General features: G+C 42.8%; 1 protein-coding gene and 1 pseudogene across 3 annotated transcripts; both read left to right on the plus strand.

Moving 5' to 3' along the window:
* Positions 1 to 32371: 32371 nt before the first annotated feature.
* RGS7BP (regulator of G protein signaling 7 binding protein) lies at positions 32372 to 158699 on the plus strand. 3 transcript variants are annotated; one of them, XM_002714060.6, is made up of 6 exons: positions 32372 to 33194; positions 34110 to 34276; positions 114912 to 115042; positions 140585 to 140732; positions 143689 to 143759; positions 153140 to 158699. In XM_002714060.6, exons 1-6 carry the CDS (start codon positions 33030 to 33032, stop codon positions 153229 to 153231), a joined length of 774 nt encoding a protein of 257 aa, XP_002714106.3. In that variant the 5' UTR covers positions 32372 to 33029; the 3' UTR covers positions 153232 to 158699. The 3 variants fall into 3 exon arrangements, with proteins under 3 accessions (XP_002714106.3, XP_069913020.2, XP_017200235.3); XM_017344746.4 differs by lacking the exon at positions 32372 to 33194 and adding an exon at positions 33543 to 33668; XM_070056919.2 differs by lacking the exon at positions 153140 to 158699 and having other exon boundaries at positions 32394 to 33194; positions 143691 to 143763.
* LOC149122418 (ER membrane protein complex subunit 2-like) lies at positions 122499 to 123898 on the plus strand (annotated as a pseudogene).
* Positions 158700 to 235354: the final 76655 nt, after the last annotated feature.

A 235354-nucleotide genomic window follows, 5' to 3' on the forward strand; every position in this document is an offset into this window, starting at 1 on the left:
GTCTATAATTTTCTTTCAGTGCTGCATCTTTCTCTGGCTTAGGGATTAAGGTGATGCTGGCTTCATAGAAAGAATTTGGGAGGATTCCCTCTTTTTCGATTGTTCTGAATAGTTTAAGAAGAATTGGAGTCAGTTCTTCTTTAAATGTCTGGTAGAATTCAGCCGTGAATCCATTTGGTCCTGGGCTTTTCTTTGTTGGGAGGGCCTTTATTACTATATCAATTTCTGTTTCAGTTATGGGTCTATTTAGGTTTTCTATGTCTTCCTGGTTCAATTTAGGTAGGTTGAATGTGTCCAGGAATCTATCCATTTCTGATAGGTTTCCCTGTTTACTGGCATACAAGTCCTTGTAGTAATTTCTGATGATTCTTTTTATTTCTGTGGTGTCTGTTGTTACGTTTCCTTTTTCATCTCTGATTTTATTGATTTGGGTCTTTTCCCTTCTTTTTTTAGTTAGTTGGGCCAATGGGGTGTCAATTTTGTTTAATTTTTCAAAAAACCAGCTCCTCGTTTGGCTGATTTTTTGTAATGATATTTGGATTCAATCCTGTTAATTTCTTCTCTGATTTTAATTATTTCTCTTCTCCTACTAGATTTGGGTCTGGTTTGCTGCAAATTTTCTAGGTCCTTGAGATGCAGTGAAAGCTCATCTATTTTGTGCCTTTCCAATTTCTTGATATAGGCCCCTATTGCTATAAACTTGCCTCTCAATACTGCTTTTGCCATATCCCATAAGTTTTGATATGTTGTGTTGTTATCCTCATTTACTTCCAGAAAATTTCTGATTTCTCTTTTAATTTCTTGAATGACCCATTGTTCATTCAGGAGCATGTTGTTCAGTCTCCATGTGTTTGCATACTTTCTGGGGTTTCCTGAGTTGCTAATTTCCAGCTTCATCCCGCTGTGGTCTGAGAAGCTGCATTGTATGATTCTAATTCTTTTAAATTTGCTGAGACTTGCTTTATGACCTAGTATGTGATCAATCCTAGAGAAGGTTCCATGCACTGCTGAGAAGAATGTAAAGTCTTTAGATGTAGGATTGAAAGTTCTGTAGATATCTGTTAGATCCATTTGGGCAATAGTGTCGATTAAATCTGCTGTTTCCTTGTTGATCTTCTGTCCGGATGATCTATCTATTTCTGAGAGTGGAGTATTGAAGTCCCCCAGTACTATTGTATTGGAATCTAAGTCTCCCTTTAAGTCCCTTAACATATCTTTTAAATAAACCAGTGCCCTGTAATTAGGTGCATATACATTTATAATAGTTACATCTTCCTGTTGAATTGAACCCTTAATCATTATATAGTGCCCCTCTTTGTCTCTCTTAACAGTTTTTGTGGTAAAGTTTATTTTGTCTGATATTAATATGGCTAAACCTGCTCTTTTTTTGTTTTTTTGTTGGCATGGAATATCTTTTTCCGACCTTTCACTTTCAGTCTGCATGCCTCTTTGTTAGAGAGATGTGTTTCTTGTAGGCAACAGATAGTTGGGTGTTGTTCCTTAAGCCAGTCAGCCAATCGATGTCTTTTAACTGGACAGTTCAGGCCATTCACGTTCAATGTGACTATTGATGCATAGTGCCTTTGCCCTGCCATTTTCCCGGAGATATTTTCTAGTATATGCTTTGAGCTTCCCATGCTCTTTTACTGGTAGGTGTTCTTCCTTTACCTTCTTTCATATTGATGGCCGTGTTGCTGTGTTTCTGAGTGTAGCACATCTTTAAGTATCTTTTGCAGGGCTGGACAAGTGGCAGCAAATTCTTTCAATTTCTGTTTGCTATGAAAGGTCTTTATTTCACCTTCATTCAGAGAGCTTAGCAGGATATAATATTCTGGGCTGGCAATTTTTCTCTCTTAGCACCTGTGCTATGTCTTGCCATTCCCTCCTAGCCTGTAGTGTTTCTGATGAGAAGTCTGCTGTGAGTCTAATTGGAGATCCTCTGAGAGTAATCTGACGTTTCTCTCTTGCACATTTTAGGATCTTTTCTTTATGTTTCACTGTGGTGAGTTTAATTACAACGTGTCGTGGTGAGGATCTCTTTTGGTCATGTTTACTGGGGGTTCTATGAGCTTCCTGTACTAGAATGTCTCTGTCCTTCTCCAAACCCGGAAAGTTCTCTGCTAGTATCTCACTAAAAAGGCCTTCTAATCCTTTCTCCCTCTCCATGCCTTCAGGAACTCCTAGAACCCGAATGTTGGTTTTTTTAATAGTATCCTGTAGATTCCCGACAATATTTTTTTGATTTCTAATTTCCTCTTCTTTTCTTTGGTTTGACTGTATCCTTTACTGTGCTCTGTCTTCTAAGTCTGATATTCTCTCCTCTGCTTCACCCATTCTGTTTTTAAGGCTCTCTAATGTGTTTGTCATTTGATCTATTGAATTCTTCACTTCATTATGATTTCTCTTCACTATCACACTTTCCTGTTCTACTAGTTTCTGTGTTTCATTTTGATTCTTCCTTAAAATTTCATTTTCACGAGAGAGATTTTCAATCCTGTCCAATAAGGATTTCTGTCGTTCAAGGATTTGCTTTTGAAAACTTCTAAATGTTCTTATCATAAATTTTTTGAAATCCGTATCTTGCATTTCTTCTGTCTCATCATCTTCATAATCTTGGCTTGGGGTGTTTTGTTTATTTGGAGGCGTCATAGTGTCATCGTTGATCTTGTTCCCTCGATTTCTGTGTTTATTGCTTGGAATGGTTAATTATTTTTCCCTCACTGTGAGGTTTTTTTTTTTTTTTAATACTATGTCTGTGTTAAGTGGACTGCCTGCTGTTGGAGGAGCCTTGGAGGCTTGAGATGGGTGTGGCCTGAGAGCTCTGCTTGGTTCTTCTGGGTTATGGGTGTGCCAAGGTGACACCCTCAGTTTATGCGTGGTAAATCTCTCTTTATTTATTTATTTATTTATTTATTCATTTATTTTATTTTATTTTATTTTATTTTATTTTATTTTTAATTCAGGAGGTAAGTAATACTGGAAGGCTGAGCAGAATTGATGGTATTTAGCTTCCGATCTCTGGCTTCTACCCAAAGAGTCTGTGCAGGCTCGGGTTTCTCCTGTGGACTCCCACTGGTTTGCCTAGGCTACTGAATTGTAGCCTTAACTCTCCCCTTTTATTATGTATATCCCAAGTGGAGCTTGCTCTTTGTCTCTTGCTCGCCTTTACAAGGTTGTCAGAGAGAGAAACTTGTCTGCATCAGTAGCCCCCCACCTTTTTTTTTTCTTCTCTCCTGTAGTCAGTCTGGTGAACTTTCTTGCTTCAAAGCCCGCTTCCCTCTAAAATTCTGTCCACTGTTTCCCCGCCAATGTCTCCGGTTATTGAGCTCACCTCCCCTTCCAGCGCCGATGTGTGGACTCGGAGCCCTGGGCGTCCCTCTTCCAAGATTCACTTCTAATTATCTTTATATACAGAAGATCAACTTAGTATATACTAAGTAAAGATTTCAACAGATTGCCACACACAGACACACAAAGTATAAAGTACTGTTTGAATACTAGTTTTACCCTTAATTTGCATAGTACAACAGATTAAGGACAGAGATCCTACATGGGGATTAAGTGCACAGTGACTCCTGTTGTTGAGAGCAGCTCGGATTCTAACATGCGCCCATATGGGATACCAGCACTGCAGGTGGCAGCTTTACCCACTGTGCCAAAGCGGCGGCCCTGACCTCAGATTTCTGTTTTGCAATATTAAATACCAGAGAACATTCACTTTGACTTTTAAGTTACTTATTTTTTTGTTAAATATTTATTTGAAAGGCAGAGTTACAGAGAGACAAAGATGAGAAAGAGATAAATAGAGAAACAGAGAGATCTTTTATCCACTGGTTCACCCCTAAATAGCCACAATGGCTGAGGTTGGTCCAGGTTGAAGTTAGGAGCCTGAAATTCTGTCAGGGTCAACTACCTGGATGGGAGGCAGAGGCCCAAGTACTTGAGCCATCTTCCATTGCCTTCCCAGGCACATTAGCAGGGAGCAGGTCAGAAGTGGAGCAGCCGGGACTCAATCTATTGCTCATGAGAGATGCCAGCATTATAGGTAGCTGCTTAACTTGCTGTGTCACAATGTCAGCCCTAAGGTATAGGTCATTTCTATTGTGTTATACCACATAGTGCCTCTTTCATGATTAGTTATATAACCAGTATGACCACAATCAGTCACATTTAACTTTTTTTTAATATTTTTTCATTCTTGAGCTCTTAATTCTGCTTTGTATATCAATAATGTTATCAAGGCAGTATATTTCATTATGCCTTAGAAAATGGCTTTTACTTTCCTCTTTGAAAGACAACTTAGCTGGGTATAAAATTTGAAAATTGCCATCTTTTCTCATTATGATTCTGTGGACCTTGTTCATTGTCCTCTGGTATTTAACATCGCAAAAGTGAAATTTGGGGCCAGTGCTGTGGAATAGTAGACTTAGCCTCAGCCTGTGACAATGGCATTCCTTATGGGTGCTGATTTATGTCCTGGCTGTTCCTCTTCCAATCCAGCTCTCCGGTTATAGCCTGGGAAGGCAATGGAAGATGACTCAAGTGTTTGGGCCCTGCACCCATGTGGGATAGAAGAAGTTCCTGGCTCCTGAGTTCGGATCAATCCAGCTCCTGCTTTCTGTCCCTCCCTCTCTCCGTAACTCTGCCTCTCAAATAAATAAATAAAATGTGTTTTTTTTTTAAGTGAAATCTGAGGTCAGGCTGTGAGATTTGCTATTTTGTAATTAACTTATTTTTCCTATATTTGTGCTCAAAGGACTTCTTTCTTTATCACAATATTTCAAATATTTTGCAAGAATGTGTATGATTATAGGTGTCCTTTCATTTATTTTTGCCTGGAATAAAATGAGCTTTTTCAGTCTATATACCAGATGAGAACTTTGAGATGGGTGTTAAATAAGCTACTAAAACTTCAGTGGCAGTGTAAGAACTAGAAGGGGGCTTTTACTTGAATGGGGAGTTTAATTTTCCCCAGAGCATCTGATGATGTGAAAGGGATTCAAATCTTTAAATTTGGGGCGGAGCCAAGATGGCGGAATAGTGAGGGCGTGCACCGACAGTCTGGGAAAAGATAGTTTAATAAAAGTGGAGTTATGGTAGCCTCAGGAAAAGGATCAGGGAAAAACTGCAGAGGAAACTCTTCCGGACCTAGTGGCTGTGACTCAGAGGACCTAAGGGGAGAAAAGGTCACCCACCATGTGGAAGCTGAGCCGCGGGAGCCACCAGGGCCAGCGGACCCACCAGACCCACCGGACCCGCCAGAGCTGCAGAGTCTGCACACCAGTGCTGGAAGGGGAGGTGAGCTAAAAACCTCTCGGTAACCCAAGACATTGGCGGGGAAAGGCAGAAAAAGCCTGCAGCGAACGAGGCCTGAAACCCCATTGGGGAAAGTTCACCAGGCTGGCTGGAGGAGAGAAAAAATTGAATAAATAAGGGGAACCGGCACGGAATTTAGCCTCTCTCTCCACTCACCTTACAAAGCCAAGCAAGACAAAGGGCAGGTGCCATTTTACGTAAGTAAAGCTGTGCACGCCATGTTGCATAATAAAGCGGGTGTCTCTCATTAGCCAAGAAGAAAAACCTGACTCTGGTAAGCAAACGAATACCCACAGGGGCCAGATTTCATACATCAACTACTCTCAATTCCACTCAGCTGTGTGGAATTACTTCCCAACTGAGTCAAAAAAAAAAAAAAAAAGAGAGAGAGAGAGAGAGAGAGCAAGAGAACAATTAGGGTGAATCACTTTTGGCACACCCTTAACCCTGTAGAACCAGAGCTCTCTGGCCACATCCATCACAGCCTCTAAGGATCCATCAAAAGCAGACAGTCCTCTTAATCTAGAGTCACAATATAACTAGAAAAAAACAAAGAATATCTCCAATATGACAAACAACCGCAAAAGCCGAGGTAACAAGAACAAGGAAGACACTATGACACCCCCAAATGAAATAGACACCCCATTCAAGATTATGAAGATGATGAGATAGAAGAAATGCAAGATACGGATTTCAAAAAATTTATGATAAGAACATTAAGAAGTTCTCAAAAACAAATTCTCGAACGACAGAAATCCTTAATGGACATGATAGAAAATCTCTCTCATGCAAATGAAATATTAAAGAGGAATCAAAATGAAACACAGAAACTAGTAGAACAGGAAAGTGTGATAGTGAAGAGAAATCATAATGAAGTGAAGAATTCAATAGATCAAATGACAAACACATTAGAGAGCCTTAAAAACAGAATGGGTGAAGCAGAGGAGAGAATATCAGACTTAGAAGACAGAGCACAGTGAAGGATACAGTCAAACCAAAGAAAAGAAGAGGAAATTAGAAATCAAAAAAATATTGTCGGGAATCTACAGGATACTATTAAAAAAACCAACATTCGGGTTCTAGGAGTTCCTGAAGGCATGGAGAGGGAGAAAGGATTAGAAGGCCTTTTTAGTGAGATACTAGCAGAGAACTTTCCGGGTTTGGAGAAGGACAGAGACATTCTAGTACAGGAAGCTCATAGAACCCCCAGTAAACATGACCAAAAGAGATCCTCACCACGACACGTTGTAATTAAACTCACCACAGCGAAACATAAAGAAAAGATCCTAAAATGTGCAAGAGAGAAACGTCAGATTACTCTCAGAGGATCTCCAATTAGACTCACAGCAGACTTCTCATCAGAAACACTACAGGCTAGGAGGGAATGGCAAGACATAGCACAGGTGCTAAGAGAGAAAAATTGCCAGCCCAGAATATTATATCCTGCCAAGCTCTCATTTGTGAATGAAGGTGAAATAAAGACCTTTCATAGCAAACAGAAATTGAAAGAATTTGCTGCCACTTGTCCAGCCCTGCAAAAGATGCTTAAAGATGTGTTACACACAGAAACACAGAAACATAGTCATGAATATGAAAGAAGGTAAATGAAGGAAATCTCACACCAAAAGATCACAGGAAGTTCAAAACATATATCAGAAAATATCTTTGGCAAATGGCAGGGCAAAGCTACTACTTATCAATAGTCACATTGAACGTGAATGGCCTGAACTGTCCAGTTAAAAGACACCGATTGGCTGATTGGCTTACAGAACAAAACCCATCAATTTGCTGCTTACAAGAAACACATTTTTCCAATAAAGATCCATACAGACTGAAAGTGAAAGGCTGGAAAAAGATATACCATGCCAACAGAAATGAAAAAAGAGCGGGCGTAGCCACTCAATATTGGACAACATAAATTTTACCACAAAAACTGTTAAGAGAGACAAAGAGGGGCACTATATAATGATTAAGGGATTAATTCAACAGGAAGCTATAACGATTATCAATGTATATGCACCTAATTACAGGGCACTGGTTTATTTAAAAGATATGTTAAGGGACTTAAAGGGAGACTTAGACCCCAATACAATAGTACTGGGGGACTTCAATACTCCACTCTCAGAAATAGACAGATCAACAGTGTGGGGAGCAATCCGGACTGGACTGAGTTACTGGAATTAAGACTTATTCTATGCATCTGCTCTCCCACAATATGGCGCTGGGAGAGAAGTAAACAGCTTCTGCACAGCTGCCTCCAGTTCAACTAATAAACTGTAGGACTTGCTCCTGATTGGAGGAGAGCAGCGTACTCGGCGTGTGGGCAGCCGAGTTAGGATTGGCGGAGGAGGACTATAAAGGAGGAGAGAGACGGCATGCACCGGGAACATCTAAGGGGAACATCTAGCTGAAGGAACACCCGTGCAGCCCCCCGAGAAAGCCGGCCGGCGGAGTGCCGCTCCCCTGCGGAAGTGGGGAATGTGGCCAGGGGGAACTGCCCTTCCACGGAGGTGGAAGGGATAGTAGCCAACCCGGGAAGAACCAGCAGCAAACCCGGGGAGGGCCGAGCAGACGAAAGAACAGCGCAGGGTCCTGTGTTGCTCCTCCACGAAGACGGGGAGCGACATAATGGTGCCGTGACTCGGATTAGGAAACCTAGGTCGGATAGCAAACTTAGGAGGGAAGAAACGGGAAGAACTGGGAAAATATCGGAGAGAGAGACTAGCAAACAGCCTAGGGAAAATATCGGAGAGAGAGACTAGCAGACAGCCTAGGGAAAAGCCGGACGAAAAAGGTGCCGGAAGAAGCTATTGAAAGCCTAGGCATAGACTCAGATACGGACTACGGGGGGAAGCTGGGAGAAATCTCTAAGGTCGAAAGCAAAAGTGAAAGCTAGAACAAACAGACTCGGATACGGACTGTGGGGAGAGGCCAGGAGAAATGAAGGAGGAATATTGTTGGAGGAAAGCTTGGGGAAACATACCGGGTAGAGAAAAATGTTAGGGAAATTGAAGCCGTGGGGGGCAGGCCAAGGCGGACACGAAAGCCACTTTGGGATTCTCAAGTTAGCCCGGGAATAGGGGGCGAAAAGTTGAAACCAGAAGCTGAAACATAAGCCAGATTGGGATCCGTCTGATTAGCCCGGGGAGCAAAGGACAGGAAGCCAAACCGTGGGGCGGAGACGTAAGCTGGGTTGAATTCGCCAGGCTAGCCCGGGGAACTTAGATTGAATGCTAGTGGCGGACACGTAAGCTACGCTGTGTGACTCGCGGAAGCCGCCGCGTGCAGAGAGAGCACGGGGCGTGAATAGATAGGGAACGGGGCTGGCGTGAGGCCGTGGTGCAGACGCGAAGGGCGTGGAGACCGCGGAGCGCGCGAAGCCGAGCCGCGCAGATGAGAGAGACGCGGGCTGAAGCGGCTCAGAGCCGGCGAGGCGCGGAGAAGCAGCCTCGGGGCGGAGCCTGCCGGCAGGGTGAGGCGCCGGGAAGCTGCGGGGATAAGAGAAACAGAAGTTTAGAAGTAAAGTGAGAGAAATAGGAATGCTGGAAGATAGAAGTGGAATGGGAGAAATAGGAATGCCCGGAGATAGAGAAATAGAGAAATAGAAAGGCCTCCCCTCAACATGGCAGTGAGAGAGCTTGGATTCGGTCTGCCTGATTAAGTGAGGCGGTGAGCACCTGCGGGGGCTAGCAGCTTATGCGCCGCAGGTCACCGAAGACAGGCACGAATTAACATCAGTAAGGCCTCCCCACAAAAAGGCAATGAGAAGGCTTGGATTCGGTTTGCCTGATAGGGCTTGTTAGCCCCTGCAGGCAGAGCAGAGCATGCGCTGCGGGGCACCGAACACAGGCACGCATCAGCACCTAAAAACCTCCTCACAACATGGCGAAGAGAGGACCCGGATTCGGTTTGCCTGATTGATAGGACTTGTAAGAGCCTGTGACAACTCTAGCAAGTAGAGCAGAGTGTGTGCCGTGGGACACCGAAGACAGGCGCGTATCAACGCCAAAAAATAAAAAGAAAGGGGGATCTGTGGGGAGCAATCCGGACTGGACTGAGTTACTGGAATTAAGACTTATTCTATGCATCTGCTCTCCCACAATATGGCGCTGGGAGAGAAGTAAACAGCTTCCGCACAGCTGCCTCCAGTTCAACTAATAAACTGTAGGACTTGCTCCTGATTGGAGGAGAGCAGCGTACTCGGCGTGTGGGCAGCCGAGTTAGGATTGGCGGAGGAGGACTATAAAGGAGGAGAGAGACGGCATGCACCGGGAACATCTAAGGGGAACATCTAGCTGAAGGAACACCCGTGCAGCCCCCCGAGAAAGCCGGCCGGCGGAGTGCCGCTCCCCTGCGGAAGTGGGGAATGTGGCCAGGGGGAACTGCCCTTCCACGGAGGTGGAAGGGATAGTAGCCAACCCGGGAAGAACCAGCAGCAAACCCGGGGAGGGCCGAGCAGACGAAAGAACAGCGCAGGGTCCTGTGTTGCTCCTCCACGAAGAGGGGGAGCGACAAACAGGACAGACGATCAACAAGGAGACAGTAGATTTAAATGACACTATAGCCCAAATGGATCTAACAGATATCTACAGAACTTTTCATCCTACACAGAAAGCATTTACTTTCTTCTCAGCAGTACATGGAACCATCTCTAGGATTGACCGCATACTAGGCCATAAAGCAAGTCTCAGCAAATTCAAAAGAATTAGAATCATACCATGCAGCTTCTCAGACCATAAAGGAATGAAGTTGGAAATTAGCAACTCAGGAATTCCTAGAGCATATGAAAATGCATGGAGATTGAACAACATGCTCCTGAATGAACAATGGGTCATTCAAGAAATTAAAAGAGAAATCAGAAATTTTCTGGAAGTAAATGAGGATAACAACACAACATATCAAAACTTATGGGATACAGCAAAAGCAGTGTTAAGAGGAAAGTTTATATCAATAGGTGCCTACATCAAGAAATTGGAAAGGCACAAAATAGATGAGCTTTCACTGCATCTCAAGGATCTAGAAAATCTGCAGCAAACCAGACCCAAATCTAGTAGGAGAAGAGAAATAATTAAAATCAGAGAAGAAATCAACAGAATTGAATCAAAAAAAAATTACAAAAAATCAGCCAAACGAAGAGCTGGTTTTTTGAAAAAATAAACAAAATTGACACCCCATTGGCCCAACTAACTAAAAAAAGAAGGGAAAAGACCCAAATCAATAAAATCAGAGATGAAAAAGGAAACGTAACAACAGACACCACAGAAATAAAAAGAATCATCAGAAATTACTACAAGGACTTGTATGCCAGCAAACAGGGAAACCTATCAGAAATGGATAGATTCCTGGACACATGCAATCTACCTAAATTGAACCAGGAAGACATAGAAAACCTAAACAGACCCATAATTGAGACAGAAATTGATATAGTAATAAAGGCCCTCCCAACAAAGAAAAGCCCAGGACCAGATGGATTCACTGCTGAATTCTACAAGACATTTAAAGAAGAACTAACTCCCATTCTTCTCAAACTATTCAGAACAATCAAAAAAGAGGGAATCCTCCCAAATTCTTTCTATGAAGCCAGCATCACCTTAATCCCTAAGCCAGAAAAACATGCAGCATTGAAAGATAATTACAGACCAATATCCCTGATGAACATAGATGCAAAAATCCTCAGTAAAATTCTGGCCAATAGAATGCAACAGCACATAGGGAAAATCATCCATCCAGACCAAGTGGGATTTATCCCTGGTATGCAGGGATGGTTCAACATTCGCAAATCAATCAATGTGATTCACCACATTAACAGACTGCAGAAGAAAAACCATATGATTATCTCAATAGACACCAAGAAAGCATTTGATAAAATACAACACCAATTCATGATGAAAACTCTAAGCAAACTGGGTATGGAAGGAACATTCCTCAATATAATCAAAGCAATTTATGAAAAACCCACGGCCAACATCCTATTGAATGGGGAAAAGTTGGAAGCTTTTCCACTGAGATCTAGTACCAGACAGGGATGCCCACTCTCACCACTGCTATTTAATATAGTTCTGGAAGTTCTAGCCAGAGCTATTACGCAAGAAAAAGAAATTAAAGGGATACAAATTGGGAAGGAAGAACTCAAACTATCCCTCTTTGCAGACGATATGATTCTTTACTTATGGGACCCAAGAACTCTACTAAGAAACTATTGGTCTCATAGAAGAGTTTGGCAAAGTAGCAGGATATAAAATCAATGCACAAAAATCAATAGCCTTTGTATACACAGACAATGCCATGGCTGAGGAAGAACTTCTAAGATCAATCCCATTCACAATAGCCACAAAAACAATCAAATACCTTAGAATAAACTTAACCAAGGGCGTTAAAGATCTCTACGATGAAAATTACAAAACCTTAAAGAAAGAAATAGAAGAGGATACCAAAAAATGGAAAAATGTCCCATGCTCATGGATTGGAAGAATCAACATCATCAAAATGTCCATTCTCCCAAAAGCAATTTACAGATTCAATGTGATACCAATCAAGATACCAAAGACCTTCTTCTCAGATCTAGAAAAAATGATGCTGACATTCATATGGAGACACAGGAGACCTCGAATAGCTAAAGCAATCTTGTACAACAAAAACAAAGCTGGAGGCATCACAATACCAGATTTCAGGACATACTGCAGGGCAGTTGTAATCAAAACAGCATGGTACTGGTACAGAAACAGATGGATAGACCAATGGAACAGAATTGAAACACCAGAAATCAATCCAAACATCTACAGCCAACGCATATTTGATCAAGGATCCAAAACCAATCCCTGGAGTAAGGACAGTCTATTCAATAAATGGTGTTGGGAAAACTGGATTTCCACGTGCAGAAGCATGAAGCAAGACCCCTACCTTTTACCTTACACAAAAATTCACTCAACATGGATTAAAGACTTAAATCTACGACCTGACACCATCAAATTATTAGAGAACATTGGAAAAACCCTGCAAGATATAGGTACCGGCAATGACTTCTTGGAAAATACCCCAGAAGCACAGGCAGTCAAAACCAAAATTAACATTTGGGATTGCATCAAATTGAGAAGTTTCTGTACTTCAATGTAAACAGTCAGGAAAATGAAGAGGCAACCGACAGAATGGGAAAAAATATTTGCAAACTATGCAACAGATAAAGGGTTGATAACCAGAATCTACAAAGAGATCAAGAAACTCCACAACAACAAAACAACCATCCCACTCAAGAGATGGGCCATGGACCTCAATAGACATTTTTCAAAAGAGGAAATCCGAATGGCCAACAGACACATGAAAAAATGTTCAAGATCACTAGCAATCAGGGAAATGCAAATCAAAACCACAATGAGGTTTCACCTCACCCCGGGTACAATGGCTCACATTCAGAAATCTACCAACAATAGATGCTGGAGAGGATGTGGGGAAAAAGGCACACTAACCCACTGTTGGTGGGAATGCAAACTGGTCAAGACACTATGGAAGTCAGTCTGGAGATTCCTCAGAAACCTGAATATAACCCTACCATTCAACCCAGCCATCCCACTCCTTGGAATTTACCCAAAGAAAATTAAATTGGCAAACAAAAAAGCTGTCTGCACCTTAATGTTTATTGCAGCTCAATTCACAATAGCTAAGACCTGGAACCAACCCAAATGCCCATCAACGGTAGACTGGATAAAGAAATTATGGGACATGTACTCTATAGAATACTATACAGCAGTCAAAAACAACGAAATCCGGTCATTTGCAACAAGATGGAGGAATTTGGAAAACATCATGCTGAGTGAATTAAGCCAGTCCCAAAGGGACAAATATCATATGTTCTCCCTGATCTGCGACAACTAACTGAGCACCAAAGGGGAAACTTGTTGAAGTGAAATGGACACTATGAGAAACAGTGACTTGATCAGCTCTTGTCCTGACTGTTGATGTACAATGTAATACTTTATCCCTTTTAGTATTTTTTTTGTTCTAGTACTATTGGTTGAACTCTGTAATTAACACACAATTATTCTTAGGTTTTTAAATTTTAATTGAAAAGTGATCCCTGTTATGAATCTGGAAACCATTATGCTGAACGAAATAAGCCAGTCCCAAAGGGACAAATACCATATGTTCTCCCTGATCAGTGACAACTAACTGAGCACCAAAAAGGAAACCTGTTAAAGTGAAATGAACACTATGAGAAACGGTGACTTGATCAGCCCTTGCCCTGACTGTTGATGAACAACTTAATACGTTATCCCCCTTAGTATTTTTTTGTTTATTTGTTCTACTTAATACTTTTGGTTGAATACTGTAATCAATACACAGTTATTCTCAAGTGTTGAAACTTAACTGAAAAGTGATCGCTGTTAAATATAAGAGTAGGAGTAAGAGAGGGAAGAGATGTGCAATTCGGGACATGCTCAAGCTGACTTACCTCAAACGGTAGAGTTAGAAACATACCAGGGGATTCCAATTCAATCCCATCAAGGTGGAATGTACCAATGCCATCTCACTAGTCCCGGTGATCAATTTCTGTTCACAATTGATCATAATGATAGGACTAAGAGTCAAAGGAAGCACATAAACAAGACTAGTATCTGCAAATACTAGCTGATAGAATAAAAAAGGGAGAGAACAATCCAACATGGGAAGTGAGATACACAGCAGACTCATAGAATGGCAGATGTCCTAAACAGCACGCTGGCCTCAGAATCAGCCCTTAAGGCACATGGATCTAGCTGAAAAGCCCATGGGAGTATTACAAGCATGGAAAGCCAAAACACTCTGGAAAAAAACAAAAACAAAACAAAACAAAAAACCTAAATGAGGGATCTCTTGAGTGAGATCCCAGTGGAAAGAACAGGTCTTCAAAGAAGGAGGTACCTTTCTCTGAAGGGAGGAGAGAACTTCCACTTTGACTATGACCTTGTCTAAATATGATCAGAGTTGGTGAACTCAAAAGGCTTCCATAGCCTTGGCAACTCATGACAAGAGCCTAGGGTGATTACTGAGGCCATAAACAAGAGTGTCAATTTGTTAAGTCAACAACAGGAGTCACTGTGCACTTACTCCTCATGTAGGATCTCTGTCCTTAATGTGCTGTACATTGTGATTTAATGCTATAACTAGCACTCAAACAGTATTGTTCACTTTGTGTTTCTATGTGGGTGCGAACTGTTGAAATCTTTACTTAATGTATGCTAAACTGATCTTCTGTATATAAAGAGAATTGAAAATGAATTTTGATGTGAATGGCAGGGGGTGGGAGAGGGAAAGGGGAGGGTTGCAGGTGGGAGGGAAGTTATGGGGGGGGGGCCATTGTAATCCATAAGCTGTACTTTGGAAATTTATATTCATTAAATAAAAGTTTAAAAAAATGTAAAAAAATGTTTAATTTTAATTTTCATAAAATTTAAGTTGCTAATGTGTTATTTGTATTGTATTTTTTTTCTGATGATATTTTTTCTGTGAACTCAGTTCAGCGATGTTGCTGACTATAAGTCAAGATAAGAAATAGAACTGAATAGAACTGGAGCTGAATTATTGTCTTATTGTTTAAGGAAGCCTCAGATTACTTAGTATATTAGTTTTAATCATTTGAGAACTTTTCAGGAACAACCCTATTAAGAAGAAACAGTGGCAAAAACATAAGAAACAACATACAAAATTAGAGATAGGGATTCTCTGATATTCTCTTAATTCCTTCCCAAATGAAAAAAAAATCATGTATTTGATAAATCAGTAAGCTGTTTTTAAGCTCATTAGTCAAGAGAAAGAGTGTTTTTTTAAATGATGATTTTGGCCTCTAGAGAAAAATTGATTGCCCTCCATATCTTTCCTGATATTTCTCAATTCCTCTGAACAAAATAATAATTTTACTAAAGCAGAGAAATGAGGATTAAAAGAGAATAGTAATCAATTTTTCATATTATAAATCTTATTTATAAAAAAATAAAATTCAAATTAGTATTTTGGGATGAAAAGCAAAAAGAAAAATTGGAAAATAATTTACAACAAATATATAAATAATTAATATTCTACCTTTATTCAGAATTGAATCAGTTGTTTAAATCATAAGAATGCTTGAACTACCTTAGATAAATGAGGAAATGAACTAAAAATATACAAGATAGTGTAGGGAAGACAAACTCGACCTTCATCAGTTTGGGTACCTGAGAATTAAACTGACTTATGATAGAACTGACAGGTGAAAAGCTTACAAATTTATTTAACACAGTTGCACATAGGAAACTGCCTAAGGAAATGAAGACCTAAACAGCATTGAGTCAATCACTTATACAGTATACTGAGTTGTACAAAAAATTATGAAATATGATAAGACAAAACTGCTTTGGCTAAGGTGAGGATTAATTTAACAATGTTTGTATGGATTTCTATCAGCTTCTTTTTTTTTTTATTTTTTGACAGGCAAAGTTAAACAGTGAGAGAGAGAGAGACAAGAGAGAGTTATAGATAGTGAGAGACAGAAAGATCTTCCTTCTGTTGGTTCACCTCCCAAATGGCCACCACGGCCGGCGCTGTGCCGATCCAAAGCCAGGAGCCAGGTGCTTCCTCCTGGTCTCCCACGCGGGTGCAGGGACCCAAGCACTTGGGCCATCCTCCACTGCCCTCCCGGGGCCACAGCAGAGAGCTGGACTGGAAGAGGAGCAGCCCGGGACTAGTACCCGGTGCCCCAATGGAGACTGGAACCCAGGGTGCCGGCGCCGCAGGCAGAGGATTAGCTTAGTGAGTCACAGCACCAGCCAGCTTCAACTCTCAGTTCTTGGTGATGTTATTTTCAGGGGCTGGTGTTGTGGCACAGCAGGTTAAGCCAGGCTTGTAATGCCAGCATCCCACATGATCACCCACTGGAGTCTTCAGCTTTTCCACTTCTGATCCCACTCCCTGCTAATGCTCCTGGAAAGCAGCAGAAGATGGCCCAAGTGTTTGGGTCCCTTTACCCACATGGAAGACCTGCATGGAATTCCTGGCTCCTGGTTCCTGGCTTGAGCTTGGTCTAGCCCCAATCATTGTGGCCATTTGGTAAGTGAACCAGTGGATAGAAGATCTCTGTCTCTCCCTCTCTTGTTCTGTAAATTTGCCTTTTAAATAAATAAAATAGGGCCGGTGCTGTAGCAAAGAGGGTAAAGCCACTGCCTACAGTGCCAGTATCCCATATGGGCACTGGTTCTAGTCCCAGCTGCTCCACTCCCAATACAGCTCTCTGCTGTTGCCTGGGAAAGAAGTAGAAGATGGCTCAAGTCTTTGGGACCCTGCACCCACATGGGAGACCCAGAAGAAGTTCCTGGCTGCTGGCTTCGGATCAGCTCAGCTCTGGCCTTTGTGGCCAACTGGGGTGTGAACCAGCAGATGGAAGACCTCTCTCTTTCTCTCTCTGCCTCTCCTCTCTCTATGTAATTCTGACCTTCAAATAAATAAATAAATCTAAATAAATAAATAAATAATTTTTAAAATATGCTATTTTCCTCTTGGCGCAGAGAAAGTATCTTTTACACGTAAGTATCATCTGCTATTGAGAGACAGAATGAAGTTCAGAGTGCTCTTCTTGCACCTGCTGTTTTTTAAAGTGGTTTTAATTCAAAATTGTCAATGTGCCAGAGCAGCATATTTTGAGAGGATATACCCTTAACTTCTTCAATATGAAAAATAAATTTAAGTGATAATATTGAATAATTTGGGAGTTTAGTATATTGAAAGATTATAAATCTAATGGTAGCAGTTTAATTAGTTTGAAAGAGAAGGGAATGAGTTTGATAATTATTAAGGGTTTTGGGACTTTATGTAGTCTCAAAAGTATGTCTCATTTTAAGAATGTATCCTAAAGATATATTGTTAAATGAAAATAAAAATCTTTACTATGTGTTATTTAACTAGAAGCATTTGGAAATTTCTTAAACAGTTAGAAAATAAATAAGCAATTATTGTTCCTTACGTAAGAGAATATTATACAGTCATAATTTAAACTACTGTAAATGGCAAAGGAAAGTGGAAGGCTAAAGTCAAATGCATAGCTATAAAACTGCTTACATATGACAAATGTTAAGTCTGGTTTTTTTACAATTTATTTTTGTGGGCTGGCTCCTCTCTCTGTCTGTAACATTACCTCTCAAGTAAATAAATATTTTTAAGAAAAGATTTTTTTATTCATTGGAAATCAGAGTAAGCAGGGGGGAGGGTGGATGAATATCTTTCATCTGCTGATTCACTCTCCAAAATGCCCACAATAGCTGGGCCTGGGCCAGGCAGAAACCAGGAGCCAGGAACTCCATTCAGGCTTCCTACACAGGGGGCAGGATCTCAAGTACTGGCTACCTCGCAGGAGCATGAGTGGGGAGATGGATCAGAAGCCCAGTAGCCAGAACTTGAGCCAGGGCTCGGATATGGGATGTGGGCAATCCAAGTGATGATTTAACCCACTGTGCCGCAGAGCTCCCTCCCCCAACCTGCACTTAGACATTTTCTTAGTTCTTTACTGAAAAATGTAGTGTTGTATTCTGGACATTTTGAAAATTATCTTCTAATGCTCTGATCTGATACTTTAATTCTATGCAAAAAGTTAATAGCTTTGTTTTAGCAAGCAGGCAACCAACCTGGTTGGATTCAGGCCAATAGTTCCAACTCATCACGGTAAGTTGTGGTTGCAGTCTTGGTTCCATTTTCAGTCTGTGGTGCTCTGAGTTGCTCCTACACGCGTGCCACCCAGTGCTCAGTGTCTGACCTATGCTGTGGTTGGTGTGTTCGATTTTCAAAGCTTTTGTTAGACCGAATAGAATCCATCTAACATTTGTGCAGGTCAGGGTTGAGCTTGGAAGTTTATCATTGGCTTTATGACTTTGCTTTCCTGATCTCTCACTTCGCCACAGTCTTCTTCAAACTTTCCAGGTTGGTTTTTTTTTTTTTTTTGGTGGTGGTGGGGGGCTTCTTTCCTTTCCTTGTCTAGTTATAAAGCTAGGACTTTAGTGACTGCACATTGAAATGTACTTCCTCAAGCATCCTGTATCAAGGATTAGGTGGCAGTGGGCAAGGGGACTGAGAGAGAAAAAAGTGCAATTTGGATTTTTCCCATTCTTTCCACTCCCTCTCCTCTTTTTTCAAGTTTCATTTCTCAGATCCTCCTGTTCCCTCTGTCTGCTGCCACCACCACTGTGTTGCCTGGGTCTGGGTATTGGGGGATGGGTGAAGTACTCTATTAATTTTCCCTCCTAGAGGCAGAACTAGAGAGTTTCCCTTGAACTTTCTCTGTCTACATGTTCTGTTCCTGTTTCTGGTATGAATTGAAGCTAGGAGTTATTGGAGGCAAAAAATATAATGAATTCACTGCTAGTTCAGTGATTTTTATTATAATATTTATTTGTTTTCATCTCTACTTGAAAGGCAGAGAATGAGTGAGAGAGATTGATTGATTCCATCAACTGATTCACTCCCAAATGCCTGTAAACAGCCAGGGCTGGGCCAGGATGAAGCGAGGAGTCCAAAACATCATCTGGGTCTCATGTGGGTGGCAGGGGCCCAAGCACTTGGACCATCATCTGCAGAAAACTCTTCATAGTGTGGGGAGTAAGATCCCCATCGTTATATATCCCCACTGGAATTATACGGACAGCAAGAGAGACAGCACCTAAAATAAAAGAGGTGCTCTGTCACCGGAGGGAGAAGGTGGGAGGAAGCAACAGCTGCCCACTGCACTGGCTGCATCACTGCTCTACATGTGGCCCTGGAACATGACCTGTTAGCTGACAGGCTTATGCTTCTACTACCAGCAAGATTCCCAGACACATAGTTTGTGGAAAATGGAACTAAAAGAAGCTTATTTGGGAGCAAAAACTTTTGAGATCTATGCATAGCTTTTATAATATGTATTTCCATGAACTTCTTGAAAACCCTTCATACATCTTGAGGCCCAATCTCTTTTTCTGAATTTCAGATGTGGTATAGATAGTTGGTTACCAGTAGGACCCTTTCCCTAAGAAGTCTCATTATCACTTCAACTTAACACGGATACCTCTAAGCTAATTATTGTCCCACCAAACCAGCTTCCCCCCTAGATGTTGGTATTTCTGACAATCATTCCACCATTACTCATCCTCTGAAGACCTCCTTTATCAAAGCTTCTCCCCTCATCCAATTCCTATCAAATCTTCCTTACCCAACGGCTCCTCCTAGCCTTTGCACTGCTGTTTTTGAATTACAGTCTCTGTCACCTTAGAAGAATAATCTGGCCGGCACCGCGGTTCACTAGGCTAATCCTCCGCCTGTGGCGCCAGCACCCCGGGTTCTAGTCCCGGTTGAGATGCCGGATTCTGTCCTGGTTGCTCCTCTTCCAGTCCAGCTCTCTGCTGTGGCCCAGGAGGGCAGTGGAGGATGGCCCAGGTGCTTGGGCCCTGTACCCACATGGGAGACCAGGAGGAAGCACCTGGCTCCTGGCTTCGGATGAGTGCAGCGCTGGCCATAGCAGTCATTTGGGGAGTGAACCAACGGAAGGAAGACCTTTCTCTTTCTCTCTGTCTCTCTCTCTCACTAACTCTGCCTGTCCAAAAAAAAAAAAAAAAAAAAAGAGGAATAATCTTTCTCATTCGAAGCTCTACCTTCTCCATTCTAAATACTGATATCAGATTAATTTTCTCAAAGTCTCGCTGGACTTTCATCTCCAAAATAAATACAGTCCATTTTCTCTATTGCTTATAGGATGAAGTCCAAAATACTTAGCCTGGGATTTCAAGATCTGTTACAATCTGGCTCCAACCCACATTTCCAATCTCCTTGATTATTATTTGTTTATATAAATCCTCTGATCCAGCCAAACTGATGTACTTACCATTCCATACACACACAGTATGCGTTTGTACCCTCTTTTGTTTTTGCTCATATTGATGCCAGTGTCTTTAATGCTTTCTCCATTCTTCTCTCTGTATCTAAATTCCTCATTTATCCTTTAATCCCCATCTAAAATCTCATCTCTCCCTTAAACCTTTCTTTGTAACTTCAGCAATGTGCTAGTTTCCATCTCCAAACCATTCTAACACTCTGGCCCAGTCCTCATTTAGTAACAAAATCAAAGTCCTTCCCTTCCCCACCCATGATCAAGTAAGTCACTGTGTGTGCCACAGACTGACTTAGCTCTACCCTCAAGCTCCCCAGACACTCCTTTCAAGGCAGGTAGTGCACAGGAAATCACCAGATCTGAAACCAATCTTTTGCCAAGGGCTAGAAGCCTGGTGTGGATGAGTTCATCCACCAATGAGATCAATTAATTGCAGCCTTTCTCTGCTCCCAGCTGTGTTGCCATTATCCACATTCCTGAGCTTCTGCTTCAAAGTTTTCTACAGTTCCCCAATTCCTTCTAAAAAATCTAGCCTACTAACCTACTTCTCTGTGACCTCAGAATCTTGTGGAGCACCTGTTAGCCTGTTTCCCTGTGCTTCCCTCTGCTGGGAGACTCACTCCCAACAGACTTCTCGCACAGATGATTTTGCCGCCCTACATATGTTGCTCACCATTTCAACTTCTGTCACTGTAACTTACTCTTACACAGGAATTTGTCTTTGTAGCCCCAACAATTGGTGCATAATAGGTACATAAATCATACTTTTTAATAAGGTTTTTGCTTTTGGATAATTTTAGATTTATGGAAAATTGCAACAATAATACAAAGCGTTTCTGTCAACACTTTGCCCAGCTTCCCCCAGTGTTAGCTTCTTACCTAAGCATGGGCTTGTTAAAACTAAGAAATTAACATTGGACGGGACGCTGCCATGGCTCACTTGGTTAATTCTCTGCCTGCGGCACTGGCATCCCATATGGGCGCCAGGTTCTAGTCCCGGTTCCTCCTCTTCCAGTCCAGCTCTCTGCTGTGGCCCCGGAGGGCAGTGGAGGATGGCCCAGGTGCTTGGGCCCTGCACCTGCATGGGAGACCAGGAGGAAGCACCTGGCTCCTGGCTTTGGATAGGGGCAGAGGTGGCCATAGCAGCCAACTGGGGAGTGAACCAATGAAAGGAAGACCTTTCTGTCTCTCTGTCTATAACTCTACCTGTCAGGCAAATAAAAAGAAAAATAACGTTGGACAATTAACCACGATTGTCCTTTTACTGATCTAGGATCCAGTCAAAGAAATCACGCTGATTTTACCATTTCTCTTTATTCTCCCCTAATCTTTGATAGCTTCTCTGTTTTTCCATGCTGATCATGACAATAACTTTTCTGAAAAGCATTAATCAGGTTTCGGTAGAATGGGTTTCAATTTCATTTTCTGATGTTTTCTTTCCCCTAATTTATTTATTCATTTTCCTTGAATGACAAAAATTGTACATATTTATCCTGTACTGCATGATGCACTAGAATGTTTATACATTTTGGGATGGCCTGGAATAGGAGACGAGGCCCAACCTAGCCCACAACAGACAGAAGGACTGTCTTTCTTCCTTCCTTCCTCCCTTCCTCCCTTCCTCCCTTCCTTTCTCTCTTTCTCTCTTTCTCTCTTTCTTTCTATCTCTCCCTTCCTCTCTTGCTATGTCTTTCAAATCATCTTAACAATTAAAAAGTAACTAGACTCTCAATGTATTGGTTATATATAATATGAAGTTATAATAAATTTGCTTTTGTTTTAATCAGGTTAGTATTAGAGACTTCATAACAGAGGTTAGCCTCGAGTATTCTGAAATAGCAGAATTGGTAGTGCACATCCCTGAGGAAGGGTGAAGAACTAAATGACTCTTGCCTGGAAGGGAAAAACCTGAGTCATGACTTGAATGGACCTTCAAGGCTGCACGAGTTCCTGTACAGGTGGAGCAGCCTCATTTCACCTGTGGTCGTGCAGCAGATCATGCAAGCTGCTGGTGGACTGTGCCCTGGCAGTTTTGAAAAGGCCAGAGGAAGTGCAGCTGCCAAGCTGGAAGTCACACACACTCAACCTCTGCCAGACTACCGAGACAGACACCAGATAAGTCCTTCCAACTCCCGCAGAAACGGAGAGAGGACAGAATAAGCCTGACAAAAGGGGCTGGAATCCATCCTAGTCTTGTGCTGAAACCTCCTACTTTTTGTCCCTGAGAAGGACCCTCTAGCTCCCTGGTTTCTTCAGAAAGAACCCTATATCCTCTAGGCCTTGGAGTAGAGACACTCTCTCCCAACCTAGTTCTCCCCCCGCTATGAGTGTCAAAGAATTACCTGCACCATCATTTTGAAAACCAAGTTTTTACTTTAATTCATCTGTCTCACTTTAAGTCTGGCAACAGATGCTATTTATTTTCTATATGCACCAAGGAAGTAGAATTAAATTGCTGCAGGGAAAAATTCAAAATACACATAAATAAGAATGTTCTTACTGTAAGATTTGTTAAATGCTAGAAGCAGTTAGTGAAAGGAGTTGTAGCATCATCTTTCAGAACCAGCCTCAAAGAAAAACACAGATCAGGTTCTGAACTGCCTCCTTAGAAGAAGACTAAATTTTTCTTACCACCCTGAGAAGCATCAGAGTTTAAGTAATAAGATTGAAAACTAAGGATTTAAATGCCTCATCAAAAGCCAGCTACAAAATGCTATTATTTTGTAGCCTTTAATCTGTTCAATATATTATTTTATCAATATATTCTAAGGAAGTAGGTGCTTTAAACCTAGATTTTTATTTTCAGCATTAAACCAAGGTCAACAACACTGAATTCCTATTAAAGACTCTTTCTTGGGAAGATGGTCAAAAAAAAAAAAAAAAAACCACAGTAGATTTTCATCCATTTGTACATTGGACCACATTCTTTCTTTTCTCCTCTGATACTGTTTTTCTATAATCATCCCTTCCTGTTAAAGCTGTGCCTATCCTTGCTTATTCAGCGATTCTTCCCTTCTTTCCAAACATGTCCTTTAAAAACAGAAACATCCCCTTATCAGAAGCAGCCACTCTATGACTAGTGTCCTCCTCTCTCTTTCCCTGCATTCCTACTCGTCCTTGCCCATTTCTCCCAATTCTTGTGAGCTCACTTGCAATGTGGGGTGTGCTCCTTCCAGTCCTTACAAATACACAACTCCCCACAATGGCCTCTTCTTACCCAAACACACTTTGCTAACTCTCTCTTTGCCTTGCCACTTCCAGGGCAACATGCAGCTCACCCCTTTGAAAGTCATTGAAAGCTCTGCCCTTCACATCCGGGACTCTGCAGTCAGTAGAGTCTTTCTCTGACTTTTGGTGGTCCCTCGCCTGTGTCCCTGCTGACTCTCCCTCAGCCCACCTCTTCTCTGTTGACACGACTCAGGGCTTAATCTTTACTCTCTGCCATTTACACGCTCTGCAATTCTTCCTTCCTGGAAACAGAAATGCTCCTAAAGCTTCGTTGACCACTTTTTTCTTCTGACTTCTAAATTTACGTTTCCAGGCTTAACTTCTCACTTAGTCTAATATTTTCATTTTCTTAAAGTTGATTGATTTGTTGATGTGTTTGAAAGGCAGAGTCACACACACATACACACACATGGAGAGGGAATGAGAGAGAGAGAGAGAGAGAGAATCTTCCATCTGTTGGTTTACTCCCCAGATGGCCACATCAGCAGCTCTGAAACCAGGGTGCTTGGGCCATCTGCTGGTGCTTGGGCCATCTGCTGCTGCCTTTCCACATGTGTTAACAGGAAACTGAAGGAAAAACAAAGAAGCCGAGACTCAGATGAGCTACAAGTGTCACAAATGGCAGCTTAACTTGTTGTGGCACAATGCCAGGCCCTAGTTTCATGTTTTCAATTGCTCAGTTCCAACAGGGAAAGCTCTGTTTGTACTGTTTGGCAGACTAGGGAATCTGAACTCATCTTCTTTTCTTTCTTTTCCCTTATCACTCCCCTGCCTACACTCCCTAATAATATGCCATTTGGAAGCTACTCTTTGAAGACAGGCTGCACCCACTCAGGGAACTTACATGAGCAGGAGTCTTGGAGTCATAGTGGGTGAGAGGGTAGAGTGTTTAGGTGGGTGTGAGTCTTTCCCAATATCAGTTCAGAGAGATTCTTTGCTAAGAGGAACTAACTCCGTGAAAGCCTTGAAGAGAAACTGAAAGAGTGAGAGGTAAAAATATAGCATTGAAATAGAAAATTCCAGTTGGAACAAATTTAAAAGTTTAATGATATCACACTGGCCAGTATGTGGGGAAACAAGTGCTTTCACAAATAGCCAGCATGAATGTAATCTGACACAGCCACTTTAGGAAGGATTTTCAGAATGTCTCTGCAAAATGTAAATGCACATATTCTATGACCTAGCAATTTCATTTCTTCATTTATATACCTATGAAACTTATACCCTTATATGAAGGAGATTTGCTTAAGAATGTCATTACAGACTTACTCATATTGAACATTGGAGATAATATCAATGTCCTAAATGGGAAATGGCTTAGTAAACAATGACATATCTAATATTCTAGAATATTATACAGAAACAGAAGATTGAGGTAAATGTGCACTAATGGAGAAGCCTCTTCAAAATCATAGTGTTGAGTAGAAAGAAAAGTGCAAGTTGTAGGTTGGCATACAATACATATAATCTCCACAAAATGTACATGTGCATTAAAAACACCAAAATACTATATGTATTTTTTAGGAAAGTATAAATTTAAATTTTGCAGTGGAGTATCTAGAAGATCTACACAGCAAATTTATAAGAAGCATTATTTCAACAGTGGGGACAGGAAATGATTAAGGCTGGGATGGTGGACAAAAAGGACTATACCCTTATCTGCAAGGTAATTTTTTAAGAAGAAAAAATGTGTATGAAGTAATGTCTGATTATTAGAGAGAGAGTAAGAGAGCAATGGAGATACAAGGAGGAATCAGAGAATGAGGCAGGGGTAAGGATGAAATGGAATGGCCAGAATGGAGTCAGGGCACAGATAGGGCAAAGGACAGTTAAGGAGCTGCTTCTGCAGAGACAGCCTGTCCACTGCAGTGTTCCTCCAATATGTGTTCCACCATACTTGGCAGGCCCAGAAGCGTCCTTAAAGGAACCCAATTTTGTTGAAAGAATGGCCACTGCAGATAGGGTTAGTGAGATCGGAAGAAGAAAACAGGGACAGCAAAGCCATGGCTGACTAGTCAATGGGTGTGGCGTGTTGCAGATTTTATTTAGGCCAGAGCTGTGCTCCCAGAAGGAGGTCTAGTCAAATGGGCAGGGGCTCTCGGTAGAATCCATAGACAAGGCAGGCTGGAGGGTTTGACTAATGACTGCATATCCTAGGTAATAGAGCCAGGGATAGATGCAAATTTCAGGGATAATTGTCAATCAGCTTTGTTACTTTAGTAGGAATTGAAACATCTGGTGTATTTTGCCTTGAAGTGTTCAGATTTTTTTTTCTAGTTAGTTCTTTATGTACTTGATTTTAATCTTTGGGAAGGCAGAAAGAGAGAGGGAGAGAGAGAGAGGGAGAGGGAGAAGGAGAGGGAGAGAGGCAGAGACAGACAGAGATCTTCCTTCTGTTGGTTCAATCCCCAAATGCCCACAATAGCCAGGGCTGGACCATGCTGAGGCCAGGAGCCTAAAACTCAAACTGAGTCACCCATGTAGGGACCCAAGATCTTGAGCCATCACCTACTGCCTCCCAGGGTACAAAGAATCAGAAAGGAAGCTGGGACTTGAACCCAGGCACTCTAATGTGGGCATCTTATGTAGTATCTTCATCACTGCACTAACACTCACCCTTTAAGTCAGTTCTGTTGTGAAATAATGCTCTGACTTAAAAAAGAAAATCTGAAGTTTCCACCTGATTCGTATCAGCAGAGTCAGGTTTCTCCTCCTCCACTTGTATTATTATGCTAGCTTAATAAATAGCTCCATTATATCTTCATTCCAATACATCCTACATATCACTGCCAAATTAATTTTCTTAAAACATCACTTGTCTCTTATTAATTCACCAAATCAAGAAATGGCAATGGTCTTCTTTTGCCCAGCATCAGAATTAAACCCCTCTGCTCTAAAAGCTCTGAATAGTGTGAACCATGCCAGTCCTAGCTACCACTAATTCCCATTCTACCCGTAAGTGGCTTCAGTAATTCCTCAGAACCCTGGAGTTCAGTCCCTAAATACACTTCTGCAAAAATGCAGGAAGTCAATGGTATACATGACATTTGTCCTTTGGGTGTATTCATCAGTGTATAGCTTCAAGTCATGTGCATCATTGTCATCCAAAGAAAATTCTTAGGTTTTCTCTGTTGCTCATGTACCATCCTCCTTCCTTCCCAAAATTCAAGGAAACAGACCGTGTATCCGACTTTTGTGACCTCACCTACAGCACCTTCACACTGGCCTCTCTTCAGTTAACTCAGGTCAGATTCTTGTGCCTTTGCTTCAGCAATTATCTAACCCTCCTCTGCCGCACCTCTCCAGCTATGCAGATCCTACCCATACTTCAATATTTCCATTAGGTCCCATCCCTACTCTGTAAACTTTTTCAAATAATTGCAGCTTACAGAAATTCATCCCATGTCCCAATTCTTGTAGTATTTATATACAGCAGAGAAGAAAATTATATATTATTTTTGTCCTTCATTTTTTCATGGATGAATAGCTCATATCCCAAGTATAAGTACCTTAGGAAGAAGAATCATATCTTGACCCTTTCTATGGCCTCTCTTGTATTTAGCATAGTACCTTGCTCCTTGTGCACATTCCACAGGGATGTGATGTACCCTATACTTTTACACAATGATTCTTTATATATCGTATTTTTCAGGAACTTTTTGGTTGTAAATGATAATAACCAAAATCAAACCGATGGAATGTAAATGGAAATTAGTGAGTTCATTTATATGAAATTATAGGTATAGGTTTACTTTAAGCAGAGATGGATCTACATGCTCAAACAATATCAGTCAGAACCAGTCTTTCTCCATCTCTCCATTCTGATTCCCTGAGTTAGATGTCAGGCAGTCTGTGATCAGGAATGTCAAAGGCAGCCATCAGAAACTGCAGGCTTTCATCTTATGAACCTACCAAAGCAACAGAAAGAAAAACTAAAAAAAACCTATGTGTTAAGTTAAAATATATAAAATTGCCACATTGTAGGTTAAAAAAAAGGTTTCAATAATGCCAATTTCGTATGTTTTAAGCTCATAGTTCTGGAAATAGTCTCAAGGCTGAAGTTCACTGATTTCCTACCCAATCCTAAACCAATTATTGGGACCACTAGAATTCAGTTCTTTTACTGACCAATCCTGAGTCATTTGCCAACCCACACACCCATGTAGACAAAAAATGACATAGAGCTACTTTCTATCAACAGAAAAGGTAATGTGTGGGGGGGGGTGCTGTGGCATAGCAGGTTAAACCTAGGCTTGGGATGCTGGCATTTCATTTGGGCGCTGATTTGAGACCCAGCTGCTCCAGTTCAGATCCAGCTCCTTGCTCATGCATGTGAGAAAGCAGTGGAGGATGGCCCAAGTGCTTGGTCCCCTGCACTCACATGGGAGACCTGGAAGAAACTCCAGGCTCCCCGTTTTAGCCTGTGCCAGCCTTGGTATTGTGGCCATTTAGGGAGTGAACCAATGGATAGAACATCTCTCTGTCACTCTGTCTCTCTTCCTCTTTCTATAACTCTGCCTTTCAAATAGATTTTTTAATATTTAAAAAAAAAAAAAACAGAAAAGGGGGCCAGTGCCGTGGCTCACTAGGCTAATCCTCCACCTGTGGTGCTGGTACCCCAGGTTCTAGTCCCGGTTGGGGCACCGGTTCTATCCCAGTTGCTCCTCTTCTAGTCCAGCTCTCTGCTGTGGCCCGGGAAGGCAGTGGAGGATGGCCCAAGTGCTTGGGCCCTGCACCCCATGGGAGACCAGGAGAAGCACCTGGCTCCTGGCTTCGGGATCAGCGCAGCGCGTCGGCCGTGGTGGCCATTTAGGGGGTGAACCAACGGAAAAAAGGAAGACCTTTCTCTCTCTCTCTCTCTCTCTCTCTCTCTCTCTCACTGTCTAACTCTGCCTGTCAAAAAAAAAAAAAAAAAAAGGGAAAACAAAACCTGAGCAAGAAACACAGTAAATTCTGACTATGCATGTGAGAGACAACAGAGGTGGAAATGTCCTAGGAAGGTAATGAAGCCAAAACTCCAGGGTACATCACTTGCATGGGCTCCTTCTAAGACCAGGTATCTAATTGTGCATGTACATTTTAAAAATCATTTTTCTTAAGTAAAAACACTAGTGAAATAATAAATTTCCCAACATACTTTACTCTTGCTTGCTTTTAGTGTGAAGAAAACATTTATTAAGTAATTTATTCACTGACTTCTTCCCAATAATTTAATCTCTTACAGTTTGGCACTAATGAAACATAACTTGGTCACTCAGTTCAGAATGCTCAGCTTCTAGAATCCAGTATTTTAATGTCTTTTTCCCTGCCCCTGCCTCTGTCACAGACGCACTCCAAGATGGTATTTTCATTTTTTCACCTCCTTGAACCTCACTCGCTGATGAACTCTGACTCCCAATATCTCCTTCCAATGAGAGGTCAGCCATGACCGAAGTGTTCGTCTTGGAGTTCCATTGTGATTGCACCTAGGTACCAATTTGAGGAAGCTTAGTTTCCTATTCACTCTAAACTGATCTTCTCTGATATGCTTTGATTTTAAAATTCCAAATCAAAATAAGTTCTCTAAAACTAGCAAAGAGAGAACATGAAGTGTAAAGCATAGTTTATATTGGGTTGAATCTAGAATGTGATTCTTTTGACTCTTGTCAAACCTATACACCTCTAGGGCACCTACTGCCAAGGATGTGCCAACATTGGGTCTAGGTAAACCAGAAAACGTGTCCTTGCTATCGAGATTTCCAACTGCACTTTACCCTTCTGCTTGGCAGTCAGACAGCCCCAGAAATGTAAATTCATGCCATTTTGAATGTGGGGGAAGGTGAGGGAGCTAAGCCTGCCTGCTGCTATTCTGATTACAGCATTTGTCACTTGCAGAGACAGCTCTGGAATTGATGCCATTTTTCCCCAGCTCAAGAAAGTGGCTTGGGTGGTGAATCAGGGGGGCCAAGGGGCACCTACAAATGGCAATTTCCACCTCACCTCTCAGCAGGTGTCCTAGGCTACAGTCCTGCACATGAAGGCCTTGCATTTGCCCCATGGATTCCTCCTTCCTGCACTTCAGTTTCTGCAAGAAATACAGCATAGAAGCAGGGCAGTGCTATCGTGTAGCCTTTTTTTTTCTTTTAATTTGTTGAAATTGTCTCTAGGCAGAAGAAGGGAGATAGAAACCAGATGGTTGTAGCTGGAGTAGACCTGCAACTGAGAAGCTCAAAGATGCTCAAATCTGGTGGGAGTCACTATTTTCTTGCAGGGTAAGGGGAGCAGATAACAGAGTAGTTAATCTGCAGCCCTGAGCTCTCCAGCCTATGTCCACATACACAGAAAAGGCAGCCCCTTTTCTCTGCATGCTCCAAAGCACCACCCAACAAGGGCCATCATGGACTTTTCTTGAAGGTGGGGCAGGGTGATGGGAGTAAGTTAGTGATCACAAAAGGAGTTTACATCACAGCTCTTAAACAGTTCGCGAATGAGTGTCATCCATCTTCCTTGAAAACTCCTTAACCTCTTGTTGGCTTCCTCTTTACCATTCCCACTTCTTCACCCTCCCAGCCTCTCCTCCCTACGCTGCCTCTCAATCTTTCGTGAAGTCTAATCAGCCTATCCTCTGGATCTCCGCATTCTGTACCCATGGATTCAGCCAGCCCCAGGAGCAAAAGTCTGTACTTCTTCGTCCTTCGTGTCATTAGTCCCTAAATGATACAGTTGAACAAGATTTTACATAGCATTTGCATTGTATTAAGTGATCTAGAGCTGATTTAAAATATACAGGAAGATGTGCATGGGTTATATGAAGGTACTTCAAAAGGTTATGGAGAAATGGAATTAAAAGATGAGTCAGGGGCAGGCATTGGTGCAGCATTTAAGATACTGAAACTTAATTGGGACACCTGCATCTCTCATCAGACTACCTGGGTTCAAATCCCAGCTCTGCTTCTGATTCCAGCTTCCGGTCAATGCACACCCTGGGAGGCAGCAGGTGATGGCTCAAGTACTTGAGTCCCTGCCACCCACATGGGAGACCCAGATTGAGTTTCTGGTTTCTGGCATTCGCAGGGCCCAGGCCCGGCTGTTTTGAGCATTTAGGGAGTAAACCAGTGGATAAAAAATCGCTCTATCTCTGTCTCTCTTTGATATAAATTTTAAAAAAATTAAATAGCAACTAATTTTTTAAGTGGCAAATTTATTTGGGTGCAGAGATTTAAAACCCATGTATAGATTTTTCATAATACACATTCCAACTTTTTGAAGACCTTTTGTATGCAAATACTACACCATTTTAAGTAAGGGACTTGAATATGTTCAGATTTTGATATCAGCAGGGCCTGGAACCCAGCCCCCAGGATACTGAGGGACAATTGCACTATGCAAATGCAACTGAAAGTCCATTTAGAGGTCCACCTGTTAGGCTCACTCCCAGGCAAGTACACAGTGTCTTTCCCAGCGCTACTTCTCCAACTCTGGCTAAGGGCTCAGTCCCACAAGAATGTGCTTTGGATCCTCAGAGGCTGGTTGCAAGTGTTGGCTTCCAGGTTACCCATTCTTCTGTCCAATATGGCTATAGATTCAGAGGTCCCCATAATTTCCCTCTCAAGGTCAATGAAATTCGCCAGAATTACTTGTGGAACTCAGGAAGCTGCTTTACTTATTATTACTAGTTTATGTTAAAAGATACAACTCAGAAACAGACAAATGGAAGACATAGGAGCGGGAAATGGAGCTCCCATGTCCTCCCTGGATGTGCCACCCTTCCAGCACTAGCTGTCTTTTCTAATTCAGAAGCTCACAAACTCTGCCATCATTTGGGTTTTTTTAAGGAGGCTTCTTTTATGTAGGCATGATTGGTTCAAGAATTGGTCATTAGTGATTAACTCAATAATTAACTCCTCTCCCTTCCCCCAAGTTTCAAACTTCAAGGGACAAGATTCTCCTATAACCTTCACCACTCTGGTAATTTTCAAAGGTTTTAGGAGCTCAGTGCTAGAAACTGGGGCCAAAGACCAAATCTCTCTTATCATACCATGCCACCTAACATGGTTACCGATCTTATTAAAATAAAAAATTCTAGAGCTACCGCCTTAGGGTGTCAGCCTTCCTGGTTCTTTGTAGCTCTCCCTTTCTGTGAACTCTTAAGAGATTGACCAGGAACCTCTGGTTTGCTCAGCAGGATTTCAACACACAACCAGTGGGTCAGTAGCGTGCTCCTTTCTCTCTTGGGAACAAGCATTCTCACAGCACTGCAGTTGAAGGCCCACCCCCCTCCCTCTTCCTCTCAGAAGGACCTTAGGATATCAGTGGGATGGCTTAACTTCAATGACCAAAGACCACACCCCACCCTTGTCATGTAGGCATCCTCTGCTTTCTTGGGCCACCTCCAATGAGTGGTCTCAGGGTTCCTGATGTCCCATAAGAAATGGGACAAAGGAGGAGAGGACCCTTCTGAGACCCCAGGGAGCTCTGTTGGCTCTTCCTTGTTCAAGTCTCTAGTAGGACACTCTCAGAGCGGGATCCTGAGATCCTACAATGCAAGACCAAGAGCATTACTGGATGAAATTGGAGAGGGCTGAGGATCAGGTGGAGTGACTGCCTCTGCGCTCCGGGATCCCACTGCCCCACCCCCATTTACAAAGACAAAACCAAAACCAAAACCAAAACAAGCCTGGGCAGCAAAGCTTTCCTGTTGTGTTACCTAGAGGTCTTGCTTTTGAAGCAAAAACCCCACTCCCTCCTGTAGCCCAGTCTCATCTTCAGAGAGTGAGGGCCTGGAGCCCACACGGGTTTATTTGAAATCTGTGTTTAGGTCCCAGCGTGTGGCAAAGTGCTCCGCTCTGATGACACTTTTCGCTTCTAATAATAGAGCAGATGAAGTAATATTGCAATTGATGTTCCTGGGGATTTGATTGGATAAGTGCATCAACTGTGGAGGGGGAAGGGGGTTGCATGGACGGATCACATTAGTATTCCCATCCTATCAATGTGCGGGGCCGCGAGCCACGTCAGCCAGACCGAGTCCCTGCGTCTGCCAGTCCCGCCACGGATTCATTTGGGATCCTCAAACAGACGAGCCGGCAGAGACGAGGGATCCATTAGCTGATTGGAGCCAATTGCCTGCTTCGGGGACGGCCAGCCCTTCCAGGCCTGGTGACAGTGGAGGGAGGGGGAAAAGGCAAGCGAGTGCCGCTGCGGGAAGGCACTGAAGCAGGAGCGACGTCCCCTCCCGCCCCCCGCCTTGCAGCGCAGGCTTTGAACGCGGCTCCCCCATCTGAATGGAAACTCCGAGCCTCCGGGCGGCGCGTTCCTTCTGGCCCAGCCTTGCGATCCTTGCGGAGAGGCGGGCGGTGCGCGCCAGCGCCAGCGCCCAGCTCCCGGGACAGGGCCGGCGATGCTGCTGAACAGAACTTGATCGCGCCCCTTCCTCGCTGCTAGTGGAAGCGATGCTGCACTGCACAGCCGGCGCTTCCCCGGCTCTCCTTCAAGCTGAAGGTTACCCGCCCGCACAGCCAGCCCCTAGCCTGTGAGCGGCGCGCCTCGGGTCCCAGCTCCGGCTGCTTGGCGGCAGCGCGCAGGGCAAAGACCGGGCCGCCCGCGCCGGGGCGCACTGCACCAGCGGCTTCGGCTTGGTGGATGTGTATGCATGAGTTCTGCACCGAATGGGCGCAAAAAGCGCCCCAGCCGGTCCACCCGCTCCTCAATCTTCCAGATCAGCAAGCCCCCGCTGCAGAGCGGGGATTGGGAGCGCAGGGGCAGCGGCTCCGAGAGCGCCCACAAAACCCAACGAACCCTGGACGACTGCAAGATGGTGGGTGAAAAACTGCGCCTCTGGGCTTTTTTTAGAGGGGGTGGGGGAGTCGAGCATGTGAATCGTTTGCCTGGGTGCCAGCCACTCCCCCACCCTCCGCGCCTCCATGCCGATCACGTGCCCATGCACTATTTTTAAATCAGCAGTCCCCCACATTCGGGGTGACACCGGGGTCGTGCATGGATGGCCTCGCGCAGAGAAGTGCCATGGCAAGGGGCTTGGGGGTTAGCAGCTGTAGGTGGTGCCTCTACCCCCGCCAAGAATGGTGGATTGCAAAGGCAGGGTGAACCGGCTCGCTCACCGGGGAGGGAGGGCTTGGGCAGTGGGGATGCTGCTTTGTGGGGAGACGGCAGCCACCAAACCCAAACAGAGCGCACGCGGCGCTGCAGAGGGGACGAAGGTTCCAGCGCCGAGGCCGTGGCCGGTCTTCCTGTCACGCTCCCGAGCCGGAGAGGGGCAGCGGCCAGGCAGGAGGTGAATGTCTTTTTCCTCACGCTCTACCTTTGGTCTGTTCCCCGTGCAACTTCAAATCCATTTCCTTCCCAGCAGTAGCAGAGGGGAGCGGCTACGCCACAGTCCCCAGCATCACTCTCTATTGACCTGGGAGAAACAGGGTAGCTCTCTAAATAGGCTCTGGCTTTTCAGAAACTCAGTCTGAACCGGTGGGGGCAAATTGAACTGGAAACAGACCTCGAATGGCCAGGCTCGCCTAGGAAAAATAGGCACTTGCCTTGGACAAAGAGACTTGCCGGCTCTGTGCCTTAAGCTTTAACCAATTCAGGGACTCCTTAGCGGGAGATCTGGGGAGCGCAGGCTCACGGGTGGGTGAAGGCTGGTGAAGGCTCCCAGCTAGGTTCACCGAGGTGGGAAACTTTCCATGATGGGTTTGATGAAAGGAACTCGCTTCTTTTCCAGCTTGTCCAAGAGTTCAACACGCAAGTGGCCCTGTTCCGAGAGTTGGTCATCTCCATTGGGGATGTCTCGGTCAGCTGCCCCTCGCTCCGGGCAGAAATGCACAAGACGAGAACTAAAGGCTGTGAAATGGCCCGTCAGGCACACCAAAAACTGGCTGCCATCTCAGGGTAGGAGGTTTTTGGCATTGTTTGGTAATCCGTATGCGGGATGCGTGAATGTGGAGTGAACGGTCTGGTTTCCAAGTCCTCAGAAAATGATCTCTGGCCAGGGTGAGGTTTGTAACCAGTCACCCTGAGGTCGAGGGTCTTCGGAGTGCTACTTGTGAACTTCAGTAATCTGAAGACTGCGATTTTCATTTATAAATATGGACAATTTTGGTCACCAAGTGATGGCTTTTAAATTAATTAACAATCTGCTGCCCACATACTGGAATCGGGGGCTTAAGATTTTTCAGGGGCCACTGTTTGAGCATAAACTGAAGTTATTAAATCATCATGCCTCAAGATGACTTTCTCATCTGCCGCTGAACAAAAGGCCCTTGCTGTAGAGAGAAAATCTTTGCTAAATCCCAGATTTACCAAACTATTTATACCATGGGATAAATTCCTAGGACGCTGCTTAAAATAAAATCCCTAAAATACAATCTTGGATATAAATTATTCTCTTTACTGTAGCGATATGAAAGGGAAGTTTTACCAGAAGAAAAGTTTTATACATTAGAGAAATTCCCAAATTGAAGTAAACTTAAATCACTTTTGCTCCCCAAATTTTTGCTCATTTTTACCACTTGTGTAGACTCCTAAGCCTATGTTAGGTGGTAATACAACGAGTGAAAATGTCTCTCCTGAGACCCCATGCACTGCTTAGATTTTCATTATTGAGAGCAAAGCCATGGATTTGGTTAACAGTTCCTATTTTCAAGATAAGTACTTAGAGCAAGGAAATGCAGGAATCCTTGTACAAATCCCTTAAGTACTTGGCTCAGTCTGGATATAGCCTTTTTCTGTTTATCTGCATGTGTATAGCTTTACCCAAATAGAAGTTCAGATTAGCCATACATACCTGAAGATGATGTGGACTGATTGATCCCTTATAGGAAATATATCTGATTAACCTATGTGAAAGAATTGATCTTCACCATCTGTGATGCCAAGAATATGTACAGTGACTATTAGTGGTAAATAAAGATTAGAAAGCCACATGTCACCTCTCTTAATAACTAGCTTATATTTGACAACAGGCATTTTATGACATTAAAAGATAACTCCATGTTAATCTCTTCTAGATGAGGGATTAACAAAATATGGTTTTTTTTTAATTTAGCAGAGATATTGAGAAGCCTTATCCCTTTTGTTTTAACCGTTATAGTTAACAGGAAATGAATTTAGGAACAGGGTACTGAGAGGGGAAAGAGGTTACTAACTGCTTTGGGAACTTGTGGGGGAGGGGGATGCAGCTGTGACAAATCCCCAGACAAGGAGGTGGAAAAAATAGCCAGGAACATGAAGGGGACTGGTGGTGAATTAAAGGGTAGGAAAACAATTGTTCAGGAATGGAAGGCACAGTTGGGACAGGGAATGTTAGCTCAGGGCTAAGGAGTAGCATATTTGTAAATCCTGGGTCCAAGTGTGTACAACAAGGTAACATCCAGGGTCGCTTCAGGCTGGAATATGGAATGAGAACCTTTTCAAGACAAAGAGGGTGGACTGGAAGAATGAAGGAGAGAGTTGTTCATCTAGTTGGCTGCATGCATTCTTCTACTGGGGTAGGAAAGAAAGAAAGCATCTGAAACTCTTGACCAAAAGTTGAGTTTTGAGGATTTCCCGTGGGTTTTATTTGCTCTGGACTTTGTAGCCCTCTGCTGCTTGCTTACATATTATCTGGGGGTTGCTGTTAAGGTAGGCAGTTTTGTTAGAATGAGTGGGGATATAGGGCACCACAAAGGTAAGGTCCACATATAAAATGTTCTAGGATAGAATTGGACACATTCTTCCCTCTTAAAAATAATCGAATGCAATTTAACGTTCTTTATAACAAATGACAGCAATATAATTGGAGGAAATCCCTTTAGTTCCTCACCATCTGGGCTCCATTAATGAAGGATGCGATTCCCTTTGGCGGAATTCCGTTTCGGATGTTGCTTCTGATGTGGGTTCTCATTTCAGCCTTGATGTTGGGAGGCTGGAGGATTCACTTTCAAGTTTGAGGCAAGGGGAAGAAAAGCAAAGTGTTTTTGGGAAATGCAGACAGAAGGACTGCATTTTTTTTTTTGAGTGCCTACTATTTGCTGTCACAATCCAGCTAATTCACAGGCTAGTCCTCTGAGAGAGGAATTAGCATTCTTATTCTACAGATGAGTTTCAGTGAGATTGAGGAACTGGCCCAAAGTCATGCAGCCCAAAAGTGGCACAGCTTGGCTTCTGTCCCACCTTGGCGTGTTTCTGAAATCCATGCTCTTCCCGCTACATAATTCTGCCATTCAGAAGGGTGTTATGTAAAGAGGAACAAAGTGCTTGATATGTGCTAAAATATGGATGAACCTTAAAATGAGTATGTTAACTGAAAAACACCACATATCAAAGGATTCCACTTTTTCAAAATGCCCTGAAAAAGCAAAACGATAGTGATGGAATGATTAGTGGTTGTCTGGGGCTGGCTGTGGAAACAGGAAGTGACTGCAGATGAGATAAAGCATCTTTGTGGGGTGATGGAACCATTCCAGAATTGGACTTTGGTGATGGTTGTACGACTTTGAATACTGAATAGCTGTAAATGTACTTTCATAAATGTTTTGTCACAAGGTATTATCATCATCAGTATGATTAACACTGGGTCTTGTGTTGGCCTTATTCTTTTCTATGTGAATGCCTTTCCATGAAGGTACATAAGCAAGAGGAATGGGGGGAAATAGAACTTGGCTCTCCACATATTCCTCAAGACACTGCATGACGGCTATCATCTAAGTATCAGTGCTTTGCTCTGTGCTGGAACGTGAATGGGGGAAAGGCAGGACTTGAAGAACTAAGGGAATGCACTAATTTCTCACCAGGGCAGACCACTCTTTCCTTGTCTACCAGCTGACTTCCAAGACAGAGGAGAGAGACAGGAATGAAGGTAGACAGGGTGAGAAAGGAAGAGAAAGGACAATGGGTTAGAATTCAGCCACAATTCTACATCCCTTTCATCCCTGACCAATGGAAGCCCTCAGGAAATGCTCATGATCACCAGAGAAGAAGCCAGGCTGTGTTTCTCCCTAACTGGCTGTCTTCACTGACACAATCAAAATCCTTTCTCAAATCGTGCTTAGATCTGCAGAAGTCCGAGTGCCGCCTCTTCCATGCATCAGATGTTTTCTGGACAGAGCCAACCAGGTGAACCTAAGATCTCCTCCGTCTGATTTGCCAGTTATTCTGCCTTCACAATTCTGATCCCTTCTAGATATTAAAATTGAACAGGGATTTAAAGATCACTTGTGAGAGTGGTCCCCAAACTCCTCTTTTTTTAGCCATAAGCTCTCCCTTCAATCTAAATGTGGAAAGCGAAATTTATGAGGCAGGTCATGATGGCATCGTTGAGCACCATTTGTGTGTGTGTGTGTGTGTGTGCATGTGTCCTGCATTCATAACTGCATCACATCAGGGGCAGGTGGCAGTCTGGGCCCCGTCTCCTCAGACTTCCTGTGCAAAGTGAGCTCTGGCATACCTTCAAAGAATCCCTAGGGCCCCACGGCACTTCGGGGTTGAGAAGTCTCAGGACCAGAGGATCTAAGTGACTTTCAAGGCAACCTGGCAGAACATCCGGGAAGATTTTGGAGTCAGAGAGACCATCTTCCGTGTCCTTGGTGGGGTTAATTAACTCTGGATCTCCTTCATCTGTGACCTCTGGTGTAGTTGGGAGGATGAAGTAAGTGAGGTTTGGGAAGCAGGGACTGCACACCCAGCCTGAAGGGTACTTTCCTGGCGGGAGGCTGCCTTAAGACTGGAACCCTGGTCTCTTGCTCCCTGCTATAGTGCCTGTCCGATCAACTACACCACCTCATCAGAATGAAGAGAGAAGAGCATAGCACAAACAGGACATGTGACTCAGAGGAGCCAGTAAACCCCAGAGCTTGGTGTGATGGCTGGTGAACAAGGGTTAGGAGCCCCTTTCTGACTCGCTTCTGTGGTGTCTGCGTTGGACTGAATCTTCCTTTTGTTCATTGCTGCTGCAGAGGGTCAAAGTAGTAGGATTTACTCCAGATATTAAAAATAAGGTTTAGATGTGGGCTTTTGGCACAGCAGGTAAGATGTCACTGGGGGTACCTATACCTCATGCTGGAATGCTTGGATTCAAGTCCTACCTCCATTCTCAATTTCAGCTTCCTGTTAATGCACACTCTGGGAGGCGGCAGGCAATGGCTCCTACATGGGTCCCTGACACCCACATAGGACACTTGGATTGAGTGCCAGGCACCTGACTTCAGTCTGGCCCAGCCCTGGCTATTGTGGTCACTTTGGGAATGCTGTAATGGATGGCAGATCTCTCTCTCTCTCTCTCTCTCTCTCCCTCTCTCTCTCTCTCTCTCTCTCCCTCCCTCTCTCTCTCCTTCTCTCTCTCTCTCTCTCCCTCCCTCCCTTTAAAATAAATACAAATTTTAAATGAAGTTTAAATATGTTAATAAGAGAGGAAGCTTAGTGTGATGGGAAAAAGCATTAATTCTAAATCAGATTAAATCTGGATAAAAATCTCGACTTTCCCACTTACTACAAACACGTGTGTGAACTGATATGAAAATTGCTTCATAGTGGTGTGTGGTAGTCTGGTACGTGGTTAAGTACAGAGACGAGGGTCAGACTGGCAGTGTAGCTATTCACAAGTACTGTGACCCTGGGTAAAAATATTGTTTTCCTCTGCCTCAGTTCCCTAATCCACCAAGTGGGGTTTATAAATAATGGAACCAAATCCCATGGCATTTTGAGGACCAAATACTTAGAAAATTGTCTAGCATATAGCAAATGCTATTTGGTGCAGGTTAGATTTGTATATTAAGACATTTACAATTCAGATTGTCTGGATATATTTGAAAATATTAAGCCATCAAATAGTCTTAAAACAAATTTTTGGCTGGGATAAATCTTTGTTTACCTTAGTTTGTTATATTTGAGGAATGTTCTAGATTGAAATTTCCCAGATGGTTGTCAAAAGTAGCTACACCTAGAAATATTTTCTTTGAATAATTCAACCTAGATTTTTGACACATCATATGTTTACAAAATCTTTGGATCTAGTTCTGATACAGACTGTGTGACAATGAGAACGTTTGTTAAGTTCTCTGTATGTCTAAGAGAGAGAGGGTTAAATTGAATGACTTTGGAGTCCCCTGGTTTCATCATTTCAGTCTTGTAGGCAAATTCACATGGAATCCTATATAGACTGCTTGTGGAACTAGGCTATGAAAAAAAAGCACTCTGCAGGAAGTTTGATTACTGAATTCCAGAAATAATTTGCTGGGGTCTACACATATATTGCATTCATAAGAAAAAAATCTTCACTTCCTAATGGCTTTCTGGAACAAATTCATAAATACTCTAGAAATCTATAACACCAATTTCAGGTTCTTCCTCCAGCAAGGATTTTCCTTATAAGCCAGGCTCACATTTCTCCCCTTTGCTCCTTCTGTCTCATCTCTCCTTGTGTTCTTTCTTCTTTTTTGATCTGTTCTGGTTTTGATTTCTATTCACTTTTTAGGCTGCATTTTTTTCCAGTCTCACTCCTAGCTGGCTTTTTGTCCACTTCCTTGTTCTATTTTCTGGGAGGTAGGGAAACAGAGACCCGCAGCTCATGCAGCAATGTGCCATCCACACGGTAGTTGAGCCAGGAGCAATTATGTGGGGTAGGAGAGTAGGGAAGAAGAGCCCCGTGACCTGGAGGCAGCTGGCACAGCTTTCCTTGATCCACCTGGTGGAGGAGGCCTTGTGTGGGCAGTGACAGGCTCTGCTGTTAGTTAAAGAGACCTGTGGTGGGCAGACATGCCAGGCCACCCACGCTCTGTCATTTTTTTTCCTTCCTGTGACAGGTGTTTTGCTTTCAAATGTTTAACTCGCATTGGTCACATAGTGGAAGACAAGTGCAGCCTGTAACAAAACAATACTCTATCCATAAAGACTGCGATGGAAGAACAAATCCATATTAGTTTGCTAGGGCTGGCAAAACAAAGCACCACACACTGCGGGGCTTAAAAAGCAGAAATTTATTGTCTCAGTTCTGAAGGCTCCAAATCCAAGATCAGGGTGTCTGATGCTCTATTCCTCTGTGTTCAACTTCACATACATTTCCCAGGTATGTGTGTCTGTCCAGATTTTCTGGTTTTACAAGGAGACTGGTGATGCTGGATTATTAGTGACCCACTCCACTCCAGTATGACCTTATCTTAATTATATCTACAGTGACCCTATTTCCAAAAATGGTCATGTTCTGAAGTTCTGGGGATTAGGACTTCACCATGTGAACTTGGCAGGGGTGTGGGGATGGGGAGTCAGACATAATTCAACGTTTAACAAGTTCCCTTGGCCCACCGTAGTAGAATGCTCAACTAGGGTTGTTTTGCCCAAAGTGGAGGAGTCATTTCATCCAGGATGGTCTATATATTCTCTCTGCCCTTTCATGCTAAGACATCCCAGGGCCCAGTGTTTCATCATTTACAAGAATTGTAGTTCATATAAGGGGTGAGGGCTTGTTTCCACAGAATAGAATGCTTTTTGTACAAAATGTGCATGTTCACAAAGGTAGTAGGTCTCCAATATGGCTAGGGCTTTGGTTTGACCAGTTCAATTACATAGCAGCCATTTTGGGGGGTGAACCAATGGAAAAAAGGAAGACCTTTCTCTCTGTCTCTCTCTCTCTCTCACTGTCTAACTCTGCCTGTCAAAAAAAAATCTACCTGTGTGAGAGAAGACTCAGGGGTGTTGGCGAGGTACCCAATGACCAACACCCGGGACACTGTCCCTGGTGTGCAAGAGAAGGTGGATCAGGTCGTGACCCCTCAATGGTGCTAGTGCTGTTGCTTCAGGACCATAAGCACACTCCAGAGAAAGTGACCGATTAAAGAAGAATGATATTATTAGCAACTAAACGGAGATGTAGAATCTGCATTCGTGTTCTCCCATTGCCTATTGAAGTTTAGCCTTTTTATGTTTTGGACAGATCTAATAACTTCCCCCTTGTTAGAATCTTTTTAATAAGTGTTCCAATTAGGGAGAAAATTAAATCTAAAATGAGCTTAGGAAAATTCATTGTCACTTTATTATTTATACTATGAAGTGCAAGAGAGCAAGGCTGTGTTTCATTCATCTCAGCACCCGGAGTGGCAGGCTCGGCGATGATATGTGTGCCTTGTCTGTTTATTTGGTATTTTAAAATCTATTCTTAAAAGAAACTGCTTTATACAGAGATGAGTAGGACTGAAGCGTTAAATTAGTTTATGCCTATGACATTTCTATTGCATTTGGTCACTATTTTTCTGTTTTATAACTCTAGAACCAATATGCTGTTTTGAAACCACAGAGGACTAAACACTGTACCTAAGATCAATTAATCAGTTTCTGAGGCAGCAGTGTTCATTATTACAACCAATCAGTGTCCAGTGTGTATTTTTAAATTACTCATAAAGTAATTCTGTTGAATTTAGATTTGATCAAATATTTCCATAATATCTCCTACTTGATGGCTTTATGTTGAATAGTTGAATAACCCTTTACCATTGAGATCACCTTTTAGAACTGTTCTTTAAAAGTTTACCTTTTGAGAGATCAGCTGTGTCTCATTTAAGAAAGATATCTAGATAAAGCACAGCTCCAAAGCAGTAACTATACTGCCTATTGCTTTATAAGACAGGATTAAAAATAAAACAATAGAACTTCATGAAAAATATTTCATCGCTTGCCCATGTGTGTGTGTGTGTGTGTGTACACATTACATATACTAAACTTATTTGTGAAATAGATTCTTGTTAGGATAAAGTGTCTGCGCCTTTAAAAAGAACTGACTTACCAAATAAACATTTATGACTTGATGGGAGGTTCTAGAAATCATCAGACTAACACAAATCACCTTGAACCCACAGCTGTAGATACACAGTAGAGCCACCAAGGTGACTGAGTTTCAGCAAAGGTGATACCCCTCATGTATGCCTTAGTCACGAAGGACTAAGTCCTCCCACCCGACAGTCCATCCATCACCAAGTTCTGTAATGTTTGATCTTGTTCAGTGTCTGTCAAGTATTTTCTCTTTTTCCCCATTTCCCTCATAGTTCATAAACGTGTCCCCTCAGGCCATCCACTGGTGCAGTGTTGCCCAAATGATCTCCTTGCCTTAAACCTCTCACCTCTTCTTTTTAGTTTTTTCACTAGATCCAGACTAATCCCCCTAAAACACTTCTCTGATCTTGTCACTTCTTTGCTTTAAGATTCCCTGTTGCCTAGAGCAATCTTCCTTCAAAGGTCATCCCTAGATTGTCTGTAACAGAATCACTGGGGTGCCCTCAGACCTCAAAAACCAAAACCTCTGAGCCTGACGCCTGGAAACCTGAACTTCTAACAAGCACCGCTGCAACCCGTTGGAGATCCTTGAACACACTGCCTATGAGGCCTGCCTGCCCAAAGCGGTGATTCACAACCCGGGAATCTTCTGGGCAGCTTGAAAAATCTGCTGATGCTTGAGTTGTATCCATAGTTTCTGATGTAATTGGTTCAGGATGCAGCCTGGGCATTGGGATATTTTTAAAAGCTTCCCACATGAGCCTCTGTATCAAAAAGGATTATTCCTGGCTACATTAAAAAAAAAAAAACCACCTCAAAGTAGCAGTTGCTTAAAGCCACCAGGTTCAAGCTCTCACACTTGCAGGAGTCCCAGCCATCACTCTAGGTTCCAGGCAGGAAGGAGGAAGAAAAGAACCAGGGCACGAGGCCATGGGTTGCAGCTCTTTAAACACTTCCAGATAAAACCTTCCAGAGCGAGAATCACATGCTCTCACCTAACTGGGAAATGTGTCATTTTCTCACTGTCACCCGAATTAAAATGAGCACTTTATTACCAAGGAAAGGGGAGAGAATAGATACTGGGAAATAACTAATGGCCGATCCCTGTCGCAGTGCCCAGCCTTTATCCCTGGGCTTATCTCTTACCACATGACTTTTAAACTTTCTGCTTCCTCAAAGGGGGCTACTTCATACTCCTTAGGTGTGTGTACGTGGAGGACCCTGTCCTGTTGGCCCCGATATATGGTTTTATCAGAAGAGACATGCTCTTCAGCCATTAGAAAAAAGTAATTCCCTCTCCCAAACATGAAGTACTCACTTGCAGTCTCATTATGGTCTGCATGTGCCCTACACTGAAAACCAGCAGAGAGGGAGGGGTCCCAGGAGGTTTAAGAAGACCTTGCTGCTTTTAACTAGAACCATGGATAAGATGCATTTCAGAAACAGATGCAATGGCAGGAAATTAAACATGGTGCCTTTGAAAGACCTTGACTGTAATTTTCACAAGACAGGATGTGAAATGGGATAGGGCCACTGTATAGGTAGTGGCACTCAAGAAATCTGTCTCTTAAAAAATCTACCTGAGATTGAGTGAGAAAAAACTCTTAAAATTCTTTTGAATCACCTTGAATAAATCACAGAAAAATTCATCAAGGAGTTAAAAAATCTGATGAGCTGTTATGACCAAAAGGTGAAGAGGCAGCTGGACAACTCAGGGAGGCAGAGAGGGTTTTCTGGATGTGAGGATAAAGTGCAACATGGATCTATGGTCATGATTATAATGAGCTCATTAAGGAAAATTGAACTTGAAACTCATTACCCCATATAAACAATGTTATATATAGTAGTTAGGTCATAAATGGTATTTAACCCATAATTCCCTAAATTATAAACCTAATCAACATATATAACAGTATTTTCTATGAGAAAATATATTCATGTCTAAATGCAGAAGTCATCTCTCTTTCTGGGAACTTTTCCTAGAACACCTTCCCAGTGCCTCTGATCTTCTAGGTGCTGGTGATACAACAGCCTTGACCCAGGTAAAGAAGGTCCTGGATTCATGGTGTGTGTGTGTGTGTGTGTGTGTGCACGCGCAAAGGCCAGGGGCAGGAGTGGTTTGTTAAGAAACAAGCAAAAGAAAGCATTTCATATAGTGGTCCATTCATGCAGAAAATAAAAGAGGATGATATTAAAGAATGATGGATGCAGTGTGGATAGTTATTTCCAGGTGACATTCTAACTTGGTATCTGATTTTGAGAAAGGACGGGTCATATGAAGATCTAAGAGAAAAGCATTTCAGGAGAGGGAACAGGCAGTGGGAAGGTCCTGTGAATGAACTGGCCTTGGCATGTTTGAGGAGAAGAAGGAAGACAAGATTATCAGTTTGGAATTGTCTTCAGCTGCGGGCAACATAGGCCACACATCAGGGAGTTAAACACATAGTGGGTAGGGACTTGCAAGTATTGGTCTTTGATTCACAGCACCCAGATTGAGATTTCTATAGGACTCCAGGCCTTTTCCTTAAAGTCCTAAGATTGATGTTGTCGCTCTAGAACAAGTAGAAAAGGCAGAGAGCAAAGATATGAGCCAAGGAAGAGTGTCCCTTGTCAAGGACTTTCTCAGAAGCCCCACATAGCAACTTCCATGAGCATCTCATCCGTCAGGACCTCACCCTCTGGCTTCACTGGCTGCATATGTCATCATTTGACTTATTTACACATGAAACATTGAACACTCATTATGGGCCAGAAAAATAATAAATGAAACAGGCTCTGTCCTTGAGGAACTTATAGCTTAAACATCCGTGCAGAGGTAAACATGGAAACAAATCAAGGTAAGTAATGGGATCAGCACCTCAATAGAAACATACAGGGGTCGGCATCGTGGCATAGCAGGTTAAGCTGCCGTATCCAAGCATCCCGTATGGGCGCCAGTTCCAGTGCCAGCTGCTAATGTGCCTGGGAAAGCAGTGGAGGGTGGCCACAGCCCTTGAGACCCTGCGTCCACATGTGAGACCCGGGGAAAGCTCCTGGCTCCTGGCTTTAGACCAGCCCAACTCTGGCCATTGCAGCCATTTGGGGAGCGAACCAGTGGATAGAAGATTTCTCTCTGTCTGTGTCTCTCCCTCCCCCCCTCCCCAGTAACTCTGCCTTTCAAATAAATCAATAAATCTTTAAAAAAAGAAAGAGATATACAGCAGGCGCAGTAGAGACATAAAGGAGGCAGCAATCAGCTCTGCTGGAGTAGGTGCAGGAGAAAAGCCTTCATGAAGAGAGTGAGGCCACTCAAGCTGCCCTTTGAAGAGCAAATAGCATCGTCCTTTCACTTTTGTGTATGTGGCCCTAGACCTACGACCATGAGTAAACTTCAGGAGAGACTATTTGTCTTGAATCAAGGGGAAACAGAAACAGGAGTTTAAATTGTACTAATAACCTACTATACTCTATAGCCTTGGCACGTACTATTTCATGAGGAAATGAGTTCATCTGAAACGCTATTTACTTACAACCTAGTACGACAAGGTTTGCAAAGGCTGGCATGTTGCCTGGGAAGCGCGTTTACCTGCAAATGACAGAGAGCAGCCTGGTCACAGAGTGGCTTCTCAGAGCGCTACCTACGTAGGTGGGTGGAGGCCGAGGTTATTTCACCTGCTCAACGATGGACTGAGGACCTTGCGAATCTTTGACTTTTCCTCATGGTTCCAAGATGGCAGCCCTTTCCCCAGCGAATGAGGTGCTAGGGCCATTCTGGATTCTAGGTAAGATGCAATTGGGCCGGCGCCGTAGCTCACTAGGCTAATCCTCCACCTAGGGGCACCGGCACACCAGGTTCTAGTCCCGGTCAGGGTGCCAGATTCTGTCCCGGTTGCCTCTCTTCCAGGCCAGCTCTCTGCTGTGGCCAGGGAGTGCAGTGGAGGATGGCCCAAGTCCTTGGACCCTACACCCCATGGGAGACCAGGATAAGTACCTGGCTCCTGCCATCAGATCAGCAAGGTGCGCCGGCCACAGTGTGCCGGCCGCAGCGGCCATTGGAGGGTGAACCAACGGCAAAGGAAGACCTTTCTCTCTGTCTCTCTCTCTCTCACTGTCCACTCTGCCTGTCAAAAAAAAAATATGCAATTGGAGGCTTCACAGAGCAGCCAATGTATCTTAGTGTTCATTTTCTAGGAAATTGGAGCTCCTAGAAGTTGAGATATTTGCTTGAGATATTTGATGGGGCTAGGGTTTAAAATGTGGCCTCCGTGGTCTCTGCATTCTTGCCATGGCACTGGGCTGTTTCCCCAGACAGAACCTTCTTCTCCTTCTTGAATTTCTCCAGGATTGCTTTCCTCCCTTTCCACTGCCACAAACTGTTATTTCCACATAGAGTCTCTCTCCTTCCCCGGGCCACGCTTCAGAACAAGGATCACTTCAGTCAGCACACAGACGATTTAAGGGTTTTTAAGGTTTCCTCAGCTACTGAGAACACAGACAGGAAGGAACAGTAACAGAATTATGACCTTACTGAAGCCTCCACTGGAATGAAAATAGAACTTGGCTCTGCATTCTTGAGGCCTCAGCACATTTATCTGAACCCTGAATTTTTCGGACTTTCTTCCCCCATACTTTGTCTATGCAAACATAGACATCTATGTCCAAACATCTTCCAACACCATTGTTTTTTCTTAAAGATTTATTTATTTATTTATTTATTTATTGAAATTTGGTGTTAGGAGAGAGAGAGGAGAGAGAGGAAAGAAAGGGGAGAGAGAGAGAGAGAGAAAGAGATCTTCCATCTTCTAGCTCACTTCCCAAATGGTTGCATGGCCAGGACTAGGCCAGGGCAAAGCCAGGAGATTCATCCGGGTCTCCCACGAGGATGCAGGGGCCCAAACACTTGGGCCATCTTCCACTGCTTTACCAGGCTATTAGCAGCTAGCAGTATTGGAAGTGGAGAAGCTGGGACATGAACTGGCGCCTGAATGGGATGCTGGCATCTCAGGTGGTAGCTTCACCTGCTATGCCACAACACAGTCCCCTACCCCAAGGACCCTATTTCTTGTTTGTTGACTCTACAAGTTCTAAAAATGCATCAGGACCAGGTGGGCTGAATTCCAGGTGTTTCCCAGTGGAGACATTTTAGCAGTGCACCACGACTATGACATTGGCCACCCAGCTTCCCTCCTGGTCCCCAATAAGCACAGGAGCTGCAAGGAGATGAGACTGAGGACTGACATGAATTCCCAGAGGGGCTCAAAGTAGAGCCAGCTTCCCACTGGGGTGACAGGAGCACTCAAGAGAATAGCATTGAAGCTGCTTGAAGACATGGGAAGAACTCACAAGAGACAAGACTGAGAAGAGATATCAGACCCATCTCAAAAGCACTGCTTCTTAAGATACTCAAAACCCTTGTCGATAAACCCACAAGAGCTCCTGCTCTCCCAGCAAGTGGAGTTTAAAACCCTAGCAGTAATTGCCTAAATTGCCTCCCTTAGACTGTTGCCAGTTTCTGGCCAAAATGACCAAAACTCTTAGTCTGTTAGTGGGTCTGATTTAGAAGTGTCCCCTTCTGACATGAAATTCTTTTTTTTTTTTTGTCATTATCTCCTTTTTTAAAAACTTTTATTTAATAAATATAAATTTCCAAAGTACAGCTTATGGATTACAATGGCTTCCCCCCCCATAACTTCCCTCCCACCTGCAACCCTCCCCTTTCCCGCTCTCTCCCCTTCCATTCACATCAAGATTCATTTTCAATTCTCTTTATATACAGAAGATCAGTTTAGCATATATTAAGTAAAGATTTCAACAGTTTGCACCCACATAGAAACACAAAGTGAAAAATACTGTTCGAGTACTAGTTATAGCATTAAATCACAATGTACAGCACATTAAGGACAGAGATCCTACATGAGGAGTAAGTGCACAGTGACTCCTGTTGTTGACTTAACAAATTGACACTCTTGTTTATGGCCTCAGTAATCACCCTAGGCTCTTGTCATGAGTTGCCAAGGCTATGGAAGCCTTTTGAGTTCACCAACTCTGATCATATTTAGACAAGGTCGTAGTCAAAGTGGAAGTTCTCACCTCTGTTCACAGAAGGTACCTCCTTCTTTGATGACCTGTTCTTCCCACTGGGATCTCACTCGCGGAGATCTTTCATTTAGGTCTTTTTTATTGCCAGAGTGTCTTGGCTTTCCATGCCTGAAATACTCTCATGGGCTTTTCAGTCGGATCCGCATGCATTAAGGGCTGATTCTGAGGCCAATATTAATGGCCAGGGTCTTTCTGTGACTGTGATTTAGAGAGGTCCAGTTTGGGTGAGGACAGCTGTGCCCTCCATGGAAGGAGAAATCTCACTCTACTGAAGGGTGAGTGGAAGAGGTGTCCCCTCCTAGATCAGTTCCCTGGAGCCCCGCAGATGGCCCAAATCCCCAGAATTCATAATCCACCGAGAGTGTCGAGTAGGGGAGTCACGTGTGGACATTCAAGAATCCTTCTCTAGGGGCCATCAGAGAAGGATGTACTTTTCTCTGAAGGGAGGAGAGAACTTCCACTTTGCATATGGCCCTGTCTAAAAACCGATGGAGTTTGTAGACTAAAAAGGCGTCCATAGCCTTTGCAGCTCTTGTCAAAAGACTCAGGCGATCACTGACGTCATAAACAAGAGTGTCAGTTGTTAAATCGACAATAGGAGTCACTGTGCAGTTGCTCCCCATGCTGAACCTCTGTCCTCAATGAGTTGTCCTTATGAGAATTAACAGTAAAACTTGTCTTCAAGCTGTACTTTATATGTCTGTGTGGGTACAAATAGTTGAAGTCTCTACTAAGTATAGAGTTGGCTTTCTGTATATAAAGTCAATTAAAAATAAATCTTCGTGAAAAGTAGAATAGAAGAGGGAGTGGGAGATGGGATGGGAGTAGGGGAAGGAGGGTGGGAATGGGGGGAAGAAACACTATATCCCTAAAAGCTGTACATTTGAAATTTGCATTCATTAAATAAAAACCTTAAAAAAAAGAATCCTTCTCTGTGTGCCCAAGCAGAAGGGACAGCTGATGTGGTCCCTGCAAGTGAGCACACAGAAGTCAGACCAGGATTCAACGCTTCCGTAAGAGTAGCTCCGTGGGCAAACACAGGCTTTGAAGGAGACTGCTGCATCTTACAGACTGTGTGACTCCCATGAACATTTCCCTTGCAGAAGTCACACTGTCTTAGTCTCAAGCTTGAGCTCAAATGGCTGCATCGTCATCAACGTGCCGTCGTCAAGTAATGGGGAAACTGCTCAGATTATTTTAGGCCACAGTGTGCAGCACAATGCAAAATCATTCAGCAAATGTTCCTTCCATGAAACAAGCCGTATCAACTGGTTTTTATATGCATAGATTCAATCTTTTGTTTTCTGAAGATGAAACATGTTTTAAGTCTGTTCAGCCTCGGAGTAGCTTTAAAATATTCCGCAAGTTTCAGTATTAGGTAATTGTGCAGGAGCCACTGTAGATCTGATGTGGAAATGTGAAGTGAGTTCAGCTATCTGTCTAGATCGAATCTTTCTGGAAGCAGCGTGCTCCGAGTTCATCCTGGGAAAGGCTCGCTTCGTGCCTCAGCCTTATAAAGACATTCTCCAGCTTCGGAGAAGGAACTTCTGTGGGATGTGAGGGGGAACGAGGCGGGAGGGAAGGAGAATGATTCAGCTGGAAACAAGGAGAGACAGTGGGGAAAGGGGGCTGATGAGTTCCCTGGGAACTTTGCTGACTAAGGGGTGGGCCTGCCAAGAGTGAAAGATTGGAGTTGCAGGAACACAGGGGCCACCGTCCATCACAGGGTGACTGGAGCCAGGGTGTCATCCAAGACCCTCAAACTGAGGTTCACAGGGGCCCAAGTGGGCAAAGGGGAAACTGAAGGGGAGGCGGTGGTGGGTTGGAGAGCACGTGCCCTGTGCCTAGAGGAGGCCGTGGCCACCTGGCGTAACTGATTGCTGATGGTTAAAACTAGCCCTCAGCCTTGAGTGTCCACCTCTGTTAATTATCACCTGCCTCTTTGCTCACAGGGATTGCATATGAACCACTAGAGAAATGCCTGGATATTTATCATTTTGTGTTTGTATAAGTCTGATCTTTATCACCTTTTAAATTTCTTTGTGGTTTCAGAATAGCAACCTGCAGAGTGCTCAGACCCACTAGTACTGCAGGCGATGGCTCAAGTAGCTGAGTCCCTCCCCAGTCGTGTACGCAGCCTCGATTCAGTTCTCAGCTCCTGGCCTGGCCCAGCCTTGGCCGCTGTGAATAAACCAGAGGATGGGAGCTTTTTATGGCTCTGTCTCGCAAATAAATAAAATAAGTAATTTTAAAGGCGTCAATATTTATAATATTTTTAAAAAACAACCTACCAAATACATAAAAAAGGAACATACCCTGCCTTCAATTTTTTAGTTAATGAAAGCTAAGCTTATTTAATTAGCCATGGAACTTGTTTAACATGTCCAGAATTGAACCTAAAGTAACAAAAGACAATGTTCATAGAAAAGATAGTAATTGCTTGAAAACTCCTTTCTTTTGCCACGATGACAATGATTTAAATTATCATATATCTCACACTTTGCACTCTTGCATCAATCAGTAGACATTAATCTGATTATGATCAAGACCAAGACAAATAGCCTGTCAGAAATGTGACAGTCCGTGTGAATGCTAAATATTGAGCAGATCTTACTTTACCTAAAGGGGGAGAAGTCTTACCGGATTTCTTGTTACTGGCGGCAAGATTTAACTGAAAGAGAATTCTGCATGTGAAGTACTGAAATGTCCATTCACACAGGGTTATGACCATTTCTAGACAGCTATTTCTGAACTCCCAGCAGAATGTTCATTCTAGGATCAGTTTTTTCTGCTTACAAAAAGAAAAAAAAAAGTCTAGGGGCTGGAGGGCTGGTGTTGTGGTGCAGTGGGTTAGGCAGCATCTGCAACACTGGCGTTCCCTAACAGAACACTGGTTCATGTATTGATTGCTTTGCTTCTGATTCAGCTTCCTGCTAATGCACCTGGGAAGGCAGTAGAAAATGGCTCAAGTACTTGGACCCCCATCACCTACATGGAAAACCCAGAGTTCCAGGCTGCTGGCCTCCTCCTGGTCCAACCCTGGCTGTGGCACCCATTTAGGCAGTGAACCAGCAGATCCCCCCCCCCCCACCTCTTTCTCTCTCTGTCACTCTGCCTATCAAATAAATCAAATAATTAAAAAATCTACATCAAGTATTTCCTTTCCAATACACAATTTGTCCTTGGTCTAAGACTCAAGACTTAATGTAACCCAGTGGATCACCCATTTTTCTGTTGCCTTTCCCTCTACTCTCCCCTCTTTCCCAATAAAGTAGTCAGGTGAAGAGAGACTTAGGTGATGGGGGTTAGTTCTAGAAAAGCATGGGTGTTGCCTGTGGAGGGAAAAATGTTTAGAAGAGAAATTTGTATATTTAGAGGGAAGCCAGATCAAATGAGTGGTAAGTTCCTGAAATCGCTAAGATCCTAGAATTCTATGAGAACTGAACTTTTTCTCGATGGGTCTTTCTAGTTGCACATCTATATTTGATTCACCACCAGTATTTCAAACGCCAGTGTTCTATCGCTAACGCAGTTAATACCTTCTTGGTTTTTGAGAACAAGAAGGTCCCAACTCCTAAGCTGTCGGGATTCTGTAACTGTTTCATGGTTGTTTATTATTTGATCAGTCCCCAGTGAGACGGGTGCACATGAGCCCACTCCTCAGTCTGCAACCTCCAGCCCCGCTCGCCCTTCCTTGACTTGTGTTCTCTTGTCCACGCCCCGTGGTCCACCAGGCCCTTTTGTACAGCTCCTGTGCCATCATCTTGAGACAGGCAAGTGAGGGGAGCCGCCCTGAGGTGCTCTGAAAGCTCCCGTGCCCCAGAGTGGCAGCGTGGTGCCGAGGTCCAGACTCGGTGAGAAAATGGCCTCCTGACCAGTCTCCCCAATTCCTTGCCATTCTTGGGCTCTGGGACTTACAAAGCTCTTCTCAAACTCTTGATCTCTATGGAAGCTTCTGCCTCTACTCCATCTCACCACAGAGGTCTGGGTTTATTCCAGGCTCCAGGGACCAAACACACACCATTCAGCCCTCCACAGGCCTCTTTCCTCCTGGGTCTATTACCCACTCAAATCTACCTCTTCACTCCTCCCAGGATAAGAAAACGGTGCCTTCCCGGAGCACCCCCATCACAAGTGTATCCAGAGATGCAAATAATGGGGAGGGAGGTATAGGTGGGGATAGAAAAAGCCAGAGATAAGGGAGGCTGTTTTGTTTTAATGTTTATTATTTTTTCCCTGTTTACTTGAAAAGCAGAGAGAAAGAGAGACAGAGAGAAGGAATGAATGAATGAGGTCTTCCATCCATTGGTTCATTCCCCAAGTGCCTCAATAACCAGAAAGAAAGTTTCCAGGCCAAAGCCAGGAACCTGGAACTCCTTCCAGGCCTCCCACATGGGGCCCACCAACCTATCATCTGCTGTTCCCTAGGGTGAGTTATCAGAAGTGAAGCAGCAGGAACTCAGACAGGCCCTCCAATGTGGGTTACAGATGTTGCAAGCACAACTTCACCCACTGTACCACACACCTGCACAACACCAGGGAGGGTGTCCTGGATGTGGGAGCATCTCCACCCTAGCCCAGCAGGAAGTCAAGCAGGCAAACTAAAGAATAGTTCGGGGGCTCACATTCCTTCCCAGGTGGCTCATGAAGCCCATTCATTCTCCCCACCATTGCAGGGGTTGTTGGCGCTGACAGCTTTAGAACTAGGTGGGTACTATGTACTATTCCTTGATGTCGTGGAGGCTAAGTGGCACACTGAATCCTTTACTGAATAAACAGAAACCACTTTCTCTACGGATTGCCTGGTGCTTTACAGTATGCCAAGTGCCTCCACAAATATGATGTCATTGAATCCTTTCTACCCCTCTATGAGCTAGGAATTATTACCTCTATTTTGCAGGTGAGTACCTGAAGCTCCAGGAGCTAAGAAGACTCACTTTCAGTCACACAGAATTGCAATGAGACTTCCAACCCGTGGCCCTGCCCAGTACCACACAGATGCCCATCTCCATCACCTTGGTCTCCGTCTTTAAGGAATCTCTGGGCTGAGACTAAACAGATTCTGTCTGTTGCAAATGGACATGCATCTCTTTCCACTTTTAGTTCCTCCTTTACTCTCAGTTGGTATGCTGAGGAATGCAGACCACGGAGGGACAGCAGCAGCCCCAGGAGCAAACCCACTGTAAGGGAGAAGGGGTCTTCGCAAATTTTCTGAGAGAGGTGCTCTGGGTATAGCCTGACCCCTGAGCTCATTTCTGCCAAGGCCCTAGGGTGGAACCCGGGGGTATGAACTGAACACTGAATCAATAAATCCTGGGGTTTTGCAGTCCAATTAAGTTTGCTTCCAGATACCTCTTCAAATCAGCGAAAGACTCAGCAAACAATCTTTTTTCTAACTTGCAGTCTCTGGCCTAGAAAAGTGAGCTCTACTTTCCTTGGCCTCGGGATACAATCTATTTGCAACTCCACTGCAGCTGGCAAGGGGCGGTGGTAGTGATGGCCAAGTTCTAGTTGGATTGACACGTCTGTGGGACAGTTGGCGCCCGAGGCCTTAGGTGTTCAGGCCAGCTGACTGTGGCAGTGAGTATCTAATAGGCCCCTTTACACAGCCACCAGTATTTTATAGAAATACAACCCTGGGGTTTCTGGAGATCCCCAGAAAGGCTGCTGGTGCCAGGCAAGTGGGGGACGCAGGACCACTGAGACCCAAAGCCTAACCCTGAAGGGCCTGATGGCTGTGAGAACAAGTGGGAAAAGCTGAGACACCCAGGTTTCCCTGAAACTGCCTTGCCTCATTTGCCCTCTCTCTGGTCAGCTCTAAAGCACATGTTCAATGTTCTCTAAAACCTGAGCAGTTACAATCATACGCATTTCTTTTCCAGCATTCAAAACCAAATACGGCCTGAAAATTGACTGAGAGGTCACCAGAGTAATATACTTGGGTGCTGTTAGCTAAAGAGTAATTGCAGGATGTTTGGAGAGGCTGTTACACAGTTCCCTCCAGCACGGATGCTGGGAGGGTCCCAGGACACCTCTTTGCAAGACCTTGATTCAGCACGGCGCTGTGTACAGCAGTGGCTCTAACCCTGCTGCACGTGACAGAGCCTGGAGAGATGTTTCCTATTATTATTTTCTATTTTATAAAGAACTGGAAGAGGGAAGTTCAAACCTGAAACAAAATGATAAATATTTACAGAGGAATGGGGAATTACCCTGATACGATCCTAGTATCACACTGGATGCCATAAATATGTACAATTTAAAAAAATTTTTTTTGAATGCAAAAAAATTAATACCTGTGCTGCACTCTAGACCAGTTACACTGAAGTGCTTGGGGGTGAGGCGAGGACATGAACTTTTTAAAACATCTCTGCAGGTGATTTGAGAGGCTGCAGTGGGACTGCGAACTATGAATTTCAGGGAAAGAGGCCAGGCCTGGAAGTCAGAAGACCCCAGTTAGAGTTTCTGCCAAGATGTTCAATGGAGTCGTGTTGATCAATTCCCTGATCACACAGAGCTGTAATTTTCATTTCATTTCTAAGTTTCCTGCAGGCTACAGAAATTCCTATATACATCACAGCATTGTTTATTAGAGTGAAAAAATAAGGAATGATCTATACATCTAATATGGGTTTAATTAAATAAATAACAATACATCCAGGTGCTAGAACACTCTGCAGACTTTTTAAATAACATTTAGTGAATAGCAGATAATAAAACAGGTTGACTCTGCGGTCCCATTTTTGAAAGAAAATGAATAAACACCTTACATATAAAATTGTACTTAATAATTTTTCCTTTCTAGACAAGTGATTTTCCTATTTTCTTTCTTTTATAACCTATCTGTGTTTTCTTAATATTAAGGGGGAAAATCTACTCACGCACATCAAGCCTTAAATGCCAGTTTTGAATGTAGTTGTAAAATAAAATCTCAAAAATATTTCTATGTATGTATGTCGCTGTTTTGTGTGCTGGGCACCTATGTGCAAAGGCACGCTGCCTTGCTTGTCCTCTGGGTTACCTACAAAATTGTACCAGCCTTCAACTCGCTTGTCTTCCTGATTTGGAAACTGAAGATCTAGGGAGAGGATGCAGAAGGTTTTTCCCTGCAGTATTTGCTCTGGGCCCTGGTGGAGCTGCCCTCGTTTCATTGGAGAATATAAGGAGGAGAAGCAGGAGCGAAAAAAGTCAGGAGGCTAGGGAGCCAGGAGAGAACGCTCTTGATCTCTTTTCCTTCCTTGAGCATCCTGTTATATTTTATGCCTGGTATTTTGGTCATTATGAAGATGAAATAAGGGACATCAGTGAAACGGAGATTAGGACACATTGAGATACACGATACATTTCTGCTTTCTCATGCGTGACTCAGTGAAGTGAATGACAAAACAGCTGCTTAACAAATGTAAGACCTCAGAACATTCTCCCTGGTGAGCTGCAGTTGCCACCCTTGAAAACTGAGGACAACAATAGCACCAGCCTCTTCTGGCTTCTGTGAGATGATGATGATATGATGCACGTAAAGCACTAAGCAAAATAGTAAATACGTATCAGCTATTATTATTATTATTACTACCTATTCCAACATTTCTTAACTAAAAATGCTTGTGACACTGTTAGCACTTCCACTGTAATCCAGAAGAAGAGAACTGTACGAATTTGTAGCTTATCATTTTAACAATTTGGGACGGCAATGATAAAAATAGTCTTGGAGATTATATTTTGATTAGAGAAATGTATTTCTTTTGCCATTTTGGTACTAAAGAGAAGGATTATTTCAAGTGTTCAAAAATAATCCCTTTGAGGCCTGACACCAAGAATAGAATATTTCATTTCAGAAAGAATGCCTTAGAGAAATGACCAGTCACCGATAAACGCAATTACACTAGAAAATGACTTTGGGTCTCAGGCAAGAATTTTTCTGTTCTAAATGTCATTAAGCCTTTAGCAGTTTTTTTAAAATAACAAAGTATATACACCTAATATAATTAACAAATGCTGACTTTATTGTCAGGTTCAAGCTTCAAGAGAAACAGGAGTGGGTAGGGGTATGGGGAAAAGAATATCTTAGACGCTGGGGATTTCAATTCAGACTTTCTGAAATAAATAGGTTATGAGAACACAGACCATGGTTGCCAAACTTGTGATGCTCAATGGCATCACCTGGAAAGCCTCAAAAACTGCTAGGGGCTCTATTCCACTCTCAGAAATTCTGATGGACTTGGTCTGGGGTAAGGCCTGGGCTCCAGCTATGTTTAAGTATTCTCAGGTGATTCTAGTGTGCAAAAGAGTTGGGGAAAGACTGGCAAGACAAGGGTGCATGTGAGCATACCAAATGACACCGAACATGTGTCATTGATGTTAATTGTTGGGGAAGCTGGTGTTTGGATAGTGACTTTGAAGGATCGAAGCTGTGGATTGAACACGGTGTCTCAGAGTAAGATAAGTTGGGTCAAATATAAATTTAGCCTTTGAATGCTGACGACATCTACTCTTCTTTTCAACAGTTTAGTTTTTATTTATTTATTTTCCCAAAGAAACCTTTTATTTATGGAGTATAAATTTCATAAGTACAACTTTAAGAATATAGTGATTCTTCCCACCATCCTTCCAACTCCCACTCCCATCCCACCTCCTCCCTCTCCCATTCCTAGTACCATTCTCCATTGAGATTCATTTTCAATTAACTTTATACACAGAAGACCAACTCTATACTAAGTAAAGATTTCAACAATTTGCACACACATGCACGCACACACAAAAACTGTTTTGGACCAAGTTTTACAGTTAGTTCTCATAATAAAACTCATTGAGAACAGAGGTCCTGCAAGGGAAATAAGTGCATAATGACTCCTGTTGTTAATTTAACAATTAACACTCATATGTATGATATCAATGATCACCTGAGGCTCTTGACGTAAGTTGCCAAGGCTATAGAAGCCTTTTGCATCAACAATCTCCATCAGTATTTAGACAAGGCCTTAAGCGAAGTGGAAGTTCTCTCCTCCCTTCAGAGAAAAGTACATCCTTCTCTGATGCCCACTTTATTCTGTTGGGATCTCACTCACAGAGATCCTTCATGTAGTACAGTTTTTGCCACAGTGTCTTGGCTTTCCATGCCTGAATGCTTTCATGGGCATTTCAGCCAGACCAGAATGTCTTAATGGATGATTCTAAGGTCAGAGTGCTATTTAAAACGATTGCATTCTATGAGTCTGCTGTGTGGGCTGCTTCCCATGTTGGAACATTCTTTCCTTTTTAATTCTATTATTATTGCCAGACACTTAATCTTATTTGTATGATCCTTTTAACACTTAGTCCTATCTATATGATCATTTTAACACTTAATATGATAACTTTAACACTAAAGGTGACATTTTTATTATCCAGTGTAATGGAATTTGGGGTCACAAGGCAAGTTTTTAAACTGTACCCTTACAAGTAGGTCCGTAGGAATGTATGCAGAATTATACAGCTTTACAGTTATAAACTTCCTCATCCCTCTCTTATTCCCACTCTTATTTTTTACTGAGACCAATTTAAATTGACTTTATACACATATGATTAACTCTTTGTTAAGTAAAGAATACAACAAATAGTATGAAGAAGAAAAAAATAAAACTTCCTCAATAGTAGTCATTGCTTCTCAAAGTGTCAATTTCACTGCTACAGATTTTCTTTTAGGTGCTCTATTAGTTCTCACAGATCAGGGAGAATATATGACATTTGCCCCTTTGGGACTGGCTTATTTCACTAAGTATGATATTTTCCAGATTGATCCATTTTGTTGCAAATGACCAGATTCCATTTTTTTTTTACCACTGTGTAGTATTCCATAGTGTATATATCCCATAGTTTCTTTCTCCGGTCCTCAGTTGACAGACATTTAGGTTGATTCCATGTCTTAGCTTTTATGAATTGAGCTGCAATAAACATGCAGGTGCAGATAGCTCTTTTATTTGCTGATTTGATTTCCCTTAGGTAAATTCCCAGGAGTGGGATGGCTGGGTCATATGGTAGTTTCAGATTTCTGAGGTATCTCCATACTGTCTTCCATAGTGGTTTTACCAGTTTATATTCCCACCAACAGTGGATTAGGGTACCTTTTTCCTCACATCCACACCAGTATTTGGTTTTTTGCTGATTTCTGTATGAAAGTCATTATAACTGAAGTAAGGTGAAACCTCTTTGTGGTTTTGATTTGCATTTCCCTGATGGCTAGTGATCCTGAACATTTTTTCATGTGTTTGTTGGCCATTAAGATTTCCTGTTTTGAAAAATGTCTGTTTAAGTCCTTTGCCCATATCTTAACTGGGTTGTTTGTTTTGTTGTTGTGGAGCTTCTTGATCTCTTTATATATTCTGATTATTAATCCTTTATCAGTTGCATAGTTTGCAACTAATTTTGCCCATTCTGTCAGTTGCCTTTTCACTTTTCTGAGTGTTTCTTTTGTACTACAGAAGCTTCTTCTCAATTTGATGTAATCCCATTAGCTAATTTTGGCTTTGATTACCAGTGCCTCTGGGGTCTTTTATAAGAAATCCTTGCCGGCGCCAATGTCTTGCATGGTTTCCTCGATGTTCTCTAATAACTTGATGGTATCCAATTGTAGATTTTGGTCTTTAATCCATTTTGAATGGGTTTTTGTGTAAGGTAGGGGGTCCTGCACACGTCTGCATATGCAAATCCAGTTTTTCGAGCACCATTTGTTAAAGAGACTGTCCTTGCTCCAGGGATAGATTTTAGCTCCTGGGTCAAATATAAGTTAGTTGTAGATGCTTGGATTGATTTCTGGTGCTTCTGTTATATTCCATTGGTCTATCCATATATTTTTGTACCAGTACTAGGCTGTTTTGATTATAAATGCCTTGTAGTATGTCTTGAAATCTGGTATTGTGATGCCTCCAGCTTTGTTTTTGTTGTATAAAGATTGCTTTAGCTATTTGAGGTCTCCTGTGTTTCCATATGAATTTCAGCATCATTTTTTCCAGCCAGATCTGAAAAGAATGTCTTTGGTATTTTGATTGGTATCACATTGAATCTATAAATTGATTTTGGAAGAATGGATATTTTGATGATATTGATTCTTCCAATCTATGAACAGGGATGATTTTTCCATTTTTTTTTGTATCTTCTATTTCTATCTTTAATGTTTTGTAATTCTCATCAAAGAGATCTTTGACATCCTTAGTTAAATTTATTCCAAGGTATTTGATTTTTTTGTAGTTATTGTGAATGTAATTGATCTTAGAAGTTCTTTCTCAAATTTCTGTGAGATCCCATTGGAAATAATGGGCAATCAAAGAAAGAGGTACCTTTCTCTGAAGGGAGGAGAGAACTTCCACTTTGATTATGGCCTTGTCTAAATATGGTTGGAGTTTGTGAACTCAAGAGGCTTCCACAGCCTTGGCAGTTCATGACAAGAGCCTCGGGTGATTACGGACTTCATAAATAAGAGTGTCAATTGTTAAATCAACTACCTACTCCCCATGTAGGATCTCTGTATTTAATGTGTTGTACTATGTGAATTAATGGTAAAACTAGTACTCCAACAGTACTTTATACTTTGTGTGTCTGTGAGGGTGCAATCTGTTGAAATCTTTACTTAGCATATACTAAGTTGATCTTCTATATATAAAGATAATTAAAAATGAATCTTGATGAAGAATGGGATGAGAAAAGGAGTGGGAGATGGGATGGTTTGCGGGTGGGAGGGTGGTTATGGGGGGAAGTTGTACTTTCAAAATTTTTATTTATTAAATAAAAGTTTTCAAAAAAAAGTAAAACTTGTTCTCAAAGAAAAAAAAAAGAGGTTCTTTCTCAGCCATGGCATTGTCTGTGTATATAAAGGCTGATGATATTTGTGTATTGATGTTACATCCTGCTGCTTTACCAAACTCTTCTATGAGTTCCAATAGTTTCTTGGTGGACTCCTTTGGATCCCCTATGTATATAATCATGTTACCTGCAAATGGGGATAGTTTGACTTCCTCTTTCCCAATTTATATCCCTTTGATTTCTTTTTCTTGCCTAATGTCTCTGACTAAAACTTCCAGGACTGTATTGATAGCAATGTGAGAGTGGACATCCCTGTCTGGTACCAGATCTCAGTGGGAATGCTTCCAATTTTTCCAAATTCAATAGGATGCTGGCTGTAGATTTGTCATAAAATGCCTTGATTGTGTTCAGGAATGTTCCATCTATACCCAATTTGCTTAGAGTTTTCATCATGAAAGGATGTTGTATTTTATCAAATGCTTTCTCTTCCAACTATTGATATAATCATATGGTTTTGGTTCTTCAGTTTGTTAATGCGATGTATTACATTGATTTATTTATGAATGCTGAGCCATCCCTGCATACCAGGGATAAATCCCACTTGGTCTGGGTGAATGATCTTTCTGATATGTTGTTGGATTCGATTGGCTAAATTTTTATTTAAGATTTTTGCATCTATGTTCATTAGGGAAATTGGTCTGTAATTCTCTTTCTCTTTTGCATCTTTTTCAGGTTTAGAAATTAAGGTGATGCTAGCTTCATAGAAAGCTTTTGGGAAGGATTCCCTCCCTTTCAATTATTTTGAATAACTTGACGAGAATTGAGTTAGTTTTTCTTTAAATGTTGGTAGAATTCAGCAGTGAATCCATCCAGTCCTGGGCTTTTCTTTGTTGGGCATGTCTTTATTACTGATTTGTTTTCTTAGTAATGGCCTGTTTTGGTTTTCTACATCTTCATGGTTCAATTTGGGTGTGTCTGTCTAGGAATCTATCCCTTTCTTCTAGGTTTCCCAGCCTGTTGGCATCCAGCTCTTTGTAATAATTTCTGATGATTCTTTTTATTTCTGTGGTGTCTGTTGTTAATTTCCTTTTTTATCTCTAATTTCATTGATTTGGGTCTTCTATCCCCTTTTTTAGGTTAGTTGTATCAATGGTGTGTCAATTTTGCTCATTTTTTAAAAAGTACTTAGTTTTGCTGATCTTTTGTATTTTTTAGTTTCAATTTTGTGGATTTTCTTCTTTAGTATTATTTCTTTTCTCCTACTAGTTTTGGGCTTGGTTTGCTGTTGTTTTTCTAGATCCTTGAGATGCACTGATAGCTCATTTATGTGGTGCCTTTCTAATTTCTTGATGTGTGCACCAATTGCTATAAATTGTCTTCTTAATACTGCCTTTGCTGTATCCCATAAGTTTTGATATATTATATTCTCATCTTCATTTGTTTCCAGAAAGTTTGATTTCTCTTTTGATTTCTTCTATGATCCACTGTTCATTCAGGAGCATATTGTTCAGTTTCCATGTGCTTGCATATGTTCTAGAGATTCCTGAGTTGCTGATTCGTAGCTTCATTGCATTGTGGTCTGAGAAGATGCATGGTATGATTTCAATTTTGGGGGGATTTGTTGAGACTTGCTTTATGGCTTAGCATGTGGTCAATCCTAGATAAAGTTACATGCACTAATAAGAAGAATGTGTATTCTGCAACTGTAGGATGAAAAGTTCTGTAGATATCTGTTAGGTCCATTTGGGCTATAGTGTCAATTAACTCTGCTGATTCCTTGCTGATTTTCTATCTGGTTGATCTGTCTGTCCATTGCTGAAAGTGGGTTATTGAAATCCCCCATTACTATTGTATTGGAGTCTACGTCTCCCTTTAGGTCACTTAATATTTCTTTTATATAGCCAGGTGCCCTGTAATTAGATGCCTGTTTGAATAGTTGCATCTTCCTGTTGAGTTGATCCCTTAATCATTACATAGTGCCCTTCTTTGTCTTTTTAAATAGTTTTTGTGTTAAAGTCTATTTTTCTGAAATTAGCATGGCTATACCAGCTCTGTTTTGGCTTTTTGTTAGCATGGAATATCTTTATCCATCCTTTCACTTTCAGTATGCATACATCTTTGTTGGTGAGATGTGTTTCTTGTAGACAGTAAATAGATGGGTTTTGTTTTTTAATCCACTCAGCCAGTCTGTATCTTTTAACTGGAGAGTTAAGGACATTTACATTCAAGGTCACTATTGATAAGTAATGACTTTGCTCTGCCATTTTTGCATAAATATTCCTATTTTTTACTTTAGATATCCTTTGTACTTTTACCAGAAAACTTTCTTCCTTTACCTTCTTTTGTAGTGATGACCATGTTTCTGTGTTTCTGTGTGAAGCCCATCCTTAAGCATCTTTTGCAGGGCTGGATAAGTGGTGACAAATTCTTTCAATTTGTTTGTTATGGAAAGTCTTTATTTCACCTTCATTCATAAATGAGAGCTTTGCAGGGTACAGTATTCTGGGTTGGCAATTCTTTTTTCTTTAGAATTGGAATATATCTCACCATTCTCTTCTAGCCTGTAGGGTTTCTGATGAGTAGTCCACTGTGAATCTAATTGGAGATCCTCTGAAAGTAATCTGGCATTACTCCTGTGCAAATTTTAGAATCTTTTCTTTATGTTTTATTATGGAGAGTTTGATTACAATGTGTCATGGTGAAGATCTTTTGTGGTCATGTCTATTAGGAGTTCTATGTGCTTCCTGTACTTGGATGTCCCTTTCTCCAAATTTGGAAAATTTTCTGTTATTATTTCACTAAAAAGGCCTTGTAATCCTTTCTCTCTTTCCATGCCTTCAGAAGCTCCTAGGGTCATTTGACAGTATCCTGTAGATTCCTAACAGTATTTTTTAGATTTTTAATTTCTTCTTCTTGTGTTTGGTCTGACTGTATAATTTCCTGCAATTTGTCTTCTAAGTTAGATATTCTTTCTTCTGATTTCACCGATTCTGTTGTTTATCCTTTCCACTGCATTTTTTATTTGTTCTGTTGAATTCTTCATTTCCAAAATTTCATTTTGATTTCTCTTTAAGATCTCAATTTTGTGGGAGAAAGTTTCTTTCATGTCTTGTATGGATTTCATTATTTTATGCATTTGCTTCTGATTACTTGTAAGTAATTCTATGATCAATGTTTTGAATTCCATATCTGACATTTCTTCAATCTCAACATCTTCACAATCTAGTACTGAAGTGTTGTGTTCTTTTGGGGTCTTGTCTTCCTTACTCTTGCTTCTTGAACTGGTGCATCTGTTATTCAGCATTTGTGGAAATACTCATTGGTTTCTTCTTTGTTGTTTTGCTGTGGAGGCTTTTATATTCTTACCATGCAGATAGTGGACTATCTGTTTTCAGTGAATACTAGAGGCATGTGGTAGGTGTGGCCAGGGAGGTCTGTTTAGTTCTCCAGGGTGAAGGGTGTGTCTGAGGTGACACAGGTTTAGCGTGGTAAATGTCCTTTTCTTTTTTTATCAGAGGAGAGGTTTGTCCTTGTCTATTGGGATAGACTCAGCTGAGCTCCTCCCCTCAAAGGAGACCAGTGCCTGGGCACTAGCTCCAGTGGGTGTATTACTTGTCCACTCTGCCACAAGGACCACACAAAGGATCTATGCAGTCCTCAGTGTAAGCTGAGACTTCCCAGGACTGTCCCTCACCAGGTAACCAAGGAGTCCTCAGCATGTGGATCCTCCCACAGTGATTGTTCAAAGTCCCAGCCACACCTCGAATCCTCAGTATCTTCACAGTCTCAGCACACAAACCTCCTCCAGTCACGAGCACCCAGCCCCCTATCTGTTCTCCCTACCAGAGTCAGGAGTCTCTACTCCGCTGGTTCCTGGATGTGGACATGAACTGGCACGGCTGTTATGTATGTCAAAATTGACACCTGCTCTCTACCAGCTTGTTATAGGATGCCATTGCAGGGTGGCTGGGGAGAGAGAAATGTATCCCCCTTTGTTTTTTCTCTGCTAGTTTGGTAGGTACACTATCCCCCACGGGGCTCCAAGCCAGATTCCCTCTAGGCTCTTCCTGCAGCTTTTCCAGCCAGTGGCTTGGCCTGCTGCAGTATGGTCTCTCCTCCCTCTCCAACACTGGTGTGGAGGCTCTCAGCTGTTGGGGTCCTGAGTTATGCGCATCCACGCCCTCCATATAGGTCCACTATGTTCCTCTATTATCATATAGTTTCCTCTGTCATCTTCTCCCTAACTCTTCCCTGAGACTGCACTCTTTCCACTTTTTTTTAAACTATCTTCTTCTAGGCTAGAGCAGTAAGCTCCCTCCCTGCTCCACCATCTTAATCCAATCTTATTTATTTATTTATTTATTGAGACAAACAGACAGATCAAGATCTCCTAGCCACTGATTCACTCCCCAAATGCAACAACAGCCAGGACTGGGCCAGGCTGTGGCAGGGACCCATGTCTTAAGCCACAACTAAAGCCTCTGAGGGTGTGCATTAGCAGAAGCTAGGATTGGGAGCAGAGCCCAGACTCAATTGCAGGGACTATGATGTGGAATGTGAGTATCTTAAGCAGTATCTAAGCCACTAGGGCACATATCCCCAAAATATTTTAAACTTTATTGCTTACATTGGATGTAAAGCTATAAAGTCATTTCTGAAAAGGAAGGTAGGATATACATAACAGATGTGGATTGTATACCAAATTAGATTCTATAAAATATTTTTTTTTTTGCCTGGAATGGTAGAAATAGCTCCAGGATTTAAGAGTGCTTTCATAACAAAAATAATCTCACATTGTCCTTGGAACATACCTGTATGATATTTTTATTCTCATGTTAGAGGTGAGGAAATGGAGGCACATAGAGACTAAATGTCTTGTCCATGGTCACACAGCCAATACATGCCTGAACTCATGTCCTCCTGATCCAAAGCCAGCTAGACTTTACAGTATGCCACAGCTGGGAAAACAAATGTCTGGATGTCATTCAAATGCATTAGGTAATTTATACCTTTCTGCTTTCCCCTTCATTTTATTTATAACTGCCAGGAATGAGCTGGGCTCTGTTATTGATCAATAATTGAGATGTGTCAATTAGGGTTTTTTGCAAACAAGAGCAGCTGATTCTAGATATTTTAAGCAAATAGGAGGATTTATTGGGAGGCTATGGTGGAGATAGGCGATGGGGAAAAGAGCTTGGAACAGGGTCAACAGACCAAGAGAATTTCACAGGCTGCATCACAGATATGGCTATGGCTAGGAAGTTATCTGAGCCAGCACCGCATGTGGATGCAGCTGCCTCAAGCGAATCCTCCTGGGTCACATACTCCAGCTTCAGAGCTCTTCTACAAATGCCCACTTAGTCATGTGTGTCATCCTGGCTGTGGGGAGATGGGGAACGGAGGCTTTCACCACTTCCACTGCCATAGTGGACTCTGGGAACTCTCAGTGCCACCACTAATGGGGAGCCTCTCAGGAGGAGAGGTTAAATGTAGACAACCCAAAAATGTCTCCTGTAAAACAACACAGGTTTTAAAAGATGTCTCTGGAGCCTTCTGTGGCATAGAAGGTTAAGCTTCTGCCTGCAGCACTGGCTTCTCATGTAGGTGCCAGTTTGATTCCTGGCTGCTCCACTTCCAATCCAGCTCCCTTTTAGTGGCCCAGGGAGGCAGTAGAAGATGGCTCAAGTGCTTGCGTCCCTGCACCCACATGGGAGATCTGGAAGAAGTCCCTTATTCCTGGCTTTGGATCAGCCCAGCTCCTGCCATTGTGGCCATTTAGGAAGTGAGCCAGTAGATATAAGACCTCTCTCTCCCTCTCCCTGTAATTCTGCCTCTCAAATAAATAAATCTTTTTTAAAAAGAAAGATGTATAGATATTATTCTACTTTTCTTCAGTATTATAAAACCCCATAAGAAAGATTTGCAAGGAAAATTATAAGCTAATATGGAAAGAAGCATACTTTATCTCTTTTAATTAAAAAAAATTGTGGTGGGGCCGGTGCTGTGGTGTAGCAGGTTAAGCCGCTGCCTGCAGTGCCGGCATCCCATATGGGCACAGGTTCAAGTCCCGGCTGCTCCACTTCTATCCAGCTCTCTGCTATGGCCTGGGAAAGTAGTAGAAGATGCCCCAAGCCCTTGGGTCCCTGTACCTGTGAGGGAGACCCAGAAGAGCTCCTGTCTCCTGTCTTCAGTCGGCGTAGCTCCAGCCATTGTGGCCAATTGGGGAGTGAACCAGCAGATGAAAGACTTCTCTCTCTCTCTCTCTCTCTCTCTCTCTCTCTCTCTGTCTCTCCTTCTCTCTGTGTATAACTCTGACTTTCAAGTAAAATAAATAAATAAATCTAAAAAAAAATCATGGTTATAAAGTTAAATCATTGGTGACATCAGTCAGTTTGCAAATTGGGAAGAAAATAAAACTGCACCTAGGGAGTTTGCTATTTGCCATCTTCCAAATTAGGAGGTCAGTGGGGTTACGCTCTGATTAGCTTTCTAATCCAGCTCTAGTACATGAAGAAATTGTCCAGACCCTGGTCACATCCACTGTAGGTTAGGGTCTGGAAAGAGACTCCTTGTTCATTCATTCATTCACTCACTTGTTAACCTACATTTATAATGTACTCTTTTCATATAATGTATATTTTATCATCCCATGATTTTGAATGTGTATACTGCTATGCAACAATTAGAGATAATCAAATTTTTCAAACTCCGTAGAGCATTTAGATAAGTTAGAGAACCCTTTATTGGATCACATAAATAAGACCAAGTGTCTTCTAATAACAATAGATAGAATAAAAAGGAGAGCATAATCCAACATGGGAAGCAGGCCACACGGCAGACTCATAGAATGACAAATGCCCTAAACAGCACTCTGGACTCAGAAGCAGCCCTTAAGGCATTCGGATCTGGCTAAAAAGCCCATGAGAGCATTTCAGGCATGGAAAGTTAGGACACTGTGGCAAAAAATGGCCTAAATGAAAGACCTCTGTGAGTTAGAGTCCAGTGGAAAAAACGGGCCATCAAAGAAGGACGTACCTGTCTCTGAAGGGAGCAGAGAACTTCCACTTTGATTATGGCCTTGTATAAATAATGACAGAGTTTGTGGACTCAAAAGTGTTCCAAAGCCTTGGCAGCTCATGATAAGAGCCCCGGGTGATCACTGATGTCATAAATAAGAATGTCAGTTGTTAAATCAACAACAGGAGTCACTGTGCACTTGCTCCCCATGTAGGACCTCTGTCTTTAATGTGTTGTACTATAAGAATTAATGGTATAACTTGTCTTTAAACAGTACTTTATGCTTTGTGTGTCTGTGTGGGTGCAAACTGTTGAAATCTTTACTTAGTATAGAGTTGATCTTCTGTGTATAAAGATAATTAAAAATGAATTTTAATGAAGAATTGGATGGGTGAGGGAGTAGGAGGTAGGACAGTTTGGGGGTAGGAGGGCGGGTATGAGGGGAAGAACTGCTGTATTCCAAAATCTGTACCTATGAAATTTATATTTATTAAATAAAAGCTTTCTTAAAAAATAAAGACATTTGAAGCTCCCCCCCCCAAAAAGAGAACCCTTTATTAAGAACATTGGACTAGCAGAAATACTAACTTATATAACAGTGTTAAATTTATCATCATCTGGAATTCACCTCTTGCGTATCCTCTAGTCTGCTTGTTTTTCCCTTTTTTCCTGTATGCATACATGCACAGCTACACAATGAAAATTTCTCACTGCTTATCAGTATGGGCTATTTTTAGAGAGGATCTTAGGTCTTGAAAGATTTTCTTCCATAAATCTTTTTGGCATGCTTACTGTCATTTTAGAAAAACGAAAAGGAAAGAAGCTCACCAAAAACAGATCTATACTTAAAGTTGGGCTAATTTCGATAGTAAAACTGAGCTGGAGCTTTGTATGGGAAGGAGCTAACAATGACTTAATGTGATCATTGTTTAAATCTTTTTCTAAACAGTGCAGGCACCACCACAATTTGTTGTAATATCCTTTTTTCCAAGGGCTGTACCGGGGTTCTAGGAGCTCAGGGTCGGTTTTCATAAACCCAAACAGAAAGAGTTCCCTGGAACCAGGAGACTTAATCTACAATGCCCAGAGAGGCAGAATGGGCTTTATAAGAGCATTTCAGTCTTAGGAGAGATGTTGTAAATACCTTTTCAAGTGCCAAAATAATAGCCTATTGTTTCTGGGAACTGAATGAAGGCGTATCTGTGTTTGCATTTTTAGGTATTTGGAAGGTTATACCTGTTTAAAAACAATAAGGAAAAAGGGTGATGATCTAGTCTGCCTCACAGAGACAGTAAAAGCATGGGCTCTCCAAATGCCTACATAAGTAATAAGGGAAAGTTTCTCTAAATACTTCAAGTCCAGAGGGCTACTCTTTCCTTTAGTGGAGTCCTCGTGTGACATTCTTTGGGGCGGTCTGGTGTCCCACACACCCCTTGCTCTGCCCTTCTGCTCTGGTGTGGCTGCCTGTCAAAGGGCTTGTCCCACATTCATGCTGAGTCAGGCCCCTGCTGCAGCTGGACCCCTACTGTTGCCAGATTGCCCCCTCCGACTGGTGTACGTGGCTCCCATGCCTCCGGCCCTCTTCTCTCACAGCTTTGTCCATACCCACGTCCCCAAGTCCCAATTGCTGCCCTTTTGCCTGCATTTCCCAGGGCACCACTGACAATGCTGTTGTTAGCACTTCAGCCCCCCTCTGACCTAAGCATCTTCTGGCTATCACCCCTGAGAACTCCTCCTCGGGATGTGGTCCAGGTGAGAACTGTACCAGTTTCTCAATGGAGCCACGCATGTGGTGCCTGCATTTCTCTCCCCTTGAGTGGACCGTCACCCGACTCCCACCACATGCATTCAATTCTCCTCTCATGGTTTCTGAAACATCACAAGACTTTTTGATTACCTGCCGCCCCTCCCCAAGCCTTCTGAGCATTGGCGAGATGGATGTGGCCGGGGACACTGAAACTCAGCCAGAGTGAGTTAGGCCTTTGAAACCCTCACTGTGAAAACCACTAAGACTTAGTTTTCAGATGAATGGCTCATTTTTCCAGATTTTGTGGGCTTTGGAAAGCACATTTCATGCAATCCAAAAATATCCCTTAGAACAGATTCTTGACATTGGCTGTGTCTGAGAATCACCTGGAAAGCTTTGATGGCTCCTAATGCTTAGCCATAATCTCATCAATTACATCAGTCTCTCCAAGGACAAGCCCTAAGCTCCCCAGGTGAGTCCAATGGACAACCAACATTAAAAACCACTGACCTAGAAAGTAGCAGGATGAGGATTACAGGCAATCATCTAATTATTTTTCTACCCTAAATGAACTCATGTACTTGTAAGAGACCTGAATTTTAAGAACAATTTCACACACATTCAAAGCTTTATTTCTCCTCACATTCAAACACATTGCACTAAAACTCAGCTTGAAGTTCTGAGTTTACTCCAATATCCCCTCCCTACGTCTGTATCTGAGCTTCAAGGACACGTTCACCAGGGATTTCTTGAGCACCTACTTTGTACAAGACCCTGGAGGGACCCCAGGAAATAAAGTGACATGATTTGCCCTCATGGAATGTAGATCTAGAGGAGATAGATAATTAACAAAAATCCAAATCAATAAACAAGGTAATTGAAAAAGTGGTATGTGTATAAAGACTAATATAAATGGGGCTGGTGCAGTGGCTCACTTGGTTAATCCTTTGCCTGTGGCGCCGGCATCCCATGTGGGCGCCAGGTTCTAGTCCTGGTTCCTCCTCTTCCAGTCCAGCTCTCTGCTGTGGCCCAGGAAGGCAGTGGAGGATGGCCCAAGTGCTTGGGCCCCTACACCCACATGGGAGACCAGGAGGAAGCACCTGGCTCCAGGCTTCGGATTGGCATAACTCCGACTGTAGCAGCCATTTGGGGGGTGAACCAACAGAAGGAAGACCTTTCTCTCTATCTCTCTCCCTTACTAAGTCTATCTGTCAAATAAAAAAAAAAAAGACTAATATAAAAGATAACAGGAGAGCAAATATGCTGCATTTGGGAAATGCAAAGTGCAACCGACCGAAGTCACCGGGAAAGTCCCCTCCAAGGGAGGCGAGACCAGAATGGCAAAAGGAGCTGCCGTGCAAAGATCTGGGGCAGAGCGTGCCAGGCAGAAGGAGAAGAGCGTACAAAGACCCTGAGGCAGGCGTAAAGTTGGCAAGTTCCAGACCTGACCGTCTGGAGCGTGCTGAGGTCAGAGAGCAGGATGAGGCAAGGTCAGGGGAGCCTTAGCAACCAGCTGGGTGGGCTCTCGTGAGGCCACATCGGAGAGAGGATTTGATTTAAAATGCAGGGACATGTCACCGGAAGATGAGATTTCTGTTTTTTAAATGTGTGAGTAAAGACCGTCCAGGGCAAGAGAGGACTCAGTTGCTGGGGTGACAGTGCTTATTATAGAAGCATTGTTTCAGAGGCAAGGCCAGCAGGCCTTCCAGATGGATTGAGGGCTGGAGGGGGGTGAGGGAAAGGGAAGAATCAAAAACGAGTCCTGCGTTTTGGTCTGCTCAGCAGACTCGATGGGGGTGCCATGTCATGAGAGGGAGGCCTCGACGAGGCGCGCTTTGGAAGATGAGAGCGCCAAAAACCCGGAGCTCAGTAGAACGTGGCGACTTGGAGATTCCTTTAGGCATCCATTAACATCCATGGGAAGCCAGGGTCCACCGGGACAAGTCTGGAGCTCAGATGAACGGTCAGGGCTCTAAGTTTAAATTTGGAAGACACTGGTATGGAGGTGGCATTCAATAAAGTTAGCTGCATTCTAACACAGTCAGGACATGCAAGCGAGCTGAGGAATGAGCACTGAGGCGCTGTTCAAGGTCAGGAAGAAGAGAAAGATCCAGTAAGAGACCCTGAGGAAGGGCTAGAGACTTAGGGTTACGGGGCCCGGGAAGTCGAGAGCACATGTGTGCCAAATGTTGCTGAAATACCCAATGAGGTGAGGACAGGGGGCCAGTGGATGCTGTGGGGGAGAGCTTCTTGGTGACCTTGACCCGAGCAGCCAGCGGAGCACTGAGAAGCCCGGATTGGAAAGCTGGAGCAGCGGCAGCAGGGCACGAGGCAGCAGAGACCTGGTTACTGACAGCCTCCCAGGAGGCTCTGCTGCTCTTGAAAGCGTCTACTGATTCCCTATCCTCATGAGACCTCTGCAGAGACAGATCCAAAGCAATGTGCACATTTTCCCTTGTCCCAGCACAGAGGGCTTCGTTGGATGCCTGCTCTCAGCTCAAACGTCACATATTCAGTGCCTCCCCTGGCTGGTCTAATTGCCACAAGAAGCTTCCGATTGACACCCGGGGATAGGACCGTCGCAGCTCTCACCCCGTGAGTGCAAAGATACGCCCTTCCAGCCCCACCTCGCCAGCTGACCATCACAATCAAAGAGCAAAATATACCGTCACTGTAAAATAGCGATACGTTTTTAAAGGTCGATTATTAAATGACAGGAAAGGCTTTCCAAACAGAGAGAGCCAGCATCTTAAATAGCCTAAAGCAGTACTGCCTCACTTTCCAATTCAGTTCAACTTAAACCCTGAATGAATTCATATGGCTTTTTAAAAATTTATTTTATGTATTTGAGAGGCAGAAAGAGAGAGATCAGACCATCAGACAGAGCCTCCTTCTGCCAGTTCATTCGGTAAATACCTGGGAGCCGAGCACTCAGTCCAGGTCTCCCATGTGAGTGGCAGGGACTGCACCTCTCGATGTGTCACCTGCTGCTTCCCAGGGTTTGCATTCGCAGGAAGCTGGGTTCGGGAACAGAGCCAGGATTCAAACCCAAGTGACTCTGAAATGGGATGCAAGGGCCCCAGGCGGCATCTACACTACTTGTGCTACAATTGTGTAGCTTTTAGCTGAACTAGACTTTCACTCTCCTCCCTGGCAGGTGGAAAGACACACGTCCTTCTTTATGGAGCTTAAATAAGCCTGCCAGCATCTTTTAGGTGATGGCCTTAAGAAGTAAATGAGTGTGTTTATCCAGTTACTGTCAGAGGAACAACTTAATATCAATTCTGATAAGGGGAAGAGCGCCTTGGGAATCTCTGCCCCTTTGGAAGAGAGTCTTGGGAATCAAAATGGGTAACATGAAAGTATAAAAAAAAAAATGACTTTACTTTCTAGAGTGTCCCTGTAGACACGCCCCTTGGGGTTCAACTGTGAAATAAATCACTCTCGAGGTGCCAACTTGTCTGCTTGATTAATAATATAGTTGTCCTTATGTTTATTAGCACTTTATATTTCTTCATTTGATAATTATTTATCTTCTTTGCCCTTTTTACTGTAGCATTAATTTTTTTCACTGATTTTTAACTCTTAATCTACTAAATATACCTCTGCCAAATGTGTTGCAAATGCTTCTTCCCAGTTTGTCTACCAGTCCTTTCTCTACTGGGTCATTTTTTAAATATAATTTAATTTTTTGCTTCCCTAAGTAAAAACCAGAAATAATTTCATTCCTTTTTCCATTCCAGGTGTTTTATGGCTTCCCTTTTTTTTAACTTTTGGTTCTAGGTTATAATCTGCTGCCGAATCCATTTATTTCTAAATATTAACCAATTTCCACAGAACTATTAAAAAAAATCAGTTTTGTCTCTCTGCCCTCATATGCCACCGTTATCAGTTTCTTATTTCTTGTATTAATATATACACTTCTGGGGTTGGGGGTGGTGAGACAGTGGTTAGACCACCATTTGAGATGCCCACATCCCACATTGGAGTGCCTCCACTTTTGATTACAGCTTCCTGCTAATGTGTACTCCGGGAGGAAGCAGGTTACAGCTCGAGTACTTGCCCCCCCCCCTCCAAGTGGGAGACCTGTTTGGAGTTCTGGGCTCTGGGCTTCAGCTTGGTCCAGCCCTGGCCATTATGGGCATTTGGGAATTGAACCAGCAGATGCAAGATGTCTCTCTCCCTCCCTCCCTCTCTCTCTCTCCATCTCTCTCTCTCTCTCTGTGTCACTTTGCCTTCAAAATAACAGCTGAGTTCTGAACAATTTATATGAACATGTTGTTCTCTCAAAAAAAAAAAAGCCATTTTGATTTTGCAGCCCCCATTTTTACACTCCTTTCATTAAACAGAAAATGCTTCCGTGACTACCTCCTGATCTCCAACCAGCCATGTCCCATAAATCCATAAACTGCAGGTTTATTTACAATACACAGTCTAGACAGAGCAGGTCCATGCTGCCAAAAAGCATTATTTTAGATAGAAACTCTCTGGTATCTTTCCACTAGTAAATACCATTAGCATGTTTACAAGGCACTGTGGTTGAGGTCAGTCATTTTCTCCTTTGGGTAGGAGTGTCCTCGTGGCTACTATTAACTCTTTTCTTTCCATGTGGACATCATTTGATTTACCAGTAAAAAGGAGCACCTACAATTTTCTTTTGTATCCATTTTACATCTCCTACACCACCATAAATTGAATAATCTGATGTCTGCATGTAGAATTGATTAACACTTTATAGAATCACATTTTCATCACAAGAATGATCAAGTAAGTAAATACAACCTTAGTAAGCACAGGGTTCTTGCTTCTCTGACGTGCACCATTGGCCTTATCCAACTTTGTGAAGTCCATGTTGGAGGAAGAAGAACTCCTTTACTCTATTCCAGATATTTTCTTCCATGTGAAAGTAGCCTCAATAATACCACATGTATATCCCAATTCAATAAGTGGAGCAGCATTGACATTTCATATTTAAATTCAAATGCTTAGAAAATAGGATACTGCACAGGCAAAATACACAACTCTTTCAATACAGCATGTCTTGAAGTTACTCAAGTGTGGAAAAAATACCCAAAACCTTTAGAACTCCAAGGATTCTCCAGCCACTTTGCATATGAAGCATCCAGATAAAAGTACTGGACTGTGGAGGGGGATCAACACGCATCTGAGAAATGCATTAAAAACAATCGTCAATTTACAGCCATAACTAGGGTAATGGCAAGAAGCACTTCACAAAGCACTGCCCTCTGAACAAAAGAAATGGTGCAGGGATCAATCTGTGGACACATTTACAGGCTCACACTAGGAAAGACTTCTGCTGGCAAAACTGGCCACATTATCACTGATTTGTACAGTGATAACCAAGCCAGATCGCTGACTGTTGGAAGCTGTCTTTTGGCGGTGCTAGCAGAGGCAGAATCAGAATCTGTAGTGGAACATTTCACTCTAAATTAGATAAGGTTCTTTTCATGGTGGTTAACAGAAACTAATGTTGAACTGGCTAAGGCTGGAAAGAAAGCTACTTGTCATAAGAATTTCATGAAAATATTGCAATCAGGGCCGCCGCCGCGGCTCACTAGGCTAATCCTCCGCCTAGCGGTGCCGGTACACCGGGTTCTAGTCCCAGTCGGTGCGCCAGATTCTGTCCTGGTTGCCCTTCTTCCTGTCCAGCTCTCTGCTGTGGCCAGGGAGTGCAGTGGAGGATGGCCCAAGCACCTGGCTCCTGCCATCGGATCAGCGTGGTGCACCGGCCGCGGTGGCCATTGGAGGGTGAACCAGCGGCAAAGGAAGACTTTTCTCTCTGTCTCTCTCTCTCACTGTCCACTCTGCCTGTCAAAAAAAAAAATTGAAAATATTGCAATCAAAAGTGGGAAGCGTAGGAATGTGAGTGGCTTTCCAGAACCAGTGAACTCAGAACTTAAACTACATGAGTATTCTCTGTGTTTTGTCTCTAACAGTTCATCCCTCTCACTGAAGACTGTTCCCTCCACCTGGAGAGAAAAGTTGATTTCAAAATCACAAAAGGAACAGATCAACTCCTATCTCTAGACTCATGCACTGGGGGTGAGGGGAGGGTGCTATGATTGACTGACGCAGCTGAGGTCCTGGGAGCACCTGCAACCACGCTCCTGGGGCTAGGGCAGCAGGGTCACGAAAGAAGATGACAGATGAGCAGCGAGAGGAGCTGTCCCCAAGGATGCTGGACCCAGGTAAATGTGGAGGATGGGCAGCAAAGAAGCAGAAGGTGCCCACTTTATCCTCCCCATAAAGAAACAGAGGGAAGGGTGGAGGCCACGAAGCCGTGCTTTTTAATCCCCAACTTCAAATCCTGAGTTCTAGTTTCTGGACCAAAATAAAGTCCCTGCTGTCTCTATTGGCAGTCCTTGAGAATTTTTAAAACTTTTTGAATAGGGTTCCTTTTTCAGAAATGCCCAATAGATGACACCTTAGACACCCCCAATTCAGTTACATACATAAGCATACCAATGATATGTGATATATGGTACTTTAGAAATGCTTGGCTAGTTCTTCATTTAACAAATACGGAGCTGTTGCATCAGGCTTGCATTAGACACTGGGACACACATGAACAAGACATAGTCCCTACCTTCATCAAGTTTATCATGCAGCAGAGACAGAGAAAGGCAAACAGGCAATGATAATTCAGTATTATGATACGTGTCATGCTTGGGATAAGGGCAGGGTGTACTGCAATCTCACAGGGGTGGTACTAAATGCAAGATAGAGATCTGAGGGAGGACTTCCCAACAAAAGTGATGTAGAGATCTAAGATGAGACTTTAGAAATGTAAGTTGATGAGGAGAAAAAAATTGGGAAAAGTATGACAACCAAAATGATGGCATGTACAAAGGCCCTGGGGTGCATGAAATCATGGCACAGACTAAGATTGAAAGTAGCCTGAGTGAAGGCTCTTGTGGAATAATCCGTGAGCAGGAGAGAGACTCAGACGCGGAGGTAAGCCACGGCCCTGTTCTAAGTCATATTGAGGAGCTGACATATCTTGAGGACAATGGGGAGGCCTTGAAGAGTTTCAAGCTAAGGAAGAATATGATCAAATTCCCATCTTGGGAGCAGGCATTTCACCTAACAGTTAAGACACTCTCATTCCTTATCAGACTACCTGGGTTCAGCACCCAGCTCTGGCTCCCAGCTCCAGCTTTCTACTAATGCAGATGCTGTGAGGCGGCAGCGGTGATTCATGGAACTCAGTTCCTGCAACTCACAAGGAAGACCTGGATTGAATTCCTGGCTCCCAGCTTTGGCTGACCCAAGTTCCCACCCTTGTGGGTATTTGGAGAATGAACCAGCAGATGGAAGCACTCTATCTCACACTCTCTCCTCTCTCTCTCTCCCCTTCTAAATTAAAGACAGAATTTTTAAAAAATCACATCTTTTTATTATTTTTTAAGATTTACTTACTTACCTGAAAGTCAGAGTCACATCAAGAGAGGGAGAGACAGAGAAAGGAGAGCTAACTCTTCCATCTGCTGGTTCACTCCCCAGGGCTGAGCCAGGCAGAAGCCAGGAGCTAGGAGCTCCTTTCAACTCTCCCACGTGGGTGCAGGGGCCCAAACACTCGGGCCATCCTCTGCTGCTTTCCCAGGCACATGAGCAGAGAGCTGGATCAGAAGTGGAGCAGCTGGGATTGAATTGTCACTCACGTGGGATGCAGGCACTGCACCACAGCGTACCCCACTGCACCTCAGCACCCGCCCCCTAAAGTCACATCTTAGAGTCAGAAAGGGGCAAACGTAGAAGGATGTTGGTGTGGCTCATGTTGGCAGTGCTGTTAACCTGAACTCCATCCGTGTAGTGAGAACAGAGAGAAGCAAAGGAAACTCAGTGTCATTGAGAAAGTAGAATCCAAGTGAGTAATTGCATCTGAGGAGATAAAGAAGGGAGTAAATCAAGGAGAACTCACAAAATCCTGGCTTGCTCACCTGAGTGAATGGGAATGCAGGGAAATAATATTGGGTTTGGGCTTCTTGCAGGAAATCAACGTGGAGCTGCCTAATAGGCTGCTGCATAAATGGATCTTGATTGCAGTCAAGGGACCCGAGCTGGAAGGAGATGTTACAATGGTTAATGGAAGGAATGGGAATGGAGGGATGAGTCAGGGAGAGTGTGGGATGAAGAGCACTAGGATTGAACCCTGAGGGGCATTAAGAGTCAAGAATGGGGAGATGATGGGGCCAGCACAGGAGATGCAGCAGCAGCCTCAGGCAGGAGTGATACCAACAAGGGCCGAGTCCCAGGAACAAGGACGAGAGACCCTCAAGGAGAAAGAAGAGGTCGAGAGTGTGGGGTGCTCCAGACGGGTGATCAAATAACTGACAATTTTCCCTTAAATGTAATAGCAAAGGTTTTGGGGGCTTTGGAAAGGGCTGTTTCAGGGGAGAGAAGACTATGGTTGAAGATTGGGAGACCAGAAACAAAAGAAGTGAGTCCAGACATCTTCAAAGAACCTGGTGATGTAAGGTCAGTTAGCAGATACTAGGGAGGACACAGGGTTAATTTTTTATTTGAGATAAGAGAAACTTGGATATATTTATTATAACCTTCGTAGAAGTACAACGAATCAGCAGCAGGATTTCTCTCATGAAGCAGAATATACACGTAGTAAAGTGAGGCAAGGCATTAATCTAAGCACAATTCTCTCATTTCCTACCTGTGCATACACACGTGACGCCACCACCATAGCAACATGTGGAAAGTTCTAGGACCTCAGAAGGTTCCCTCATGCCTCGTCCTCGTCAGCCTCACCCCCAAGCGGCAATTGACCGCTACTCTGATCTCCATCACAGAAAGTCATTTCTCCAGTTCTTGAACCTGATGTAAATGAAATTATTTATATCTGTGAAAGCCTTCCATGTGTCACAAGTTTTTTTCTTCCTATATAATATTTCATTGTATGAGAATGATATTTGGGTTGCTTTCATTTTAGGACTATAATGATTAAATGCTTTGAATATGATTGTGTGTATCTTCTGGTGGACAAAGGTTTTCCAGTCCCTTGAGTAAGTGCCTATGAATAAAATATAGGATCATATGGTAGACATATACATTGAGCTTGAGTACATACAACAGGTTTTTTATGGGGGAGTAGTATCGGGGCTGGCACTGTGGTGTAGCAGGTAAAACCACTATCTGCAGTGCCGGCATCCCATATGGGCGCCGATTCGAGTCCCAGCTGCTTCACTTCCAATCCAGCTCTCTGCTATGGCCTGGGAAAGCAGTAGAAAATGGCCCAGGTCCTTGGGCCCATGCACCCATGTGGGAGAACCGGAAGAAGCTCCCGGTTCCTGGCTTCGGATTGGTGCAGCTCTGACCATTGTGGCCAATTGGGGAGAGAATCGGTGGAAGACTTCCCTCTCTCTCTCTCTCTTTCTCTCTCTCTCTCTTTCTCTGCTCTCCTTCTCTCTGTGTGTAACTCTGAGTTTCAAATAAATAAATAAATCTTAAAAAAAAAAAAGGAGGGTGGGGAGTAGTACCAATTGCACTCCCAATTGCAACTTATAGAAATTCTTCTCACCAAAGTTTGGTGTCATCTGTCTTTTTAGTTTTAGCTTTCTACCAAGCAGATATATTGAAAATCAGGTTTCCTGAGATTGTACACCAGTTTCTCAGCCGGGATGTATAAAAATTGCAAAGATTTCTACCTTAAATAATTATTGTTATTGGCTATTGCCCTTCAGTAAACTAAATCTAATATTAAAAACAATTCAGGAGGTTTTATGAGAAGAAAATAATCTAATTCTCCTTTACAGTTAGCTAAATTATAATATAGTGATCAGGAAAATCCTGTCGGAAAGAGTCTCACCCCTAATAGTGAATATTCAGAAAATGTTACCATTCAATAGATTAGTAAGAAGCAAATGGCTTTGACAACAAAGGAAGTTCTTCATTGGTGCATCTACTCCAGATTACATCCTGCATAAGCACAGAGTTTAGAGTAATGGCTCTCCTGCCTCTCCACATCTTCCTCACAATGAACTACATTTGAAACTGTCATTCCCCATGATCAGAATTACATATTCCACTAGTCTGAAGAATGATAATGAGTCTTTTGGAAAAAATAATGAAGTTAAATAAATTATTGGCATAAAATTTAATGTAGATTACTTTATATTTTAACTCACTATTTCTCTCTCTTCAATGCAGTTTCTGTTTGTTGAAATTTCAGACATTTGACAAAGGAAGTTAATTTGTGATGCACTTAGATAATGTTAACTGTATGATTCACTACTGCATTAAATACTTATTCATGCTAATTGTCACACAACTGCTTGTTAGTATCACCTAACAATTTACTTCTGATCAATGTCATCGTAAATATATTTAGAAATCTGTTCAAACATTTCACCAAAATAGGTTACAGATTTAAGTGTAAAACTTGAATACAAGTACTAGAAAATAATAGACATACACACTTCTATAACTTAATAGACACACACACTTCTATAACTTAATAGACACACACACTTCTGTAACTGAGTGGGAAAGGCCTTTCTAGAAATACACTAGGGAAACTAGGGACCATCAAGAAGGTGTGTAACACATTTCCCGCTACAGTAATTTAAAAATTTGGTATGCATGTTAAGTAACACCACATAGAAGCATAAACTCAGGATTTGAGGTATTCTACTGGCAAGGAGCTGTTGGGAAAAGTAGGCAGCATCTTGGAGACAAAAAGCTAGGGAGTTGTTCTAAATTACGAAGAGAACAGAGAGGGCCAGTCTAGCCTAGCAGGGAAGGTGCCCACACAGGGGTACCTGAGTTCACCTCCTGGCTCATATCTGGACTCTTGGTAATAGACAGTGGGAGACAGCAGTGACGGCTGAAATAAGTGGACTTCTGCCACCCATATGGGATACCTGGATTGTATTCTCAGCTTCCAGCATCAGACGTTGTCCAGCCCCAGCCACTGCAGGCTTTTAAGGAGTAAACCAGCCAATGGGAAGCTCTCTCTGTGTTTCTCAAATAAATTTAAAATGAGAGAGAGAGAGAGAGATACGAAAGAGGGGCCGGTGCTGTGGCTCAGCAAGTTAATGCTCTGGCCTGAAGCGCCAGCATCCCATATGAGTGCCAGTTCGAGACTCGGCTGCTCCACTTCCAATCCAGCTCTCTGCTATGGCCTGGGAAAGAAGTGGAAAATGGTCCAAATCCTTGGGCCCCTGCACCCGCGTGGGAGACCTAGAGGAAACTCCTGGCTCCTAGCTTCGGATTAGCGCAGCTCCAGCCATTGTGGCCAACTGGGGAGTGAACCATTGGATGGAAGACTTCTCTCTCTCTGCCTCTCCTCTCCCTGTGTAACCTCCAACTTTCAAATAAATAAATAAATATTTAAAAAAAAAAAAGAGATACGAAAGAGATTTATCAACCTCGAGTGACTCTTGATTGATACTTTAAGACTTTTAAAAAGATATTTATGGACCATTTGAAAATACATTTAATAACATTAAGACTGCTTCCTATATTAATTATATGATTATATCTGTCAATTTCTGTAGCTATTTATGTAGCAGAAAATAAACTAATAAATAAAACATTGAAGAAAATAATTTATAAAATATTTCAAGTGTTTCAGAAAAATGTTAATAACTTACTTTGAACACCTTTACCAGGCAAATAATCTGTATATAAAATAAGCAAAAATATGAAATCTTAATTCAGGAAAGAAGAAATCAAATGATTAGAAAACTTATGGAGAAATATCTGAACTCACAGATAATCAAAGAACTGTAAATTAGATTGCCAAACAGTTAAAAAAAAGTTATGAAACCATATATTCTCAGGGCCAGCGCCGCAGCTCAATAGGCTAATCCTCCGCGTGTGGCGCCAGCACACCGGGTTCTAGTCCCGGTCAGGGCGCCGGATTCTGTCCCGGTTGCCCCTCTTCCAGGCCAGCTCTCTGCTGTGGCCAGGGAGTGCAGGGGAGGATGGTCCAAGTGCTTGGGCCCTGCACCCCATGGGAGACCAGGAGAAGCACCTGGCTCCTGGCTTCGGATCAGCGCGGTGCACCCGCCGCAGCGCGCTGGCGGCAACGGCCATTGGAGGGTGAACCAATGGAAAAGGAAGACCTTTCTCTCTGTCTCTCTATCTCTCACTGTCCACTCTGTCAAAAAAAATAAAAAATAAACCATATATTCTCAGAAATATTTGGAAGAGACATAAATTAATTTTTATTTTATGGGTAGCCACTTTGTAACAATTTTATCGAAAGCCTAAAAATATTCCCACCTTTGATTCAGAAATTTCAACTTACTAATTTATCCTAATGAAATAATTATGTATGCTACAAAGATTTGTGGATAAATTTTACTTTGAATAGAATTCTTTAAGTATACTAACAAGGAAAAATTTCCATTGTAAAGCTGGTATAAAATAATATTTATGATCTCAGCATCTCTTCTAAGATAGTGGATTTTTTATATTATATATGCACTTAGGAAAACACCTGAAAATACAATTAAAGAAAGTTATTACCGTGTAGAATTATGGGTGACATTTTTGTCTACTTTACTGTTAGGTTGCTGTCCAAAGATACTGTGATCAGCATGTATTAACTCTGATTAAGGAAAAAGAAGTTAACCTTAAAAGACAGCACTCTGTTAGGCAGCTTTGCCAAACTCTTGAGAAAAGTTGTTTTCCATGACCTTTTGCCACCCAGAGAAGTGGTTAGGACCAACTTGACTGTAGTTCTGCTGTGCTTCTGTCTGACTTAAATCTACATCAGGGAAATATGAAGCACTTTCCCACGTGTTATCACCACAAAATCCTATGCAGGAATTTGAAGTGAGTCTGCTGTCCTACTTTGGTGATGAAACAAAGAGATTGACTTGCTCCTTTCCTGTTGTCAGAGGGAAGTGGCAGTGGGCTGGGGCTCTTAACTGCTTTTTTTTTTTTTTTTTTTTTTTTTTTTTTTGACAGGCAGAGTGGACAGTGAGAGAGAGAGACAGAGAGAAAGGTCTTCCTTTTACCATTGGTTCACCCTCCAATGGCCGCCGTGGTCGGCGCCCTGCAGCCAGCGCACCGTGCTGATCTGATGGCAGGAGCCAGGTGCTTCTCCTGGTCTCCCATGGGGTGCAGGGCCCAAGCACTTGGGCCATCCTCCACTGCACTCCCTGGCCACAGCAGAGAGCTGGCCTGGAAGAGGGGCAACCGGGACAGAATCCGGCGCCCCGACCGGGACTAGAACCCGGTGTGCCGGCGCCGCAGGCGGAGGATTAGCCTAGTGAGCCGCGGTGCCAGCCTCTTAACTTCTTCCCTGGACCCTCAAGACTTCTTTTGGGGCAGTTATCTGGGGAGTGCATCACACTAGCAAAGGCAATCATGATTGCTTTGTTTATCTCCAGGATTGTCTCATGAACTCATAAAACCCATATGATTAGTTACACCATTTTCTAAGACTATCCCACATATTGCTTTAAGTTTTTAAAAATTTATCTTTATGTATTTGACAGAGAGAGAAGAAAAGAGATTTTCCATCTACTAGTTCACTCCCCAGTTGCTGGCAGCAGCCAGGGCAGAGTTGGGCCAGGCCAAAGCCAGGAACTTGGGACCCAATCCAGATATCATACATGAAGGCCAGCGATCCAACCACTGAACCACCCATCACTTGCTGCTTCCCAACGTGTGCATTAGCAAGAAACTAGAGTGGGGATGAGAGTCTACGCAAACCTCACCGCTCCAATAAGAGTTGCGGGCATCCTAAGGAGCATCTTCATGGCTACGCCAAACTGCCCGCCCTGCTGGTGCTTTTTTAAAGTGAATTTCAAAACAAGATTTTTTTATTGATTGTTTTCTTTAGAAATTATTTCAGACTTACAAAAATGTTGCAGAATTATAGACAAAGTTTCCTGTATATCTAACATCGATATCTTATTCACCATATTTTATCATTTATCTAGAAACAGGTAGATATGATTATTTTCTGAATCATTTGAATGCAAGTTATATACATCATGTCCTTTTACTCCTAAATATTCCAGTGTATATTTCCAAAGAAGAGGGAGATTCTCTATTATAAAACTATAGCGGCCGGCACCGCTGCTCACTAGGCTAATCCTCCACCTTGCGGCGCCAGCACACTGGGTTCTAGTCCCGGTCGGGGCACTGGATTCTGTCCCGGTTGCCCCTCTTCCAGGCCAGCTCTCTGCTGTGGCCAGGGAGTTCAGTGGAGGATGGCCCAAGTGCTTGGGCCCTGCACCCCATGGGAGACCAGGAGAAGTACCTGGCTCCTGCCATCGGATCAGCGCGGTGCGCCGGCTGCAGCGCACCGGCCGCGGTGGCCATTGGAGGGTGAACCAATGGAAAAGGAAGACCTTTCTCTCTGTCTCTCTCTCACACTGTCCACTCTGCCTGTCAAAAAAAATAAAATAAAAAAATAAAAAAAAAACTATAGCATACTAACTTCAGAAATGTATGCTGAAATAATAAACATCTACCCTCCTACCTACCTTCTACTTTTGTCATCTAGTACTGTTATGATACTATCACGATACTATCTTCACCCCTCTCTGGTGCAGGCTTTACTCTAGGCTGGGCATTGCATTCCATTGTCACATCTCTTCAGCTTCCATTCACCTGGAAAGTCTCTGTACTTTTTTTTCTTTTACAACATTGACATTTTAAAAAGGCATAGCCTTCCCTTTTTAATTCAATAGTTTTTTTTTTAATAGAGTATCTTTGCCATCACAAAGTACCACAATCTGGATTTTCACACGATGTAAATTTATTTTCTTATATTTCTGAAAGCTAGAAGCCCAACATGAGAATGTCCGCATGGTCAAGTTCAAGTTCTAGCGAAAGCTGTCTTCTGGCTTACAGATAGCCACTTTCTTACTAGGTCCTCACATGGTAGAGAGAAAGGAACACAACCTCTCTGATGCTTCTTCTTATAAGAGTACTAATCTCCTCTGACTGAGGCCCCACCATCATGATGTTAAATAACTAACTATTTCACAAAGGCCCATCTTCAAGCAGAGTCACATATAAGGGGGTAGGGGTGGAGGATTGACAAATTCCATCATAAACATTCTGCCCCTGGCCTCCAAAAATTCATGTCCTTCTATCAAGCAAAATATATTTATTTCATCCTAACAGTCTCCAAATTCTTAACTTAGTGCAGCATCAACTCTAAATTGTTAAGTGTAAGCTCTCATCTAAATATCATCTAAATCAGACATGGGTGAGACTCAGGGCACAATTTATTCTGAGACAAATTCCTTTCTGCATATGAAGCTGTGACCACCAGACAAGTTGTGTGCATCCAATGTATAATGATAGAACAGATACAGGGTAGAAGTGCCCTTCCCAAAAGGGAGATAAAACAGGAGGAAGGGGTGATGGATCCCAACCAAGGCCAAAACACAACAGAACAGATTGCAGTAGGTCTTAACGCTTGAGAATAATCCTCTTTGCTTTGATGCTCTACCCTCCACGTTTACTAGGGTGGAGAGTCATGCCCACGACTTTAGGTGGGGGTCTTACCCCTAGGGTTCTGCCAAGCAATTCTGCTCCCACAGATTCAGGAAACAGGCCATCTGGCCTGCTGAAACCAGAGCAGTGGTGGTGATCATCTCTGAATCAGCTTCAGAATCCATTTTGCTTCTTCTTGAAGAATTGCACACACAACCAAATAGCTCGATCCTCCTCTCCTGTCAAGTCTGAGAAATATGACAGCCACCTTCATTTGTTCCATCCCTGTCTGTTTCCGTTAAACTGGCAGTGTCTTAGCTTGCACAATCCCACAAGCTCTCTATTAAGAGATAGTCCAGTCACACCCTTGGTATTCTCTTCAGAACAAGCTTTCTCATTTTTTACAACATGTGTAGGCTGAGACTTTTCCAGACCTTTAAGTTGCAATTCATTTTTTCTTAAGGATTTCTTTTTCAGTTATCTCTCTCCTTTTGCATTTTACTATAAGCACGCAGGATAAGTCAAGTCACTCCTTCAACACTTCGATTATAAATTTCCAATTCAATTGCTTATAAGTTTTTGCCTTCCACAAACAAACAAAAAAAATAAAACAAAAACAGTTCTTTCTCACTTTATAATAAGGATCATCTTTCCTTCAGTTTCTAAAGCATGTTCCTCATTTCTATCTGACACCTCGCCAGAGCCACCCTTAACATACGTATCTCTAGCATGCACTTCAAAACTCCTCCGGCTCCATGCATCGCCCAGTTCCGAAGCTACTCCCACGTGCTTAGATACTTGCTACGGCAGTCTGCTTAGGCTGCCATCACACAATGCCACAGATCAGGGGCTTTCAACAACAGTTCATTCTCTCACAGTTCTGAAAGCCAGACATCCAAGATCAGAAGGGTAGCGTGACTGTGTTCCAGGGAGGGCTCTCTCCAGGCTTGCTGATGGCCACTGTTTCACTGTGTCCTCCCCTGGTGGAGTGAGAAAGATAGCAAGCTCTCTGGTGTCTCATCTTGTGAGAGCATTAATCCCTACATCCTAACTCATGACCTCATCTAACCCTAAAGGCCCATCTCTAAATATTATCACTTAGAAGTTAGGGGTTCAAGGCCAGTGCTGTAGTGTAGTGGGTTAAGCCATGGCCCTCAGCACTGCCATTCCATATAGACATTCCATATCAGAGTACAATTCAAGTCTCAGCTCCTCTATTTCCTTTTTTTCAAGACACATTTTATTTATTTTAAAGGCAGAGTGACAGAGAAAGGGAGAGAAAGAGAGAGAAAGAGATCTTCTATCTGCTGGTTCACTCTCCAAATAGCTACAAGAGCTAAGGCTGGGCCAGGCTGAAGCAAAGAGCCAAGAACTCTATCCAGGCCCCAGCGTGGGTGGCAGGGGCCTCAGGGACTAGATCCATCCTCTGCTGCTTTCCCATATTTACCAGCTGTGGGGAGCTGGTAAATTACTGGAACTAGGACTAATTCTATGCATCTGATCTCCCACAATATGGTGCTGAGAGAGAGCAAACAACTTCTACGCAGCTGCCTCTCGCCAGTTTGACTAACAAGTGGCAGGAGCTGATCCTGCTCCTGATTGGAGGAGAGCAGCGTGCTCGGCGTGTGGGCAGCAGAGTTGGGATTGGTGGAAGAGGACTATAAAGGAGGAGAGAAACAACATGCACCAGGAAACATCTGAGGAACATCTGAGTAACCCCTGAGAGAGCCGGCCAGCGGTGTGCTGCTCCTCTGCGGAAGGGGGAAAGCCGCGGGGGTGGCGCCCCTCCGCGGAGGCGGGGTGGGGCCGGCAGCTAACCCGGGATGGCGTCATTCCTCCACAAGTGAGGGCCGGCAGCAAACCTGGGAAGGGCCGGCAGCAAACCCGGGAAGAGCCGGGTAAAAAGAACAGCGCAGGGTCCGGTGTCGTTCCTCCACGAATGGGGGAGCGACAACCAGCCAGGGTAGGAAGCAGAGCAGCTGAGACTCTACCTGATATGGGATGCTGCACTGGTATGCTGGCCCCTGCTCTGCTTCTTACCCAGCTTTCTGCTAATGTCCTGGGGAAGACAGTACATCATGGCCTAAATACTTGGATTCCTGCCACCCATGTGGGAGACCTGGTGGAGTTCCTGGCTGTTAGCTTTGCCCTGAACTAGCCCCAGCTATTGCTGTCATTTGGGGAGCGAACCAGTACACAGAAGAAATCTCCCCCTCGCTTGCCCCCATTCCTGTTACTCTGCTGCATAAATAAATAAATAAATATTTTCTGATCCAGCTCCCTGATAACATGCCTGGGAAGGCAGCAGATAATGGCCCAAGTACTTGGGCCCCTGTCATCCACATTGGTGACCCTCATGGAGTTCTGGGCTCCAGGCTTTGGCCTGGCCCAGCCCCAGCCATTTAGGGAGTGAATCAATGGATGGAAAAGATCTTTTTTCTGTGTGTGTGTGTGTGTGTGTGTCATTCTGCCTTTCAAATAAATTTTCTAAAAATAAATTTAAAATATATCTTTTTAAAAAGAAATATTTTAGGTTAGCTATAAAGAATACAAATATATAATGGACTAATTCATTATTAATAACTATTTAATACATAATGAAAGGAAAGATGCAATATTTCAACAAAATGCCAAAAATATACTATACTTTGCTGACCTAGAAAAGATCAGAAGCTGTATGGAAAAATCCCTTTGGTCTTATTACCCAAGTGCTGATCTGAAATATATTTTCAGAATATTTAATGTCTAAAAATGATTTGAAGCACACTTATGGTCCTGACCTAGGCTGACTCCTATAAAAACCCTTAACATATAAAATGCTTCTATAGAGGGTTATCTTTGTCTGTTTTAATACTGTATTGCAGAAAGGGACACATTCTTGGACAAGGATGACAAATGAACAGAAAGCCCAATACAGAAACTAGGCAACTTGAAATTGGGGCTTCAATGAAATAAAATATCAGTTCAATTAGCATTTAAGTTGAGAAATCGCTTTATGATTTCATTTTGGTTTACAGACTAATTCAATCACTTTATTTTTATGTATTTACTTTTTTTTTTTTTTTTTTTTTGACAGGCAGAGTGGACAGTGAGAGAGAGAGACAGAGAGAAAGGTCTTCCTTTTACCGTTGGTTCACCCTCCAGTGGCCACTGCGGCCAGCGCACTGCAGCCGGCGCACCGCGCCGATCCGATGGCAGGAGCCAGGTACTTCTCCTGGTCTCCCATGGGGTGCAGGGCCCAAGCACTTGGGCCATCCTCCACTGCACTCCCTGGCCACAGCAGAGAGCTGGCCTAGAAGAGGGGCAACCGGGACAGAATCCGGCGCCCCAACCAGGACTAGAACCTGGTGTGCCAGCACCGCAAGGCAGAGGATTAGCCTAGTGAGCCGCGGCGCCGGCCTGTATTTACTTTTTTTAAAGAAATTGTTTTATTTTAAAGGTAGAAGGACAAAGAGACAGAGATCTTTCATCCACCAGTTGATTCCCCAAATGCTGCAACAGTTACAGCTGAGCCACACTGAAGCCAGAAGCCCAGAACTCCATCCAGGTCACCCTTTTAGGTGGCAAGGGAGAACTAACACTTGCTGTCTCCCGGGGTGCGCAAGAGCCAGAAACTCCATCTGGGTCTCCCATGTGGGTGGCAGGAATCCAAGTACTTGGGCCATGGTCCACTGCTTCTCGGGTGCATTAGCATGGAGTGGAATCAGAAATGCAAGCCGGTGCTGCGGCTCACTAGGCTAATCCTCCACCTAGTGGCGCCGGCACACCGGGTTCTAGTCCCGGTCGGGGCGCCGGATTCTGTCCCGGTTGCCCCTCTTCCAGGCCAGCTCTCTGCTGTGGCCCGGCAAAGCAGTGGAGGATGGCCCAAGTGCTTGGGCCCTGCACACCATGGGAGACCAGGAGAAGCACCTGGCTCCTGCCTTCGGACCAGCGCGGTGCGCGGGCCGCGGCGGCCATTGGAGGGTGAACCAACGGCAAAGGAAGACCTTTCTCTCTGTCTCTCACTGTCCACTCTGCCTGTCAAAAAAAAAAAAATGCAGAGTAGCCGGGACTCACAGGTACTCCAACATGGAATGTCAGCATCCCAAGCAGCAGCTTGCCACGATGCCCACCCATCTTTCACTTTTTAAATTTTAACGGTGTTTCAGTTGTTCCAGTTGAGTACTACCTGATCCATAGTTTCTTTTGTACACCTGATAGACTCCTATTAAGTTCACTAGCATAGCAAAATAGAGCTTAGTTAGCTAACCAATCCTGATAGCTGACAAACTTGCTTAGAATTTGGATTATGTGCCTTTATCAGATCTTTTTCATTAAACCATCTCTTCATTTCTGATCTATAAAATCCATTTCCCTTCTTTTCAAGGTACATTCTAATGCAAATTCCCTCCAGTACTCAGTAAAATATGCCTTTTGATAAACACAAAATGTTGATAATGTGTAGACAGCCTATTAAAGTTTTTACAAAACACTTCCTAAATTATATTTTTAAACATGCGCACTATGAAAATTCTTTTTCTTACTTTAAGAAATGGTCACTCCTTCTTATCCTACCAATTCCAAATTCTTTCAAAACCAGTGATATTTCTAAATAGCTGTCCAAAATATACACAGTGTTTAGAAAATACTAGTCACTTCTGATTTTTTCTTGATTATTTAGTCTTTCAAGTAGAATGCACCTTTTTATAATCCAGGATTTTTTTTCTTTTGCATGCTTGCTTTTTTCTCCCTAATTTTTGTACTAATTTGTCAACAAAGCAGAACTTTTCCTTGCTTTTGCAAAGCTTTTTAAAAAGCTTTAAAATATAATTGGCCTACCATACCTAACATATTTTCATTTTCAATCGCTTCTATACCTGAAACATTTGACCTGATTCAACATAATCTGGAATCAGATTCTCTTACCTATGCCATCAACTCCTAACACCTGGGTCTGAACTTATATTGCAATATTCTGCACCTTTAAACAGTGCTGTTTTCTTTCTATTATGTATGTTCACCATTTTATCAATTTACAAGCTTTTTTATTTATTTATTTGACAGATAGAATTAGACAGTGAGAGAGAGAGACAGAGAGAAAGGTCTTCCTTCCATTGGTTCACTCCTGAAATGGCCGCTACGGCCAGAGCTACACCGATCCAAAGCCAGGAGCCAGGTGCTTCCTCCTGGTCTCCCATGCGGGTGTAGGGCCCAAGCACTTGGGCCATCCTCCATTGCCTTCCTGGGCCACAGCAGAAAGCTGGACTGCAAGAGGAGCAACCGGGACCAGAACCTGGCACCCATATGGGATGCCAATGCTGCAGGCGGAGGATTAACCAAGTGAGCCACGGCACCGGCCCCAATTTACAGGCTTTTGAGTCAGCTTAAATATAACATGGTATAGTTGTAAATGTTTAGAGCATCTTAAACCTGGATATTTTTGTTTCATAGTTTTGTATTATTCAAAAGAAAACAAATTAACAAGACAGAACTTAGCTTTTTTTCTCCCTTAATGATTGCTTCCATAGAAGAAGCAATGTCAGATTCACACCTGCAACCTATATTTTAACATCAGTATGTTATGGATTGAGCAGGACATGGTTCCCCAAACTCACAGAGACATTTAAGTCCCAAAGTCTTAAGTCAATGATTGACGGAGTAAGGGAAGAGACGTGATCTCACTAAGGCATCTGAAGGTAGGTGTGGTGGGAGGTTTTATAGACCTTTGAGGGCTTGCCCTGGATAGGGAATTCTTGTGAGAGGGAGGGTTATGTAAGCCAAATGTGCTTGCTGTGTGTGTCTCTGCTTCTTGGCTCACTGTGTGTTTGCTCCTCCATACCTGCTGTGCCACATCCCACCTCCACAAGACACCAGACTCCCGGGGCCCCCAATCATGAACTGTGAACCCCTCAACTATAAGCCCCAGTAGCTGAGAAACTCTTGCTTCCCCCCTCAGTTGATTGTCTCTTTATGAACTAAATGAGCTGTTCACATTTTAGATGAACGTATTTGTCTACTGTACACAGAGCAATTCAATGATTGCATCTTCATTTCACTTCAGGTAGTTTGTTCTTTATATAATTGTATCTACTGATTTGAACCAAAGTTTTGTTGTTGTTGTTAACTTTCGAGCAAAACACAAAAATATTTTAAAGCCTGCTGAAAAATACAGTGAGGGAGCCGACGCTGTGGCACAGTAGGTTAATCCTCCACCTGTAGCACCAGAATCCCACATGGGCACCAGTTCTAGTCCTGGCTGCTCCACTTCTGATCCAGCTCTCTGCTATGGCCTGAGAAAGCAGTGGAGGATGGCCCAAGCATTTGGGCCCCTGCACCCCCATGGGAGACAGAAGAAACTCCTGGTCCCTGGCCTCGCATCAGCCCAGCTCCAGCCATTGTGGTCAACTGGGGAGTGAACCAGCGGATGGAAGACCTCTCTCTCTCTCTCTCTGCCTCTCACTGTCTGTAACTCTCTCTCTCAAATAAATAAACAAAAATCTGAAAAAAAATACACTAGGGGGCCGGCGCTATGGCTCACTAGGCTAATCCTCTGCCTGCAGCACCAGTATCCCATATGGGCGCCAGGTTCTAGTCCCGGTTGCTCCTCTTCCAGTCCAGCTCTCTGCTGTGGCCTGGGAAGGCAGTGGAGGATGGCCCAAGTGCTTTGGCCCTGCACCCGCATGGGAGACCAGGAGAAGCACCTGGCTCCTGGCTTCAGATCAGCGCAGTGCGACGGCTGTTGCAGCCATTTTGGGAGTGAACCAATGGAAGGAAGACCTTTCTCTCTGTCTCTCTCTCTGTCTATAACTCTACCTGTCAAATTAAAAAAAAAAAATACACTGAGAAAATTATGCTGAAGTTCTAAAGGAAATAAATTAGAAAGCAAGTACAGGGCATATAAAATCATTAGGAAATATTGCCAGGAAAAAAAGGAAAAAGAGATCAGCTGAAATTCATAGCAAAGACTTCAGGTAAAAATGGACAAAGGGCAACAGGCAACTGGCCTATCAGCTGAGCCTGCAATCCAAATCACAGTTCTTAAGACCAATTCCTAGTTCAAGTTCCTGACTCCGGCTGCTTATCACTGCAGACCCAGGGAGGTAGCAGGTGATGGCTCAAGTAACTTGGTTCCTGCCACCAACGTGGGAGACCTGGATTGAGTTCCTGGCTCCTGGCTCAAGCCTCAGTGCTGCTCTGTCTGTTTGCAACCTTTGCAAAGTGAACCAGCAGATGGGAGCTCTGTGTGTGTGTGTTTGTGTTTCTGTTTCTCTGCCTCTCATGTTAAAAAATTGAACAAAGTGGGGCCAGCTTCGTGGCATAGCTAGTAAAGCCACCGCCTGTGATGCCAGTATCCCATACAGGTGCGAGTTTGAGATCTGGCTGCCCCACTTCCAATCCAACTCCCTGTTAATGTCCTGGGAAAGCAGCAGCAGATGCACCAAGTACTTGGGCTTGTGCCACCCATGTGGGAGACCTGGATGAAGCTCCCAGCTTCTAGCTTCAGCCTGACCCAACACTGGCTATTGCAGCCATCTGGGCAGTGAACAAGCAGCTGAAATTTTCTCTTTCTGTCTCTTCATCACTTTCTTTAACTTCAAATAAACTAAATAAATCTTTAAAAAATATGAACAAAGAGTATGGACAAACAATTGAAATGTACACAAGCAAAAACTAAAAAATCATAAGGAACAATCAACAAAGTGAATGAATTCTGTTAATTGAAAAAGTATATTGTAGCAAAGAAATATAATTTTATACATTGTAAATTAGCCAAATGACAACGAATTATCCAATTCTGGTAATTCTCTGTTAAAATTGGTACACACATATTGCTAGAGACATTGAGATTTAAATTCACACAATTAAAAAAAATTTTTTTGACAGGCAGAGTTAGCCAGTGAGAGAGAGAGAGAGAGAGAAAGGTCTTCCTTTTTCCGTTGGTTCACCCCACCAAGTGGCCACTACGGCCAGCGCATTGCGGCCGGTGCGCTGTGCTGATCCGAAGGCAGGAGCCAGGTACTTATCCTGGTCTCCCACGGGGTGCAGGGCCCAAGGACTTGGGCCATCCTCCACTGCACTCCCTGGCCACAGCAGAGAGCTGGACTGAAAGAGGAGCAACCGGGACAGAATCCGGCGCCCCAACCAGGACTAGAACCCAGTGTGCCGGCGCCGCAGGCGGAGGATTAGCCTAGTGAGCCATGGAGCCGGCCACAGTTAAAATTTAGAATACCATTCCTCAGCCACACTGGCCCATTTCATACATTCAATTGCCGCCTGATGCCAGCAGCTACCATATTGCTCAACAGAGAAACTCTTTGCATCATCACAGGACATTCTATTGACAGTACTGCCCTGGTGGGCAGACACAAGAGCAGAATGAATGGGTTGTTGAATGTGCTCACCTCCCATTCTACCTGCTACTTTAAAATGCCTCCAACATTGCATCAACTAACCCTCTGTGGACTGGTAGGGACACTGCTCCATGACCTCTGAACCTCACGACATTTTCCATACTTTTCTTTTTCTAGTCTAATAATATCTCACTGACATTTTTATTTCCCTGACTACTAACAAAGCTGAGTATTTTATGTATTAATCTTTCATATTTCCACTTCTATGAGTTTCCTGGTTTTTTTCCACATTACTGTGTTGAAATTATTTTAAATGAAAATGTTATATGTTTAAGGGATAAATAAAACAAAGAAGGAAAGAAATATGGGATGAACCCACAAAATTGGCCCACCACGATTTTAAATGAGTAAAAGAAAATACCCAGTTGGTTAAATTTTGGAAAATTTGTTACCCTAGTTAAATACATGAAGTTAGTGGGGTTTGGGTAATTTACTTTTCATCTAAAATGATTTTAATGTTGTCATAGTTCTATTTCCTCATTTTCAAAGAGAAAAATATAATTTTGCTTGAGGTTTAGGAAAATTCCCCTACAATTCCCTATGTTTTGTTTTCGAAGTCTCCCTCTAGGCTCCAACTAGACTGCGTGATTATTTTTCTTTATCCCTGCTATTATTTTTATTTGATGTTATTCCTTTCTGGTAGAACACTGTGTACTTGACCTAGAAAATCTTGGGGGGGGGGGGTGTTGTGTGTGTGTGTGTGTGTGTATGTATGCATATGTGTGAAATAAGGACATAGTGGTGAGAGAAGACAGACATTTCAAGATTTGCATCTTCAATTAAACAACATGTCTAAATTGCAAAAGAGATGGTCTTTCATAACTCATAGCAGAGAGAAATGAATTTGTGTGCATCCGTTGCTTGGAGACTTCACTTATTTATGTTTTGGAAATGTAGCTAAAGCACACACTGGTACTTGAATGTTCAAGTAGTCAACTTGGAAAAGAAATGACATTCTTCAAAAGTGGAACTGCATTGTTTAGGAAAAAACTAAACAAGGCAAACTATAGAGTAAAAATGAAGTAGAAATGAACCACTGCCCACCTCAATCCTTGGGAAAGAAGGTTCTATATCTTGGGAATGTTTCATGCAGGATTAGCAGCCAGCAAGTGCAAACCTCCACCGGCGAAGTGCGGTTAAGCTGCCTGTGAGAGGGGCAGCACATTCGTCCCATTTTGGTCCTTTCCTCTGCCTGATTGTCAGCCAGGTGTCTTGCTATGACTCTTTCTTTTCCTGCCTGGAGCAGCTCTTCCAAATTCCCTGCTACTGTCTGCTAAACCATGTTTCCCAGCGCAGGGACAAGTGCTCTTTGCAGCAGGTTCACACAGCACAGCCAGGATTTTCACCTTGAACAAAATCAACAGGGAGCTGTCTTCAGACATTTTTGCTGAGACTCCAGGCCCCGGCTGGTGCTGCAGTCCAACATCCTTCAAGGGGTTTTCATCAGCTGTGGGTATACAGGGTATCTTTTATGGATCTCTGGGATGTTAGTAGTGCGAGCACTAACCAGTCTTTGTGCATCCTGTACATTTTCCTCTTGCTTCCAAATGAACTCTCTGTGATTTGTTTAGAGCAGGAGGCAAAAAACCTCTGAGTATACTGTTCTTGCCCTTACGTGGAACACAGCCATGTTTCAGTCATCTTCCCATTTGAGCCTCTTAGTTAACTCGTATACTAATTTGTAAAGTAGGTACTGCTGCCTTTCCTTTGAGTCGCATTATGATGTCAGTTCAGGTTGAGACTGCTGTGACATGAGTTCAAGGACAAGAAATGAAAGAAGGCCAAAATGAAGCAAACATTTTTTAAACAAGACATTTTTAAAATGAGGATACAACCGTGCCCAGTAAAACCTGGAGTGCCAACCAAATAGGATTTGCAACCTGAATGCACACCCTCCAGGAGGCCTCCCAGAATAATCTGCCAAGCAATGCTTGACTTCTCGGCGTGCCTGTCATGCAGGATGCCATATCACTGTAAGCCTAGAACCTCCCATGGTCTCCCATCTGCTTAAGTTTCAGCTGAGGTGTGGGTTTCAATCTACTTAGTAAGATTTCTCTAATATGTATCCTGAATGGCAGCTGCAAACATTTTTCTCTCCATGTGTTCCCTGGAAATAAGCTTGGATATTTTACCGAGCCTACACCTTTGGCTAATGGAATTAGCTCTATGACTGGGTGTTATGATTTGGAAGCACTTCACAGGGTGGTCTGCTTTACTCATCAACCCTACCCCTGAGATACAAACATGATTGCCTCTTCCCTTTGGGTGCTGGATGCCGGGTGCCTTCCATTCTTCGATAATTCCTTTCTTCAGTGTAAATATATCTGCTGCCACATGATATTTCAGCCTCATGTTTTAGCTAATATTAATGGACAGAAAGTAAAAACAAGAACAGAACACAGGAATAATGGAGGATTGAGAAGAAGAGGGATAAAGAAACTCATAGAAGAGGTGAAAGAAAGGAAAACAGATTTTACCAGTGCACTGCAATCAGAATTAATTTTGACACCATGTTGTTCCATTGCCATACATGTGCATTTATTTGCTATTTGCAAAATCAAACATAGCTGTGGGATTTTAAAAAGAAATAGCGTATCAATTGAAAATACAATGAAAGAGTGTCCTTAGAGCAATTAGGTGAAAGCCTGGAAAAACAACCAATTCAGAGCAGAGGTGAATGGGTGAAGATTTACTGCAAGTAACTGTCATATTTCAGACATCATTATCTGAGATACCTGCATTCTAGTCTGTGCAAATTAAGCCATGTGTTACAAGAACATTCATCATGCATTAAGGCTCTACAAGTCACACCTGCTATTACATGCAAATAACTGAAACCAAGAAATTCCTATTTATAACATCAAAATTTAACTTAATTGCACTCTGTCTCTGTCTAGCATTTTAAAACAAATTTCTTTTGATGTGTTCACCAGGGCTAATCTAGTGGTTCTCAAAGAGTGGTTCTTGGATCAGCTGGGAACTTAATAGACATCAAGTTATCAGGGTTCACCCCAGATCAACTGGATTGGAAACTCTAGGTAGAGAATCCAGCATTCTGTGACTTAAAAGCCCTTCAGTAATTTTTATATGTATAATTTATCTACAAATACACTTGTATATTATGAGTACATGTTTAACTTTTTTAGTGTTTTCTATTTGAACTTTTTTTTAAAGATTTTATTTGTTTATTTGAGAGAGAGAGAGTTACAGACAGATGAAGAGACAGAGAGAAAGGTCTTCCATTCACTGATTCATTCCCCAAATGGCCACAACAGCTGATCTGAAGCCAGGAGCCAGGAGTTTCTTCTAAGTCGCCCATGCGGGTGCAGGATCCCAAGGACTTGGGCCATCTTTTGCTGCTTTCCCAGGCCATAGCAGAGAGCTGGCTTAGAAGTGGAGTAGCCAGAACTAGAACTGACACCCAAATGGGATGCCAGCGCCACAGGCGGAGTCTTAGCCTATTACACCATAGCACTGGTCCCAACATGTTTAATTTTTTAATTGATGGGGATGTGTGATATACAAAAGTTTGAAGATTATTTATCTAACATTTTAAACCTTTATGTTTTTAATCAAATGAGCTATTTGCCACCAACAATGTCATATATTTGCATTAACATGAAAACACTTCACTTCTTCCTTCTAAAATGGTTTGAAAATGTGTTAACATTTCTCCCCTTGTGCAAAGAACTCTCACATTCCCAGTAAAGAGATGAGAAGGGGTCTCTGCGCTGCATCCTAGACTCTTGCCTGTTCTTGGGAAAGACAAAATAAAGATAAGCCATGAATAGCACCAGTGTCACCTCCCCAGTTCCCCCTCAATGTATTCATTTTTATGTGCGCAGCAAAGGGCACTAAGAGCTAGAAAGAGGATTCCATGCTCAGGCCCTGCCACGCCCTTTTCTCCATCCCCCTTGCCCTGCATACATGGTGGATCCCTTTCGAGGAAGAGTACCATTCTCTCCCTGCAGGTTCCCCTCCCTCCCCTACAGACACCAGCTAGCACACTTGGGCCTCCTTTGTGTTAAACATTCCTCAGAGCTGGGCAGAAAATGTCCTCTGGCACTTATAATACAATATAAGTATAACACAAATAGGACTCGCTTTTAAGCCATAATCATTTAGAAATTCAAAAAAAGGAAAAAAGATTTAATTCCTAGAACAATTTTTTTTTACAGGCAGAGTGGACAGTGAGAGAGAGAGATAGAGAGAAAGGCCTTCCTTTGCCGTTGGTTCACCCTCCAATGGCCGCCGTGGCCAGTGCTGCGGCCGGCGCACCACGCTGATCCAAAGCCAGGAGCCAGGTGCTTCTCCTGGTCTCCCATGGGGTGCAGGGCCCAAGTACTTGGGCCATCCTCCACTGCACTCCCTGGCCACAGCAGAGAGCTGGCCTGAAAGAGGAGCAACCGGGACAGAATCCGGCGCCCCGACCGGGACTAGAACCCGGTGTGCCAGCACCGCAAGGCAGAGGATTAGCCTAGTGAGCCGCAGCGCCAACAGAACAATATTTTACATAAAATATGTTCTCAGTAATTATGCACAGTTTGAACAAATATGTGAATTCAGTTCAGTTCCTGAGCATTCTGTCCTGCAACCTTACATAGCAATTCAAAGCAGAAATACGGGTTAGTGTGTTATCATTGTACTGAACATTTCTGGGACCTTCAGCAGTTATCATAACCTCCCTTAAACCTCCTTTCCCTCAGTCTGTAAACTGAGGACACGGAGAGCAACTACCTCGAAGACTGACTGTGAGAATCGAATGGGATGTAGGTGGTTTGCATGGTCTCTGGTACATAGTAAATGCCCAACAAATGTTAATTATCCTGTGTTTTGCTATTGCTGAATCAAATGCCAGGAAATAATAAAGCATATTCCTACCCTGGACTCTTTTGTTAGTAAAACTCACTACCATTTTTTTTCCTAGCTGAGAGCTAATGATCTCACATAATTTATGATACTTTAAAAATCAAAAATAATGCCTCTTGGAGTGACTGACCTAGACATTTGCTAATTGCTCTCTTCTCCCGTCCATCTGTCTGTCTGCCTGAAGAGCTATTCCTGGTCTTGAGCTAACCCTCGGCAGAGGCACAGTGCTTTCATTCCGATTCACAGAACATCATGCATGCTTCATCAGTCTATGTAGGTCTCCACAGTGGAGCCACTTAGTGGAAAACTTGTTGGCGGTACAAGGGACTGCAAGTGTTCCATCACTGTTCAGAAAATTAATTTAATTTAGAGGAGACTTTACAATATATTATCAAATTAAAAAAAAAAAAACACAAGATAATAATAGGAGTTCCAATGAATTCTCAAGAAAAACTGAGAAAGGGTAATGCTTTTCTTTTTTCCAATTGTTGTGTTAATTGCAAGAATTCAGTAAATATTTTTTGAATTATTCCTCAAGGAGGAAGTCTGCAACAAAAGTGTAAGGTATCTGAGCAGAAAGGCAGAAAGGCCTCCCTGCAACAGGTTCCCCATTCATCAGTTTGTTCTAGCCCTCTGCTTAACTGCTTTCAGTAATGCTAAAAGTAGATATTACTGTCCCGATTCAGTATTTGATGCAAGCTTTCCTGAATGTTTACAGCTATCAGCAACAAAATTCAGGTACCAACCCAGGACGGTCTGACCCTGGGCCACTAGTACTTCACGTGTAGGCTGGAAGGTGGTCTGTATGTTAAGATACTTTCCTCCTGTTGAGAAAGCACGAAATACTGCTATAGGGTGGAGGACTCTCCTCCACCCGCAGTCAGATCACTACTGCTTTTTCTCCACTGACTTGGACACTCAAGTGACTAGCTTTGCCCTTTTGTGAACACTGCCTGACTCGAATCCAGCCAGTCCAGTGCTGCTTCTGACCGTGAGACTGGAGAGGCTGATAGGTGAGCAGCACTTGAAGGTCAGCCTTGATTGTTTAGTTCAATTCCTTTTAACAACCATGGATGGAGAACCTTCGGTGAGCCCGGCAATACGTGAGGCGCTGGAGAAACAGAGACCACAACCCCAAGCCCCTACTCTGGGACAGACTGTGGTCTAAGGAGGAAGAGGCCAAGGATGCCCCTAGGCTCACTCACCACTGCTCTCCTGAAGAGCTGCTTGTCGGGGTTGATGGCTTTGAGCGTGGAATCTGCTTTCCTTTCTGGTGTTCCTTAGTGCTCTGAGTGCATCATTCATATCCAACAGAAAATTCTCTAAGGACGTTGCCCCTCCTGAATTTCTCCCCGACTGCTACTTCTTCCTCTCCCTCTCTGTGTGGTCCTTTGCCTGGACTCTAGTGAAAACTTGACTGGGAGGTCTGGCACTGACACACATGTGAGATTTCAAATCTAAGACAAAGAATTCTTTGATTACTTCAAAGGGGGGAAAAGAAAAAAGGGATAAGCTCCCAAAAAACTCAATGACCCTTAACTGTGTTTTACAGATCTGGGTCTCTCATCTATGAACCCATCTTTGAACCCATTTATACATTTAATATGAACAACCTGATAGGTTTTCTTAATTCATCAACTGCCTTTTCTTTCCTTTAAATTTCTTTAAAGATTTAATTTTATTTGAATGGCAGAGACAGAGATCTTCCATCAAATGATTTACTCCCCAACTGGCTGCAACAGCTGGAGCAGGGCCAGGCAGAAGCCAAGAGGCTAGAATTCCATCCAGGTCTCCTATGTAGCCAGTAGGGTTCTAAGTACAGTACTTGGATTATCTTCTGATGCTTTCTCAGGCACATTAGCAGAGAACTGTTTGGAAGTGGTGAGTCCAGGCAAAAACCCATGCTCTGATAGGAGATGCCAGCATTACAAGTGGTAGGCTAACCCATCGCTCCCCAGTGCCTACCCCAATCAACTGCTTTTTCGTGTAACAATATGTTATGGGTTGAACTATGTCATCCTCTCTCCCAACTCAAATTTGTATGTCATGAAGTCCTAACCTTTACCTGGGATAAGGTCCAAATAAGATAACTGTACATGTAATTAGTTAATTTTTGATGAATTCTTACTGGAGTAGGGTAGGCCCCTAATTCAATGCAATTGGTGTCTTAGCTAAAAAATGTAAAAAGGGAAATACACACACACATACGTGTGTAGATGAAAATAGAGATTGGGGTGATGCCTGTAGAAACAAAGGAACTACAACAATTGCCAGGAAGCCATCAGAAGAGACAGAAAACAGTTTTCTCTTCCCAGCTGAAGTAAGAACGAACCCAGCTGATGCCTTAACTTGAACTTCCAGCCTCCAGAACTGAGAAAATACATTTCTGTTGCTTAAACCACCCAGTTTGCAGTCAGTTATGGCAGTCCTAGTAAACTCATATGCAATACCTTTACTTTCTTCCAAATGTGTTTATTTTGAACCTGAAAGGGATTTTTGGAATTTCAAGAACAAGTCTGCAGAGCTTCTCTGAGATCTCTCAAGATGACATTCACTTCTATTATAGTACCCTGCAGCATCTTTCTGGTCTAAACATTTCTGTACTTCTTTCGTTTGTGACTAGGGTTTCCCATGCTTTCTTCCCTCCTCTTTCCTTTCCTATTCTAATTTTTACAATGACATACTTTCAGTTTATTTTATAATCATAAACGTAGTTATACACTAAGTAAAGAATTCAACAAATAGTAAGGAGGAAAAAAAAAACACTGTTCCTCAACAGTAGAGACAAGGGCTGTAAACAATAATCAAATCTCAAAATGTCAGTTTTGCTCATATACATTAGTTTTTTTGTATTCGATTAGTTAACACAGATCAGGGGAAAAATATGATGTTTGTCTTTTGGAGACTTAAGCATTATGTATAATTGCTTCCAGTTACATCCATTTTGTTGCAAAAGACAGGATTTCATTCTTTTTACAGCTGAGTAATATTCCATAGTGTATCTATGCCACATTTTCTTTATCTAGTCATCTGTTGGTAGACTTTTGGGTTGATTCATATTTTAGCTATTGTGAATTGAGCTGCAATAAACACGAGGGTACAGATAACTCCTTTCATATGCTGATTTCATTTCCTTTGGGTAAATTCTCAGGAGTGGCATGGTGAGGTCATATGGTAGATCTATTTTCAGATTTCTGAGGAATCTCCACACTGTCTTCCACAATGGCTGGATTAGTATGCGTTCCCACTAACAGTGAATTAGGGTAACTTTTCTCCCTGTATCCTCACCAGCATTTAATATTTTTTGATTTCTGTATGTAAGCCATTCTAACTGGAGTGAGGTGAAACCTCATTGTGGTTTTGATCTGCATTTCCCTGATGGCTAGTGATCCCGAGCATTTTCTCAAGTGTCTGTTGGCCATTTGGATTTCTTCTCTTGAAAAATGCCTTTTTAAATCCTTTGCCCATTACTTAATATGATTGTTTTGCTGTTGTTGAATTCGTTGAGGTCTTTATAGATTGTGGATGTTAACCCTTTATCAGTTGCGTAGTTTACAAATATTTTCTCCCATTCTGTCAGATGCCTTTTCACTTCTCAGCTTGATATAATCCCTTTTGTCAATTTTGGCTTTGATTGCCTGTGCTTCTGGGGTCTTTCCCATGAAGTTTTTTGCCTATGCCAATGTCTTCTAGAGTTTCCCCAATGTTCTCTAGTAGTTTTATGTTGTAGATAGGTCTGTGATCCATTTTGAGTGGACATTTGTGTAAGGAGTAAGGTATGGGCCTCGTTTCATATTTCTGCATGTGGAGATCCAGTTTCCTCAGCACCTTTGTAAAACAGACTGTCCTTGCTCTGAGGATTGATTTTAGCTCCTTTGTCAAAGATAAGTTGGTTGTAGATGCATAAATTGATTTCTGAGGTTTCTGTTCTGTTCCACTGGTCTACATGTCTATTTTTGTGCCAGGACCAGGCTGTTTTAATTATAATTGCCCTGTAGTATGTCTTAAAATCTGGTATTGTGATGCCTCTGGCTTTTTGTTGTTTGATTATTTTAGCTAATTTAGGTCTCCTGTGTTTCCATATGAATTTACCATCATTTTTTTCTATATCTGAGAAGAATGTGGTTGGTATTTTGATTGGGATCACATTGAATCTGTAAATTGCTTTTGGTAGTATGGATATTTTGATGAAATGGTTGTGCCTGGGGACACAACACTACCCCCACTCTTAAAACGCTCCCACATACCACCCTTGTCACTTGTCATGTTCTGCTTCAGTCCTCCTACAAACACGCAGTCGATGCAGAAGCACCACTTGGAAGTATTTTTAGTCCTATTGAAGGCAAGTATACAGTTTCAAGGACCTTTGCTTGTTTTCTTTAACGTACTTCTTGGTTAAAGTGGTAAACACTGAATTTTTGCTTCTTAGAACAACATTAGAAGGTTTGTTATTTTTTCAAATATGTGGCTTATTTCATATTTGGGCTGTTGATTTCAGCTCAAGAGCTTTTGAGACTTCTAAATAATTATTTTTCATTTTTGATTCACAATTCATTAGAAGAGTACAGATTGTGAACTTTATATACACTCTTGATTTTTTTCAAAATCTCTAATTTTCTGTTTCATTTCAAAGAAAGTCTTTCAATCTAGGAAATTCTTCTTTACCAAAACTGATAGAATAAGTTGCTGTAAACTTACCTCCTACTGTGTTCTTGCTTGGTGAGCTCCCTTAGAGTTTAATATGAGGGATCTTCAGAAAGTTAATGGAAAATATGTATTATGAAAAAATTGCATGACTTCAAATTTTCTTTTGCACCAAAATGTTTTCAATCCATTTGTCTACAGTTGTTTTAAATTTCCCTCAGGCTCCAAATCAGTACCTGTCTAAGTGCTGCAGGAGCCACACTGAGAACATGAATATGCAAAGTAGGCTGGGGGGGGTTCTTACAGAAAACTTAGAGCCCCTGCTTCTTTACACAGGCAACTGCTCCTCAGAACCAAGTGACTCCTGCCTTCCAGTAAATAGGCCTAGAGCTGTAGGATCACATAGCTGTGAGACAAAATCCAAATGGTTGTATGAATTCAAAAAGCAAAAGGTTGAACACTACAAGCCAAAAAAAAAATAAGTCTGTGGGCATCTTTGGCCCACGTGCCAACAGTGTGCAATCTGCATCAAACGATTACAAGTAGAGAGGAAACTTGGACTAGCTGAATGCATTGATCCTTTTCCTTACATAATCATCCTTGGGAGCTTTTTTGGTACTGAGCCTTACTTACATAGATAATTTATTTGTCACAAAAACACTATCAGATAAGCACTGTTATCCTCATTTTATAGATAAAAAAAAAACCACAACACAGAGAGGTTAATTAGCAGAAAGGTTAAGCTAATAGGTGGTACACTATGACGTGAAAAAGTAGATTCCAAAGATTCACTCTTTCCATGTATATATTTTTTCAAGTGTATGTGTATAAAAATACTTCAAAATGTTTGTAGAAAAGTAGATTTAAAAGATAAGTTTCTTTTGGTGCAAAAAAAAATTCGAAATCCATGCATAGTGGGTTTTTTTTTAAGATTTTATTAATTTATTTGAAAGCCAGCTTTACAGAGAGAGAAGGAGAAATAGAGATCTTCCATGTGTGGCTCCAGCACCCCGGGTTCTAGTCCCAGTTGGGGCGCCGGATTCTGTCCCAGTTACTCCTCTTCCAGTCCAGCTCTCTGCTGTGGTCCGGGAAGGCAGTGGAGGATGGCCCAAGTGCTTGGGTCCTGCACCCACACGGGAGATCAGGAGAAGCACCTGGCTCCTGGCTTTGGATCGGCGTAGTTCCAGCCGTAGAAGCCATTTTGGGGGTGAACCAACAAAAAAAAGGAAGACCTTTCTCTCTGTCTCTCTCACTGTCTAACTCTGCCTGTCACACACACACACATACACACAAAATCTTCCATGTGCTGGTTCACCCCTAAATGGCTGCAATGGCTAAGGCTGTGCAAGGCCAATGCCAGGAGCCAGGCACTTCTTCCAGGTCTCCCATATAGGTGCAGAGGCCATCTTTTGATGCTTTCCCAGGCCATAACAGAGAGTTGAATCAGGAGTGGAGCAGCTGGGATTCGAACCAGCACCCATATGGGATGCTGGCACTGCAGGCCAGGGCTTAACCCATTGTGCCACAGTGCTGGCCCTTAGTTTTTTCATAATATGCATTTCCATGAACTTTTTGAAGTACTCTCAAATTTTTTAAAGATTTTTATTTATTTATTTGAGAGGCAGAGTTACAGACAGTGAGAGGGAGAGACAGAGAGAAAGGTCTTCCTTCCATTGGTTCACTCCCAGATGGCCACAACGGCCAGAACTGCGCCGATCTGAAGCCAGGAGCTTCTTCTGGGTCTCCCACATGGGTGCAGAAGCCCAAGCACTTGAGCCATCTTCTACTGCTTTCCCAGGCCATAGCAGAGAGCTGGATTGGAAGAGGGACTAGAACCTGCGCCCATATGGGATGCTGTCGCCGCAGGCAGAGGATTAACCTACACCACAGTGCCAGCCCCTATAATTACATTTTTTGTCCAGAAGAAAATATACCAAAATGTTACCATGGTTACTTTCTGACATTAGTATAATCTTTTCTTCTTTCATTTACCTTCATAACATGTCTATTAATACATATTTATAAAGTCATTTTTAAAAAGAGCATGGGGTGTGGGGCTACCAGGAAAGTAACTCTTAAGAGGTGAAGTGGACCAGAAGAAAACAAAACCAGCATTATGACCCCTCTCGCCACAGTGTCATTGAGGACCCACCATGTCCCAGACAATCGGCTATGTGTCAGGAATTAGAGAGATTTATAAGACACACTTTCTTGCTTCAAGGAATTTATGGTCCAGTGAAGAAACTCACAGTAGAAGAGGATATTTTCCACGTACACAGATACTGGCCTCTTGTTTGCATAAAGCATTCGCTTTATTTTTGTAGAAAATAGCTCTTACATCTGCCTAGAAAGGCATATTTCTATGAAATGTCATCTCTTGACAGTTATGCAAAAAAAAGATGGAAATTATCATTGCATGCCAAAAGAAAGACATAATAACACCACAGAATCCTGCTTCATGTCATATTTAAAGAACCCCTAATGTTGGGTAGGAGTCTGAAGCTGAAGACAGAGACTTCAAAATGCTAAAATAAAAAAGAAAGTTCTAGCTCTTCTCTAACATCATCATACAAGCAAAAGCAGGAGCCAGAGAATTAGCATGCACATAGAAGCTATATCTGTTTGCTGTTGCTGTTTGTAATTTGATAAACAACGTCACTTTTCTGCCCTCTTCCTAAATCTTCCCCAAAGAACCTTTCTGTTCTCTCACCCCTCAAACCATCACTGGAGATAGTCTCTCATATGTAAGAGGAGGCCATTTGCACCAATAACCACGATGAATTCAACAATTATTCTATAACTATACAGCTTATATGGCACAACTAATTATAAAATGTTCATCAACATTTTGTACTATTATAGTTAAGTGATATAATGAAAACATTTTTTAAAAAAACTCTCTCTTGCATTAATTGAATGTAATAAATTTAGTCAGCCCGTTATCTGAGGTTGTTTTAAAGCTTCTCATCATTTTTGGCAGGTTTGATGAAGTCTATAGTATTTGTTGTTGTTTTTATTTTAAAATGCATTTATCTGAGAGACAGAATCCCATCTACAAGTTCACTCCTCAAATGGCCAACATGGCTGGGACTGGACCTGGCCAAAGCCAATGCCAGGAGCTTAGTCCTGGTCTCCCACATATGTAGAGGGAACTCGGTTAGTTGAGACTTCACTGTTGCTTCCCAGGATCTGCATTAGCAGGAAGCTGGAGTCAGGAGCTGGAGTCAACTATCAAATCCAGGCACTCTGATACGGGACATGGTATCTTAACCACTAGGATAAACTCTTGCTTTAAAATTTATAGCTTAGTTGAAACAAGTATGTATTAGTCTTATTACATAATTAAGAATAAGGGCTAAATATTCTATTTAGGTAAACCAATGACTTAATGTATTAGACCCTAAAATTCCAGTGCATAAAAGCAGCGATTAACTGCCTGCTTTGGATTCAACAAAAATTAATGAATTTTTTCCAGTATAACACACGGAAGTTGAATAATAATTGACCTTTGAAAACCATTGGTATGGGAAATGGAGGGACAATAAGCATCAGAGGTTAAAAATCTTGACATGAAATTAAAAATTATTTTGAAAAATAAAATGCGGAGGGGACAACGCTGTGGTGCAGTGGGCTAAGCCTGCTGTCTATGACACTGGCATCCCACAGAGCAGTGTTTAATCAACTCGTGGCTGTTCTGATCCAGCTCCCTGCTAATGCATCAGGAAAGGCATAGAAGATGGCCCAATTACTTGGGCTCCTGGTTATTGGCTTCAGCCTGGCCCAGTCCCAGCTGCTGAAGACATTTGGAAAGTGAACCCCGGACAGAAGATCTCTATCTATACATAACTGCCTTTCAAATAAATAAATAAGGGGCCAGCACTGTGGCATAGCAGATAAAGCCACCACCTGCAGTGCCGGCATCCCATATGGGCACTGGTTCGTGTCCCAGCTGCTCCACTTCCAATCCAGCTCTCTGCTGTGGCCTGGGAAAGCAGTAGAAGATGGCCCAAGTCCTTGGGCCCCTGCACCCACATGGGAGACCCGGAAGAAGCTCCTGGCCTCTGGCTTTGGATTGGCCCAGCTCCAGGCATTGCGGCCATTTAGGGAGTGAACCAGCGGATAGAAGACTTCTCTTTTTCTCTCTCTCTTTGCCTCTGCCTCACTGTAACTCTGCCTTTCAAATAAATAATTTTTTTTAAAAAATGTAGAGGGGCCAGCGTTGTGGCATAATGGGTTAAGCCACTGCCTGCAACACTGCCTGCATCTCATATGGGAACCAGTTTTTGTCCTGGCTGCTCTATTTCCAATCCAGCTCCCTGCCTACATGCCTGGGGAAGCAATAGAAGATGGCCCAAGTGCTTGGGCCTCTGCAACCACATGGGAGACCCAGAAGAAGTTCCTGGGTTGGCCTTGCCCAGCCCCAGCCATTGTAGCTATTGAGGGAGTGAACCAGCAGATAGAAGACCTCTCTCACTCTCTGTCTTTCCCTCTCTCTGTAACTCTGCCTTTCAAATAAATAAAATAAATCTTTAAAAAAATGTGGAAACATCCATATGTTTCTTTATGTATTTAAAAATTAATGATCCTAACTATACAAGATTTATATACAAATATATGCACGTGTGTATATGTATCTATTTGCATACATATATATGTATACGTATTTCTATATGTGACATTTTCATAATCACTCTATATGTGTGTGGTTATTTACATATATCATTTGAAATATATACATTTATCTTTTACAATAAACTGAGCTTAGCTATATTCAGAGAGAAGGGCTGTGTTCTAGCCATGCAATCCATCATGCTGATTTTCATGCCAGCAGAGACTTGGGAATCCCAGATTCAAGAGTCTACCAGTCACAGGCCTTTCTCTACCAGGCTGCCAGAATCACAAGACCTAGGAAGACCAGGGTCCAGTGAGATCCGGCATGGAGAAATTATGACCTAATTCCCAGTCAATGACCGGAAGCAGGAAAACGTTAGGAGACTCAGAGGGGAAAATGAAGAGGCCAAGGAATTCTCCAGGCAAACAGGGATAGGAGGGTGGGAGAAGAGTCCAAGACGGAACACCAGAGATTTTCTTTTGCAGACTGAAGAAATGTTGCCTTGCAAATGTTAGTCTTCTCCTGGCTAATAAACGTGAATTTTAGGAATGGAGAACAAGTCACAATGTGCATCCCATTAATTCCTTTGACCTCCAAGGCACTAAGAAATGCCCAGAGGAACCTTCAAATCGCCATGGATTTCACCACCCATTCCCAACGCGCGACAGTATCGCATTAATATTTAAGATAAATAAAAGATGACTTGCAATTCAATAGTAATATTTTTAGTCTTATTTTGTTATAGAATCATAATGCAGGAAAACATAACGATTGATTTTTTAAAAGTGTTTAAATCTAGTTTCTACTTTGGACATGGAATAAAAACAATGAATCAGGTGCTTGGCAATGCTACTCACTACTTCTCAAATCTCCCAGCTGGGTCAGCAGGGATTGGCCAAGGGTAAACTGAAAGCAACAGAGAGATGGAGACCCTAATATGGCCAAGATGGTCAAAGGTCCCTCCCCTGGGAGCTCCCCCGCTGTACATAAAGGTACTCAAAGTAGCCACCAAAAGATAATTCAGTTGCACTTCAGGTTTCATTTTGCCTTTAAAAGTCAAGTTTCATTTCCTACTGAACCCACATAGCTCCAGGGCAGAGTTTGATACTGACTGCTGTTCAGTGACAGGAAGTCGCCGAGCCAGCCATATGTTCCCATAAACCGACATGCTGTGAAGCGAGGGGAATTACTGCAATCACTCCTTCAAAGGTTCTCGGGGGAACCAGATTTGCTGAGACTCTCTATGAAGAAAATACAGGGGGGTTCCGCCTGCAGCCGGAAGATTATGAAAAAAAAAAATGGAGACCATAAGGGGACTCGACTGTTACATGGATGGAAACCTTAGAGAAAAAAAAAAAATCTGGTTTCTGTTCTCCAGGTTAACTAGGCTTTTCTGTTAATGCCAATACTTATTTTGGCATCAAACAGTGTCGGTGCTTAGGAGGTACCTGGCATCTGTTCTGTGTTTATGAACTTGCACAGACTCTGATTACCTTGGAGAGTTTGAAACCTACAGCAGTGCCTGAGTCCACACACAAAAACATGTGTGCCCGCTGTGCCCCACCCTACCCTGAGAAATCCCCTTCGCTGGAACCCCGGAACGCTGGGCTCTGGCGCTGGCACAGAATTAGGGTACATCCCTGGAAGTGGGATCCCCCTGAGAGTGTGGATACTGGAAAAGCTCCCCCGGCGCTCACTGTCCTTGGGTAACTCCCCCCGCTGCTTTCTTCCCTAGCTATTTGCTCTGAGAAATCAAACAAACGGTGCCACCCCTTTCCCTCATCTCCTTTGGCTTAATAGCCAACAGCAGAATTGGTTTCAAACGGAGACCTTGGATACTTTCTGTGACAGGAGCTCTGCTTTCCCTCTCTGCTAGCTGACAAAGGCCGAGTGTTTATCCATCATCACTAAAAGCCGTGAAATGCTGAGTGGTTGTCAATGGGGTCGCGCCTTCTTTTCTCAGCCTAACGGCATGTTTGAGCAAATTCCAAACTGTAAGAAATAAAGATTACTGTAGAATCGCAGATAATTTTGGTAACTAAAGAGTATATGGAGGCCGGCGCCGCGGCTTACTAGGTTAATCCTCCGCCTGCGGCGCCGGCACACCGGGTTCTAGTCCTAGTCGGGACGCCGGATTCTGTCCCGGTTGCTCCTCTTCCAGGCCAGCTCTCTGCTGTGGCCAGGGAGTGCAGTGGAGGATGGCCCAAGTGCTTGGGCCCTGCACCCCATGGGAGACCAGGAGAAGCACCTGGCTCCTGGCTCCTGGCTCCTGGCTTTGGATCAGCACAGCGCACTGGACGTAGCAGCCACTTGGGGGGTGAACCAACGGAAAAAGGAAGACCTTTCTCTCTGTCTCTCACTGTCTAACTCTGCCTGTCACCAAAAAAAAAAAAAAAAAAAAAAAAGAGTATATGGAAACATACGGCCAAGACAATTTTGATATACTAAAATTACTAAAATGGACTACAGCCAATTTCTTGCAATCCTTCATTTGTTTTAATTTGTTGCTATTTTCCCACAGATGAGCTCATTTGATCTGATACCTCATAAGGTTGTTATCGCTGTGTCGCAGCTGAGAAACTCAGTCTCCCTGTTTAGGTGCTTCCCTAAGATTACAATTCTAAGTGACGAAGCCTGCGTGTAAATCTAACTTTTCTGACTCCAGAACTCATTATCTTTCCATTATGTCTTGCTGCATAAATCATTACATTAGGGACAGGCTATCAAACAACAAACATTTTGCTGACTTTTAAAACGCCATTAGCAGCTGCACAGACCACCACAGTCTGGCAGCTCAGCCAAAAAGCAGACAGATGTGGAGCCAAGACATTTCGTAACCCCAGTCCCCAGTGTGCTAACTCCTGATCCTGACCTTACCAGCCATAAAGCTGTCCAGTTGTTTCGTGCAATTTATGTTACATCATTATCCGGGGAAATGTAAATCCTCAGCCATCAAGTAAATTCCTACTATCTAGGTTCTATAATTAACATTTTATTATGCTTGTTTTATTATATCTCTACCTGTCTATATCTCTGTGTTCAACAATTCATGTTATTTTTTGAAGTCGCAGACATCAGTAAATTTTACCCCTAAAAAATTTAACATGCATATCAATAACTACAGTATATGTTGATGATCTTTAAGTAAAATTTGCATATAAGCACATGCACAAATCTTAAGTGTTCTATTCAATAAAATTTGCCAAATTATACACCCATATAACTTTAACCTCTTTCTTTTTTTTTTAATTTTTTTGACAGAGCTAGACAGTGAGATACAGAGAGAAAGGTCTTCCTTCTGTTGGTTCACCCCCCAAATGGCCGCCACAGCCATCGTGCTGCGCTGATCCGAAGCCAGGAGCCAGGTGCTTCTTCCTGGTCTCCCATGCAGGTGCAAGGCCTAAGGACTTGGGCCATGCTCCACTGCCTTTGCGGGCCACAGCAGAGAGCTAGACTGGAAGAGGAGCAACCAGGACCAGAACCCAGGGTGCCGGTGCCGCAGGCGGAGGATTAGCCTAGTGAGCTGTGGCGCCAGCAACTTTAACCTCTTTCTAGCTATTACTGTCCCTCTAACTTCAGAATGTTCCTTCATACTGCTTCTCAGTTTCCCACTGTTGTTTTAATACTTTTCACCATCAAATAATTTCATCTGTTCTAGAATTTCCTGTTACTACACGAAGCATTTAGAATTTCATGTTAATTGAGTCATACAGTGTTTACTCTTTTGTGTAAGGATTTTCTCATTTAAGATAACACTTTTGTGATTTATCCAAGTTGTTTTGAGTATAAGGAGTTTTCTCCTTATAGTTATTGAGTACTATTCCATTGTAAGAATGATAATTTATTTTCCTCTTGACAAACACCTGGACTGTTTCCAGCTCTTAATGAAAATGTTTTCATTTCTCTTAGGCACATACCTAGAAATGGAATTGCTCTGTCATAGGATAGGTATATGGTTTATACACACGTATATATAGGGAGTTGTGCTATTTTAACTCCCATCAACAATGTATGAGAATTTCTATTGCTCCACATTACCAATATTTGACATCATCTGTCTTTTTTATTCAGGCTGACAAGTGCTCACAGTTTTGAAATACAAAATAAAAATATTCTCAATACATAGTTTCCATTATCAATAGGTGACTTAGGCTGTGTTTGCATTCATGTCCTATTAGAATAGCCATTTGGTTTTCTTAAACTAGGATTAAGTCATTAAATCATGATTCTTGTCCTAAAGCAGTTGATTGAAAGCACATTTGTAGTTATTTTTGATGTTTTTGGATTCACCTTGAACTCTAAATCACTGAAATTTTGTTGAATTTTTAAGATTTTTTTGAAGACTGAAACTTTTAAATTAATCAAAATAATTAGTTTAGCTCTTAGGTTCATTGGGAAAAAAAATAATCACTGCCAACCACTAACTCATAAAATTCCTTTGACTAAATTAAATGAACATCACCTCAAGGGTGACTCTCAGAGATCTAAACTTTGATTAATAAGAGTGAATTATTTTAGGCCAAGCATAAGAAATATGCAGTAAAGTTACCCCAGGTTAAGTTGCTCTCAGTTCCTGGAGGAAGTCCATAGGTCTCGTTTTATTCTAATGCAAATATTTCCTTAGGTTCACAAGTTTATCCTGAGGATATTTCAAGCCTTTAAATTGCTGTTTTCTTGGCCTTTCCCCCATTCTCCATACTCTGACTCTTGCTCATTTGTTAAGAGAATAATCTAAATGCACTTTGTGTTTCTCAAAAAGGTATTCCAGGCCATTGCTTACATCAGACATATAACCCACTTGGCTACTTGTCTTTTAATGAACTTGCAATAAACGGTACCAGTAACACATCTAGACCTCTCGAGCGGGAGAAATAAGTTGTATGAGCCCTGAGGTTGATGGAACCTGCGTGAAACACCACCACGAAAGACACTTCAGCTTTTCCACTGCTCTTTACTAGTTCCTTTCTTTCTCTAGATGTCAGTCTCCCAAGGTATTAAAAGATAACATATGACTGTGAGTGTGAATTTTTTAACCAGAAAATGCACCTGTAGCATTGATTTTTATTAAGCAGATGGTATTTCTGGAGACACCTATTCAATTTCTTCCCATAACATGTATGAGGATGCAGTCAAGTTCCACAGTTTCCAGAATCTACGTGGGTTACGAAGGCATTAGGGGGATGGCCCCCACCAAACACTTTATATTGGGTATTTTAATCTCTGTTCTAACTTGTCATTTTTTCACAAACATTTAATATATTGCATTATATGCAACAGTAAAACAAAGTTTTACAAACTGTAAAACAAAATATACTGGCCCTTAAGATATGGTAATATGGTAGTCATTTGTTTAAATTACATAAAATGTCAACTATATATGGAGCTTGCACATTTTTGAAACTAAGCCACCAGGCACATATTTTGTACTCTGAAAATAAGAATACTTCACAGCTTGGAATGATATTGTACTGGCTAATTATCCCACTCAGAAAGTGTACAATACATGCAACAGATTATACAGGGTTTTGCTGTTTTAATTTCCACGTGACCCAACCAAAGCCAATGTTATACAGAAATGAATATAGGCAGCTGCAATTGGGATAGTGAGAAGCACAGGAAAGACCTGCCTGCCTTAAGATATTTTCCCTCTAGCCTGTCTTTGTAATAAAACATTACCTTCAGACTTTCCTATAAAAAGCAATATTTGGCAAATAATACACCAGGATCACCTTTTAGTACATGTACTGCTAATTCCTGTTGTCTGTTCAGAACATAGCTGGACCAAAAGGGAGCGGACCACAATCAGGGTCATCTCAAAAGGCTGGAAATGACATGAAATAATCAAAGGGAGGGTGTGTGTTGGGAGGTGAGGGGTAGGAGGTGTATTAAGCAGCCTTCTGTCACTCTAACAATAATACGTAAACCAAGCTACTTACAGGGGAAGGAGTTTTGTTTTTGCTCACCATTTTGGGAACTTAAGAGATGAGCCCCAGAGAGTTGATGGTGGAGTTTGCAGAGGAAGGATCACAACACAAGCCAAAAACCCAAGAGAAAAGCTAGGCTCAACTGTGCTTTTAGACCCAACCAACTAGGGCGAACTATCTTTCAAGGGCAAGCCGCGCCCCCACCCCGTGAACTCGGGACCTCCTGCTCCGCCCACCTCCTGAAGACCATGATGAGATCGAGTCTCCACCCTCCCAGCACCACCAACTCGTGACCCTGGCTTTAAAGCCCTCCATGAATTGGGAAGCCACATCACATTGAAACTATAGCAGGTGCGGGGTGAGGGTGGTGACTCTGGGTGGCTGGAGAAAAAAAATACTTGGAGATAGAAAGCACCTGTGAGAGGAAGGCAGACAGAACACCTGAGATTTTCACCGAGGGAACATTGGCTTCCAGTGCTGACCTAGGGCTGGACCCAGGAGACACAAATGAAAAAGGAATGCGATCTTTTCATTTACAGATAAAGCCACATTTTACCCAAAATTTCTTCTGAGACACTTGATTCCCACACAGGAAAGACATAGGATGACTGTGCGGGCATCACTCATACTGAGGCATAGAATGCTGCATTTTCATGAATTATATAAGCCATATGGTTAGGTAAACTCCTGCTCATCTACTAAATCAGTAGAAAATGAAAACTAATTATCGTCAGAAAGTACTGTGTGTATACAAATTCCTTTTGCTGTGATTCCAGAACTTAAAACTAAAGTCATCATTTTTGTCTGATAACTGCCCCTGATATTTTGCACTCTGCAAAGGAATCAAATCGAAATGCCGCATTATTTCATCACATTTTGTGGCGTTTTTACTGATTGGAGATAGAAATAGAGATAGCACTCCTTTTTAGAGTTTCTTTCCTTTCTCATCTATCAATACACTTTATCTCTTTCATTTAGTTTGCTTTATTTGGCACACACTATTTTAGCTGCATATAAAATAAAGAGCATTATTTTATAGACAATCACTCTCTTAATCAAAAATGATCATTCCATGTTTCGTCATTTTCCCATGTAAACATGTTTATCATGTTGAATAGAGGTGTGGGGAGCAACCCGGACTAGACTAAGTTACTGGAATTAAGACTTATTCTATGCATCTGCTTTCCCACAATATGGCGCTGGGAGAGGAGTAAACAGCTTCTACCCAGCTGCCTCCAGTTCAACCAATAAACAGCAGGACTTGCTCCTGATTGGAGGAGAGCAGCGTACTCGGCGTGTGGGCAGCCGAGTTGGGATTGGCAGAGGAGGACTATAAAGGAGGAGAGAGACGGCATGCACCAGGAACATCTAAGAAGGAACATCTAAGGGGAACATCTGAGGGAACACCTGTGCAGCCCCCGAGAGAGCCGGCCGGCGGTGTGCCGCTCCCCTGCGGAAGTGGGGAATGTGGCAGGGGGAACCGCCCTTCCACGGAGGTGGAAGGGACAGTAGCCAACCCGGGAAGAACCAGCAGCAAACCCGGGGAGGGCCGAGCAGACAGAAGAACAGCGCAGGGTCCTGTGTCGTTCCTCCACAAAGAGGGGGAGCGACAAGAGGAAGACTCAAGGACTTTAGAATAAATTTTCGAGCACAAGTTCGATGTCCATTTAGTTTTTGATTATCAAGCACAATTAGAATTTTATTACTTTTCTCTTTCATAAAATGTTCTGTTTTTTTTTTTCCAGTAAAAACATTTGGCCTTTCATAAATTAGTCATACCGAACAATAAGGAATATTCTTTAGACTGAGACAAAAAAAAAAAACCTTGATAAAAATAATTTGTAAATTGTCTCTCTAATCACATTATGCTAGGGCCCCAGTATTAAGGAGCTATCATACCTGGCAATGGGATCACTCTTGTTGGTTTCTCTAAAAACAAGGGTTTTTAATCTCTTTCTGCAGCCTAGGAGATTCTTATGGCTTAAATACATTTTGGAAATTTGTACCAACAGCTAAATTGAAAATGTCTGATATTTGTAATTACTTAAAACGTTGCTGACTTTAAGCTCTCAGCAGAAGCCTGCCACTTAAGGAAGAAAACAGTTCGTCAGAAAGACACTTGTGTAAGAACTGTCACCCTGGCCACTGGCTTGGTGGCAGGAAGTCCTCTATTTTAGTCTCAGGGTTCCAAGGGATCTGTGCTGAGTGCGTTCCCCTCTCGGGGCTGAGACAGATGGGAGATGAGTGAAATCTTGAGAGCGCTCAGAGCTTCTCTTTCCGTCTCTTGCAGCCCGGAAGATGGTGAGATCCACCCTGAAATCTGTCGACTCTACATCCAGCTGCAGTGCTGCTTGGAAATGTACACAACAGAGATGCTCAAGTCCATTTGTCTGTTGGGGTCTCTTCAGTTTCATCGGAAAGGTACCCACCTGTAGTGCATCACAAGAAGCACAGAGGGGTGGCCACCAACAGCTCATCTTCTGCAAAGTGCCCACAATGGGAATGGATTGAAATATCCATGGCTGCCATGTGATCCAACAAGCAGCCTGTATCGGTCTACCTAAGTGCAGAACACTATTCATTTTGAACAGAAATTGTGGTAGAAAGCGTTTTCACATTATTTTATCACTTGTGAACATGATTTTCATGAGAACAGCATAAGTCACAAGTATGTATAATGATCTTACCAGCATAGTCAATGCTACCCAATAGTGCCACTATTTCCCTAAATGAATTACGTTGCAAGAAGACAGATTACATATCATGTCCCAAAGATTTAAAAACAGGGGGAACTCAACAAATAATGGGGGAGCATTTTAGTAATCGATCTCATTTCCTGGTTTAAACCGTAAAGGGAATACATTGGCTCAAATGATTGTTCCCTCCAGTGGTGGCTGTGCCTTCAGCTTGCATTGATCAGATTCCTGACTCCCATTTGAGTGATGCTCTGCCTTCTGGGGGTTGGCTTTACCCTCAAGCTGGCTTCCCCCACATTGTCAAATGGATTGCCACAGTTCCTGTCATCACATCTGCACACTACCTGATCCATAAAGAGAAAAAACTCCCAACCAAAGAGCAAAAGACCCGAGCTTCATTCTGAGTGGAGCAGGACTATTCCTGAACCAATGCTGCAGATGGAATAGAATTCCACTGACTGGTGTAGACAATGAAATTACATCCCTGAGGTCAGGGGTAAAGTCAACCCCACCCAAGCAGTGGCTGTTATAGGATGAGAGAGGATGGGATAGGATGGACACTGAGGAGAAGCCTGGAAGATTCCATTACTGGAAGCTTCAACCTATATTTTCTTTATTAACTAATTGAACATAATTCATTGGGAACCTCCTGAATACAAACTTTTTGTGCTTAAGCTCAGGAGAATAGGGGAGTGCATAGAAGGTAATACTGTGCTTTTTTAAAGCTTTGTTTATTTATTTGAAAGTCAGAATTACAGAGAAAAGGAGAGAGACAGAGAGAGAGAGAGAGAGAGACCTTCTATCTACTGGTTCACTCCCCCAAACAGCTGCAACAACCTGAGATGGGCCAGGCCGAAGCCAGAAGCCTCATGTGAGTCTCCCACATGGGTGCACAGGCTCAAGCACATGGGCCATCTTCCACCACCATCCAGGTTGCATTAGCAGGGAGCTGGATGGGAAGAGGAGCAGCTGGGATTCAAACCAGCCCCCCATGGGGTGCCGGCACTGCAGAGAGTGGCTTTACCCACTGAGCCACAGTGCCAGATCCCAGAAGGTAATTCTTGAATGCAGATATATAAAAAGTCAGTGAATCCAGGAATAGTCAGGGAAAATCTTAGGGTTCTAATGCTGGAGTACAGTTAGGGAGGGGAAAAAGAAGGATATGTCATGAAAACAAACAGCTAAAATAAAGATTTGAAAGCAAATGAAACATTGCAATCTGGGAGAACTACATAACATAACAAAGTAGCTGGAAAAAAAAAACCAAATTTTGTGTACCCATTTATGTATGCACACAGCAAGATGAAAAACAAGATTGTGCTACGTTGTTCCAGAGACAGAACATTTTGTTTATATATGAATAATATTTCTTTTACATGTTTTTCTTCTAAAGGCTGATCTTTCAATGGTTTCCATCTTTACTTCTGTCTTTTATACAAGACAGCAGGTTTGGAGAGATTGGCTCCTGACACTCCTGAATGCCTAATCAGAAAACCAGGACCCACACTTCACACACGTGTCACTGACACGATGCTTTTACTTGTCCTCTGCCTCTGGTCTCTCTCTCTCTCCCTCCTACACACACATGCAAACATTCACATAGGAACACATGTGTAGTCTTCTTCATTCATCTTAAAGAGTACACCGAGTACGGGGTGGTTGATTTCCCGGGTCAACATTGGCTACACGTGCAGAAAGTCCTGCCCTTGTGGCTGAGGGACTCTTCCTCATTAGTAACACGTCCTTAGCGTGGCCCTCCACTCCCACTCTGGCTTTCTCACCTCCTCTCCTTCTGCCATCCATTGCTACTTTTTGTCTTTCCGCAAGTGGCTTTTGGAAGGAAAGCTCTTCTCTGCTAGCTGCCTATTTAAAAGTACAAGGGATTCCATCATCCAGATTGCTTCCTGGCTGCATCTAGCCCTGAGTACACAAATAAAAAGCATGTCATTCCTTAACTGATTGGCTCATTTAGACTTCACTGCCTCCTGTCTTCATTGCCAGTCTCTGTTCTGCTTTCTTCCTGCTGCTGCTTCTAGGAGTAAATTACACAAACCCCGCCTCCTGCTGTAGTGCCTGAACTTCTATGTACAGCTCTTAAAAAGAAAATACTTGATTGCATTTTCATTTCTTCCCCCCGGTGGGGTTAAGCCTCCACTTGGCTTTCTGTCTTATTCCTCTAACATTATTATTACTTAAACATGCCATCTATAGAAAAGCTGCTTCAAAATTCTCCAGACTCCTGGATTCTGTCCAAGGGTGTACTGACACTGTGGGGACCTCGCAGGTGACGCTGAAGCACCGTGAGGGTTGAGAACTCCTGCTCCACCTTTTGAAACAAAAAAATAACTAAATCACAACCACTCCCCCACACATGAATTTATAAAACTTCCAAGCGCTTACCACGCCATTGTCGTTTGCTACTCTCTGCTCCCTTAAGTGTGTGCTTCCAACATCACTTTATGTTTTCTTCTTTCTCCCCCATGCTCATGAAGAACAAATGCAGAAATGGTAGGTGGCCCTGGTGAGTGCAGTGTGTAATGGCGCAAGCAGTGTGTTTTCTCTGTGAACCCTTGATATGACCGTTGAAATAAGCAGTGCCCCTCAAAGTGCGGTCCTGGAACTACCAGCCTGAGCATCCGAGTCACACGTTAGAAGTGCAAATTCTTGGTCCTCACCCCAGACCCACTGAATCACAAGCTCCTCCAAAGCTACTTCTTTTATTGCAGCAAAAAGTTTGCAGAACAATTCATTGGGACATTTCTTCAGCTGACTTTATTTGTAACCTTTTGATCGCCACCTATAATCAGCAAACCTTCTTTCTTCACTTCTTTGGGAGTGTGTGCAGTGAGCATCTCTTGTTTCCAGAATGCACATCCAGGAGCTAGCTGTACTGTGGATTACTGGATTATTACCATTGCCCTGCACCAGCAGGGTTAAGACAATGAGGAAGAGGAGACCTGTTTTCTTTTATGATATATTTATTTTATTTGCGAGGCAGAGTTACAGAGAGGAGGGAGGGAGGGAGAGAGGAAAAGAGAGAGAGAGAGGAGAGAGATATCTTCCATTCACTAGTTCACTCCCCAAATGACCACAGTCACAATGGCCAGGGCTAGGCCAATACGAAGCCAGGAGCCAGGAGCCAGGAGCCAGTTGCTTCTTCTGGGACTCCCAAATGGGTGCAGGGGTCAAAGCACTTGGGCCATCTTCCACGATTTTCCCAGGCCATTAGCAGAGAGCTGGATTGGAAGTGGAGCAGCCAGAACTCGAACCGGCACCCAGATGGGATGCTGGTGCTGCAGGCACTGGCTTAACCTACAACACCACAGCACCAGCCCCCCTGAGAAGACCTGTTTATTGGTGAGAAATTCTCAATTAATGTAGATGTGAAGAAAATAGTAATATGCAGGGTTATAAAACTGTAAGTCACTAGCAGTGGGTATCCAGGAAATGTCATAAAGCAAGAGAAAGTACTGTAAAACACATGCATGAAAATACACACTTAAATTTCCTGAGAATTTCTGGAATGCCAAATAAACACTAGCTCTTGGTGAAGGGATGGTTCCACTAAACAAATCATTTTTAGTTTTCCAGTTCTACTTATAATTATATATAACCTTTCAATTTCTTTCTTCCTCCCATTAATTTCTTCATTGCACCTAAGGGATTAACTCTATAATATTATTATTTTGGATTCCTGGCTTGTCTGGACTGTGTGCTAACTCATTCTCATCTTCAGAATAGCAGAAGATGTCAGCTAGTGTCACCAGTTTTTCTTCTTTCTTTGGTACCATCAGAAATTGTAGAGTAAGTAACCTGTCTGTACCCAAAAATGTATTCAGAATCTGTGGTTGACTCCCTGGGAGGCCCAGATTGAGAACAATAGGAATACATGGCTACAGTGACCTTGAACTGCCAGAAATGAGTTAAGGAAGAAACAGGTCCACAACCATTGCAAGAGAGTATTAAACTTTAAAGAAAAAGTTGGGCACATTTAGAAATGTAACGTGTCTTGCACTTAGAGTTTGCAGTCCCTACTGATAATAATAGTTAGAGAGAAACAGCAATCCTTAGGAACTGTAATAAATTGTTGGAATGAAAGGCAACCAAATGGCTTGCATTCATGACAATCAGAAAAGGGGAAGGGGTAAGGAAGAAGGCTCTACTAATATGACTTACTAAGGCATTGAGACAAGATGTGACTAAGGAGAAATGTCTGTAGACCCTAAATGAGCAATGGAGTGAGGACTGAATGTGAAAGACTGAAAATTTTAGGTAAGGTATAAGAGGCAGAGGGGAGCATGAATGAAGAAATCTGTTGTCTCCTTTTGCCAGAAATGACACATATGTGTGTATGTGTGTGTGTGTGTGTGTATAATTTAAATGTTCTACAAACTTTCAGGGAAAGTGTAATTAAAAGATAAATTTATTTTTGCGCGGAAGTTTTTTGAAATCCATTTTTCCCATGAATGTTTTGAAGAGCCCTTGTTTGCATGGATTTCAAAAATTTGTTGTGCCAAAATAAACTACTTGAAGTACTCTGGTATATTTATATTTTTGCATAGTTTAGCAGAAAGGACCAGTTATCTCCTAGAAAGAAGTCTTTCTACCAAGATTTAAGATTCTGGCTAACTTACCTCACAAGATAATGTGCAGTTTATCCAAAGAGTGGCATGTCTTGTGTGGCCTCAAGCTAGAGAATAAATCTGTCTAGATGACCGTATTTAAATTCTTTCTTAGCAGAAACCAAATAGTCCCCAGAGTCTTGGGGCAATGGTGACTCCCATTTGAATCCGTAACCCTCAAAACCTCTTTCCGCTTGGAATTTCTAGTTGCTTTGTTTCTTTGAATGCTATAATAAGAGCTGGTATTTTAATAACCTTTAGGTAAGCTAATTTCCTTCTTGCATGAGTTAAAGGTTAGCCCCTCCCATCTTTTCTAGCATTGCTTTTCCATCAAGGAAAGGAAAGAGATTGTGATTGAGAGACTAAATGTGGATCTAAATAAGACCTGGCTCATTTTTCATTAGGATTAGACACTAAGATTGTTTCACAGTTATCTATACATTTATTTTATGTCTGTCTACCTCCCTGGCTGTCACCAGCAGTCCCTGTAGTATTGCATATCTCACTTAGTTTCACCATTGTACTGAGTGGTTATGACATGACTTTGGAGAGGAAGGACGCCCAGGGTCACTGCAAGGGTAATAATATTGTTCCTTTCTGGGAAAAATAAGTCTCAAGTAATTGTAAAACTCTTGCAGTGAGCTTGAATTTAGTAATGAAGGTTGACCTTCTCTCCAAATTAATCAAAGTCTCAATCTCCGGCCTTAACACTCTCTTCTGTGGGTCTTCACGCACCATCTGCTGAACTGCTACTCTCCCTTCGTCTGAATGGTACATCCCACTTAGAAATCTTTTGTACTTTTTAACATCATGCTATTACCAAAGAAATGAAGAAAAACATCACTAAAGGGATTCTCTTTTTTTCATGCCCAATAAAATTAAATTACAGTGATGTGAGGTAAAATCCACATTTAATAAAGGCTATTGGGTTATATCAGGTAGAGAGTGGTTATGAAAAACCGTGTTTGTATAAGAAGATGACAGATGGGAATATTTTAGTCATTTTGTAGTTTCATATTCTAACAGTTTGTGTTGTAGATTGGAGCATTACTTGACAAAGTCTAATTTCTATGTTTATATAGAAAAATGGTTGCTCTCCATTTTTCACAGTTAGGCAGACAGGAAATCTTTTCCCATTACTGAGTCCATGTATCACTTGGACCATTAATGCCTGTTTCCTGCCACCGCACAAGGTGAGATTGCCAGTTTCGTTCACTTTGTCAGTAGAAAGTGGAGCCGTCTTTCTAAGAGAATTGGATGACCCTACTGTTTTGACCAAGCTTTCCTCTCGCATTTTCTCTCCTCCATTCAATTAGTCAGATGACAGAACTCTCCAGTTCAGCTCTCTAACATAGGAACTTGCTCTTTCCATTTGTTCTCCTCCCTCTCGCTTAGGCAGTGGAACCCTCTGACTCTGCTTGCCTCTGCCAGAGCTCATGACAAAATTATCCACCAGTCCTTGGAGGGTGTGCTGTCCTCCCTTCCTTCCCATAAAATACGATGGGTTCTTCCTCTGAAATGTGCCACTATGATAAATGCAGAGATAAAAAGATGTAGAGGAAGTGTGATCATAAATGGTAGAGGATAGAGAAATGGTCTAAGTAAATAAAAAAAATTGTAATTCAAAATCTACTGGGAGCTGAGAGCTCAGGATGCTATAGTGAGAAATTAATGAACTGATATCCAACAAAATGCAGGATGAACTCAAGACGAAGAATAGGATATGAGCAGCAAAGATTCCAGTGTGTTCTGCCCATGTTAATAAATGTAAAGGAAATGACCCATGCCAATAAAAGAAACAAATAACATAAAGACAGAAATAGAATGTAGCTACAAGTAAAGATCTTAGTTTCCAATTCTGTGAGGCAATTAATACTAAAATAGAACAGTAGGATAGAAGAAATAAAGGAGAATAAATCTTAAAATAGACAATGATTCAAATTCTGGGTGAAAACATGCATTTGCTCTTTGAACAAATATCTATTGAGCACTTAGCAATATGTAAGGCACTGTTGTAAGTGCCAACAGGCAACACTTGTCAAGGTTGAAGAGGTCCCTATTCTTGTGGAGTATACCCTACTGAAGAGAGAGATTGAAAAGTTTGAAAAATCCCCAAAACTGGTAAGTGAAAGGCAGATCATCGAAATGGAATGCATGATGTAATAAAAAAAATGACTGGGTGACTACTTTAGTTTTCTGAAAAGGTAATATTTAATCTGAGATTTGAATGACAGGAAGAAAACGACCTCATGAACATTGGCATCTGATGCAAAGGACCCAAGACCAGAATAAGCTTGAAAGAATGAAAATATAACAAATTTCTGTTATCTATTATTTAAGTTTTATTTATTTATTTATTTGAAAGGTAGAGTATCATAAGAGAGAAGAAGAGTAAGAGAGAGATCTTCTATCCTCTGGTTCGCTTCTCAATGGCTGCCACAGCCAGAACTGGGCCACTCCAAAGCTAGGAGCCTGGAACACCATCCAGGTCTCCCACATGGGTGGCAGAGGCCCAAGCCCTTTGTGCCATAATCCGCTACATTCCCAGGAGCGTTAGCAGGGAGCTGGATCAGAAGTGGAGCAGCCAGGATTCCAACCTGAGCTCATACGGGATGCTGCTGTAATAGGTGAGCTGAACCCTAGGGACTTTCTCTATCGGTGATGAAATATGAAGCACATGAACACATGAAAAGGCAATTTCAGCAATAAATGGTTATTAGAAGGGAAAAATAAGAAACTCCCATGGATATAGCTGGGAGGGGAAAGAGAGTTCCACTGCTTTCTTGCGTAGGGGTTTCAACATCTTGTGTAGGGGTAAAACATCAAACATTCCTGCTGCTTCTGTGTTTTGGGAAGATGGCGAAGATCTCAGAGCTTTATGATGTCACTTGGGCAGACTTCTAACTGTGGAACTCAGATAATGCATATAAAAGAAATGTGAGAGAAAATGAGAAAATGGAGAGAAGGAAACTCACGAACAGTGAGCAAATTGTGGAAGTTGGAGAAGAATTAATTCATGAATATGCTTCTAAGCTTGGAGATGTTAATTGGATCACATATGAACAGGTAATGATTGCACCCCTAGACTAGGATCGGGATGAGTTGGCATTGTTTTGTCTTCAGGAGTTAAGAAGACAGATCCCTGGTGGTCACAGAGGCAAGCGATTAATGGGCAGGAGATTTGAAGCCGTGGAAAGATATGATGATGCTATACAGCTATATGATCAAATTTTACAGGAAGATCCAACTAACACTGCTGCAAGGAAGTGTAAGATTGCCATTTGAAAAGCCCAGGGGGAAACTGTGGAGGCCATTCGGGAACTGAATGAGTATGTAGAACAATTTGTTGGAGATCAGGAAGCCTGGCGTGAACTGGCAGAACTTCATATCAATGAACTTGACTATGCAAAAGCAACCTTTTCTTTAGAGGAGCATATGTAGACGAATCCACACAACCCCTTATACTGGCAGCAGTATGCTGGAGTTAAAATACCCAAGGTGGACTTGAAAACCTGGAACTTCCAAGAAAGCATTTTGCACAGGCATTGAAATTGAACAGATATATGAGAGCTTTGTTTGGGCTTTACATGTCGGCAAGGCATATTACTTCTAATGCAAAAGCAAGTGCAAAAATGAAAAAGGACAATATGAAATAGGCTAGTTGGGCAGCTAGTCAAATAAACAGAGCTTACCAGTTTGCAGGTCAAAGTAAGAAGAAAACCAAATACTCTCTAAAGGCAGTTGAAGACATGTTGGAAACATTGCAGATCATCCAGTCTTAAGCTGTTTCACTTCCCATTCAGCTTCCTGCTAAAGCGCCTGGGAAAGCAGCAGAAGATGGCTCAAGTACCGGGACCCCTGCCTCCAGATGAAGCTCCTGAATCCTGGCTCTTGCCTTCTGCCTGGCCCAGCCCCAGTCATTGCCACCATTTGGAGAGAAAACCAGCAGATGGAAGATCTCTCTCTCTCTCTCTTTCTCTCTCTCTCTCACTGTCCTTCCTTCTCTGTAACTCTGGCTTTCAAACAAATAAATCTTAAAAAGAGTGTGGAGAGAGAGAAAGAGAGGCACAAAACGGGAAGACCATATGAAGAGACAAAGCCATCCATCAGCTAAGGAGAGTCCTCAGAATAAACCAGCCTGCCCAGTACTTGACCACAGACATTTAGCCTCAAGTACTGTAAGGAAGTAACAGTCTTTTGTTTCAGACCAGGCTGTATTACTTCGTTATGGCAGCCCCAACAAAGTCATAATCACAGAGAAAAGAGAAGTCACTAGATAAAACATACTCACTATCCGACCTTCTTATTTCTGTAAACAATTGCTCCCCCTCTCAAACTCCAGTAGAAGCAGCCTCCTTTTCTATGAGTGATCTCCCACACAGTCCCCCAGCAGGCTCATGAACTGGCCATTACTCCTTTTTACCTTTCTCCTTTGCTTTCCCCAAAGCATTTCTTTATTTTTCTTTACAATTTGTCCTTATAGTTGTTTCTTCATTATCTTCTCTTTCAGTTCAACTAGGTTCTTGCTATTAATATTAAAATATATTTACCACTCGCTCTTGTTAAAATGTCCTCCCTCTACTAGCCCATTTTTTACTGTCAAATTATTTTTTAAAAAAATACTATTTTATTTATTTGAAATACAGAAACAGAGCAATATTTCATCTGCTGACTCACACCCCAAATGCCTGCCAAGCCAGGAGCTAGGAACTCAATCCAGGTCTCCCACATGGGTGACGGAGACCCAGCTTACCCGAGCTGCCTCCTAGGGTTTTCTCTGGAGTTGGGCGCAGAGCCAGGACCTGAATCCAGGCATTCCAATGTGGGATACAGGCATCCCAAGCATCATGCTAACCACTTCACCAAATGCCTACTCCAAATTGTATCTATTCTTCCCATCCAGTTTCTAAAATTGCCATAATGTGACGATCCTCCTGCCAAACTATTCCATTGAAATAGTTTAGTTTCACAGCACTTATCTAATAGTTATTCTGCTTTTAATCTTATGGCCATGGCCCATTACTTTCATGCTCTTAGCATGCAACTCAAATCTGTCCATTTCTCTCCTTTCTCATGACCACCACTCCAGTCCAATCTACCATCACACAACTTCCAAACTACTACCACAGCCTGACAGCCAGGTTTCTTCCATCCTCTCTTCCCCTAACCCATTCCCCACTGCAATCAGAATGTGACTATGCACTACTGATAATGCCATTTCATTTCCCATCCCCTGCCTCATTAAAACTCTAATATTGTTTTCCATGTCTTGGGTATTAATATGACCTTCAAGGTTTCATATACCATCAGAACCAACAGGAAGATTCAAATTTCCATAATTATAAATGGCTCTCTGCCTTCCCTCTCTTGAGTTCAGCCACATTTAAATGCCATGAAGTTGATAGACTTTCTTCTTCTGCAGACTTTATTCCTCACCACTGAATAGAACAAAGACTTTCTTGACCCTCTTCCAGAATCCTAAGGCTAGACTTATCTCTTCCAGTTGGGTTTTTGTGTTCTTTTTGGCCTGTTGGTAATTTTTTTATAATGTCTCAATAAGTTACAAAATCAGTGCAGAGATTCTGCCAGTTATAATATAGATTCTCCTATTATGTTATATAAGCATAGAACATCATCACACACATTGCAACTTTACTCAGGTACAGAGGTTACTCAGATTTTACAATGTTTACATACTGCTTTTTTCCCTGTTTACATATGCGATCGTATGTGTAGATTTCATATGTTAATGTAACCACAGACAACATACAGAACTTTACAGCACTACAAAGGTTCCTTTTACTACTTTGTAATAGTGCCCTGATCTAACCTTAAAGCCTGCCATCCACTGATCTGTTTTCTATGACTGTAATGTTTTCCCTTTAAGAATGTTATATAACTAGAATATAAAGTATATCATTCTTTGAGAAATTTTTTCACACAACATATTGCCTTTTAGATCCTCAGTGTTTGTTCTTTATTATCGCTAAATAGTATTCCATCATGTGAATGTACCAAATCCTGTTAATTCCATTCACCATGAAATAGTTGTGTTGTTTCCAAGGTTTGTCTTTTAGAAATAAAGCTCCTATGAACATTTTTTTAAAAAATCAAACATTTCTCACAGAACAAAGGAAACGCTCTATTTGAGGGCCTGTCGGGGGAGCTGTTTATCTTCACCATACTCCGGAGACGGGTCACAGACAGACACCTGGCCTTCTCCATGGCCATGAGTCTACAGCCTGCTTTTCTTCCCACTAATCAATGAAATTCTTTATGTCTGCTTCATTGTCAAGCTTGCCTCCTATCCAGACTGGTGTGCCAGCTAGGTTAAGAAAATTGTCCACATTACCAGAGGGCCCTTTGTCCCCTCCACCTTCCGGCCATTGCTGTTCTAACTGACTCCTTTCACCAGCATGGCAAGCAGTGGCTTAACCACAACACTGACCCCAGTTTTCGTAATGTAAAACCATCTGTTCCTCTCACTCCATGTCTTCATAGATCAGTGAATAAGATTTTACCTGTCACAGTTAGTCACAGTAGATATCAACTGAGGAACAGGATAATAGGAGGAATGACAGCACCTACTTCCCCTATACCTTCTACTTGCCAGGTGCTTTATAAATGGTATCCCATTTTGTCTTCAAGTATATTTTCTCCATTTTACAGATGAAGAACCTGTGGTGAGTTATGTGAAGTCTCATAGCACATTGGTCCTAAAAGTGTGTTACATTCCACTACACTAGACCATACCCATTAAACTGTTGAAAACGGGCAGGAGAATATGTCAGATGGAGAAACGAAGAACAGTAGCATGGTTGGCTGAGTTTTTATCTAATTATTGGTGACTATTTTCAAACCACGTTTAATGGCTAAAATGTATTGTATATTTAGTTTCTTACTAAAATAACACCAAATCCAGAGAGTTACTTTAGACATTGGGCAGAATGTTAACTCCATAGATTATTTAATGTTTTATAAAATATTTTACATTAAGTTTTATTCTGATTAAGAAATCATTATATGGAGTAAAAATAAATAAAAGTAAGCGTTTGTGGATTCCACAGAGACCATTAGGTAGCCATGACACCCATTATGGAAAGCTGGAACTGATGGTACAGTCAATACATCTTGCACATTGTTCTTCTGTGCTGTAGGGGTTAGAAATGGAGCAGAGAAGCCTCCCAGGACATCTTCCTTCATCTGTGCTCCCGTGTTGCAAGGGGACCCTGTGCTTCTGCCTTCTCACACATCTACATGGTGCCACCATGGATGGCTGCTACCCTGGGGGCAGGAACTTGACTGCAGGGCCCTAGGAGCACAGAGGAGGACATAGGGCAGCAGAGGAGTGTGAGGATTCTGAATCTTTTCTGAATTAGAAAGTGTTTCTTCCCAGTGTGTGGAAAGACAATGGAGCTCTGTAAATGATATTATTTTTAGCCATGTATTTTAAGACACTAAAAATATCTTCTTATGATAGTGTAGAAAAACCTTTAAACTCATTTTTCATGTAAATAACTAACAATTAAAATAATTTGTTTCAACTTAAATTTCTAAGAAATTTGGAAGAACAAAAGTGGATTACTGGCCGGTGCTGTGGCTCAATAGGCTAATCCTCCGCCTTGCGGCTCCGGCACACCGGGTTCTAGTCCTGGTCGGGGCACCGGATTCTGTCCCGGTTGCCCCTCTTCCAGGCCAGCTCTCTGCTGTGGCCAGGGAGTGCAGTGGAGGATGGCCCAAGTGCTTGGGCCCTGCACCCCATGGGAGACCAGGAGAAGCACCTGGCTCCTGCCATCGGACCAGCGTGGTACGCCGGCCGCAGCGCGCTGGCCGCGGCGGCCATTGGAGGGTGAACCAATGGCAAAAGGAAGACCTTTCTCTCTGTCTCTCTCTCTCTCACTGTCCACTCTGCCTGTCAAACAAAATAAATTTTAAAAAGTGGATTATTTTGTAAAATACTTAGTTTTTTGAAAGACAGAATAACAGAGACAGACAAAGAGATATCTTCCAACTACTGGTTCACTCCCCAAATGACAGAAACCACAAACCAGGAACTCTATTCAGGTCCCCCATGTAGGTGGCAAGGGCCATCTTCTGCAGGGAGTTGGATCAGACGTGGAGCAGCTGAGACCAAACTGTCACTCATGGGATGCACATGTCTTAACCCACTGAGCTACAATGCCTGCCCCAGAAAGTAGACTTAACAAGTAGCCTACATTTCCTGAGTCCTTGTCACAGTGCATGAAATTTAAAAGTACCTGTCGGTTATGAAAATGCACAAGAGTGAGAATCACTGTTTGGATAAGCACCCATGCGTCTAATGGAAACCTTGTGCACTTTGTTGTTCATATTCAGTCAGTATGAAAATGCCTGGAAGTTTGCATTATGCTTGGTGTCATAGCAGATAATATATCAGGAGCACAAAGGAAATTTCCCTCTGATATCAAGGAAATGATAGAGCTTTAGCTCCAAGAAGATTGGCTTCTATTGTTTTGATTCCTGGAGAAATGTACTTAAATGGATAAAACTGACTCTGCTGGATATTAGAGGCCAAATTAAGGACCCCCGAAAGAGAAACCATCTATGGCAGTGCCTCCCGTGATCAATGGTAGGCTGAAGACAGGCAGGAAAGCAAGAAGGAATGGAAGGGAAAAGAAATAGAAGCAAACACAAACAGGGTAAAGAGGATGGGAGAAAGAAGAGATGAGAAGAGAAGAGGTCTCTAAAGTGGGTGTGCTAAGGGACCCCCAGTACCAACCTCTGCTATCAGTACTGAGAACTCCTCAGGCTGCCCCACAATCAAATGTATTTTTGTTCCTCTGGAATGGTTGACCATTTCTCATAAACATAAGAATAACCAGCCCCCTAATCTGGTATGTGCTCCATGGGTGATTTCCCTTAACTTTTCCCAAACATGCCTGTTACATTATCCATAAACAGCCTAAAAATACATGGAAATCCCCAAAGAGCTGAAGGCAAAAAGCTTTGCAAAACCCTACAGAAAGTGGCCAAGTTTTTGGTGTCCTAGTTTTAAAAAGTGACACGGTCAGCTTAGCGTGATTTCAAGGTGTCTAGAGGCTCTCTTGCTCCCCACTTTTCCCCCCTCCCTGAGCAAATATTTGTTCACTGAGGCCTGAAATTGATTTTTCAGAGGACAGAGTGTTTCATTTCATAATAAGAAGTGATTTTAAATGCACTTTCACTCTTGGACAAAGCAAAACATTGACTTGAAGTCAGCATTTGGAAGTATGTTGACCCTTTTCCTGGGAGCTGGACAGGGAGCCTCCCTGATGTGTGAGGACAAGTGCTCCATTCTGAGGACAACTGGTCAAAGAAGGGAAGCTGAGGACGAAGAACTCAGTTTGGCCAGCGTCCATGTTTGTGGAAGGCTATTCTGCTGACTCCTTAATGTAGCTTAGAGGAACACCTGTGAACTGACCCTGCTAACCTCTGCAGTCTTATATCTCACAAGCAACAACCCCCATACCCTGCTACCACACTGAAGGCACCTTGAACTACTTCAGGAAACCTTAACTTGCAAGTTCTCCCCAGTCACTCCCTCTGCCTGAGGCATATGACCCCATCCAACCCAATAACCGCAACCTATCCCTTCCCCCTGGCCCACCCCTGTGCTTTCTTCGGACCACAACTTAGATGTCCCTTCCTGCAAGAAGCTTTTCTGACCCTCTAAGGCTGGGCCGATGCCCACTCTGTGACCCTAAGACATTTGCATGCACTGATAATAGCATCAGTTCCATTGAGGGAAAGTTGCCCATTTTCTTATCTGTTGTCCTCTCTAGACTTTGGTCACCTTGAGGGCATTTCCCATTATATCCCCAGCACCTATGACAGTGCCTGGAGCAGAATAAAGTTTCAATTAATGATTATAGAATGAATTAATGAATTGTTTTCATTCTGTATCTTTGTCAAAATAGAGGGAATGTAATTAGAGGAAAAACTCATCCACAGATGTTGGACTGAATTCCTGGCCCCCATTTTCCTTCCTACTGAAAACTCATTGAAACAACAGGAAAACATATGATGAAAGGAATGAATGCATGTTAGTTCTTATGTTTGTCAAGGTAGGGCAACTGCTGTATGAAACAACACTAAATCTCAATGGATTACAGCAACACAAATTCTTTAGTCACCCATGTCATACGCCATGCCAGAGCTGGGGCAGTGTTGCTGTGGTGCTGTTTCCCTTTCTCCACGTCCATCCAGTGATGGAAGGGGCGAGGTGGGTGGGGCATGAGGAATCCTACAGGAGGATATATGCAAGAGGCATATATCACTCCTGCTAAGAGTCCCTTGGCCATAAATGCCACATGCACCCTTCTAATTGTAAAAGGAAGACGAAGCCGGCGCTGTGGCTCACTAGGCTAATCCTCCGCCTGCGGCGCCGGCACACCGGGTTCTAGTTCCAGTGGGGGCACCAGATTCTGTCCCGGTTGCCCCTCTTCCAGGCCAGCTCTCTGCTATGGCCCGGGGGTGCAGTGGAGGATGGCCCAAGTACCTGGGCCCTGCACCCCATGGGAGACCAGGAGAAGCACCTGGCTCCTGCCTTCAGATCAGCTCGGTGTGCTGCAGCGTGCCGGCCTCGGCGGCCATTGGAGGGTGAACCAACGGTAAAGGAAGACCTTTCTCTCTCTCTCTCTCTCTCTCTCTCTCACTGTCCACTCTGCCTGTCAAAAATTTAAAAATTTAAAAAAATTTAAAAAAAAAGAAAAGGAAGACGAAACAGAGGGTGGAAAACACAGAATAGTCTCCTACATCCTGAAACACAAGCAAAGGTGATCAATAAATCATGAATTATGAAGTTTCTCAAAGTTAGAAACTAATTCAGATTAGATTGGTGAAATTATAGAGGATGCCATAGCAGGTTAAAAACAAAACTCAAAAAGAAACAAAATACAAAGCAGAAGAAAGATTTCTGGACGTGTTGGAAAAGTAATGTTTGAAACTGGGCTCAGGAAAAGCTAGGCTGCCCCACCCTGAGCCACAGAGGCTCTCAGTGTTTGTCCCAGGAGGACAGCTGGTGTGAGTGTCAGGGCTGGGCAGCAAAGCGGCACAGAGTGGGAAACAGCTCCACTAGGACAGCCACAGGGGGAAAAAAAAGAAGCGAGCCAAGAACTGTGGAGATTTTTCCCAGGCTACTTTGTTCAGTGTATCTCACTGGAGTAGGGATTCTAAACAGGAAGTTCTGTGCAGGCATGAAGCCCAAAAACAGGCAAGGTAGCCAGGTAATCTATCATTGTGGATGGGAAGCCCTTGCACCCAGAAAAAAACTTTAGACACACATATGTCTAGCCACACACCCTGTCCTTTCCCCAGAAGTAGGACAATTGGTAGAGATCCTCAAAGACAAATCTGAGTAGATTCCCCAGGAATGACCAGATTTTTAAGAGAAACCAGTACTGTGAAAGGGATTTACCAAATGCAACAAACAGACAACTAAAACTTGCAGGATAAATTAAAGCAATGAAGGATTGTCTCTGTTTTGCAAGGCATTTGCTAAATAAATAAAAGTTGAAAAGAAAGTGTAAAACAAAGGCTAGGTAGAGACAGCTCCCCGGCTCCCCTCCAGAGCAAAATGTGCTTACTGTTCAGTGTCATGAAAATGCTCCCTTGTGGAGCAAAGGGAAGACAGGCTAAAAGACTCAGGATTCCTAAGCTCAGGTTCCTCTCCTCTCTGTCACACAACGCATGTGTGCAGATATTGCCTTTCCCTCTTGCGTCTCCCTGTTACAATTAGTACTCAAGGGAGTAGCTAGCACAAATGCTGGTATGCGGTGAGTAATAAACTGTCTTTTTATTTGAACCAGGAATCTCATTTGAACTAAAATCTTCTTCCAGTATCTGTCAATCTGTGGCATGCTAACTTGCAAGTCGGGTAGAATCTAAGACTGTTTACTGTTCTTAACAATGATCATGATGGAAGTGCTGAGAACCTATAATGGTGAACTGAAAAATCAAATCAAGTTCCTCTCCCAGAATTCAGCCCAAAAGATCAATATGGAACCTGGAACATAGTTCAGAAATATGAAAGATAGCTCCAAAGACCTGAGTATGAAATAGAAATTCTGAAAGATCGGAGAGAATCAAGCAGAGTAGATAATTAAGACAAATAGGAAGATTTTCCCCAAAACTAAATAAAGAAATTTAAATGTTGAAGATCATACTGTCTCAATGAATCATCCCAGAGGGGAAAAGTGCCTCTACAATGGTTGGCAGCAATCCCCTTCACAAAGCCATCGACACCTAACATCACCCATAATGGGACAAACTGCTGCATTTGCTTTCTGATATATTACGAAGCACACACAGTATCACTGTTATAATAACCTTGGCCAAAAAAAGTTAACTTTGAGTCTATACGTGTGGAAACAATCACACAAATCCAAACAGAAAGATAGTCTGCCAAACAACTGGCCTGGACTCAGCTTTCAAAAATATGCAGGACACAAGAAAAAAAAAAAGCAAGGAAGCCGTTCTAAATTAAAGGAAAATAAAGAAACACTATAAATAAATGCAGTACATAGTCCTTAATCGAATTATTTAAAACAGTGATATACAAAGAAATCAGGAACAATAAATAAACAGCATTAGGGCTCTGAGTCAATAATAAGAGAAAACTTTATACTGTCAAAGTGTATTTAGTGGATGATTTTCTAGAACAAATGAATTAGCAAAATTAACTCAAGAAGAACAAGAATTTTGAATAAGCCATTAAGCCTAGGCAATACTGAAAGAGCGATCAATGATTTATTCCTTTTTATAGGTCTGAGTCCCAGATGGAAATAATTAATTACTTCAATTATAATGAATTAAAAAATTTCTAGAGGGGATGGCATTGTGGCACAGTAGATTAAGCCTCTGCCCGTGATGCCAACATCCTTATATGGGCACGCCAGTTCAAGACCCAGCTGCTCCACTTCTGATCCAAGTCCTTGGACCCATGCACCCATATGGGAGACCTAGGTAAGCTCCCAGCTCTTGGCATCAGCCTGGCCCACCCCGAACTGTTGCAGCAATTTGGGAAGTGAACCAGCAGTTGGTAGATCTCTATCTTTCCCTCTCTCTGTAACTCTGCCTTTCAAATAAATAAAAAAATAAATTTTTAAATAACTTCTGGTAAATAACGATGAAAGAGAACTTTCTCAATGAAGTACTAAGGCCATAATAATTAAAATACCACACAATTGACTCAAAGATAAACAAATATTAATAAGAATAATAAGAATAATGTGACTAGAAATAGAGCCACATTTATATGGTAACTTAATGTATTAAAAAGAACAGTCAAGTCAAAAGAAAAGTCAATAAGTAGTGTTGAATCCATTGGCTTTTCATTTATACACAATTCTAGATCTTACTTCACACTGAACACAGAGGTAAATTACAGGGGCGGGTGCTGTGGCATAGCAGGTAAAGCCACTGCCTGCGGTGCCGGCATCCCATGTGGGCGCCAGTTCGAGTCCTGCTGCTCCACTTTCAATCCAGCTCCTTGCTAATGCACATGAGAAAGCAGTGAACGATGGCTCAAGTCCTTAAGGCCCTGCACTCACGTAAAAGACCTGGATGAAGCTCCTGACTCCTGGCTTCAGCCTGGCCCAGCACTGGCCATTTGGGAAGTGAACTAACAGAGGATCTCTCTCTCTCTCTCTCTCTCTCTCTCTCTCTCTCTCTCTCTCTTTCAAAATAAATAAAAGTTATTGGATATTATTTCTCTTATATAAATTGTAGCATAAGCACAGGCAGTAAGTCTAATCAAAGGCATTTTCTTTTTTTTCTTTTAACTTTTTATTAAACTATTCAGTTAGTTTTTGAGGTGAACAAATTTCATGTTTGTCATATATACAGATTTAGCAGCAAGGTGATACCTCCCACCCACACTCCCACCCTCCCTCCTCCTTCCTTTCTTATTCTTTTGACTTTTACAATGATCTACTTTGTTTCTTTTTTACTCATAATATTAACTCTACACTGAGTAAAGAATTCAACAAACAGTAAGCAGAAAATAACACTGTTCTTCAACAGTAGAGACAAGGGCTGTAAACAATAAATCTCAAAATGTCAATTTTGCTAATACACATTACATTTTTTTGTACTCTGTTAGTTGCCACAGATCGGGGACAATATATAGTATTTGTCTTGTTGGGGCTGGCTTGTTTCACTAAGTATAATGGTTTCCAGTTGCATCCATTTTGTTGCAAAAGACAGGATTTCGTTCTTTTATGACTGAGTAGAATTCCATTATATATATATCTCTCTCTCTATATATATATATCTATATATATATATATATCACAATTTGTTTATCCAGTCATCAGTTGATGGACATCTGGGTTGATTCTTTATCTTAGCTATTGTGAATTGAGCTGCAATAAACATGGGGGTACAGAGAACTCTTTCATATGCTAATTTCATTTCCTCTGGGTAAATCGCCAAAAGTGGGATTGTTGGGTCACATGGTAAATCTATTTTCAGATTTCCAAGGTATCTCCATACTGTCTTTTACAATGGCTTGTACTAGTATACATTCCCACCAATGGTGGATTAGGGAACTTTTTCCCAATATCCTCAATAGCATTTATTATTTTTTTGGTTTCTGTATGAAGACCATTCTCACCAGAGTGAAGTGAAACCTCATTTTGGTTTTTATTTTCATTTCCCTATGGCTAGTGATGCTGAGCATATCTTCAAGTACCTGTTAGCTATTTGAATTTCCTCTTTTCTTTTTAAAGATTTATTTATTCAATTGAAAGTCAGAGTCACACAGAGAGAGGAGAGGCAGAGAGACTGAGAGAGAGAGAGGTCTTCCATCCAATGGTTCACTCCTCAATTGGCTGCAATGGCCAGAGCTGCACCAATCCAAAGCCAGGAACCAGGAGCTTCTTCTGGGTCTCCCACGCAGGTGCAGGGGCCCAAGGACTTGGGCCATCTTTCACTGCTTTCCCAGGCCATAGCAGAGAGCTGGATTGGAAGTGGAGCAGCTGGGTCTTGAACCAGCACCCATATGGGATGCCAGCGCCTCAGGCCAGGCGTCAACCCACTGCGCCACAGTGCTGGACCCTGAATTTTCTCTTTTGAAAAGTCCCTGTTCAAGTCCTTTGCCATTTCTTTTTTAACAGAAAGCTTTTATTTAATAAATACAAATTTCATAAGTACAACTTTTGGATTATAGCAGTTCTTCCACCAATACCTGCCCTCCCACCCCAAAACCATCCCACCTCCTACTCCCTCTCCCATCCCATTCTTCATTGATTCATTTTTAATTATCTTTATATACAGAAGATTGACTCTATACTAAGTAAAGATTTCAACAGTTTGCACCCACACAGACACACAAAGTATAAAGTACTGTTTGAAGACTAGTTTTATTGTTAATTCTCAGTACAACACATTAAGGACAGAGGTCCTACATGGGGAGCAAGTGCACAGTGACTCCTATTGTTGATTTAACAATTGACATCTTATTTATGACGTCAGTAATCACCCAAGGCTCTTGCCATGAGCTGCCAAAGCTATGGAAGCCTCTTGAGTCCACAGTTGCCCATTTCTTAACTGGATTATTTTGTTGTTGTTGAATTTCTTGAGCTCTTTATCGATACTGAATATTAATCCTCTATCAGTTATATAGTTTGCAAATATTCTCTCCCATTCTGTCAGTTGCCTCTTCACTTTGTCAAGTGTTTCCTTTGCAGTGCAGAACTTCTTAGCTTGATATAATCCCATTTGTCTATTTTTGCTTTGATTGCCTCTGCCTCTGGGGTCTTTTCCAAGAAGTCTTCGCCTATGTCAGTATCTTACAGTTTCCCCATCTTCTCCTCTAGTCATTTGATGGTATCAGGTCATAGATATACATCCTTTTTGAGTGGATTTTTCTATAAGGTGTAAGGTAGCGGTCTTGTTTTATACTTCTACATGCAGAGATCCAATTTTTCCAGTACCATTTGTTGAAGAGACTATCCTTGCTCCAGGGATTGATTTTAGCTCCTTTGTCAAAGATGAGTTGATTGTAGACGTGTGGATTGATTTCTGGAGTTTCTATTCTGTTCCATTGGGCTACATGTCTATTTTTGTGCCAGTACCAGGCTGTTTCAATTGCAACCGCCCTGTAGTATGTCTTAAAATCTGGTATTGTGATGTCTCTGGCTTTGTTTCTGTTGTTTAAGGTTGCTTTAGTTATTTGGGGGCTCTTGGGTTTCCATATGAATTTAAGCATCATTTTTTCTAGATCTAGATTTCTAGATCATTTTTCTAAATGTTGTTGGCATTTTGATTGGAATTGTATTAATTCTATAAACTGCTATCAGTAGTATAGACATTCAATGACATTAATGAACATGGAAGATTTTTCCATTTCCATTTTCTCTTTCTTTAATGTTTTATAATTTTCATCATAGAGATCTTTCACCTCCTTGGCTAAATTTATTCTAAGATATCTAAAATGTTTTGTAGGTATTGTGAATGGGACTGATCTTAAAAATTCTTTCTCAGCCATGGCATTGCTGTGTATGCAAAGGCTATTGACTTTTTGTGCTAATTTTATATCCTGCAACTTTACCAAACTCTAATTCCTGGTATGCAGGGAGTGTTCAACATATGCAAATCACCAAATGTAATACATCACATTAACAAATTGAATAAAAAAAATCACATGATTATCTCAACAGATGCAAAGAAAGTGTTTGATAAAATACATCTTTTCATGATAAAAACCTTGAGCAAACTGGGTATAGATGGAGCATTCCTAAACATAATCAAGGCAATGTATGACAAACCCAAGCCAGCATTATATTGAATGGGGAGAACTTGGAAGCATTTCCTCTAAGATCTGGAACCAAACAAGGATGCCCACTTTTACCATTTCTATTTAATATAGTTTTTGGAAGGTTTAACCAGATCCATTAGGCAAGCAAAACAAATCAAAGGGACACAAATTGGAAAGGAGGAAGTCAAATTATCCTAGTTTGCAGATGGCCTGATTCTATATAGAGAAGAACAAAAGAACTTCACCAAAGGCCTTTTCTGCTAGACTCTGCATATTGCCTTTGCATGTAAAAGGTATGAGAGGGACGGACAAGATCCCAAGAAAGAACATAATATATCTTTGTGTTGTGCCTTGTCCTTGCTGGAATAAAATCTTCACACTCTGTTCCTGAATACAGGACAGGGTATACTATGGCCCCCAAGCCCATAAACCAGAGAATTCTGTCTGCATGATCACTAGGAAATCTGCCTCTCCCCTTCACTGTTCAATCCATATTCCACTGGCCAAGGCATTTCAAACCCATGCGAGTATAACAGGAGCCACATATGCATTCAGGTTGCCCTATCTCTCAAAGTTTAAAAAGCAAAGGGCTGGTTTGGGGAGCCCCGTCTTTCCCTGCTGGATCTCCACCGCCCTTGCTCAGACTCAAGTCCTGAGGCTGACCCTGACCAGAGGTGAGTGGCAAATGAACTGATGGCATTTGCTGCGTTCTACCAGGAGGCCAAATGTGAATGCTTTTAAGAGGTCAATGTCCTCCAACTGTGAAGTGGTAATGCACAAAATTATGTGCTTAATTCATTTCCACCCAACAGCATACCATCAAATTGGAAAAACAATTCCTCAGGCAAACTCCATCTCCCAGGATCAATATGCATAAAATCGACAGAAAAGGGTCCAGATTTCTCATTAGTAAACTTGCACTTGTGTTTTGGCTGAATGTCCAGAGGTCCATTTCTACTGTGGTTTGATGAAAGGTGTATACTTACCACTCAACTGCTTTTCTGTTTCCCCTTGTGTTGCTACCATGTGACTTAGAAGCTGCAGTACTGGGATTTTTGTTAATGCCCTACAGATCATGACTCTGAAGAAAAAGCTTCCTCTTCCATTTTATTATTAATAGCCATCCTTTTCACAAGTTTGTTTTATTTTTCAATTTGTTTATTTTTTAATGCAAAACAATCACACCAGGATTAGTGAGACTGAGCTAAGAGGTAATATGATGAAGCCTGCAATCTCATGAATATTCAATGATTTGGGGTGTAACAATTTCTTAACAACTGGCCTAAAGCTACTTTATAATAAAAATAAAACTGGATGAAAGAGCATAGGCCATGAAATAGAGGCCCCTTTTTTTCCAGATTACACAATGGTACACAACAGCTTTGCAATTATATCTACATAGAGATTTTTGCGGTTGTAATCTTAAGACAGCATGTTAAGCTCCATGGCACAGATTCTGTGCCTTTGTTTCACTTTTGTATCTCTAGCATGGAGCCCTGTGCTTGGTACTTAGCTGACACTCAAGGAGTCTTTGTAAAAGAATAAATGAGCGAATGAGTGAATAAACAAAGCCAGGTTTAAAACCCACGTCTCAGACCTGGTACTAGGTGCCCCCTGTGAATGCACAAATCATCAAAGCAGAATAAGTCATTCACTGAGTATACCTAGGCTAAGGGCTGTAACCTTTAGTTACTTTCTTTTTTTTTTAACTTTTATTTAATGAATACAAATTTCCAAAGTATGGCTTATGGATTACAATGGCTTCCCCCCCTATAATGTCCCTCCCACCCGCAACCCTCCCCTTTCCCACTCCCTCTCCCCTTCCATTCACATCAAGATTCATTTCGATTCTCTTTATATACAGAAGATCAGTTTAGCATACATTAAGTAAAGATTTCAACAGTTTGCTCCCACACAGAAACATAAAGTGAAAAATAATAAATGATTTTTTTAAATGATGATGAAATCAGATCAGACCTATTGTCATGTTTAATCCCAGTGAGAGTCAAGTTGGGAATTGATAATTTCTTTTTTTTTTTTTTTACAGAAGATCAGTTTAGTATACATTAAGTAAAGATTTCAACAGTTTGCACTCCCATAGAAACACAAAGTGAAATATACTGTTTGAGTACTCGTTATAGCATTAAGTCTCAATGTACAGCACATTAAGGACAGAGATCCTACATGAGGAATAAGTGCACAGTGACTCCTGTTGTTGACTTTACAAATTGACACTCCTGTTTATGGCATCAGTAATCTCCCTATGCACCAGTCATGAGTTTCCAAGGCTATGGAAGCCCCTTGAGTTCTCCGACTCTTATCTTGTTTTACTTTCATTTACATCTATGGTTGAACCAGTTTGGAGATTTATTTGCGAAAGTACAGATTTTTTCACTTCTGTCATGGTAAATCCAAGGCTTGAGGGTTGGCAGTGCATTTCTGTAAACTGCTACCCAGGACACAGCTCTTCCCATGGCCCTTCACTTGCTAAGACTTTGTGATCACAGCAGACAGAAGGCCTGGATCCTAACTGCAGAGTCTCTGCTCATAGAAGGATGTGCTAAAGGAGGCTAGAGAGCCAAGGGATGGGAACGGAGATCCATGACCTCTGCTGTGGCTGAGAGAGCCAGTGTTGAGTATCAAAGAGAGCAGCTCCCATTCTCCCTGCTGAGTGACACCTGCTCCTGGCCCTCCTACCTGTCTGCATGTGAGGACCAAACACAGATTCCTGTCACAGGCGGAATCTCCCCTGCCACACTCACGTGATGCAAGGCACCAATACTCCATCAAAGACAGGAGTTTTGGGGTGGGCATTTGGCACGGTTAAGAAGCCTCTTGGGTTCATCCCTCACTGGAATGTCTGGGTTCAAGCCCCAGCTCTGCTTCCTGATCCATCTTCCTGCTAATACACTCCCTGGGAGACAGCGGGTGATGACCTAAGTACCTGGTCCCTGCTACTCACATGGGAAACTTGGGTCGAATTCCAGGCACTTGACTTCACTAGCCCCAGATGTTGCAAACCTTTGGAGAGTAAACCAGTCGATAGAGAAGGTCTCTCTGTCGCTTGTTCATTCACTCACTCAAATAAAAATATTTTAAGGCCTGCTAAGAGTCTCTTGGCCATAAATGCCACATGCACCCTTCTAATTGTAAAAGGAAGATGAGGCCAGCGCCATGGCTCAATAGGCTAATCCTCCGCCTTGCAGCGCCGGCACACCGGGTTCTAGTCCCGGTCAGGGCGCCGGATTCTGTCCCGGTTGCCCCTCTTCCAGGCCAGCTCTCTGCTATGGCCCGGGAGTGCAGTGGAGGATGGCCCAAGTGCTTGGGCCCTGCACCCGCATGGGAGACCAGGAGAAGCACCTGGCTCCTGTCTTCAGATCAGCGCAGTGCGCAGGCCGCAGCGCGCTGGCTGCGGCAGCCACTGGGTGGTGAACCAACGGCAAAGGAAGACCTTTCTCTCTGTCTCTCTCTCTCACTGTCCACTCTGCCTGTCAAAAAAAAATTTTAAAAGAGGCTTTAATTTTACCTTGATCTTTAGGTTGCATTGACCTTAATCACCTTAATCTATCCTTCCCAGTATGTTGTGAAAATAAGTATAGACACACACACACACACACGTATATATGTATTTTATATTTATAGCTATATATAGTATATACTTATATTTAATATATGTTATGCATATTTTATATTTATATATAATATATATAATACATATATAAACATGATTTGGTTACTCAAAGAGTTGTTAGAGTTAAAGGAGTATTTGATTCAAAGCATAACCAACCTTTGCAGGGTCATCCTGGGTACAGAATGCGCATTTATGATGTCTTATCCCCTTCTCTTTACCAATACTCCCCTCCTTTAGGAAAAGACGTTGCTGGGGGAACCAAGAGTTCGGACTGCAAAATTGAGGACAGCACTGAGACACCTGCCCTAGAGGACTCCTCCTCATCCCCTGTGGACAGTCAGCAGCATTCCTGGCAGGTTTCCACGGACATTGAGAACACGGAAAGGTAAGTGGGAAGTTACCCTGCACAGAACACAGTCCTCCTCCAGGCAGTGCCCTTCGGGCCACCAACAGTCAAGCTTTTCTATTTCAGATTCAGAAGAAACAGGGCTCTCTCTGATCTGCCAGAGCAGCATGGTCTGGTGGGAACCTTGGAGACTGGCAGAGGGTCAGTAGTCCCAATTCCCCAGGGGAATAATAGCAGGACCTACTGAAGGTACAGACTCCCAGGCCTCTGCTTATCCCAACACATGGCATCCCAAGCAAAACAAAAACAGTGTGCTTCCTTGCAAGGGAGAAAGTTGGATCCACACGCTGTCGCACTTGGCTGCCTCCCCAAATCGCCATTTGTTTAAGGGAGAAGACACTTCCAGGAGGTTGTAGGAGTTCAGGTAGGTAGAGTGGCCCACTTAGCTGCTTTCTGAGTTTTCTGTGCAGTCCACAAAGAGCTGTTGACAGAACCTCTTTCCCTTACTCTTCCAGAATGCAGCTGATGGCCCCTTAGTGGTCAGAGTGAGGCAATGCACTCTCTGAAAGTGGCTCCGTTCTAGACCGAGAACTAGTTTCTTGGGAGGAAGACATTCTACTCAGAGAGAGTGATGCTAATTCGCTTGGGAAAAGGAAGCAATGATAGCATAACAGTCAATGCCTTGCTGTGAGGTGGGAAGAGGAAGCCCTTGTTCATGGGTCTTCACGCTCATAGCTGTGTCCTTTGCTGCTCGTGCCCCCAGAGCTGGCACAAAACAGCTGAATGAATACCAGGCAATTTCACCAAGTTCCCTCGAGGAGGGGGTGTGAGTCATTGACAAGATAATGAGCATTTATTTTTTTATTTTTAGAAGAGTAACAGCCAATGGCATTTATTGCCATTGTGGTTCTACTTTCAGATTGTAATATTATTCTAAAGCTAATTACCAAATTTCTGTGTTTATAGAAAATTGGAGCGTGTGGTAATTATGTGCTATTAATAAAACTTGGATTTTGTATAAGCTTGAAAACCCAACAAATCAAACAATGAAGCTGTTGAGCACAGTTTGAAGGAACTACAGGCAAATGATGCAGGAGTGATTTACCTTAATTTAAAACATAGACAAGTCTGCTCTGGTCACGGGAAGTAAAGATGGGCTGAATGTCACGGGCAGGGCAGACTGTGAGCAAAGCTGTTTTCCTTTTCAGACACTTTGCTCCGCAGCCACCCACAGGCCTTGCGAGGTTGAGAGAGAGCGAGCCAGGGGATGGCAGCATTTCTGGGCAGCTTGCAAAGCCTCATTCTGGTCAAAGAACTGGGAAAGAACAAGGGAAGTAGGCAGAGTAGCCCTGGCCGGGGACATGGCTTCCTCACTTCTCCCTGGCGCTCTGTCCCTAAGAAGTCAGTAGGTCTCTAAGTGGGGGGCACATTTGAAACCTCAGGAGGGCTCTTTACTTAATCAGGCTGTCTGGGAGAGGGGCCTGGCCGGAAGCTGATGCTCCAGGGTAGCAGGCAATGCGGAGATCTGGTGCTCTGTGGGGACGCCTTGCTTCACTCCCCGTGGTGCATTTCTGGTCCTTTCCTGCCCATCCCATCAGCCAAGAGATCCTCCATGGAGCTGGACGTGCCCCCTGCAGTCCTGGAGGGAGGGCTGCCTCCCCCTCTGACCTGGGCCACATGTGGTCCCCTCAGACACACTCTCAACCTCACACCCCACCATGGGAAAGGACTCCGAATGTCTTCCAGGCTGTCCCCACCAACCCCCTTTCCAATCAGCTAACTTCGAGCCTTGAGTTCCTCTACACTTCACTTGAGGAAGACGGCAGAGTCCCCAGCCTCCCCCAACACAGTGGGCTCAGAACATGCTCTACAGGAGAGGGGTAGTTGGTACAATGGGACTGAGGAGTTTCCTTCCTAAAACTAAATGGTGCCTAACTCTCTTCAAACGCCAGAGGGTAATACGTGAGTGGATGGAACATCCTCCGCTTTAGGATGACCTTCCCCAGAAATGTGTCCTTATACCAGTGGTGCCTGCTGATTCCTGCCTGTCCTAGTGTTAGCTAAAACATGGAACTGGTTTTGCACCAAATTATATTTTTTGCTGTTTTAAATGAAACCTCCACCACATCCCAGGGTTTCCCGAGCACTCTCTTTGGTGCATGACCGTGGACACACGGGGGAACTGCTCGGGTAAGAAAAGGAGAACGCACCCCCTCTCCCTGACTAGCGCTTCCTGCTCTACAGTTCTGGCCTTGACAATCCTGTGCACACCGGGGGGGGGGGGGGGGGGGGGGCGGTGTGCGGGAAGTATGCAGTGGCACTGCCTGGGAGGACAGGGGCTGTAGAAGGGTCAGCTGTCCCCAGTTAGTTCCTCTCTCTCTCTCCCTCCTCCCCTGCTACTGTGACCCCCTACCACCACCACCTAATTATGAAGAACTCTTATCTGGAAGTTTTAGAGTTTGTTATTCTCTCCCATCATTCTAAGTCCATCTAGAACGTGTTGGCCCTGGTGAACGCTTAACCCCTGTGTTACACGAAATTCCAACCACAGGAACGAGGGACAGAAGCAAGAACACACACACGGCCGCCACAGCCATCTGACCCTCGAGTCCCGGCAGCACCACCCCCAGCCTCGGCTTTGCCTAGCACAGCCGCGTCACTGGGGCTTCGTGTCCCTGGCCTCTCCCTGTAAACCCAAAGGACCATCCTCACTGCCGAAAGGGCTTCTCTGACCTCAGCCAGGTCCCACTGAGGGTAAAAACGGGGGCTCCTACAGAGTGCCCTGCAGAGTGTTGGCAGAGTAGTTCTCAATCCTTCTGGGGTCAACTGTCTTATTATTATTATTTTTTTTTTTGCTTGTAAAAGCAAAATAAATTCAATATTTGCCTACTGGAAACTAAAGCTTGTACAATGAGGCACAGTTGACTCATAGGAAAGACAGATTTCATTTTGAAAATTTACAGCTCATCCTTCTTTATTTTTATCCGATTTGCAGAGACATGCGCGAAATGAAAAACCTTTTAAGCAAACTCAGGGAAACTATGCCTTTACCGCTGAAAAATCAAGGTGAGTCGTGATTTCTCTCGGAGGCAGAGGATGTTTGGAATGTGATAAGCTGGGACCCAGTTTTTGAGAAATTAAAGGAAGTATTTTATGCAAGCACCAAGCACCCCTTGTCTTCCCTCTAGAAGACAGGATAATGAGACAGGAGTCCCTCAGGTAAACATGGCTTTGTTCGAAGAGGGGCTGAGATACAGTGACCTCAAAACAGGCTCCCTTCCACTGGCCCTGTCACACGCGTGGCAGGCTCTGTACCAGGTACAGCAAATGTAAAGGCACTGGAGACAGGCCTTCCAAAGGAAGATACCTGCCATCTACAAGCTTAATTATCTACGAAAAGCAGGAATAATGACCCATATTAAGACTTATACTGAGCGACCATCCTAAGTGCTTACTTGTATTAACTGTATTCAATTAATGCTAATAACAACTTGCAGGGAAGATGCTGTTAGTGTTTTGAAGTTTGCAGGAAACTGAGGCACAGAGAGACTAATGAACTTGGCCAAGGTCACACAGACAGCGAGTAGAAAAACAGATGTGAGCTCGTGCAGCCCATCTGCAGGGCTGTCCTTAGGGAGGCCACGCCCTTAGGGGATACTCGCTAGAATGGCGGAAGAGCTTCCCTATGCATCTGTGAACTGTCATATTCCCGGGATACAACATGTGTCTGGCCCACAGCAGAATAACACCTAGCACAAACAACCAACGTCTGCTAAATCTCCATGCATGAGATGTAAAAGGACCCATACCAAGCTTGTCGATTAAGCGTGTATGGCCGAAGGGTGGGGAAGGGCCTTCGAGGGAGAAACTCCTCTCGTTTGCACTGAGCAAACTGGGTGGGCGGGAGGACAGGGTGCTGCCTGCCGAGGAGTGAGGAGGAGGACGATTTGGCAGTGGAGCTGAAGCGCCTCTTGGCTCAGGGAGCAGCTTGGCAGACGGAGGAGAGGTGGAAGTGCGAACAGCAGGCAACGAGGTTGAGCAGGAACGTGGCCTCGGCTGTGCGAAGTGGGGAGAGAACAACAAAGGCAGGGGATGTGGCGCTCTAGGTAACCGCAAGTACCCCCAGAAGGGCCTGGTCACCAAGGCAAACTGGCTTGAGCCACGGGGACAGCGCTTTGCAGTGTCTTAAGTTAAGACAGTAGACGATGTGTTGGAATGATGCGAGATTGTTTGAGCGTGGCATAGGAGACTTGTTGCTAGGAAGAAGCGTGGTGTTTAGGACCCATGGCCGGGATTAAGGCTAACCTCGCTTCACATTCTAAGCTGTGCTACAGCTTTGTGGCCCGGAACAAGTTGCTTCACTTCTGGAAATTTCGATGTCTTCGTGAGAACGGGATCAGTGCTTGTTGTCAGGATTAAATGAAGCAATGTGTTCTATGCCTGCCACCCAGCTGACGAAAAGCAGATGCCAAGCAAATGCTTTACTGTTACTACCGTCACTGCTGTATTATTAGTACTTACTGCCTGTCTCTCCCGACTTGGCTCGAGAGAATCCCTGCAGCCCCTGGCTCCAGCAGCCTGTGAGACTCCTTGAAAAAGTTCATTTAAGATGTGCATTATTAACAACTGATGGGGTGAACATTTGGCAGAGCAATTAAGATGCCAATCTGGATGCCCGCATCCTACATCAGAGCGCCTGATTAAAGTACCAGCTCCCCCTCCAATCCCAGTTTCCCGCTAATAACAGCAGGTGATGGCTCACAGTAACTGGGTTCCTGCCACCCGTGTGGAAGACTCAGATTGAGTTCTAGTCTCCTGGCTTGGACCTGACCTGGCCCTAGCCATGGTGGGCAGTGGGTAGGAGAACTCTGTCTGTCTCTGCTCTCTCTGCCTTCAAATAAGTATTAATTTGCCCAAAATGTTTTTAAGGAAAATTATGCATGGATTTCAAAACTCTTTTGCATAAAAATTCTCTTTTAATTCCATGGTGCCTTGAGATTTTTGAGGTACCCTCATATGTGTAGCGTGTCTTTGTAAGTTTGGTCTGGAGCCTGCAGTTCAGAGCACTGGCCCCAGGACGTGGGAGTTTGTGCACATGTCCGAAGCTGACCTCAGAGTCTTAGCAAGTCCCCTCTCCCCATCAGCAGCTCCCGGGCTTCTTGCTGTACCTCACATTCAGCTGCCCAGGGATATGACTGCTCAAGGCCCTCTAGTCTGAATTTCATGGCTGTGCACGATCTGTATTTTAAACCACGGCCGGCGCCGCGGCTCACTAGGCTATTCCTCCGCCTAGCGGCGCCGGCACACCGGGTTCTAGTCCCGGTCGGGGCGCCGGATTCTGTCCCGGTTGCCCCTCTTCCAGGCCAGCCCTCTGCTGTGGCCAGGGAGTGCAGTGGAGGATGGCCCAGGTGCTTGGGCCCTGCACCCCATGGGAGACCAGGAAAAGCACCTGGCTCCTGGCTCCTGCCATCGGATCAGCGCGGTGCGCCGGCCGCAACGCGCCGGCCGCGGCGGCCATTGGAGGGTGAACCAACGGCAAAGGAAGACCTTTCTCTCTGTCTCTCTCTCACTGTCCACTCTGCCTGTCAAAAAAAAAAAAAAAAAAAAAAAAAAAAAAAAAAAAACAAACCATCCTAAACATTCTCTTCACATTTAGTCATAATTCATCCAGCAGTTTTTGAATTATTCCATAATGGAGCAACAAATTTCATTTTGTTTACTTGATAATTTTTATAGTAAAAAGCATAATATACATACTTTGTGTAACTTTATATTACTTTTATAAATAGATAAGAATTGATTGATAGTTTTAAGAATAAAATAATTTGATGTAGATACTTCAAAGGAAAACATGAATAAAAAGGGAATAGCCATTCAAATACATGATACCCTGGACTTGAACCCTGGTTCCAAATGGGAAATAAAAAAGAAAAAGCTAGAAGGTGCAAGGACTTATTCAGAAGGAAGAGGTGCTGTGGGATTTTAATAATCAAAATATTGAGGTGAAGAATTGTAGGAAATTCAGGTTTCTTCAGGTTTGGGGGAGATATAGGAGCCCTTAGCCCATGAAAACCCATCTCTGTTCTCCACATGCATGGTTTGCACTCAGGCATGGGCACTGTGTGCTGACCAGAGGGGCAGGCGGGCCTGCACTGGAGGGTCCACTGGAGGTCTCAGGGCAGGAGAGTGGGTCTCTTAGGGTCCTTCTGGGAACATTTTTTGGGAGCATATGGCACCATTTTAGTGAAAAAAAAAATCAGCCAGATTTCTTTCTCTGATTGCCTATAACAAGATAGATAATAGAGGCTTACCTATGACCTTGTGGGATTTTCAGGTGATTTATTATACAAGTCTTGGTCATATATGCAAGAAATGGAACAGGGTGAAAAAGTAGGAAAACTTATTCCAGTTCTTTTCTTTAGGACCTTATTGTCAAAACATGCTTTTAACTGGATTCAAACCATGATAGAATGCCATCTGTTTCCTTTTTGATTTCTTATTTCCTTTCAGTTTTTATTCCATTTACATGCCTTTTCTTTTCTGGTTCCTAATTTTCCCACCTCCAACCTTCACCTGTGAAAATCCCAGCAGGGTCAGAATCCCTTCTTCTCCAGACTCCAGACTCAGAAACTTCCATGTGTTTTCCAGCATTTCAAGAGTTAATCTTGTCTTCTCCCCCTTCCTAGTGCAGTCAAAACTTGACAACAACAGTTCACTGTAAATCAATTTTCAGTGGAAAAGTGAGGAAGACGGCCAAGGGCAGGGATTTTAACAGTCATTGACGATGCCTTCACTTTAGACAGGGCTTTTTCTTTCCCACTCTTCCAAGCAGGGGCACAAAGAGCGAGCCCCCTTGTTGGGCTGCAGCTCCACATCAGGCTTGAGGCAACGTGCAGGTCTCCTGGCCCTCAGCTCACTGTCCCCTCCACTGCTCAGCCCCCTACTCCTGTCCTGTATTCTGGGTCACTGGCAGTGCTGTAGGGAGCTTCCTTAATTATGCTAGTCTTGCTGTGTCAAATGGATTACAAATGGAAGCACCTGTGGAGAGCCCACAAGGTTCCTGACAAAGACTAAAAGGGGATGGGAGAGTGAAGGGCAAACATCTTCAAAACACGCACTGTTATGAAACAAAACAAATCAGCAGAAATAAATTGAGCTGGAAAAATCACTTCACCTTCCCCAACATTCTGACAATGAATGCTGTGGAATGTGCTGGTATGCTCACTCTTGTATAGCATTCGATTGTTGTACCGTGCACGAGAACCAGTCTGGAAGTAGGCTAGTCAGGAATTGAGTATGTTCCAGAATGGGTCCCCTCTTGTGGACAGTACCACTCCAGACAAAAGTGGTCCTAGGAACAGTTCTCCTAGTCTCACACCCCCATCCACTCCAAACCTGTGCCCTCATATCCAGAATCGAACTGGAAATGTACAACAGAAGAGTTCTTAGATATCTGGCTAACGAATACCAGGTACTTATGCCACCCTCTAGTCTGAAAATGACCTTTTAGGGCCTTCCCCCAGGACCTCACATGAAGATTCTCCTTGCTATCAGATGATATCTGAAGGTTATTCTACACCGTCTCACTGGTACCTACACCTGTTGTAATCTCTTCAACCTTCAGTCCAGGATTCAGTGTGACACAGTAATCCCTCGCTCTCCTCCAATCTAATCCAATTGCTTAATGCATTATCCTGATTATGTTAAACTCCTACTCACAACCGTTCAATGTCTGTTCACTAGCTACTGAAGGGAAAACAGGCTTCTTTTTTTTTTTTAACTTTTATTTAATGAATATAAATTTCCAAAGTACGGCTTATGGATTACAATGGCTTCCCCCCCCCCATAATGTCCCTCCCACCCGCAACCCTCCCCTTTCCCACTCCCTCTCCCCTTCCATTCACATGAGGATTCATTTTCCATTCTCTTTTATATACAGAAGATCAGTTTAGCATACATTAAGTAAAGATTTCAACAGTTTGCTCCCACACAGAAACATAAAGTGAAAAATAATAGATGATTTTTTAAATGATGATGAAATCAGATCAGACCTATTGTCATGTTTAATCCCAGTGAGAGTCAAGTTGGGAATTGATAATTTCTTCTTTTTTTTTTTTTACAGAAGATCAGTTTAGTATACATTAAGTAAAGATTTCAACAGTTTGCACCCCCATAGAAACACAAAGTGAAATATACTGTTTGAGTACTCGTTATAGCATTAAGTCTCAATGTGTACAGCACATTAAGGACAGAGATCCTACGTGAGGAGTAAGTGTACAGTGACTCCTGTTGTTGACTTTACAAATTGACACTCCTATTTATGGCATCAGTAATTTCCCTATGCACCAGTCATGAGTTTCCAAGGCTATGGAAGCCCCTTGAGTTCTCCGACTCTTATCTTGTTTAGACAAGGTCATAGTCAAAGTGGAGGTTCTCTCCTCCCTTCAGAGAAAGGTACCTCCTTCTTTGAAGACCTATTCTTTCCACTGGGATCTCACTCACAGAGATCTTTCATTTAGGGTTTGTTTTGTTTTGTTTTGTTTTGTTTTTTTGGCCAGAGTGTCTTGGCTTTCCATGCCTGAAAATACTCTCATGGGCTTTTCAGCCAGATCGGAATGCCTTTAGGGCTGATTCTGAGGCCAGAGTGCTGTTTAGGACATCCGCCATCCTATGAGTCTGCTGAGTATCTCGCTTCCCATGTTGGATCACTCTCCCCTTTATTTATTCTATCTGTTAGTATTAGCAGGTACTAGACTTGTTTATGTGCTCCCTTTGACTCTTAGTCCTTTCATTATGATCAATTGTGAACTGAAATTGATCACTTGGACTAGTGAGATGGCATTGGTACATGCCACCTTGATGGGATTGAATTGGAGTCCCCTGGTATGGGGAAAACAGACTTCTTGCCCCATCATCTGTTGTCCCGATTATCATCTAACATGTGATGGCCACCTATGATGTGACAGATTCTGTGCCAGGTGCTGGAATGTCTTTCCTCCCCCTAGAGACTGCCCCTCTCAACAGGACAAAATTGGATGAGAATCACTTGGGAAATTTTTTCAACTGGTAAGAGAACCTGCCTCCCCTCAGAGAGAGTGGGGTGAAGACTTCTGGTTAGGGCTTGTCATTCTTAAGGTAACTCACACATGCATGTACACATGCATGTACACACACACACACACGTATTGGAAAGACACAGAAGTTAGTGCTTAAAATAATACTGTAATAGTTAGACATAGATTGCTACAAGGACATGTTAGATTCTCCCCACTCCAGACTTGAATTGAAAATGGGGGTTATTAGGAATTGCTTTTTGGAAAGTATCTGAGCTGAAACATTTTAGGATGAATTACCCAAAGAAAGATGGAAAAAACAAAGTCCAGCCAGAAGACTCTGGATGTGTGAAGGTACATGGGAAGATGATAGGACAGGACATTTTCATAAACAGAGGCATAGAGAGAGACAAGAACAATAGGTGGACAGTATTATCAAGGCACCAGTGTGTCATGGTAAGAGGTTTGCACTTTTATCCTGGATCCACTAGAAGGATTCAGTTGGGAAGCAGGTGCAGTTATCCAGGTGAGAAATGCTTAATATCTGAACTAAAGCAAGTGGATTAGAGAGGAGGGTATAACCAATATATTCAAATGCATTGTATAGGGAGAAGGCAGAAGCCAGGATGAAACCCAGGTTCAGTCTTCGAAAGTGAAAGTAACGATGGTGTTAGTCACCAAGAGAGAACAGAGCCGTGAAGGGAGAGAATGATTGGGGTTTGGGATTGGGGTGGGGGGGAGGGAAGCCTTCAAGAGCAATGCTTAGTGGTTAACAGTGCAGTGATGAGACGTGACCCAGGAGGTCTAGGAACAGATGTGAGCATCGTCAGCATGGTGGAGAAGGCCCACAGTGGTTGAGAACACCTCCGGGGAATGCCTACAGGGAGGAGTCCTACAACAGCAACATGTGAAGTTTGAGGCAAAAGGACATTTTTCCAAAGGGCCCTAAGAAGAAACCCCAGAAGAGCATTGTGAAATAAGTCAACAAAGGCTACAAGGAAGGAATGGCCAATAGTGCAGGGTGGTTAAGCCCCATAACGACCAACAGCATCCACACGATTTAGCAACAAGGTCATCACTGGTGTTGTTGGAAGAAGCAGCTTCCTTGGAATCTGGGGCATATAAATCTGGCTGAGGGAGGTTGAGGTCTGGGTGGGAGATGAAAAGCTGGGGCCACAGGGTAAATCGGTTACCACTTTTATAAAGAATGGCTTACAGAGTGGAAGGGAGGCAGCATGGGATGCAGATAAGCACTAAGGGCTGTCCCAGTTGCTCTTAGAAGGGATGGGACCATGGAAGACTTCAGAAACATGGAGCAACAGAGAAGACTTCAAAGATTACCACTTGTCTAAGCAGGGAAGACTTCCTGAAAAGAAAAGGTGGAATGGGTAAAAGCAGTGAGGAAAGAGAAAATACGGCGTATTTAGGGAATTCTTAGTTTTGTACCATTCACTCTTCTATAAACCCTTTATTCCAGCTAGATGGGACTGTTTACTTGGACCCAAATTAGGCTGCTCTGATCACTTCCATGACTTTGTTTGCACTGTTTCCTCTATTCAGAATGCCCACCACCCTCCCCCAAATGTCCAAGTTCTGCTCATTCCATCCCTTGGACCCAAGCATGAACATCAGGACCTCCATGAAAATTCCAGAAATGTCTTATTCTTTCTCCTCCAAGTCAGAATGGCCTCTCCTCTTCCCACCCCCATACCTGACAATTCTTAGAGTAAGATATTTGGATCTCTTACATGGCCTTCCTAATGGAGCTTCATTGTTACTCCCAGAAAGATCATTGAGGTCAAGGACGCTCTTTCTATTAAGGCCCATCTTGGTGTAGCCCTCCGTCCCGAAAGTCTTGCACTTAGCAGGCCTCTCATTGCCGCTGGGGCCATCTGTGCTGTATCAGGCCCTCAGAGGACACTAGTACAGTATTTCTCTCTCCTCTTTCTATAACAGAAATCTGCAACAGCAGTTCTGTTATAAGTATTTCTCTTGATTATACCTGAGAATATGGATGTAAGCTCATTTGCTCATTTTCATATCCTACTTTTTTCTCAACATATCATGTTTGAAAGAAATCTTTTATTAGCAAAATAAGATTGAGCAATAGAAATGGCATATTGTATCATGGGATTCCATCACCCATGGCTTTAGCAGCAATCAAGAATTAAATAATTGAATGATTGAGGTTTGAATTTACTGATGGCTGAATTTCCTACTCTTGTCTCCCTTCACCTTTCCCTGTGGTTTCTTTCCTCTTCCCATTTTTCATTTTTACATTAAAGTTGTGCAAGTTTATAGTTTTTTGACATCATACACTTTGGAGAAAAAGATGCTATGTCTTAATTAATAAGCCACATCCAAGCATTCGCAGTCCAATCAAAGATTTCCCAACAAGTTCAAGTGAATTAGCCCAGAAAATTTAGGATGCATGGGAAAGCATTTCATTTGGCTCACATTCTTTCAGCAGCCCTTCACTTCAGAGATAGAATTTCAATCAATGTGGTAGGACCACTTTCCTTGGAGCTGAAGTCACTTCAACCCATTCCAGGCATACTCACTGCTTGGTGAATTTCAGCATTTACTGCAAGTGTCTGCTTCCTATGGTGTAGGAAGCTGCTATGAATTTCTGCTAAGAAATCTGGAGCTTCTGTGTCACTTCAGACCTAGGTGATGATAGACATGCTCAAAGCGAGGCAAGGGTGTCACAAATGTGCAACAAAGATGCCCCACACCAACAGTTATCCTCTACAGGCAGCCTGCTCTTTGTGCAATGTCTGAGCACTTTCTCATCAGTTCTCACACTTCTCTTCACATGTGAAATTACAGACACACACATACACGCGCGCGCGCACACACACACACAGATGAATACAAATGGGGGTTCCAAAAGGACATAGACAATTAAAAGATAATGCAAATTTTCCATGACCTTCTTGAAGATCCTTTGTGTATGTCTACATATATGTGTGTGTATATATACACACAAAGGGGGATGAGTGAGAATCTCAGTAGCATAAAAGGCTATACTATGAAAAGATTTTTAGATACACTGTAATGCATGAACAGATATGTATGAGAGTCAGTCTTGATCCTAATCTAGTAACACCTGTAGATAATACCTGTATACTTTTAAGGATTTTTTAAAAAGAGGGTGACACTAGGCATATGACCAAGGCATCCTAGTATCTAGTGAGTAGGGGCCAAGGATGCTACTAAACATACTGCCATGCTCAGGCAGCCTCCTCAGACAAAGAAGAATCTGACCCAAAATGTCAACAGTGCTGGAGGTGAGAAAACTTCATTCAAAGCATGGTGGGTTTTTCAAGCCACTTCACAAAAGGCAGTCTGCTTGGTCTGGATCTCACTTGTGTACCTTCTGTCCCATCACAGATGACAGCAGCCTTCTGAATCTAACTCCTTACCCCTTGGTGAGAAGACGGAAGAGAAGGTTCTTTGGGCTCTGTTGCCTTGTCTCAAGCTAGGCAATTCTCTCGGAAGCCCACCACCGGGAACACCTGAAAAAAAAAAATCACAAAACCGAAGGACCTCCAGACAGCTGAACCACACAGTTATTGGTTTCTGACTATGTTTTCTATGCTTCCTCGTTACTTTTCTCCACCTCTCCCCGCCCTCTTAAATGATTTTAAGCTTGAAAGCAGCTGCCGTCAAGAAAAAAAGAACTGATTCCAAAAGCAGGCTGTTTTTAAAAGGATTTGTAGAGCTGACATTGTGCATGCCTGCTCTAAACCATGCCATGACAGATGCAAGAATTATGGTTTTTAAATGACTTAAAGGTTTTTTTAATGTATTATACAGAGAAAAGTTATTTCACACATACTAGTATATCTATAGCTCTTGCTGATCTCATGTGAACAATTTATCCTATATGAAAGAAGTCTTTAAACATAGAAACCTATTTAAAACTGCAAAACTGTGTTCGAAAATCCAATCTATCAGTTTCATTGGAAAAATATTATAACCTAACATATGCCACCTCACTTATTGCTTTCTCTGCACTCATTGATGTTTAGTCTTCCATTCTGTCAGAATCTAAGAGCTTCAACATGAAAATATCTTAATTTATAATGCAACAAAAACCATATATGGAAAGTACTTACACTTTGTAAATACACAGTAATCCTAATACCGTCGTACAATGCATATGGGCAACTAATTTCCTTTGATCCAATGGTGTCTTTTTCAGCTTCTTGGAGAATGAAGTAATCCAGTTAGGAAATGGTGTAGAAACATATACAATTACCCTCAAATGTAAAATTGAATATTATCACATTTTGTTCTAATTGAAATCTGAAGCATGGTGTCTGCACATCAGCATAGTGTTAAATCTTATAGGGCATGCTGGAATTAGCTCAGATCATAAAACTATTTAACATTTTACATTGTTGATAAATTCTTTTAGTTAAGCTAAGCTTGTCTCATTTTAGATGACTATGCAGATATGACTTTTCCAATGTGTACTTGGTGTCTTGTCTTTTGCTTAGAATCTTGAAAGCAGGACACATTAAGCAATACTATATTTTAGAACAGAGGAAGCCACTGCTTCATTTTCCTGCTGATAGCTTTGTTGTGATCTTCCCGCACCAAACTTGTAACACGGTACAAATTTTGTTCTATATTCCCCCTCTTCCTCCTTTGGCCCATTTCCCAGGCTCAGTTTCCCTTAGGTTGAGAGATCAAGTCTTTGCACTTCTTGTTTTCTGTAGTACAAAAAATCTTCAAGTCAGACACAAGGCACCAGTGTCTAGTACAACAGAAAGATGAGCTAGATACCTAATAGTGGTGTATCCAAGACACATCTTTAATCCCAACCTAGTACTATCTCAATATTTACATGTACAGGCGTTTATATGTATGCCAATATTTTGACCTAAAATCTGAATATGTTAAAACCTTTAGCATTAGTGAAAATGAACAGAGGTACAGGTAAGCTACTGGGATAATTATTCTATTAAGTTGAATCATATGAAATTGCTGATATTTGACTGTTTTGACCTACAAAAACTAGCAGTTTCATATAGCTCAACCTACTAGCTGATGTTGTGGAAGTTTTACGTGGAATTGTCTTCTAGCTCTTTTTATTGAAAATGAAATTGATTTAGGGAGTTGGCAGAGCTCTCTAAAAGCTATAGAGGTCTCTATTTAGATCACACCAGCCGGTTGTTGGTCCTATCCTTGGAGTCTAGAATTGTGTTCCATTGAACTGGTAATTAATGCATGGTTATAGGTATGCCTGGCTTCATAAAAAAAGAAGTACCCTTGACAAGTTATATGAGAAATTCACAACTTCCTATATCAAGTACTTGTAAAAACAATTGGGACTCCTCCTGTGAATACTCCCTTGCAACCACCAGACTCACCTGGTCTGCAAATGTTGATTGTCAAAAATCAGTTTAATTAAAGCTTAACATCCTTTTCTAAATCTGGCTCCTTTTCATTCCCTGAGGTTATTGCCTTTCAGGTCCATTATTTTGAAATTACGAAGCAGCCCAAGGTGGCTTACCCTCAGCTCCCATCTCTGTCCTCTCCCACCTTCCAGCTATGTGGAAACCTTAGCTTCGGTCCTACTCCCACTAATCCATGTGAGGTTACCAACCGAGAAGCCCACCTTGGGTGTTCAGCACGGTTTTCTAAATGTCTGGCCTAAATCATTTCTGCTTGGTTCGTTTGTGCTCACCTTCACCTTAGTCTCAGTGTGAAAGTAACATTTACCTTCTGTGCAGTTGTCCTTTGTACAACCGAAGACTGTTAATAAATTCAGGTCTCACCTCCATGTCTGGGAAGGCTGTAGTAGCTATTCACGGAGATGGGAATTTGTCTAATTACCTAGCCAGACTTTCCATATCTAAGGTAATATATTCAGCCTCATCTTTTATTCATAGTGCCTGTTTTCCAGCCTTCCATCAGTTTTGTAGTTCCTGTGGACACACTCCAAGATTTATAGATCTTCTTTCAGAAGCAGGTAATAAAATTAAATTTAGTGCTCAAAGTCCTGATACACCTACACTGGCTCATGGTTGCATTCGCCATTTCCCTTTAGATATGCATCCTCTGGGAGCTGCCCCTCTCTCCTCTCACCTACCAAAGGATTTTCTCAGGTGTGGTTCCACGAGATCAAGTTCTCACTGTCTTGGTTTCTTGCTGGTGATTCTCTTTAAGATTAGCAACATCACTGACCTGATCTCTAGGCATAAGAAGAGAACATCAAACCCATTTTTTTTTTTCATATATCCACATACTTGAAACAGAAAAGGATGCAAATTTTATGTGACACTCACTTGACCACCATATTTTTAATATCCCATGTTGATGGGGGTTTTTTTCCAACTACAAAAATATGATATGTTTTTTTCAGGCAATCTGAAAAATACCACCATGTATAAAGAAAGTAAAAGTCACCTGAATTTCATCACAATTCATATTGGGTATTTTTTATACACAACAGGAACAAATTTCATGTATTTCATATATACTGTTTTATGAATGTATTGCATTGTTTAAAATGACATTTTTGGTCTTTCAGTCAGTCCGGGGTGGGCCCAGCAGCACTTAGGGCTAACTCCTCCAATGTAAAGTGTTGTTTTAACAAAGCCCACCCTCTACAGTTTGGCCTGCATCTGCAGACTTGCTGCAAAATTCTGGTTGTGTCATCATTCAGGGATACCAAGAAAGCTTTAGAATTAGCACAACTCTGATGCCTCCTCTAACGAACTGAAAGTTCTAGGGGAGATTTTAAATTGTAAATCCTGCCAGACCATTTTCTTCATCCATGCTGCTGTGAAAACAGTGGAGATACTCACTGTTTGGCAGTACTGCCACCTACTGAAAGATGACCCTCAGAGTGAGAGGGGAAAATAAACAGAGTGCAGGAGTCAAACTCTGGTTTCTGTAGACAGCTGACACGTGGGCCATGATCTCCTCTGGAATTTCATACTCTGAGAGTCTCGATGTTGAAATGACTAGGGATATCATCCAGCCTAACCTCCCACCCCACACACGCACCTGTAAGCAAAGTCTAGTGTGTGTGTGTGTGTGTGTGTGTGTGTTCCAGAATGTCACCAAATGCAAAGTGCTCAATTTTCAGGTAACTGGGTAGAATGAGGAACTGCAATGATATGATGGGCCTCAGAATAAATCATTAGAATTCATATGACCCATAATAGACTCAAGAACATAAAATTATTGAATACGTTATAAAGATGACATCCTAAATCAATGAGAAAAGGTTGGATGATTATTATTTTATAACCACTGGTTAGCCATTGATTGAGGGAAATATTAGATCCATAGTTCCTTTCAGAAAAATAAATTCTAGATGAAAGAAGGATTTAAATGTTAAATCACATAAATGAACACAACAGGACTAGCAGACAATCTGAATGAGTATCTATATAACTTAAATTTAGGAAAAACCTTTCTAAGCATAACACCAAAAGAAGAAACCATAAAGACAAGATGGATAGATTTAACCAATTAAAAATGCTGAACTCCAACATGGTGGAAAACAACAAAGAAAACTAAGAGAAAATGATATTTGTAATTTTTGTAACAGATTGGGAATATCTAATAAATATTAAAAATTTAAACACTACTACTTTTGGGAAGTTCCCATAGTTTCTGACCGTCTTCCCAGCCAAATGTTTCCATTTAGTTTTTTCCTTATTGTGTTTTCTTCACTGTTGCTTGTCTAATTGTCAGCTTTTCCCCCACTGAACTGCAAATACAAAAGACAGCAACCATTTCTCTGTGGCTTACCATTGGGCCCCCAACACCTAACACAGTATTAGACCAAAAGCAAATGGTGAAAACATATTTATCCAATGAGTGAAGGATGAAAGAATGAATGAGATTCTGTGACTTTAAAAACAGCCAATTTTCCAGTAGAAAATTAAGCCAGGGACACAAACTGGTTATACACAATAAGCTAAAATAATTCACTCATAAGAAATAATTTTAAAAAATATACTAGTAATAGAAAATGCAAATCATATGCTGTACTACTTTTTACATAGGAGAAAGGTAGAATATAAGGAATTAAACACACCAGGAACGATAAGGGTGTATAAAAATGAACACTCTCTTCTAGAGTCAGCAGGACTATAAATTGATCAAAACTTTTTAGGAAGTATTTTAGCAATATATTTTCCATGTGTGCCCAGTAATTCCATATTAGGAAATTCCACTTTACAAAAGCCAGGAGGAAAGAATGTGCTAAAGTGTATTCATTCATTATTCAAAACCTGTATGCAGGAAAGTATGTTTATAGCAGCATTATTTGGAGGAGTAGAAAAGTGTCACTAAGCCCACCTTCAAAGGCTGGTTACATATGGTACATCCTTCTAGTGGGATATTGTGTACTCATTAATAATAAACATCATATGTACATCTTTGCTATATCGTTAAGCAAAAAAAAAAGGAAGTTACAGTTGTATAGCCATAGTATGATCCTTTTTTAAAAATATTACATACACAAGTGTTCATTAAAAAGTATGAAAGGATATTTGCCGAAGTGATAATAGCATTTTATCTCTGGGAGGTGAGATTTGGAGCAATTGTATTTTCTTTCTGCATATGTGTACCTTCTAATTTTTCCACAATGAGCATGTAGTATCTGTATAATTTTTTCAGGGAATAAACAACAGTGTTCAGAATATATATTAAATGAAAAACACATTATAAAACCATATGTATAGTATGACACAGTATTTGTAAAAAGAAATTATATATAAATATATCTATGTATGTATATATATGCATAAGAAAGCTAGAAGGACATACACTAAAATGTTAATAGTAGTTATCTATGGGTCGTGGGATTATGGGTGTTTTGTTTTTGTTTTTTTGCTTTTTCTGTGTTTTCTAATTTTTCTACAATGAATATGTATTACTTGTGTAATAAAAGATAATAATAAAATATTTAAAAATACAAAAAGGTGAGAGAGACATTGTGACCACTTATCTTTTTTCTGCACCCCTACCCCTACCTCCATTTGGCTTATTTCTTGTTGTCAAAATGTGAGCAATGGGAATACAGGGAGAAAACACCAGGGCACTAGTACTTTCAAAGACAGAAGACACAAAGAAGGATGGGAGGGTGTGGGGAGAGGAACTATGGAGCGAAGTCAGTGGAGGAAACATTAAAACATGCTTTGGAAATCTTTTCACTATTAATAGCAATGTCTCTAAATTCAGTTCAGGTTTTCTGATAGCAATAGTAAGAGAAAGATATACTCATACTCTGAGTAATTTTATTATTTCTTGGAGTGACACAGGCCTTAGTCTGAATATCAGATGCGCTAACCAAGTACATGCCTATGGTTAGCAATTCCACTATCCATTATCTTTTTTCTTCAGTAAATAGAGACCCCATATTTCAACAAGGCACTAGCCACCTAATGACTCCATATCCCAGCTTCTCTTGGATATAGAAGTGCTATAAAACTGAAATTTGACCAATAGGGTATCAGTGCAATTTTAAGTAACATTATTTAAATAAAGGGTATGCATTTTCAAGCATCAGTGAGAGAATAAATGATAAGAGGATGGCAGACGCTCCTTCACAGGTCTGAACCATCTCTACACTACCATCCACAAAGCTGAATAAACCATTCTTTATTTAAGGCATACATAAGAGAGGTCTTTGTGTAGAAGAACCTGTTCACTATATTGGTTAACTTCTCCATTCCTCTATTCCTTACAGTAAAATGGGAATAATAATACCAACATCACCACATGTTCAAACACCTGTCTAATTACTTGCATAGCATCAAAGCTTTCTTATGAGAAAAATGAAATAAACCATTGCATGGATACTGTGTTGGAAAACAGGGAAGAAAAATTGATTTGTAGATTCCTGGCTTCAGCCTGACCAGCCCTGACCATTGTGCATATTTAGTGAGGGGTCCAGCAGGTGGAAGATCTCTGTCTGTTTCTCTTTCAAATAAAATGAAAATAATAAATTATTTTCATATCAGCTTAAGTTGATTACAGATATAAAGGTTAAAAGGAACACAATAGAGTTCCCAGAAGATAACATAGAAGGAGTATCTTCACATCTACAGGATATGATATGGTTCTTACCAAGACACAAAACTCTTAGGAAACCTGCATGACATTATCTATTATCAGAGAACATATGCATACCTAACGATGCAGTACTTTCACTCCTAGGTAAAGACCCAACAGAAATACTGATATGGGGCTGGCATTGTGACACAGCACTTTAGACTGTCACTTGCAATAGAACCTGCATAACCGAATGCAAGTTCGAGTCTCAATCCAACTCCCTGATAGTGCACCTGGGAAGGCAGTAGATGAGGACCCAAGTACTTGGGCCCCTGCCACCTACATGGGAGACCCAGAACGAGTTCCAGGCTCTTGGCTTCGGACTCTCCTGTTGCAGCTATGAAGAGGGAATCAGCAGATAAAAGATATTCTCTCCCCCCACCCCCCACCATCATTCTGCCTTTCAAATAAATAAATGTTTAAATCTTTTTTTAAAAAAGAAATACTTGTGTGTGTGTGATTGTGTAACAGCCAAAGTGTTAACAATTCAAGAATTGAAAGATGGATATGTCAACCATGGTGTATTCATAGAATTGAATGTCATGCAGCAGCAAAAATAACTGAACTACATTAAAGCTACACACAACCATGTGAAAGATTATAGCCATTATAACGTTGAACAATACAAGCTACAGGCAAAACAATGCATTCTGCTATTAGCAGCCTGCATGCACAGTAGCTGAGACAGGTGTCATTGCCCCATGGAACAAGTCTGGGCAGGCACCACAGCATCTGCTACAGTCCATCCCTTGAACAGCTCAAATCCACTTGCTTCTCACATGAAGCTGACCCCAACCAGGTGTAACTTCTTCTCAGTTCTGTTGTCATCATTCCTGGGGACATAAATGAAAAAAGGATAGTGGGACAAACCACTGCATCAGCTTATGCAGTTCGTCCCAAGGTACACAGCTGATATTTATCATCTTCCTTATCAGCCACCCCTTTGGATTCCCTGCACCCAGGGCTGGTGCTTCCTGGTAGCCTGAGAGGTCAGAGCTGGCCTCTTCCATGTAGCCTGAGAACCTTGTCACCATGCCTGTATTGAACTGCGGCCACCATACATGGGCATTCCAAGAGATGACCAAGTGGGTCACTTGAGTGCCAGACGTGTTTCTCTGTGCCCTCGTTATGTTGCAGTGGCTGTCCCTTCTCATGATGATCAGGGCCAGTTACCCCTACCAGCGCAGTCACTACTTGTATCTGCTAACCGGATGGCTGGCATGCAGAACCTCGAGTGACCAAGTAGCTGCTGCAGCTGAAAGTTCGGTGAGACTTTAATTTCTTTCCATGTAGGACCCAGAAACTCCAGACCTACAGCTTCTAGCGCTGCAGGGACGCGAGGCACAGATTCCTCCTCCTCTCACTCCTTGACTCTGGGGCCTCTACATTCTATCAGATTAAAGAGCGCTTAAAGAGCTTAGTGAATCCTGAAGCACAATACCCAGAGGCCATGCTGGCACCGCATGGGGCGGAGCCTCTGCAGGGCCAGGCAGGGTTGTGAGACAGGAACAGTAGGCTCCACAGCACGGTTTCACTGAACCACTTCCTTTGCTAAGGCGGTTATGTGGGACCCCGAGTGAGTGGGACAGACACTCTGAGTTGATGGATAGTGGTCCTGGCTAACGCCTGCTGACAATAAAAGCAAAGAACATCTATAACACAGGGTAATCCTAGTCTGGGGAAGGGTAGTCAATTTCCCATCCAGGTTTTAAGGTATGGTACAGTCATCCCTTGGTATCATAGGGGATTGGTTCCAGGATCTGCCCTGTCCCATGGATACCAAAAGCTGTGGATGCTCAAGTCCTTTATATAAGTGGCATGGTGATTGCATGTAACCTACACACATTCTCTCGTTTACTTTACAATTTATTTATTATTTTATTTCAAAGACAGACAACACAGAGAAGGACAGACAGATAGGCAAAGATATTCCATCCACTGGTTCATCCTCCAAATACCTGCATCAGCTGGAGTTGGGCCAGGCTGATGGTGGCAGCTGGAAACAGTCCAGGTATCCCTTGTGGGTAGCAGTGATCCCACTACTTGATTTATCACCTGCTGCCTCCAAGGGTGTGCATCAGCCGGAAGCTGGAATCAGAAGTGGAGCCAGGACTCAAACCCAGATCCTCCAACATGGGATGTGGCATGCCAAGGGGGGTCTTAATCACTGTGCAGGATCCCCCCCCTTCCTGCATACTTTAAATCATATCTAAATTACTTACTATATGTGATTGACATAGTATAAATTCCATATAAATAATCATCGTTGTTTCGGGAATGATGACAAGAAGTCTGTGTATGTTCAGTGCAGACATGATTCTTCTTGTTTTTGTTTTGAAATAATCCCAATCCATGGTTGGATGCAGAACCCCTGGCTGTCGAAGGCCAATTACGCTGTGTCCAAGGCACAGGGGCAGTCTGTTGTCTCACTGAGAAAAGCCTGTATTCATTGACTATGGCTGCTGTAACAAACCAACACCTACTTAGTGGCTTGAAACAGCAAAAATCTACGCACTTACCAATCTAGAGGTCAGAACTCAGTCTCACTGGTCTCCAATCAAGGGCTCAGTAGGCCTGTGTTCCTTTCACAGGCTGTAGGGGAGAACGCTTTCTTTTCTTTACAGTTCCTGGAGGCCTCTGGCATCTCTTGGTTCATGGCTCCTTCCTCCATTTGAGACAGCAAAACGGCACCTCCAATTCTCTCTCTCCCTCCATGTAACCTCTGCTCCCACTCTCCTTCCTTCACTCTGACTCTCTGTCTTGCTCTTACAAGGACACTGGTTGTTACACTGGATTCACCCAGATAATCCAGGATAATTTCCCAACTTCAAGGTTCTTAACATAACCAGACACACAAAGTTCCCTTAGTTATGTAAAATAGCATTTATAGGCTGGCGCTGTGGCTCAAAAGGCTAATCTCCGCCTGTGGCGCCAGTACACCGGGTTCTAGTCCCGATCGGGGTACCGGATTCTGTCCCGGTTGCCCCTCTTCCAGGCTAGCTCTCTGCTGTGTCCCGGGAGTGCAGTGGAGGATGGCCCAAGTGCTTGGGCCCTGCACCCCATGGGAGACCAGGAGAAGCACCTGGCTCCTGGCTTTGGATCAGCACGGTGCGCCAGCCGCAGCACGCCGGCCACAGCAGCCACTGGAGGGTGAACCAATGGCAAAAGGAAGACCTTTCTCTCTGTCTCTCTCTCTCACTGTCCACTCTGCCTGTGGGGGGAAAAAAAAAAGCATTTATAGGTCCCAGGGACATGAACAATGAGGGGGGGCGGGTCATTATTCTACCACAAACCAATGCTCTAGGACCCATTCACAGCCTCCACCTTTGCCAGGAGCTGTGTTCTGAGGGGTTCAGATTCTCTGCTGCAGATAGCCTGGCCTTACTTCCGAACCCTAAGGATGTGTACTCTGACTCTCTTATCGGAGTTTATAAAGTCTCCATGATGTCCTTCAATACCCATCTACTTCTACCACCATGGCCTCTGTCAGATGATGTGGCCCAAGTGACAGCGTTGCTTATGCTGCAGCCTAAACCTGCTGCAGAGCGTCTCCTTGCTCTGTGACTCACTCGGAACCAGCACTCTCAACATTACACAGCGTGTGGTCAGAGCCTTATTCCCTCATGTAACCTACACTGCCGTCAAGACCCGAAGAGGACAAGCAAGCTTCAGAATTCTTACTGCCCAAGATGCAAGGAACAGCAGGGGGGGAGGTAGGAGGGGGTGTAACATCACTGATGCCACAGGCCCCTTAGTACTCAGGAGTCCACGTGTCTTGCCAAGGCAAGCTCACAGCATCCAATGAACTTGATGTCATCAACTCAGGGGACAAATGTGATGTTCTCTAGAAAGAACATTCTGTCAATTGGCTAGACAGTGCTTTCGTGGGGCATGATGAGGTTTTTTTTTTCTAGAAATAGAGAAGCCTAATTCTAAAAGGGTTATATGAGGACATGAAGTTATGACTACCTACCAGGTACCCAATCACCCAGTGACTAAAATAAACCTAAAAATATTATAAAGGAGAACACAGAGCACTGTAGACATGCCAGGTCGACTAAGACATAGAGAAGTCTGGTTTCCAGAGGTCATCTGAGGACACGAAGTGAGGCTGTAGCCCAGGTACCCAGCTGCTGGGTGCTACTGTCCCGAGAGCATGTAGAATGCTGTTTGCATGGCTAGATAAAAGCCCATAATGATATGCATAATTTGTAAGGGGTGCAGCCGCACTTTCTTGGTGAAACCCAGCCTGGGCTTTAGGGGTTTCTTCCTCCACCTGCTCCTAAGGGCACATGTAGGTAATAGGTTTGTTGCAGAGCAGATGAAAGCTGCAGTTCTTCCTGCATCTCTAGCCCCCAGTCCACAGAAACGTTTGGTCTCAGAGCAGGCACTTAGCCTACCACTTAAGACACACCCTTAGTTCAATTCGTGCACTGGCCACTGGCTCCTGACCCCAGTTTCCCAACCAGGCAGACCCTATGAGGCAGCAGTGGAGGATCAAGCAACTGGGTTCCTGCCACCCACACAGGAGAACGGGATTGCATTCCTGACTCCTGTCTCTGAGCCCGGTCCAGCCCTGCCATTTTGGGCACAGAGGAGGACCATTGTCTCTCTCTCTCTCTCTTTTTTTTTTTTTTTTTTTTTTTTTTTTTTGACAGGCAGAGTGGACAGTGAGAGAGAGAGACAGAGAGAAAGGTCTTCCTTTTCCTTTTTGCCGTTGGTTCACCCTCCAATGGCCGCCGCAGCCGGTGCACTGCGGCCAGCACATCACGCTGATCCGATGGCAGGAGCCACGTGCTTCTCCTGGTCTCCCATGGGGTGCAGGGCCCAAGCACTTGGGCCATCCTCCACTGTACTCCCTGGCCACAGCAGAGAGCTGGCCTGGAAGAGGAGCAACCGGGACAGAATCCGGTGCCCCGACCAGGACTAGAACCCGGTGTGCCGGCGCCACAGGCGGAGGATTCGCCTATTGAGCCGCGTTGCCGGCCGACCATTGTCTCTTTCTCTCTCCTTCCCTCTCCCTCTTCTTCTCCCTCACCATCTCTCTCTCCTAGTCTCTCAAAACGCAAATGAATCTTGATGTGAATGGAAGGGGAGAGGGAGAGGGAAAGGGGAGGGTTGCAGGTGGGCGGGACGTTATGGGGGGGAAGCCATTGTAATCCATAAACTGTACTTTGGAAATTTATATTCATTAAATAAAAGTTTTTTAAAAAATTAACAGAAATAAAATATATTTGTGGCCAGCATCACACAGCTGGGTAAACTGCCACTTGCATCTATTATCTACTACCATCAGCATCTATTATCTGAGTGTTGAAGTTCAAGTCCAGATACTCTCCTTCTAATCTAGCTTCCTGCTAACATGCCTGGGATGGCAGCAGAAATGGCCCAAGTACCTGGGCCCTGCCACCCTTGGTGGGAGACCCAGATGGAATTCCTGGCTTCTGGCAATTTGGGAAGTGGACCAGTAGATAAAAAATATCTCCCTCTCCCTCTCTCCCTCTTGCTCTTGCTTTATCTTTTAAATAAATAAGTCTTCTAAGACAATAAATTTTGGATTATAAATTCCACAGATATATTAGAGCCCCTTGAGAAACAATAACAATGAGGAAGAAAAGGAAATTTCAAAAAGATGCCGCACACCAGGTTAATTAATTCAGAACCTCTGGGCATGGGATTTAGGCACCAGCATTTCTACAATTGTACATATAGACAGATGGTGTGAACACAGTGCAGGCAGTCTGCCTCAGGGGAAGACGAAGCCATTCTCTGACTGCTTCTATTTTCTCAATGAAGTAAGCAGAGAGGGTGCTTTCAATTCAAAGAGAAGAGAGGGTGACAGTATGGAATAATTCTGGGAACCAGGAAAGCAAAGTTACTCATGAAACAGAACAGGGTTGCAAGGATTTGCCAAGCGCTGCTGCAGATGGGTGGGGGTAAAGGTAACGTGAGACCAAAGGAGCACAGCTGTGTTTCTTCTCCAGCCACGTCCATCCGGGCACAGGCAAGGAGTAGGTGGAGATGTTCCCTGGTGACATCTGCAGCAGTTGCCACCGCTTGACTCCTGAGTCAGCGTCCAAAGTGGAGGTGGTTGAGGGCCTTTGGAAGTTTCCTGCCACCCTCCTGCTTCCTAAAACAGAGATATTCCAGGCTGATCTAACCCCACTGGGATTTAAAAAAAAAAAAAAAAAAGCTAGCAAACCCAAATGGAATTCTCATCGGTAGAAGGACAGAGAGAGAGGAAAGGAGATTTTAACTGCACTTTGTGGAGCCACAACATACATGCAGCAGAAATGTACAAGCCATATTGTATCACTTAATAATTTTGCACATTGCTATACACAAATACTCACATATAATACTCACAAATACTCAATATGTGAGTATTTCTGTATAGCAATGTGCAAAATTAGTGACTGATACAAATACACAATATTACACAATGATACAATACTCACATATTTGTGTATAGCTCAAGAAATTAAAACTCTGAAGTCACCCTAAAAATTTCCCCTGCACGCCCCATTTAAAGCCAGCTTCCTCCGTGCCAGGGTCCGCAACGTTGTGCTTCCGTGAATCTTGCCTGGTCCTCACCTTCACTTACAGGGAGTCACGGAGTGCGAGCGCTCTTGTGCCCGACTCCTTGACGAGAGTCGTTCACAGCGCTTCCTGCACCAGGAGCTTGTGCTTTGGTGACGGTGGAGAAGCCCGTTTTATAAACACACCGCAGGCTGTTCATCCACTGCCCAATCGCTGGATATTTAGATTGTTCCCAGTTTTGTGCTTTCATGAAATAAGGTTGCTGTAAAAGTCCAGCTGTCAGCCGTGTGTGGACGTGTGCACCCATTCTTATGGATAGGTATCTAGAAGTACAATCGCTCGGTCACAGAATAGGTGGATGTTTAACTTCAGTGGAAATCAGAGGAGAGTTCCCCATGGTGGTTGTTCCGTTTTACACTCCCGAGAGCAACATGAGCGCATCCCAGCTGCCACTCATCTCTGACACAACTTTAGTGGACGCGAGAACGACTATTTCTGAAGAAGGCTTTGAGGTGCCACTCCTCTCCTCTGGACCTGCCACTCCAAGCCGAGGCTCGGCAACTCGGGCCATGCTTGAAAGGCTGCTGGGAGCCCAGCAGCAGCTCAGGGTACAGCCATGCGGTACCAGCATATCTCAAGGGCTTTCGCGCTTGCAAGTGAAATGGTCGAAAGGACTGGGCAGGGGCTGGCGCTGTGGTGCAGCGGGTTAAAGCCCCAGCCTGTGGTGCAGGCATCCATATGGGTGCTCATGTCCCGGCTGCTCCACTTCCAACCCAGCTCCCTGCTAAGGCACCTGGAAAAGCAGTGGAGGATGGCCCAGGTACTTGGGCCCCTGCACCCATGTGGGAAAGCCGGATGAAGTTCCTGGCTCCTGGCTTTGGACTGGCCCAGCCCTGGCCATTGCAGCCATTTGGTGAGTGAACCAGTGGATATAAGACCAATCTCTCTCTCTCTCTCTCTCTCTCTCTCTCTCTCTCTCTGTGTGTGTGTGTGTGTGTGTACCTCTCCTTTTCTGTAAATCTGATTTTCAAGTCAATAAAATAAAGTAAATATAAAAAGAATTGGGCATCCCATCCAAGGCATTCCCTGGGTAAAAGCGAGAGTCTTTTTTCCATAAACCAGGCCAGGAATGAAGTTCTCCCTAGAATTATTGTAGGACCCAGGTGATGTTAACAGGAGGAATACACATTCCCTCACACAGCCAGATCTGAGAACTATGTTTCATTCTGGTAATTAATTGCTCTTAATTCTGTTCATCTGAATGTAACTTTAAGAGAAAACTTTCCCTTAATATTCCCCAAGCAACAAAGCAAACTGGTCTTTATTTTTCAATGTTTATTTATTTATTTACTTATTTGAAAGTTAGAGAGAGAGAGACATTCCCCCAAATGTCTGCAACACCCAGGGCTAGGTCAGGGTGAAACCCGCAGCCAGGAACTCAGCCCAGTCTCCCACACAGGTGACAGGAACCCAAGTACTTCATCCACACCTGCTGCCCCTGGAAGTGGGGTGTGCAGTAGCAGGAAGCTGTAGTTGAGAGCAGAGCCAGGACTGGAAGCCAGGCTCTCTGACGCAGGATGTGAGCAGCCCAGGGCATGTCTTAACCACGATGCTTAGCACCTGCCCCGCAAAGCAGTCCTGAGAGGTGACAACTGGACCCTGCGCTGCAGGATCACCATTCGCCCCCACCCCAGGACAGGTAGAGCCCTGAGCAGAGGAAGACTCCACAAACCTACGGCACAGCCCCCAGGTAGAGTTTGAAGACAAGAAGGGAGTGGATCTGAGAAGGTTTCCCCTGAGGAGCGAGCTGGTGGGTCCTGATGGAAGGTGGCAGTAGTGAGAAGGCGGTGTGAGCTCTGGGAAGGACAAGAGAGCTGGAGTTTGTTGCAGAAAAAAAAATCAGTGGTACTTATTAAAGCACCAGAAGGCAGACTTCACTCAGGGCCATTGCACGAGGTGTAAGGACCGCTGCAATTGGATTTTGCAGTAGGGGGAAGAGATCAGGTTCAACTCTGACTATAAATGAGCAAGTGGAAATGTATAAGCACAAAGCAGGTGGGGTCAGCCGGTGGGAAATGACTAAGAGGAAACATCAGGTGTACAGGTGATTCTGTCTACACCAACCTAACCTCACTCCTGGGCTGTGGTGGGAGGTGAGGAACCCGATCTGATGTTAAGGGTGATCAGGTATCAAGGGTGGGGGTTCTTGCTAGACTGCCTCAACAGGGTTCTTCACTAAAACAGAATGTTACAGGGAAACACACAGAGAAATTTCAGAAATACTGCTGGGGTGGGTGTAGTGGCACAGCAGATGAGCCAAAGCCTGCTATGCCTGCGTCCCATATCAGAGTTCAGGTTCAAGTCCAGGACACCTGGGAAAGAGATGACGGCTCAAGTACTTGGGTCCATGCCACCCACATGGGAGACCGGGATGAAGTTTCTGGTTCCTGGGTTCAGCCTGGCCCAGACCTGGCTGTTGCAGGCATTTGGGTGCAAACCAGTGGATGGAAGATCTACCTCTGTCCCTCTCTCATTCAAATGAATGGTTTTGTTTTGTTTTTGTTTGTTTGTTTGTTTTAGAAAAAAACTCTTTGTCAAGTTCTACATATCAGTGAGTGGCACAGGGATTGAATCAATGGAACAGAAGCACAGCTCTGAATGGGTGCCTGCCGCCTTGCCCACCCCACCCTTCCTCTCCACCTGCCCACCATACACACTCTCAACTTTGTACTACTTTGATTCGCTTGCTGAATCCTCCGGGAAAATTATAGCTTGGACTCCTTAGGAGCCACTGCTTATGCAGTCTAAGCAAGCCAGATAAGATTTTTAATGGGGTGTCCCCCAATTCCAGTCTTCCCAAGGCTACCACCCTTTCTCCTTGTGAGTTACTAAGCAGAAGGACACCGGCCAGCACTTATAGTCCCAGCATGGAGGACCCTCTGGCTGTCTCTGATTCCTACCTGTAGCCCAGACAGAGCCCAGGGCTAGGAGGGAGCAGGCTCTGACCCAGAGTTTCATGGGTTCATTTCTTTATTTATGTGCATAAGGATAAGAGCTGACACATAGGCGGGATCTTCAGAAAGTTCGTGGAAAATACGTACTGTGGAAAACGATGCATGGGTTTTTGAAGCTGATGTGTGCACCAGAATATGCTGGCCTTTCCATTTTCCACAAACTGTTTGAATTGCCCTTGTATCTGTAAAGCGCAGACGTCTGTTTTCTGCCTTTGTGCCAGAGATCGCCTGTGCCATACTCCTGGGCACCTCCCAGAGCTAAAATCTGCTGCTCTTCCTGTTTGCTAAATCCCCAAGTTGAGCTCAGGGGAAGCAGACAGGAAGCCATCTGCAAGGACTGACTTCTAATGTCCCTTCCAGCTTTAACAGCTCATCATGCCAAGAGACGGCCCTGCTGGGTGACAGGTGTTAGCCATTGTAAACTTGATTCCTTGCAACTGATTGATCACGTAGTTTTTAGTGAGGCCTTCAGATTTTACACCAGGGGCTTTGATCGCTGTTCCTGATACATTTTAAACATCAACTATGTTGTTTTGAAAAATTCAAAAATAAAAAATGTATTTGAACTACACCAGAGTGTAGTTCAAAGTATGTCCTGAAGATGGCAGTATAATAACATTGTGCGTTCAAGTGTATCTTCAATTATTTCAATCTGTTAAATTATAAAACATGTTGAGAGAAAACTGTATCTTGAGAGACTGGAAAAATTGAATTCATTGCCTTCTGTTCTGTTATTGCTAAAGGAACATGTCTGCAAAAATACCATATCTCACACCTGCACAGTAATTTAAAATATACAAAGCACCATCATTCAGATTACTTAATCCTCACCACAAATATGAGTTATTTTCATCTCATATAGTAAGGTGCAGAGATGAATTACAGATAAATCAAGGTCATCTAGCTAATAAAGCGGCAGAACCAATTTTCCAAAGAGCAGAAGTCTTCCCCATATTCCTCTGCCTACCACCTTGCAAGTATCTACAGGTTCAACAATTTACTTTAAATGCCATGGTTTATTTTGATCCAGCAGAGACCTTGGGGTTACATTCCCACATTTTGGAGCAGAGGTTGTCTGACAAGTAAGATGACCACTCATCTTGGTTGGGCAGGCACTCTGCCAGTTTTCGTTCTCAAAGCCCCCCTCCTGAGAACTCTCTCCACAAACCAGGACAGGTGGTGACAAGCCCCCTGAGCACCTGTCCCTTAGTTAGCTCCCAGGGGTCTGGCCCTTCTGTGATAGCTCTGCCAAGCGGTGCTCAGCACACCACCTTGCACCTAACCCTATTCCATAAATATTGGTGACACCATAACTCAGCTCTGTGCTTTGTTTCAAGTGGGAAAGGTTTTTCTCTGATCGTTCCTGGATAAGTTGGATTTCCTCTTGTTGATTCCAGACTCAACAGCTCTTTTTGGCACCAGTTTCCCAACTAGTCTCGCCTTAGTTCCAGCTTCCTTGACATTTTAGTGATCTATTCAGGGGGGGGGAAGCGAAGTACAAGACTTGAAGACATCATGCGTGGAAGGAAAAGGATTTCTGTCTTGGGAGTAGGCAGAAGCCTCGTGGTTAAGACATCGACGTCCCACACTGCAGTGTCTGGGTTTGTTCCCTGGCTCTGCTTCTGGCTACAGCTTCCTGCAGATGCAGATCCTGGAGGCCCAAGTGATTGGGTTCCTGCCACCCCCATGGAGGCCTGGACTGTGTTCCCAGCTCTTGACTCTGGCCCCAGCCTAGCCCCAGCTATTGCAGGCATTTGGGGAGTGAACCAGTGGGTGGAAGCTCTCTACAGCTCTTTCTCCCTGCCTCTCAATTTTTTAAAATAAAGAAAAGAATCTTTTTTCTAGTATGACATGAAGTAAAACCACACTTTTTCACATTCCAAAGACTCAAGCACTTCATCAATGTTGAATGTATGATATATAAGTGGCAGTGTTTCCTTTCATTCTCCTGAGAACATAAAAAAAATGAGTTCTCAAAGGAGAAGCAGAAGGGGCGGCTGTGTGGGAACACAAGGCACACGGCTGACAAATACACATGGGAAAGCAGTCGCAGACACCATTCTCTGTGCACACTGTACACCTTCTGCCCTGCTCCAGAGAGCAAAGTCATCACGTAGGTGCCTCAGGAAACCCAACAGACCAGACTGGAGACTACTGTGAAATCAAGAAACCACCTCCCTCATGTTAAAAAGTCCTTGATATGTGTGACCTGCACCTTACCTGAAATGAAAAATATCCAAGTGCTCTTCATCTGTTTCCATCTGTTCTTTACGCTGCGCGTCAGGCCCCCACAGCCATACCGGGGAAGCAGATCCACAGCAAGCCTGCTTTTTCAGGAAGCCTTGGACACTGCAGGAGATAAATGTGTGGTTGACTTCCCAGCCACCTGGTGTATGCCTTGCACAATGATCAAACCTTTCTTTCATTTCCCCTGAAAAGGATTCCAATGTGTTGTTCTCTTAAGCGGATATGGGTGTCTGTCAGGCTATTGCTCCAGAATGTGAGGTCAAATGCATACCTACCTGCTATTTTTTTTTAATTATTTATTTATTCATTTGACAGGTAGAGTTACAGACAGTGAAAGATAGAGAAAGAAAAGTCTGCCTTCCGTTGGTTCACCCCCAAATGGCTGCCAAGGCCGGAGCTGCGCCAATCTGAAGCCAGGAGCCCCTTGCTTCCCCTTGGTCTCCCATGCGGATGCAGGGCCCAAGCACTTGGGCCATCCTCCACTGCCTTGCCGGGCCACAGCAGAGAGCTGGACTGGAAGAGGAGCAACTGAGACTAGAACCTGGCACCCATATGGGACACTGGTGCCACAGGCAGAGGATTAACCTAGTGTGCCACAGCACCAGCCCCACTGCTAGTTTCTTAAAAGGGGCAAAGTGTGGGTGAAGTTTCTCAAGTTCAGAGGGAAAAGCTTGAAGCCAACATGAGTGAATTACTCTAATCATGTCTTCTGAAAACATAACCACCCATCTGCGGTTTAAAACATGTAAATTTTTTTATTTACAAAAGGTATGAAGTATGTTGAGTGTCTATCCCCAACTGCCACCTAATTATAAGTGACAATAAAGTATTAACTCTGCCCATTAAAAAAAAACTATAAGCAATTGTTGTTCTGAATAGTACACCAAACCTGACAATATGATAAAAAGAAGATTGCTATAAACTTTTAAAGTAGGTATACATGTTTATTCAAGCTACTTTCAGACACACAGAATGTCAACATAGCTTCTTCCATGGTTCTGATCTTCACCCACCATGCGTATCTTTGTGGCTTTGGTTTCAATGGTTTCTTTTCAGCATAAACACCCCTTTCGGGATGGGGGCACTGTCTCTCGGTTTCCATCAGCCACAGGGCATCCCCATGGATATCCCGTCAGTACTGAAGTGACTTGTCACTCTCCCACCAACAGGCTCCTTCCCTCACATCACCCTGCAACATCAGCCAGTGAAGTCTGGGGCTAAGGAATCGATGTGGAATCCCCCTAGGCTGGATGCAACCCCACACTGCCTTCTCCTGATGTGGCCCCACCTTGGCCTTCCAGCCTCTTGTTGCCTTGCTGTCAGCCCTGAATGCCCAGGAGAGGAAGGGAGAGGAGATGATGGAGGAAATGTGATGAAAACGACCCTGAAATATCAGGCTGATGGCCTGGCTGAAAAGTCCATGAGAGCATTTCAGGCATGGAAAGCCAAGACACTGTGGCAAAAAAATGTTCTACATGAGGGATCTCTGTGAGTGAGATCCCAGCAGAAAGAAGTGGCCATCAAACAAGGATGTATTTTTCTCTTAAGGGCAGAGAGGATTTCCAGTATGCTTATGGCCTTGTCTAAATACTGATGGAGTTTGGAATTCAAAAGTCTTCCACAGCCTAGGCAGCTCATGTCAAGTGCCTCGGGTGATCACTGACATCATATGTAAGAGTATTAATTGTTCAATTAACAACAGGAGTCACTAACTCCCCATGCTGGACCTCTGTCCTCAGTGAGTTGTATTATGAGAGTTAACTGTAAAACTAGTTCTCAAATAGTGTGTGTGTGCATGTGTGCAAATTGCTGAAATCTTTACTTAGAGTTGGTCTTCATGCACAAAGTTAATTGAAAATGAATCTTAATGGAGAACGGGACGGGGAAGGAGAAAGGGAGAAGGAGGGGTGGGAGCATGGGTGGGAGGACTGGTATGGTGGGGAGAATCACTATATTCCTGAAGTTGTACTTATGAAATTTGTATTCCTTAAAAAATAAACAGGAGCCAGTGCTGTGGCATAGTGGGTTAAAGCCCAGCCTGCAGTACCAGCATCCCATATGGGCGCTGGTTTGAGTCCAGGCTGCTCTACTTCCGATCCAGCTCTCAATATGGCCTGGGAAAGCAGTAGAAGACGGCCCCAGTCCTTGGGCCCCTGTACCACATGGGAGACCCAGAGGAACCTCCTGGCTCCTGGCTTCGGATCAGCTTAGCTCTGGCCATTGCAGTCATTTGGGGAGTGAACCAGTGGATGGAAGACCTCTCTCTCTCTCTCCCTCTGTCTCTACCTCTCTCTGTAACTGTCTTTCAAATAAATAAAATAAATCTTTACAATTAATTAATTTAAAAATATCAAGCTGAAAGTTTGGGTTGTTGTTTCTTCTACCCGATCATTTAAGCTCTCCAGCAGGAAGCCGTTCTGCCGTTAGAACACTAAAGAGGGATGGAAGGCAGTGAGGAAGCCCCCCCTCAGGAATAAGGACAGGGCAGAAGGGAAGTTCCAAAAAGCCAGAAGGAAGTGCATGGGGCCCTCTCAGCCCCTCGGAGATGAGAGAGATGGGGAAAGCACAGAGGAGAGGAAGCAGGACTTGAGGTCCATGCTGACTTCTGATTTCTGGGCGAGCGTCACAGAAGAGAACCGAGTCAGGCTGCAGAGAGAGCTGCAGGCTTCCCAGAGCTGCTCAGGATCCTCACGTGGCACAGGTGCAGGGCCACGGCCACCCCAGTGGCCCTCTTAGCAACACCAGCAGCCAGAGTGGGGAAGTAAACCAACAGCCAGAAGTCTGGGGACACGGCAGGCGATACATCTGGCGTTGACTTGGCCAGCTGCAAGACTGCTCCTCAGGCTGCTTTAGGGCACTATCGGATGCCTCACGGGGACTCCGTGGTGGGGTCAGTGGCTGAGACCGCCTCACATCCTGGTGCTGTGGAAAGTTCTAGTAGCCCCCGTGTGGCCTGTGGCGGCATACAAAGGGGTCAGTGTCACTGGCCCGTGAGCTCCCGGGATCGTTGTACAGTGGGAGCCGCGTCTACACAACTGTATGACCCAGGGCAAGAACTGAATGGGAGCCCACAACCAGATCTCGGGGGAACGTGTGCCCTCACCAGCGGCTGATGGGGCCCTGGCTACTCCAAGAGAAACTGGATCACAAGGTTTCCTGCTTCGCCAATGGGAGCCAGCAGGGAGAGCAGTGACCAGGACCCAGAGGCCACTCCTTTCTCAGAAGCCAGGGAGGAGCACAAGGAGGCGTCCACACATCAGAGTCCTCGCCCTTCCTCCCCCAGGGCCCAAGAACACAATACGGCCAGGACCCCAGCTGCCACATAGGTCAAGGACATTGACTGCAAGGGCAGAGACTGAACAGAAACAGTTGAAATCCGATTATGGGACGTCCTTACATGACGTTCTCCTGGCTCACACTACCCAACAGGGCAGGGGGAGGGGAGGCGAATGCTTACAAAGAGAGATCCGATTAACTGTTGAAAACTCGGACTGCCAGTTTCTTCGCGTTTTTGTTGATAGACCAGGTAAACACGCCATGGTGCTGCAGCAGTTAATAGAAGTGTTTAACGTATTGATAATTCAGCAAATGGGTCATTTGAAAAACTACGTAATCAGCTAATTGCAACTCCATAAATCGCTCTTTGGCAAATAGGAGCTCAGCAGATCGGTTTTTCAGCAAACCAGTCTTCTGATGAATTGCCTTTCACTGAATTGATCTGCTCCAGTGTGCTGGCAAGAAAATACAGAGGACCCCCATTCCATCACGTTTCTTTCGACTCAGTGCCGTCATAGCAACTCAGATTTTGCACTGCCTGAAAACACTGTAAGATACATGGATGCTGTTTTCCTATCAGCACCTGCAGCTTCACTATGTTGGCATCAAAATCTAACCAACCATGCATGACTAGTCACAAACCTGGTGTGGCTCAGAGCTCAGAGGCTCTCCAAAGACAGCTCTAGTCCTTCCAGAATGCGTCTAGCCATGACAAGAATGCAAAAGAGGAGAAGCAAAGAAAACGGAGTGGCTGATGGCGGCAAGGGATGTTGAGTGATAGAACCCTCAACAACCGGGGCCGATGCTGGGAACCGCACCAGCCGCCCTTCTCCACAGCCTGCCTGTCTCACCCTCAGTTTGAGACAGTCATCCCTACCTCACACTGCTTTGTATTCTCACCCAAGACCTAATTCCTTCTCACAGCTAAATGTTGTTGGTGCATAGTATGCCACATTTTTTTTTTCTGAGGTCTACTTGGTATAAGTTGAGGCCTGTGTGTCCCCAGGAGATTTCTGTAATAAGATATCTTACAATCAAAGCCAGTCCAATGCCGGACTTCACAATATCCCTGCTTGCTTGGTTTCATTCTGGCCTTTTCTGCTCCAGCTTAATGTGGGCAGGTCAGTGCCTTCACTCCCTCCCAGATACCCACATTTGACTTCTGCCACTGTCTTACTTTTTGCTATCAGTGTACCGCCCAACCTACTCCCTGAAACTGCTCATTTTTCAAAGATGTCCAGCCTCACGCAATCTTCCGACAAACACCACAGTCCCCATTGATCTCTCCAGTGTTCTTGGAACTCCTATAAGCACCACTTGCCTGTGTCGCTCACTTTGGCTCTGAACTCCATGCATCTCATACTTCACTTAGTTCAGGTATTCATCACTCCAAACACCATACACTTCTTGAACTGAATTTCAGCACCTCATTCAGTGAGGAGGACATTTGCCTATACTTCAAAAAAAAAAAAAAAAAAAAAAAGGCCTACGGAATTGAATGGAATGTTTGTAATTTAAACACTTTGCTCTGATTTAGAAATAATTTTGCTTGCTCACATGCTTAAAATAGACACCCTATCAAAGGATTCAGTAGAAAGAATACTTTCAAAAGAGGTTTTGTAATGATAGGGAAATACAGTATTCAGAAAGGGAACTGAATTGGTTCTTTGAAAAACAACTTCAGAACATAATATTCTTTCAAATGTGCTGAACAAAGCAGACAGACCCAGAAAACACAGATACTTCTGGGAGAAAAAAGTAATATTACATTATAAAATAAATTTAGGATCCAAATTAGATAATAAAAACAGAGACTGAGTAGCTTGCTTAAGAGGAAGAAAAAAAAACTTGCCAAATGCAAAGCAAGAAAATGAAGGAATAAATCATCTTCGTGTCACAGAAGGTCACGATTGAATATGAGTGTGTTTGTTTTTAAGAAGGAATTGGGGTAGAATGGGTGCGGCATATGCGGTGGGTCCTCCACACGTTCATGGAAATCGCATCTTGTGAAAAATCTGTGCTTGGATTTCGAAACGTTTTTTGCACCCAAATAAACTTATCTTTTAATTCTGTTTTTTCACAAACCTTCTGAAGCAGCCTCATAAACTAATAAACAAAGATCTAAAAACAAAACCACTTTGAACAAAGTGTCCATACACAGGCATGTCTTTAAACAGCTTATAAAGTTTCCTTAAAACAAAGTCATTTGTTGATGTATATCTTGTGGTTGATGCACATCTCAAGAATATATCTGTTGGGGCCGTCACCACAGTATAGTAAGTTAAACCTCTGCCTGAAGCGCCAGCATCCTATGTGGACACCAGTTCGAGTACCAGCTGCTCCTCTTCCAATCCAGCTCTCTGCTTGTGGCCTAGGAAAGCAGTGGAAAATGGCCCAAGTGCTCATGCTGCTGCACCCATGTGGGAGACCTGGAAGATGCTCCTGGATCCTGGCTTCAGGTCAGCCCAGCTCCAGCCATTGTACCCATTTGAGGAATGAACCAGTTGATAGAAGACCTTTCTCTCTGGCTCTCCTCTCTGTCCGTAACTCTGCCTCTCAAATAAATAAATCTTTAATTAAAAAAAAAAAGAATGTATCTGTTAAACATTTGTAGGCATTAAAATGCATTCTTTATGCTCTATTTTGATTGGCTAATCTTTAAGGGATCGACTTTTCATTTGGAAAACTCAACCAGAAATATGGAGAAATTGGAATAAAAAAGCAAGACATGGGGCCAGCATGGTAGGGTAATAGGTAATGCTGCTGCTTGCAACACTGGCATCCCATGTGGGCACGGTTCAAAACCTGGCAGCTCCACTTCCAATCCATTCCATGCCAATGTGCATGGTAACACAGTGAAGGATGGCCCAGGTGCTTGGGCCCCTGAATCCATGTGGGAGACCAGGAAAAAGCTCCTGGCTTCAGGTTGGCCCAAACTTCACTGTTGCCGCCATCTGGAGAGTGAACCACCAGATGGAAGATCTTTCTCTCTCCCTGTCTGTCTCTCTTTCACTCACTCTAACTCTCCATTTCAAATAAATCTTTTTTAAAAAAAAAAAAAGCAAGACATAATGGCCAAAAAATAAAAAACTGTTTAAAAGGCCTTGTAAACAAATTTATTAAGTGCTGCTTTCTTTTTGTACATGTGTCACAATGTTGGCAGTATATATTTAGAAAAACAGACATAAGTGGCTGTCGTTGTGGTACAGATTAAGCCACCACCTGCAATGCTGGCATTCCATATCAGAGCACTCATTCAAGTCCTGGTTGTTCTGTTTCTGATCAAGCTCCCTGCTTATGCACCTGGGAAAGCAGTGAAGGATGTAAGCCCTTGCCATATGTGTGGGAGACCTGGGTAGAGTTCTTGGTTCTTGGCTCCTGGCTCATAGTTTTGGCTTGGCCCAGCCCAGGCATTTGTGGCCATTTGGGGAGTGAACCACAGGATGGTCAATTCATTCTCATTCTCATTCTCATTCTCATTCTCATTCTCATTCTCATTCTCATTCTCATTCTCTCTTTCTTTCTCTTTCTCTTTCTCTTTCTCTTTCTCTCTCTGTGTATCTGTAACTGCCTTTCAAATAAATAAATAAATCTTTTAAAATATATAGAGAAATAAATACCAGAAAAAAAACAACTAAGAGACTTAAAAACAGTTTTTCTGTGAGGAGGAGAGAAAAATGGAGATGGAATATAGGATTTTTTTTCATTATAAGCATTGTAATACTGGTTTTTAAACTATTCACCTGTCATTAGAGAAAAAAGGAAATTAAATATGAACAGAGATGTGAGGTAATGAGAGCTGACTGGAGGCTCTGGGAGGAGCCTCTTGGCTGGTGGCCTTGACTCTGGATGATTGGCGGAGAGCTGGCTGTGAGGGTCTAGGTGGGTCTGTGGCTGCTATTAAGTGGAAATCTTTTCTCTGGGGCTATTTTCTGGAGAAAAATCCTCTGAAGGAAATTAATACTGTCCACAGTTGTTCAATCGAAGTGCACGTGTAATTAGAGAGATGCATTTTTAGAGAGATGGACATGATCACCAGGACTAAATGGACTCAGCCTCTAGGAAGGACTGGTGGTGAGCAGCATAGTGGAACACAAGCCCATTCCAACAACGTGCACACACTCCTGGAACATTTTGTTTATTTGCTTGTTTGTTTTATTTTCTTCTAAGTATTTTTAAAAAGATTATTTGAAAGGCAGAGACACAGAGAGAAGAAGAGAGAGAGAGAGAGAGAGAGAGAGAGAGAGAAATAACTTCCATTCGCTGATTCACTCCCCAAATGGCTGGGTTGGGCCAAGATGAAGCCAGGAGCTAGGAGCTTCTTCCACAAAGGACTTGGGCCATCTTCTGCTGCTTTCCCAGGCCATAGCAGAGAGCTGGATAGGAAGTAGAGCAGTCGGGACTCGAACTGGTGCCCATATGGGATGCCAGCGCTTCAGGCCAGAGCGTTACTCTGCTGCACTACAGTGCTAGCCCTAACCCTTTCTTCTAACTTCAATACTTTCTGCACATTTTTAAAAAAGATTTATTTTTGTGAAGCCTATTGTTACATTCCCTTTTTCATCTCTAATTTTATTGATTTGGGTCTTCTCTCTCCTTTTTTTGGTTAGTTGGGCCAATGGTGTGTCCATTTTTTTTATTTTTTCAAAAAACTAGCTCTTTGCTTTGCTGATCTTCTGTAAATGTTGTTTCAATTTTGTTTATTTCTCCTCTAATTTTAATTATTTCTTTTCTCCTACTAGTTCTGGGTTTCATTTGCTGTTGTTTGTCTAGATTCTTGAGATGCACTGATAGCTCATTTATTTCATGCCTTTCCAGTTTCTCATTGTAGTACCAGTCGCTACAAACTTTCCTCTTACATGGCTTTTGCTGTATGCCATAAGTTTTGATACGTTGTATTGTCATCTTCATTTGTTTCCAGAAACTTTTTGATTTCTCTTTTGATTTCTTCTATGACCCACTGTTCATTCAGGAGCATACTGTTCAGTCTCCATGTGTTTGCATCTGCTCTAGGGATTCCTGAGTTGCTGATTTCCAGCTTCATTCCATTGTGGTCTGAGAAGATGCATGGTATGACTTCAATTTTTTTTGAATTTGCTGAGACTTGCTTTATGACCTAGCATGTGGTCAATCCTAGACAAAGTTCCATGCACTGGTGAGAAGAATGTGTATTCTGCAACTGTAGGATGAAAAGTTCTGTAGATCTGTTAGGTCCATTTCGTCTATAGTGTCAATTAACTCTGCTGTTCGTTTTCTTGCTGATTTTCTGTCTGGTTGATCTGTCCTTTGCTGAAAGTGGGGTATTGAAATCCCCCATTACTATTGTGTTGGAGTCTAAGACTCCCTTCAGATCTCTTAACATTTCTTTAAATAGCCAGGTGCCCTGTAATTAGGTGCATATAAATTTATAAAACTTACATCTTCCTGTGGAATCGATCTCTTAATCATTACATAGTGGCCTTCTTTGTCTCTTTTAACAGTTTTTGTGTTAAAGTCTATTTTGTCTGATATTGGGATGGCTACACCATCTCTTTTGTGATTACTATTAGCATGGAATATCTTTTTCCATCCTTTCACTTTCAGTCTATGTGCATCTTTGTTGGTGAGATGTGTTTCTTGTAGGCAGAAAACAGATGGGTTTTGCTTTTTAATCCATTCAGCCAGTCTGTGACTTTTAACTGGAGAGTTGAGGACATTTACATTCAAGGTGACTACTGATAAGTAGTAACTTTGCCCTGTCATTTTTCCATAAATTTTCCTATTTTTTACTTTGGATTTCCTTTGTTCTTTTAACTGGGAAATTTTCTTCCCTTACCTTCTTTCATAGTGATGATCATGTTTCTGTGTGCAACAGATCCTTAAGCACCTTTTGTAGGGCTGGATGGGTAGTGACAAATTCTTTCAATTTCTGTTTGTTATGGAAAGTCTTTATTTCTTCTTCATTCATAAATGAGAGCTTTGCAGGGTACAGTATTCTGGGTTGCCAGTTTTTTTTTTTTTCTCTTAAGACTTGGAATATATCTCACCATTCTCTCCTAGCCTCTAGGGTTTCTGATAAGAAGTCTGCTGTGAGTCTAATTGGAGATCCTCTGAAAGTAATCTGGTGTTTCTCTCATACACATTTTAGAATCTTTTCTTTATGTTTTGCTATGGAGAGTTTGATTACAATGTGTCATGGTGAAGATCTTTTGTGGTCATGTCTATTAGGAGTTCTATGTGCTTCCTGTACTTGGATGTCCCTGTATTTCTCCAAATTAGGGAAGTTTTCTGTTATTATTTCACTAAAAAGGCCTTCTAATCTTTTGTCTCTTTCCACACCTTCAGAATCTCCTAGAACCCATATGTTGGGTTGTTTGATAGTATCCTGTAGATTCCCAACAGTGTTTTTCAGTTTTCTAATTTCCTCTTCTTGTTTTTTGTCGGTATAATTTCCTGTCCTTCGTCTTCTAAGTCAGATATTCTTTCTTCTGCTTCACCAATTCTGTTGTTAAGCCTTTCCACTGCGTTTTTCACTTGATCTATTGGATTCTTCATTTCCAAGATTTCATTTTGTTTTCTCTTTAAGATCTCAATCTCATGGGAGAAATTTTATTTCATGTCATGTATGGATTTCACTAGTTCATGCTTCTGATAACTTCTAAGTATTCCTAAGATCAATGTTTTGAATTCCATTTCTGGCATTTCTTCAAACTCTTCATCTTCACAATCTAGTATTGAAATATTGTATTTTTGGAGGGTATCATGTTGTATTCCTTATTCTTGTTTACTGAGTTGGTGCAGTTATTATTTGGCATTTGTGGAGATACTCATTGGTTTCCTCTGTTTTTGCTGTGGCCACTTTTATCTTTGAACTATGTCTGTGTGGATCAGTGGAGCATCTGCTTTCAGTGAACACCTAGAGGCACGTGGTAGGTGTGGCCAGGGAGCTCTGTGCAGTGCTCCAGGGTGAGAGAGGGTTAAGGTGACACCCAGGTTGGGTGTGGTAAATCTCTTTTTTTTTTAATCAGAGGGGAGGTTTTTCTGTCCTGTAGGCATAGACTCAGCTCATTTCCTCTCTTCAGAGGAGACCAGTGCTGGGCACTAGCCCTAGGGGGTACAATATTTGTGCTTCCACAAGGACCACTCAAAGGATCTCTGCAGCCCTTGCTGTAAGCAGATTCTCCAGCAACATTTCTCACGGGAACCAGGGAGCCCTGAGCATGTGGGGCCTCACACGGTGACTGCCCAAAGTGCCAGCCACACCCTAAGCCTTCCCATGCAGCCTCAAGTGTTCTCAAAGCCCTGTAGTCTCAGTGTTTTCACAGTCTCAGCACACAAGCCTCCCACAGTCACAGCACCCAGCAAGCACCTCCCTCAGTTCTCCCCACCAGACTCAGGAGTCTCTGCTTAGCTCATTGCTGAGCGCGGACATGAGCTGGCACAGCTGTTGTGTTTGTCCAGAATGGTGCCTGCTCTCTATCAGCTTGTTGTTACAGGACACCATCCCAGAGTGACTGGGGAGAGAGAAACGTGCCCTCCCTTTTTATCTCCTCTAGTTTGACAGGTACACTATTCGCACTGGGCTCCAAGCCAGATTCCCTCCTGGCTTTTCCTGCAGCTTTATCACCAATGGCTTGGGCTGATGCAGTCTGGTCTCGCCTCTCTCCAAGCTGTTGCTGAGGCTCTTGGCTACTGGGGTCCTGATTTGTGCATTTCCACACCCTCCACATAGGTCTGCTGTGTCCCTCTAATTTGTGTGGGGTTTCCTCTGCCATTTTCTCCCCAACTCTTCCCTGAGATTGAACTCTTTCCACTTTTTTTAAATTATCTTCTAGACTAGAGTGGTAAGCTCCCTCCCTACTCTGCCATCTTAATCCAATCTGAGAACACTTTTAAAAAGTAAAACCTCTTACTGCAATCCATTGTGAATCCTTTTCAAAATATAAATAATCATTTCCCACAGGAACAGAGCCATTTTCACTTTTGTTTCTTCCACATCACAAAATCTGGTGCTTTGCACATATGAAGTGCTCAGGAAGTGTTGAATGAAAGTGAACCTTGATCTATACATCTGCTGCAAAGTATCTGTGTGCCCTCCCAGGTTACCCTCCGACCTTGTCCACTCTGTGAGCTTCCAGTTGGTTCAGCCAGGAGAGGCCCTTGCAGGAAATCTAACCATGGAAAGAGAAAGAAGCCCAGATATGTGCTCCACTAACTTTCTCTTTCTCTAGGTGATGGTTTGGCAGTGACTGTGCTCCTCCACCCAAGTTCACAGCTCTCACCAGGCATGCGCAGCCTTTTCCCTCCAGCTGCAGTTCTTGCTGGATTCCCTCTCCAGGTCCCTTCAAATCTAAGAGCTTCTTGCTCCTACTAGTCTCCTACCTCAGTTCATTTGGGCTACTCTAACAAAGTAGCCATTGACTGAGTAGCTTATAGACAACAAAAATTTATTTCTTACAGTTTTGGAGGCTGGCATTATAAGAACAGGGTACCACCATGGTTGGGTTCTGGTGAGGGCCCACCACCAGATGGCATCCCATATGGGTGCGGGTTCTAGTCCCAGCTGCTCCTCTTCCAATCCATCTCTCTGTTGTGGCCTGGGAAAGCAGTGGAAGATGGCCCAAGTGCTTGAGCCCCTGCACCTATGTGGGAGACCTGGAAGAAGCTCCTGGCTCCTGACTTCGGATTGGTGCAGCTCCGGCCATTGTGGCCACCTGGGGAGTGAACCATCAAATGGAAGACTTCTCTCTCTCTCTCTGCCTCTCCTCTCTCTGTGTAACTCTGACATTCAAATAAATAAATCTTAAAAAAAAATAAAAATAAGAGAATTACCCTGATAAATATGCTTCAGATCTAGGATTTATTCTAGCACCTGGAGGGGTGTCTTCAAAAAATTTATAGAAAATCCATATTATGAAAAAAGTATATATAGATTTCATTTTTCATCAAAATTAATTTATCTTCTAATTGCATTTTCCATGAACTTTTTGAAGTCCCCTCACATAATAACCATTTAAGACATTTGAGGGTCGATGTAGAACAAGATATTTCAAAGGCCTAAATCCTTTAGTATTAATTAACACATAAATTTTATGTTTAAAAGGCAGAAAATACCAAAGATTATCAATTCATAGAATTAAAGACATTCCAGGACAGTGGTAAAGTTTTCCTGATCCTGTTCCCTTTTGTCTACCATTCTCAGTTTTGTCATGTGAGTGAATACAGTATTGTTGGGAGAAGAATGGAGTTTGTAGACCAGCGTTTTTGAAGTTACACAGTTGGTAGTACTGGTGCCTAGACGTAACTGAGCAGGAACTTTGGAATCAGGCCAATGGCTAGAGTTCAAATCTTGGCTCTGCTACTTCCTTAGGCAAGTATTTAGCACCTCTGGGATTCATGTACTTCATTTCTAAATTGAGGATAATAACACTCCTTATTTCATAGAGCCATAATGAAAATTAGATAGACTGATGCGCATATAGGACATGCTGTACAAGCAATAACTGCTGTGTTTTGGGAGCTTATTCAATCATTATGCTTTCTATGATGTGAAGAATTCCATGTGGCCAATAAAATCTCCTGAAATTCTACCAAACGTCTATGTCTTAATTTATATTTCCCCAGAAAAGTTCTCATTGTATATGCCACTGTAAGAAACAGAAAAATGTAATGTTGACTTAAAAGCTCTTCAGAAAGTAAGGGAAGAGGTTAGCAGACACTTGATGAGAAGAGTATTTGAAATGGGCATGAAAAAAAAATCAGTAGGACTTACGAGGAGGAGAAAGGAAAAGTACATGTCTGACCTCTTAGGAAACCATTTTTAGAACCAGATTGTGCTTGTCTTTTGTTTATGCCAGGATAGGCTTTCTAAAAGCACTTAATCTTCCCAAGGCCAGCACTAATAGACTCTGATGTTGTCTACTCTGGAAAAGCCAAATAAAAGTTATATAACCATGTTACAAATTTAAATGCTTTGCGTTCCATTTTGCCAGAATTCTATTAAAGACCATGAGGTCAACAATAGTCAGTGGTGTGTGCGTGTGTGTGTGTGTGCATGTGTGTGTGAGTCACACGCCAGCCCTTTTCTCCCTGCTCTGAGTCATCTTCTCTTAGTTTATTTAGGGGAAAGAGGGTTTCTGCCACACCTGTACTCAATGTCATGCCACAGCTGCTTCCCTCAGCCTCTGTTAGCCTCCCCGTGAGCCATCATTTCCTCTCCTGCCAGCTGCTGCTAGGACTCTTGGCTCACTGCCCCCTTGAAAAGATGTCACTGCCTGCTGTGGGTGTCAGCAAAGAGGTGAGTGTGGGATGGGCACTTTTACTGCCCTGGCTTTTTATTTCCCCCATCGCCACCTCACAAAGTTGTTCTGGCAAATTAAATTTAAACTGAAGATTGCAAGGCAGGGAAAATGTTCTTCAAGACAACTCATGTTACCATTGGAAACTCATTGTCCTTGTTCCGAAATGTCTCCTGACCACTCCACCACTGGACATTTTCTTCTTCTGTCCTATCGCAAGACTTTTCTCTCCTTAGCTCCTCCTGATCTACTCCTCTGGATTCACCCCCATAGGAAATCTTGTATTCTTATGCAGATCAATTTACCCGTATTTTTGTTTCATCATTCTCTTTAAACACATCCCTTCGGATGTCTCCTTCTACTTTTCAACAGCCTTTTAATTTTCTTCCTTAAGACAATTCTACTGTCAGGCGGTCCATGGTCCACATATGTGATAATGAGATGCCATAGAGAGGAATCCTCAGAGAGGCAAACTGTCATTGTTTCAGAAAGGCTCAGCCTGCAGTCATTCCCCCACTGAGGAGCTAGCAGAACTACAGACAAAAACAAAGACGATTATCTTTGTTCTGGAGGTTAAATGCTAAGTGACTGTCTTCCATTGGATCTCCTAGAAACAGAGTTGGGAAGGGGCTTACTGTGCAAGTGTATCACTGAGGTCAGTCTCTCATGTGAAGCCTGCAGAGGAATGGGGAAAGTAGGATGGAGCCAGACCTTGATGTGATATCTCCGAATCTTGCCTTTTCCTGATCACACAGGGAGCTGGGGAACATGAGTAACACCCAGAGTTATCCTAACTCAACATAAGAGGGCCACACTGTTGTATGCGCATGTCAGCCAGACGCTGACTGTGGACCAACTTTGTATGCACATGTCAGCCAGATGCTGACTGTGGACCACCTTGAGGGGAAGGCGCATCTTCCCCAGCAGTTCTAGTTGGCAGATGACAGTTCTCAGAGGAAGGGTGCACTTGTGTGCTGTTTCCAATCAACATGGAAAGCAGCTGGGGGATGCTGTCCCAGCATGATGAAGAGAACGGAGGCGGGCCACAACAGCATCTACCATAGTGCTCAACATCTCAACGCAGAGCTGACTACCCCAGTGCCCAGCCTAGAGCTGAATGAGGCAGCTTTAGAGCTGGCTAGATTAGAAGGGAAAATATACATCACACTGCTTTCTACCTAAGTCATTTTTTTCTGAATTCTTTTCCTTCTATAACTCAGTTCAAAATTTCTACCTTCTCATGTTTTATGTTTCATGTCTTTATTTTATTATGATTCATTAACCATGAACATCAACCTTTCTCAACTGATAAGTGTTTCTTGGTTCCCCAAAACATACTACCATAGTTGAACTACCAAACTCTGAAAGGTAACATAACTAGACACAGGTGCAGGGTTCATGTAGGATTAGGCCATTGCTGGGTTCTGATTGGTTGAATTTCTTATAGCTTGATTGATCCAACACTTAACTAGAGTAGTAGTAGAGAGCTACAAAAATTTTTATTGCTCTTACAAAAGAAGTAGATACTGTATTCATTTAATCTCTTATACAGAAGTTTTGCCCTCAGCAAATATTTGACATTTTCCAATTCATCTGGTAATTGCAGATAAAATAACCCAAAACACAATGGTTCCTCATAACAAAAAGAATGGAAAAAGTATGGGCACAATTATACTGTATAGTTTTAGAGCCAAAGTTTTTCCATTGCAAATAATAATCAGATTAGTTCTACTGAAGAGAGAAGTTAATTTCAAGGATACAGAACCTTCACAGTCTCCAAGGACAGGGAATGACTTACAGAACAACAATGTTAGAAATTCCCTGTTTCTTACTGATAGTGTGGATTCTTCATCCCTTCATATTTCTATAATCTAGTCAATTGTCATGCTCTTCCAGCTGCCACCTGAAACAGGGAGGCCAGACCCACCTCCAAATCAGACCACTAATAACTGAAACCTACCCCTAGGTCCCTCCATTCAAATCCTTGAGAAAGGGAATCTAATTGGGTGAGGTGACTATTTCTAGACCAGTAAACTCTAGAGGATGAGAAGTTGGGTAGGGGGTAGAATTCCATCAATTCTATCTACTCAACAGGGCTGGTGCAAGAAGTTTAAATTAGAGAATTAGATTGGGTGTAGTAGATATATTGCTATTTATGGTATCCAGAGTTTACATCCCACACATGTTCACCAGCATAACTGGTATACCATGTTTTCCTATTTAAGCCACAGGAAGGACTATTCTGGCATGGAATAAGGTCTGGAGATAAAGGCCCTTGAACAAAGGAAACCATAACTCCATTCACCTTACATCTATTCTTAGATAGCTATTTACAAATTCTGTCAGTGAAAGAAACAGGCAATAAAGATTATGTCCGGAAGAAGTTTTAACTTTGGACTGCCTTTCAAAGGACCCAGAGAGGTTGGAAAAGTTAGGAGAGAAAATCATAATTTTCTCCAAAAGTCATATTATTGTAGACACTGAAGTTGAAACGAAGATGGAGAATTCTGCTCTCATCAGCTCTTCTCGGTCTCATCTAACTCTCTACAGCTCCTAGCTAGTTTCTGGTTCATGGTCAGCCTTATGCCTTTGTGGAACAGTGTTATACTCAGTGTATGCCCAGTGCAATTGGAGAAACTTTCAGAAGGGCATGGCTAATCCAAAAGATCTCTTGCAAAAAGCTGATATCTATATCTGGAATTTCATCACTAAAGATGTACTTAGGCCTATATATATAAATATAGATATAAATATAGATATAAATGATAACACACACACACACATACACACAGAGTAAGAGATGTAGAGACCGAAATCTACTATCTGCTGGTTTACTCCCAAATGCCTGCAACAACCCGGGCTAGGCCAGGCCAGAGCCAGGGGCCAGGAACTCCCTTTGGGTCTCTTGTATGAATTACAGGGACCTAAGTACTTGAGCCATCACTGTTGTTTCCCAAGGTGCACATTAGCAGGAAATTCAAATCAAGAGTAGGGCCACGGCCAGCGCTGTGGCACAGTGGGTTAAAGCCCTGGCCTGAAGCGCCAACATCTCATATGGGTGCCAGTTCTAGTTCCGGCTGCTCCTCTTCCAATCCAGCTCTCTGCTATGGCCTGGGAAAGCAGTAGAAGATGGTCCAAATCCTTGGGCCCCTGCACCCACATGGGAGACCCAGAAGAAGCTCCTGGCTCCTGGCTTCAGATAGGCTCAACCCCAGCTGTTGTAGCCAGCTGGGGAGTGAACCAGTGGATGGAAGACATCTCTTTCTGTCTCTACCTCTCTCTATAACTCTATCTTTCAAATAAATAAAATGAATCTTAAAAAAAAAGAGTAGGAGCTAAGCCTCTGCCTGTGGCAGCAACATCCCATATGGATGCTAGTTTGAGACCCGGCTGCTCCTCTTCCAATCCAGCTCTCTGCTATGGCCTGGGAAAGCAGTAGAAGGGAGTTCTTGGGCCCCTGCACCTGCATGGCAGACCCGGATGAAGCTCCCTGGCTTCAGATCCAGCCATTGCAGCCACTTAGGGAGTGAACCAGTGAATGGAAGACCTTCCTCTCTGTCACTCCCTCTCTCTGTCATTTTGCCTCTCAAATAAATAAATAAAATCTTTAAAAAAAAATAAAAATAAAAAGAGTCAGGCTGGGACTGGAACCCAGACATTCCAGTACAGAATGCAGGCATCTCAAGCGGCATCTTAACCACTAAGCCAAATATCCAGCCCTCCAGATGGGTTATGAACGCCATTCTAAAAGATACTAAGAGAACCGAAAGAATACCATTCCACAAGATACTAAACACTAAAAGGACAGTACACACCCTGGAAAATGGTCAATTCCAGGGTGGCACAGGAAAGCTCAGGTGAATCCCAGCATCTTCTTACCTCACAAAGCAAAGGGTTGCCCCCAAATCAACTGGGTCATGTGAAAGGAACTTTCACTGGACAAATGTAAAACAATTTGAGCTTTAAAAAGAGTAATGGGGGCCAGCACTGTGGCACAGTGGGTTAAGCTGCCGCCTGCAACGCTGGCATTCCATATGGGTGCCAATTTAAGTCGTGGCTGCTCCACTTCCGATCCAGCTCCCTGCTAATATGCCTGGGAAAGCACCAGGGGATGGCCTAAGTCCTTGGTACACCACATCCACAAGGGAGACCTGGATGGTGTTCCCGGTTCCTGGCTTTAATCTAGCCCAGCCCCAGGGTGTTGTGGCCATTTGGGGAGTGAACCAGAGGGTGGAAGACCCCTCTCTCTCTCTGACTCTGCCTCTCTGTAACTCTGCCTTTCAAATAAATAAATAAATCTTTTAAAAAATGCCACTTGGGACAACTACATACCATATCAGAATGCCTCAATCTGTATCTTGACTCTGCTTTCAAGTCCAGCTTGCCACTAATGTGGACACTGGGAGGCTGCAGGTAATGGCTTAAGTATTTGGTTCCCATGTGGGAGACCTGGTTCCTGGCTTTTCCTGGCCCAGTTGTGACTGTTGTGGTCATATTGTGAGCTAGCAGATAGAAGATCTCTCCCTTTCTCTGTCTCTCTGGCTTTCAAATTAAACTTTTCTTTAAAAAAAAAAAAAAAGAGTAGGGCCCAAATTGCCAGCATTCCATATATGCCCAGGAAAGTCCAAGTCTTTGGGACCCTACTACCTACATGGGAGACTAGGAAGAAGCTCCTGGCTCCTGGCTTTGGCCTGGCTTAGCCCCAGGTTGTTGCAGCCATTTGGGGAGTGAACCACTGGATAGAAGTTCTCTCTCTCTCTCTGTCTCCCTCTCTCTCTCTCTCTCTCTCTGTAATTCTGCTTTTCAAATAAATAAATAAATCTTTAAAAAAAACAAGTAAAATATTTTTAAAATATTAATGACAATAATTGATTATAATATCCAAATGTAGTTACACAAGAGGGAACAAAAAAAGCTCTGTTTTATAAAAATAGGAATTCAGTTAATAAATATAGATGAAATGATAGAAGAAAATTGCCAATTTGTAACTCAATTCCTATATGATAATTGATTGAGACACTATCCACTGGGTTCAAAAAAGCACTGGGAGAAAAGACATTGTTTGCAAAAACTCAGTGCCAAAATATGGCCTCACAGATTATTAGTAATCAAACATGGAAACATCTGGCAGTCAGCACCATAATTAAGTAAGCAAACATGTCATTAGTAACAGGGAGGAGACCTTAGATCATGTGCATCTTGACATAATACATCATGAAGCACAAAATGCTTTTGTCCAAAATATTTACCAAAGGTTGTTCAAGCCTCTAGACCTAACTCAAAGATGATAGGAAACATGGCAAAGACAAGGAAACAGGGTGACTTATACCATAAGGAAAATCATTCTGTAAATTAAATTAGCCTGGTTTCTTCAGTAAGTCATGAAAAAAGTCACAGAAAAATTAAAAACAGAAGAACTGTTCTGGATTAAAAACAACTAGGGGGGGCTGGCACTGTGACGTAGTGGGTAAAGCCGCTTCGTGCAGTGCCACCATCCCATATGGGCGCCGGTTCCAGTGCCGGCTGTTCCACTTCCGATCCAGCTCCCTGCTGTGGCCTGGGAAAGTAGTATTAGATGGCCCAAGTCGTCGGGACCCTGCACCCATGTGAGAGACCCAGAAGAAGCTCCTGGCTCCTGGCTCCTGGTTCCTGGCTTCAGATCAGCACAGCTCTGGCCATTGTGGCCATCTTGGAAGTGAACCAGCAGATAGAAGTCCTCTGTCCCTGTTTGCTTCTGCCTCTCTATAACTCTGCCTTTCAAATAAATAAATCTTTAAAAAAAAACAGCTAGGGACATATCAAGCAAATGAAATGTGTGATATTTTATTGAATCCTGAATTTTAAAAAAACATTCATAAGAGACATTGTTAGAAATATCAGAAATGCAGGCATTGTGGTGCAGCAGGTTCAGCCACTGCTTAGGGTGTCTGAACTTCCTACAGGAGTGCCAGTTTGAGCCCTGGCTGCTTTGTTTCTGATCCAGTTTCCTGCTAACGTGCCCTGGGAGACAGCAGATGACGGCTCAAGTGTTTGGACCCCTACCACCCACGTGGGAGTTCCAGATAGAGTTTTGGGTTCCTGGCTTTGACCTGACCTATCCCCAGCTGTTGCAGGCATTTGGGAAGTGAGCCAGCAGATAGAAGATTTCTTCCTTTCCCTCTCTCTCTCTCTCTCTATATATATATATATATGTGTGTGTGTGTGTGTGTGTGTATTACAGTAAAAATATAAATATATCACAGTAATATAAATATATCACAGTAATATATATCACTCTGCCTTGAGGACAGATAAAATAAATTTTTTAAAAAAAGAAAAATCAGAGAAATTTAAATAAGTACTGGATATTGGAGGACATTATGAAATAATCATCAAATTTTCTCAGAATTATGATTATGTGGGCTAATATCTTGTATTAGGCAGCTCATACTGAAGTATTTAGGTGTGCCTATCCTGACATTTGAGCTTGTTTTCTTATTGTTCAGGGAAAAAAAAAAAACATGAGAAATAGAGCGAGAGAAAGCAAACATGGCAAAACATTAACAACTGATGGACCAGACCAAGGGCGTGCAGATCATTCACTGCACTAGTCTTTGAACTTTCCTGCACTTTTGAAATTTTAAAACATAATACAGATGCGCATTTTCAAAGCAACCTTGAGTGAAATTCTTTTTTTTTTTTTTTTTTTTTTTTTTTTGACAGGCAGAGTGGACAGTGAGAGAGAGAGAAACAGCAAGAAAGGTCTTCCTTTTGCCATTGGTTCACCCTCCAATGGCCGCTGTGGCCAGTACACCGTGCTGATCCAAAGCCAGGAGCTTCTCCTGGTCTCCCATGGGGTGCAGGGCCCAAGTACTTGGGCCATCCTCCACTGCACTCCCAGGCCACAGCAGAGAGCTGGCCTGGAAGAGGGGCAACCAGGACAGAATCCAGCGCCCTGACCGGGACTAGAGTGAAAATCTTATAAGGTAGTTTTGAATGTGTGATTTCTATCAGTAAATTAAAATATAAATGCTTGTTTATTACTTCAAGAGTAAAATGCATCCATTCTTAAAATAATTAATTTTATGGCTGAGATGTTTTTGAACTATGTCCAGAAATTATTGGCATTCACCTTTTGAACTGGAACCAATCTTAGTGGCTCGTTTCCACTGAAGAGAAAATGATGTTATATGACTTCTGAAGCTAGATTACAAAAATAGCTTTCACCTGGCTCTATCCTGGCTTCAAATGACTGTCCCACAGCCCTGCTCAGCATTTTTTTCCCTAATATTTTACTATAGTTCAACTGCTTCTTTCTTTAATTTTTTAAACATATTTATTCATTTATTTGAGCTAGAGAGGCAGATAGAGAACTCCTCTGCTCTAGTTCACTCCCAAGTGCCTATAGTGGATGGGGCTGGCACAAGCCAATACCACAGCCAGGAACTCAATCTAAGTCTCCATATGGGTGACAGGGATTACAAAAAAAAAAAAAAAAAAAAAAAGCCACCACCTGCTGCCTCCTAGGGTCTGCATTCACGGGAAGGTGGTGTTGGACGCCAGAGGCTTCTAACAGGTGGGTGCTCCTATGTGGAACTCAGGCGTCTCCATCTGCCAGGCCAAACACCCAACCCCAATGTTTTACATACAACCTTAGAAGGAACCCCAAGCTGGAACCCTCCCATTAATCTACTTTTGAAGTTCTGACCCATAGAAAATATAAGTCCAACAAATATTTACTATCATTTTAAACTACTACGTTTTAGAATATCAGTTACACAGCAATTGATAACTAATACACTGGATTAAGATTACTTTTTGGGGCCGGTGCTGTGGCGCAGTGGGTTAACGCCCTGGCCTGAAGCACCGGAATCCCATATGGGCGCTAGTTCAAGACCCGGCTGCTCTGCTTCCAATCCAGCTTTCTGTTATGGCCTGGGAAGGCAGTAGAAGATGGCCCAAGTGCTTGGGCCCCTGCACCCACATGGGAGACCCAGAAGAAGCTCCTGGCTCATGGCTTCAGATCAGCTCAGCTCCAGCCATTGTAGCCAACTGGGGAGTGAACCAGTGGATGGAAGACCTCTCTCTCTCTACTTTTCTCTGTAACTCTTTCAAATAAATAAAATAAATCGCTTAAAAAAAACCTATGGAAACATAAAAATTTTATTTTAAAGAATTTGTCCTAAAGAAATAACTGGACATGTATACAAAGGTATTTTCCCACTGATACTTGTTTCAGCATCACACTCTGTGCAAATAATGGTGTTTTTATTTTTTCCCATTCAGAGGAGTCATTAATGCTATTCCCCAAATATTTTCACTTCATCCTCCATCCAGATACACAGTAAGATTATGCTTTCCTGCCATGAGTTATCTATTGCTGATATCTTTTACCACACACTTAGTAGTGGCAAACAACTAAACTTATGATCTTCTTCTCTGTAGGTCAGAAGGCCGACACTGGTGTCCCTGGTCTGAAATCAAGATATCCCCAGGGCCATATTCCTCTTGGAGGCTCTAGGGAAGTATTCTAGTCAATACCACACATTGAGTATTCATAATAGAAATTGATTTCTCACAGTTTCGGAGACTGGGAATTCCAAGACCAAAGTGCCAGCAGGTTCAGTATGTTGACAGGGCTCAAGATGGCTTCTTGTAGCTGTGTTGTCACATGCAAAGGGCAAGGAAGGGCAAGGCAGCTCTCTGAACACCCTTTGGTAAGAGTATTGATCCCATTCATGAGGGCAGAGCCCTCATGGCCTAAACACCTGCCAAAGGGCCGACCTCTTAATACCATCACCTTGTGGTCTAAGTTCCAACCTACGAATTCTGGGAGATGCATACATTCGAACCATGGTAAGAAGAAACCATTTCTTCAGTTTTCCCTTTAGCTCCATAATATTCCTATAACACAGCCACCAGCATTGCTTGATATATGACCCCCTTCTTCAGCTTCAAAGCTAGTAACGTGTCAATACCTCTGACCCTGCTTCCATCCCATCTCTGTTCTTCTACGTCCCTCTCCCTCCTGTGATTATATTGGGTTCAAAGGAATAATCCAAGATAATATCCCTATGAAAAGCTGATTAGCAACCTTCGTTGTATCCTCAACTTTCACTCCCTTCTTTGATATGACATAATACACTCACAGATTCCAGGGATTAAGACATGGACCTTTTTGGAGGAGGGGGCATTAAAGTTAGGTGTAGTCGTGTGACTTACTCTAAGCAATGAAATGTGAATGAAATAATACCAGCTACTTACGTTTTTCCCTGCTGCTATAGTGATCATGGAAGCATTTGTTAATACGAAGGGTTACTTATTCTGGTTTCCGGGCAAACACAAGAGTCAGGGACCCATTGCCAACAGACATGCAAGATGAGGGGATTAGTATTTTCTTGTGCTAAATCACTGAGATTAGGGTTTATTTTGGGGTTTTTGCTTGTTTTATTACTTTTTAAAGTTTTAATTGGTTTTTAGCAGATTATAGATCATAGCTACATAAACTAGTCTGTCCTGACTGCTGTTCAATATTCACACTGTGAAGTGGTATCCCAGTAGGCTTTTATTTGTATTTTTCTATTGACTAATGGCTGACTATCTTCCATGTGCTTTCTGTATTTCTTCTTTGGAGAAATGTCTACACAAGTTCTTTGTTCATTATTTAACTAGGTCAAGTGTATTTTGGATAGTTAAACTGAAATTAGACTTGTGATTGGAGAATATTTTCTCTCAACCTATAGGTTGTCTTTCCCTTTCTTAATAATGTCTTTTGATGCCCAAAGTTAAGTCCAATGTATCTATTTTTGCATTTGTGATCCTTTGTCATTTTTTTAACCTATCTGGTTTCCAAGCACAGAGGCTCCTTGGCTTATGACAGGGTTACATCTTGATTAAACCTGTTGTAAGTTGAAAACATTGTAAGTCAAAAATACATGGAATACTCCTAAACTACTGAACATTGCAGTTTAGCCTACCTTAAATATGCTCAGAACACTTACATTACTTTACAGTTGGGCAAAATCATCTAACACAAAGCCTGCTCTATATAATAAAGTGTGGAACATCTCCTGTAATTTACTGAATGATTGCAGAGCTACACATTTTCATTTGTTTGTTTCTTAGGAGGACAATATCTTTACTAGTTATAAAACTTTGGCAAATCAATACAGTACTCTAATGTAACGAAATCATTTTGTGTTGGAGTCTTATATTCTTGTTGTGCTAAATGTTCAGTCCAAACATATCATTTAAGTACCAAATCAAAACCCTGTGGTTTTCAGCAAAAGGAGTTATTTTATACAAATTGTCTTTTTTAAAAAAATTTATTTATTTTACTAGAAAGGCAGAGTTACAGGGAGAGGGAGGGAGAGACACAGAGATCTTCCATCCTCTGATTCACCCCCCAAATGGCTGCAACAGCCACAACTGGGCCAGACCAGAGCCAGGAGCCAGGAGCTTCTTCTGGGTCTCCCACATGGGTGCAGGGGCCCAAGCACTCTGCTGCCTTCCTAGCTACATTAACAGGGAGCTGAACTGGAGGAGGAGCAGGTGGGAATGGAACTGGAGCCCAAATGGGATGCCGGCATCACAGGCAGTGGCTTAACCTGTTACACCATAGCACCAGCCTCCAAATTAATGTCTTTTAAAAACTGCAGTTTCTCTTTTTACAGTGAGCTCCCTCATGAAAGCTGTTGAGTTTTACAGCAGTAGCACAATGGTGTGTACAGAAGAGGTGGCTCTGTTTTATTCTGGGGTTGGTCCAAATCCAATGTATGAAAAACTTCCAATTCTACCTTAGGAGAATTAAGTACTCATTTCAGACAACACTAATTTCAGATGATCCTTTTGATTTAGAAGCCCTGCATCTTTTTATTTTCTCAAAAGTCACATAGTCTTACTCTAGCTTATTTAAAAGAAATCTACCTAAAATATAGTTGTACTTTTTAAATAACAAACAAATATATCAGCTTGGGTTGCCAGGGGCCTGATGGAGAAATCAGACTGTCGGTATCATTTCTCGACAAATGCTGCCGCCGCCGTAGGTACCCTTTCGCGTCCTCTTGCCAGTGCTGCCAGTTCCTCAGGCTCAGCACTCAATTCCTGTATTGCCCATTCCATTGCTCTGGGCCTCTGTCAGTGCTTGAAGACGCCGTACACCATGAGACCTTTAGCGAAACAGCTGAGGCTGACTCCCTTCACAGTGACTGTGGCTTCTTGAGGTAATATAGTTTTTTCTGGGTCCTGAGGATGCGGTTCGTATCTAAGTCTCTCATCCACTGAAACTATGTTTGCAAATGAAATATTCATAGATTTTTCCATTGTTCTTTCTACAGAGTCAAGGTCAGAATGTTCTTACACATGTGTCTTGGTTCTTGCTGCACCAATAAGAGACTTCACAAGGGAAGGCAGTCCCCACTTGGTGCCCCCATCCCAGCCAGCCATGCAGCTTGCTAAAGCTACGCTTTTGCATCACCATTAAGTTGAAAAGTGAGGGACCCCTGAAAATATTCAAAGCTATATATTTCTTCTTGTATCTCTTTACCTGCAGCCTACAAATATTGGCATGTCCCACAGGTTCCATTACTGTTTACTTCTAAATTGCTTGTCAATTTTGTTTTTAATACAAAGACTATTTTTAATGCTACAGTTTCCTAGCATATTTTTAAATTTTGTATTATTCCACTCTGGCATTGTTTTTGCCCATTTTTTTCAATTTTTAAAAATTCGTTTATTTAATATGAAAGTCAAAGGGAAAGGGTGAGAGGAAGGAGGAGCAGGGTGGGGAGGGAGATCATCCCTCCACTGGTTCATTCCCCAGACGCTGGACAGGCCTGAGCCAGGAGCTTCTTCCAGGTCTCATGTTCATGCAGGGGCGCAAGCACTTGGGCCATCTTCTACTGCTTTTCCAGGCCATTAGCAGGGAGTTGGATCAGAAGAAGAGCCAGAAGACAAACAGGCACCCCTGTGGAGTTCTGATGTGTCCCAGGTGGTGGCACACCACCTACAATGTTGTCCCCCCTTCCCGCCCCAAGCATATTTTTAAAAAATATCCTTTTAACTTAATCTGTACAGCATTAATCCTTTGGAATACATTGAGTTGTCTACTGTATCCTATGTTTGGGAAAACAGACCAGAGATTCAAACTTCTGAAATACTGTTCTTATCATTTATTTAAGAGCATCATTAAGATTAAAAAAAAAAAGTACTAACAATCAATCAGAAGCCAGAAGCTATCACCCTTCAGTTTCTGCCATATTAAAGTTTTTAAAATTTATTTATTTACTCATTTAAGAGGCAGAGAAAGGACAGAGTGGAGAGAGCTCTCCTCTTCTGCTGGTTTACTTCCCAGGTGCCCTCAGCAGCCAGGGTTAGGGCTGAACCTAGCAGCCAGGAACTCAATGCATTCCTCCCACGTGAGAGGCAGGGACCCAATTACTTAGCCATTACCAGTCCACTGGAGTCAGATGTCAGAGGCAGGAATCAAAACAGATACTCCGGGGTGGTGCTGTGGCATAGTGGGTAAAGCCACTGCCTGTAATGCCAGTATCCTATATGGCTACTGGTTCAAGTCCCAGCTGCTCCACTTCTGATTCAGCTCTCTGCTATGGCCTGGGAAAGCAGCAGCAGAAATCCTTGGGTCCCTACACCCATGTGGGAGACCCAGAAGAAGCTCCTGGCTCCTGGCTTCAGGCCAGTTTAGCTCTGGCCATTGCAGTCATTTGGGGAGTAAATCAGCAGATAGAAGACTTCTCTCTCTGGCTCTACCTCTCTCTGTAACTCTGTCTTTCAAATAAATCTTTTTAAAAAATCGGATACTCCAATAATGGATGGAAGAGTTGGAACTGGAGTCTAAAAGCTTGCCCCCATGTGAATTTAAAGATTCTCATTTGGAGATGAGTAAGACACAAAATTCTCCCATTTATATCTTCCAGGAATTGCTCTGAGACCTTCTGGGGGAAAAAGGCATTGTATTTATAAGTAAACAACGATTTGAATGTGTAATCTTAATATAAGGAGAGTCATAGTAAACTGATTTGCAAAGAGATGAAGTATTTACCCCAGAGAACGAGCAGGAATGCGTTGGAGGTCTGTGAAGGGCAACTGGTCACTGTCCATGAGTTACAGGAAGATCAGCTTCATTAGTTGCAGGTGCCTCATCACTTTACGCCCAATTTCTCTTTGCAAATATTCTGGGAGTTCATAGAAAGGCTGTGCATCCTCTGTGGCGTGTGCTTTTCCTCTCCTGCAATAGTTCCTACGGCGTTCTTTGGTATCAGTGCTTAGTTTGCTGTTTGGTCTTTCTGCTTCTAAAACTGTGCTAAAATTACTGATCATCTTGTGTTTTCTTATAATTCTGCTCTATCCCAGAACTTCTGATAAATGCTATAATTGTCATGGTTATTTTTTATGATACTTTAACTCCTTATACTTATGTCTGAAATTCTACTCCTTAAATTATTAACATTGATACTGAAGCTTCTTGTCGTTTCACATTTACCAGGTGTATGTACCTTTCTTTCAATGCTTACATGACTTTTTAATCTTAAATGTGGTTCTAACAGACAAGATAAAGTTGGATCATTTTTTAAGTTGAATCATTTTTAAAAATCTAATCCAAATCTGTCTTGACCATTTACAATATTTTAATTTGAAATGTTAGGACCTGTTTCTATACTGTTTTGTGTCTGCTGTTAAACAAAATGGGGAACCATTGGTTTAGACGGAGCTCCTGTGTTAGGCCCCAACAAATGAGACAAAACCAAACTGTATCACTCATGATGTCATAATTAAAGACTCAAGGAAGCAAACAGATCACAAAACATGCCACTCTTTCCTGAAATGGGAGATTCCAGTCTGAGTCCCTGCAATAAGAAAGGCCCCTTTGCTTCCATCCTTACAAAATGGTAACTTAAAAGCCCCATGCCATCCAATCATGTCTTTTTTCCATTGTTCCTTTCTGTGTTTTCCCCATGGGAGCTCTCATGCTACTTCGTAAAGCAGAGGCTGCCTCAATTTATGAAGCCAGAATAAAAACTAATTAGATCGGTAACTAAATTTGCTGTAATTTTGTCTTTTGACTCTACCATTAACTATCCTTTAGATTCTTTTTGGCTTTGGTTTTGGTTTTTTTTTTTTTTACGTCCCCATTGTTGTTTTCTTTTAGGGAGTCTGAATGATTCATCTCATAGTTAGATATTATTTGCTTTTTCCTTTGGTAGCTTTCTTTAGCTTAATATCCATACTTATTTATTTCCCCCTATTGATTTCTTGAATCTACTAGTATTTGAACTTATTCCCAACAAGAAAACTGATTTACCATACTCTTATGTTCTTGTAGTATGCCCACACTTCACCCTCTGCTTATCATGTCAATAGCATCTAAAATTTTCATGTTTATTTATTATGGCTATAACATTTTATCATTTTCTTTGGTTCTTGGTTTTAAAGAAACAATAGACCTTAATAAGTGATTTGATCACCATGCTTCCCAAATCTCTTGTCCTATATTTTATACTTCTTGTTCTTTCTCCATAAGTGTTCTCAAGAATGTCTGTGTGGTGTATCTTCCAAGACTTGTTCATGGAGAATATATTTATTATACTTTCAAATTTGATTGACAATTTGGCTAGATATAAAATTTTAAAGTTTTTACTACCTTGAAACATAACTTTATTGCCATTTTGCATTTCATATTGCTTATTAGAAACTTGATATGAATATTTCTTACTTTCTATTGATCCCTCTGCTTTTGTAGCTTTTCTCTGACTTTGATATTCTTTTTAAATTCTTTTTTATAACGTCTGAATTATACCTATTTTTTACTTAAGAGGCAGATGGAGAGAGAGAAAATGCTCCCATTCACTGGTTCACTCCCCGCATCCTCACAATGGCCAGGGCTGGGCCAGGCTGAAGCCAGGAGCCAGGAGCTCAGTCCAGGTCTCCCATGGGAGTGGCTGAGTCTCCATTACTTTGGTCATCACCTGCTCCTTCCAAGGTTTACATTAGCAGGAAGCTTGAAGCAGAACTGGAGCCAGGACTTGAACCCGGGTACTCTGGTGGGAGACCCAGGTTGCTTAAATGCGAGGTCAAATGCCTACCCTTGTCTTTGATGTTCATACATTTCATTATCATGTCTAGCTATTCCTTAATTTTTTTTTCATCTGAAGTATTTTACCTAGTTCCAAAAAGTATCAAAATTATTTAGCTATTTCTTCCTCTTTATTTTCACTTTCTACTCCTTTCGAGTCTTCCACTACCTGGATGTTGGCCCTGACCTTCTAAATTTATTGGTGTTTTCCTTTCTGTTTTATTTCTTTTTCATTTCTTGCCTCTTGCTGGGAAGAGGTCTGATTTTCTCCTTCACTATCTTGCTCCTTAACAATCTTTCTGTATCCTTTGCGTATTTTAGTGTTTCAAGATTTCTCTTTTCATATCTCTAACTCACATGGTAAAACCATCCATCCATTTTTTTCCCTTTTTGTAAGATAGTTGGAATTTTTGACTGTTAGTTATCTTAGCCTGTGAGCCTCTGTTCTCCTGGAGGTATCAGCAGTCCTCTGTGATAACACACACCTGTGAACAACCACAGTCTATGCTGGGACAGGTGAGGAGAGGAGATGAGGAAAGGGTGGAGAGCCTGAGCCGTCCCCTCTGCTGTCCCCAGGTTTACCTTTGAAGCTTTGAGAGCAGTAGCACTGCGAATAGGCCAGTTTGACGTTCTAGCCTAAGGGTCTGGAAGGCTCAAGCTGAAAGGCTGGTGTTGACCTGTTTTCATTAAGACTTTTCCCCCAGCTGGACTTCACTGCTGCCCTGACTTTTGTCGTTGGGCCAGGAGCATCAGAAGTGAAAAGACATATAACGATTGTTCCAAGGCAACGCAGTAAGGAAGCAAGCGTAGAATTTATAAGGCTTTCTGCCACCAGTTATCCCAATGCTACAAGCTGCAGACTCCACCTCAGACTGAACCATTCAACTCTTCACTCTGATTAGGAAGGGCTACAGACTTCCAGGGACCACCACTGATTGCTGCTGTGGGTACTGATTCCTGGTACCCCTATCTCCCCCTCACTTCTAAAGTGGCTCCAGGGTTGCTTTTAGGGTTAGGAGTCTGCAAGCCAGGCCTGTTGCCATCTTGATAGAAAGCAGAAATAGACATTTTTATAGCTCTTGATCTATAATGCCATAATAGGGACCAAAAATATTGAAGCAATTTATACAATTATTAGAACATACTATTCCACTACTTTGCATGCAATGTGTATAATCTACAGGTTTCAGGTCCAATAGGTAAACAAGTGCAACTCACTGGTTGGTTTGGATTCCTTTGTTCACTAATGAGGTTGCAATCTTTCCCCATGTTTATGAAGTAAATGGCTCCCATCTAAAATTGACTGTTCATGGCATTTGCTCATTAGCTATTTGAGGCTTAGCATTTTTCTCATTTATTCAGTCTTCTATAATTTATTTTAATTTATGGATGGTTTATTCATTTAGATTGATTGGCACTACAGGTTTTTTGTAAAGGGTCCTTGTTTTGTAAGGGGTCCTTGTAGTGTAAGAGAACTAATAGGAGATCTTGTGATAACATAGTAAAAGAGATCTCCTTTAAGAGCTCCTTGGAAATGACTTCAATTCTCCCCTCTTTATGCACAAATGTTATTATTTGTATGTGTCGCTCCCTCTCTTCATGGAGGAACGACACTAAACCCTGCCTAGGCTTCACATCCGAGTCACGGCACCATTATGTAGCTCCCCGTCTTCGTGGAGGAACAACACAGGACCCTGCGCTGTTCTTTTGTCTGCTCGGCCCTCCCCGGGTTTGCTGCTGGTTCTTCCCAGGTTGGCTACCGACCCTTCCACCTCCGTGGAAGGGCAGTTCCCCCTGCCACTTTCCCCACTTCCGCAGGGGAGCGGCACACCGCCGGCCGGCTCTCTCGGGGGCTGCACAGGTGTTCCTCTTAGATGTTCCCGGTGCATGTTGTCTCTCTCCTCCTTTATAGTCCTCTTCCACCAATCCGAACTCTGCTACCCACACGCCGAGTACGCTGCTCTCCTCCAATCAGGAGCAGCTCCTGCAGCTTGTCAAGTTGGTGAGAGGCAGCTGGGTAGAAGCTGTTTGCTCCTCTCCCAGCGCTATATTGTGGGAGAGCAGATGTATGGAATAAGTCTTAATTCCAGTAACAGTATAGTCCGAGTTGCTCCCCACAGTATGCATTAAATCTGCCAATATCTTCCATTATTGTTGCAGTTGATTTCTCAACAATGTTGCAGTGGATTCGTTTCTGAGAGGAGGAGCGTGGTGGGGGCAAGAGGCGTGGAGTCACCACACAGACCCCGGGAGTCGGGTGAAAGCAGGTTTGAGGCGAGCAGCCCGCAGACTCGTTTATTTCAGTTGGTACAACAGCTTATATAGCCAAGACCAGCCAATCCGGTCAAGGGGTGCTCTGTGCCCCAACCAATCACAGCCTGTTGCCAGGGAGTTTCCAAAGCCATCCAATCGCAGCCTGTTGCCAGGCAGGCTCCATTGCCAGGTGGGATTCAAAGCCATTCCTGAGTAATTGATGCTCGCTTGCCAGCGGCCACCTTGGCATGGCCTTCTCATTCCACCATACATTATTATTTTATCTATTGTTTCTGTGCTTACAGTTTATAAAATATATTTCACAGCCTTTAAGCTGCTAAATTATATTTTATTCTGATTTCTAATCTTTGGTATTTTATTAGCTGATCTCTTACTCCATCTGAAATGGATTTAGGGGATGAGGGGGGAAATTTTTTAATGCAAAAATTATAAATTGATTTTCAAAATAGACTTTCTCTATGCCTTTTATCCAGCTAAATTATCACTACGGCGGATGGCATAAAGCTATGAATCCAGGCATTGCACGGAAGATAAATACTCTGTTGTCAAAAAAAGATTGCTCGGCCAAAAGAGAATAATGACAGAGCGGAAGCTCATGAAGTGTCCTTATAGAGAGATGGTTTGGGTTTTATTTTGCTGTCCTGATAGCTTGATTGTTGAGGGGAAAGAGTACAAAGGGAAATGGAAAAGGCGAGCTTACTTTAACTCTTTATCTTATTGTAAAATAGTTGAATAATGCAAGGGTTAGTTTGAAGTACTGGAGCTTGAGCAGCCTTGACTGGACCACATGGAGCTTCGCGGATGAGCTCAACCACAGCTATTGCACTTTGCAGAGTTGATTATCCTTTTATTTCCTGAATAAGCTCAGTTCCTATCATTATTTCCAGTTTTTTGTTTTCCTTTGAGTCGATATCAATGCATTTATGATGTATATACTTGTTATGCTTTGATGACAGTATTGTTTACAGATCACAGAGCTCCATGCACCTTAGTGAGGGCTGTCAGTTCTCCACATGGCTTCTAGGTAGTCTTTGCAAAGCAGGGGGTGGGGGTAGGGGGTGGAAATCACGTGGTTCCCTTTTGCTAATTGTCTGGAAAAATAAGATGACAAAAATGTTCTCAGCACTCTTCCTGTGTGCTTTGTCCCCGTAGAATTAATTTGCTTTATTGAATTTATGTAGTCCTCGCCTTCATCCTGGTGGAGGTATTTATCAAACTCCTTTCAGACTTCATGCCTGAGTAACTCTGTTGGCTGAGCTCTTTTGCAGGTTGGTTGTCAAATAACTTGAACTAAGTCAGTTTCCTTCTTTGTATTTTAATGCTTTCACTTGCAATAATGCGTTGCTCCTAGGTAAGGATTAAATTACTCAAAATATATTTGTCCAAATGAAGATAATAAATGAGTTTCATAATTGCAAAGGGAAGATTAGAAAAGAAACAAGAGGAAAAACATAATTTTAACCCATCTATCCTAATGGGCAACAAAAGTTGCTAATTTTTTAAAAATTATATTCCCTGGTTTTTGCTTTAAATATTGTTTGCTGTTGTTTTGGAGACCACAGCATCTAACATATATAAGTATTCATTAAATGAATGAATGAATAAAATCCAGCAATTCAAATCCAAAATTAACTAAAGAATATTTGGCAGCCAAAAAATTATTACAGCAACTAATTGGAAGAAAGTGCATTTAATCATTAGACATATAGGTCTATTACATTTGAAAAAATGCAGTACTATTCTACAATTTTTAAAGCTACTACTGTGAGAAAGCAGTTAAGAACATGAGACTAACGTGGTGTAGCCAGTAAGGCTGCCGACAAGGATGCCAACGTCCCTTACGTGTGCTGGTTTTGTGTCGCAGCTGCTTCACTTCCAATCCAGCTCCCTGCTAATGCACCTGGGAAAGCAGCAGAGGACGGCTCAAGTGCTTGGGCCCCTGTCATCCACATGGGAGACCCAGAAGCAGCTCTGGGCTCCTGGCTTCAGCCTGGCCCAGTCCTGGTCATTACAGCCATCTGGGGAATGAACTGGGGGATAAAAGATCTCTCTCTGTTTCTCCCTCTCTCTGCGTAACTCTGCCTTTCAAATAAATAAATAAATCTTAAAAAAAAAAAAAGAACAGCCCTGTGATTCTTCAGTTTGTTTATTCATGTTTTCTTATTCTATTAGAAACAGATGATAAATATTCCCATTGGATGTGTATAAATCAGATTAATTGAAGAAAAACAACATACTTTCATAGTTCAAGTCCTTTATGGTACATTGTGACATCTGGTTTCTACTGGTCTTTCTTTTTTTTTTTTCAGTATCTTTTTTTTTTTAACTTTTATTTAATGAATATAAATTTCCAAAGTACAGAATATTGATTACAATGGCTTCCCCCCCATAACGTCCCTCCAACCCGCAACCCTCCCCTTATCCACTCCCTCTCCCCTTCCATTCATATCAAGATTCATTTTTGATTCTCTTTATATACAGAAGATCAGTTTAGCATACATTAAGTAAAGATTTCAACAGTTTGCTCCCACACAGAAACATAAAGTGAAAAATACTGTTTGAGTACTACTTATAGCATTAGATCTCAATGTACAGCACACTAAGGACAAAGATCCTACATGAGGGGTAAGTGCACAGTGACTCCTGTTGTTGACTTAACAAATTGACACTCTTTTTTATGGCCTCAGTAATCACCCTAGGCTCTTGTCATGAGCTGCCAAGGCTATGGAAGCCCCCTGAGTTCACTGACTCTGATAATTTTTAGACAAGGCCATGGTCAAAGTGGAAGTTCTCTCCTCCCTTCAGAGAAAGGTACCTCCTTCTTTGATGACCCATTCTTTCCACTGGGATCTCACTCGTGGAGATCTTTCATTTAGGTTTTTTTTTCCCCCAGAGTGTCTTGGCTTTCCATGCCTGAAATACTCTCATGGGCATTTCAGCCAGATCCGCATGCCTTAAGGGCTGATTATGAGGCCAGAGTGCTGTTAGGACATTTTCCATTCTATGGGTCTGCTGTGTATCTCACTTCCCATGTTGGATCATTCTCTCCCTTTTTTATTCTATCAGCTAGTATTTGCAGACACTATTCTTGTTTATGTGATCCCTTCGGTTCTTAGTCCTATCATTACGATCAATTGTGAACAGAAATTGATCACTGGGACTAGTGAGATGGCATTGGTACATGCCACCTCGATGGGATTGAATTCGAATCCCCTGGTATGTTTCTAACTCTACCATTTGAGGTAAGTCAGCTTGAGCATGTCCCGAATTGCACATCTCTTCCCTCTCTTATTCCCACTCTTATATTTAACAGCGATCACTTTTCAGTTAAGTTTCAGCACTTAAGAGGAATTGTGTATTGATTACAGTATTCAACCAAAAGTATTAAGTAGAACAAACAAAAAAAATACTAAGAGGGATAACATATTAAGCTGCTCATCAACAGTCAGGGTGAGGGCTGATCAAGTCACTATTTCTCATAGTGTTCATTTCACTTTAACAGGTTTCCTTTTTGGTGCTCAGTTAGTTGTCACCTATCAAGGAGAACAAGTGGTATTTGTCCCTTTGGGATTGGCTTATTTCACTCAACATAATGTTTTGCAAATTCCTAACAGGGATCACTTTTCAGTTAAAATTTAAACGCCTAAGAATAATTGTGTGTTAATTACAGAGTTCAACCAATGGTACTAGAACAAAAAAAATACTAAAATGGATAAAGTATTACATTGTACATCAACCGTCAGGACAAGAGTTGATCAAGTCACTGTTTCTCATAGTGTCCATTTCACTTCAACAAGTTTCCCCTTTGGTGCTCAGTCAGTTGTTGCCAATCAGGGAGAACATATGATATTTGTCCCTTTGGGACTGGCTTAATTCACTCAGCATGTTTTCCAAATTCCTCCATCTTGTTGCAAATGACTGGGTTTCGTTGTTTTTGACTGCTGTATAGTATTCTATAGAGTACATGTCCCATAATTTCTTTATCCAGTCTACTGTTGATGGGCATTGGGTTGGTTCCTGGTCTTAGCAATTGTGAATTGAGATGCAATAAACATTAATGTGCAGACTGCTTTTTTGTTTGCCAATTTAATTTCCTTTGGGTAAATTCCAAGGAGTGGGATGGCTGGGATGAATGGTAGGGTTATATTCAGGTTTCTGAGGAATCTCCAGACTGACTTCCATAGTGGCTTAACCAGTTTGCATTCCCACCAACAGTGGGTTAGTGTTCCTTTTTCCCCACATCCTCTCCAGCATCTATTGTTGGTAGATTTCTGAATGTGAGCCATTCTGACTGGGGTGAGGTGGAACCTCATTGTAGTTTTGATTTGCATTTCCCTGATTGCTAGTGATCTTGAACATTTTTTCATGTGTCTGTTGGCCATTTGGATTTCCTCTTTTGAAAAATGTCTATTGAAGTCCTTCGCCCATCTCTTAATTGGGTTGTTTGTTTTGATCTTGTGGAGTTTCTTGATTTCTTTGTAGATTCTGGTTATCAACCCTTTATCAGTTGCATAGTTTGCAAATATATTTTCCCATTCTGTCGGTTGTCTCTTCACTTTCCTGACTGTTTCTTTTGTAGTACAGAAACTTCTCAATTTGATGCAATCCCAAATGTTAATTTTGGCTTTGACTGCCTGTGCTTCTGGGGTGTTTTCCAAGAAGTAATTGCCGGTACCTATGTCTTGCAGGGTTTTTCCAATGCTCTCTAATAATTTGATGGTGTCAGGTCGTAGATTTAAGTCTTTAATCCATGTTGAGTGGACTTTTGTGTAAGGTGAAAGGTAGGGGTCTTGCTTCATGATTCTGCACGTGGAAATCCAATTTTCCCAGCACCATTTATTGAATAGACTGTCCTTACTCCAGGGATTGGTTTTGGATCCTTGATCAAATATGAGTTGGCTGTAGATGTTTGGATTGATTTCTGGTGTTTCAATTCCGTTCCATTGGTCTATCCATCTGTTTCTGTACCAGTACCATGCTGTTTTGATTACAACTGCCCTGTAGTATGTCCTGAAATCTGGTATTGTGATGCCTCCAGCTTTGTTTTTGTTGTACAAGATTGCTTTAGCTATTCGAGGTCTCCTGTGTCTCCATATAAATTTCAGCATCATTTTTTCTAGATCTGAGAAGAAAGTCTTCGGTATCTTGATTGGTATTGCATTGAATCTATAAATTGCTTTTGGGAGAATGGATATTTTGATGATGTTGATTCTTCCAATCCATGAGCATGGAAGATTTTTCCATTTCTTGGTATCCTCTTCTATTTCTTTCTTTAAGGTTTTGTAATTTTCATCATAGAGATCTTTAACGTCCTTGGTTAAGTTTATTCCAAGGTATTTGATTGTTTTTGTAGCTATTGTGAATGGGATTGATCTTAGAAGTTCTTCCTCAGCCGTGGCATTGTCTGTGTATACAAAAGCTGTTGATTTTTGTGCATTGATTTTATACCCTGCTACTTTGCCAAACTCTTCTATGAGTTCCAATAGTCTCTTAGTAGAGTCCTTTGGGTCCCCTAAATAATCATATCATCTGCAAAGAGGGATAGTTTGAGTTCTTCCTTCCCAATTTGTATCCCTTTAATTTCTTTTTCTTGCCTAATAGCTCTGGCTAGAACCTCCAGAACTATATTGAATAGCAGTGGTGAGAGTGGGCATCCCTGTCTGGTACCAGATCTCAGTGGAAATGCTTCCAACATTTCCCCATTCAATAGGATGTTGGCTGTGGGTTTTTCATAGATTGCTTTGATTGTATTGAGGAATGTTCCTTCCAAACCCAGTTTGCTTAGAGTTTTCATCATGAACGGGTGTTGTATTTTATCAAATGCTTTCTCTGCATCTATTGAGATAATCATATGGTTTTTCTTCTGCAGTCTGTTAATGTGGTGTATCACATTGATTGTCTTGCGCACATTAAACCATCCCTGCATACCAGGGATAAATCCCACTTGGTCTGGGTGGATGATCTTTCTGATGTGTTGTTGCATTCTATTGGCGAGAATTTTATTGAGGATTTTTGCATCTATGTTCATCAGGGATATTGGTCTGTAATTCTCTTTCAGTGCTGCATCTTTTTCCAGCTTAGGAATTAAGGTGATGCTGGCTTCATAGAAAGAATTTGGGAGGATTCCCTCTTCTTCGATTGTTCTGAATAGTTTGAGAAGAATTGGAGTTAGTTCTTCTTTAAATGTCTGGTAGAATTCAGCAGTGAATCCATCTGTTCCTGGGCTTTTCTTTGTTGGGAGGGCCTTATTACTGTTTCAATTTCTGTCTCAATTATGGGTCTGTTTAGGTTTTCGATGTCTTCCTGGTTCAATTTAGGTAGGTTGCATGTGTCCAGGAATCTATCAATTTCTGATAGGTTTCCCTGTTTGCTGGCATACAAGTCCTTGTAGTAATTTCTGATGATTCTTTTTATTTCTGTGGTGTCTGTTGTTACATTTCCTTTTTCATCTCTGATTTTATTGATTTGGGTCTTTTCTCTTCCTTTTTTAGTTAGTTGGGCCAATGGGGTGTCAATTTTGTTTAATTTTTCAAAAAACCAGCTCCTCGTTTGGCTGATTTTTTGTAATTTTTTTTGGATTCAATCCTGTTGATTTCTTCTCTGATTTTAATTATTTCTCTTCTCCTACTAGATTTGGGTCTGGTTTGCTGTAGGTTTTCTAGATCCTTGAGGTGAATTGAAAGCTCATCTATTTTGTGCCTTTCCAATTTCTTGATGTAGGCACCTATTGATATAAACTTTCCTCTTAACACTGCTTTTGCTGCGTCCCATAAGTTTTGGTATGTTGTGCTGTTATCCTCATTTACTTCCAGAAAATTTTTGATTTCTCTTTTAATTTCTTCTATGACCCATTGTTCATTCAGGAGCATGTTGTTCAATCTCCATGTGTTTGCATATGCTTTAGGGATTCCTGAGTTGCTAATTTCCAACTTCATTCCTTTATGGTCTGAGAAGCTGCATGGTATGATTCTAATTCATTTTTGAATTTGCTGAGACTTGCTTTATGGCCTAGTATGTGGTCAATCTTAGAGAAGGTTCCATGTACTGCTGAGAAGAATGTAAAATCTTTAGCTGTAGGATTGAAAGTTCTGTATATATCTGTTAGATCCATTTGGGCTATAGTGTCGTTTAAATCTACTGTATCCTTGTTGATCTTCTGTCCTGTTGATCTGTCTATTTCTGAGAGTGGAGTATTGAAGTCCCCTAGTACTATTGTATTGGGGTCTAAGTCTCCCTTTAAGTCTGTCGCTCCCCCTCTTCGTGGAGGAGCAACACAGGACCCTGCGCTGTTCTTTCTGTCTGCTCGGCCCTCCCCGGGTTTGCTGCTGGTTCTTCCCGGGTTGGCTACTATCCCTTCCACCTCCGTGGAAGGGCAGTTCCCCCTGGCCGCATTCCCCACTTCCGCAGGGGAGCGGCACACCACCGGCCGGTTCTCTCGGGGGCTGCACGGGTTCCCTTAGATGTTCCCCATAGATGTTCCTGGTGCATGCCGTCTCTCTCCTCCTTTATAGTCCTTCTCCGCCAATCCCAACTCGGCTGCCCACACGCCGAGTACGCTGCTCTCCTCCAATCAGGAGCAAGTCCTACAGTCTATCAGTTGAACTGGAGGCAGCTGTGCGGAAGCTGTTTACTTCTCTCCCAACGCCACATTGTGGGAGAGCAGATGCATAGAATAAGTCTTAATTCGAGTAACTTAGTCTAGTCCGGATTGCTCCCCACAGATCCCCCTTTCTTTTTATTTTTTGGCGTTGATACTCGCCTGTCTTCGGTGTCCCGCGGCACACACTCTGCTCTACTTGCTAGCGTTGCCACAGGCTCTTACAAGTCCTATCAATCAGGAAAACCGAATCCGGGTCCTCTCTTCGCCATTGTGAGGAGGTTTTTAGGCGCTGATGCGTGCCTGTGTTCGGTGCCCTGCAGCGCATGCTCTGCTCTGCCTGCAGGGGACTTACAAGACCTATCAGGCAAACCGAATCCAAGCCTTCTCATTGCCTTATTGTGGGGGAGACTTATTAGTGTTGGTTCGTGCCTATCTTCGGTGACCTGCAGCTCATACTCTGGTCGAGCTTTGCTGGCGCTTACCGCCTTAAATCAGGCAGACCGAATCCAAGCCTCCTAATTGGCATGTTGAGGGGAGGCCTTATTTTTCTCTATTTCTCTATCTCCGGGCATTCCTACCTCTCCCATTTCACTTCTATCTTCCAGCATTCCCATTTCTCTTTTACTTCACTTCCAAACTTCTGTTTCTCTTATCCCCGCAGCTTTCCGGCACCTCGCCCCGCCGGCGGGTTCCCGGCTCTGCGCCGCTTCAGCCCGCGCGCCTCTCTCATCTGCGCAGCTTCCCGGCTTTGCGCGGCTCGGCTTTGCGCGCTCCGCGGTCTCCACGCTTAACCCTTTCGCGTCTGAACCACGGCCTACGCCAGCGTTCCCTATCTATTCACGCCCCGTGCTCTCTCTGCACGCGGCGGCTTCCGCGAGTAACACAGCGTAGCTTGCATCTCCGCCACTAGGATTCAATCTAAGTTCCCCGGGCTAGCCTGGCGAATTCAACCCAGCGTACGTCTCCGCCCCACGATCTGGCTTCCCGTCCTTTGCTCCCCGGGCTAATCAGACGGATCCCAATCTGGCTTGCGTCTCAGCTTCTGGTTTTAACTTTTCGCCCCCTATTCCCGGGCTAACTTGAGAACCCCAAAGTGGCTTTCGTTTCCGCCTTGGCCTGCCCCCCGCGGCTTCAATTTCCCTAACATTTTTCTCTACCCGGTATGTTTCCCCAAGCTTTCTTCCAACAATACTCCTCCCTCATTTCTCCTGGCCTCTCCCCACAGTCCGCGTCCGAGTCTGTTTGTTCTAGCTTTCACTTTCGCTTTCGACCTTAGAGATTTCTCCCAGCTTCCCCCCGTAGTCCGTATCCGAGTCTATGCCTAGGCTTTCAATAGCTTCTTCCGGCACCCTTTTCGTCCGGCTTTTCCCTAGGCTGTTTGCTAGTCTCTCTCTCCGGTATTTTCCCACTTCTTCCCGGTTTCTTCCCTCCTAAGTTTTCTATCCGTCCTAGGTTTCCTATCCGAGTCACGGCACCATTATGTCGCTCCCCCTCTTCGTGGAGGAACGACACTAAGCCCTGCCTAGGCTTCATATCCGAGTCACGGCACCATTATGTCGCTCCCCCTCTTCATGGAGGAACGACACTAAGCCCTGCCTAGGCTTCATATCCGAGTCACGGCACCATTATGTCGCTCCCCCTCTTCATGGAGGAACGACACTAAGCCCTGCCTAGGCTTCATATCCGAGTCACGGCACCATTATGTCGCTCCCCCTCTTCGTGGAGGAACGACACTAAGCCCTGCCTAGGCTTCATATCCGAGTCACGGCACCATTATGTCGCTCCCCCTCTTCATGGAGGAACGACACTAAGCCCTGCCTAGGCTTCATATCCGAGTCACGGCACCATTATGTCGCTCCCCCTCTTCGTGGAGGAGCAACACAGGACCCTGCGCTGTTCTTTCTGTCTGCTCGGCCCTCCCCGGGTTTGCTGCTGGTTCTTCCCGGGTTGGCTACTATCCCTTCCACCTCCGTGGAAGGGCAGTTCCCCCTGGCCGCATTCCCCACTTCCGCAGGGGAGCGGCACACCACCGGCCGGTTCTCTCGGGGGCTGCACGGGTTCCCTTAGATGTTCCCCATAGATGTTCCTGGTGCATGCCGTCTCTCTCCTCCTTTATAGTCCTTCTCCGCCAATCCCAACTCGGCTGCCCACACGCCGAGTACGCTGCTCTCCTCCAATCAGGAGCAAGTCCTACAGTCTATCAGTTGAACTGGAGGCAGCTGTGCGGAAGCTGTTTACTTCTCTCCCAACGCCACATTGTGGGAGAGCAGATGCATAGAATAAGTCTTAATTCGAGTAACTTAGTCTAGTCCGGATTGCTCCCCACAAAGTCACTTAACAAATCTTTTAGATAAACCGGTGCCCTGTAGTTAGGTGCATATACATTGATAATTGTTATATCTTCTTGTTGTATTGATCCCTTAATCATTATATAGTGTCCCTCTTTGTCTCTCTTAACAGTTTTTGTGGTAAAGTTTATGTTGTCTGATATTAAGATGGCTACGCCCGCTCTTTTTTCATTTCTGTTGGCATGGTATATCTTTTTCCAGCCTTTCACTTTCAGTCTGTATGGATCTTTGTTGGAAAGATGTGTTTCTTGTAAGCAGCAAATAGATGGGTTTTGTTCCTTAACCCAATCAGCCAATCTGTGTCTTTTAACTGGACAGTTCAGGCCATTAACGTTCAATGTGACTAATGCCATTTGCCAAAGATAAGTTCTAATATATGCTTTGAATTCCCTGTGATCTTTTGCTGTGAGGTTTCCTTCCTTTACCTTCTTTCATATTGATGACCGTGTTTCTGTGTTTCTGTGTGTAACACATCTTTAAGCATCTTTTGCAGGGCTGGACGAGTGGCGACAAATTCTTTCAATTTCTGTTTGCTATGAAAAGTCTTTATTTCACCTTCATTCACAAATGATAGCTTTGCAGGATATAATATTCTGGGCTGGCAGTTTTTCTCTCTTAGTACCTGGGCTATATCTCGCCATTCCCTCCTAGCTTGTAGGGTTTCTGATGAGAAGTCAGCTGTGAGTCTGATTGAAGATCCTCTGAGAGTAATCTGACGTTTCTCTCTTGCACATTTTAGGATCTTTTCTTTATGTTTCACTGTGGAGAGTTTAATTACAACGTGTCGTGGTGAGGATCTCTTTTGGTCATGTTTATTAGGGGTTCTGTGAGCTTCCTGTACTAGGATTTCTCTGTCCTTCTCCAAAGCTGGGAAATTTTCTGCTAATATCTCACTAAAAAGGCCTTCTAATCCTTTCTCCCTCTCCATGCCTTCAGGAACTCCTAGAACCCGGATGTTGGGTTTTTTAATAGTATCCTGCAGATTCCTGACAATATGCTTTAGATTTCTAATTTCCTCTTCTTTTCTTTGGTCTGACTGTATCCTTTCCTGTTCTCTGTCTTCTAAGTCCGATATTCTCTCTTCTGCTTCACCCATTCTGTTCGTAAGGCTCTCTATTGTGTTTTTCATTTGATCTATTGAATTCTTCACTTCATTATGATTTCTCGTCACTATCACAGTTTCCTGTTGTACTAGTTGTTTCGTTTCATTTTGATTCCTCCTTAATATTTCATTTTCACGAGAGAGATTTTCTATCTTGTCCATTAAGGATTTCTGTAGTTCAAGAATTTGTTTTTGAGAACTTCTTAATGTTCTTATCAATTTTTTGAGATCTGCTTCTTGCATTTCTTCTATATCATCATCTTCATAATCTTGAGTTGGGGTGTCTTTTTCGTTTGGGGGCGTCATGGTGACTTCCTTGTTTTTATTGCCTCGGTTTTTGCGTTTGTTATTTGGCATATTGGAGATATTTGGTTTCTTCACTGTGGTGCTTTTTCTTGTTATACTATGACTCTAGATTAAGTGGACTGTCTGTTTTTGATGGAGCCTTAGAGGCTTGAGATGGGTGTGGCCTGAGATCTCTGTTTGCTGTGCCAAAGGTGACACTCCCAGGTTAGGCGTGGTAGATCTCTCTGTCTCTCTCTCTTTCTTTTTTTTTGATTCAAAAGGGAAGTAGTTCCACACAGCTGAATGAAGTTGGAGGTAGTTAGCAGGCAAATGATATACCCACAGGAGCCAGAGATTGGAAGCTCTTTCCCAAGGACCACACAGGGAATCTGTTCTGCCCTCAGGGTGGGCTCAGATTCTCCTTCAGTCTCCCACTGGGTTGCCAAAGTTATGGAATTGTAGCGTCTCTGGAGAGTACTCACGTGAATTCCGTGAGTTCTCTCCCCCACCGTTTCTTTTTTCACAGTCTCAGTTCAGTAGCACCACAAATTTACTAGGTCCTAATCTCCTGTTAATTCGCCCCGCCCAGAGTCAGGTTTTTCTGCTAGGCTCAGGGCCGGTGCAGACCTGAGGTCACTCTGCTTATGACGTATGTCCAAGATGGCGCCTGCTCTTTGTCTTGCTCGCCCTTGAGAGGTGAGCGGAGAGAGAGAAACCCGTGTCCGTACCAGTCACCTTTTTTTTTTTTCCTCTCTCTCTCTTCCAGTTAGCCTGGTGAAGTCCCCCCCCCCCGGGGGTCGTTCCCTCTAGTCTCCTCTCTCCACTTGCCTGCCGGTGTCTCGGGCTATTGAGGTTCGGCTCACCTCGGTTCCAGCGCTGGTGTGTTGAGTCTGCCGCTGGTGTCCCGAACTGTGGGCTCCCACGCTCTCCACGCAGGTCCACTGTGAATCACGTGTTCTGGAAGAGTTTCTTCTGCTGTTTCCTCCCCTACTCTTCCTTGAATCTGCAGTATCTCCACTTTTATTAAACTGTCTCTCCCCGGACTATCAGTGTGCTCCCTTCCTATTCCGCCATCTTGCCTCCTCCCCATTCTCTACTGGTCTTTCTTACCTACCATTAGAATAGTTTTCTTAGGTAGACTACTGAATATAATCGATCATCAAATGGTCTGTCCCCAAGTTGGAGTTCTCTTGTTAGATTGTCTCTCCTTGCTCCCATCACCTGACAGTACAGACTCAGTACAGGTAGATCATCAAGTCAGTGAAGCAGGAGGGGAGGCAAGGAAAGGTTGGGGCAGACAGAAGGCAGCAAGAGGATACTGGACATCTATCTGGCTGAGGGAGGGAAGGAAGAATTGTATAGGAAGTGGGTGAACATCAAAGGAAGAACAAAGAACTTACTTTCACCCAAGACCTATCTTCACTTAATGTTCATTTTTCTCAGTCAACATTTATTGAGTACCCACTCTATGCTAGCACAACCCCAGATTCCATGGAAGCTATGTAGCTGTCAAAGTCATGGCCTCCTTCTGTAAGAGTTTATAATGTAGAAGAGCCAAGTTGAAGACATAATAGTGACAATAGACTGGAATGAGACAAAGGTCACAGGGCTTCATGCATTTACTCATCCTTGAATTCTCATATTTTAAACTTTATGCATTTATTTATATTTTTATTTTTTGAAAAGCAAAGAGACATAGATAAAGAGAGACAAAGAGAGAATGAGCCAGACAGGTAGAGTTGTTCCATACCATAGCTAGGGCTGGGCCAGGCCAAAACTAGGGAATGGGAGTTCAGTCCTGGGTCTCCTTCGTGGGTGGTACAGACCTAACTATTTGAATCTTCACCTGCTGCTCCCAGAGGTCCACATTAGCAGGAAGCTGGAATCAGGAGCAAAACTAGGACTCAAACCCAAGCACTCTGATAGGGCAAGTGGGCATCCCAATTGCGGCCTTAACTGCTGTGCCAAACATCTGTCCCCTAACACATTCTAAACAGGCTCTTACCTCCATCATTCCTTTAAAATCACTTTCATACGGTCATCAATGACCTATCACTGAATCAATGACCAGGTATATCCTTATCCAGCATGTTAGCAGCATGTGTCACAATGCATTGTTCTCTCTTGAAATGCTGTCTTCCCTCACTTGCAGGACAACATACTCTCTTGTTTTTTTTTCTCTCTCTCCTGCTTTGGTTTCCCTTGAATAGAATTTTTTTTTTAATTATCTATGAGAGAGAGGGCCAATGCAGTGGCTCACTTGGCTAATCCTCCACCTGTGGTGCCAACACCCCGGGTTCTAGTCCCGGTTGCTCCTCTTCCAGTCCAGCTCTCTGCTGTGGCCCGGGAAGGCAGTGGAGGATGGCCCAAGTGCTTGGGCTCTGAACCCGCATGGGAGACAAGGAGGAAGCACCTGGCTCCTGGCTTTGGATCAGCGCAGCGCACAGGCTGTAGTGGCCATTTGGGGGGTGAACCAACGGAAAAGGAAGACCTTTCTCTCTGTCTCTCTTTCTCACTGTCTAACTCTACCTGTCAAAAAAAAATTTATCTATGAGAGAGAAAGAAAGATAAAGAGAGAGAGAGAGAGAAATGAACACTCCCACATCTACTCATTCACTCTCCAAATGACTACAGTAGGCAGGAACCAGGAACTCCATCCAGGTCTCTCATAAGGGTTCCAGGAACTCAACGTCTGAGTCATCACCACTGCCTCCCAGGGTGTGCATTAGCAGGAATCTGGAGTTGGGAGCCAGGGGCAGATAATAAATCCAGCCACTATGACATGAGATGCAAGTGTCCAAGCTAGGCCAAATACCTGCCCCTCTCTGAACTCTTCATCTTTTATTGGTTCATCTTCTTCTTTTAGATTTCTTTATGTAGCAGTGTCCCAAAATTTGTCACTGGTCCTTATCTCCACTCTGGATGCACCCACCCCCTTGATGATCTCATCTAGGCTTACCACGGGACAAACTGCCTTCTTGCTAATGACTCCAAATTCACATCTCCAAGCTAGACCTCTTGGATGAACTTGAGATTCACACACACACACACACACACACACACACCCTACTTCACCCACAGCTTTCTCCTGTTTATGACAACTCTTTCATTTTCTCAGGTTACAAACCAGGGATTTGTCTGCTGTTCCTTCCTCTCACATTTCATGTGCAATCTGTCAGGTAAATCTTGATGTCTACGTTTTGAAGGATGCAAAGGATGACTGTTTCTCACTGCCACGCACGAGTCCAAGCAGCGCCATCCTATTAGATTCTCCTGCTTTGTAACTGGTCTTGTAGCAGGAGACTACAGAGAGGCAGGACATGCCAAGGCTTTTACCAGGAAAAAAATGGATTTATTCTTCTGCCAGCTGGTCCAGAGGAGAGTTCTGTCTCTGAATTCTGGGCCCTGAGCAAAGCAGGGCATGGTCCTGTATCCCCTAGCACAAGCGACTTTACGTTTCCTAATGCATATTCAGTTATACAACATTTGGATATTTTAGTGCCGTAGCCCTGCCCACAAAGTCACACCTGCGTGCACCCATACCACTGCAGTTGAACATTATAATAGCATTGCTTTAGCTGACCTCGCTGCATTTGCGGGATTTCTCAGAAACCCCGCTCACCCCGCTGTTCCTGGAAGGCCCCTGCTTGAAAGCCTCTCCCACTTTTTTTTTTTCCTTTAGTCAGTCTTTTCCTACCTGGAGTGGGTGAGACCCCAGGGGTCGCTGCCACAGTCTCTCTGCTTCCTCATTTCCCGCCCTCTCCTGTACCCTACTATCAAGCTGACTGTCAGGGTAATTCTCTTAAAACACATCAGACCATGTCATTCCCTGACAGGACTCCTCCTTTCACACAAAAGTCCCCAGACGATGAGACCTCTCCAAGTGTCCTCTCCTGGCTCCCTCTGCTTGAGACGCACCGTCTCCTGCGGTGCCTGCACGCACTGGAAGCACTCTTAGCTCAGGGCCTCTGCACTGGCAGTTCCTCCACCCAAAACACTCCATGCCCAGACGTGCCCAGGACCAACCTCCCCCGCTCCTTCGATTCTTGGTGCTTATTGAAATAAGGTCCGTTCTGACCACTTTCTTCAAGACTGCTAATTACGCACCCCATTTTCCTGTGGGCCTGTTTCATTTTTCTGTCGCCCTTCTCACTTCTTAACAAACTGCACAGTTGTGCTTATAATCTGTCTCTGCATGCTGGAATCTGAGTTCTGTAGGGGAAGAGATCTGTCTCCTTTATGCACTGACACAGACCCAGTGCCTAAGGGAGAGCCTGGCACAATGTAGGAATTTAATGAAATTTGTTGACTTGAAATGGAATTCATTCGACAGCCACTTGGCAAGTGTATATTTAGTATCTATTGTGTGTCAGGTCCCACATTAGCGGCTTGACACTCAGCAAAGAATGAGGTAGATTTTCATCACAATTATGGGGTTCATAGAGCAGCGGAGATGACAGATTCTGAGCAAGTAATCACAATGCGATGATTTGCCCAGAGTACAAAGGGGCTTCAGAATGTTCATGAAAAATGGAAGGAAAAAACTATTTGGGGGTGTCCCACATTTTTGGAATCCATGCATGTTTTCTCATAGCATGCATTTTTAGGCGTTTTATTGAAATACAGTACAAATACCAAGAAATGCACATAAGTACACAGATAAGTGAGTTTTTACTGCTCTGATCAGTCATATTCAACACCCACATTAAAAAAAAAAAAAAAGCGATGGGGCTGGCACTGTGGCATAGCAGGTAAAGCTGCGGCCCGCAGTGCCGGCATCCTTATGGGTGCTGGTTCCTGTCCTGGCTGCTCCACTTCCCATCCAGCTCTCTGCTATGGCCTGGGAAAGAAGCAGAAGATGGCCCAAATGTTTGGGCCCCTGCACCCACATGGGAGACCCAGAAGAAACTCCTGGCTCCCGGTTTTGGATAGGTGCAACTCTGGCAGTTGTGGCCATATGGGGAATAAAGCAGCAGATGGAAAACCTCTCTCTCTCTCTCTTTCAAATAAATAATTTTAAAAAAAAAAAAAACAAAAACAACAAAGCTACTAGTACTTCCCATGAACATTTTGAGGGCCTCTCATGGACGGTGTTATTGGGAACACACATTGGAAATCTCCCTGTGGCTTGAGAGTCAGAAAAAGCCTCCCTAAGGAGAATATTTAAGCTCAAAGTGGAATAAAATATGACTGGGGTGGGGAGGGCACAGAGAGTTTTGAAGTGAGGGGGCAAGTATGTACAGAAGGAATAGGAATGAGAAAAGCAGGCAGCAGGGCCGAGATCACATTTCAAAAGCAAATTGAATTAACCATGTGGAGAGTACAAGAAGGTGAAGATAAAAGTGTGCCAGGCTAAGGCACAAATTAAACTTTAAATTAAAAGGCAAGAAAACATGAAGCTTATATGAGGGGCTTTTAAAAAGTTCATGACAAAATCTGTATTAAGAAAAAATTATGCATGGATTTCAAATTTTTTTTTTTGCACCAGAACAAATGTCTTTCCATTCCGCCTTTCCAGACTTGTTGAAGTCCCTTCCAATGACTCAGCTTGCCTGGAGCATAGGGTTGAGCCCTTACGGTGAGCACTGAGAGGGAGATTACCTGAGGTAGCAGGCAAGCTCTGGAAGCTTTCTGTGCGCGATTTTGATCAAAACTGTGCTTTAGAAAGATGTTGTCTGGGGGCCAGTTTGGCATATGGGTGCCAATTCGAGACCTGGCTGCTCCACTTCCCATCCAGCTCTCTGCTATGGCCTGGGAAAGCAGTAGAAGATGGCCCAAGTTCTTGGGCCCCTGCACCCACATGGGAGACCCAGAAAAGGCTCCTGGCTCCTGGCTTCAGATTGGCGCAGCTCTGGCCGTTACAGACAATTGGGGAGTGAACCATCAGGTGGAAGACCTCTCTCTCTCTCTCTCTCTGTGCCTCTCCTCTCTCTGTGTAACTCTGACTTTCAAATAAATAAATAAATCTTTTTTTTTTTTTAAAAAAAGATGTTGTTTGATTGTAGGGTGCAGATGCTAGGAGCACATGAGAGTAGGGTAACTACAAAGTCTATAGGGAAAAGTCGACCATAGCTCACCTTGTACCCTGAAGGCCCAGCCAAGGCCCTTGCTTCCTTTAAGACGTGAAAAACAAGAAGCATGATCACTAAAATTCTCAAGAGACCAAAATGAACACACTTAGCCGCTTTCCATGGCGGGAAACATAACTGCTGCACGCACTGAAAAGTCTCACATTAATAAACTTAGCATATTCTTTCCATAGCTGGAATGGAAAATCATGACCAGAAACTCTCTCACCCATTTGGTTTGCTTATTCGGTGTGAAATCCTCTGGAGACAAACTCAGGGCAATCAGGGGGTGGCTCAGGAGCCAGAGAATCAGGGTGAACTGTTCTTTGGCTTTAGAGCTAAAGGTGGACCTATCTCCGCTGTCTGGGGGGTGGGGCCAAGATGGTGGCCCCACACGGCTGTGCACACCCCAAGTCACCTGCATAGTCACAAGCAAAGCTGCACAGAGAAGAGTCACTCCCATAACCCCTCCCGCAGCTCCTGGGAGCGTGGCATGGAGGGACGCCTCCTGCATGGGAGAATGAGAGCAAATTGAAGCCCAGTGCCAGGCCTGCTGGGGAAAACTTCAGTCAGACGGAGCCCCCCTGCCCCGGCCTCCAGGCCCTTACCTTGGGGTGAATGTTTGGAGGCTCCACAGCCAGGTGGCCTCTGCCACCCCTGCCCCAACTGCAAAACTCCAGCCACAAAGAGAGGCATGAGACAGAGCTTGGGACCCGGCCTGGGAGCTCAGAGCCCAGAGCCCAGCCTACTGGATTAAGACCCAGTAATTGACATAGCCCAAAGGGCTCTACCACTCAGCTGGGGCTCATAGACGGAGCTTCTAAATTAACCAGCATCAGGTGGACACCTGCAGTGGCGGAGCGGGGTGGGGAGAGACTGTGGATTCATTTGGGTTTTGTCACTGTCAGACTCTGGTGGGCCTGGAGAGCACCCCCAGGACTTTGAGAGTCCCAGGGACTGTGGAACTCAGGACTTGGGACTAGCCTGGGAAGGACTAGCCTGGGGCAGAGCTCCCTGTTTTGTCTTCCTCCAACCCTGAGCATACAGCAAGGAGCAATGGAACTGTGCTTCAGAAATCAGAACTGGATTGGTAAAGCCTACAGCTGGGCCAATCCCAATAATTTGCACCTGCAGGCCAGTTCCTGTGGACAGTCTCTGCACTTGCCCAAATAGCAGGTGGAGATCTGTACCCTGGTGAGACAGACTTGACTTGACTGTATCAGCACCAGCCTCAGGCAGACCTGTTGTGCACCCTCACGATTACGGAGGGCCCAGCGTCCGTGAGACCCAGGTGTGACCCACCCGAGGCCTGCCTGAAAAAGCTGTCTCTATCATCGGTTCTACATCTTGGGCAGAAACCAAGGAATCACAGGACTGTTCTGGAACTCAGTGTCAGCCAATAAAAGCCAGCACTGGGCAGATTCTAATGGTCCCTATCCCCAGGCAGGTGCCAGCAGATACAGCCTCTGGACTGCTTCAGCACCCAGAGGAGTTTTGTGACTGTAGGTGAGCAATCTTACACCTAGTGAGCACCATCGGTGACAGGCAGGTACAGCACGAGCAGTGTGTCCACTTGAGCAACAGACAGCAGAGCAGACGGCTCTGCATTTCCAGAAGGGGATGAGTGCGATGGCGCAGCTAGCTAAGGTGCCGCTAGTGACGCTGCTCTCCCATGTCAGAGTGCCTGGCTGCTCCAGCCCCCTGCTAATGTGCAGGGAAACAGCACATGACGGCCAAGTGCTTGGGCCACTGCCACTCACCAGGGAGACCTGGATGGAGTTCCTGGCTCCTGGCTTTGGCCTGGCCCAGCCCTGGCTGTTATGGGCATTTTGGTACTGAACCAGCAGATGGAAGATCTCTTCTCTCTTCCTCTCTCTCTCTCTCTCTCTGCCTTTCAAACAAATAATTAAAAAAAAAAAAAAAAGACATTCTAGAAGGACAGCCATGAATGAAGCCAGATGACTAATCCTTCAATGCACAGATGACATTGTACTCCAACAAAATCAGGAACTTCCAGGAAAACTGCCCCCACTTAAACAGCAAAGTAATGCGCCAGAAACCAACCATCTAAGAATTGAAATCTCCCAGTGCTCAGATGAAGATTTCAAAATAGTTATCCTAATAAAACTCAACAAAATTCAAGAGTACACAGAAAGGTTTCAGTGTTCTCACAGAGATTTGATAGACATGGAAATAAACAAAGTTTAATTCAACCTGAAATTCTTCAACTGAAAATACACAGAGTAAAATTAAAAATATAATAGAAGGCATCAATAGCACAATGGACCAGACAGAAGGAAAAAATCAATGATTTTTAAAGATTGGTGGGGAAAAAGAAATATAAGGACTCAAGAGGAATGAGGAAAGCTTACGGGAAACACGGAGAGCATGAAAAGAGCAGATATTGGTTCCTGGGATTCAAGAGGGACTTGGGAATGCCAAAGTGATAGAAAACGTATCCAGGCCGGTGCTGCGGCTCACTAGGCTAATCCTCCACCTAGCGGCGCCGGCACACCAGGTTCTAGTCCCGGTCGGGGCGCCGGATTCTGTGCCGGTTGCCCCTCTTCCAGGCCAGCTCTCTGCTGTGGCCAGGGAGTGCAGTGGAGGATGGCCCAAGTGCTTGGGCCCTGCACCCCACGGGAGACCAGGAGAAGCACCTGGCTCCTGCCTTCAGATCAGCGTGGTGCGCCGGCCGTGGTGGCCATTGGAGGGTGAACCAACGGCAAAGGAAGACCTTTCTCTCTGTCTCTCTCTCTCACTGTCCACTCTGCCTGTCAAAAAATTTAAAAAAAAAAAAAAAAAGACGTATCCAAGGAGATACTGGCATGGCAGAAAACTTCTCAAACCCAGAGCAAGATACAGCTATCCAGGTACAGGAAGGTCAAAGACCACAGTCAGAATCAACCCAACGAAGTCTACTGTAAGGACAGATTTTTAGGATGAAGAGGCTTGTATCTAGATTCGGCTCTGGTAAACAAGTAACTTGTCTGCCGGATGACTTCTCCTGCTCCTTGGGAGCCTGGCCAGTTCCCAGGGAGGAGGATAAAGGAATGTTTTTGATAAACAGGTGGGTATGCTTCGTGTCTCAGCTCTCTGGCCAAGATCTGGGGCGGGACGCACTGCTTGCCTAAAATCTTGGCAATGAGCCCCCTTTGTCCTTGGGGGCTTTAAGAGGGAGCCAGAGCAAGCCTCTGCTGCTGCTGTTCCATCCCGGAGGAACACGCAGTCACGCTGGACGTTGAACGTGCCCGTGATGATTACTGATGATGTTTGGTTCTCAGTATGGATCCTTTTCCGGTGCTGTGTGAAGATTGCCTGGTGGTAACTTCCCGGGTTGAGTCCCTACCTTTAGGGACCCCCCCCCCTTCTTTCTCTCTTTCTCTCTCTCTGCCCTACTTCTCAAAACTTGCTACTTAAATAAACTACTTTTTTCTTTATACTACAAGGCTTGCAGAGTATTTCTTGCAGATGGAACTAAAAGTAACTAAGTCTGTGCACAGCAGACAGCTAAAAAATAATTTGCTGTCCCATCTACCCAAGACGTAATATAATCAAGCTCTCCAAGGTTTAAGAGAGGGTTCTCAAAGCTGCAAAAGAAAAGCAGCAAACAAAACATAAGAGGCTCCAGATCTGCTTGACTGCAGACTTCTCAGCAGGAACATGCAGGCCAGGAGGGAGTGGGATGAGACTTCTACTGAACTGACAGAATAAAAATTACCAGCCATGAGTGCTGTGTCCAAGAAAACATCCTTCAGATATAAGGGAGACATGAAGACATTCCAGAACAAGCAGAACCCGAGATAATTTATCTCCACAACACCTGTGTCACAAGAATTGTTAAGGGGAGTTCTTTTTTTAATGTATTTATTTATTTGAAAGGCAGAGTTAAAGAGAGGCAGAAACAGAGAGAGGTCTTCCATCCACCGAGTCACTCCCCAGATGGCCACAAGGGCCAAAGCTGGGCTGATTTGAAACCAGAAGCCTGGAGCCTCTTCCTGGTCTCCCGCGCAGGTGCAGGGGCCCAAGGACTTGGGCCATCTTCTGCTGCTTTCCCAGGTCATAGCAGAGAGCTGGATCAGAAATGGAGCACCTGCGACTTGACTTGGTGCCCAGCTGGCACTGCAGGTGGCTGCTTTAACTGCCACACCACAGCACCAGCCCCAAAGGGAGTTCTTCAAACGGACAGAAGAAAAGTCTAACAAGTAAGAAGAAAATATTAGAAAGTAGAAAACTCACTGGTAAGAGTAACTATACCTACAATTTCAGGAGGCAAACATCGTGTGTAAGTCATTTATATCTTTACTCTGGGGACTAAAAATTCACAATTATTACACTGAATTAAGAGACAGGCAATATTGAAAGATGTCAAATGTAACATCCAAAATTCAAAATGTGGGGAGGAATGGAGCACCATATAGAGTGCTTTATTAGGATTTGCCATCTCTGTTTTTTGTTTGTCTCTCTCTATTTTTATAATCTATATTCAGTTGTTATGATGTCAAGATAGCTTGTTATAGTCAAAAGAAGTTTTTTGTAAGCCTCAAGGCAATCACAAAGCAAAATTTGTACATGGACTTACCAAAAATAATAAGCAAGTGATCAAAGTACACCACTGGCAAAAATAACTTAATCACAAATGAAGATTACGGAGATGAAGGGGAAAAAAAAAAAAAACTTTAGGGGCCAGCACTGTGGCGTAGCAGGTAAAGCCACCGCCTATAGTGCCAGCATCCCATGTGGGTACCTGTTTGAGTCCCAGCTGCTCTACTTCTAATGCAGCTCTCTGCTGTGGCCTGGGAAGGCAGTAGAAGATGGCCCAAGTCCTTGGGCCCCTGCACCCATGTGGGAAACCCAGAGGAAGTCCTGGCCCCTGGCTTTGGATCAGCACAACTCTGGCCATTGCGGCCAACTGGGGAGTGAACCAGCAGATGGAAGACCTCTCCCTCTCTCTCTCTGCCTCTCCTTTTCTCTGTGTAATTCTGCCTTTCAAATAAATAGATAAATCTTTAAAAAAAAAGAAATTACAATAAAAATACAAAACAAGTATCAAAATGGAAATAGTAAGACCTTATCTATCAATCATTACTTAAATGTAAATGGACTAAATTCTCCAATTAAAGCAGTGACTAAATAGATCATAAAACAGGACCCAACTGCATGCTGCTTACAAGAAACTCCCTTCACCCCTGAGTAAACCCATGGATTGAAAAGAAAAGCTTGGAACAGGACATTGCATGAAAATTGAACCCAAGAGAAAGCAGGTGTGGCTATACCTTTTTCAGATAAAATATATTTTAAACCAAAATCAGTAAAGAGACAAGAATGGTTACTACCCCAAGGGAAAATAACACTTGTAAATGTATCTGCACCCAATGATGGAGCATCCAAATATATAAGGCAAATACCAGTAGATGTAAAAGGAGAGACAGACTCTAATACAATAATGGGGGACTTTAACACCCCACTCTCAGAAATTGGGAGATTATCTGGGCAGGAAATCAACAAAGAAACAGCAGAGTTAAGTTGCACTCTGGGTCATCTGCAGAACTTTCCATTCAACAGCTGCAGAACACAAGCATTTTCCAGGATAGATCACATAATAAGTCACAAAACAAGTCCCAGCAAATGTAAAAGAAGAGAAAACACACTGAGTATCTTTTCTGACCACAAAGCGATAAAACTAGAAATCAAGAACAAGGAAAGCTGTGGAAAGTACATAAACACATAGAAATTAAACCATTTCCTTCCAACCACCAATGGACCAAGGAAGAAATCCAGGAGAAAATTTTAAAAATTCCTGAAATGAATGAAAATGGAAACAGAACATACCAAAACCTAGGGGATACAGCAAAAGCAGTTCTAAAAAATAAGTTTACAACAATCAACCCCTTCATCAAACAGACGGAAAGTGCCGAAATGAACAACTTATCACTGCATCTCAAAGAACTAGAAAAAGAAGAACAAATCAAATCCAAAATTGGTAAAAGAAAAGAAAAAATAAAGCTCAGAGCACAAATAAATGGTATAGATACCAAAAAAAATCAATGAAATAAAGAGTTGGTTCTTTCAAAAGATAAATAAAATCAATAAACCCCTGGCTAGACTAATCAAGAAAAAAAGAGACAAAATTCTAATACATAGAATCTGAGATGGAAACAGAGACATTACCACTGAAACAGAAATACAAAGGATTATTGGCGATTATGATGATCAGCCATACAGCAACAAATTTGATAACAGAAAAATGGACAAATTCTTGGACACATATACTTTACCTAGATTGAATCATTAGGAAATAGAACACCCAAACATAACAATAACAAGTAGCAAGATTGACTCAGTAATAATAAAAAAAACTCCCATCTAAGAAAAACTTAGGATCCAATGGCTTCTTTAAAGAAGAATGAACACCAGCGCTTCTTAAATTATTTAAAAAACTAAAAGAGGAGGGAATTCTTCTAAATTTATCATGTGAGACCAGCATCACCCTGATTACCAAAATAAGGCAAGGAAGGACACAACCAAAAGAGAAAGTTACACTCTGATACTTCCTTGAACTTAGATGCAAAAATCGTTAATAAAATACTAGCAAATCGAATGCAACAGCACATTAGAGCAATCGTCCATCATGATCACATGGGATTCCTCCCAGTAATGTAATGATGGTTCAACACATGAAAATCAATAAATGTGATATACCACATAAACTGAACAAAGGACAGAAATAAGATGGTTAGCTCTATAGATAGAGAAAAGGCACTCAATAAAATTCAACACCCCTTCATGATAAAAATTGAAAGAATTGCATATAGAAGGTACCCACCTTAATATAATAAAGACAAAGATAACAAGCTAACAGCTAACATCATTTTGAGTGGGGAAAACCTGAAGGCTTTCTAAGATCAGGAATAAGATAAGATGGCCCAATTTCACCACTCTTTTCAGCATAGTACTGGAGGTCCTAGCTAGAGTAATTAGGCAAGTGAAAGAAACAAAAGGTGTCCAAATTGCTAAGGAAGTCATACTGTCACTGTTTGCAGATGACATGAACTTATTAAATATAGAAAACCCCAAACACTCAACCAAAAAGCTGTTGTACTAATAAACAAATTCAGCAAAGTGGAGGTTACAAAGCCAAGGTTAAAAAAAAAAAAGTCAGTAGTATTGTTATATACCAACAGTGAATCACCTGAAAAAGAAATTAAAAAGCAATTTCATTTCCAGTAACGAGCAAAAAAGAGAAATACCTTGAAATAAATTTGACAAAGAAGTGAAAGAGCTCTACAATGAAAGTTAAAAATCTGATGAAATAATTTCAAGGATCTCTGTGAGTGAGACCCCAGTGGAAAGAAGGGGCCATCAAAGAAGGATGTACTTATCTCTGAAGGGAGGAGAGAACCTCCACTTTGCATATGGCCCTGTCTAAATACTGACAGAGTTTGTGGACTCAAAAGGCTTCCATAGCCTTGGCAGCTCAAGTCAAGAGCCTTGGGTGGTCACTGACATCAAACTTAAGAGTGTTAATTGTTAAATCAACAACAGGAGTCACTGTGCACTTACTACCCGTGTTGTACCTCTATCCTAAATGAGTTGTACTATAAGAATTAATAGTAGAACTTGTCTTCAAACTGTACTTTATACTTCGTGTGTCTGTGTGGGTACAAGCATTTCAAATCTCTACTTCGTATAGAGTTGGTCTTCTGTATATAAAGTCAATTAAAAACGAATCATAGTGAAAAATGGAATGAGAGAGGGATTAAGAGGTGGGATGGAAGTAGGGGTGGGAGGGCAGTAATGGGGAGGAGAAACACTATATCCCTAAAAGCTGTACATATGAAATTTGTATTCATTAAATTAAAAAATTAAACATTAAAGAAAATTTGGGACCAGCGCTGTGGCACAGCGGGTTAATGCCCTGACCTGAAGCGCCAGCAACCCATATGGGTGCCAATTTGAGTCCCAGCTGCTCCTCTTCCCATCCAGCTCTCTGCTATGGCCTAGGAAAGCAGTACAAAATGGCCCAAGTCCTTGGGTCCCTGCACCCATGTGGGAGACTGGAAGTAGTTCCTGGCTCCTGGTTTTGGATGGGTGCAGCTCTGGCCATTGCGGCCAATTGGGGAGTGAACCATCGGATGGAAGACCTCTCTCTCTGTCTCTCTCTCTCTGTCTGCCTCTCCTCTCTCTGTGTAACTCTGACTTTCAAATAAATAAATAAATCTTAAAAAATTTAAAGAAAATAAAGTAAAAAAAGAAAGAACTTCAAGAAGACACAAAGAAATGGAAAGATATCCCATGATGAAGGATTGGCAGAATCAGTATCATTTAAATATGCAAATGCTACTCAAAGTGACTTACAGGTTCAATGAAATCCCTATCAGAGCCGGTGCTGTGGTTCACTTGGTTAATCCTCCACCTGTAGCACTGACATCCCATATGGGCGCCAGGTTCTAGTCCCAGATGCTCCTCTTCCAGTTCAGTGCTCTGCTGTGGCCCGGGAGTGCAGAGGAGGATGGCCCAAGTGTTTGGGCCCTGCACCCACATGGGAGACCAGGAGGAAGCACCCGGCTCCTGGCTTCGGATCGGCGCAGCGCATGTGGCAGCCATTTGGGAGGTGAACCAACAGAAGGAAGACCTTTCTCTCTCTCTCTCTCTCTCTCTCTCTCACTGTTTAGCTGTGCCTGTCAAATAAAAAAAAAAAAAAAGAAATCTCCATCAAAATATCAATGACATTTTTCACAGAATGAGGAAAAACACTAATAAAATTTGTATAGAACCATTAAAGACCCTGAATAATGAAACTGATCTTCAGCAAAGAGAAAAAGCAGGAGACATTTCACTACCTGATGTTAGAATATATTACAAAGCTACAGTACATAAAACAGTATAGTACTGGCTTAAAAACACATCCATAGACCAATATAACAAAATAGAAATCCTATAAGTAAACCAATGCATATATAGACAACTTATCTTTGACACAGTTTCAAAAAACATGTATAGGAAAAAGATAGTTTTTTTAATAAATGGTGCTGGGAAAATTAGATATACACATGTAAAAAAATAGATATATACATGCATATAAATGACACTAGATGTCTGTAACTCATCATTTAGAAAAAAATAGTGCAAAATACATTAAAGACCTAAATGCGAGGTCTGACACTTTTAGAATATCATAAGAAAACATAGGGCAAACACTTCAGAACATTGAGACAGGCAGGGATTTTCTGGGTCAGATCCCAAAGCAAAAACAAATGAAATTTCATCAAACTAAAGAGCTTTTGCACAGCAGAGTAGACAATCAACAGAGCAAAGAGAAAATATTTGCAAGCTATACATCTGACAATATTAAAAACTCAAACTAAATAGCAAACAAAAAATCCAATTTTAAAGTGGGCAATAGAGCTAAAAAGACATTTTTCAACCTCCAGGGCTAGGCCAGGCAGAAGCTACGTCCCCAAAGTTCAATCTATGTGACTGGCAGGAACCCAAACACTTGAGCTCTCACCTGCTGCCTCCCAGAGCGTGCATTAGCAGGAGCCTGGATTGGAAGTGGAGCAGGTACTCAGACCTAGACACTCCAATATGGATATGGGTGTTCCCAGCAGTGTCTTAACTGCTGAACCACAATGCCAACCCCATGGCTTTTGTTTGTGGGCAAGGTTTCCTTCATTTTCAAGTCCTTGAGGTGAAGGGCTGTCTCACTAGGGAATTACATGAACCACAAGGAAACAACTCAGGGGGAATGGAAAGTCCATCTGGGAGTCTGCATCAGGCCAAGCACCTGTTTGTAACTGGGGTGACCGCAGTGGGGCAGAAAGGGAATCGAAGAGACAGAGGAAGAACAGGGAAAGGGATGTAAGATTAGGTCAATTGCATTTGGTCTCTTTGTACTAAATTTTTTTACAAAAATTACAGGGGAATAATTCAAATTGTTGAGGGAGGAGGAATTCACAGAGCAGCACAACTTAGAAAATGACCTGGAAATTGATCTCTGGTACATTGAGTCGTTAGCATTGTAGCCATAGACTTTAATTTACCATTTGAATAACTTTCTTCTTAATGTGACTTTGAAGATATCTCCTTTTTTCTGTCTCTAAATTATATGTATTTTGTAGCAATTAGACTATAAAGTCTGGAATAGAAGGCCGAGTTCGGGGCCAGCGCTGTGGCATAGTAGGTTAAGCCTCCGCCTGTGGTGCCGGCATCTCATATGAGTGCTGGTTCACGCCCAGCTTGCTCCATTTCCAATCCAGCTCTCTGCTATGGCCTGGGAAAACAGTAGAAGATGCCCCAAGGACTTGGGCCCCTGCACCCACATGGGAAGACCTGGAAGAAGCTCCTGGCTTCTGGCTTAGATCAGCTCAGCTCCCACTGTTGCCGGCATCTGGGGAGTGAACCAGCAGATGGAAGACCTCTTTCTCCCTCTCTCCCTCTCGCTGTCTATAACTCTACCTGAGCTCTCAGTAAGTGAATTTTGGAAGCCCCAGCAACTACCCCAGATACTACAGATATAGACCATGCACGCCCAGACATATAGGAGATTTATCTGAATAAGCTGCATGCTGTATGCAAGACGATTTCTGATCTAGTGGTATTAAGTAATTTTTCAGTCTTCAACTTGTTTTTATATATGCAGGCAAGGCATTAAAAAATAAATAAATGAAGCAATTTTAAAAAAAAATAACCACTAAAATGACTGTCTCCTACACTGTTCAAAATTTCTTTCTCAAACAAGAAATATAATTGCCTGATATTCATCAGTGTTCCCAGGGATATTTAGAGGTGACTGTTGTTTATCAAATCCCTTTCATGTTTTTCTCTCTGAGTGCAAGGATATAGCACAATCACAAAACGATCTAAACAGCTTCCCTACTGAGTCAACAATAGGCAGTACACACAAGACTTTAGTTTAAAAGTTTCCTCCTTTCATTGTTTGGATTCCATGACAGTCATCTGGAGTGCAAAATAAACTACATTTAAAAGTTTTTTTTTAAGAGAGGTGAAATATATCTCAAAGTTTCGAAAACTGAACATATGCCAGGTTTGAAACACAACAGCTTGAAAGCACTGGAAGGAAAATAATTGATGCAGGTAAGTCTCTGCTGCACGCCCTGAGGAGTCTGCCAGTTGCACAGTGGTCCTTGGGGACGGAATACTCTTGAAATAGAGCACCGTCCACTACCAATACTCATGGGAATTGGGCCTCAGTCTGTCTCGGAAGAGTGTGGAAAGAGAATACAGAAAGTAGTGAACCCCCTGGGATGTTTGCATGGCCTTTAGCCATTCCTATCTACACCATGAGCTTTTGCTACAGCAATAAAACGCTCCCCAAAGCCTCAGAAGCTTCTACCAGCAAACCCATGCTTCTCCTTTTAGGGCCTACCGGATGCTACAGCTCCTCTGGCTTTGGTCTGGCTTTGGTTGAGGTCTGTGTCCTGTGGCTCTCATTCTGTGTTGTACAGACAGAGGTACAGTGAGAGAAGTGGGAACATATGTTGCTTCTCAAAGTTTCTGCTCGGAACTCCAACAGTGCTCCTTTCCCCAAGACCCATTGGCCAAAGCAAGTCACATCCCTGGAGTTAGGGAGGTGGTGCCATGTATTTTTCCAAAAGCAAACTATGATAAGGGTAGGAGAGGAAGCACACATTGTGAGAAATAGTATGATTCACCATTCTATTTCTTTGGAAGTTCCTCAGGGCTGAGGCTTTGGTAGAACTATTTATCAATGCTGTTGGAACACAAAACCCAATTTTAAAAACTGTCATTGCAGTCATGAGATGGTGTGGTCTTATCTTACCATTTGAAACCATGAATAACAAAACAGACTTACTTGACCGCATGTGGTAGGCAGCCCCCAAAACATCCCCCAGTGGTCCCTGCCTGCCTGCTGGTGTTTACGCCCAGTGTAATCTCTGTTCCAAGGGTGTGGACCCATCCTTCGAATAAATAGAAGATGGCAAAAGGGATGGGATGTCCTTTCTGAGATTAGGTTACAAAAACCTGTTATAGTCTCAGTCTCTTTCTCTGTCTCTGTCTCCTCTCTCTCTCCTCGCTCTGGGGAAAACAAGCTTGCCATGTTGTGAGAGGCTGATGTGGCGAAGAACTAATGTCATTTGCCAATAGCCAGAGTAGCCGGCCAACAACTTTGTTTGAATTTAAGTGTGGCCTCGAGATGCCCACAGTCGTGACCAACACCTTGATTGCAGCCTTTGAGAAACCCTGAATGAGAGGCACCCAGCCAAGCCCTGTTCAGATTCCTGACCCACAGGAACTGGGAAATGATAAATCGTTTTCTTGAGATGCTAATTTTTGGATAATTTCTTATGTAGTAATAAATAAAACATGATATTAAAATACAAATAATTAAATTAGCTAGCTTTGTTGGTGATTTTTTGTAATGATTTAATGAGGCAAACTTGTCGGTTTCATAGGGGATAAGAGAATGATGATGACTTTCCACTTACTTTTTTATTAACATAAAGATAACACATTTCACGTAGTTCACAGATATAATTCTAAGAATTTGATGCTACTTCCCTGCCTATCTCCCTCCTTTACCTTCCTGCTCCTTCCTTTATTTTTAATTTTTGCAATAACATTTTTAGCTTACTTTGTAGTTCAACAAGTTCAACAAGGTAACAACAGAAACACCACTGTTCAGCAGGAACATAGACAAGGGCTGCAAACAACAATCAACCCCAAGGTGTCGATTTCACACATATGCATGCAATTTTTTAAAAACTCTGTAAGTTAGCTACCACAAATCAGAGAAAATATGTGATGTTTGTCTTTTTTGGGTCTGGCTTATTTCATTAAGAATAATGGTCTCCAGTTGCATACATTTTGTTGAAGAGAATGATAATTATTAAAGACAGGCTGACAATTATAACACGTCAGCAGTAAGAAAAGTCATCCGCATTCTTATAATTTAGCTAGAATCATTCACATAAGAACTTTCCTTAAAATTTCATTTCTAGTTGTGTAAAGCTCATTAAATTCTCCTGATAATTAGTGTACAGGATCCCAAATCTTGAGGAGTCATCTGTCAGTGAACAAACTTGTATAGATTGATATTTAATTGATTCTGTTGCATATGTCTTAGGATTATGGACTAGATTTTTCTATTACCTTGCTGTAATGTTACTCAGATCCAGTCACTAGCATAACGAGATGAATAACACCTCTTCACACGACCTTTCTCGTGCCTTTCTTCCTCGGCCCTCTATCTTGCATTACAGGCTGTACCTGGCATACGAGGGCTTGATAAAAGCTCACTGAATGAATTCATGAAGAAATAAATGAAGGGGCTGAACTTCAGAGACTGGCAGTGAAATTGATGTGGAATATTAGATCATTTTCATTTCCTCTTTGTAGAAACACACTTCTCAGGCTTCCTGGATCATGTAGACTGTAAAAATTGAACCACAAATGGAGCTTTTCCTGAGTAACACTCAACATTCCACTACGTATTTGAGGTCCTTAATATGTCTTCCTTTCTATTCCAAAGACTCCTTGTACAATGTGAAGCTCGCTTAATTAAATTCCTCTGAGAATTCTCTGCCTGGTTCATGCTACTCTCTTCCTTTATCTATTGGTAATTTGTTATTGGAATTGCCTTGGCCGAAAGTCACTCTTACATGTTAGAGTTTTAAAACAATAAAATAAATTTGAAAAATAAAGCTAAGTTCTCGCCAATCAAAAGACCAAAAAGCAATGGAGGATGTAATTCTTACACAAAGCGTATAAATTAAATTTGCAGCAACAGACCCTTCAATATTATCATTGCTATCATTAAACAGCCTCTGTAAAAGTAAAAAAAAAAAAAAAAAAAAAAAAACCCTGCTGTTATATTGGGTGATTTCTGAGGTATTTTATGACCTGATATCTCTTACCAAGTTACTTTTCATTTCCTACATACAACGCCAAGCCAAGAAGGCTTTTTCCCAACCCCATTTTTCTTGAAGAATCTACCTTCTTTTTCAAGGTTCATCTTATGCTGAACTCCGGATCCAAAATGTTTGAGGAGACCGTCAGCCTCCAATGCAGGTCTGATAGCCTCAGCTAACCAGTGAGGAGCTCTGCAACACTGTGATGGTTAATTTTATGTGTCAACCTAGCTAGCCCACAGTACCAAAATCCTTGGTTAGGCATTGTGCTAGATGCTTCTGTGAAGGTATTTTTAAGATGAGATTAACACTTAAATCAGTAGACTTTGAGTAAACAGATTATCTTCCATAATATAGGTGGGTTTCATCCAATCAGTGGAACAAATTAATAGAAAAATAAACAAACAAATAAGAGGGAATTCTACCAGCCGACTGCCTTTAGACTTGAATTGTCACTCTCCCCTGAGTTTCCAGCCTACCAGTCTACTCTGCATATTTCAGATTTGCCAAGTCTCCAGAATTGCACAAGCCAAGTCCTTACATCTCTCCCACTTGCCCCCACCCCCTCTCTCTCCACACACCACACACCATACACCATACACGTATCACACACATACTATTAGTTCCAACTTCCTCACCCCCTGGAGAACCCTAATACAGATTTTGTACTAAAAAATAAATAGCAAACAGCTAAAACTTGCAAGTGGCTTTGGAACTGGAAGAAATCTGAGATTCACATTAGCAAAAGACTAGGTTGGTCTGATGAAACTGTATGTAGAAATACAAGCATTAAAGGTGACTTCAATGAGCTGCTCAAAAGAAAAGAGAGATGCTATGGAGAGAGATTCTGTCATCATCAACAGAGATGCATGTTAAAGGTGCTTCTGGTGAGGTCTCAGATAGAAGTGAAGAACGTAGTACTGAAAACTGGAGGAGAGGCGATCCTTCTTATTACAGCATCGGAGAACTTGGCCAAATTTTGTTCTAGAGCTTTGTGGACTTTCAGTGATTGAACTTGAAATCAAGATCAATAAAAAAAATGAACATTATGGAGATTATGCATGGATTTCATAACTTTTTGTACCAAAATAAACTTATCTTTTAATTCCATTTTCCAATAACTTATTTTTAAAAGTGCTTTCCTTTATTTATTTATTTATTTAAGAGTGTGTGTGTGTGTGTGAGAGAGAGAGAGAGAGAGCGAGAGAAATCAGTCTGCCATCTACTGGTTCAATCCCCAGAGGCCATGGCTGGGCCAGATCAAAGCAGGTGCTGGAACACAATCCAGGTCTCCCATGTTGGTTGGTGGTAGGGGCCCAGGAATTGGAACCATCATCTACTACCTTCTGGGGTGTGCATTAGCAGAAAGCTGGATCAGAAGCAGAGCCATGACTTAAAACCAAGAGCTCTGATATGAGATGAGGGCATCCTGATCAGTATCTTAACCATGATGAGAAACACCTATACTTTCATAAGCATTTGAAGTATCCTCATATTTCTAAGCAACCTAGGAGATTTGAAAGCAATGTGTT

Source organism: Oryctolagus cuniculus, chromosome 14, assembly GCF_051225735.1.
Source record: "Oryctolagus cuniculus isolate XC-2025 breed Fujian yellow rabbit chromosome 14, ASM5122573v1, whole genome shotgun sequence".
Classification (NCBI taxonomy): Eukaryota; Metazoa; Chordata; class Mammalia; order Lagomorpha; family Leporidae; genus Oryctolagus; species Oryctolagus cuniculus.

What these genes read in the sequence shown, in the direction of transcription:
- RGS7BP (XM_002714060.6), top strand. Translation starts at nt 33,030, where the DNA reads ATGAGTTCTGCACCGAATGGGCGCAAAAAGCGCCCCAGCCGGTCCACC. An exon ending in TCTTCAGTTTCATCGGAAAG is followed by an intron (nt 115,043 to 140,584) that starts GTACCCACCTGT and finishes CCCCTCCTTTAG; the next exon opens with GAAAAGACGTTGCTGGGGGA. An exon ending in GACATTGAGAACACGGAAAG is followed by an intron (nt 140,733 to 143,688) that starts GTAAGTGGGAAG and finishes TCCGATTTGCAG; the next exon opens with AGACATGCGCGAAATGAAAA.